At 37.7% G+C, this 230,952-nt stretch overlaps 26 protein-coding genes and 2 long non-coding RNA genes across 37 annotated transcripts; 11 read left to right on the top strand and 17 right to left on the bottom strand.

Moving 5' to 3' along the window:
* Nucleotides 1-229: 229 nt before the first annotated feature.
* LOC124638985 (uncharacterized transporter slc-17.2-like) lies at nucleotides 230-26,589 on the bottom strand. Its single transcript, XM_047176167.1, has 9 exons — nucleotides 26,435-26,589; nucleotides 19,289-19,415; nucleotides 11,448-11,532; nucleotides 9,733-9,975; nucleotides 6,321-6,492; nucleotides 4,630-4,775; nucleotides 3,554-3,774; nucleotides 3,009-3,309; nucleotides 230-2,572 (listed from the first exon to the last, which is right to left on the bottom strand). The coding sequence occupies exons 1-9, from the start codon at nucleotides 26,457-26,459 to the stop codon at nucleotides 2,378-2,380; spliced, it is 1,515 nt and encodes a 504-aa protein (XP_047032123.1). The 5' UTR covers nucleotides 26,460-26,589; the 3' UTR covers nucleotides 230-2,377.
* A 4,454-nt stretch (nucleotides 26,590-31,043) lies between these two features.
* Nucleotides 31,044-31,737, bottom strand: LOC124638913. The gene is made up of 2 exons (XR_006985416.1): nucleotides 31,534-31,737; nucleotides 31,044-31,271 (listed from the first exon to the last, which is right to left on the bottom strand). It is a non-coding gene; the product is annotated as an uncharacterized LOC124638913 (long non-coding RNA).
* Nucleotides 31,738-36,805: 5,068 nt separating this feature from the next.
* On the bottom strand, nucleotides 36,806-40,860 carry LOC124639161 (arginyl-tRNA--protein transferase 1). The gene is made up of 8 exons (XM_047176397.1): nucleotides 40,632-40,860; nucleotides 40,438-40,564; nucleotides 39,840-40,108; nucleotides 39,397-39,474; nucleotides 38,966-39,150; nucleotides 38,157-38,318; nucleotides 37,722-37,903; nucleotides 36,806-37,555 (listed from the first exon to the last, which is right to left on the bottom strand). Exons 1-8 carry the CDS (start codon nucleotides 40,717-40,719, stop codon nucleotides 37,144-37,146), a joined length of 1,503 nt encoding a protein of 500 aa, XP_047032353.1. The 5' UTR covers nucleotides 40,720-40,860; the 3' UTR covers nucleotides 36,806-37,143.
* A 9,021-nt stretch (nucleotides 40,861-49,881) lies between these two features.
* On the bottom strand, nucleotides 49,882-57,352 carry LOC124639163 (sialin-like). The gene is made up of 12 exons (XM_047176399.1): nucleotides 57,302-57,352; nucleotides 57,043-57,198; nucleotides 56,348-56,454; nucleotides 56,001-56,130; nucleotides 54,904-54,988; nucleotides 54,087-54,304; nucleotides 53,732-53,887; nucleotides 53,362-53,497; nucleotides 52,876-53,003; nucleotides 52,535-52,645; nucleotides 50,123-50,253; nucleotides 49,882-49,990 (listed from the first exon to the last, which is right to left on the bottom strand). The coding sequence occupies exons 1-12, from the start codon at nucleotides 57,350-57,352 to the stop codon at nucleotides 49,882-49,884; spliced, it is 1,518 nt and encodes a 505-aa protein (XP_047032355.1).
* Nucleotides 57,353-59,553: 2,201 nt separating this feature from the next.
* LOC124639124 (sialin-like) lies at nucleotides 59,554-64,806 on the bottom strand. Its single transcript, XM_047176355.1, has 7 exons — nucleotides 64,803-64,806; nucleotides 64,378-64,504; nucleotides 62,111-62,207; nucleotides 61,772-62,023; nucleotides 61,149-61,457; nucleotides 60,121-60,642; nucleotides 59,554-59,976 (listed from the first exon to the last, which is right to left on the bottom strand). Exons 1-7 carry the CDS (start codon nucleotides 64,804-64,806, stop codon nucleotides 59,770-59,772), a joined length of 1,518 nt encoding a protein of 505 aa, XP_047032311.1. The 3' UTR covers nucleotides 59,554-59,769.
* A 2,472-nt stretch (nucleotides 64,807-67,278) lies between these two features.
* Nucleotides 67,279-87,463, bottom strand: LOC124638987 (sialin-like). 2 transcript variants are annotated; one of them, XM_047176169.1, is made up of 7 exons: nucleotides 87,283-87,463; nucleotides 73,807-73,933; nucleotides 73,409-73,502; nucleotides 72,574-72,819; nucleotides 72,041-72,346; nucleotides 71,158-71,679; nucleotides 67,279-70,979 (listed from the first exon to the last, which is right to left on the bottom strand). In XM_047176169.1, the coding sequence occupies exons 1-7, from the start codon at nucleotides 87,308-87,310 to the stop codon at nucleotides 70,743-70,745; spliced, it is 1,560 nt and encodes a 519-aa protein (XP_047032125.1). In that variant the 5' UTR covers nucleotides 87,311-87,463; the 3' UTR covers nucleotides 67,279-70,742. The 2 variants fall into 2 exon arrangements, with proteins under 2 accessions (XP_047032125.1, XP_047032126.1); XM_047176170.1 differs by having other exon boundaries at nucleotides 72,574-72,816.
* Nucleotides 87,464-91,801: 4,338 nt separating this feature from the next.
* Nucleotides 91,802-92,979, top strand: LOC124638917. The gene has a single exon (XM_047176071.1). The coding sequence runs from the start codon at nucleotides 92,146-92,148 to the stop codon at nucleotides 92,971-92,973; it is 828 nt and encodes a 275-aa protein (XP_047032027.1). The 5' UTR covers nucleotides 91,802-92,145; the 3' UTR covers nucleotides 92,974-92,979.
* Nucleotides 92,980-105,046: 12,067 nt separating this feature from the next.
* LOC124638887 (2-hydroxyacyl-CoA lyase 1) lies at nucleotides 105,047-114,625 on the top strand. Of its 2 annotated transcripts, XM_047176025.1 has the most exons (12): nucleotides 105,047-105,222; nucleotides 105,433-105,542; nucleotides 105,774-105,915; nucleotides 107,149-107,306; nucleotides 109,665-109,811; nucleotides 110,192-110,414; nucleotides 110,734-110,894; nucleotides 111,247-111,435; nucleotides 113,127-113,312; nucleotides 113,602-113,704; nucleotides 113,897-114,029; nucleotides 114,106-114,625. In XM_047176025.1, exons 2-12 carry the CDS (start codon nucleotides 105,495-105,497, stop codon nucleotides 114,323-114,325), a joined length of 1,710 nt encoding a protein of 569 aa, XP_047031981.1. In that variant the 5' UTR covers nucleotides 105,047-105,222; nucleotides 105,433-105,494; the 3' UTR covers nucleotides 114,326-114,625. The 2 variants fall into 2 exon arrangements, with proteins under 2 accessions (XP_047031981.1, XP_047031980.1); XM_047176024.1 differs by lacking the exon at nucleotides 105,047-105,222 and having other exon boundaries at nucleotides 105,305-105,542.
* Nucleotides 114,520-115,977, bottom strand: LOC124638888 (DNA-binding protein RFXANK-like). Its single transcript, XM_047176026.1, has 5 exons — nucleotides 115,707-115,977; nucleotides 115,399-115,591; nucleotides 115,082-115,211; nucleotides 114,851-114,998; nucleotides 114,520-114,772 (listed from the first exon to the last, which is right to left on the bottom strand). The coding sequence occupies exons 1-5, from the start codon at nucleotides 115,936-115,938 to the stop codon at nucleotides 114,723-114,725; spliced, it is 753 nt and encodes a 250-aa protein (XP_047031982.1). The 5' UTR covers nucleotides 115,939-115,977; the 3' UTR covers nucleotides 114,520-114,722.
* A 1,763-nt stretch (nucleotides 115,978-117,740) lies between these two features.
* Nucleotides 117,741-136,319, bottom strand: LOC124638909 (EF-hand domain-containing protein D2 homolog). The gene is made up of 3 exons (XM_047176058.1): nucleotides 135,985-136,319; nucleotides 119,692-119,856; nucleotides 117,741-118,543 (listed from the first exon to the last, which is right to left on the bottom strand). Exons 1-3 carry the CDS (start codon nucleotides 136,152-136,154, stop codon nucleotides 118,294-118,296), a joined length of 585 nt encoding a protein of 194 aa, XP_047032014.1. The 5' UTR covers nucleotides 136,155-136,319; the 3' UTR covers nucleotides 117,741-118,293.
* Nucleotides 136,320-136,670: 351 nt separating this feature from the next.
* Nucleotides 136,671-146,274, top strand: LOC124638904 (pickpocket protein 28-like). 5 transcript variants are annotated; one of them, XM_047176053.1, is made up of 14 exons: nucleotides 136,671-136,793; nucleotides 140,036-140,206; nucleotides 140,283-140,412; nucleotides 140,689-140,804; nucleotides 140,993-141,098; nucleotides 141,164-141,318; nucleotides 141,386-141,497; nucleotides 141,700-141,792; nucleotides 141,884-142,023; nucleotides 142,461-142,591; nucleotides 142,835-142,894; nucleotides 143,120-143,336; nucleotides 144,762-144,935; nucleotides 145,911-146,274. In XM_047176053.1, exons 3-14 carry the CDS (start codon nucleotides 140,299-140,301, stop codon nucleotides 146,023-146,025), a joined length of 1,533 nt encoding a protein of 510 aa, XP_047032009.1. In that variant the 5' UTR covers nucleotides 136,671-136,793; nucleotides 140,036-140,206; nucleotides 140,283-140,298; the 3' UTR covers nucleotides 146,026-146,274. The 5 variants fall into 5 exon arrangements, with proteins under 5 accessions (XP_047032009.1, XP_047032007.1, XP_047032005.1 ...); XM_047176049.1 differs by lacking the exon at nucleotides 136,671-136,793 and adding an exon at nucleotides 138,267-138,594; XM_047176052.1 differs by lacking the exon at nucleotides 136,671-136,793 and adding an exon at nucleotides 139,562-139,632.
* A 916-nt stretch (nucleotides 146,275-147,190) lies between these two features.
* Nucleotides 147,191-151,825, top strand: LOC124638906 (inhibitor of growth protein 3). Its single transcript, XM_047176055.1, has 11 exons — nucleotides 147,191-147,377; nucleotides 147,707-147,778; nucleotides 147,866-148,063; nucleotides 148,657-148,798; nucleotides 149,127-149,226; nucleotides 149,350-149,439; nucleotides 149,765-149,873; nucleotides 150,019-150,130; nucleotides 150,466-150,558; nucleotides 150,947-151,085; nucleotides 151,609-151,825. The coding sequence occupies exons 1-11, from the start codon at nucleotides 147,350-147,352 to the stop codon at nucleotides 151,726-151,728; spliced, it is 1,203 nt and encodes a 400-aa protein (XP_047032011.1). The 5' UTR covers nucleotides 147,191-147,349; the 3' UTR covers nucleotides 151,729-151,825.
* Nucleotides 151,826-153,360: 1,535 nt separating this feature from the next.
* On the top strand, nucleotides 153,361-155,025 carry LOC124638771 (calcyclin-binding protein). The gene is made up of 5 exons (XM_047175866.1): nucleotides 153,361-153,532; nucleotides 153,621-153,834; nucleotides 154,006-154,212; nucleotides 154,376-154,544; nucleotides 154,873-155,025. The coding sequence occupies exons 1-5, from the start codon at nucleotides 153,509-153,511 to the stop codon at nucleotides 154,964-154,966; spliced, it is 708 nt and encodes a 235-aa protein (XP_047031822.1). The 5' UTR covers nucleotides 153,361-153,508; the 3' UTR covers nucleotides 154,967-155,025.
* A 179-nt stretch (nucleotides 155,026-155,204) lies between these two features.
* On the bottom strand, nucleotides 155,205-157,372 carry LOC124638770 (trichohyalin-like). The gene is made up of 2 exons (XM_047175865.1): nucleotides 155,460-157,372; nucleotides 155,205-155,377 (listed from the first exon to the last, which is right to left on the bottom strand). Exons 1-2 carry the CDS (start codon nucleotides 157,349-157,351, stop codon nucleotides 155,323-155,325), a joined length of 1,947 nt encoding a protein of 648 aa, XP_047031821.1. The 5' UTR covers nucleotides 157,352-157,372; the 3' UTR covers nucleotides 155,205-155,322.
* Nucleotides 157,373-157,581: 209 nt separating this feature from the next.
* LOC124639123 lies at nucleotides 157,582-158,906 on the bottom strand. Its single transcript, XM_047176353.1, has 2 exons — nucleotides 157,703-158,906; nucleotides 157,582-157,623 (listed from the first exon to the last, which is right to left on the bottom strand). Exons 1-2 carry the CDS (start codon nucleotides 158,780-158,782, stop codon nucleotides 157,582-157,584), a joined length of 1,122 nt encoding a protein of 373 aa, XP_047032309.1. The 5' UTR covers nucleotides 158,783-158,906.
* Nucleotides 158,907-159,121: 215 nt separating this feature from the next.
* LOC124638773 lies at nucleotides 159,122-162,399 on the top strand. The gene is made up of 3 exons (XR_006985404.1): nucleotides 159,122-159,217; nucleotides 161,957-161,978; nucleotides 162,326-162,399. It is a non-coding gene; the product is annotated as an uncharacterized LOC124638773 (long non-coding RNA).
* Nucleotides 162,400-169,500: 7,101 nt separating this feature from the next.
* On the bottom strand, nucleotides 169,501-171,904 carry LOC124638772 (60S ribosomal protein L13a). Its single transcript, XM_047175867.1, has 6 exons — nucleotides 171,764-171,904; nucleotides 171,275-171,405; nucleotides 170,803-170,912; nucleotides 170,370-170,515; nucleotides 169,845-169,967; nucleotides 169,501-169,627 (listed from the first exon to the last, which is right to left on the bottom strand). The coding sequence occupies exons 1-6, from the start codon at nucleotides 171,782-171,784 to the stop codon at nucleotides 169,544-169,546; spliced, it is 615 nt and encodes a 204-aa protein (XP_047031823.1). The 5' UTR covers nucleotides 171,785-171,904; the 3' UTR covers nucleotides 169,501-169,543.
* A 2,825-nt stretch (nucleotides 171,905-174,729) lies between these two features.
* On the top strand, nucleotides 174,730-176,270 carry LOC124638852 (group XIIA secretory phospholipase A2). Its single transcript, XM_047175974.1, has 3 exons — nucleotides 174,730-175,122; nucleotides 175,193-175,438; nucleotides 175,666-176,270. The coding sequence occupies exons 1-3, from the start codon at nucleotides 174,891-174,893 to the stop codon at nucleotides 175,809-175,811; spliced, it is 624 nt and encodes a 207-aa protein (XP_047031930.1). The 5' UTR covers nucleotides 174,730-174,890; the 3' UTR covers nucleotides 175,812-176,270.
* LOC124638853 (myotrophin-like) lies at nucleotides 176,263-177,887 on the bottom strand. Its single transcript, XM_047175975.1, has 4 exons — nucleotides 177,713-177,887; nucleotides 177,224-177,334; nucleotides 177,061-177,144; nucleotides 176,263-176,770 (listed from the first exon to the last, which is right to left on the bottom strand). Exons 1-4 carry the CDS (start codon nucleotides 177,779-177,781, stop codon nucleotides 176,684-176,686), a joined length of 351 nt encoding a protein of 116 aa, XP_047031931.1. The 5' UTR covers nucleotides 177,782-177,887; the 3' UTR covers nucleotides 176,263-176,683.
* Nucleotides 177,888-178,096: 209 nt separating this feature from the next.
* On the top strand, nucleotides 178,097-182,178 carry LOC124638850 (serendipity locus protein alpha-like). The gene is made up of 9 exons (XM_047175973.1): nucleotides 178,097-178,275; nucleotides 178,351-178,542; nucleotides 178,988-179,239; nucleotides 179,417-179,536; nucleotides 179,731-180,124; nucleotides 180,291-180,472; nucleotides 180,628-180,820; nucleotides 180,914-181,603; nucleotides 181,685-182,178. The coding sequence occupies exons 1-9, from the start codon at nucleotides 178,207-178,209 to the stop codon at nucleotides 182,023-182,025; spliced, it is 2,433 nt and encodes an 810-aa protein (XP_047031929.1). The 5' UTR covers nucleotides 178,097-178,206; the 3' UTR covers nucleotides 182,026-182,178.
* A 794-nt stretch (nucleotides 182,179-182,972) lies between these two features.
* Nucleotides 182,973-184,305, top strand: LOC124639122. The gene is made up of 4 exons (XM_047176352.1): nucleotides 182,973-183,002; nucleotides 183,076-183,127; nucleotides 183,308-183,414; nucleotides 183,792-184,305. Exons 1-4 carry the CDS (start codon nucleotides 182,973-182,975, stop codon nucleotides 184,230-184,232), a joined length of 630 nt encoding a protein of 209 aa, XP_047032308.1. The 3' UTR covers nucleotides 184,233-184,305.
* A 1,801-nt stretch (nucleotides 184,306-186,106) lies between these two features.
* Nucleotides 186,107-193,382, top strand: LOC124639081 (neuropeptide-like precursor 1). Of its 2 annotated transcripts, none has more exons than XM_047176306.1 (5): nucleotides 186,107-186,432; nucleotides 189,728-189,820; nucleotides 189,945-190,710; nucleotides 191,453-191,485; nucleotides 191,728-193,382. In XM_047176306.1, exons 2-5 carry the CDS (start codon nucleotides 189,728-189,730, stop codon nucleotides 191,844-191,846), a joined length of 1,011 nt encoding a protein of 336 aa, XP_047032262.1. In that variant the 5' UTR covers nucleotides 186,107-186,432; the 3' UTR covers nucleotides 191,847-193,382. The 2 variants fall into 2 exon arrangements, with proteins under 2 accessions (XP_047032262.1, XP_047032263.1); XM_047176307.1 differs by lacking the exon at nucleotides 186,107-186,432 and adding an exon at nucleotides 190,859-191,012 and having other exon boundaries at nucleotides 189,031-189,820.
* Nucleotides 193,278-194,544, bottom strand: LOC124639082 (uncharacterized protein DDB_G0271670-like). The gene is made up of 4 exons (XM_047176308.1): nucleotides 194,433-194,544; nucleotides 194,062-194,355; nucleotides 193,587-193,914; nucleotides 193,278-193,381 (listed from the first exon to the last, which is right to left on the bottom strand). Exons 1-3 carry the CDS (start codon nucleotides 194,469-194,471, stop codon nucleotides 193,603-193,605), a joined length of 645 nt encoding a protein of 214 aa, XP_047032264.1. The 5' UTR covers nucleotides 194,472-194,544; the 3' UTR covers nucleotides 193,278-193,381; nucleotides 193,587-193,602.
* A 2,345-nt stretch (nucleotides 194,545-196,889) lies between these two features.
* LOC124638955 lies at nucleotides 196,890-197,688 on the bottom strand. The gene is made up of 2 exons (XM_047176134.1): nucleotides 197,579-197,688; nucleotides 196,890-197,337 (listed from the first exon to the last, which is right to left on the bottom strand). The coding sequence occupies exons 1-2, from the start codon at nucleotides 197,615-197,617 to the stop codon at nucleotides 196,996-196,998; spliced, it is 381 nt and encodes a 126-aa protein (XP_047032090.1). The 5' UTR covers nucleotides 197,618-197,688; the 3' UTR covers nucleotides 196,890-196,995.
* Nucleotides 197,689-200,034: 2,346 nt separating this feature from the next.
* Nucleotides 200,035-200,826, bottom strand: LOC124638914. Its single transcript, XM_047176066.1, has 2 exons — nucleotides 200,688-200,826; nucleotides 200,035-200,405 (listed from the first exon to the last, which is right to left on the bottom strand). The coding sequence occupies exons 1-2, from the start codon at nucleotides 200,724-200,726 to the stop codon at nucleotides 200,100-200,102; spliced, it is 345 nt and encodes a 114-aa protein (XP_047032022.1). The 5' UTR covers nucleotides 200,727-200,826; the 3' UTR covers nucleotides 200,035-200,099.
* A 401-nt stretch (nucleotides 200,827-201,227) lies between these two features.
* On the bottom strand, nucleotides 201,228-202,136 carry LOC124638872. Its single transcript, XM_047176002.1, has 2 exons — nucleotides 202,006-202,136; nucleotides 201,228-201,795 (listed from the first exon to the last, which is right to left on the bottom strand). The coding sequence occupies exons 1-2, from the start codon at nucleotides 202,039-202,041 to the stop codon at nucleotides 201,442-201,444; spliced, it is 390 nt and encodes a 129-aa protein (XP_047031958.1). The 5' UTR covers nucleotides 202,042-202,136; the 3' UTR covers nucleotides 201,228-201,441.
* A 6,995-nt stretch (nucleotides 202,137-209,131) lies between these two features.
* LOC124638856 (mucin-19-like) lies at nucleotides 209,132-215,738 on the top strand. Of its 3 annotated transcripts, none has more exons than XM_047175980.1 (3): nucleotides 209,132-209,300; nucleotides 209,616-212,790; nucleotides 212,836-215,738. In XM_047175980.1, exons 1-3 carry the CDS (start codon nucleotides 209,274-209,276, stop codon nucleotides 215,652-215,654), a joined length of 6,021 nt encoding a protein of 2,006 aa, XP_047031936.1. In that variant the 5' UTR covers nucleotides 209,132-209,273; the 3' UTR covers nucleotides 215,655-215,738. The 3 variants fall into 3 exon arrangements, with proteins under 3 accessions (XP_047031936.1, XP_047031937.1, XP_047031935.1); XM_047175981.1 differs by having other exon boundaries at nucleotides 209,616-213,015; nucleotides 213,061-215,738; XM_047175979.1 differs by having other exon boundaries at nucleotides 209,616-215,738.
* A 510-nt stretch (nucleotides 215,739-216,248) lies between these two features.
* LOC124639120 (protein gooseberry-neuro-like) lies at nucleotides 216,249-228,886 on the bottom strand. Its single transcript, XM_047176351.1, has 6 exons — nucleotides 228,854-228,886; nucleotides 228,056-228,280; nucleotides 226,683-226,823; nucleotides 225,303-225,411; nucleotides 218,648-218,844; nucleotides 216,249-217,167 (listed from the first exon to the last, which is right to left on the bottom strand). The coding sequence occupies exons 1-6, from the start codon at nucleotides 228,884-228,886 to the stop codon at nucleotides 216,433-216,435; spliced, it is 1,440 nt and encodes a 479-aa protein (XP_047032307.1). The 3' UTR covers nucleotides 216,249-216,432.
* Nucleotides 228,887-230,952: the final 2,066 nt, after the last annotated feature.

Here is a 230,952-nt window from a genome sequence, read left to right as displayed (position 1 = left end):
TGAAGTCTTGTATAACAAATAAGTATTAAATCATTATTAGAGCTGGAGCACGAGGTCTTACGAGACTTTCGATTGAAAGTAAAAGTAGAATGACAAAATAAAGGTGTGTACTTTCCGATCATTTCGATGTTCTTGCTTCTGGTAATTTTACTGGACTATACAAAATAGTTAATTTCAAGATAAGAGGTCAGGTACAGGATGTGATCAATGTAGATTAAATAAAATATTATTTTATGATAGAGGAATAATTTAATTTATTTTACGCAATTCTCATAAATCATTCTTATTATCATCATCACAGTCACGAATAAAACAAAACCTAAATAATGCAAGTAAACTAAAAACGTATACACGTATTAATAAAAATTACATTAATTCATTATTTAATATTTATAATTTGGCTATTTACAAATTATATTAATAATACGAGAAAGCATTCTGTGAAGAGGTGATGCGGATAAAGTAATAAGTTATTTTCTTCCTATACCTACATATTTCATCTTGTTATGGTCATTATCATGTAGTACATTTTACAGACTTTTTGCCAGTTCAAACCGTGGTCTTTTTACTCCAAGAAAAATTCCGCTTTTAAATATGAAACGTCCTTATTTTATCTTGAGGTACCTAATAAAGAGGACGAGGCGCTATGTCGTCTTATATTCATCGAGTGACTTCAGGCCTACAACACACAACGCTATAAAAATCTTAAATACCTTACTATTTTGATCTACAAGCGACAACGATCATTGGCAGATGTTAAAGATTTGCGTTGCTTGTGGACGAAAGGATTCAAGCACATATTTCGTAAAAAGGTGCTAATCTGTAAGCGATTAGTTTGAGACAAACTTCTACTGTATTGCGAATTTTAATTCAATGCTCTCCCTACAGAGATAAATGCGAGATCTTTACGGGAATTCTTATATTTTAGAATATACAGTTTTCAAGAAAAAGGTTATCCGAGAAACACTTGATCTGGCCTAAATTGATCTTACAAGAAGAAGTATAAAAAACTGCTAACTTCGTTTATGTTTTAGTCCGGGTCTAGCAATAGTACAATATCAACAGTTAAGAACATATCATATAAATATCATATCATACAGAGGATGACATATTGCGCCGATTCCAAATAAAATTGGGTACATGGCAGGAGGAAGAAGTACATATCATATTGCAGGTTGCAAACTATCTATACTAATATGATAAAGAAGCATTTTTTTGTTTGTACCCTAAGAGCCCTGCCTCATTAGGACGCCAATGGCGACGTCGCCGGCTACGTATCCAAGCAGTTAGTATTGAAATGTATGGAACCTAACTCACTTGGCAACGTCGCCAAATTGGAGGCGTGGCCACGAGCTACAGATCCCTACGTGGCTTCTGGCTACTCTGGCAGCTTGGCGACGATGCCACGGTTGCCACTATATTGTACCCGGTAAAGTGCACCTCCCTCACTCAGTCGCCAGTGTGGTCGCCAGACAGCGTGCAATTTCTTCAGCGACGATGTAAACAATTGACTGTCGAGACGCCATGGCCACTCGACTTGGCGACATTTGGATGCCAGAAGTAGCCAGACCTGTGCCGCTGGCGACGTCGCCATGGCGTCCTAGTGAGGCAGAGCTCCGAAAGTACTGAAACGATTTGAAAAATTCTTTCACTCTTGGGGAGCTGCACTATCCGCAAGTAACCGGACTATACTTTATCCAGGTACCTACGGGAAGAAGTTTATTTATATTTGTACTGGTCTAAATGACTATCACATAAAATTGAGACACGGTTAAATAGAATGATCCAATTTTGAAACTGCTACAAAAATCCAGCTTAGGAACTATTTTTGAACTTGCTCACGTACAAAAAACTATAGGTATTTTATCTTATGTATCTGGTCATTTACCTATCACTTTGAGTATCTCCACACTACACACTTTTTAGTCGGCCGATAGTTTGATCGGCTCATAAATCAGTATGCAAATGAATGTTAATACGCACGCAACAACGATCAGATATTCGACCGATATCAGATTAAAATCTTTTATTAAATTCATATATTTTTTTCCAACCGTCGAGCCCATTGTCGGCCGACTGTTTCGTTTGCACTGTGAGCGTACTCTAATACTTAAATAACTTAAACCACAAGTTTAAGTTAGATATCATACACCAAAGACAAACAAAACGTATAAGAAGTCACGTATAAAAAGTAGCAGAACTTATGTACTAATACTATACTATACTATACTATAACTAATATCTTTTAAACCCAGACATTAAAAATATGGCGAAACCTAATCTTAAAACTACTTATTAATTAAAAATACCTATTCAGCAGACTCATTTACGCATCGCTGTTGCAATATTGTACCAAATTGTGTAGGTACTTGATTATTTATGTTTTGGGCGCGATCGTGACGGTGGTATCCGTGGAGTTGGTTTCTCTATCGTTTTTCTCTTCTTCCTCGACTGGGACCACGTAGTTCCATTCCTGCGTGTCTCCCGTCCCGAAGAGTATGAAGTACCCGGCAGACGCAATGTATAAAGAAGCACCCGTTATGAACACCGGCCGCCATTCAGCGAATCCGTTCTGAAATTGGGAAAATAAAATTAGAGTCAATCAAAAAGTTTTTGACGTAAGTGCTTATATGTGTACAGTTTTACACAACTAACGTGATGACCATGAAATTGAGATTAACTATTTCCTTTTCACGTCAATATATTTGTAAGCACGTTGGTGTCGACATTTCCTCAGTGATACCTGCGTCTGAGAAGAAATTACGAAATAAACTCACGGTCGTATCATCTTTCAAAGTCCAAAGATTAACCACGAATTCTTTTACATGACACAAATTACAATGTTTATTCCATACAGCGCTTTCATGAATAGTCAACACCCGCTTGTGTTCCAAAACGACAGAACCATGATGTTTTAAAAAGATAGGTAAGTGCATCAGTCATAACATGATTTTAATTAGGTTGTTTGTATTTTTTAAACTTAGACTAAGTTTACATAAGCTACTTACTCCATTCTTAGTGAAGTGCGCAGTCACCAAAGGAGTGACAAAGCCTGCAGTATTGCCGATTCCATTGGCAATACCATACAACGTGCCCGCGAAATTTGGCGCCAGATCCTGATGGTTCACCAAGTTCGTCAGTGTAGCCGCGCCATTAGACCCCATGGAGAACGTTATCAAGGCCACTGAGAGGATGGGTGCGCAGCCAGTGTAGCCTAGAGCTATGAGGAGCAGCCCTGGTACCACGTGAGAGAATAGGCAGAAGAATTTCCTCATAAATGTTGTCGATACTATGTTCTGTTTCACGATTCTGTAATAGAATAGGATTAGTTAGTTACACATCGGTTTCAATAAAAATGCTATTCAAGTTCAGACTCATTGTGAAAAACAAGCTTCTCTGGAAAACAAATCAATCATGGCTTTCAATCCTTGTGTTATGTTGACCTATACAACACCGGCAAAAAGCCACAACATTAACTTTTTAAAAGTATTATCACCGAAAGTTCAACGAAGACCCGTTCGTCTATTAATTTAAATAAAATCCGGTTCCGTACCTGTCACCGATGGCTCCAAATATGAGTGAGAATATCATTCTAGCGAGGTATGGCAGCGAGGAGAGGGTGCCGGTAGACGTCAGGTTAAACCCGAGAGCGCTCGACACGAACTTAGGAGCCGCCGTCATCACGAAGTACAAGCCCCAATTGCTACCGTAGTGGAGTATCACCATAGCCAAGAATGGGAATGATGTCAAAATCTTCTTGAAAGGAGGCACGATCTGAAATAAAAAGAAATCCTTTTTTGTATTGTATTCAAACCTCTTTTGATGATGCTGTTTTGTTTGGTAAAAAAGCTTTTGACAAATCGACATTGGATCATCGTTTCCTTTAAAATAATAAGCAGAAACGGGCAACATCAAAACATTTAATTAATCATCTAGTAAAAAAAGCATAAAGAAGTACCTACTTCAAACATATAAATAAATATAAGGTTAAGTTAGGCTCTTCTTTTACTGTCAGTGATTTATACAAAACTTGACACTTTGGCAGAAACAACGTACGATTATATAGGTACCTGCAAGACTAATTGCTCAAGCCCCATTTGTAGGTCAGTACTAAGAATAATGATATGAACAACTTTAGGTATTATTATGATTTAAGATCTTAAAGACCTCGTAATAAAACGTGACGGTCCTTTGCCAAAATATAAAAAAAAAACATCACGATTTCAGAAACAGGCCATTACAAAATAACACGAATTTTAAGTTGAGGTCGATCCTTAACATAAGTCATAAACTGTGTGCCATAAATAAGTATTAGTAATAATCAAAACGAGTATTGATATAATTTCTGGCTGTCGTCTTGCATTATATTTTGTTTTTATTATCCCTCAAACTTCCATTTGGGATATAAGGGATTAACACAATATGTATCTTATGAAACCTATTTTACTTATTTAGAGCGTGCATTATAAACTTCTCGTTTGTCAACATAAAGGTCAGAATAACCAGGTAGCTGTTCAGGTCTCTTCGACAGAACACTCGAGCTAATGTTAACTTAGCCTTGACGACTTACGTAAACAACAATTACTTTTTCTTTGCTAAACATTAATTTTCTACATAAACGTTACGTACCTTGGATTCTTTAGTGCTCTGATGAACTTTGTCGCCAATGGCCTCGAGGATATATTTCTTCTCGTTATCTGAAATGCGTGGATGCTGGACCGGAGAATCGTACACCAGGAACCACCATAGCATACACCATGCTAACGCAATCGCCCCTGGAATAATAATATATTTAAAATATAAGGTTGAATGCACTCACTGCGTCAATTTTACAATATGTCTAGCGTACTTTCTGGGTTTATGTATGAGAAAGGGCCACTAAGGAATAATAAGAAAACTAAAAAGGTAAGATCATGCATAAACAGTTATGTTCTTAATTCATTCAGAATGACTTCTATTCCATGTATTTATTGGCGCTGCAGGAGAAGAAGTAAACTGTGATTTCAGTCACTTTTCTCCATTGCCAAATAAATCAAGTTTTTATTATAATTTTCTTAAGTAATAAACACTTACTTAAACTAATTCTGAGAGCAATAACTATTTGAAAGACATCTACAGGCCCGTCACGGCTCAATTAACTATGTAGAAATCAGCACCCACCGCCGCGGAATTTAAATAGAGCCAGCTAACAAGAAAGCCAATTTTGTAACACTGACATTATCTGAACTAACTCTATACCAGAGTTCTAGAAGTTTTCAGGTAATTTCAGTTAAATATTTGATAGTTCATGACTATAACAAGAAAATGACGATTACTAGACAACGGAGGTGGAGTATACAACTGTTAACTTTTTTGTTCTTTATACAATGAACTGGGACCCGATTCTCCTAATTTTACTTAAGCGACGATTGGTCTTATATTAGTAGCAGAATGCCCGATATGGTTAAAACTCTCTTTCTTGCGATCATATTGCGATTCAATGTCTATTCAATTTTGACATTATTAACTTAGGAGAATCGGGCGCCTGTAATCTCATCAAGTTACAGAAACCCAATTTTGGTTAATAAGAATTGTATGTTTATATCGTTTTAAATAATTAAGGGACCACGATTTTGTACAGGTTCTTAAATCCAACAAAAAAAAAATGATGAAAACTGCTATTGAAATTACGTATTTCGAATTGGGAAATCCCGAAGTGAATCGATGTACTTATATCGATATCCTCGATCAGGTAAAAGAGGATACACCAATATATCTTGATATTGACGCACTCCTTATACCTACGGTTACTCAGAGTTCGCTCACCCCACGAAAGAAATGAGTGTGATTATACACACATACACAAGTCCCTACATGCATGCTTTTTAACCCACGCGCCAGGCATTGCTAATTCTTTATTATAAACCTGCTTACTAAGCAATGTACCGGTTTAAGACCACATACATATATTAAATGTCATTGTGGTCTTGCTGTTAAGAAAATGTGGGCGTTATAGGATGTGATTAATCTATTCAAGGCCAAGACAGCTTTTCAATTAGGTACTAAGGGCTAATATTACTAGAAAAAATTAAGTTTGAGTAAATTAAGAAAGAATTACTATTGAACCAAATTGCCACTCAAATAATGATTAACCTTTAGAGACGCTGTAGTTGAGGATATGAATAATTAAATGATGTGGCGTAACAGTTGAAATCAAATTGTTTAAGATAAAAGATCACATTAAAGAAAGGCAAATTGCGGATTTGTCTGCATTAAATTTTATCTCTCAACTTAATTGGAAATTTTAAAGAACTGTGCTTGGAGATCGTAAAACCGCTTACCAGGTACATAAAATGCGTAATCCCATCCGAAGTTTTCAATTAAGGGTCCAGTTAGGGACCAAGTGACCACTGTGCCGATAGCTCCGCCTAACAGCGCGCTCACGAATTTGCCCTTCTCCGCGGGGGGAGCCCAGTGGGCAACTAACGCGTGCAGCGCTGGAAACAGGAATCCCTGAAACAAATTATATTTTTAATCAGGATTTTTTATAGTGTACAATTTTTGTGTTTTAAATCTTAATCGCTTATCTAGTCCTCATCTTATATGTTAGTATTTTTGTACATTCGGTGGTCCATGTATAGGTATGATCTTGACAGCAAGAATTTATTAAGATAAAGACCAACTACTACCTATATGAATTGGGTTTTTTTTATCATTTGTTCTGAATGAACATCCAATTCTTTGAATTATCTTACCATTTTATCTCAGGTCTTTATCATTCATAATACATGCCACGTGTATGTAAACTATACATATGAGAATTTTAGATTCCCATTTTTGATAGCAAACAATTGTTTTTATCATTTATCATCAAAGGCCTTAACGGATATATTTGTTTTGCCTACACTTCACGTGAATAAAACACCTTATTTATACAGTCAACGTTATTAATTAATTATTGTATACTATGTATGGCCAACTTAAGATACGTTGCGAAATTAACATACCAACGTGCAAGAAAGTGATGGTATTGATTTACACAAGGCCGTTATGAGGGCCACTTGTATCAGTTTACTATGTCTGTATACGTATCAAATATGATCACCAATACACATGGATTTATTTATTAAGATTGCCAACAGGAGTCAACACAATTAGGTAGGTACATAAGTTATGTCATTATATAGTTTAGGTCAAGTGTGCGTTCCCAATTATAGGATAAAGAAATCACAGTGAATGGTACACCCACACTTGCAAATATACTTAAAAATAAGTAATCCGTATTTGGCCAAAAAACATACACAGTCGGATTGAGAACCTCCTCTATTTTTGGAAGATCTTTGTTGAAGCAAACGAGAGATAATTAAATGCAATAGGTGTTGTACAGGTGTTGTATAAGTTACTCTGCAGTACCTACGCGAGGGGTGAACTGCAATATATAAAACTTCTGAGAAAACAGCAAAAGCACAGAGTAAATGTCATTGATGATAATTGTGACGCAGGAATAGTTCATAACTTCATCGTTATAATTTAATAACTGTTACATATTCACGAGTCTTCGCTCAGCCTATCCTATGCGTTGGAAATAAGGATCACAATTGTACAACAGTCAATTCTATTATTTCCATAAACGGCAAGAAAACATTCCGCAAAGTTCTAAGTACACGGTACATACATAAATACGGTATCTATTATTTATTGCTTAACAGACATTATCGCAAAAAAATGTTCTTGTCTCGTCATAAACGATTCAACACCAGCAAGAACATAAAATATGCGAAAATCCTCCGTCACTTAAAATAACTGAATAATGTTTTTCTAGAAGTATTCTGTTGGAGCTGGTGGTTTGTTATTCACGAACAGGTTCACTAACATTGGTTTATATAAATAGCATTGACACCTCCATAATAAAATAATGGCCGTGGGAAATCTGGAGTCATCTTTATTAGCGTGTCTCTACAACATTGAATAATCACAATATTATGTGGCCATTGTTGTTCAAAATTGTTTTTGGCACAAAAAATACGACAATCCATTGATCGTTCGTCATTTGGACTGGACAAGAATTTTATAAAGCACAGGTATTCTGTCAAATTCACAAGCATTTCGATTAATTTTCATCACCTACTGCAGGGCACAGGCCTATTTTCATACAGAGAAGGAATGAGCGTTAAACACCACGCTTGCTCAAGGTGGATTTAGGGCCGACCGGCTCGGAGACGGTTCATCACACAGACAGCAAACAGACCGGAATCGACTCCGAACGGCTCTCCGAGCCGGTCTGTCTGAACGGACCCTTACGATTTCAAATCCAGACTTTTGGTTAAAAAAATCAGTACATGGGTAGGTAATTAAAACCAACATGTTCATTGCTTTACTATGAATAGATAAATATGGAATTAGTGATTTAATTCATGGAATTCGTAATATTTTCTAGCAAAACATGTTGACTAACACAGTTATGTGCTCTATCTATTCTAGCAAATTGAAAAAAAATACATTGTGTGTCGCACTGATAAAGGAAAATAACCCCCATAGGTACGTGTCAAAGTTTGAAGACTTGACATATTTCAAGTAATAGAGTGTCTTTAAATATATGCTCGTGTAGAAGAGTATTGATTCTGAGAATATATAAGCGAATAAAAACATGTAGACTAATATACACAGCATATCATAAGCACCAATGGGATATGATACTAAACCACAGTATATACTTAATCAAGTCTTTTTTTACGAATACATAAACGATAGGAAATGCACAATTATTTATAATATCTAAGGAAGTTTATAAATAGACGTAAAAACTAAAATATCCGAGTTACATCTAAACCTTTTAAAACTGTAAAAATAACTTATAATTAATTACTCATTGCAAATGCTATTATGATAATTAATACCAGAATTATCTGCAATTAAGGTTAAACAGTGTCTTACAAAATCGCGTACAATCCGAGATAAATTGTAGGTATACTCGAATATGTAGGTATATTATTTGTAATTGTGTAATCAGACATTATCAAAAATTACTAGAAGGTAATTATTACGTTCGGTAAAAACGGCGGATAGGTAATTTTTATTTTAGAACTGAAATTACTTAGGACTCCTTGATTAAATATTTTAATTATATGTTTATAAAGGTCATGTGTAAATATTTAGGTCCTTAATGTAAGTCAATTTTAAGAGAAATTAATTTACAATGTATTTCAGGTTCATTGAACTTTCTATATCAGCACTAAAGCAGCAAAAAGTAAGAAAACTTAGAGAACAGATATTGGAGAAAGTATATAAATACTTAGAATAAACAGAAGTTGTCTGCTGAATCATAACGCAAACAGGGAAAAGTTTATTGTTGTTTTTCCTGCTCCATCAATGATGATGGTTATTATAATTACCTACCTGAGTTTTCATTGAATACCCTATAAACTATAGCTTTCATAATATTGATTACTTTGAAAATAGCGAAAACTTCTAAACTCTTCTAGGTATCCTATTTTCTATTAAAATTACTAAAAGCGCATTAAAACCCACACTCTGCGCGAAGACTGCGTGTTTACCGTAAATTAAAAAGTCATCTATAGACGTTTATTAAAATATTTACATTAATTTTAAAAAGTTAAAATTTTAACTTAATAATTTTACGAAATTATTATTTGTATTATAAAACGGTTTCTCACTAACAGACAGATCAATTCGGAAGAAAAGTTTCGGCGTATAATTTACACTATTATTAAATAAATAAATAAGAAATCTTACCGCTGCAAGTCCACTAACAAATCGTACGGCGACGAGTACCATATAATGCAACCTTGCTGCCTGAGGACTTAATATCGTCAGGATGGCACTCAGCAGCATCGTCACGAACACCAACTTCCTCGGGCCCCAGAACTCGGCTGCGGTTCCTCCGACCAGGCACGAGATGGAGTACCCCCAGAAATATCCTGAGAGCACGTAGGCTTGTTGTTGTGCTGTCCATGAGAAGGTGACTATGCCATCTGGCTGTTGGAAAGGAAATTATAGTTAGCGTTATTGAAAAATTATGAGACCTAATTTAAAATAAATAATCTATAAAAAATACAATGTATTAACTTAAAATGATATACAACTTAAATAAAAATTGGGAAAGGAACTATATGTCTTTACCGATTGAATATTTGGTAGGTACATAGGTAGGTCCAGAGCCCCAGAAAGGACATAGACTACGTTTTATCCTGATGCGGTAAGTATAATTTCCTCCGCGCAGAACAGTATCTACTTAGGTATAAATAATAACGTGAATATAAATTTATCCATGGCTCATGAGAATAGAGCACACATCAATTGATATTTTTTTCTTGAAATTTAATTTACAAGCACTACAGCCTCTAAAATCAAGCAGATTTCTTGTGTACATAAATTCGGATTAGAATACTTCAATATAACTTAATGTACCTACTTGAGTCAGCGTGCCTAATACGTAGGTAACTAAAAGTCCTTCAATCGATATTAAAGGTTCGAGAATTTGTTAGGTATTTCGAGAGTAAATGAATTAAGTTGGCAGTGGCTGGTACTAAGATCGGTGTTCTGGAAACTACCATGTCAAAACTGCCATTGTGTAGGTCAGTTCAAATAGTAGGTACTGAATGTAACGTTTCCGTTCACGCAATGTTATTATTTAACAAATCGCCGTTCAGCATAACGTGGTATTTATTTTTGTCGTGAAAAGTTTGCGAGTGCGAAATTATTTTACTTATCGCACAGTTAAGCCTTTTATTATTGTTTGCCTTGCTGCTGTCTTATTTAAAGTGCTTATGAGCGGCAATAAAAACTCATATCATTGTGTTTAAACAGTAAATAAAATGCGTTTGAGTAACAATAGGGAAATAGCGTTTCAGTTTTATAACCTTAAAGAAAGTAATAATTACATCACCCAATTATTAATATTTATACTGTACTCTAATACGAAGAAATTGACGAACAATAATCAAACAATACTTAACGAGTAACGAAAGTTTTCAGAACACAGCTGCGCAATTAGCTACGGCCCGGAAAATTGCAAAGTATTACAAAGATAAAAATGTATACAAAGTAGCTATAGGTACCTACCTGTAACTGAATATAAAATGAATAATACGTTACATGTTCTCAATAGTTGGATGAAAAGGCTTGAAACATTACCAAAATAAGTTACCTATTGAAACTAGTTTTTTTTCATGTATTATTCGTTACTACATTTATTCTTAGAAATAGTTTTGTTAGTATTGATTCTGGTTAGCCCAAAAACTAATAAATTCATAAATCATTATAAACAAGTAATTCCTGAATGCCAATGATCTCTGAAATATTTATCAGGGTAAACAAAAATCAACCCTGTTCATATAATTGTTGCGTTCAAAATGCAATACGCTGTTCACTCGTAGGCATATGGAGGGTATTGACTCGTAGGCTATTGGATCGGAATAGCTAATATTAGGAACAGTTAAAAGTATTACCTGTCGCAGTTCTTTCTTCATGACCACGGTACTATTGTATAAGGATGTATCGTTTGTCACTATGGCCTCGCACTCGCTTTTCACCCTGTGAATTATAATGAAATCACTGTTGAGTTGGTGCCTACATAAATCAGTCTTACTAAACGATGTACCTATCTGATTATAAGAACGTGTTCCGAGTACTAATATTTAGCTGGTATGTGCAATTCTAGTTGATAGATGGAACTTGGTGGCACAAATTACTTCACCCTCTAGGTTTTCCGAGTAAATCGTGTATGCTCAAAATGTACTGCGCTTTGCCTTCTAGGCGAGTTTAGGAAGGTTTTCAAAGTTAGATTTATTGACTGGAAAATAATCATAATTATGTTTCTTTTCAAAATTGTTTACTCGACATTTTCAATGGAAAGGCAAATCATCAATTTATTCAATTTACATACAATTAAAGACCTACTTAATAATTTGTGGGGAGAATGATAAGAATCGCTTATGTTATTTTGCAGGCTTCATAAAAAGTCATTTGTAGACAGAAAAACCGCCGCATGATGCAAATATAAATATGCAAAATATTGGAATAAGACACTGAAGATAATGTCTCCCAAATACAAAATATCGATTAAAACAAACATTATATGTAGGCCACTTTTAACACTCAATGTTTGCACACATTTTTTCTTCTTGTCTGTATCCATTTCGCGATTAATTGTTATTTCACACGAACATCTTTGTGACGTCGTTAAGGCTACGTCTTTTTGCAGACAGACAATGTAAATACCACGAATACACATTAACAAAGTATATATCAATGATGCATAGTTCCTAAGACTTACTCTAAAACCAAATATTATCTAAAAAGAACCCGCCTGCATGAAAAATCTCAGCTAAGTTACTGAAAAGGTAGAAACAAAGTGAAAAATTGACGAGGTACTGAGCAGGTATAACACCAACTGAAAACTTTGAATCAAGATTTTCTTTCCAGAATATTTTTTTTCAATCATCATCGGGCCGACCGTTTAGTCTGCAGTGTCGTCTTAATTATTCCACGAATTTCACCTGTTAATAAATATGAAAACAGCAGCATTATAAACACTTGCATAATTTACGTAAACAAGCATTATCGCATAAGTAATTGCACGTGCACTTGGCAATGTGTAAATGAAAGGAGAATTACTGAAATGTACCGTGAACTGTATCAATTTGTTTCACGTCGACCTGTAAACATATTAACGGAACCTTTTATGAAATGTTTTACATTGAAACTATATTTTGATATTAAGTTATAGTCTAATTTATAAAATAAATATTGCTCTCTCCCCACAGAATTGAGGCAAGCTTTAAACTTCATCATGATCATCATATATTTGGAGAAGAAACCAAACTTATCCAAGAAGCCTACAGAACTCAACCGCTAAATACACTTTAGTAAAGATTAATTATACTTAGGTACCTATCTACTACTTCCAAGTCAAATTAATTCCTAACACAATTATTACAAGTTAACAAGACTCACGTGATTACGTCGATAGAAAACTTAACGCTGACTTGTTTACATGTCATAAAGGTTATAAACATCGTCAATTCTTTCGAAATGAAAGTATCACTGAGTTAAGACGACTAACGGCCGTTTTCAATATTCAATCTGTTTTGGTTACAAGAGATAGACTTTTGACAGTAGCCCCATACAAGTAACGTGAAATTCCTATCTCTAGTAATCAAAACAGCGGATAGATTTAATATGGGGAGTGGCTGTAAGAGTGCCGTGAGAATGAAAAGCACGTGTTCGTGCACGCGTATCTAACCGATGCGATTTGAAGCGTTGGATACCAAACATTCAACCTCACGTGTTTGACGCACATTTTTATATGCACATTTAATTTTTTATCAAGGTCTAACAGCTATGAGTCATACGTTAGAGGAGGTTTTAAAAAATAGTCTGGTTATTTCGTATTTTTTTTAACCGTCAAATCCGTAGCGGACCCCAATCGGGGTCTGAACATCAATGTCACCGTAAGCTCGGTTTAGACCCCAATCGGGGTCTGCGAATCAGTCATACATTTTCCTAATTGTTTACGCTCATATTTATTTTCTTTCCAATCAAACCGCATTTGTGAGTACTAAATAAAATAATTAAATAAATTTAAATTATTTTTACGCATTCAAACCTTTCATATTTAGCATCCCGTTAGAAATATACCTTTTTAAAATCCAATCGTAATTACCGCGAATTCTGATCGAACTCGCCATGTTTGTTTACATTAGTTGTTTTTTTAAATTTGAAGACGCATAGACAAGATGGCGACGGTGATAGAAGTTTTGCATCGAATGATCCGATTCGTTAAAATAAAGAATCGATTTAATAATTTTATATTATTTGATATTATAATATTACTAAATTGCACTTTTGTATACTTATCATAATCTGAAAATAAATTAGGAAAAGTAAAATGACTTAATTTATTTTGAAAAAAAAAAGCTAGAAAATCAGTGGTAGAAAATACGTTGTAGCCGGAATAAAAAAAATCTTCGGTTTTTAGGGTTTCTGAAGACGGCAAATGAAGACTTATTTATTTCTTCGGGTGTTTTATGTGCAGAATTCCTGTAGACCTGCCAAACTTAATGGCGATTCGTTACTTCCAACTTTTTAACTGAGCGGCAAACCTATTTGACGAGAGCTGTAGTTAGGTGTAGTTATCGCAAAATTTTATGACGATTTTATTGTTTGAAAGGGAAAATAGGTAGTCGGAAGTGCTACTCGCTGTTCATCGAAAGTTGGTCCAAGATGGAAAGATGGCCGCCGCCGACTTATTTTTAACCGACTTCCCAAAAAGCGGAGGTTCTCAATTCGACCGTTTTTTTTTTGTATGTTTGTTACGCGATTACTCAGCCATTTATTTATCGATTTTGATGATTCTTTTTTTGTTTGATAGCGTATACTTCCGAGGTGGTCCCATTATCATCAGGTCAGGATCTGACGATGGAAACCTTGAGAAATTGAGGGCGACTTTCGAAAGTTGCAGAAATACATAGGGTGAAATCTTATCACTCAGGTGTTTGCCTGGTAGCACTATTCAACAGTGAAGGTTTTGAGCTGACCCGATGATGGAGACCAGTGAAGGTCGAGGGAACTCGACAACTGAATATAAACTTTCTCGTGTTTGGGCTTATATTATTCGTATTTACGAGGCCTCTGCAACAGTGAAGGTTTGGAGCTGACCTGATGATGGAGACCAGAGAAGGTCGAGGGAACTCGACAACCGAACTTCTCTCGTCTCCATCATCAGGTCAGCTCTAAACCTTTACTGTTTCATAGTGTTATCAGACATACATCTGAGTGTCAAGTTATAACCTTATCTATGCTTACAATTTTCGAGAGTTGCCCTCGATTTCTCAAGGTTTCCATCATCAGATCCTGGACCTAATAACAAATATGGGGACCCCTTTCGACCAAAAACAAGCATCCAAATTGAGAACCACCTCCTTTTTTGGGATTCGGTTAAAAATATTTGGTGACTTTAAAATCAATCAATTATTATTATTGTTTCTCATCATCAAATAAGTACATGACTTTGGTAGGTACAAATTGCATTATATTTCAGAACGCCAGGCTTACCCTCCGCCGAAACAAAAATCTTAGAATTGTTGAGAAATAATATAAGAATAAATTAAAATTCCGTAATAGGTAATAAAAATTCAATTAAAGTTAAAAATTATTACGAATGACGCAACACCAAAATAAATAATACATATAAAAATTTAATGCTAAAAACTTTCATAACACTTAAATATCATTTTTCTTAACAACAAAAACAAATTGAACCTATAATTTAAAATTAATTAATAAAATTGAAATAAGTTGCTATTAAAAATATATATATAAAATTGGTATTCGATTATTTATAATAAATATCCGATTTAGGTATCGAATGCACACCGCTGATTGAAAAAAAAAAAATACTCTATTCCAAATCTACTTCTTGTCTGTGACTTTGATCTTGTAAATTGTTCATTTTTATTGTATATTTTATGTGCTGATTTTTTAGTTATTGAACATAAATAAGTGCACGAAATGTGTTGCAATGGATTGAAAATGTTATAAATATGACGTTTTTGTTGTGTTTGAGAAAGTGATGCGATTATTTATTGGTAAGTTTTCACCAAATTTGAAAGGCCTAACTTTTCGATAGACTTAAAAACACCGTAATTTTTATCTTTTTCTGAATTAACTGACCCCATTTGACCTTCGCACGTTGTTGTCAAATAAGTGAGCTCTAAAGTTATAGTTAAAATACTTCTGATCAGGCATTACGGACTTAGAATTCATGTGTTGAAAGTTAGTACAAATTTTTGACTTCCATGTCGCGATTCAAAATATCCCGCCGAATCAACGGTAAAGTCATATGTCAAAACCTTGTCGAGCAGAGGGGTTAAGTAAGGCAATAAAATACTATTCGAAGCAATAGAGAACTAAACTCCTCTTTGGATTTGTAATTAAGGATGATTGCAGTCATATTTTTTTCTGACGATAAACGCTCAACTAATATTTTAACGAATTTGAATCATTTTTCTTAGTTTACACCTTTAGACACAGATCATAATTAACCTTCATAATAACATCCAAACTTTTTACCATATTGTAGGCTTCTTTAACACTCGGTTGCAATAATTTAGACTCTGTTTTTATAATCCTCATCCCTGCCCAACGGATGTAGTTAAAAGCAGCATTAACCATTTACAATATAATTGGCAAATGATCATTATTCGTAATTGTACGTAGTACATTGAAAATTGACTTTTTATGCGAAACTACTTCGATATAACAAATAAAGTGGCCAGTAATAAACAAAGATGTTATTATGAGCAAAGTGTCCTTAAGAATGTGAACGTGGGTGCCTGGTAGCTGACAATTGATATTACGCTAACATAAGTACGTAGTGTTACAGTACGTAGAGTCGTGGTGGCCTAGTGGGTAAAGAACCAACCTTTCGAGTATGAGGGTGTGGGTTCGATTCCAGGGTCAGGCAAGTACCAATGCAACTTTTCTAAGTTTGTATGTACTTTCTAAGTATACTTAGACACCAATGGCTGATAAAAAGGTGAAGGAAAACATCTTGAGGAAACCTGGACTATAAAAAGTCTGAAATCACCAACCCGCATTGAGCAAGCGTGGTGATTAATGCTCAATCCTTCTCCATGTGAGAGGAGGCCTGTGCCCAGCAGTGGGACGATAAAAAGGCTGTAACAGTAACATAAGTACCTACATATAGAGAACATGTTGGTTTTTTAAATAGTATATAAATAAAGTTATGATCGATTCAGTTTTCTCATATTGGTTTTTATTTTTTATTGAGAGTTTCGGAAATCAATAACTTTAGCTTATGCTTGGATACCGGAAAAATGTTTTACATTACGAAAGCTTTTCCCGTGTCTACAAACTTATTATTTCTGGTTAAGATTTTCACAGTAAAATTCACATGTTAGAACCTATTTTTCAAAATTACTTGTAACCTATTTTATTATTATTTGTTCACATGGAGACAGCCACAAATAAGTTGTGTAGTTTATTCCTTTTAACTGATTTAAGTACATGTCTAACGATGCAGTCTGATGCACTTGATATAGTTTGCACGACAATGCGGTCATTTAAATCAGAATTTACGCATCGCTAGGTTCAGCCATGGTTTTACTATCTATAAATAAATATACAACGCATAACGTGTTATGCGCAAAACCTGAAAATAGTTTGATCATAACAGAAATCAAATAAAGCATTTTCACTTCAAGTCTTTATTGAATATGTTGCGCATTCTACGTTACGCGTATTGTTTGATAAACAACGACGCTTCGATAAATATGTTTACCTATCATTAGATAGGACTAGATTATTATTTGCATTCTCGGAAAAATCTCTTCTTTCTTCTAATATCTTTGGTTATCTCTTTTCATCTTTTAGATATATCCTAATCTCTTCGCCTTTTATGATACAAGCTTAGATCTTAGTATCCATACTTTATTTTCATTTTCATCAACTATTAAAATATACTTAAATTATAAATGCTACTAGTAGTCTAGTACGTCATAGTAACTGTTTCATCATCATCATCATCATCAGCCTATCGCAGTCCACTGCTGGACATAGGCCTCTCCAAGTGCACGCCAAACCAGACCCGATTTATAGTTTGGTAGGCATATATACAGTATGAATGTAGATGGATGGAGAGGAAGAGGAAGACCTAAGAAAAGATGGATGGATTGCTTGAAAGATGATATGAATAGGAAGGGAGTGAGTGTCACTATGACGAGTGACAGGGGAAAATGGAAGAAAATGACATATTGCGCCGACCCCAAGTAAAATTTGGGAACAGGGCAGGAGAAAGAGAGGCATATACACAGCCTGAAAAAGGACATAGGTTACTTAATTTTTACCTAGTAACGGAAAGTGATTCTGCCACGGAGTTTTAACATAATTTAAATGTACATAATTTAAATTTACATAATTTAAATGAACATCAAATGACAAATTCTCCTATCCATTCGCAATAATTTTGAGTCGAGGGAATGTGTTTAGCATTTAATAAAGGATTTAATGTACAATTTATTGATAAAGTAAACATTTATGATAACTTGGAGCACGACGCAACTAACTATAATCACGTATATTTGCATAAAATTATTTCCCACATCCACGATGTTTTTCCCCGTTTCATACTCAAATTATTTGCCAAAAAAACTGGTCGAATTAATTGCTTGAAACTAATCGGCTCTTATCTGCGTTGTTTAAATTACGTAATAAGTTTGCTAAAAACCAAAACTTCAAATTTAAATCTACCTTTTTACCGTGTTACACAAATTGATTCATCCATCTAGGTAATTTTTTATTAATGGTATTAATCAATATCCAGTTTAAGTGACATACATTGTCGAAGTATTCAACAGAGTGCGATAAGTAATTTCAATTTAGCAAATTAAGGACTTTGTAAACTTGCAGGTATTGCGTACATAATATACGAAATAAAACGAACGATACAGTTTGATTAATAGGTACCTGGGTATTTGGTAATTTTCATCGAATATTATGTGTAATTAAATTCTCTCGTCTTTTTTATATTTTGAAAGACTAGAAATTTTATTTATTTGCTTTTATTAGGTAAAGCGATGATAAAAAAATGACGATATCGGATGATTTTGGGGCTGCATTTAATTTCAGTGACATTTGCTAGAAAATTCTTCTGAAATTGGTCTCAAAATATTTCATAGAAAAAATAACCATACATGGATATTTGCAATGACATGCACGAGTATATTTTCCAAGCCGGTACAATCAGAGCTCACGATACTAGCGCGTTAATACGACGGGAAGTCACGTAGTAGATAACGTATTGGGTTTAAGGCCTGCAGTAATGTTAAACTAATTACCTATGTTCCAAACTCATTGTCTACACGCCAGCATTCATGTTTACTATCGACTTATTCGTTAAAAGAAATATATGAAAACAGATTAACCTCCCCACTCAGAGTCATTTAATGGTTACTTAAGCCATTCCTTAGTGAAGGATTTGTATGACATTCCGTCACTAAGGAGTGACTTAAGTAATCATTAAATGTCTCTGAGTGGGGAGGTTAGAGCCATTTTCACCGACTATATAAAAATTGTACGTTAAAATTACATAGTGAAAAGTTGTTACATTTTAAGAAAGCTGACGTTTATGTTATCGGTGAACTTGGGACTTAACATCTAAAATAACATGCACGTCGTTAAAATAGTCAAATGTAACTATGTGTTCTCTTCTAACTAGCTTTATTGATTTGAATATAGAACAAAAAAGCATCTGCTGAATCATACTTACGATGTGGTCGCGGTGTCATCAGGTACCATCGCAATAATGTTTACACTCATGTTAACCCGCATCATGTAGTTGACCCAACACGCGAAGAACATCATGATCGCCACGTTGAACCGCGCCGGGACCAAATCTGCAAAGAAAAACCCATTTTTGATTAGCATACCCAATCAATACGAACGATAAACAAGCATTTCGAAATTATTCGCCGAACCGTGTTTACAAACAAAACTAAAGGCATTTTCCTCATCCTCTCCCCTTATTTATCGATTCTCAAAACTTCATATAAATTATGATGTAATAAGGTCGAACGTTAAACTCTCACAACGGCCTCGCATAATTGATAAGTACAACTTAGTTATTCTCTAAGCTACGTTCAATCTAATTCGAGATGAGATCATTTCGTCATCGACCTTAGACGAATGCGGAAATAGACACGAGTTTTTGACTTTGGCAAATAGTTGTCGACAAGAACGAACGACCTCGCAGAACCCGTAAGTGTGCGGAACATAAACTTTCCAATACATTGTCAATATCGGACAGACGCGCGTTGACGAACGTGCGGTTCATTGCACCGCGCATAATGAGATACCCGCTTATTAGAATACTGTGATTGTAAACAAAAAACAAGTCGAGGCGAAAGTTAAATATTTCTGACACATTGAGCGCTTGAACTAGTTTCTTGTGCCGAAATTATTGACATGATGCAAGTGAAATTATTCCATCTACATGGGCAAATACCAAGTGGCGAATTAATTTCTGATTACAAATAAAAAATAACAAAATCCAAGACCCGAAACGAATATTGGCTATCACGTTTGTCTGAGCATGTTCTCTTGTCCATGAGAACTAAAACGTGTAACCTCTAATTTATTAACGTCTTATTTTTTTGTGGTCATAAAATCATTAAGGCAAGCATGGATCTGCAAAACCTGTAGTTTTTACACGAATTAGATTTGCAGAATTAGAAATTCATGTAGAAAAAAAAAACGAAAATGATAATAACTACATTGTTTATAATTCCAAACAACTTCGTATTAGATCTCAGCAAATAACAGGTAGAATTAATCAGTATCTCTTGCAAAAGATCGTGTTTTTCTATGGCCGTGGCCTCGTTGAAGCCGCGTGATGACAACAAAACAACCTCACGTACACTACAGGCCATCGATTTGTTTTTTTCGGAGACGATCCTCTATGACCTCAGATCTTGGAACTTGGGACACGCCTACTTCACCTATCAGAATAAATTACAATGATGTAACTATGTGTCTATGTAATTTAAATCAAGTTTCAATGCAGAATAGAATCCTTGATCAAAGAGTTTCCGCCTCTATTTTTCCGAATTTTCTATCGCCGACCAAAACTTGCACTTCATTGGGAAGCAGAAACGAACACGCTTTTTATATATCCAATCAATACCTCTTCCTTCATCGGAAGTAATTGTGCCATTTACGATTACATTACCTATTAATAGTTCTATGGTGACTCAAATTCCAGGACATGATGTGACATGATTGAGTAGATAATGAAACCATCTTCGGCTTTACGATTAGTGTTATGGAGAACATTGAATGTTAAATAAGTGCTTACGAGCTCTTAAATAACAGGAGGTTCGTAGAAATGTATGAGTGAGGGCGGGGTGACTCTGAATACATTGTGATGACAAACCTATTGTTATTTGGTGGTGCTATTGTATTGCCATGAATAGGCCGTCGTTTACCTAATTGTTGTGCTTGCAACGTAGTCATTACACTCTGTGCCTCAGTCCGTACCAGGCGCGGTGGTGACATCCTAGGTATATAACGTGTACTTATATATTGTATGTATGTTGTGAATATTTGTTGTTTTTTTGTTAATGAGTGTATAAAAATATACATCCTCATAAATTATGACCGAGGCAGCCGATAAATACACAGATACCTGTCTTCGACTGAGCGTACGAAATTGTCCACGTACGGCCATGCATTTGCAATGGTGCGTTTACCGCCGAGACACCAATAAATGAGCTTTTGAATTTAACAGTAATGCAATTTGTGATTGAATGAGCTACTTAACCTCGCAAATAAATGCTTATTTTAATGAGTTGGTAGACGGCGTCAATCATTTGCGTAACGGTGTGCTTGTGCTAGGCTTGCATTCTGGAAGAATCCGAATGTCTGCGTAGCGGTGAAAGTGCAAGAATGCAGGCCCTGGCTAGCTGGCGCCGCGCTCGCCGCAGCCGCCGGCGCCAGCCGCGCTAATGACTGACCATCCCGTTCCTGCCCCATAACACTTTATTAGGCTCACACGGAATACTTTTATTACGTCCACATTAAATTACTTAAGTGGAAGGCCTAGTGCGAATTCTTTTGCGACAGTTTTCTTGCAGAATATAATATTCTAGCTTTCTGGGATAAGTGGAATCCTTCCAATTTTTGAACCCTTATAGATGCTAGAGCCATGGTCACATTTCTTGTGAGTACAATTTCTAAACCTACTTACACTGTTTTAAACCCAATCGAATAAACATACCCTTACTTTCACCTATCGCTACACATAAGCTAGAAGCGGTCAAGGTCTTGTAAGTAAGTCAGGGGCTTATCGGCTACCAGGAACCCATCATCGATAGCGATCTCGTCATCAAAACCTAACGGGAGGCGGAACAAACACTACTCCGAATAACAAAACTGACAGATTTCGAACACTGAACTTTCAAATTGATTAAACAGTCGCTGTGACTTGTTACAGGCTTACTGTAACGGTACAGCCTACTTAAATTCAAAAGGTTTATGATTCATTTCGCACGTCGCCGCGGGGCGACATCGAGATGCAAAAATTTCGTCTTCCGAGAACCGGTCATATATCCTCATCTCTTACGTCACGGAGAACGCGGAGCCGCGATTTGAAATATGCATTCGATTATTTTTTAGTATTGTCATTTGTTATGTTTATTGAAAGCGTAATTTAAAATAATTTATTGGCTATACGCGTACATTCGACATTAATGCTCAAAGGCATAGGACAATTTATGAAGTAGGGAAAACTAAATCATTAAAACCATAACTGACTGAAACTGACTGAAAGAACCACTCAAGCATGTGAAACTTGCGGAAGCAGTATTAATCTATTTCCTACTTATTCTGATAACCTCCATTAAAGGCCTTTACTCCATTATATACTGTCACTGTCGCCTTCATAAACATACCACTTAATGTATTTTATAAGAGCGGTATTAGGTACTCATTCGATAAAAAATATCGCTCACCAACGAATGTCAATGACACCAAGCCCAGTGGGGGCAAATCGCCCCTACTTGGTGGAAGCCTTTTTAGATTGTGCCAATGGCAAAAAAAAAATTGAAACAGAACTATTTAGCTACAGATAAGTAGGTAAAGCAGGAAATTAAAAATTCATGAATGTTCAGGCTCCAACACCTTCCATGAGGAAAATACGAATGGAAACTTCTATTTCCTAATAAGCATTGTCAACACATTCAGTAAGTGCTTATTGTTGATTAGTTTCTTGTGGTTTATGGCCTACATAAATACCTATAAGATATTTATGCAGTGTGTGTAGTGAGCGTAGTGTATCTACTACTTCATCATCATCAGCCTTTTTACTGTCCCACTGCAGGACACAGGCCTCTTCAAAACTCGAGGTCTTTATTTGCTTGTTTATTTGTAAGAGGTCTTATAATAAACAATATTAATTACAGGTAATATGAACAATTCCTAAAAAAGTCGTGGTGGCCTAGTGGGTAAAAGACCAACCTCTCAAGTATGAGGGCGCGGGTTCGATCCCAGGTCAGGCAAGTACCAATGCAACTTTTCTAAGTTTGTATGTACTTTCTAAGTATATCTTAGACACCATTGACTGTGTTTCGGATGGCACGTTAAACTTTAGGTCCCGGCTGTCATTAAACATCCTTGGCAGTCGTTACGGGTAGTCAGAAGCCAGTAAGTCCGACACCAGTCTAACCAAGGGGTATCGGGTTGCCCGGAATGCCGAAAATTTTTGCCGGAACTAGGAATCGTAACTCGCCTAGGAAGATTCGCGCCTGCTAGACCAACAAGACATTTCAAGTTATTTCATTTCTAAATCATCAAAACTAAAGTTTACATAGGTAGTTTATGAATAATTAATGCAAATTATTGATTTTGATATTTAAATGTGTTTGTATTTACAATGTTTGTACATAATTAATTATTGAATAACTTTCCTCTTAAATAACATTTACATAGACAAACTTCTTATTAACATAAATATTTATAAGATCAGTCATAGATATTCTGTTTGATTTAACCATATTAGGTACCTACTGTCGTACCTATCTCTTTTCTGTAGCACATATCTTTTAGAGATAAACTAGGAATTTGTCAATCAAAACCTGTTGAATAACAATGATGTTACCTACCAACTCCTATAGGTACATAACAATTTAGCGATCGTCCGGAACTAGGGAAAAATCACTGAACCGTGGAGTGACGGAACCACGCATATTATCGCCCCTGCCAAGGGCATCAGCATCAGTGAGCAACCCGTGCATAATGCTGTGTTTAGCAAAAAACACAAGTTTTCTGCGAACTAAGCTATTATAATCTTATGAAGACTCGCAAAACATTTATCATTTATTAATTCCATTCGCTCTTGAGCCTTATTTTTTGTTTCATTAAAAAAAACTTGTAAACTCGTTTTGATTTGGATTTAGCTCTCTCTTTCCGACTAGTGGTATGTTGAATTTGATTTCGCATAGCATCCGCAAATAAGTGAGCATGTTTTTTTTTCTAACATGAATGACTTTTACAAATTCTACCTATAGGTTGGTACCACCGTCAGCCTCATGCTCCTTCAGATATTTTTCGTAAGTGGGAGATCCTTGGCACAAGTAAAAGAAACCCTGGTGTTACAAAAATATATCATATGGCCACCTCGGCATTCCAATTGAGAACCTACTCATTTTCATTACGTTTTCAGTTGTGTCAGTACCCATACCTAACACAAGCTAATACCTAACATAAGCTTACCATGGGGCTAACCGACCGTATGTAAAGGTGTCGTAATATTTATTATACCTATCACATTTTTCGGAAGTCAGTGAAAATTGTTTGAATTCGCGAGTTTTCGTGGAAACTTAGTAAAAAGAAACAAAATGAAATAAATAAACAATCAAAGCACGATTTTCTGTCGTCACTTTGCTTATTTAGTGTGGTGACTATAAACTATGTATGTACTCAGTGATAAATACAATGTAGGTAATTGTCCATAAAATTAATATCTACTGATTGTCCATAAAGTTGGTGCCTGACCGGTTGGTTGTTATGGCCGTTAAGGAGGTTATAATAAGAAGACAAACACTGCTGAGTTTGCTTGTTTACCTGTCTCTAATTAATCATGAATGCAAACCTACGTACAATACGATACGACATTATTTTGAAAATGGAAGTGGAAATAAGAACCTTTTTCATAAGGCGTTTCTCACATGAAATTCAGGATTTTGTAGCATTTCCATCGAAATATCTAATTAGTCAATAACTTTTATTAGGTTTTGTTATTATTTCTTTAAATTAGTTATTAGTACCTGTAAGTACTTAATAAATATGTATACAGTGATAAAATAAATATTTTTTTTTTGTTCTTTATTTAGTTGAATGTCCATCCTAACATTTCTGAGCAAAAAGAAGTCAATTCCATTATGTCATTATTCATCGAAAACCACAAAGTTTGTTTCGTTATGCGGTTGCCACTCATATGTGACCGTCACAATAACTACGCTATTATACAAATTATCCACGCTACATTTTCTGTTTCAATAAATACATGGAGAAAAACAACGAGTTTTCACACAAAACTGTATACAACTGAAAATATTGAGTTATAAATTATTAAAGCTATTTTCCGCCAGCGGTTTCACTGACGCCCCATGGGATCTTTAACTAACCTTCCATGATAAATGGGCTAAAATATCTTAGTTGACGTATTTTAGTAACGCATCCAAGAAAACAAACAAACAAACTGTTCAAGTTTATAATACTTATTAGTATAGATTTACAATAATAGAAAATGTGTTTACAAGAAAGTATTGGAAAGGTAGGTACCTCACGTCTTGAACAGCTACTAGAACAAAGAATTATCCTTTGTTATAATTATGAGCTAGGATTCAAACAATCGCATGCAGATGTTGCTGAAATCTTTTAAGCCATGTTAGCTAGTTCCCAAAATGTAAAACTGAAATAGGCACCTAATTGTGTTAATAGATTGTCCTTTTGACATCACAGAGAAAATAGATTAACAACATACGTACGTAGGCATGTAGGTGTGTATTGAATTAATATGTACTTAGAAGTAAACGCTTATATTCGGCATGTTTTCTCAGCTGTTAACGACGTCGCGACGAAGGTAGATATGTATAAAGGTGTTTATTTATAGGAATAGACTTAAATAAAGACCTCTTATCTATTAAGGCTTTATGACGAACCATCTGTTGAATTCAAATAAACAATAGACTTGGGTGCTTATGGCAATATTTGTTTATTTCGGATTCCCTGATAAAAACATATCGGTATAAACAAAAATATAATATTCAAAATATGAATAACAAACAAGAGGAGGACTAGTACTGATCTTATCGAGGATTTGTGGAACGACATGAAATTATAAAGCTGAAGAACCAGGGGAATATAAAAGAAACCAGAAAAGGTAAATATCAGGTCAAAAGAAGCATCAGGTTCTCCTGGTGTGCCAGAACCAAGTACCTAACAGCTCATGTACCAGGATGCACACAAGACACTTAGCACAACCTACATTCAGTTCTTCGAAAATAACGTGGACCTCATAGAACTATCTAAAGGAAACAAGCAAAAAGTTTATAAGTCTCTGACAGTCACTCACTAACACAAGCAAGACTTTAAGAACTCTCGCTTGCGTTTATTTCATGGTAAAAACTTCAATTTTATGTAATTACAATGCTCTGTACTCTAAAAACTAAAAACTGCATTATGGGAATTACCAACCAAATCCTGATGTCATGAATTATCTTTTCATTTGTAGTACAAATGATGGTTTGATAGCAATTATTCCTTCATAATTACACTTATTGTTTCACAACTACCTTCGCTAGAGCCAATCAATTTTCGATTAATAAGCCATGATTTTGTGCACTACAAAGTAACTTACCGAATATTTTGACATTTAACTTCATTTTGTTGTATTATGCACGTAACATCTAGTGAACACAAAACAGCCGCACTAATAGTAAGCACGCACGCGCGCCGCGGACGTTGCGAATTGTACTAGCGAGGTGCGCGCACGCTTGTCTTTCTGCGACTGCCTTCCTTCGAGCGATGGTTGATCGTCGCCTGCTTTTAGATCCGCACACTGCATTCAACGAAGGCCTCACCTCGCGTGCCACTTCTAAACATCGATCGTCAATGGGCATTAGCATCAACGTCGTAACTTTAAACCGCTGGCGCATACTTCACTGCTAATGCATACGTATCTAGATAGATAGTAGGACTTCCTATCTCCTTTTGGAAGCGTGTCATGGAATTAAAACAAACTACATTGAAGTGCTTCATGCTTATCGATGCGGATTAATGAGAGATGCATCAAGCGGTGATGATGACGTCGTGTACAAATCCTTGACATTTGACTTAACCAACCTTAGATTCGTCTTGCAAATAAATATTACCTAAAAGATAAATATTATCACCTCCCTGCCTCGGTTGAAGGTTACTAGTATAAATTAGAGATCTCTGAACCATAGTAGGATCTCTAATTTATCATTAATTTTACATCAAAGTATGGTTTCTATAATTCTGGTCGACCTTAGCCAGACCAGTTACAAGTACATACTTAAACAATAGAAAATCACAAGGGACAAGACAAATTAATTATTATAATTACGATTTGCAAATGAAATCGATCATTGTTAGCGATTATCGTGACTACAGGAAAATAAAAAATACTGATAGATGAGTCTGAGGAGTGAAGCAATTTACAATCTAGGAGAACCTTGCATATTTTCCAAAACTAAAATTGGTTTCAGAAAATCAGTTCCATTATCATTACGAGGCAGGTAGCTGCTGCATACTTATCACTCACCCATCAAGTTTAAAGTTCTCGTCCAAACGAATAAAACATGCCAAAACACGAGGAATTGCTAAATACCATTGACTAGTTCCCTCGAGCCTGGTTGTCTCCATCTTCAGATCATCTACAATTTTCTTGACAAATTAGGATTTATAGCTGATTTGAAGATCAAAATAGTGTCATCAAGTCTACTCTCAATCTTTAGATGTTCCCATTATCAGATCCTGAATAAGAGGCATGGCACCACCGCAAAAGTACCTAAGTATGCTCTTTTATATGAAAAAAATATAAATTTTAAAACCGGTAGATGGATTTTCTAAATTGTGAATAAAAACATTTTGAATATCCTTTCAATCCGGTAAGACTAGTTACTTTATCCTTGGCCTTCGTGTTATTGTACGGAATTCAGACCATAGAATTCCAGTCTAACAGCTTCTAAATCGCTCATATTAGGCCGTGTTGTCTAGACAGGTGGACGTCATACATTTCTTGTTAACTTAGCCTGGGCAAAGGATCAACTTTCATCTTTCTTATCGGTTTCCGTGCTGATGACGTGGTCGCAAATTCACTTCCTGCAGAGCAGGCAATACTGGCATTGTCCAGGTAGACTACTTACTTAGGATATTGTTCGTTCGCGTTCCCATTCCTACCTATCATTTAATTAACCTTTTGTGTATTACATAATACCTAGTCTAGTGATCTGTATCTGGGATTTCTGTCACTCTTGGTAAATTATCAATGCACGGTTGTTGAGTTTGACGTCACAATTTAATCTCCATTGTGTTTTATGAACGTTGGGGGAGCAGTGACGTAGATCCATTTTGGTGCACCCTGTAAAATGGTATCTTTATGGGCAGGTAAAATTTGGTGACTTTATTTACACCTGATTAAGGTAAAAAGGTAAGTATCAACTCACATTAAGTCCAGACCCTACAAAGTAGTTACAAAGAAACCTCAAAAGGAAAAACAAACCGAACCATAATTAATTAGAGAGTATACGATGTGCAAACCTGTTTGCAACTTAACACAGTAGCTAACTTGCCCGTAAAATAAGAACTAGATGCTTTGTGTAGTTGGTCACCATCCTGGCTTTTTATAGCTAAGAAATACAAAAGATAAGTAGCTGCAGGACGTACGCTTACGTACTAGTAATAAACCGAATGAAGAAATAATGTAAGGAAAGAACTAAGATCGATATTGACACACACATCACATTGCAATGAAATCTTATGCAGTGTTATGATTAATACGCTATAGTTTTCTAATTCATGAAAAATAATCTTAAAGATAAGCTGTTACCTATATTGCGTAAATTATTCATAAAGGCAAATAAATGGCATGGAAGTCGCTGATCAACCAAAAAAATTAAGATAAAATTATTACGGGATAAGAGGCAAGATCTAAATAAAAAGCCATTGCTCTCAAGTGGTTCGCAATGTTGTACACTTTTGTTCGTTTTTCTCATGAACGGTGAGGAATCGCAAGACCTGTTCTGGATGCGGGATAAGATCCCGGTATAGATTTATTCCTTGTCATGATGATAATAAAAACGACAACCTACAGAAATATTGCACCAGTAGGTACTCGTAATTTTTTATATCACTCAGCAATTTTAAGTACATAAATTCAATCCAACTTAAAATAATGAATGTGATTGCAATGGGTTGATCTTTTGATTCTGGTCTATCATGCGCGTCAGAAATTCAGAGATATTAGGTTTGAAGCTTTTCAGTTTTTGCAACTTATCTACCGGGCTACATCCTGGGGCCACCCTAAGCTCGCGGACTTTTATAAAAAGGTGTTATTTTGGTGGAGGCACCCAGCAGGATGCAACCGTTCTCCCAATGTCAGTGCCATTAGTAATCACTAGATCGTCGAGCCAATGAGTGGAAACATTTTTAAATGTTTAGTTGACTAAACAATTTTTCTAGATCGTCAGAAAGTGAAAGTAAAAATAGAAGGCACTTAGGTGATAGGTAAATACTTATCTAGAAAAATGATATGTGCTGTTTTGAACAAGATCATCGTAACTTCAGATAAGTATCTACTGATCTTGTTCAAAACTGCACATATCATTTTTGGTTTGTTTGTTCATCATCATCATCATCATCTCAGCCATAGGACGTCCACTGCTGAACATAGGCCTCCCCCTTTGATCTCCACAGATACCTGTTGGAAGCGACCTGCATCCAGCGTCTTCCGGCGACCTTTATAAGGTCGTCTGTCCACCTCGTTGGTGGACGTCCTACGCTGCGTTTGTTTGTTACCTACCTGTAAATCCAGATTATGTAGGTAGGTACTTGCCCATTTATCTAAAAGAATACAGATAGGTAAACGATCTTTGAGGACCTGATGATAACTTCATGCACAGCTGGGGGTGACTAATCATTGTTTATTATCAGTAGGCAACACTATCAGTCAGATCGATTCTGGAATTTTTTGGTTAGCTAGTGAAAATTTAAGAGAGATAGATTTCACATGTCAATAGATTGGTGATGCAAAAGAAAAAACTATGATGTTGGAAACCATGAGAGAGTAGGTTCATATTATAATTTTCACGAACCTCTATTGTGGCCTTATAAAGCTACTTTTGATTTGATCTAAGTACCTACATCAGCAAGTAACTGTCTGTTGTTTGGTAGCTGTTAAGCATTTTACGCGCTCTTCAACAATTGAATAGCAATTCCATAGCTATGCAATAGGCATGATGACAGTAATCAAAAATCATTAAAATAATATATTTATTAAATTAAACTTGAAGCTTGGAATATAAAACGCGCATTGTTTTCTTTATTAATAATGTGATTAATATGTATTTTTATAAAATAAAATTACGAAATAAGGCAATCCGCCATGATATCTTGAACACCAATCAGAGCTCGTGACGTCATTTCTCAAAACAACTCGCGCGAACGTCACATTTCGTTATTGTGAACTTCCACTGCGATCTTTGTTTTTAATTAATTAATTGTTTATAACACGAGTTATGGAGCCCGGATTTATCAAGGCAAACAGCGCTAATTTGCCTTGAATTGATATCATAATGCTGGGAGAGTTTTTGGCATCAAATAAAGATTTTTGTTCAGCTGAATTTAGAAATGTTAAAACTTCCATGTAAGTATACAAGTTTAATTAAAAAAACTTCCATGTAAGTGTATTAGTTTAATTTAAAAAACTTCTACGTTAGAATCCAGAGAACTATGTAATAACTTACATCAAAGTGATCTTCACAAAAATAAAGTTGTATTGCCCAGGGCAATATTGCTTTTGAATCTCGCCTTGCAAGTTTAAGCCACTTGTTTCGTTTTTTTTTTTTTGTGAGGAACGTACACAAATAACTTATCAGGAGTTGTTTTGGATGTGTTCTTACACTGGGGGACCCCACAACACCTATGCACTTTCGAATTCATATTTAATAACACAAAAAACTTAATTATTGCACGAGCGTTGTTTAGTAGACTGGGTACAGTTGTGCCAATTTTCGTTTGATCACCAATAATTTTGATATTTGACTAATTAGCTCGCAGAAAAGGAACTTGTATCGCAATTTGTACATTTGTGTACGTAAAAACACTCATATATTGTTCCTTAATACAATGTATTACTCATAAGATCAATTTAAAAAAAAATGGGAAAGTGTCACAACCGGCCACATACCAAGGGCGGTTGTGACATGCATAAACATATATCAAAATGGTCTATAATATCTTTTATTGTAGAAATGTTTAACATAATAAGCTTACAAACATAGTTTTAACAATCAACAAAACAACATTTGCTCTGTTCAAACTTGTAGCTGTAGAAAGGCTTGTAGCTTGAGCTACACGTACGAAATCCCTTGTTTCACTTCTTCATCGGCATCTTTTTATTTTTTGATATCACACTGCGCTCTTTCGGTCTTCCGCAAACGTATCCTGGACATCTAAAAGCAAAAAACAATAATATGAGATTTATTATATGTAAAGATATTCGTCACAACCGTACCCAAAAAAATTGACACAACCGTACCCAACGCATCATTTTGAAAACAAAAAATCGCCATGATTTTGCCAAATACTTTACGTAAAAAGAAATCACTTGTAATTAAATATTAATATTCAACTTTTAAAGAAAAAAATAACAAGATAATCTATCTGTATAAAAATAACAGTAATTAGGAAACGAAATCGAACAAAAATACTTACTTTTGATTGTTGAAAAGCAATGTGGGCTCCTGCTTACGTCAACGTCGTGCGCCGGCTAACGCAATACTGGGGAACGTGTTTAGGCTTGTGAGCCACGTCTTTCTCCCTCACAACCTCCCCCGTTTTACGTATAGTTTCGTTACAACTGCGACTGTCACTACCGTACCCTGGCACAACCGTACCCAGTTTACCTACTTGCGTCTTGTAATTTCAGTCGTGACGTCACAAGTGACGACATGACACTGACAAGCGTTTTCGCGCCGGATTCAAAGTGGACAGAGAAAAATGCAATTATTTGATAAAAAAACTTCGCATTTTCTTAAAATTAACAATTTTTCATATAAAATAGACGTATACCTACATCATACAAAGGAATTTAAAAATTTGTCATCATGCCTATTCTTGATAATTTTTTACTTAGGTACTCATCTATGGGTTATCGATATTTTTTCTGTAATAACGAATTATAAAGATTAATCGTGTATCTGTGTGTTGCCTAACTTAATATAATAATATTGTACTAAATATGGTACGATGCAACCTACGAATTTTCCCACGAATGCATTTTTTTATCAACATCACGAGTTATGCTGATATTATCAGATTATCGGATATTGATATATCTATTATTATGTACGTAAACATGAAAGATATCTATCATCTATTTTAGGAAATCAAACAATTTGAAGTGGAAACACCTGGATGTAAATAGTTAGGTAGAACATTTTTATCAACACTCAAACGTAAGGATTATATAATAAAAATAAATGATGATGATCATGATGAGATGTTAACATGAAAGATATCTCTCATCTCTTTTAGGAAATAAAACTTTTTGAAGTGGAAACACCTGGGTGTAAATAGGTAGAACATTTTTATCAACACTCAAACGAAAGGATTATATAAAGAAAAATAAAACGAAATTATCATTAAAATATATGTAATTCATTGCAAGTAACCTCATCTAGAAACGTAGGTAATCTAAAGGATGTTAACATGACTAGTAAATTATTTAATTAAACATAAAGCCATTAAGTACAATGTAGTATAAGATAGTTCCTGTTATTAGGTGGGTTATTAAAAATAACAATATTCCTTATTGTTTACAACAATAAAATACACATTAAATTAATTAAAAAGATATCCGGATTTACTAGTTAAAACTGTTGCTTTATATAATTATTTTTACTGGCAAGTTTATGTGCACAATGTTGCCATGCGTAAAAAGGACTTGTAGGCCAAAAAGCTATTCAGAGCAATACTAAAAATATTCTTCTTTCTATTTATTTGTTAACGCTGTGATGCGATACTACATATAAAAATAATATTTATATATTTTTGTAACAACTTTTCTATATTTACCTAAATATATTTTCTATAAGGGCCACTGTGTCACTTCCTTGTAGCTACGAAGCTTTGCGTCTACCGTTTAGGGAAAATGTCACTGGCAACATAAACGTCCCTGTTTCTTAAAACAACCGTTTACTTTGAAAATCAATTGTTTTAAGAAGGCTGGGCCTTAATGTATTAATAACAATATCACAAATGTAATGTATTATTTATTGAGGCTCAAGTAATATAGCATAACATTTACTTGACAGGACGTTTGAGCAAGCTTATAGTGTGACAGCCATTCCCTTTTCAAGGTCTTAAGCTGGGTACTCACTTAGAAGTGTAGCACGTAACGTATCAGATACGGTATCAACCTGCAAGTGGGTACGGCTCGTCCACGGTCACACTGCGAGCCGCCTTTGTGTTCGCAGTGAAACCGCCACTCGGCGGGTCACTGCGAGCTTACAGCACTCCACGCGCGAGCGGCTCGCAGCGGGCTCGTGCCTACGTACTCACTTGATACCGTATCTGATACGCTACGTGCTACACTGCTAAGTGAGTACCCAGCTTTATTCAACTATTCGCCGTATAAATAATAAAAGCGTCGTATATTTACAACTTACTGCGGATCACAATACCGTTTCATCCGTTGTTTTCGATTAGAGTTTTTATATGAAGTTAATGTCAAATTCAATCTCCAGTTCGCAAAAAAAATAAAACCGGCCAAGTGCGAGTCGAACTCGCGCACCGAGGGTTCCGTACAAATCCTGTATAGATAAAAAGTGAGTCTCGCGCCAACCGTTCAGTTTAGAATAATCATAGTTATGGTAATTTCGTGAGAGTCAAAATAGTTAATATTTTTTATTTTATAATGTAACTAAAATAGTAGGCTTGTAAAAGTTATTTTATTAAAGTTATTTATATACAACATTTTATAGTCATCATTCAGAAATCTGATTGAAAATAACTAATTATGTCTTACGGCCAGTTTCTTCATCAAAAGTTAAAGTTAAAGTAATGTCTAAAGTAAAAGTAACGGTCAAATTCGTTTTTTCAAGGCTAAAGTGAAACTAATAGAAAAATTGAATTTGACCGTTACTTTTACTTTAGACATTACTTTGACTTTTACTTTGGCTTTAACTTTTGATAAAGAAACTGGCTGTTAAAGGTCATTGGGCATATCTGACCCGCTTTGTAAAAAGTGGCGGACATGAATCAAAGTAGTTTTAAATCGTGGAGAATGGTATGACGTTTCTTTGAATATAAATATTTTATTAAAATTCCATGGAGACGAATGTCCAGGATCGTTTGAAAAATATAAAAGACAAGCAGTTTCAGAGGATTGTACAGGTTGCAATGCTAGTTTTTATTGTTAAAGACTTATCATAAAGAAGGAAGATGCCAATTCGGATGACCAGGATCTGATGAGGATCTGGAAACCCTGAGAAATCGAGGGCAACTCTTGAATATTGTAGGCACGCGTCGAGTCATAACCAGACATGTGAGTGTATTTTTGAGGGTACTGGTAAACAGTGAAGGTTTGGAGCTGATTTGATTATGGAGACTACAGAGAGTCGAGGGAACTCCTGAACGGTATGTTGCAACTACCACGTGTTTGGGCTTATTTTATTCGTATTGGCGAAGACTTTCCACATAGATCGATAGCAAAGATCAGATGGGAACTCCTTTACAATTTATAACGTAACCTTGTGTTGGAGCTTATTTTATTTTAGGTGATGAGAATTCACTACTAACTTGGGTTAAAGCAGCCATTGCAGGAATGGGATCTTTTATTTTTGAGGGATTAATCACCTAACGAGCCCCAGTTTCAGGTTTTTTTCGAAACCGCCTGACGACTTGTAGCTGTCGAATCGTAACAACGACTTCTAGAGTAGGATTCGGGGCTGCTGGCTTTACGTCTCTAGAGCCTTGACAAAAGTGTAATTCTGTCCCTTTCTTTGTTTTATAAAGTCGGCTTTATTTTATTTTGTAGCATTTTACAAACAAATCCAACTTCAAACATATAAAAAAGCAACAAGAAAACAAAAGCAAGAAAGAAATGAAAAAGATGTTAGGTGCATCGGTCTAGAAGTCGGTGTCTAGAGGATGCACCTATATTTATTTAACCACCGAGATCTAGACCGATGCATCTATATTTATTTAACCACCGAGATCTAGACCGATGCATATAAACAGTTTTCTTGTTGTTTTTAGAAGTTGTTTTTTTTTTTTTTTTTGTAAAATGTTTTTATTTTTAACTTTTGTGAAAAGTTCTCGTCAATACGAATAATATAAGCCCAAACACGACGTAACTAAAACATACCGTTAAGGAGTTCTTTCTCACGTCTCCATCATCAGGTAAGCTCTAAACCTTCACTGTTTGTTAGCATCACCAGACATACATCTGAGAATCAAGTTTTAATCCTATGCATGCCTACAATTTCTGATAGTTGCCCTCGATTTCTCAGGATTTCCATCATCAGATCCTGACCTGATGACAATGGAAATAAACGGCGAGTATACTCTTTCACTACAAAGAAATGATTTCTCAAATCCGTCAAACTTGGTCGTTTAAATTCCCCATTGAAATGAGGAAAATATTTGATGTTTACACCTGATTTTCTCTAGATTCCCATGGTTCACATTGATGCGACTAATGCCATAGTAAATCAGAGCCTTTATCATTATACTGTGCTATATTTCGTTCGTATCCGCCGTGGGTATGGTTTCCATACTAAGGTGCCCAATGACCTTTGAATGATTTAATATTTTTCACAGTTTAGAGGCAATTATATTTAAGAAGTGTTTGATATGAATTTAACTATTTATTCAAAACTTTAATATCTCTACGCGTTCATGTGAAAAAGGGTAGGTAGTAGTTTATAATTATTAAAAAAATATTTTATTTCATGTAAGCAAAAATAATATTTTAATATTTTATGTAACTTCAAATTTATCATTTTCGCAATTTTTCCTTTATCTGTACTATACAAGGTGTTGATTTGCATTTGTGCCATAGTTCAGGAGGAGGACATACAATACGTAAATAATCGATTGGAATTACAGTAGATGGGAAATAACTAATATGCACTGCTTTTTTTGTCATTGAAATGTCGTAGTATTTCAGAAGTCATCCAATTTTATGAATTAAATTTATGATTAATCGTTGCGTATGCTTTGTGTTTGCGTTTGTGTGAGGGCGCAGCACGGTTTTAAGGCCAGTAACATACGCGCCAAGTTTAAATAAGGCTAGATGACATTTACGGAATTCCGAAAAAAAATTAAAGAAAAAAAATGACGTACCAATTTTTTTATTGATTTGGGTCGAGAATCATTAGCATAATTACCTCCTTGAATATGGCACAGATGCAAATCAACAGCTTGTATAACGTTGCTTCGTGCCGAATTTCAAGATTCTGAGTTCACGGGAAGTACCTTGTAGGTTTTGATTCCCTAGCGTGTGACGGAAATTCGTCTAAGGTGTCGGTATAACTGCTATATCTTTTGATCGCGTTAACTTAGAAGTTTTTCATTGCTTAAAGGGACAATAGACCTAGGTATTTGGTATAAATTTCAATTTGGTACCTTTATTCGTTCGTGAGAAATAAGGTAGTAAGTTTCATTTTATTAAAATATATTTATTATATTATATAACGAAAAAAATGTGATTTTCGCAATTTTTCCTATATTTGCATTATATGGCAATGCTTCATGCCAAATTTCAAGATTCTGAGTTTACGGGAAGTACCCTGTAGGTTTTGATTCCTTTGCGAGTGTCGAAAATTTGTTGAAAATATCGACATAATCGGTTGTATCTTTTGATTGGCTTGGCTTAGAAGTTTGATATTTTCACAGCTTAAAGGGACAATAGACCCGAGTATTTCATGTGAATTTCAGCTTGATACGTCCACGCGTTCTTAAGATAAAGGGTCTTGACAGACAGACAGACAGACAGACAGACAGACGGACAACAAAGTGATCCTATAAGGGTTCCGTTTTTTCCTTTCGAGGTACGGAACCCTAAAAATGGATAGGTTATTACAATCTGCAGGAAGACGGCAAAATCTATAATATTTTCTTTGATAATCTATAAAATTTTAATTATGTAACTGCCTAAATAGGTGTTCAAAACTTTAACAGGTTGTATTATTGCAAAAGGGAGGTATTTTACTAGAATAGTTGTATAGTGTTAACAATTGGTGTCGATTAGATCACTTTTAAGTTTACACTCTTCATAAGGGCTTTTTAACACAGGAGAAAATTGGCTTTTGTGTACATCTACCGAACTAATATTAGACTTTTAGCTGATTTAGCGCCGACTAGACGCGAATACTCAATGAGTTCGTTCACTTTGTTTGCATTCTTCTTACCAGCTGCATGTCTCTTATAAGCTTTATACAACATCACAGCACCATTCACCCACATCGGTATATAGTTCAAATCACTTTCTTTAGGGAAATTTTCATCTACACTATCTATATCGGGGTCCAACCTTGAGTACGGCGAAGCCTCTAGCTTAGGAATACATTCTAATAGTGGAAGCCATTTGTAAGTCTCTGGACAAGCTAGATCGGAAGGATAAAAGTTTCCCTTATACCTCATTTTGCAGCAAGAGTGAATGTAGTATCCCATGTAATAATACTCTATTTGCGGGCATTGGGAATGCATGCTTCTTGTGAATTCAATCTCCCTAAAATAAAAAGTTTCATTTACATCAAAATCTTCATTATTCTCTTAGCTTAAGTGTAAGCAAAATAGCCTGAAAAATATCAATTAAGACTTGAAAGGACGAAAAACCACTTTCTAGCACTTTTATACAAAATTATGGCTAAGTACAGAACAAAAATGTTTCTCACCTCAAAGCTCCATAGGTTCCTAGCGTAAGGTGCATATACTGTGGGTCATAGAAGAAGTAAACAGAAGACACGCACTTAGGCAGAATGTCTATGACACCCACGGCTATCAACTTGCCGTCCAGCCAGTACTGCTGGTGGAACGACCCATAGCCGCACCGAGGTCCATTCTCTCTATGCTCTTCCTAAAATTATGTTTTATACGTCAATAAATACAGTACTTCTTGTAGCAGATAATATGGGTACCCGTTGCGGTAATAATTGGCAAAAAGCTTAGGGAGATGAAGTATCCATAGACGAAACATAATAGAATAGAGGTGGTGTGATTTGAATAAATGGACGATATTTTAAGATGGTGTTAAGGTGGTGGGTTATCTCCCCGCTCGTCCCCGAGATCAGAAGTTACAACAGCATTACAAGCAACATCTGATGTCTTACCAATAACGGACTTTGGACCAAAAAGTCTTTGAACTTTGGTTCTGTACATTTATCTGGCTTATCATTATGAATTGTCATTTGATATTTGACGTACACTTCATGTGTCTCCTTAGCCGTTGCTAACCATTCGGGACTCGGCGGTGAAGTTCTAACTAATTTTATCTGAAAAATAACACGTGCCGTTTATTTGAAGATACATCATGATAAACATATTTGAAGATATGTATTTATATCATGACAAACATATTTGATGCTGTCGATTGTTTGTAGATATTTACAATCTCTGATACCATTAGATGTTTATGACAGAAAAAAGAGCGCAAATGTCACACGGCTTTGTGCTATCAACAACATCATGACATGACGGAGGACGTGAGAGAACAGCATCTCAGAACGATTTGTATTCGACAACGGTACAGAAGCCATCTACTTTTGTACACTCCTGGTAATATTTGGCTTTGATAATGTATCCAGCTGTGTCCTGATTAAATGTTTTGGAACTTTTCGGATATGTGATGCCATAGTGGCTAGAAGACGAATTACGATGGCAAATATCCCGTTAATTTCCTCTGCAATAGTTCCTTCCACTGTTTGATGGAGTAACAACAAAAAAGCGAGCTTTCCAAAGTGGGCGTATCAACGTACCTCGACCCCTAACTCACGAATAAGAAAAATCACATTGCCATCTTCGCTCACCTTTCCGGCGACCGATACCACCTATAGTTCACCTATAGAGTACTCTGCTATTTTGATACTACAAAAAAACATACAATGGCAAACAAAAAACGAATGTAAGATTTGTTGAGTACCTCTAGTTTATGCTTGACATCATCAGGCAACTCGTTTATAAAATCTTCAATTTGTTTTTCTTTGTTTTTGCGGGTGTTTACAGGTAATACTTCAATACCCTTCTCTTTGAGTTTTTCCAACTTTCGCTCTCTCCTCAACTGTTTGGCTTTTTTACAGGGTGCTTTATTGGGATCAGGGCCTGTATCTGTAAGTTTTTGTTTAAGTAATTATTAGAACTGTTCATAACATGAACAGATCAGTATCAAATAGCATGCTCTTAAAGCCATCTTTTTATAGTATAGTAAAACTGTGTCCTACGTGGGTGAATGAACACAACCTGTGAAAAGGTTTATATTTGGTGTGATTATATATTTTTTATTGTTATAACGTTAAATTATTTCATTTATAACGTATAACTATCTACGGGTAACCTAAAAATTATGAAACCAACCTTTTTTAACTATTTTCTCCTGAGGTGGAGCAGAATCAAGCTGAACATTTTTCATTACATCCTTATGAACCATGCTATCTGAAAAGAAACAGTCATACATATCAGAATTCCAATACAATTCAATAACATGTAATGTGTGACAGTATTTATATTTAATTTGTCATACTTCACTGACATTCATTATGCATAGCGTACCTAAGTACTTCTTTCTGTTATTTTCATTTAAGAAATAGCAATTATTACTTTTCACCTTCACAAAAGTTATTCTCTTACGATTATAATGGCTAACTAAAGTCAAAGATCAAATCTTTGATTCTGGTATTAAAGCGCAAATGCAATAAAAATCTTACTCGAACTACAAGATTGATGTCTACAAGTATCCATAAGAATATTATGTCACACCAATAATACTGTTTAGTTGTTAAAAAGAGCAAAAATTATACCTCCAACTTCATCTCCCGAGCAATCTAAAGCTTCACTATTTTTAACCATATCCAAGTTAATATCTTGATGTTCCCTCATGGTCTCAATGAACTGCTCTCCGCCTTCCTCAAACCCTTCAGCTAAAACTTCACTGCCACTGCTGCCAGTTGACATCTTGCGACCACTCTCGGGACATGGCTCGGGTCCATCTTGACCAACTAACAACTTGTTGACACGCTTCAAAACCTTCTTTTGCGACTTTGAAGGTTTGAATTCCAAGGCCCTGCATCTAGATATAAAAATAAATAGGAAGTTATTAAACGTGATCAAAAATGTAAGAATAAATGCAGGTTAAATCAGATTGCTATTTGAAATATTGATACTTGTGTCTGATTATATAAATGTATACTGTGCAACAGAATACTCTTCTTGAATCTGGAAATTGTACATGCTTATGAATGAGTAGGATAGATTAAGGACTGTGTGCAAACAATAATAGGTATACAAGGTAAGCATGCAGCTCCACTTAGGCGATTTATATTAATGTTAGCCTACACAAGCATTATTACTTTATTAAAGGAAAGCTTTTCGTCATAATTGTACAAAGAATATACAAACCGTATAGTGTACATAGGGCAACAAGTTACGTCCATGGTTGGCTTATAACAATATTTTCCTGAACGCCTCCATCCTCTATCAATTAAATCCTGATAATCACTCACGGTCATAGCATGAGCCCACATACCTGAATCAATACAATTACTTAATATTATGGTTTAGATTTTTGTTCACAAAAATGTTTTAAAACTTACCATGGCTATAATTAGTATCAGGGCGCTTACAATAGCCACATCTATAATGCTCATGTTCAGCATAATACTCAACAAGACTTCGTAACATCGTACCAAAGTCAGTGACGTCCACTGACGATTTATCAAATTTGCAGATAAAACGTGGATAAAATCTTATTAATTGAAATTCTGACCCAAACAAAATCCAAGTGGAAAAGAAAATAACAGAATAGTCAAACGAACGTGTGTGACACTGACAGACTGATTGACATAATGATTTTGATTGAAAGATTTACGTCTAACAATCATTATTTTTTTAATACTGAAACCTAGTCTTTATGCACTATTATTGAATAGTAAATTAAGCATGATGTAGCACTTTATACCCTTTTTGGTTTTCTAAAAACAACACTCACTGGCAAGGAAAGTGAGGTGGAATGTGAAGATGTCATAATTACATGTTTTTTATTCAATCAGACAATACCGTGACACGAGTCTATGACTTGGTCCTTCTGAAGTCCTTGGATGGGAGGCCATCTAATACTCAACGAGGTCCTCTGTGTTTGGGACGGCCTTTAACCGTCAAATCCGTAGCGGACCCCAATCGGGGTCTGAACATCAATGTCACCGTAAGCTCGGTTTAGACCCCAATTGGGGTCTGCGAATCAGTCATACACTTTCCTAATTATTTACGCTCATATTTATTTTCTTTCCAATCAAACCACATTTGTGAGCACTAAATAAAATAACTAAATAAATTTAAATTATTTTTACGCATTCAAACCTTTCATATTTAGCATCCCGTTAGAAATATACCTTTTTAAAATCCAATCGTAATTACCGGGAATTCTGATCGAACTCGCCATGTTTGTTTTTTAAATTTGAAGACGCATAGACAAGATGGCGACGGTGATAGAAGTTTTGCATCGAATGATTCGATTCGTTAAAATAAAGAATCGATTTAATAATTTTATATTATTTGATATTATAATATTACTAAATTGCACTTTTGTATACTTACCATAATCTGAAAATAAATTAGGAAAAGTAAAATGACTTAATTTATTTTGAAAAAAAATGCTAGAAAATCAGTGGTAGAAAATACGTTGTAGCCGGAATAAAAAAAATCTTCGGTTTTTAGGGTTTCTGAAGACGGCAAATGAAGACTTATTCTTCGGGTGTTTTATGTGCAGGATTCCTGTAGATCTGCCAAACTTAATGGCGATTCGTTACTTCCAACTTTTTAACTGAGCGGCAAAGCTATTTGACAAGAGCCGTAGGGTGTAGTTATCGCAAAATTTTATGACGATTTTATTGTTTGAAAGGGCAAATAGTTCGCTGTTCATCGAAAGCTGGTCCAAGATGGAAAGATGGCCGCCGCCGTCTTATTTTTAACCGACTTCCCAAAAAGCGGAGGTTCTCAATTCGACCGTTTTTTTTTGTATGTTTGTTACGCGATTACTCAGCCATTTATTTATCGATTTTGATGATTCTTTTTTTGTTTGATAGCGTATACTTCCGAGGTGGTCCCATTATCATCAGGTCAGGATCTGATAATGGAACCTTGAGAAATCGAGGGCGACTTTCGAAAGTTGCAGAAATACATAGGTTGAAATCTTATCACTCAGGTGTTTGCCTGGTAGCACTATTCAACAGTGAAGGCTTTGAGCTGACCTGATGATGGAGACCAGTGAAGGTCGAGGGAACTCGACAACTGAATATTTAAACTATCTCGTGTTTGTGCTTATATTATTCGTATTTACGAGGCCTCTGCAACAGTGAAGGAGATGGAGACGAGAGAAGTTCGGTTGTCGAGTTCCCTCGACCTTCTCTGGTCTCCATCATCAGGTCAGCTCCAAACCTTTACTGTCTCATTATGAGACAGTAAAGGTTTGGAGCTGATAACACTATGAGACTCTCATAGTGTTATCAGATATACATCTGAGGTTCAAGTTATAACCTTATCTATGCTTACAATTTTCGAGAGTTGCCCTCGATTTCTCAAGGTTTCCATCATCAGATCCTGAACCTAATAACAAATATGGGGAATATACCCTTTCGACCAAAAACAAACATCCAAATTGAGAACCACCACTTTTTTGGGATTCGGTTAAAAACATTTGGTGACTTTAAAATCAATCAATTATTATTATTGTTTCTCATCATCAAATAAGTACATACCTTTGGTAGTTACAAATTGCATTATATTTCAGAACACCAGGCTTACCCTCCGCCGAAACAAAAATCTTAAAATTGTTGAGAAATAATATAAGAATAAATTAAAATTCCGTAATAGGTAATAAAAATTCAATTTAAGTTAAAAATTATAACGAATGACGCAACACCAAAATAAATAATACATATAAAAATTTAATGCTAAAAACTTAAATATCTTTTTTCTTAACAACAAAAACAAATTGAACCTATAATATAATTTAAAATTAATAAATAAAATTGAAATAAGTTGCTATTAAAAAATAGGTATATATAAAATTGGTATTCGATTATTTATAATAAATTTCCGATTTAGGTATCGAATGCACACCGCTGATTGAAAAAAAAAAATACTCCATTCCAAACTCTACTTCTTGTCTGTGACTTGACTGATCTTGTAAATTGTTCATTTTTATTAAATTCTTGACCGTTATTTGAAGCTTACTAGTTTGAGATAGGCACCTACGTGTTTTCCGCTTTTATCTCCGTCCTTTTCTACCCCATATCTTGCATCTCTCTCGCACACCGACCAGTTTCACTCCCCACCAGGCAGGAGGCGACGAGTGTTCTCGGCGGCCACAGTTCGTCATTGGCGTCTTGTTTTCCGCCCGAGAAGGTTGGTCTAACCAACCGCTGTAGTATTTCGTTGAAAAATAAACTCAGTGCTCTCGCAGAACACAGGTGAGTTTATAATATTTTATACAATTTGTTAACGGTTTTACCGTTCGATATTCGATTTTGCGAAATCAAGTGTTAATATTTTGTACATCTACCCCTTTTTTGTCACGAGTTTCTTCCGTGTACTTTTTTTTTCAGTAATTTGTTTTCAGAATGAGTGACTTATAAAGCAAATACGGATGCGGTAAATAATAAAGCTACCACAGCCCGTGCACGTGACTATGGAAAAGAAAGCAAGCCCGAAGTTCCTAAGGCACCTGTGGCCCTAGTTCAATCCTGCAAGGCGTTCAACTTTTTGACAAAAAAGAATGGTGTGAGGTGCGGTCCAACCAGCATCTCCTTAGTTCGGACTGGTCACTACCGCACTTGAAGAGGGCTGGTGGTGTCAAGAAAGCTTTTCGGCCTTGAAAGACTTGGTACGCTCCCCTCGGACTGCCAGTAAGTCTGTTAGCCACCCCCATGGGGGTCGGCTCATTATCACGGCGTGTGATGGTTTTCGGCCTTGAAAGACTTGGTACGCTCCCCTCGGACTGCCAGTAAGTCTGTTAGCCACCCCCCATAGGGGTCGGCTCATTATCTCGGCGTGTGATGGTTTTCGGCCTTGAAAGACTTGGTACGCTCCCCTCGGACTGCCAGTAAGTCTGTTAGCCACCCCCCGTAGGGGTCGGCTCATTATCTCGGCGTGTGATGGTTTTCGGCCTTGAAAGACTTGGTACGCTCCGCCTAGGACTGCCAGTAAGTATACTAGCCACCCCCCGCAGGGGTTGGCTCATTATCACGGACCCGCGCAGGGTACCAATCTTGCATTTTGCGAGACGCAGCATCATTACAAAGCAGGGACCAGTAAGTATACTAGCCACCCCCCACAGGGGTCGTTCATTATCACGGACCCGCGCAGGGTACCAATCTTGCATGTTGCGAGTAGCAGCATCATTACAAAGCAGGGACCAGTAAGTATACTAGCCACCCCCGCAGGGGTCGGCTCATTATCACGGACCCTCGCAGGGTACCAATCATGCATGTTGCGGGTCGTACCATCATTGCAATCTACCCTCGCAGGGTGGCTTTTTGGATCGACTTTCGAAGAGTCGCCATTATAACCTTCCCTCGAAGGGAAATGGTAATCACACTCACGCTGAATGGCGTGTGACGCAAAACTCTAAAAGCTCCCTTGGGATATCACGAGTAAATTACAATAGGAACCATGTCCAACAGAGGAAACAGAAAGCGTCCAGGACCGCAGGCGGACTTTGATGCGTCCAACAAGGCACGTAAGTTATGACTTTCCAGGCGGGTTGCCTAACATTATATCAAGACCAATGGAAAGAAATGGGAGCTCCGCCTTTCTTGTTAAAAATAATAACTGGGTATCGCATACCATTGGCCAAAAGCCACCTTTGATAGATAATGCCAGATTTGACCAGAGAGTCCAAAGAGATGGATGTCGTCATATCCCAAATGATAAAACAAAAAGTTCTATTGATAGCTGCAAATTCTGCCAGCTTTCTTTCCAATATGTTTCTTGTGCCCAAAAGGCGACGGAAAGAACCGTCCAATACTCAATCTCAAGGTTCTCAACAAGTTCATAATTACGGAACCCTTCAGTTTAATAAATGTTTTTCGGGTGCTAGAGTTTCTTCAGAAAGACGAATGGCTGTGCAAGTGGATCTCGCCCAGGCTTACTTCTACCTTCCGGTAGCCGAAGGTCACAGACATGTTCTTCGACTAGTATACAGAAGAAGACTGCTTCAGATTACGTGCCTACCATTTGGCTTAAGCACGGCACCCAAGACCTTCGCCACAGTGACCAATTTGGGTGGCTCAAACTTTGAAAACTCAAGGGTTACTTATAATTGTGTATCTCGATTTTCTGGTGGCTCACCAAGATATATTTGCCTACTTTGGGATCATTTGCACCACGTTTTGGATGGCAAGTGAATAAATCGCAAGCATTATCAACAAGATAATGACAAAACGCACTACGTGACAAACAGCACGACAAACTTAGAAGACCTGCATAGCTTGATAGGACTTTTAAACTTCGCAAGTTTTCGTTGTTCCATACGGCAGACTGCATTACCGGGCTCTCCTCACTTTCCTCAATGCAGTGTTGAACAGCAATCTATACCTACCCTATTCATGGAACCGTGAGCCAAACGGTGAACAAACCATAAAAAGGGTTCTTATAAGTCACGATTGAAGTAATGATCATATTTTATAAAAATAACTACGAAAGTAATATACTGACAACATTAGAAATGATATTTTAGAACGATGTCTGTGGAACTTATGCAATCTTTTCAAACTTAATTGAAATCAAATATGTATAATAAATGCCGTAAATTATTTTCTTAATTTTAATGAAATATGTAGTAAATCGTTTACATGTAAAATGAACCTAGAAGTCTTGACTGTCATACATAGAACCCTACTTAATTGAAGACCACGATACTAAGAACATTTTACATAAAAATGTGACGTTTTTGTCATCGGTCGGGTTATACCCACCATTTTGAAAAAGTGTCATTCTTTGGTTACATTGTGGGCTCACGGCTCGGTGAATGGAGTATAGCAATGTTGAACCTACCAGCAGATACCTTAGCAGATCTAAAGTGGTGGCTGGTCAGCTGCCACCAAACCTTGGATATTCATTCGCCACTTCCCTGTCACCTTATAACCACGGACGCCTCCGATGTAGGATGGGGGCACAACTGAACGGAACTCCCGTAATGGGTTCATGGAACGAGAGAGAAAAAGGCTTTCACTGCGATCTGAAAGAGATGCTTGCAGTATTAACTGGAAAATCACGGCAAGTTGCTAAAGAGATCAACAGCCATTTTTCAATGCAGAAATGGGACTGTGGTGTCATATCTAAGAAATCAAGGTGGCACCCGATCAAGGAGCCTACCGAACTTGACGTACAGAGTATTCAGTTATCTTGAGCTGTATCAAATCTATCACGTCGTGAATCATATACCAGCCCTATTCAACAGTCAGGCAGACCATCTCTCCCGACACAAACCTCCACCGGAGTGGCATCTTGTATCAGCAGTGGACCTATTTGCCTCGAAGCGAGCCCAGGGACACATAGTTGTGTACTACGTGCCCCTAGATCTGAAGGACCCGAAAGCGGGGTTCCACGATGCATTTTTCTCAAGTTTTGACTTACCCGCTAGCATGGGTATTACCGCCACCTTACCTTATACCGTAGGTCCTCAGTCATCTCAATTCAGGAACGGGAGTTAATCTCATAGTAGTTCCTTCGGTGGCACCAGGTATTTTGGCGAGCAGATTTGAAGTCCCGATCATTAGCAGTACCCTACACACTGATGAACCTCGAGCAGAAACCGATAGACACAGCAACGGGGATACCCCCTGCCAAGGTCAAGGAAATGGGGGGGGGGAGGGACAAGGAGTCTCTCCGACTGAAGTCTTCTTCAATCCACACGCAACACTTATCAATCAGCTTGGAGTCGATGGTTAAATTGGGGCGAAAAGTATGAAATTGGATCCTATGAATCCTTGAATCCCTATTTGGACCTATACTTACCCAATTTTTAGCGGACTTACACATAGTAAATAAACTAGCATACAATACTATTTTATTACACAAGTCAGTTATAGCTACACTATGCAATGCAGAAACCACTCTAGAGCTAGGTTCACACGTTCTAGTCGGACACATTTTAAAATCAATAGCGCTGAGCAAACCTGTTCCCCGGGAAGCCGTCCATCTGGAATATTGACCAATTGGTAACCTACTTAAGTGCAGTAAACGTAGACGAGAATAATCCATTTGCAACTTCCAGGCACACTGCTGCTCTTTCTTTTGCTAGCTTGTTTCGGAAAGGCGAGTCCATGATCTTTCCTTGCTTGCAATAGACCCAGAACATTTCAAAAACAACAAAGATAATTTAATCTTATGGCCAGTCTTTGGCTCTAAGACCGACAGTTCTAGTCATAGGCAGTCGGGTTGTTGTTTGATGGATAATCAGGAAAATATAAATCTAAGTCCAGTGTATTGGGTCAGAAAGACTAAAGCCTTGTTAGAAGATAGACGGACATCGGCTAATTCCTTAAATTTATTTATATCCGTTAGAGGCCAACCAAAGGCAGGCACCCGAACGATGATGCGGGTGGATTAAGACATTGTTAAAAGAGGCAGGAATAACTACAACCCCAGGAAGCTTCCACTCGGCGGTAGCGTCAAAATCTGTGTTGACAATATACCTTTGGACGATATATTAGCAAAGGGTAATTGGCGATCAGGCAATACATTTGCCCATTTTTACAGAAGGGAAAGATACCCACTAAATAGAAGTAGCAAGTTATCTCGATTATTTAATTAATCCAGCTGATTAATGTCTATATTTTTGTTACTATTGTTATTAAGAAGTATCGCAATGTTTTTGTTAATTACTATTAGAAAATGAAATCAATTTTGCTTTTGTTCTTGCATCTCTCTTTTAATTTTTATTACTCATCCTTCGAGCCCCTTTCCCAACTATGTTGGGGTCGGCTTCCAGTCTAACAGGATGTAGCTGAGTACCAGTACCAGTTAACTTTGATTACATTAGTATTCCAGGACGCAATACACATACTTACATGTGATTACTCGTGTACCTAAGTACCTATTTACATACACAATTTCATTGTGCTTTTGCTCACATTGGCGTCCACTTCCACCAGGCGATAACAAACACGTCTCAAACTAGTAAGCTTCAAATAACGGTCAAGAATTTAATAGCAGCGTTTTACCTGAAATAAAACGCATATTAAATACTTACCTTATTTGAAGCTTACATTTTAATTTCTGCCTGGTGTTTTCGACTCAATGACGAACTGTGGCCGCCGAGAACACTCGTCGCCTCCTGCCTGGTGGGGAGTGAAACTGGTCGGTGTGCGAGAGAGATGCAAGATATGGGGTAGAAAAGGACGGAGATAAAAGCGGAAAACACGTAGGTGCCTATCTCAAACTAGTAAGCTTCAAATAAGGTAAGTATTTAATATGCGTTTTATTTCAGGTAAAACGCTGCTATTGTGTATTTTATGTGCTGATTTTTTAGTTATTGATCATAAATAAGTGCACGAAATGTATTGCAACGGATTGAAAATGTTATAAATATGACGTTTGTGTTGTGTTTGAGAAAGTGATGCGATTACTTATTGGTAAGTTTTCACCAAATTTGAAATGCCTAACTTTTCGATAGACTTAAAAACACCGTAATTATTATCTTTTTCTGAATTAACTGACCCCATTTGACCTTTGCACGTTGTTGTCAAATAAGTGAGCTCTAAAGTTATAGTTAAAATACTTCTGATCAGGCATTACGGACTTAGAATTCATGTGTTGAAAGTTAATACAAATTTTTGACTTCCATGTCGCGATTCAAAATATCCCGCCGAATCAACGGTAAAGTCATATGTCAAAATCTTGTCGAGCAGAGGGGTTAAATTGATAGACTTCACGACGACGATTTTTAGACTTTACGGTTAATCAGAAACCAAAGAGTCTGATAACCAGTCTTAATAAATCGGGTTGCCCGGGTTTACTGAGTTGAAAAAGTCAAATAGATTCCTCGAAGTAGGTAAATTAAAAGATCTGGTACTTAGTCATCTGGTGAGACTGGAAGCCTACCACAACCTCAACATAGTTTTGGGAAAAAGCTAGGCACATGATAATGACTATGACAATATGGAGTGTAAAATTCAAAAAGAATTTAAATTATAATTGACATAAATATTAATGTGCGAATAGAGGAGAATAGATATCTACAAAAATCTATAATAATACAAATTGCGCTATTATAATCCAAATTAACATCAAAAGAACTTTATTTACAAACATGTTTATTTATGTTTCGGACACTCAACAGACAACAATAGCTAGATAAAAGGCAACAATGTATTTTGCTTCTCGCATTACAAATAGGTCTTTGGTAAAGGTTACAATATTGGAACATGATTATAAGGAATTAAAAAAATCTTTAAAGCCAAGATAGATTCTGGCAGAGAGTCTACCTTTAACTATTCACTATGGGACTCCCACAGTCCCAAAAAAGGAACTAAAGTTGGTCCATATTTAGGTGTCAATTTAGTCATAGATTAGTATAGTTCTCGTTTACGATAAACTTTTGCAGTCACGGACCGTTCCGCGACTTTAAAGTAAATTCCGAACTCCGAAAAGGTAGGTAGGTACTTAAACGCGCATTTGGCTCACACACCGTATCTAAATCACCCTGTCCGCATCGCTATTCGATTTAATGCTTATCAAGGGCACCCTGTATAAAACAGCTGAGTGCTGGTGGACAATTCAAGGAGACTATATACTTTTGGCAGTAAATTAATTCTAATTGAGATACGGCAGTGTTCCGCTGAATTAAATTTGAGAAACTCTCGCTAATGATGACCTCACACTGGTTTCTTCTACTTCAGTAATATTTGACATTACAGATGGCAAAGGAATTATAATCTTGCGCGCGCGTTGCCTGAAAATGTCAAATATTTTTACGAATTAACTACTGAAGACGAGGTGAAGTTAGGAAGGTAAGACATCATTGGACGTAGGTAATTTAAAAAGAAGCATTGGCACTAATCACATATACGTATACTTATCTTACCGGCTTCTATCTTTATTTGTCTGGTTCCATGGCTGTATTTCAGTCTCACCCCAAATCAAAAATATGATTCCGCTCATAAATAATACAGATGCATGAAAGCACCAGATATGCTTCCACACCATTGGCAAATTCTGAAACGATATTCATAATAGCAATATGTCTTTTAAATAATGACTGTCATAATTATGTAGAGCTCAATTCATTATGGTAACTAACCGTGTGATTACATAAAGTTACAACAAATTTTATTATGTACTAGCAAACCCGGCGAACTCCGTTCCGCCACCAGATGGCTTCGTTTTACGTAACATATTGTTTGGTGATATTTTTTTTTGTTTTTCCTGAATTTTCTTTACTATAAACCTCACGGAGCCCGAGACCTTTCCAACGAATGCAAAACCGTGGAAATCGGTTCGTGCGTTCTGGAGTTATAGCGTCAGGGAGGAAAACCGGACTTATTTTTATATAGTAGATATATTGATTCCTAAGGTCGGGCCCTTTGATATATATCGTGCTCTATAGTGCAGATGTTGTTAAATCCTTTATGAACTGCAGATATCACATGTACGCGGATGATATCCAGCGGTACACATCTTTCAAGGGAGATGATGTGGTATCTACAGTTCCGAGGATAAATGTGGATCTATAATGGATACTGACTAGGTCTGAAGATCTAGACACACGGCAGTGTGTCCGCCAAGTTCGAGCAAAAAAAGCAACACACCGGCCGTGGGTTATATTACACGAACCATTTCGGGCCAAATTCGACCCCCCTATAACTCAAAATCTATTTTATTTACGCATATCAAATTTCTAGTATCTGTTGAGACCCCCTCACTTATCTAAAATACAAAATTTCATTAATATACCTATTGTAGGTCTTGAGATATTGACGTCAGAAAATCGCTATTTTTACTATACACTCACTGTTTGACTGACTGACTCACTCATCAAAAACCTAGACCACTTCCAATGGTCGTATTAACTTGAAATTTGGCATGGAGGTAGGCCTTTATGTCAAGGTAAAGGGAAAAATCTGAAAATGGCCAAGTGTGAGTCGGTTTCAAAATAATGAAGGTGTAAATTTATACCCGGTGTAAATTTATACCCCTAAGGAACTAAAACGAACTAAATTTATCTATATTTATATAATATATCTTCGAATGGTCATACCGATCTAAAATTCGTTACAAAGGTTTGTATTTAGTCAAAGTAAAGTAAAAATCGGAAAACGGCCAAGTGTGAGTCACTTTCAAAATAACGAATGTGTAACTTTGATCCACGAACATATGATAACATGTCGTGTCAGTCAGTTGGTAAATCTAGTCCATTTAGTTAATCTAGTTCATTTCTTTGTAAGAAGCATAGTGCATATTCAAAAATCTGAAAGATACTATAAATGAGACATTTCCTTAACTAACTTAATAATAAGAAAAAAATAAAATAAACAACCTTACAAAAATAAATGAAATCCCACCTAAAACAAAAATGTGAAAGACTGCCAAGTTCGATAATATGGGAATGCTTCGCCTATAAAAGAAGTGGGATCTGAATAAGTACCAAGTTCCATACACATACCTCAGTTAAAAATAGTTACTTTTTAATGATGTTACTTGGCAAGTTTTAATATAAAATTAAATACTTGATTCATTGCGTTTAGTAGGTTTATAACAAGGTGTGTGAAAACTTGCCAAGTAACATCATTAAAAAGTAACAATTTTTAACTGAGGTATGTGTATGGAACTTGGTACTTATTCAGATCCCACTTCTTTTATAGGCGAAGCATTCCCATATTATCGAACTTGGCAGTCTTTCACATTTTTGTTTTAGGTGGGATAAATGTTTACTTCTTAATCCTAACAGTTTAGCTGTTAAAATGGTACCATTTATTAAATATTCATGATCGAGCATAATCATAATCGATGTAGATGAATCCATACTTTCGCTCGCGAGTGTAAATTCCCTATCACGGACTAGGACTAGTTCACGTCCTCACGTACCTATCGTAGGTCACGTAATAAATCGTCGTTGTAAATACACATTATTATATAACAATTGCACAAACAGAGTATTGTATTTAAATGAATGATGGTAATTTTATGTCTATAGCTTGAGACACATATTGAGTAGATTGGTAGCAAAGTAGTAGCACGTAGGACAGTAAGTGGGGTAAGTGAAAACTACCTATTTTATGCGACTAGGTAAAGGGCCCTAGCAGGTCAACCTACCCGAATCTGCCAAATTTTACCCATCGAACATCAACCTTCCACGATTGTGATAAGGTTGAAAATCTATTGAAGAAATTTGACAGATTCAGGTAGATTGGTGTGCACTTCTGAAGCCCTTTGAGTTTGACGCCCCACTCTATTAGACTAGGTATGTAGCTTTTGTATGAACGAAAATAGGTAGTACCTTATACTTGTATGTTACTTGTCCAACACAAAGAGATATTATTATGCCTGACGTATTCCCAATTATTTTAATGATGGTATTGATAGAATTCACGTATGTAGGCGTCAGCTCCTGAAAAATAAATCTTACGACACCTACTACTACTACCACACGTAACACCTATCGTACAGTTATTCTCTTAAATTGGTTGGCTTGTATATACGTTTATGGAAGGTTAAAAATCACCAATAACCACGAGTTGAATACTATATACGCTAAATACGCGAATCGTAAATTCTACCAGTCCAGAGGAATATTTTCCCATTTTCCAATATTTCATCAAATGCGTCTGAACAACTTACATAACACAGGTCCAACGTAAGATCCATTCCAGCAGCGGTTAACGCAACTGCTAAAGTTAGCAGAAAGGGACCAGGAATGATCGGCAGCAACCATGAAACACAAACCAACATTCCAGGGATGACGTGAGCTAGAGCAAAAAAACCTGTCAGTTCAGTCAACTTTCAGCATAATGTAGCCGCCGTCTGAAGGAACTATATATTTCCCGCACCTAGATAAAAAGTGTCATGTCTTTTCACACGTTCTAGTCTACCTGTATTCCTATCTACCAAACAAATCAGCCACTAGGCTTGACGTGAAATCCTGTCGGGCAGATTGGCAAATACTAAGGCTTCTTTTATCCGGGTGCAGGATTCGTTTATCTTAGGACGGGTTGAAACCGCGGGGCACTGGTAGTCATTTCATATAATTGAGTTATTTCTTAGTTTTTACTATGTTTGGATTGTAAGGAAATACATATATGTGTAAATGATAATTCCCATACTTACACACTATGATGAAATATTTCCTGAGATGTTTTATCCGACATACTTGCGGCTTATATTTGTAATTGTGAACAGTTTGTATAAGGATTGTTCCCAGCACTAAACGTAAGAAAAATGGTAATGCTGTAAGCGCCGATGCCTGAAAAGTTGTAAACTTTTTATCCATCCATCTGGGAAGTTAATGAATATGTGTGAGAGCTTAGTATTGTGTTCGAATTGTATGTAGGTACATGTAAACTTAACTTCTTAATATAAATATTAGTTTCTAGGAAATGTCTCTAAAATAATTTCTGAAGTGTATATCTACTAGGTTCGAAAGTTCTCAGAATCTGAAAAATAATATCGACACTAAGTAAGAACTGGTTTTGCTAACCGTATAAATGGAGTATTTGATGACTCTAGAATAGAAAAGTGGACCGTAGAGACAAAGGGAAATAATCATCCAAGAGTATCCAAAGTTGAGGATGCAGAGTGCCCAAAACGGCACAGACCTTAGTATTAGCCGCCATGGAGCCTGAGCATTTGTCGACTGAAATGAAACCATGTCATCATCATACGAAAAATTCTAAAATTGATAAATTCATCACCTCCCGAGCCTATTTCCCAACTATGTTGGGGTCGGCTTCCAGTCTAACCGGATGCAGCTGAACAGGGAGCGACTGCCCTCAGATCAGACATCCTGAACCCATAAAAAATTATAAATTCTAAAATTAAAATTAAGTACTTACTTTTATTGCAAAAATGTTCCCAATTGTATTAATTAAATATGTCTGTTCCTCGTCAGATATATAGGGGTGTTTCCTTGGGCTATCGGTGACAATGAAGACCCAAATAATAGCCCATATCATTTGTGTGCTTCCAGATATGTAAAAGCCTACGCGCCAATGCGAGTAGTAATGTACTGCCGCACACATGAGAAATGTGCAGAAACTCCCCGTGGTTATACCTGATGATAAATGTAGATAAGTCCGTGTACATCGTGATGACTAGAAAATCGTTTTACTAAAAAAACTAAAATGCAACGAAAAATACTGTACGGTGCATCGGTCGAGAAGTCGGTGTCTAGTAGTTACGCTTATTTCGCCACCGACTTCTAGACTGATTTTGGGCCACCTTGGGATTGTTGGTCTCCCTCTCGGAAGTACATTAGGTGACCTGATTCGAGGGTTATGGTGTCCTCCCCCTCTCTTCGAACTTCACATAACCCTAATATGTGCCACCTAATCTTCCCAAGTTCCACCTCGAGTTGCGCCAGATGCGAGTCAAGCCGTAGCGTGCGGCCGTTGTACGTCGCAAGAGTCAGTTGTGTTTGGTGGCCTCCCGTAACCCGGAGATTCTTCGCACCCCCTGTCCCGCCGTAACCACGATCGCCACCGTGACCGGGAATAGCGGGACTGCCGGGAACTAGGGGCCGTGGCTTTTTTGTGCTGCTCATAGAGGTATTTAGCCTACTGCTATCACGCTGGCCAGACGGGTTGATAGATACCTATTACATGCCTTAATCACTGCACACGATAGGAGAATTTTACTGTATAAAGTACTTGCCACAATACGCCCACATAAAGTGGTTTCTCTCTGTAGGAGGTACCCAGTACCTTAACACCTGAACCATGCTCGGCTGCATTGCTCCCTGTTTCGAAATTAAATTTTCTTAAAAGTTTTTCTAAGAAGTATAATAACTATAAACCTTGGTCTAACTTTGGTCGTAACATAAACGCATATCTAACGGATAGAACGCTCCGAACAAATCGAGTCCCAATTTATCCCAGGAATTACAGATAAAGGACCATGGGCAAAAATGTATGAAGCCTGGGCTCACCCACCAACAGAGATGAGACCACTTTGAATATACTTGTAAAGCACTAAATATAAAGATTTAAACTCATTTTTGCGAAGAATCCATGGGGTTATTTTGCTAGAAATATTTTTCTCCGACCATAAATAAACTAATATTCTGCAAAAAGTAGTGCTGTTATGACAGTGTAGGTTTTGTTATTGAACACCTTTAACTAGTTTTAATTCCAGGTTTAATGTATACATAAAAATAAAACAGCTGCTAACAGTTACAATTATTTTTGTTAACATTTCAATCAATATCAATAATAATGTCGTCTAAATATCCTGCCGGTGGATTAAATTGTGAGTGCCTGCCTAACCCTAGACACCATATTATTGAAATGATATGAGCACAACTTCCTACTGAGCGTCTACCTGTTAGACACGAGCAGTAATACTGAGCGATGGCATCTCGACCCATTTCGTTTCTGTTTACCAGAATGTATACCTACGTAATATGTAATCCTATTTAGGTTCATATCTTTTTTTGCCATGGAATTGAAGGTGCCCAAAGAAACAATTTTAGTACAAACAAAAACCTTCACAACGGCATATGCTATATAACTCTGTTGGACAATGAGCCCAATTTGACTCATGGTCCTTTTAAAAAAGTTACGTGACAGCTGTGTACGACAGTTGAAATTGAAACAATATCGTCGATATCTACGTGTTCGGCTTGGGTAGATGTCCGTTCCCCATAAGTCAGATATACCAGAATATATTATTTATTTTATTATTTATCGTCGTTATAAGCTCGCTGTTTGTATTCCGGTTGTACCTACCTAATTGGTAAAGACAATACTAACAGCACAAAATCCTTTTATAATCCGTGCTGAAAACAGCGCCCAATAGTGATAATTAGTGCAAGCGGGTGTAAGGCAGCTAAGCACCCCTGATATCATTCCAGCGATGCCTGCTACCCACGTTGGACCTAGCCTGGAACAGTTGTGTCTGATTATATCTATACTATATAATCTATATCAACATATTATATATTTTAGCAGTGGTACCTAAAAGCTAAAACCATTTGAACGAGTCGGTCCTTAAGTTATTGGACAAATAACACTTTCACCTTGTGGGGTAGTGTATGATTCTACCGGCGAAACCGTACGATAGTGTATGATTCTACCGTATCAATACAATGCAACCTCACCTATCTCCAATGCTGTGGAATATTGGAAAGCAAACACAGTATCCTATATGATAGGCTGAGAATAATCTCCCGACTCTAATATCATCCCAGTTTATTCTGTCCAACATCTGAAAAGCCATATAAAAAGAAAATGATTTGGTAATCCTAGGAGAGCAATCTTGCCTTTGTTGAAACATTGCTTGTCACAATTGTTTGCTGTGGGCTTAACATACTGATTCACATATTATGAACGATAGGTACCTACTAATGCTAAATTGACAATACAATGCATCTCCTATCTATGTATTTGTAAATAAAACGGTGCCAGTGCCAGTTACATTTGTTTAAGATTTAATAGAAAAGATGCAATTACACGCTCATCTCACAGTACTCCAGACATACCGACAGTCATCCAATCGTCCGCAAACAAATCGCAGTCAGGCTTGGCGTCCAAGAGTGCCTTGAGGGCGGATAGAGTGCGTGTAATCTATGGGATATTGTGAACTACCGACCGTGTGGCTCGTGGCAGCAAACAGCTTATGCCTGCTACAACGTTTATGATTTTATGGAGCATAAATCTGTAATAGTCCTACATGTAGTTCCCGTTAACCACACCCGCACCGACAGTGCATTTTTTATATTTTTTACTCACTTCTATAGATCCTAAGGTAAAAAGATAATACAAAAGACATTAAACTTATAACAAAATGTAATACCCCTGCTCTCTTAGAACTACGCTGAAGAGTTCCATTTTCGTTTTCAATTATGTTGTCATCTCTCGTCATTACTTGTGCCATTACAACTATATGAACGCTCAGGTTGTTACGGACAACGTAAATTAAAAAATATCCAAGAAATATCATCAATCCAACCTAAAAGATAAAAGAATAAGACAGCAGTTATGCATCACTTTTTAGGTTGTTCAGTACTCATCAACTAATAAACTATATGTACAATTACATATTTAACACTTACTATTGCACGTATCCTAATTTTAAACATTGCTATTTTCCAAAATATGTACATAATGTCAGTAGCTAAATCATGACCATGTAGAAGTAGATTTAGGGGCTACGCACATTCAGCTCCATTCGCCTTTTGCTGAACGAATTTAACTTTTGTTGTTTTTACAGTTCATACCTATGTGTTTCCATATAAAATCGCCTGCTAAAGGGATAGAATACAGAGCTGGACAGGAAGGTGGTAGGTACCGTTGAGTTCTCTCGTCTCCATCATCAGTTCAGCTTATCTTAAACATAACCATTTTTAGCTGAGGCGTGCCTAAAATTTTTAGAAGTTACCGTCGATTTATTAAGGTTGCCATCATCAGAACCGTACAGTGATGAAGCGCATGATTGAAAGTAATAATACCTTTATGTAAATTGAGTCTTTAAGGTTTTGAACCTATGTAACCTGAAAACAAAGTTAGGTATTTTAATTTTGATCAATTTCTGAACCTAATGGCACTGAAACCTTTTGGGAAGACACCCTTTCAAGCAACAAAGAATTGTTCTAATCTTTTAAGAAATTATCTGTAATTTATTTATTTATATTAATGCGTGAACTTTGTGCGTGAGCAAACATCGCAATTGAAAAATCCTCCTCCTTTTTGGAAAGTCGGTGCAAAATAAAACAAACATATCTACTCTAGGAACGTTTTATTATATTCACGTTAAAACAGAACAAATCATAATTTTACCAAGTTACTAGACAAGCTCACTATTACACAATTTATAAACAAACACTAGTTTATAAGTTCACGTGGACTACATGTACTAAAGAAAATACAAAGGCACTAAAAAAATACGGGGTTTAAAGCATTCGGCTTTTAACTACAAATCCGATTTGAGTGCAGTTAAAATAGGAAAAAATTAAACCTGAATGAATTCATCAAAATTACTTATTACCAATTTTAATAGCAACAATAAATATATTAATTTTTGCAGGTTTTTATAGCATTTTGCAACATGAAGAGATCGACTTAAGCGGTGTAGGCAATTGGAGAGGTTCAGCAAGAGTCGTCTCCGTAGCAGACGCAGGTTTCACGGTTATTTCGCGAAATACCTTCATCAGGTTCTGCGGCTTTGCGCGAAAAGATCATAGTAATAAGAAAGCAGCAGCTAGTTCGTATATCGGCCTGCGAGCTGCACCTTGAACCTCAACTGGTCCAAATATAGACTTATCGCCTTACAATTTTACGAGCCATTTCAACTTTAACTCCTATGGAGAGTAGATAGAGGCTCCATTTTTTTAAAGGCACGCAATAATGTATAAATAAAAATTATATTATATTAACTGTCCATGTTTTCGATTAGCAACCTTTATACTAAGATAACGCATTCAAGTTTAGGAAGAACGTTTCGGCCTTATACACTACTTACTCACAAATTAAAATTTAAGGATATTTTTTCACAGCTTTTTTGGTGATTCTCAACAAACGGCATCCAAAAGAAAAACAGCAAATGAAATATCAGCAAATTTTTCTTCGAGTGTCTAGTTCTCAGATCTCTCGATGAATATCTTAAAGGTAATAGTAACTAAAAAAAACTAACGAAATAAAAAAAAACAGAATTATGCCCGTTTAAAAAGGTAGGTGCATCCAAAAAAAAAGTTTTATTATTTAGCTAGACAGCTTTTCTTTCCTTTTACTCGAAGGCCCATGCACCTTTCTTTAGATGAGCAAAACAGTTTTTTTATTTGGTAGGAGAGAGAAAGAGCGAAAGAAATGCATTAAATAAATCATGGCCAGCTCTGAAAACTACAGGACACTTAAAGCATAATACATATTTTTCTGTAAGATAATTTTCCTTAGATATCCTGCCTGTTGATAATCACTGAAGGAAATAAAAGCCATGAAAACACATCCTTAATTTTTTGTGAGTAGTATTTGTACTTACCTAGAAGCGATGCAACTCTAAATTAAAGTGCGTTGTATCTTCGATGTAATTATTACTTTTGTAGTGGGAATTGTAATAGTTAATCTAAACAACAGACGAAAACCTTTTTTTTTAACGATGAACCCTGAGCTACGGTAGGGTATACCAGAGTGTAACGTACTGACTGCTTCATCTAACCGTGAAATGATTCCATTTTGCGATCTCACGATAAGAAGAGCTCCCTAAATGCTTCTTATGCTCCCAGTTATCGCCGATAAAAACAGAAAAAAAATTATATAGCACTAATAAAATCTCTCCGTGCAGGGATAGAATAGGATTTAGGAGATAATACTTGATTATATTAAACATTAGACACATTTACAAGAGGTTATTTTTCAAATGTTATTATAAGTACGCTCTGCCTTTCTAAAATTTAAAGCACTGACATTAATACGTTATGCAGTTTTTCGATTTTTAAAATTAATTATTATCTTTATTTTATTGTAAAAAAAAGTAAAAACAAATCCAGAACCTTGTTTATCACCTATGTTAATTGTAATAAAATAATTACTTTTTCCCACTTTTTCCACTAGCAGGTGGTGTTTCTGCTTTGCCCCAGGGCCTCCAAGAGAGTACACCAGCCGCGGGTTCGTCCTCTTGGCGATAATTCCACTTTTGAATGTTGCCAGTTCCGAAAATAATGAAAAACAATGCTGCACCGATGTAAGCTGCTGCACCCACGTAGAAAACTGGACCCCAATTATCAAAAGTGTTCTGTAATTAGATAGATAATTTACCGATACTTTCTTTCATTAAGAATTTAGATTTTTGTTTCTAGTAAAGATAAGTTCTTAAAGAGTTATAGACTGTGAAGGGGATACCTACTAAACGAAATCAAACATGCGTTCAAACTCTTACCCCAGTCTTTGTAAAGTATGCCGTAATCATAGGTGTGAAAAAGCCAGCCGTACTACCGATAGCATTAGCAATTCCATATAAAGTGCCTGCATAGTTCGGTGCCAGATCTTGATGATTCTGTAGGTTGGTCAACGTTGCTGCTCCGTTCATGCCCATGGAAAATGTAATCAGGCTTATAGATACAGGCCAATTGCATCCAGCAGAAACCAGGCACCCTAACAATAGTCCAGGGATTATGTGTGAGAAGATGCAGAAGAACTTTCTTATCCGGGTCGTAGGCCATATTTGTCTCCCCAGTAAGTAGTCTCCGATCGATCCAAATATCGGTGCAAAGAACAACCTTGCCAAGTATGGAAGAGCAGAAAGCGCTCCAGCAGCTGATAATTGAAATCCCAATACGTTTTTAACGAACATAGGTCCGGCTGTCAGTATGAAGTACAAGCCCCAAAGATTTCCATAGTGAAGAACAGTCATAGCTAAGAACGGCAGTGATGTAGCAATTTTCTTAAAAGGTGGCATTGACTGAAAAGGAAAATAATAATAGTTATGGTTTTATTGATCAATATTATCTGAGCATACCTACTCATACAAAGACAATGCGTTTATAGTATGGTCAGTGGCGAAATGAAAATGTTCGTCCCCTTAAAGTCGATTTTCGCTTGCAGTATATAGAAATAGGTACAATAAACAACTAAGTCAACATACCAACCAGAGCAAGAAACAGTTCTGCTAACATCTAAGTCTATTTTTATACTCAAATTGAGAAGTATTATACGTCTTGACAGCCATATATGTAGTTAGTACTGCCAAAAATATTAAATTAAAGCACCCCTTATTAATAAAACGGACTTACAAAAAATTTAAGATATCGTGTACGACCTTTAAAGCTGTTATCAAACGATTTACTCGGGTGAATGATCCACTCACTATTAGGGTTAAGTAGTCAACTAGGAACCCTTTTAGTTTGCCATGCCTGTCCGTCCGTCCGTCCCCTGTAATTATTAGTGTCACAGTAAATATTAGCTCACCTTGGATTTGGTCTGGACCCTGTCTCCTAAAGCTGTTAATATATAAGTCTTTTCCTTTTCGGATATCATTTTATGTTCATGAGGAGAATCGGCTACGAGATACCACCAGATGAAACACCACGCAGCTGCTATGGCAGCAGGTACGTAGAAAGCTGCCGACCACCCATGATGTTCCATTATGAGACCCGTCAGGCTCCAAGTAACGACTGTACCAAGAGTACCTCCCATCAAAGCAGCAATAAATTTCCCTTTTTCTGCTTGTGGTACCCATCGAGCGACCAGACAGTGTAGGCACGGATATATGAAACCCTGGAAAGTGGAATTTGCATAAGTTGTCTTTTACAAACAAGTTTAATAGGTATCTTAAACTTAGTTCAAAGCATATAGTTTTGACAGATCGGGTTCCTCCGGTACTAACCTGGACATTCGAGGGTTGCTCGGTTAATGAAGGCTTTGAATTGCTTGAGCGCCTTGTCTCTACCATTTCTGAAGAGGCTTACAATGTAAGAATTTAAGTGGAGTTTCAATATTCGGGATATAATCTGCCGCGATTGGGTAACTACTAGCATAAATCCTGTCTAGCCTCCCCTATTGCTTCAAATGACATATTGACTTTTACTTACCGCAGCCAATCCTAAGATGAGTCTAATAATAACTAATGTGTAGTAGCCTAGGTCGGCAGCCATTGGAGACAATGCCGTCACGAAGGCACTGATCAACGTGACAACGAAGACCAGAAGACGCGGCCCATAACGCTCGGCGGCCATTCCACCAATCAGTGAGGATATTGGGTAAGTCCAGAAATATGTCCCTAAGATTAGCCCCTGTTCAGCCACAGACCAGTCGTACACTTTTCCATACCTTTTTTCTTCTTCCTGCAATCAGGCCAAAACAAATTTAATTCAAGGATAACTTAGAACGACTGAGCGACTTTTTAAAAGTGTTTTCAAAACTATAGTTACTTCCAATGGGTAACCGTCAGCCTCGCCAGGGTAGTGAACTACATCGCCGCTCACATGCTTCATGGAGCTTTGACTTCCACATGGAGACCCTCCTGCACTGTAAAAATTAAACAAACATTGATGACATTGTGACACCACTCAATCATTACTAATACAGTAGGCAATCTGTTAGCAGCCGACTAAGTTTGCGGCGTATCGGTTTAGTGTACTAGTTTTGTACTGTGGGCAGTTTAACAAATACCTACTGATAAATCAGCGTCGCTTAATGATCTACAACAGCCGCGTACGACGCACATAAATTCATGGGCGTAGCCACACTGGGGCAAGCTGGGGCACTTGCCCCACCCTGGGCCCTAGCTCTGACCTATAAGGTGTCTGATTAAACAATGTTTTTTTTACTAACTCTAACTAACACATCAACAATCATACTATTCGTAAGATATTGCACAAAAATTGTCGACTTTGAAAAGAGCGCGATATAAACAAAATGCACGCTCGAGTTCCCGAACGTGCGCGGTGCGCGCGTCATTTGAAAGCGAGCCGTATTCCCTAAAAGAATAGATGGTATGTGGCGTAGCGAGCCGAGCCGTCCATCCAATCCAAAAAATAATGCATTGAAAGAGATGGAACTGGTATATGTGATCAAAATTTCGGAAATACAATTTTATCCTAGTGTAAAAACCGCGCTCGCTATTTTGCTTGCCCAGCCATGTACAATACAACGATCGTTTAGCACAATGGTTCTTAACCGGTGGTGCGCGGACCACTGGTGGTCCCTGGAAGCATTCCAAGTGGTCCGTGACGCTTAGCTGCGCGACGTTGCTATACGTTATCTAACTTTATTTTTATCGACCTACCTATGCGAGATTACCTATGCGAGCGAGGGGGTTTTCGTATGGACGTATATCCCCCATTCATGAAAATGTATATTTGGGCGACATTCAGAAACTATATGCCCTTATTTTTGCATTTGTCAACAAACACGTATTTTACGTAATATTTGGTTTAAGTCCGATAAAAATTTCGCGCTCGCTTCGCTCGCGTATTCAGAAACTATATGCCCTTTTTTGTCAACAAACAAAGAGTTAACTTCGTTTGGGCTAAATTTTACGTAATATTAGGTTTAAGTCGGTTAAAAATTTCGCGCTCGCTTCGCTCGCGTATTCAGAAACTATATGCCCTTATTTTTGCATTTGTCAACAAACAAAAAGTTAAGTACGTTTGGGCCTTGGGCTAAATTTTACGTAATATTTGGTTTAAGTCCGATAAAAATTTCGCGCTCGCTTCGCTCGCGTATTCAGAAACTATATGCCCTTTTTTGTCAACAAACAAAGAGTTAACTTCGTTTGGGCTAAATTTTACGTAATATTAGGTTTAAGTCCGATAAAAATTTCGCGCTCGCTTCGCTCGCGCATTTGGAAACTACATAGGCAAGTTTTTCATTCTTTGCATTTGCTTATCTAAACAACTGCTGACATGCGTTTAGGTTTGAGTAGTAGTACTGTACCAAAAATTCAGAAATTAGTAAAGAGAATGCAGTCACAAAAATCTCATTAAATTAAAATCTCTAACTTTTAATTTTTGCTAAATAATAAAGAAATGAGTACTAATTATAAAGTATGCTTGTATTCTTTATCAAAGTACTCTCAATTTAGGTAAATCGATGAGGTGGTCTCCGGCAAGACAGACTTTTGGTAAAATGGACCCTCATGACTAAAAGGTTAAGAGCCACTGGTTTAGCACATTACGGAAGGTCAAAAAATGGTCGTGGCTTCGCTCAACCATGAGCGAAAATCATTTAAGCGGCCTGTGTATGCTAAGTGTGCACAGAACAAGGGTCTCACAATCGAAAAATATTTTTTTTGAAGAAGTGTTTAACAGGTTCTGCCAGAACCCACGCCGTCGTCTTTTGAAGTAATATTACTCATACATATACTTAGTTAAAACTTTAATTAATAAAAACTGAGCATTCATAAATAAAACTATAAAATCTGTCTTGCGTGTGATTGTTTATTTTCTGTACCTGAAAATATAAACCTCTCAAATTAAGAGATTAACAAGTTTGAGATTAACGGCTCAAGATACAAAAAATCGGAGGGCTGCCCCACCCTGAACCCAAAGCTGGCTACGCCCATGCATAAATTCAATCTATTTATAACTAAATATTTTTCCTAACATTTAATGTCATGGATTTCCGCAAAGAAACCCTTTCTTCCATAATTTAAGTAAGTGTGCATTGTAACTATGTATAAATAATGTATACTTACGAAGCGTTACGGCTCACTGGCGGGACCATGCCAATTATAGTGATACTCATGCCTACTCGAAGCATGTACGTCACCCAACAACATGTGAACAGCATGATCCATAAGGTGACACGGACGGGAATAACAGCTGTGGAATTATAATTTGTACACAACTTTTAGGCAATTAAAACAGACAAACACAATTGGCTGGATTTTTCTACCTACCCCTTCCAACACAGTCATCAGACAATTTGGAGTTGGGATCCAGAACCCCCGAGGCCAAATGATTGTCGACTTTTTTTAACACAACTAATATAAGCTACTTATATATTGTCCTCGTCCCTCATTGCGGACATATGGCGCTAATAGCCTCCACCGAAAATGTCGTTATAAGCTACTTGCAGAATGCATGATGCATGCAATAGAAAACAATGAAGCTCACTTACCCATGTTGTATTTTGTTGTGTTTAGATATAATATATAATAAACATCTACAAAAAAAATATTTATATCTCCAAAAAATAATTTTTCAATAAATTTGTCATAAATCAAAATTTTTTGAATTGTCAATGTCGAACGAATAGATTAAAGAGAATCAGTCAACAAAGGATAAAGTTATATAACGAGGCGATGGTACCTATTCCTGTAGATACCTACAGGGTGACTATTAATTCGACGAATATCCGTAAAAAGCTGATAGAAGTGCTCAAGAACTCAAATTAAACAGCCCTCTTGGGCGAAGTTCTATAGTTTCAGATTTATTTGAAATTTTTGAACTTACAGATTTCTCGAAAAGTGCTTTTTAACATGATCCATTCGGACAAATTCGAACCTAATACATTTAGGGCCGGCGCCCACTGACGGCGTGACACGGCATGGCACGGCAGGTCGTACAGTGGCATTCCGCGGTATGCAGTGGTATCCCGCGGCGTGCAGTGGCATGCCGTGGCATCCAGCTGAAAGCCCAGCCACTCTGGCATTCATCAATTTTGCGCCCTGCGCCGCACCGAAATGCTGTACATGTTTCAACCTTATTTCAACTAGCTAGCAATCATAATTCCTCGACCCCTAAGTGTCCCATACGTCTCGCGGGATGCAGGCCACCGCATCCTGCGGCACGTCGCGTCATGCCGCGGCATCCTGCGGCACGTCGCGGCATGCCGTGGCATCCCGCGGCACGTCGCAGCATCGTGGTATACAAATAAAGTAACATAGATTCTAAAGTCATTGAAATAAGATTCAAAATAACTTTATTAGCATTAAAATCCTTTGCCGTGCCACGGCAGCAGTGGGCGCCGGCCCTTACGCACCTTGGTCTCCTGGTTTGATTTACACTCTCCTGGTACCTACTTTACTTTTTTGGTTCGGTCGCACACTATAATTTAGGCTTTTCACTAATAATCTCCATCCTTTTTTCAGGAGGTACCTGCATCGAATCGGTCGTGAGGAGGCGCCCGGGTGTCACCATTGTGCGGACAGCCCCGAGGACACGGTGGACCACACAGTCCAGGTGTGCCTCGCATGGGAAGGGCACCGCCCCGGGTACTCGTCGAGGCTTTAGGCGGCGGCAACCTCTCGCGTCCGGCCCTGGTTCAGGCCATGGTCCGGGGCGAGAGGGAATGGCATGCCGTCGCCTCCTTCTGCGAAGCAGTCATGCTCGAGAAGGAGGCGGCGGAACGTCAAAGAGTTCGCACCTCTCATCCCGGCCGCCGCGCTAGATCAGGTAGACACCACGGGCGCCGGGTGTCGCGAGACGACTCCTGCCCACCGTAGGCGTGGGCCTGTGAGCAGTGAGTTCGGGTGGCTCATCGCTCATGTCTATTTTTAGACAACAGACCCGTGTCGACGGGGCGCATTGTTCCACGCGCTCCTCAAAGAGAAGTCAACAACCCCAGCGGGGCCCAACAGGGCCAAGGTCTGCCGGGGCTGCGGGATTGTTCGAAAGAGTTACCGCGGCCCATGTACCAGGGGCCCGATTCTCTTAAGTTAATAATGTCTAAATCGAGTAGAAATCGAATCGCAATAGCAGTTTTAACCATATCGGGCATTCTGCTACTAATAAAAGACCAATCGCATTCGATTGACATTTGATTGGTGTGCGATTGGTCTGCTATTTTGGTGATTTTGGTCCATACGGTAGTTTGCTGTACAATCATTTTGCAATCGTAAATCATTTGCAGACAAAATGATTCATTATTGAATGACAGAAAAGGATAAAAACGTTTATTTCAAAGAAAAAATAGCGGAATGCCACATACCCTTCAATCGTAATCGAGTCGGGATCGGATCTCAGTCGAATCGAGTCGAACGTGAATCGTATGACGCTTAAGTAAAATTAGGAGAATCGCGGCCCAGTACATTAAAGGCCTACGACGGAACACGACGGTTTTTAGTCAGTAAGAGTCTGACACTCCCTCACCGCTGCTAACCCACAGCGGGAGGGGATCATTTGATGATTTTTGAAGTCGTTAAAAGAAAAAAGAAAAAAAAAGCTCAGACAGTGTAGCTTCCTATTGTGAAGGAATCATTCAAATCGATTCAGTAGTTCCGAAGCCTATTCGCGTCAAACAAACAATCAAATCTGTCCTGTTTATATCTATTTATACTACCCACGGTTTCACCCGCGACCGGTGGAGACAACTGCCCATACCGGGATAAAATATAGCCTGTCTATATTATAACTCGGGAAGAGTATACCTATGTAGCTAGCTGTTCCACGTAGTTTTACCCGCATCCCGAGGGATGTACGTAGTTCCGTCTTTCAAGGTAGCAATCTAGTTCTTTCTGTATCGCATTGTCCTTTCTGTATCGGTTGCTGCTAGCTCGGAGCATACTATTTCTGTACCCCTTAAGCCACCTCAGTCGAGCGATCGAGTCTGATAGGTGCAAAGGTGTGAAACATGAATCTAAATGAAACAATCATAACACAATCTAAGTTTATTTTATGATTCATGGTGTTTCTAAATAAAAATAATTAAACATTTCATGTCAATAGCAGTAAAAGTTATCAAATGTCAAATAACTAGATAAAGTCACTGAATGGAATTATTTATTAACCAGATTGATAGCAAATAATTTCCACCCATCTGTGTATTTTCGAATGTACAGTTGTCATGTCATGTTACTCCGTAAAGATTCCCTTATGCCCCTTCACTGCTTTAAGCGAGCGTCCGCTACGAGCTTAACGTAGCGCGTTCAATACTTTTGTAGGTATAGAATAGAATAGAAAGATATTTACTTCCCTAGTTCATATGTTACATTATGTCCACAGACCGATGGTGTTTTCGGCCTGTGGGTGTGTCAGCTACTTTTGTAGGTCGAGTGCCCGGTCACCCACGAGCGTACCCATCTCCCAAGCGTGAGACGGCTGACCCATCTCTCGAAGTGCTGCTCTATGAGATGACAAACAGCAAGCGCGCGGAGACGTAGGTATACAGGCGACAGCGAATGCGTCATTAAGGTAAGCACGGATTGGACGTTCCAACAATGTAAGCATAGTTGGTTACGCTTTGACAAATTTTGAATGGGGCTCGCGGGTGTCAATACGCGTGCTCAAATTTTATACTCGGATTTTTAGGCTGCGTTCAGACATGCGGGAATCGTGCGTTTACGAATCGCGCGGTTTGAAACCGTAAAATTGTGATGCTATTCAGACACGCGCGGTTAGTATGCGATTTCGTGCGTGTTAGCGTCAGTTTCAAAACGGAGGTCGACGAAGAAGTGTGTTTACTGTGGTTGCTCCTTAAAAAAAAGAAAAGAAAAAGGCGGTATTGGGTGCATCCAATATTACGTGACCGACTAGTACATGTCTGAACTAGCGCTTACCCAACTATTGCACTTAGCGGGATCGCCTAATCTGTACGTAGCTTTAGTCACAGTGTGGAAATGTATGGACTAACGTCGCCTTGTCGCGTCTGTTACTTCGGAAACAGTCTTAGCGCTAGTTCAGACACGGCGGGAACAGCGCGATTATAGAATCGCATGGAAATCGCGCGGGTCTTATTTATATGAGTTAGTTAATAATCGTTCAGACATAACCGCGCGGTTAATCAAGCCGCGCGGTTACCGCAACCCAACCGCCAGAAAATAGAATCGCGCTGCTCCCGCGCGTTTCTATTACTATGGAGTCTTTACTTCGCGTTCAGTTGCGTTGCGGATACCGCGCGGTGAGCACGTCACTGCTCGTGAGTTCGCCATGGATCGTTTCGACATTGAACTATTTATTGATGAAGTGGAGAAGAGACCTGCAATATGGGACATTCAGTGTGTACGAGTCATCGTACATTCTTTACGAAATATTTTATTATTGTAACTAATTGTGCAACGCCTTAAGTAGGTATTGCTGACATTGTGACACACTTTTCGTTACTATGAAGACTTTTGTACATAACATGATTTTATATAATTTAGTGTAAATAAATCGCTCATCTGTGTCGGTAGTGTTTATGTCGCAGGGATATGATAAAAACGGGGATTTGATCAATTCTCTAAGGGATTTGATCAAATCACGGAGGATGTTAAAATAACAACACGATTTTATCTTTTCCCTAAACAAATCTAGTGAATAGAACAAATCCCTAAATTGGTTTAGTGAAATGACAAAAAACATGTCAGTTCTTGTCTTGCTTGTCTTGTGATGCCACAAATCAGCTACATGTTTTAATAAGTGATTATTATAAATAGGCATATCATACGCAACTTAAATATTTTTAATTTTTTAAAGAAATTTTTGTTCATTCTTTAAAAAAAAAATATTGTTCTGAGTAATGGTGATTTTTTATATCAATATTTCCTTGTATTACACACACCTGATTATTATAATTATGTCTATCTTACCAAATAAACCTTTAAAATATCAAAGCAAAATTATTTTTGTCATTTCACTAAACCAATTTAGGGATTTGTTCTATTCACTAGATTTGTTTAGGGAAAAGATAAAATCGTGTTGTTATTTTAACATCCTCCGTGATTTGATCAAATCCCTTAGAGAATTGATCAAATCCCCGTTTTTATCATATCCCTGCGACATTTACATTTTCACCGTTCCCTGAAACACATCGGGATCACACCGATACCACTCACCAACTACACATAGCATCATAGGTACGAGAGCCTACAGCCCGTACACAGTGTGATGATTACTCAAATAAAATTATCAAGAACCGAGCTTGGCAAGAGTTTGTGGAGATATTTGGAAATTGTGAAGACACGGTGGAAAAAAAGAATACTGACCATGACCTAGACTGAACTGAACTGACCATGTACTAGTCGGTCACGTAATATTGGATGCACCCAATACCGCCTTTTTCTTTTCTTTTTTTAAGGAGCAACCACATTAAACACCCTTCTTCGTCGACCTCCATTTTGAAACTGACGCTAACACGCACGAAATCGCATACTAACCGCGCGTGTCTGAATAGCATCACAATTTTGCGGTTTCAAACCGCGCGATTCGTAAACGCACGATTTCCGCATGTCTGAACGCAGCTTTATACATTTCTATCCTGTTACTATAGAAGAAGAGACGCTCGCCGTCGGAAAGGAAACTTAAGTTAACATTAAGATTTACAAAATTCCCCGGAACAGAACGAACCATATCAATCTCAACATCTTTTGGCTTATGAATATTACACGTAAGACATGCAATGTCTTACGTCTACGTGTCTATTAGATAGTCATCGTTTTACAAAAGGCAAGATTAAAAAGTTGTCAGTTGCCACGCAGCAGAAAGTACTACTAAGTATACAATTCCATGACCTAAAAGGCGAAACTACTGCGAGGATTCTTTAGATGAATAATTTAATATTACCACTGGGCTTGACCCTATCTGTCATACGAATAATAAGTATTATCATTACATTTTCAATAAAGATCACAGCAATTACATTGCATTTACATTATTTAAGATTTACGTCATTGTAATTTTAACATTAATAACTATATAAGTACACAAATGAAGGTAAGTACAGAAAATAAATAAGTCAATGATAAAATTGCTTACAATGGAATAGTATTAATATTGCCATTAACATTGGCAGCATTTTTTCACAGTTCAGTTACAGTTGTGTCTACATAAGAGCTTATCTATCAGAAGCGGTCCCCAAGTTGCCATTGTATGCCCAACATTCGTTAATTTTACTTAATTAAAGGCACATGATAGGTACTTCGACATACTCCTTTATCATCAGTCTGTATACCTAAGTAGTTCGGATTATACATATAATGAGAAAAATATATTAATTTCAATTCCGTCAATACAGTTAGTACCTATCTAATTATTTATAACATATTTGCGGTACATGTTACAACTTCTGCATTGTCATGTCTGTGTTCGGAACTGATACATGTCATAATGCTAGTCTCACTCGCTAACGTAATAATCTCATTTACTTGGCAACGTTTAGAGAAGTTTCTTTTATTTCTTTGGAATCACCGTTTTTGATTGGCGCACTGTTCATTTCCTTGAGATCGCCATTAATTTTATCTTCCTTCACATCTTTATCCTCGGGGGCAAAGTTCCAGGATTGAATGTTTCCTGTTCCGAAGAATATGAAGAATAATGCTGAAATGATATAAACTGATGCTCCTACGAAGAAAACTGGACGCCAACTCTCGAAACTGTTCTGTAATTAGAAAGTTTTACATTAATGGCTGGATAGGTGGCTATATGTAAATCAGAGGGATTTTTGCGTCTTAAAAAGAGTGAATAGGTATCTAAAGGATCTTTCCTTTTGAATGGGATTATTTAAAAAATATAATGCCTAACCAGATAAGTTCAGTAAAATAGGGTTCAACACTCACTCCAGTCTTTGTAAAGTATGCCGTTATCATGGGCGTGAAGAAACCAGCGGTACTGCCAACACAATTAGCAATTCCATACAAAGTGCCTGCATAGTTCGGCGCCAGATCTTGATGATTCTGCAGGTTGGTCAACGTTGCCGCTCCATTGAATCCCATCGACATCGTAATTAGGGTTACTGATAAAGCCGTAGAGCATCCAGCATACACCAATAATACTAGCAAGACTCCAGGTAGGATATGAGAGAAGAGGCAGAAGAACTTTCTTATAATGGTCGTAGACATTAATTTTCTCGCTAATATGAAATCTCCAACCACACCAAATATCGTTGCAAACATCAGTCTTGCTAAGTATGGAAGAGCAGATATCACTCCAGCAGCTGATAATTCAAATCCCAGTACACTAGAAACGAACTTAGGTCCGACTGTCATTATAAAGTACAAGCCCCAAAGATTGCCGTAGTGTAGAATAACCATAGCCAAGAACGGGAATGATGTAGCAATACTTTTGAACGGCGGCAATCCCTGAAAAGCAAAAATATATAGACTTTAGATAAATATAGTTGACTTGTAACAGAATGTTTCAGTTTCAATTAGCATATCCAGGGTAAACCTGCTTTACAAACATGTAACTTAACACAATACCATAAATATTAATATGAATGATGTAATGGGGTTTTCGTTATATGTTTCAATACCTACAAAACCTACATTATTTAACTACATACGACAAAGCAATGATATTGGCAAATAGTTTACTCGACCGAACATACATACTTAACAATTAGCATCATTGTGAGCCAGTCGATTCACTATAATTCTTAATTTTTCACTTTATCGCGAAACTAACCTTAGCACATAACCGTCAGTGTAAATATTAGCTCACCTTTGATTTCTTGACCTTGTCTCCTAATGCGTCTAATATATAATTTTTTTCTGCTTCTGTAATCCTAGGATGTTCCGCTGGAGTATCAGCTACGAGGTACCACCAGAAAAAGCACCAAACTAGTGTGAGGGCAGCTGGTACGTAGAATGCTGATGCCCATCCAAATTTTTCCATAAGCGGTCCAGTAAGAGACCAAGTGATAACTGTGCCCAGGGTGCCGCCCATCATAGCACTAACAAATTTTCCTTTTTCTGCTGGTGGGGCCCATCGCGCCACAAGCACGTGGAGCGCCGGATAAATAAATCCCTGGAAAGTGGAATCTTAATCAGTCATTATCATCAGTACGTAGTACGTAGTATGACCCTATAAAAGCTTAGAACAGCTGTTGATGCGGGTTTTAAGATAGATAGAAACATTAGAGAGGAAAATATATGTAAATTATAAATCGTTTCGATTAAAAGACATTCTGTTCATAGATAAAAAATCAGGATTCAGCATCGTCTTTTACAATTAATGCTTTGAGTTCAACTTACCCCAGCACAGCCTAAGAAAAATCTTATAACAACCAGAGCTATGTAGTCTAGGTTGGCAGCCACTGGACTCAATGCTGTCAATATGGCACTGGCGAAGGACGTGACGAGGACCACGTAGCGCGGGCCCCAACGTTCGGCAGCCATGCCGCCGACCAGTGACGTCACTGGGTAGCACCAGAAGTACGAGCCCAAGATCAGCGCCTGTTGCTCCCCAGACCAGTTGAACGATGCTCCACCAGGAACCTGCTACCAAACCAAAATGCAACTATTAACTCTTGAAAGAAGTTATAACGTTAGCGAAATTAGCAGTTTTCCCAAAGTAACATTTAAAACTTCTCGAAATGCCTAAACATTTTTCAGGAACTAAATAGATACGTGAGCCATTTTGTAAGTATTTCTTCAAAATTCGGATTTATATTGATGCCTGGCTGACCTATTCATTATATACAGGGCCTTATACTAGCGGATTGCGAGTGTCTTCAGTGTCTTGAAATCATAAAGGGCGTGCAACGGAGACACTACGAGTTCGCAGCAAACACCTCGCGTATAGGCAGCGAATTCTTTGTGCACAGATGTTTTGCTTTGCTGAAAATACGCGACGAAAACGTTGCGAATTCGTCACGCGTCCGCAACGTCCTCGCTGTGCAGCCGCGGCGGGCAAACCTCGGGTAACTTGCAAAACCTCTAGTATGACTAGGCCCTTGGATGTTTATGACAAATTCCAATCAATGAAAGCGCTTAAAAACATACATGAAATTTGATGAAAAACCTTAAAACCAAGATTCTCATAAAAGTGCTTGTTTTTTTCAAAAGCTCCCTAAGTATATGTATTTACCTTCACAGGAGAAGCGTGGACATTGATTCCGTCTACATGACGAAGAGTTTCATTTGTCAACACGTCATTCTTTGGTTCACATTGAGACCGTGATCTGTGAAAATAAAACACCTTCATTAGGCCACTATTTAAGTAACGAAATAATAAACCGACATCAAAAAATTTGTTACAAAAAGACTTTTAAGTTAACCTTTTTTTCTTTTGTGCCCCAAAATGAAAAATTTAAACCCTTATCAAGATTCCGGAACTATTCCGGAACTCGTCTATGGAAACATAAACTAGCAAAGGAGTCAAATCTAAAAGAAGAAGATATTGCTCTAGCTTAGACTTGTAAGAGTGTCATTAAAAAATTTAAGGCTTACAATTTTTTTGATATAATTATTAGTTTAAATACATACGTAGAATTATGTGACGCCTGCGGGACCATTGCAATGAGGTTGAGACTCATATTGACTCGAAGCATATACACCACCCAGCAACTTGTAAACAGCATCACCCACAAGTTGAAGCGCACCGGAATCACATCTGTGGAATAAAACAAAGTCTAGTTATCAGCCAATAGCGACTCACTTCACTACATATTATAAAACAAAGTGGCTTTTTCTGTCCCTATAAGCCTATATCCCTATGTCCCTTTGTACGCTTAAATCTTCAAAACCACGCAACCGATATTCATGACGCGACGGTCGCACGCGACGCTCGCGAGTCGCGACAACAGACAACGTATGAAAATGTATAAGATTGATTCCGGCTCGTGAGAGCCGCTCGTGGCTCGTCAATATAAGCATTATAAGCAGCTGTATGTGTCAATACGTACAATATTGTTAAGCAAACTCGTAGAGCTCGTGGTCGCAACTGTTTTAATATGATTGTAATCTAAAGTTTGTTGTAATTACTATAAACATTTTTGGTAACTTATATCTTCTATGAGCTGGCCATATAACGTGAAGTAAGGCCTATGTAATATGAACTTTAGCAGGACGTTTTTAATTAACAGCAATAATAATATCGTTCATTGAAAATCAATATGCACACAGGGTGGTTCATTTAAACTTATAAGCTGAGCCGACAAGCAAATTTCACTTCAGAAGTCAACCTACTTCATCTGCAATGAACTTTTCAGGTTTAATAATATAACGTCCGCGGCTCGTACTGTGGAGGAAGACAAAAAAATATTAACGGTCACGGGCTCTCCGTCTGAGCTGTCGACGCGAGCCACACGGGGCTGTCGCGTTCCTCAAGATCAATCTCAACATTCTCATACTGAAGGCTGGCTTTAGGCTGCCCGCCAGAGTCCGATAGTCGGGAACCGATTTTTTTGCCGGAGAAAAACAGAACACACTGATAGCAGTAGTTCTACGCACACGTTCTACATAAAGATACAGATACAGATTTTATATATAACATAGGTATGTATATATGCTAGTTTTTAAGGTATTTATCTATGGGCCAATGATGCCTGAATGTAAAGTCTATATATATAAAAGAAAGTCGTGTTAGTTACTCCACTTATAACTCAAGAACGGCTGAACCGATTTAGCTGAAAATTGGCAGGGAAGCAGGACGCGGGTGAAACCGCGGGCGGAAAGCTAGCTTTAAATAAATTTAAAAAAAAATCGGTCGGAAAATCCTGTATGAACGTCCTACAAAAAATCTGCCCGATTATCTGTCCTACAAAAAGTCTGCCGGGGGTTGGCAGCCTCAGGTTCATGATTTGTACAAACTGCTCTGTGCAATACTAATGGAACATAAAGACTGAAAAACTTACATAATGTTATTGTTGGTTTATATATTACTTTAATATATTTTTTCTGAATTTCTGGAATCATGGCAATGAAATTAACGAATGAAAATTAAAAAAAACTAATATCCACAAAACGTAAATAAAATAAAACGTCTGTAAAGTAAATTGTCAAAATGATAGACTTGACTGATTAGCCTTGATTGGCCGTGATTGGTACCTACAGTTGACACTGTTGACAGTTGTCAATGCTACCAAACGTGGAAAATTCAATCATCCATTACAAAAAAGAGTTTTTATTTCAATTCAAATAAATATTGTCCTCTCTATCAAAACAAATATTGAATCCACCAAAAATACTTATTTTAGCTCTGTTTTATTCGAAATTCTGAAAGTTGCCAGCTAATTTTGTATGAAAATTTGTAAATTATATTATGTTCTGAGCGCTATCAGGCTAAAGTTTTATTATGAATACCGAGACAAGCTAAAACCAGGAAATAAAATTGACAGTATAATTATAACGGACAGAACGTGTGTAGTTCAGTGTCCCATGAAACATAAGATAGGACACTCATTATGTAGTTCATCCAACCATGCGTCAGTTAATAGGTGACTGGCTACTTAACGCCTAGCACCTAATGACAGATAAATTGTTCCTTCTAGAGATGACCAACAATTCTATTCATCACGTTTAAGGCTCGAGCAGACCGGATGCGTATGCGTAACCACGCGCGTAGTCACGCGCGTAGTTACGGCGTAACCATGAGTTGTAATGTATGGAAATGTATGAGACAGGCCACACCGCTTGCGTAACGTAGACACGCGCGTCGTTACGCAAGCGGTGTGGCCTGTCTCATACATTTCCATACATTACAACTCATGGTTACGCCGTAAGGGATTGTTCACACCAAACGTATAGTCCGCCGCTGACTGTGAGTATACTCACTGTCTGCCCCAGTGTGAACGTCGACTCAATCTGCAGTACGCGTGCTCACCAAGCCGACAATAGGCAATAGCGTACGATGCGCTACATGTGTGAACAAAAGAATAGGCTCTTGTAGGTTCACACTAGATGCGTACGCTGAGCGGCTGACTATTCTACACATAAAAGGGCTCAGTATTTGAAGTTGCTCGTAGTATTTTATAAACGATAAAACTAGCGTAATTTATTTTTTTCAAATCAGACGTTTTACTGATATTTCTATTAAAATGATGCGCATTCAGATAGTTGCCATTTGCGAAGCTCTAGAGGAAGACGAAAATAATAAAAAGAAGAGATTGTGGGTAGGTACATCCCTTAAATTTGAAGAGATGTTTTCTTGGTCAATTTCATACTTTATATGTCGAATATACACTTTATCCAAATAAGTTCAAGAAATATTTTCGTATGACAGTAAAACATTCGATGAGTTACTATCTTTAATACGTTTAAGTTTATATAAAAGGGAACACTAATTTTATTATCGACGTGCTGTACCGAGGCGCGGCGGTGCGTACGCGGCGGAGCGGCGCTATTCGGCAACTGCGTCCGCGTAGCCAATCCGCGTCCGCCGTGCATAGTCGCGTAGTAAAATAATCGGCCACTGAGAGTCAGCTACAACAGACGACGTAACAGCGTATAGTCGGTTCGGTGTGAACGACAATTTCAATATATATGGAAAAGCAATAAACTGCGTAACGCGCGCTCACAGTCAGCGGCCGACAATACGTTTGGTCTGAACGATGCCTAACTACGCGCGTGACTACGCGCGTGGTTACGCATACGCATCCGGTCTGCTCGAGCCTTTATGTTATTGTCATTGTTGGAACATGCAATATGAATTTTCATTGTTTTTCAGAACAAAAGATTTACCAAAGTACCAACCATCAATGTTTAATTCAATTTCAGACCCTTTATTGTGTAGTAAAAACATTAGACTATATCAGTACCTAGCACCTACTTCAAAGATTTAACCTCAACAATAGATAATTGAACTTGGATGAAACAATGTCTGCGGTTTGTTTACTTTAATTTAAAGGTGCCATTGTCGCAATGTAATGCAAAATTAAGGACTTTATGCTTTCATAACTCACGAATAAATATTTGTACAAAGAATTGAAAAATCAAGAAGTTTTATCATCATCAAAGAAGTCAAATCTATTAATTCGATTTAGTTACATAATATTTGGGATCTTAATCATACGTGCTATGTAGATCCCATTGCTATGCTACTTTGTCTAGGTGCGTCATATAAAATTGAAAATTCTTACATCTGTGGGGTGCGAAAAGAATTTCTATCAGGACTCAAGTTATAGCTAGTTACAGCGGCGAATAGCTATAGCTACTATTCCAAAATTCACGGTGGGTCGAATCTTTAGGGATGATTTATATTAGGCCGGGCCGTGTCCGGGCTTTTACGAAATTCTAAAGACAAGCGTCGTTTGCTGCCCGGACGGGCCACGGATCATGCACTGTGTAATATAAACTGCTTCATATAAAATGTATGTAACGTTTCACATCCGTGTCCCATACGAGCCACGTACACGGCACGCCTAATATAAATCATCCCTTAATGTTGTCATAATTTTCAAAAAATCTAAATCAATTGCAATCCTCAGCCACCTTATTATAAAACGTGGTTTAAAAAAATACCAGCTTCGAAAAGTACGAGAAGAAGGTTCTGGGTGTATGAAATCCCTAGAAAAAGTTCAAAGTAATGAATGCTTACATGATAAAGTATGATAAAGTAATACGTTCAAAATCAGGAAAAACTGAGAAAAACTTCAAAAGCGCTTTTCGCACACTTATCTCTGTCTCATTTGTGAATCCATCCCTTTTATTTCTTTGACGTCTTTTTCGTTCTTTGTTTCATGAAACATTTGTTTACTCTTTCTTACATATCAGTTTATCCCTTTCATTTCGTGCATGACGTCACTGGCGTGTGTTTTGTTTCATAAAACATTTGTTTACTCTTTCTTACATTTCAATCTATCCCTTTCATTTCGTACGTGACGTCATTGGCGTGTGTTTTGTTTGTTTCATGAAACATTTGTTTACTCTTTCTTACATTGCAGTCTATCCCTTTCATTTCGTGCGTGACGTCATTGGCATGTGTTTTGTTTCATGAAACATTTGTTTACTCTTTCTTACATTACAATCTATCCCTTTCATTTCGTACGTGACGTCATTGGCGTGTGTTTTGTTTTCATTTAAACATTTATGTTTACTCTTTCTTTTCAATCAATCCTACTTATATCCTACTTCCTACTTATATTATAAATGTGAAAGTTTGTGAGAATGTATGGATGTATGTTTGTTATTCAATCACGCAAAAACCGCTGGACCGATTTGATTGAAATTTGGTATATAGATAGGTGATACCCTGGATTAACACATAGGCTACTTTTTATCAACACACCAAGCGGGCGAAGCCGCTGGCGGAAGCTAGTATATTTTAAATGTGAAAGTTTGTGAGAATGTATGGATGTATGTTTGTTATTCAATCACGCAAAAACGGCTGGACCGATTTTATTGGAATTTGGTATGTAGATAGGTGATACCCTGGATTAACATATAGGCTACTTTTTATGAACATACTACGCGGGCGAAGCCGCTGGCGGAAGCTAGTATGTATATATGTATGTATCTTTCATATCGTTTCATAAAAAGTATTTGGAAAATAGCGGCATTATATTTCTTATATTTTGGTTTTAAATGCTAAATATAGCGTCAAATCAGTAGAAAGTCTTTTATAGAATTCTTTTGCCTGCTCGAATATTCTAATATTATAAATGTTCAGCATGGCATGTGTTGTGTTCGAATAGTTGCATTTTTTTGTGTTTTAGCTTTTCAATTACTAAATACTGAAATAAGAGGAAAATTCTCATCATCAATACGAATATAATAACCCCAATCTCTGCCTCAACTCTGTATGGTCTCTATCAGTTCAGCTATACTTACTGTTTTATAACGTTTTCAGACCTGATAGTTTAGTTTTTACCCTACAACTTTCCAAAGCCTTCCAAACTTTCCTTCATCAAATCCTGACCTGTCTGTTGGATTACTTGGTAAGTATACCCCATCAAGCAAAAAAATAATTATACAAATCGGGAGAATCGTTGAGTAAAAAAACTAAAGACTCCGACGTATTGAGAGCCTAATCCTTTTTGGGAAGTCGGTTCAAAAGTACCCAATCGACAATGCAAATAACTATGTGCAATTATTCTCAAATTATGATACAAAAGCAGAGTCATTATAAACAAATTAATATTGTCAAAATATTTGACAAGAACAAACGTCTTCATTTAAAACTACTAAAGTTCGGCCATTCAGAGAATGCGTTCCTGACACGTCGCGATTGAACTGACTGAATTATAACATTCATTGATTATTGATATAATAATGTTGTTTTAATGCTCCTCAATTGTTAAAACGGTAAACAACCAGCAAAAATATTTTTATCGTAACTGCAACGCCATTGCAAAGTTACGTCGTCAGTTCAATCGCGACGTGTCAGGAACGCATTCTCTGAATGGCCGAACTATAGGAGAAAATAACTGAAATATTTTCCAAAAATATTTCCGGAAATCGCGCCAAGGATTTTTATGTGAAAATGTAAACAGTACCGTGGTACACGTAATTCAATGTCAATGGCGTTTTATATTACGACCTCGATTACATATGGTTGTTATATATTTCATTCAATTGACTTCTATGTATGTACATACAAAGTATTGTTAGTCGCTTGTAAACCGTCATGGAATCAATCAGGATCTTTTTACATTGAATAAGTACCTACACATGAATGTTGAATTCTCATTCTTCCAAACCTATTTTTAATCACAATTTTTTTTTAATATTTCGTATCTAAATATTATATAATTTTATAAAAGAAAAAAGACTAGGGTTAAAAACAAAATTTAATGAAGTCCTTTTATTTATTTAATAACAAGACGCCTAATCAATGTTCTGTTTTGCTTTTGATAACAATTTTTTTTTTAATTTTTAAACATTCATTATAAAAAAAATATACCAATAATCTATTTATTTATTTAACAAAATATTCTTTAAATCTTATAATATTAATAAAAACGACATTAAAAAAATACTCAATCTAATTATTATCATCGAACATTAACGAGATATATCGGTTGATTACGAATTTGATACATATAACTGTTCTTAGGAATGTTTTAGTGGGGTCATTGGTCATTCATAAGTCTGGCGCAAATATCGCATCTACGCATACAAATGTTCTTCTAGGAACTCTTCTACGATATTGTCACAAATTTATAGTGGATTATTATTATCTGTGTAGTTCCTATGAACTTGATTGTTTCTTGTCTCGTCGATTCTGTATATAAACCATTAAATAAATAAATAACACTTAACACAATATTATTATTAGTTAGTTCTTACAATATTATTATACATAGTTAGTTAGCACTTAGTTCTCTTTCAAACATATAACACAAATGGAACCTAGAGAATAAGAGACAATAATAAAAGGCTAGTCATAACAAATTTATTTATTTTTATTAATTAGATTAGCCTCAATCCATTGCCAAGTTCGTCTTTCTATAAAAATAAACAGCTTTCTATTTAATAATTAATTGATACCCAGATCAAAATCTATCGGATTTACTGTTAATAAACATATTATGTACTTGCAATGAATCGTCGCAAAATTTTCTGCACTTTAAGTTTACAAACCAGATCCTATAAAGAATCGTAGGTAGATTAGATTACCTATTGTTATAATCATTAATTAACTAAATTCATATAATAATTTAGATTTCAAACTTACAAACAAGTTTGTAAGTTTTATCAATTCCATGGCATAAAATGGTCGTGAAAGTATGTGCATTGGTATGCAAAATAATAATTGTTTTAGGAACAATAAAATAACAACAAATCAATCGGTTTTAAGCGCGGCGAGATAAAAATCCTATAAAATCACGTTCAAGCGGCTTTGCTGAGCGGCGCGTACGCTTGCTCTTAGCGAAAATTCTTTATCGTCAGCGGCCTTTCAATATAGTCAACATTGGCGAGTATTTGATAACACAGGGGCGACTGCCCGTCCAACCAATCTGACTGTTGACATAACTATAGCATGTCGCTCGACACGAATGAATCGCTCCGATTTCACAAACACCATTCTTATATATGTCTTTCGAATTTCCACAATTTTATCATAAATGCACATTGTCATGTAACAGCTCTTCCTGTGTGCAGCCTACGTGTAGCATGACGTGCGCCTTAATGACATGATGAGACCTACAAGTCAGCAAATTAATGGCATACTTACAAACCTTGTAGCTACACGGAATAAACCCTGAAGATGTAGTCAAATCAAAATATATGACTCGAGATAATATCATAAAAAGTTACATAGTATGATGATGACTAAGGAATATGTAAGTGATCATATCGGGTTTGTCAAACCTGATCAAATAAAATCCTATTATGTGGTAGGATTTAATGTATGTAAAATCCTGCGTCAGGATTTTATTTATTTACACTTTGGGGTATTCTAACGAATTCCAAAATGTTTAACGTAATCTATTCATCAGGTTTAGCCACAGGAATCATTTTTCGTTTTCATAATTTACAACATCATGTATAAAAAAAAGGATAAAGTATTAGGGTCCTACCGAATATTTTGTACAGTTGACAGGAAATCACTTTTCAAGGGAAAATTTCGACTTATGTACTGACTGACTCATTAATGGTGTAGTTCTAGTTCGTGCACGTTTTTCTTCTGTTTACTCTGTTCGAAAAAAGCATTTTTTTTTGGTACGACGCACCTACGTCAGTATACCCTACTATAATACAGTATTCTTTTTTAGTAGGATTAGGTTTGACACGCTCTGTTTAACTAGGTGTTGAATCTTAAAATTGTAATCGTTACTTTAATTCCAGTATTCTAGAATAACACTATTTATCAACAATTGAGTGAAAGCCGTCTCACTGCGTTGCTCAGTTTGTTCCAGAATAAGTTGTTACTACTTACGATAGTTATTGCACTGCAATGTCAATGAATGTTGTCAGTAGTAGTTTCACTAGCATTTCCACTTGCAGAATTTGACCAGAATTGAAAAATAATTGCCGAAAACAAAGCATTTTGTGTGCATGAGCAAATTGAAAAGGAAATTACGTTTCGCGATAGGTATTTCAAATTGGGAATAAAATCTCTATTATGATAATTTCTAGAGATTCAGATCATTCGAGATTCATCACCTGCCGAGCCTTTTCCCAACTATATTGGGATCGGTTTCCAGTTAAGCCAGTGGTGCAGCTGAGTACCAGTGTTTTACAAGAAGCGACTGCTGTCTGACCTCTTCAACCCAGCAACCCAATAATTTTGGTAAGACTTGTTGTCGGACTTTCTGGCTTTTGACTACCCGTAATGACTGCCAAAGATGTTCAAATGAAACATGTTTGGATACACAAAATGACATTCCTAATTAATTATTAGTCTCTAAAAAGCGATAAAAAATCATACTTTATAAGCGATAAAAACACGCGTATGGTGGTGGATTGTTATTGTACCGCATACTTAAACACCTACGCGTGCCTTCTTGAGAACGAAAGCAATACTATTACTACTACAATTGCCTTGTTATTGATAGGTTTGTTTCATATTTCTTTCTACCTACAACAATGAGTCAGGCCGTCTGTCCATCTTTCCACAGCAATTTGATATTCTTTAATTCTTCTTCCTATCGAGTCGATGGCCTAGGACTTTAAATTTTGGATGCACAGTGTTTCGCCTTGTCAGTGGCGTTATATCAATCTTGGATAGTGCAGGTGATTGGGCACATTGGATAGCACAGGTGCTGGGAATAAGTCCCATCCAGCACTTTTGCTACCGTGAACATTTTGATCCATTATCAGTTCGCGAGGGGAACTATCATTATTATGACGTAGCGAGTCTTTACGAGGCCTGAAAGTCTGAGTCATCAATAAGGGAAATCTCGTAAGTCCACTAATTTGCATTCGAACAATCCTAACAAAAGCAGGCTTATTTGTTTTTTATGTTTACCCACACGGTTAGGTACCTAATCTAAATATTAGTTGCAGAGATGATAATGAAAATTGAGGAAATGTCCTTGATTTGATTCTAAAGGCCATTTATTTTGCTATTTCACCATATTCATGGGGGCTTGCGGAAACAAAATATAGAATAATGATACGGTAATGAAGTTAATAATCGATTCATCATAGTTTTTCTCTTCCACATGACAACGGCACGTGAGATGACTAGATAGTACTGCCTAATTAGCTGCTAAATATACATCGCAGTAGGTATCTGCATATTTAACGTTAAATCTGTTTGACCTCCAATTTAAATCAGGGTTTCAAGTCTGCTCAATACTAATGAGCTTTTTGGTGAACGAGTTGAAGGAAGTTTCCATTGCAACGGATGAGGATTAATCATAGACGCTTTTTTCTGTGGTTTTGTCTGTGTCACTGAGGAATAACTTGGTGCACTAGAACGGAAAAAGACTATACCCGCCTCCAGGCTCCGTCTTTTATCACACTTTACTAACAAGGATCACTAAAGAATTTGTATAACTTGTAGCAAATGAGAAAGAAACATTGCCAAGGCAGCTTAGAAAAATATTTTCGTATTTTATATGCCGTTTAAAAAGTGCAAACTAGAATGCTACACCCAAAAGCCAATGACCGACCATTTGTGACAATATTTTATCCTAATCAATACCGCAAGCCAACTACCTATGCTCCGTTATACTAATTATACTTTTGTGTCCCGCATTCATTGCCACAGATAAAAGAGAAACATACGAATATGCTAGGAGAGATTTTATTCTTAAAAATTGTATACTTAAAATTAAATATACATAGTACTATATAATTATATAGGCCACATACACAATCGAATCTTTTGGTCTACTTTATTACAATATTTAATAAGCGTTTTAAAAATAAAACCAATTTAAATAAAAAAGGTTCATCATTAATTGTCTTTGGGCCTCCAGCGAAGGTGACGCCTAGACTGAATAAACAGCCAGCTCACGCTAAAAACGTGCATTAGCGACACGTGACGAGCTTTTTATCACTCAATAGTGAGTAGCCTGTGATAAGCATTAAAATCCTTATTTTTTCTAAAGCTTCAAACCCACTGGACAAGGTGAACAAATGCTTTTTTTTTAACAAGTTTTGGCAATTTTATAGATGATCAAATAAAACCTTAATATCTATACCTGTTCCATTTAATAATGCGTATTTTCTTATTCAAACAGCACATCCACTTATTTATCACTTTTTATAATCATTATTTTTTTTAATTCTTTTTTGTTCTTGTTATTTAAATTAAGGCAAACCTGACTAGGAGTAATTTATTTAAGGTGTTCTGCCATTTAAGGCGACATTGTTATTATTAGAATCGATACGACGATGTAAAGCTGCATGATCTATAAACATGGGTTACAACTTACATAGCTGTAAGTGAAGCTACGTACTCTAAAGTACGTGCGATAAAAATAGGTTTTTATTCGCGTCATTACTTGAGAATAGAAAACAAGCCTAAGGAAACAGGATCGACATATTTCTGATGGCGCCCCCACGAGACTAGTTATAGTATAAACAACATGTGCAAAGCTATGTTTGTACCATAATACTGTTGCTGTGAGATATAAATAGAAGATAGTTCTCACGTTATTACCATGCAGGTACCTTATTAGACAGACTGCCTTCGTGGGCCTACTTATAAAAACTTAATAAAATGTCCACAAAAAAGTCGCGTATTGCGAAATTTAACTGGGTTTACCTAAATACTTTTACTTATATTTTTATTATTTAATGTAAATCGACACGGTAACTGTTATTTTTACAACGGTACTTGAGGTATCTTGATTAACGTGACTGCAAACATAGCTGTGACTTAGATTACGTAGAACACACAATACATATTTATTTATGCTGGCATCTTAACAAATTAACGGCTGTTAACGGCGACAACAGTATTTTTCCTATATATTTTTTAATTCTAATGACATTCCATTAATAATACAAAATTGCTAAACAATCAATTATATCGACATAAAGGATTCGCTACTCATATGTTTTTGCTCCGACTATATTTTTTTCAAAAGCTTCTTATGTTAGTTTCTTGCTTCTCTTACGAATTTCGAAGCTATCGAAATCAATTGAAGCATCTATGTAAAGAACATATCATTAATGTTTTTCTCCGGAAATTCCCACTTGAAGTTTCTTGTTGGCATTATCCTACGCCGATAAAAACGTGACCATCCGCATCACAACCAATGAAGCAAAGCCTAAAGCCATAAACACTATTAAAATGTAAATATCAATGTCTACAAGATCATCTTATTTATACGTCATTAATTAAGCAATTACACTTCATTTATCACTAAAATAATCATTAGTATTTCCCATATGTCATACGAGATTATCGTCATTGTGGTTTAAGCAATTAGCTTCCCCATGGTGTACTTGTTGACGCCAAAACAATTTGTAAGAAGCGTACCCAAGCGTACTTTTATGTAGGTACATAGGTACATGTCTTTTGTAACGACCGTCAAGTAAAAATGTTTTAATACACTACACCTGGTAAGACAATAGTGTGGTATGTTCAAATTTTAATAACAAAGCTATTTTACGTCAGTGCATGCAAGACCACTAACATAGGTATATTTTTACGTCAGTGCATGCAAGACCACTAACATAGGTATATTTTTAAAAGCGCATGGGCTATTATCATAATGTTTTACTACACCCCTTTTCACACTTTTCAAGTAGAAAGAAATAAACTACGTGAATCGTAGAATCAGAGTAATTACTGTGACAACATGGGCCATTGTCTATGATAAGGCGATTAACCTGTCGCTTAAAGAAGTTAGCAACACCAATATTTCATAGTCATTATAATGTAATTTAACCCGTTAAGTACTGCATTAGTTAAGATAAATAAGCAGGGCAAACACATTTCTTTCCTTAGATCATAATTAAGTTTTGTGACAAGTAACAGACAAGGCGTTTCGTAGCTAACTTTGACCTCATAATCAGAATAGTTTCCGCCAGCAATTTTACCAGCCTCCTATGGAAATTACTTACTTCCCGCATCAGATAAAAAAAATACTTAGATGTTATTCTGATGTATAAACTGGCAAATTTCATCAAAATCCATTCAGTAGATAGATAGGTTTTGAATGAAAAAATAACAAACATCCATACATTCTTACAAACTTTCGTGTTTATAATAATTAGTAGCATTGTTACAATTACATAACACCTATTTCTTGAGCCTCGTCTTTGCATCAAAATAATCTTCTTCTTCGAAATGAATTAAGGAAGAAGACTAACTTTCGTGGGTACCACTAAGTCGCTATGCAAAACATTGAGGAAACTGTCTCGAACATTATGTGACTATCATTAGTATATAGAAAATACCTAGTTGTTGGGTTTAATCATTAGCTCTAACTTACGAGTTAAGATCACAGAACACCATTAAATAAATTATTTCTGAGTCGTGTCAACATTTCGGCGAAATGATTAAGTGGAAAACTTAGTAATTTTCTTTCAGGATGTTTCAAATTACGACGCAAAAGATTGACTTATTGGTTACTTCAAAAAAGTCTTTATAGGTATTATAAAAGTCATTTGTCTTTGAATCCATACAAAACCTAGTGGTATCTATTGTGAGGCCCCTTTACAGGACATGCTATAACTTTACACCATTAAATGGCATCAGATCCCACGATCATAAAATCCTCTCGACACCTTCAGACATAAGTCTGGACTTTATGTGAAAGGGAAACCCGTTAAATAAATATTTTCACCAAGGAAAACTATCCCTTAAATTGTTTAAGCACTTAACAATTAAAAAAAACTGTCTGCTATATTTTTCGACCTGCTATATCAATTAAAGCCATTGATAAATTTTAGAATTTCACTTTTCATACTACCTGCCCATAAAAATAATAATTGAAAGTGCTTAAACTCGGAATGTAATGTACGTACTTAATAGTGTTTACATAACTTTGAATTAAACTATGCCTATTTCCAAAAATAAATAAAAGAGATGTTTCTTCTATTTCTCAAAAAAAAAACTTTCTTCTTCTATTCTTAAGTTTGATTAAAAAAAGATATAATGTAAAGTAAACTTACCAAAAAACTTAATAAATATCACTGCCATTTTGCTTAAATATTTAGTAGGTACGTCAAAAAGTTAAATAATCTAAAAACTACGACACAAAATAACCGTCACTCTAAAATACGACCATGTTGTCTATCGAAAGGCACTTGACGGGCGGGTAGCGGACAGATCGCGGCGACAGCGGGCGGCGGAATAACTGGCCAAGTGTAAGCCGGTACTGCGAGCCACCACGGAGGCACGGACGTTGTTTCATCAACAACCAAAGAGGCTTCAAGTCATACTGTAGCAACACTTCCGCTGACATGTCATCCAAATACATGATGATGTTTTCGGAGGAAATTGGAGGCTGATTATAAACTCGCGACTGTTTTTATTTTCATGCCGCCGGTTTGGCTTATAACAGTCGCTAACGCTGCGATACTCAAGTCGGACAATGTTTACGAAGCTTTTCAATTAGGTACTGATATATTGACCTATCATGCTTCTCAAAATGTTACCAAATGAAAAGTGATGAAGCAACTCTTTGTAAAGTGTACAAAGAGTAAACTCCAGAAATTAAAATGGTGTTTGTTGAAATGTGCTTTGCTAATTTTCTGACGAGTTAAAAACCTTTTTCGTTCCGTTTCGTTTTTACTCAAAGCACACATTTAAAAACTACATTTCTGATACCCACTTACTATATAGCCTTTTCCCTGGAGATATTTTATGCAAGAACTACCTACTTCAAAGAATTGTTAGGAAAATATTCATTATCCTTCTTCATTCGGTTGAGTACCTAGATGATTAGATTCGTAGGTAAACTAGACAGATTTACATGTAGGTACATATCTATCATTTAACTTACAAATAAAACAGCACCTCTTTTTACCAATTTACATTCCATTATATATGGCATACAATCAAAACCGTGAATATTGTTTGAGATTGACTCTTTCCTTATCGCAATTCATATATTTACTATTTTACAACCCACGACCAATGTTTATTCTGCCGCTCATGTTTGAAGAAACAATTCATTATTCCGTGTCTGTATTCGCTACAATTTTCATTTTTTTTTAATAATCGGCTTCCAAGAAAGGAGGAGGTTTTCAATTCGTATTTTTTTAATTTAAATATGTTCAGCGATTATCTACTCTGTTGTTTGTTTTGTGTTTTAAAAAGAAAACTGTTTCATCATCTCCCGAGCCGGGGTCGGCTTCCTGTCTAACCGAATGCAGTTGCGTACCAGTACCTTACAAGGAGCAACTACGTATCAGACCTCAACCCCGTTACCTTGGTAATTTTGTTAGTGGTTATCAGGCTTTCTGGCTTTCTGGTTTCTGCCCGTAACAACCGCAAGAAATGTTCAATGTCAGCCGGGACCTTCAGTTTATCGTGTCATCCGAAACACGGAAGAACTCTTTATGACAAGATGGTTTTACCCATCCCCGGACCGATCGAGCCAAGCGTTCCTTAACCTTACGATATAATTTGAGCTCTTTGAACGAAAAAATAACGACTGCTTCAAAAAAATAAAAAACAAGTAAAAAAATCGTAGTTTGCGGAGCTTTTGTTTGTTTTGATGTTTTAAACCGAGTTCCCAAAAAGTTCTCAATTCGGATGTTTGTATTTTTTTAATGTTTGGTAACTAAGCGAGGGCGAGTCACTCATATCTCGGTCGTTTAATTAAATAAAATATAATTGTTGAACTTTGTTTGTTTGGTTGTAATGGATAAACTCAAAAACTACTGGACCGATTTTAAATATTCTTTCACCATTAGAAAGCTATATTATCTGTAAGTAACATAGGCTATATTTTATTCCGGTGCGGGCAGTAGCTCCCACGGGACGCAGGTGAAACCGCGGGAAAACGGCTATTATTAAATATACTAGGTACTCCCCAAATGGTTCGATTGTCACCGGTCTAGGATCTGATGATACTTTCGGATGTATGACTGATAATATTATAAACCAGTAAGTGAAGAAGAAATACCTACTGAAAAGCTAAAAATAAAAAAATATAACAAAAAATAAGACTTCTAAAAACACTAAAAAGCAAAAAATATATGTAGTTTTAGGTGTTTGTGGCCGTAATTTTTGGTCCGGTAGTTGTCAATTTGATGCCGCCAACCGTACGAATCGGGCGATGACGCTCGGAAAATCCGGCAATGTGAAAAGGCTGTGACATTGGTTGGTAAATAAGCTAAGTATGTAGTTTGTGGTCCTAGCTTAGGTATGATATGAGCGTCAGAATAAGAATCTGATGAAATAATTCTATAGAAAATGAGTGTAATTCTGGAAATTGCTAGCTGTTACAGCCTTTTTATCGTCCCACTGCTGGGCACAGGCCTCCTCTCACATGGAGAAGGATGCCTGGAATTGCTAGCATGACTGGTAAAATACTAGCTGCCAGCAAACGACTATGTCGCGTATTTGGATTCGTGTTTGACTAGGAGCATAGACACAAACTTGAAGACATGCCCAAAAATTAGAACTAAAGATAGGTGTCTCAAATTTTGCTGTGTTTAATTTGCCACCCATCGGTTTTCATTTATTGTAAAAAGTATTTCATGCTCTTCATTTAACTTCAGGGTCCGAGACCTGAAAATCTTTATCGATTATGTAGGCACATACATCGCATAGATTTATATAATTCAGAGATTCGAAGTGGTGATAGGCAGCGTCTAGCGCAGTGGTTCTTAACCGGTGGTCCGCGGATCACTGGTGGTCCCTGGAGGCATTCCAAGTGGTCCGCGAAGCTTTGCTTCGCGACGTTGCTATCCATCTCACTTGACCAACAGAAAAAAAATTAAGGTTTGAAATGTAGCCCTTTTACGTAATTTTGGTTCTGAGTCTTAAAAAATTATCAAAATTTCCCGCTCGCTTCGCTCGCGTATTCAGAAACTATGTGCCCTCGTTTTTACATTTGTCAAAAAATTTCGCGCTCGCTTCGCTCGCGCATTTGTAAGTTACTGTTCCGAGAATTCAGAAGTTAGTAAAGAGAATGCAGTCACAAATATCTCATTACATTAAAAACTGTAGCTTTTAGTTTTTTTGATAAACAATAAAGAAATGAGTGCTAATTATAAAGTGTGCTTGTATTCTTTATCAAAGAACCCTCAATTTAGGCAAACCAATGGGGTGGTCCCCGGCAAGCCAAACTTTTGGTAAAGTGGTCCCTCATGACAAAAAGGTTAAGAACCACTGGTCTAGCGCAACAAATGCTTAACTGTAGTAGTACAACCTAAGCAGGTATGGCTCGACCTTATACTCTCAAATATCAAAAGAATCATTAGTATCATCATTATCATTAAACACATAGAAAAACCTGATAACATACAAACAGAGGTCACGTTGTCAACAACACCTAAATAGTTCCTAATTTAAATAAAAACCTGAAAAATTGTCCCCAAACGAGTTGACAACCTCCTCCGTTTTTAGTTAGTTTTGTATAGGCAAGCTCGAAGCATCTGTATTATTGTAGTCACAGACGACTAATTATACTGGTCCGTGATTATATAGCAGGTAACACTTCTTGTAACATCGCCCAAAGACAGACTTGAAACACAGAAAGAAGACATTAAAGACATGAAGATATGAAAGACATGACAGACAGACAAAAATGGGTTACGGAAAATTCAAAACAAGTCGTTATGATAGGATTATACGTACCTAGAACTTACTAGGTAGTTAGGTACTTATATTTACTGCAGCAGCAAAAAAATGGATACCTACTTAGGTACTTTATCTTCTTAATTCTATAACAAAGAACTTGTTTACTTGTTATTGACCAAAGTACGCATCGTTAGTTTTCTATATTTGTTCAAAAAGTATAACAAATTGTAAGTAAATCAATTCAAACCCGTGACACTATGTTCTAGTAGGCCATGGCAAACAAGGTCACAGGCATGTTCCAGGCTGTGATCTTCAAAACAGAGAGAGAGACAATTTTTGACGTCAATAGGACTAGTGCCGGAGCTGATTCATCTCTAAACTCATGAGTATGCAACACCATGCAACTTAGGTACCTAATTTACATCCCAACGATACAAGGAGGTAAGTTTTATAGGTACTTAGGTACTAGCTGATAAATAATACCTATTCTAAATCATCAACATTAAAGGATATTTTTCGTGGTCGATTTTCTTAATAAATTTTCAAGAAGCACTATCTTATAGGAAAATTATCGTACCTACAGCAAAAAGAAAACCAGATAATTATTATGCTAAACTGTCTACTCTTTTATGTACCTAAGTACTTATATTTTATTAAATCTTTAGTTTTTGGAATAAATGTAAAGAAACCAACGAAATAAAAGCAATTATTGTTCATCTTTAGGAACTTTCAAGGGCACAAGTTTTTCCAAAATGATCTTCATCTCACTAAAAAGATTTTTTGGTTTTGTGCGCTTTCATTAGAGTTAATCAAAAATCATTCATTCCTCCCAGGATTTTGTGGAGTTTTCAAATCTTTGCTTAGATTTTCTATCCGACTATCAATGAGATCATTTTTGCTTTGATTCCTTGTAAAATAATCGTAGGGACTAACTAACGTCGTGTGAGGTACGCTTCGCTACACCACCCACAACATGGGATTGAAGACCGCTCGCGCCGAACGCGTTATATTTACGTTCGTGCTATCTCGCTCGCGCGCGCATCTGTCTCGTTTCTTTTAGGTACCCACAGAGTCTTATCAGAGCGTTCTTATTGGACAATCGCGCGACGCTCTCGCTTGAGCGTTAACACTACTTCGGCCCCTGTTATTTTAGACTTAAGCTCGTTCTGTATTTACAAAATATACGATATACTATACTCTTCTACTTTACACCATCATTGCTGTTTTATTTATCAACTTTACCTGCATTGCTGCTACATTTTGGTGACCCCGAGAGAAAAATGATGGAACACAAGCAAGAAGTTAGCGAGCCTACAGAACTCGCTGTCGTCTCCGTGCAGTCGCGTCTCCTTCCCTTCTGGCGTGAATATCCTCGCATGTGGTTCATTCAATTCGAAGCCGTCGTCGAGCCGCAGAAGACCAGTGACGAAAACAAATATCGTTACGTCCTGGGCCAACTACAACCGACCGACCTTCAACATGTCACAGACATCGTGATCAAGCCGCCAGAAACTAAGAAGTACGAGGCCATCAAACAACGCCTTCTCTCCGTGTACGAGCAGTCCGAGGTGAAAAACTTTAAGAACCTCATCAGCGGATTGGAACTTGGCAACCAAAAACCGTCTCAGTTGCTACGACGTATGCGCGAACTCGGCGGCAACATGATCACCGAAGATGGCATCAAGATTGAGTGGATGAACCACCTTCCGCCGCAAATGCGAGTTGTGCTGTCTGTGAACACAGATTCATCACTCGATATGCTCGCGGCAATGGCAGACAAGATGATGGAATATTCCGAGTCGGCAAATATCGCAGCTGTCTCTTCATCTCAACCAGATTCTGCGGCAGTAAACCAGAAAATCATGTCCGCGCAGATACAAGTTCTCTCAAAACAACTCGAGAATCTGACACTCGAGATCTCCGAACTTCGTAGCCGTGGAAGACCAAACCATCGCCGTTATCAGCGTTCCCGCTCAAGATCAAAGTCCACTGCAAGGCATCAACACGATCCCAATCGAGTATGTTACTACCACTACCGATTTGGAGATCAGGCAAGACGCTGCGTGTCACCGTGCGCTAGGCGAAATCAAAAGAAGTCGGAAAACTAGAAGAGGCACCGACCGTGGCGGACGTCGGTGTAACTACGACAAGTAACCGCCTATGTGTCTTCGATCGCAACACGAATCACCGTTTCCTCGTTGACACCGGTGCGGATATCTCCGTCCTAGCCGCCACCCCAATACATAAGAAGAAATGTTCGCCAACATCATACAAACTATACGCCGCGAACAGTTCACCAATCAATACCTACGGCGAGAAAGATCTACAAATCGACCTAGGCCTCAGAAGACGATTTCGCTGGTCATTTGTAGTCGCAGATGTCAAAACATCGATACTCGGAGCTGACTTCCTTCGCCACTTCAAACTCCTCGTCGACTTGCATCAAAAGAAGCTAATCGACAAGGTGACACAACTATCGATAAACGCCGTAGAAATCTCGTCGATGCAACAAGCCGTTTACGTACTTAGCAACAAGCAGACATATCAAGACATACTCAAGCAATATCCAGATCTACTGCGACCTATGTCCTTGAAAACGCCCGCTAAACACAACGTCGTGCATCACATCGAGACTACGGGACAACCTGTCTTCGCCCGTGCTCGCCCCCTGCCGCCCGACAAATACAAAGCGGCTAAGGACGAATTCGAACGCATGATGGAAATGGGCATATGTCAACCTTCCAAGAGCCCGTGGGCCAGCCCACTCCATGTGGTAAAGAAGAAAGATGGCAGTCTACGAGTGTGCGGCGACTACAGACGTCTAAATTCTTTTTTTTTTTTTTTTTTTGGTATGGCATCTCGCAGTTCAGCCTAGGAGGCCGTGTACTGCTTAACCGGACTTTTCCCTGTGGATGCCTAGATTTTAAGGCCTCCAGCCAGGGGCGTAAAACAACTTATAAACTAAGCGACTGCGCTAAGGGTACCCCCTGTGGGGTCGGACCTCGGCTTAGGGCGTCGCTGGGGAGGCAGCAAAGGGACAGGCTGGATCATATGATCATTATTATTAAATGGGGAATTTAAAGCTACTGGCTCAGCTCGCGGGCTGGCTCGATGAGCAAGGGTCGGGAGGACAGAGATCGGGACGTCGCGGCGGACCTCGGCGGCGAGGTTTGTACGAACGCGGTTTGTATTTGTGTAGGGTGCTAGTGAGTTTACTACTCTCTTGGAGGACAGTTATCTCATCGTCAGGTTCTAGAAGGGCATGCCTAGGGCGGCGAATCCTACTGATGCGGGAGGGAGTGTAATTACTGGCTGACACGATAAGTGAGTTATCGTGTTTCTCAGCGCGTTCGAAGTACCGTATGGCGGCACGCTTCATATACTGGCGGATGGTGGGGATTTTTAAGTCGAGATGAAGAATCTCATTTCGAACATAATAGGGAGCTCCTGTGATTTTCCGTAAAGCACGGTTTTGAAGGGCCTGCATTCTGTGAAGGCGGCGATGGCTTGCCTGTGCGAACACAGGGCAAGCATACGTCATGACGGGGCGTATGCACGATACGTAGAGGCGTAACTTGCATTTAAGAGATAATTTGCTCTTTGAATTGAGCAAGAAGTGCAATCTGCCGTACACAAAGGCTGCTCTAGAGCGCACCTTACGTATGTGCTCGGCGAATGAGAGGCGCTGGTCTAAGATTACACCTAGATATTTGGCATGCTCCTTCCAAGGAATCGGCCTACCAAACATGGTGACTGACGGGGGCGCGGGAGGGAGCCTACGGCGAGGGCTCGAAAAGAGTATGGCCTGGCTTTTGTCGGGGTGGAGTTCGATTCTCCATAGCCTAGTCCAGACACCTAGGGTGTTGCAATAGGCTTGGAGATGTCTCACTATGGCGGCTGGGCTGCGGCCTGAGCAGTAGATTGCCGTGTCGTCGGCGAATAGGGCTAATTGAACATGCTTGTTCTTAGGAATATCGCTAGTGTATAGCGTGAAGAGGATGGGGGAGAGTACCGAGCCTTGTGGGACGCCAGCTTTTATAGGGTGGGCCGAAGAAAGAGTGCCGTCAATGCGATAGCGAAAGGTGCGATTCGACAAAAAGTCTCGTAAGATGACGACGAGACGGTCTGGGACACCGAGTTGGTAAAGCTTGTAAATCAAGCCTTTGTGCCAGACTTTGTCGAATGCCTTTGCTATATCGAAGAGAATCGTACCGGTGAGTTGGCCACGTTGGAATCCGTGGCTCACACCTTCCACGATGCGGTGGACTTGTTGGACACAAGAGTGATGGGTTCGAAAACCAAACTGTTCTAATGGAATAAGACTCTTTGCTTCGACGTAATCTTTGAGACGCTTATAGATAAGTATCTCGTAGATCTTGCCGAACACATTGAGTAAACTGATAGGGCGATAGCTGGACGGGTCTGATTTTGGTTTACCGGGTTTGGGAATACCGATTACGGTTGCCTCTTTCCATGCCTGTGGGAACAGGTTATGGGTCATGGCGCAATTGAAGATCGCGGTCATGAGCATTACGAGGGAAGCGGGTAGGATTTTGAAAACTTTATTGGTTATTCTATCTGGGCCCGGAGCTTTACGGGGTTTGAGACGTTTGATGATCTCTGCCACTTCGTCTGGAGTGACGGGAGGCAAGGGATCGTCGGGGTCTTCTTGCGGTGGTAGGGAGGATCTGCGCTCGACCTCGGCTTCGACCTTTAGTAGGTGAGCCGGGTCGACCGGTTGGGTACTAGGCGAGCATTGAGCCTCGAGGCTGTCGGCCAGACATTCCGCTTTTTCATCGTCCTCGAAGGCGAGGGAATTGTCGGGGCGTTTGATCGGCGGGGTGGAAGCTACTTCATCGGATTTGAGTTTCCTTTGAAGCTGCCAGAAGGCTTGATGAGTCGGCTCGAGTTCGCTCAGCGTCTTGTCCCAGCGCGTTTGACGCATCTCAGCAAGGCGTTCCTTTACAGCACGCTGTAAGTTACGCATGTGAGACTTGTTAGCGTCGCAGGGAAAAGTACTGTAGGCACGGACAGCCGCGTTCTTCTCGGTCACCATAGCACGCACGTCATCCGGGAGCTTGAAGCGATGAAAGCTCGTCGCTTCAACTCTACGTGAACACTTGTCCACGGTGGATTGTACGTGCTCGGTGAACGAGCCGATCGCGCCCGTCATGTCAGCGACTGAGTTGATTTCATCGGGAATTGATTCTAACTGGGCGGAGGAGGATTTTAAGCTTTCGCTTAGCATTCTCCAGTCCGTGACAATCTGGGTGGGAGGAGGGCGATCCGGGTCGAGTGGGCCTGAGCGCGAGGCTAGTTCCACAAGAACCGGTCTGTGGTCGGAGGTGAGCTCGTGTAGTACCTCGATCGAATGTAAACGTAAGTTTACGTTCTTGAGGAGCGCAACATCGAGAACGTCGGGAAGGTGGTCGACTATATTAGGAAAGTGAGTGGGATGCATCGGAGCGATGACATCGAAGTTGAGGGATTCACACTGATTGAATAGCAACCTGCCTCTTGGAGAAGTAGTGTTGCTATTCCAGGCGGGATGTTTGGCGTTTAGATCGCCTGCTATTATTACAGAGTCGCTCAGGCCTAGTAAGGCTCTGAGATCGTTCGTGAAAAGGATCGGGTCGTAGGACTGAAAGGATGAGGACGTGGGAGGGCAGTAGGCCGATACGAGAGTGATCGACTGGTGCTGGGACATGGCTAGTCGACAGATTGAGGCTTCAATGCAGCTTAAGTCGGGGGGAGTGATCTCTACACAATGTAGCGATCTTTTATAATAGATAAGCGTGCCGCCTTTGTGGCGTGTGATCCTGTCATTTCTAATTAACTTATAGTTAGCTATATTAGGGCCGCGTACACGCGGCTTTAGGAAGGTCTCTTGTACGAGAAGAATGTCTATCTTATGGGATTGTAGGAAGGCGGAAATCTCGTCGCGTTGGCCGAGAATACCGTTGGCATTATAATAGCCAAGCCTAAGGGAATGGGGTTTAATTTTGGATGTATTATCCATTTCTATTTCCTAAAGTGAGGCAGGTTTTGAACTGCCTGGGCGACGTCTGAATACTCCTGCATAACGGAGTAGAGTTTGATAAGGTCGCCATTGCTGGCGACTATCTCCCTCGAAAGTTGTTGAGCTCTGTCGCTCGTGAATACACTGAACGTGCTCAGTATAACGTTCATAGAACTGAGCGCTGATACTGGGCTAGAAGAGGGCGCGATCGCTTGCGCTTGCGCGGGCTTGGCGGCTATAGGAGCCGCGGAGGGCGCGGAGGGCGCGGAGGGAAGGACGGGAGGGACGCGAGGTAAGCTCGCGGGCGCCGCGGTTTGATTATTCACCGGGGCGGGAGTTGGCTGGTGCTGAGTTGGCCTCGGGGTTGGAAAGGCTCTCTGATGGTTGAGAGGGTTCCATGGGGAGGGCCGTTGTGGGCTGAGACGCTCGGGAAGTTGAGCGGTAGGTAGCCTCGCTGATGGGCTTTCCCTTAGCTGGCGGGCGTTTGCACGCTTGGCCAGCTTGGGAGACGTTTTTGGGGCCTTTGGGCAGCCGCGGTAGTTGGCGGGATGACCTGAGGCGCCGCAGAGTACACAGCTCGGAGGCTCGGTGCACAGAGTGCGGTCCTTGGGTCGCGGGCAGTCGGAGGTGCCGTGTTGGCCTAGGCATTTCACGCACCTAGGCTGGGCGAAACAGTTGCGCTGTGAGTGACCCCACAGTTGGCAACGGTGGCATTGGGATACAATGCCAGATCTATTTGGCTTCTCGATTGAGATGCCGGTTAGATTACATACCGATTTGATGTTAAAAATCGGGTGGATTTTAGAAGGACACGGCTCGCATACTACGAGCACCATGTCGAAGGCGTGGCCGCTGCGGGCGCGGTGCATCCTATGGACTTGCGTCGCAGGGATGTTTTGTGACTTAAGGTCACTTAAAATGTCATCCGAAGGGATTTCCTTCGGAATACGGGTAATGACGACCCGGAGAGGTTTTTCCTCGGGGAGGGAGTATGTGTGGAACGAAATGTTCCTCGCTCTTAGCGCTTTAGTTATCTCCCTATAGTCGTCTGACGTAGGGAGGACGATTTTTATACCGTTGCCGGTATTGGAGGCCGATCTGTAGTTGATCTTACGATCAACACACAGCTTGGACACTTCGGTCCATTTTGCCTTGTCCTGTAAGTATACAGGCGGCGGAGGTTTGTTTTTTGGTGCGCTTTTGGGCTTAGCGGCACCTTGGGAGGAAGCGACCTGCGAGGTCGAGGGTGACGGGGCGGGGGATGCTGTAGACACAGCGGGCGGGCTAGGGAGAGGAGATGCGACAAGGGCGATGGTCTTGCGCGCCTTGTCGTTGTTTTTGTTCTTTTTCCTCTTACCTCCCTGAACGACGGTGAAGTCGTCGTCGGAGGAAGAGGAGTCAGAGGGCTCGGAGGGTTGAGCATCCTCTGGGACGGGTGAGGCAGAGCGGGAGGACGAGGTGTCCATGCATTCGGCGTCGACGTTTGACGCAGGTGCACTCGCCTGAGTTATTTCCATTGTCTGTGAGACAATGGGATTAGGAACAATGGTCGAGTGCAGCTGGGCATCGACCATTGTATTGGGGATTACCGTTTCCGCTAATGCGGTGGTTTTCCCCGAAGAGACGATTATAGGCTCAACAATGGGGCGCGACACAGCTGCGCCGGCCTCCTTTGTTGAGCCGTTATCGGTGATAATACAATAGCGCGCTAGGCGCGGGTCCTTGATATCAAGGTTGTTGATCATGTCGCCATATTTGGCGACAATGTCTTGGTCCTTGAGGAGGACCTCGAAGAAGAATTTATAGACTTCGGTAGTCATTTTCCCGTGAGGGAAGAGGGCTACCGAGCTAAAAGAGATGGGGGCCTAATTATAAAAACCTAAGACCTATTTCCTATCTCCCCGGGTGGATGGGCCCGGGGATGTGTAACCCTCCCTGCCGGGTATAGGCAGGGAGGTGAGTACCTATTGGTGAGCCCTAAGCTTGTAAACCGTTCGCCAGTCTTATTGTGCGAACGGGCCCTAGCCAGTCTAGTGCGAAGGGTATAGAGATACCCAACCGACACCAGGTGTGTAGCTGTGAAAGCAAACCAGATGCAAGGCACGACTAGGAGATCCCCCAAGGCCGAAATCCGAGCTCCCGTCCAATTGACTGCCTTGCCCTGAAGGGGTTCGGCGGGTGTGATTGGGTCAACACCCTCTCGGCTTCGTTGGCACCGTATGGTTTCAACCGAGAACCACGAAACTGTGGCTTTTACCCAGAAGGGGTCAACTGAATTTACTTGACACAAACGTTTTAGAAACAGGATAATCGTCCGCCGCTTTGAAAAAAGCAGCTTTAGATTGATATATTTGTAGTCGGCAGAGCGACTACGGTGAGCGTTACGTCGGGCGTAACAAAGACAAAAGTCGTAAACGGGCGAGCGCAGAGCGACACGTCCGTACACGACGAGAGTCAGAAGTGGAAACGTCTAAATTCAGTCACGCTACCAGATAAATACCCGATTCCGCGCATACAAGACTTCACCTATCAACTACACAATAAGAAGATCTTTTCAAAACTCGACATGAAAATGGCCTACTACAAAATACCAATAAACAAAGAAGACGCTCAGAAAACGGCAATCATCACACCCTTCGGGTTGTTTGAATTCACCTGCATGCCGTTTGGCCTACGTAACGCTAGTCAAACTTTCCAACGATTCATGCACGAGGTTCTGCGCGGCATCGAGGGATGTTTTTCATACATCGACGATATCTTGTTGTACTCAGATAACGAACAAGAACACAAGGAATTACTGCATCGAGTTCTTGACCGCTTGAACAAATACGGCGTATCACTCAACGTAAACAAATGTGAATTTGCACAGGCGAAAATCAATTTTCTCGGCTATGAAGTAACAGCGGACGGCATAAAACCAACCGAAGAACGGATAAAAGTCATATCCAGTTATCCTCAACCGAAAACTATCATCGAGCTTCGTCGTTTCCTGGGCATGCTGAACTTCTACAGAGATTGTTTACCAAATCAAGCCGACATGCAAAGTGAACTCAACAAATATCTGCACAATGGGAAAAAGAATGACAAAACGCCTATCACGTGGACGCCGGCCGCCGAACAAGCATTTCAAAAATGCCGCCAAAGCATACTGGAATGTGCAACACTATCGCACCCTATCGCCGGCACCCCACTTTGCATCATGACGGACGCTTCTGACCACGGCATTGGAGCGGTGCTACAACAACGTGACAACGCAGCCTGGAAACCGCTAGCATTCTTTTCCAAAACATTGAGTGCTACGCAATCACGATACAGCACGTATGATCGCGAACTACTAGCGATCTACGCGGCTGTGAAACATTTTCGAAGACTCATCGAAGGCTGTGACGTCACCGTCTACACTGATCACAAACCGCTGTCCTATGCGCTCTCAAGGCCGCAAAGTAGCAGCGACACTCAGCGACGTGAGCGACAACTCCACTTTATCAGTCAATTCGTCAAGAACATCGTGTACGTAAAGGGAGAAGAAAACTCAGTCGCTGACGCCTTATCTCGTATTGACGAAATACAATGCCCGTCAAACATCGACTACGACAAGTTATCACGTGATCAAGATCAAGACGATGAGCTGAAACAATTGAAGCTGCAGCCGAATTTAAAATTCATCTCAGTTACTTTGCCTGGCACGCAACGACCAATCACGTGCGAGATGTCAACGTCCACGCTTCGCCCATACTTACCACCGGCACATCGTTTTGCTGCATTCAAAGCGCAACATGATCTCTGCCACTCTGGTATCAAGGCGACTAGGAAGCAAGTGACATCGAAGTTCTTCTGGTCATCCATGAACAAAGACGTAACAACGTGGACAAGAAACTGCGTCGGCTGTCAGCGAGCAAAAGTACATCGTCACGTCGTCACGCCGCTAGGAAGTTTCCCGCCATCTCAACGCTTCGAACACATACATATCGATATAGTCGGCCCACTTCGACTATCTTACGATTATCGATATTGTGTTACGATCATGGACAGATTTACAAAGTGGCCAGAAGCTGTACCAGTGCGCGAAATAACAGCTGAGATCGTCGCAAAAGCGCTGTATGAAAACTGGATTGCGAGATTCGGCTGCCCACTACGTATATCAACCGATCAAGGCAGGCAGTTTGAATCGTCGTTGTTCAGCGCGCTAATGAAGAAACTCGGCATTACACGCATACGTACAACTGCATACCATCCGCAGTCAAACGGTCAAATAGAGCGCTGGCATCGTACGCTAAAAGCTGCGTTAATGGCTAGAGGCGCAACTACCAACTGGAGTGACGAACTTCCCACCGTACTACTTGGCCTCCGAACAGCGCTGCGTGAAGACAACAACCTAAGTCCCGCGCTAATGACCTACGGTTCTACGCTACGTGTGCCATCGGATTTCTTCGCGCCGACTACTACAATTAACATGTCGGACGAAGATTACGTACGCTGCCTCACACAAACGATGACGTCACTCTCACCTTCGTGCACTACCGCGAGAACATCAGCCAGTCCCTTCAAACATAAGGACCTCGGTACGTGCACACACGTCTTTGTGAGGAACGATACCGTTCGAGCGCCGCTGACACCACCCTACGATGGACCGTATCCTGTGCTACAGAGACACGAAAAATTCTTCAAGATACAGCTACCGAATCGAGAGACAGTTGTATCGCTGGATAGACTGAAACCGGCATACATCTGCAACGAAAATGATTCGCCAAACACTACGTGTCCTACGAGTACACCGAGCATCGTGGATCCTGTACCTTCACAGCAACCCTACGTCACCAGGACCGGCAGAGTATGCAAGCCAAACGTACGCTTCGCTAAGGGGGGGGTACTGTGAGGTACGCTTCGCTACACCACCCACAACATGGGATTGAAGACCGCTCGCGCCGAACGCGTTATATTTACGTTCGTGCTATCTCGCTCGCGCGCGCATCTGTCTCGTTTCTTTTAGGTACTCACAGAGTCTTATCAGAGCGTTCTTATTGGACAATCGCGCGACGCTCTCGCTTGAGCGTTAACACTACTTCGGCCCCTGTTATTTTAGACTTAAGCTCGTTCTGTATTTACAAAATATACGATATACTATACTCTTCTACTTTACACCATCATTGCTGTTTTATTTATCAACTTTACCTGCATTGCTGCTACAGTCGTATTATGTCTATTAAATGCGCATAAAAGTCGAAAAATAGTGAGATGAAGAAATAGTTATTTGTTATACAAGAGTGCAAAGTTGCTTTTTAACCGCGGGCTCAATTTTGATGACTAAAATTGAAACACGAGCGTAGCGAGTGTTTCAATAATTAGAATCCTGAGCGATAGCGAGGGAATCAAAAGAGCACAAGGTGAAAAATCTTTGCACTCGAGTGCAACACGTAACTTTTCATCCCACCTCATCGAGGAAATTACTAAATGCAAAAAAACAAAATGGCGCGCACATATGAGTATCAAATTAAAAAGAAGTGCCTATTAAAGTTCATTTATTTGAAAACTCAGTTTAAAAATGAAACGAGGTTAAAAATCTATGTAAAAACAGTAATAAAAATTACTTAATTAATTGAATAATTATAGTAAGCAGTATTTTATTTGTTTAATATGTATTTGTTTGAAAAGTCTTATCAAGATTGTCACAAATGGAGTAGGTATTGCACGCGATGTTCTAAATTCAAATCACTTTGCCGCTCTAGAGGATAAAAACGGCTTTTGCGCTCAGATATCAAAGGGTAAAACTACTCTTTCCGAGATGGTGGGATGAAAAAACAATTTTCCATATAAAGAAGAGCAAAACTGGTCAGTATGTCGTCTTAGGAAACTCAGCAATTTTTTTTCACTTTGGTTTCTTTACATTACAGTTATTTCAAAAAAATCTGTCAGGCAGATCTAAATACCAAACATCTGAGCATAGAGTTTGCCGGTTTTCTTTTTGCTGTACAAAAATTCTCCTCGGAGAACTTGAAGATCACTTAAGAAAATGTTTTATGTTTATATATATATCATGAAAAGCTTTTTCTTTTATCGCGCTTATATAGGTATTTAACTATTTATATTATTTAATCCCGACATTTCAGATCCTTTAAAGCATATATGGTCAGACAAGGTTACAAGTTTTATTTCAAGGTTAGACCTTTCGCGTAAGTGTCAGAAATCAACAGTGTTTTCCAACTTTCCCAATCGCATTATCGTAGAGTGGAAAACTATATTATTTGCTCTTACTTATTAAACAGCGCCCGCGTCAGAAAATTGAACTAAAAAGCAAATGACAATCTTAATGATAAGAGCTCCCTAGACGATCAATTAAATTCAGTAAAACAAATTGTTAATCAATAAAACAAACTGACCGTGTAAGGTTATCTAATATCGAAGATGCAATGCGTAATGATATTTAGCGACAACAACAATTGCACAACATTAATATTACACAATGGTATTGTAGGCCTTATTATTGTTCTGTCTGAGGATCCATTACAATTATTGTTGCCATCTTCATAAAATATAAATTTTATGGTAGTTCAAAACATGTAATAAATTGTCTCCGAAATTGCCTGTGTTCGCTAACATATTATTATTTGTTTGTGAACAGTTTTGTATCCTAAATAGTATCTTATCTACATAAGATTATAGTTTAGTTTGTTTTTTACCCAGAGTAACTATAACTGTTTCTTTCTAACACAACTTTTGTGGTTCTGAAATAAGATTGAGTAAGGGCGCGAAACATTAGACACCTAATTTGGTAGAAAATCGTTCAACACTCTGTACACACTCAGCTACCGGCTGTCATCACTGTCAGCAAAGACACATAGATATAATATTACTAAACAAGATTGCGCACGCTCAAAATATATATTTACGAAAATGAACTCTATTCTAACGCAATAAGGTACTAAATTGGTTGCATAATACACAGAGGCAAATCCGAGCCGAGAGGGATAGTTCGAACGGAGGCTATTTGTCTCTTTCTAACACCTTGCCAGCATAAAAAAATGTTGTGATCAAAAGTTTTGTCTTCCCAAAAACAATTGAATCACTTATATTTTTATCTTATTTTAACAATTGTAAGTCAACAAATTAATAACAATCGCATTAATTTATTCGTATTTATTATTAAAACATAAACAACATAAATTTTTATTTTGCTTTTTTTTATTTTATAGCGGTAACCCTGAACATTCTTGGCGCGTAATCAGCATTTAAAATTTTGTTTATTTTTTTTTTGTATTAAATCAATTTAAACTATTAAAATGGTGAAAAAGTGTTGCGTTTCTACTTGCAAAAGTGAATCCTATGGTGGTTGCAATATATCGTTCCACAGGTTAGCTAATAATAACATTTTCGTAAACCAAACAACTAGGGTGCCCATGAATTCTTGTAACGAGTCAAAATATGGGTGATGGATTTTAAAACTGTTGTACTATTGTTATAGCTTCCCAAAAAATGAAGAAAGGCGACATAAATGGCTCAGCAGTCTATATATGAAGTAGAAATACAAAAAAAACAGTCTTCACTTCGAATCTTCCTGCTTTTATACTGCTAATTTCCGCTAATTATTAAAAGCCTTTATTAGTATCTTAAGGTCACAAACTGCGTAAGTTAAAACTTCAATACTAATCTGTGTTTAATAATCTTAGCAAATTCGGATTTGTCTCACATAGCTTAATCTCATAGTCACCCTATTAGAAAGGGACAGACAGCCTCCGTACTAACTGTTTCACTCGGCTCGTTTTTTGGGTTTATATGCGCAGTCCTGTTTAATAATATTATGTCTATGGCAAAGACATGGCAAAGACCATCACATCAAAGACTACAATACATCATTGACAATACATGGACGTAGTTATGCAGAAACGTTTCAACCCACAAGTCACCCGAAATCGAGTTATTGTGATTGAACAGCCTAAAATTTAGCATATGGTTATCTAAACTCAATATAATTCAACAATAAAACCTCTAGTACCTTTACTTGTTAGAATAAAAAAGAATACAACTGAAACGCGTAAATGCTTATATCTCAAATTCAAGTTTAATTTGAGATACAAGCATTTACGCTACAGTGGGTTGGAACGTTTCTGCATAACTATACGTCCCATTGACATATAACTATAATAGACTGTCAGTTTGACTTTGACGAGCTCCGCGCGCAAAATCGCAACGATTCAAAGTCCAAAGTCTTATTTGTTTCTGTTTATCATATCTTAATTTTAGGTCAAACTACAATGTGTTCAGATATCTGATTATTTTAGTGCGCTGCCGACAAGTAATCTTTTAGAGTTGTAAATTTAGTGATGAGTTTTCTTATTGGGTGGTAAGTTAAGTCTAGATATATTTATTGATAAACTGCAAGTTATTTTTATTCAATTTGGATTGTGTTTTTGTTAAACTATGTACTGAGATAAGTTTTGCACTCAACTCTTCAAGTATCTGTCGAGTATTTTGACTCTGGTTTCTGATCGAAACTCAGAAGGCTGCTTGTTGTTAAGATAATAATTAATTTAATTGTATAAAATGTTATTAGGTAGAGTTAGCCAGCTGCTAATAAGACGTTCCATTCATATATCGCCGAAATTAACTCAAGCAATGGGTGTCGACGGGAATACCATTTTAGCTGAGAGTTTGAAGAAGCAGGTTTGTTATTGTTTTAAAGTTTGAAATCTGAACCTGTTTAAAATCAATTAGTCATTTTATAAAATAAATTAAACATGTCAATATTTTTATTACATACAATACATAGTAATTCTTCCCTCTAACTAACTGATAACTGACAAAACCAAGTGAATATGTTAATTCCATAAAAGGCAATGACCTGTTTTGATCATGTTAATGACGTTTATGTAACTAAAGTATTTTTTTTTCTAGGGTGTCGAGTATGTGTTCGGCATTGTGGGTATCCCTGTGATTGAGACTGCTCTGGCCTTCCAAATGGCTGGCCTGAAGTATGTAGGCATGCGCAATGAACAAGCTGCTTGCTATGCCGCTCAAGCTGTTGGCTACCTTACAGGTAAATATACCATCTGTATATCTGCAAACAAAGAAGCCTTTGATTCAATAGTAATTTTTATCCATACAAGTATTGTCTAATTTTTTCTGAGACCCTTCAAAGGATTAACTGAAATAAAAACTATTAATTTGATAACTTCTCTATACTGTATAAGTTTAGGGTATCCTAAAAACTTCCCTGTCTCATGTGTCATACGTGAGACACACAGTTTTTTTTTACTATTGTGTCTGCTTTGTTGTATAAACTAGTTGAATCTTTTCACGGAACAAAATGCATTTCGAATTTAGCATACAAGTATCTCAAGAGACAGAAATAAATTATTTCTTTTGATAACACAATCTGACTCTTGTTACTATATACTTGTTATTTTGTTGTACATTTAGCCACATTTTGAAGAGGTATTTTTAACAACTTTGTTTTTTTCTGATCGAGAAGCATTTAAGTCATGTTGACTAAACTGGACTGACAGGTTAAAGTACAACATGAGGTACTTAAAATCTATATATAATGCTACAACTTCTAGACTTGTGAACTTTGTACCACCAACTGATTTGCAAAAAAGTAAAGGTCATAAAGTCATAAGTAACTAACTAACACTATCAACCAGACTATGCTATGATTATAAGATTTGACTTGTTCAAAGTCAACATTTCAAATTACTGATTTTCATTCAATTATTTCATGACTGTAATACTTTCTGCTTAATTATAAAACGTATTCATGTATTTTAAATGCTAAAACGTGTGTAGGTAATCTTAATCTGGAAATAATAGGATAATCACATTTTTACTGATATGAGGTAACAACTGAGCATGCTTTACTTGATAACTGAGATAAATGAATGTGCGATTGCTAACAAATTTTGGAATGTAATCAAGTATAAAATCTGTTATTCCAGCCTACCAGGGAGGCCCCCTTCAGCCTTACTATAGACCATCCTGACCATCATCATCTGCCTTACCTTTTCCCATCTAACTAGATGCAAATGAGTGTTTTGCATGGACCAACTTCCTTTCTGACCTCCTCAACCCAGTTACCCAGACAACTTGTCTTGTCCCATCGGGCTATGACAGTGAAGGAATAGTGAGCGCACTTGTGCACTATAATATGTCCTGTGCAGCTGGCTGATCTCCTTACATGAGACCAGCTGCCGTGGCCGAAATCGGCCTTATTACCCAGGCAACTGGAGCAAATTTATAGATATCTGAACAAATTTATTATTTCCAATTACAGGTAAGCCTGGAGTATGCCTTGCTGTATCAGGCCCTGGTCTGCTGCACTGCATTGGAGGCATGGCCAATGCTCAAGTGAACTGCTGGCCCCTTATAGTGATCGCTGGCTCTTGCCCACAAGACCATGAAGGTATCGGAGGCTTCCAGGAATGGCCTCAGGTATAATATCTTAATTAACTGTTGTCATAATCGTTACATAGAAAATAATGAGCAAAACAGTGTCTTATACACATGTACTCGTACATATTAAAGTACAGCCAAACATTGTAACCAAGCAAACTAAAAGATTAGATTAGATAGACCACGTATTTATTGATCAGAAGAATTATTATGCCTAGAAAAATATAGCTAGATGAGAGATGTAATGAGTTTTGATAGAAGATACACTTTAAAATAGATATAAGCTCTGAATAAGAAATAAGTACTCCTTATGTAGACAGTCGTAAGTATTTAAATTACGCTATTCAATAAAGGAATACTTACACATATTCATTAATCATTATTATTGATAATTGAATTCTTACAGAATATTAATTTAACCTTTATTACAAAAGCAGGTTACAGGTCCGTCAATACACACTTACCTAAGTATTATTAATTACCAACGTAGGTATAATTATCTAGACACACGGCAGTGTGTCCGCCAAGTTCGAGCAAAAAAAGCGACACACCGGCCGTGGGTTATATTACACGAACCATTTCGGGCCAAATTCGACCCCCCTATAACTCAAAATCTATTTTATTTCATTTCAAATTTCTAGTATCTGTTGAGACCCCCTCACTTATCTAAAATACAAAATTTCATTAATATACCTATTGTAGGTCTTGAGATATTGACGTCAGAAAATCGCTATTTTTACTATACACTCACTGACTGACTCACTGATTCACTGACTCACTCATCAAAAACCTAGACCACTTCCAATGGTCGTATTGACTTGAAATTTGGCATGGAGGTAGGTCTTTATGTCAAGGTAAAGGGAAAAATCTGAAAATGGCCAAGTGTGAGTCGGTTTCAAAATAATGAAGGTGTAAAATACCCAGTGTAAATTTATACCCCTAAGGAACTAAAACGAACTAAATTTATCTATATTTATATAATATATCTTCGAATGGTCGTACCGATCTGAAATTCGTTACAAAGGTTTGTATTTAGTCAAAGTAAAAATCTGAAAACGGCCAAGTGTGAGTCACTTTCGAAAATAACGAATGTGTAAGTTTGATCCACGAACATAATATATGATAACATGTCATGTCAGTCAGTTGGTAAATCTAGTCCATTTAGTTAATCTAGTTCATTTCTTTGTAAGAAGCATAGTGCATATTAAAAAATCTGAAAGATAGTATAAATGAGACATTTCCTTAACTAACTTAATCATAAGAAAAAAATAAAATAAACAACCTTACAAAAATAAATGAAATCTCACCCAAAACAAAAATGTGAAAGGCTGCCAAGTTCGATAATATGGAAATCCTTCGCCTATAAAAGAAGTGAGATCTGAATAAGTACCAAGTTCCATACACATACCTCAGTTAAAAATAGTTACTTTTTAATAATGTTACTTGGCAAGTTTTAATAGAAAATTAAATACTTGATTCATTGCGTTTAGTAGGTTTATAAGGTGTGTGAAAACTTGCCAAGTAACATCATTAAAAAGTAACTATTTTTAACTGAGGTATGTGTATGGAACTTGGTACTTATTCAGATCTCACTTCTTTTATAGGCGAAGGATTTCCATATTATCGAACTTGGCAGCCTTTCACATTTTTGTTTTGGGTGGGATTTGCATTAACGCTCGTTTGTTTTCGAGTTTTCACAAAAAACTCTAGAACTTCTAGTTGCGACCTTGAATAAAGATTATTGTATGTAAATGTAATATCACGTAAATATAAGATAAGCTCAAATATAAGATCTGTATCTTATTTATAAAAACGTGATTATTGCGACTAGCTTTAGATACATGTACCTACCTGCTAACTAAAAGTTTCCTAGGATTCTAGGATAATGTTTGTTGAATATAGGTATGTAGCTACATATTCGGCAGTCTAGGATTTTTACCAAATCATGAATGTACCAAAATGGATTGTAGCTTTTTCCAGCGATTCACCAACATCTTGAGAGAACTAAGTATCGACTTTATACAGCTGGATAAAATAGCTCATTTAAGCATCTTTAAGGAATTCCATCTCAAATCGGTTTTCTTTTACTAGAACCGAACAAAATCACATTTGGAGCATAATATAACCCAGGGGAATATTTTTTTTGTTTATTTGTAAAAAGTTCCAAAACTACCGAACCGTTTAAACAAATCTTTCTCTCTTGAGAAGCTTCACTATCTTCAGGCAACAAACTTAAACAGGATGTAGGTTTTATCCGGACACGGGAAGAAGTTTCCACGGCACATGAGTGAAACGCCAAGTATACAGCTGCTGCTGGCAGCAAAAATTCTCTAACACTTACACATTTACCGATCTTTACTTACACTACTTACATAAACAAATATTGTTTGTCTCCAGGTGGAATCCAGTCGCCTGTACTGTAAATACGCCGCGCGGCCGCCGTCCCCGCGCCTCATTCCGCTGCACGTGGAGAAGGCGGTGCGACTCGCCGCGGCGGGACGACCTGGAGTCTCCTATCTCGATATGCCGGGAACACTTCTTATGGTATGTAGTCTTATGAGTTATAAAACGGGGGATATAGGGAGGGGAACTTGAAAATCTCTTAGATACTCTTGATCAGATGTATTTACAGGTTGTCAGTCGTAACAGGTACCTGTTCGGAAGGGAGTCTTAAACCTTGTGCAATTTCCTTTTAAGATGTCACCTTAGTGGAGTTGGGGGTATTCGAGTGTGTATTCATTTGGGGGTCTTATTATTTCCTCACTGCTAGATAAACTCAAAACTAGAGCCAATTTTTTAATACTCTTATGCAATATAATAAACCTTAGTTTACCGGTAAGATCCTTGCCGGTAAGAACCTCCAACCAACCTCCTCCTTATTATGAGTTCGATTAAAAACTTTCCTATTTTAATTTCTTCCCCAGGCCGAGGCTGACGAAGATAAAGTACCAATGGACTTCTACAACGCAGAGCCCGTATCGCTAGCTCATCCGAACCCAGCTTTAGTGGCTCAAGCTGCGGAACTATTGTCGAAGGCCGAGCGACCCCTCGTTATAGTGGGCAAAGGCGCCGCCCACGCGAGGGCTGAGGAAGCTATTACTAAACTCGTAGAAAACACTAAACTGCCCTTTCTGCCGACGCCTATGGGTATGTGTGGAGATTTTTTTTTAAATATTATAAGAGATTCCGACGAATTGAGAACCTTCTCCTTTTTTGAAGTTGATTAATAATGCCTACAACCCAAATTTTCTTGTGACACATTCTCTCTTTGTACCTACTCATAAAGTCCGTTATGTAGGTACACACCTTATGAACTGCCTTATGTACTGCATCACAAAGGTACTTGAATCGGTGTTTTCAACTACATATATCGAAATCCGTAGCAAAACTCCCGCTCTCAAAATGTACCTCCAGAAAATGAAAATTTTCAGCCTACATATTTTATCAATTTTTATTTTTCACATAGGCAAAGGCGTGGTACCCGATGAGTCGGAATACTGCGTGTCGACAGCGCGAACACAAGCGTTACTCAAGGCCGATGTCATCCTACTATTAGGCGCTAGGCTCAACTGGATGCTGCACTTCGGACAACAGCCCCGGTTCGCACCTGATGTTAAAGTTATACAGGTAAGGAATGCTATGTGGATACAAGTATGATCTGAAAATAATCATGCTTGAAAATAGTTGCCCACTCTGAGGTATTTTAGAGATCGGTACAAAAGTAAAGCGCAATTGAAATGAAAATGTGGATAATAAGAGTCTGATAGTTAGATAATCCCAGGGGGTCAATTGATTATGTCCTGCTTTTTTTAAATGGGTCATAGTAAATGATTTTCAAAAAAAATATCACCAATTCATGACTCCATTATAGAAAAAGAAATCTTAGCTGCCCTTAACTCGTGGATACAGATACATATCTTTGCAAAGCTCTGTATAAGTTCTGCAGAAATGGCATCTAAATTATTGTTTTTACTTCCAGGTGGACATTACTCCCGAGGAGTTCCACAACAGCATCAAGTCTGAAGTGGCCGTCCACTCGGACATCAAGCCGTTCACCGAGGCACTCGTTCAGAAGCTCGGAGAGAAGAAATTCAACCTGCAACCCAGCAGCAACAGCTGGTGGCAAGCGTTGAAGCAAAAACAGAAGACTAATACTGAATTTGTAAAGGTATCTAAATTAAACATTTTATTGATATGGCCTATAACCATCAACTGTTGTACAAAAATCAACCTACAAAGAACACATTCAAGCTATACAGCCAGACCTATCTCAATATTTGCAGCCAAACTTCTCAAATCAACGGGGAAACGACTTAAAAAAAAAACTCAACCCACTACCTTTAGAAAGTTCAAAAAACAATCTAGCAAGTCCTGTATACGAGAGATTCAAATGAGCAAAAACATCTGTTAAATAAAGAAGATGGATCAAAATTGCCCCACGTCCTATAACAATGTGACGTATCTCAAAAAAAAGATAAAAATGTTTTAAAAAATATGGCATACTCTCTAATTCATTTTTTTTACACCTTCACACGAAAAAAATGCTTTAAAAATTGTTCAGGCGCTGTTATGAAAACGTCGTTCATAGAACTATTAATGGACTATTTTATTAAATTGTTTTTTTGTTTGATAGAGTATACCTCACAGGTGGTCCCATAATCATCAGGTCAGGATCTGATGATGGAAACCCTGAGAAATTCAGGGCAACTTTTGAAAGTTGTAGGCATGCGCAGGATAAAAACTTGACTATAAGATGTATGTCTCATAACACTATGCAACAGTGAAGATTCGGAGCTAACCTGATGATGGAGACGAAAGAAGGTCGAGGGAACTCGACAACTGAATATGTAAACTACCTCGTATTTGGGCTTGTATTATTTGTATTGAATAGACCTTTGCAACAGTGAAGGTTTGGAGCTGATCTGATGATGGAGACCAGAGAAGGGCGAGGGAACTCGACAACTGAATATGTGAACTACCTCGTGTTTGGGCTTAAATTATTCGTATTGATGAGAACTTTCCACTTATGCGGATAGTGACAACTGTGCTTGTCACTGAAAAGCCAAAAATAAAAAAAAAAACTTTTTACAATAAAATAAAACAGACTCCCAAAAAAAACTATTCTTAGGAGCATCGGCCTAGAAGTCGGTGGGGATATAAACTTAGGCACGTCCATTAGACACCGACTTCTGAGGTAGTTTACATATTTTGTTGTCGAGTCCCCCCGACCTTCTCTGGTCTTCATCATCGGATCAGCTCCAAACCTTCACTGTTGCAAAGGTCTATTCAATACAAATAATACAAGCCCAAACACGAGGTAGTTTACATATTCAGTTGTCGAGTTCCCTCGACCTTCTTTCGTCTCCATCATCAGGTTAGCTCCGAATCTTCACTGTTGCATAGTGTTATGAGACATACATCTTATAGTCAAGTTTTTATCCTGCGCATGCCTACAACTTTCAAAAGTTGCCCTGAATTTCTCAGGGTTTCCATCATCAGATCCTGACCTGATGACTATGGGACCACCTGTGAGGTATACCCTATCAAACAAAAAAATAATTTAATAAAATAGTCCATTAATAGTTCTATGAACGATGTTTTCATAACAGCGCCTGAACAATTTTTAAAGCATTTTTTTCGTATGAAGGTGTAAAAAAAATGAATTAGAGAGTATGCCATATTTTTTTAAACATTTTTATCTTTTTTTTGAGATACGTCACATTGTTATAGGACGTGGGGCAATTTTGTATGGATTGTGATCCGTCTTCTTTCTGTAGTAATGCCAAGTAGGCCCATAAACCAGTCATAATTTACCAATTACAATTGTTATTTCCTAAAACTATTATTTCCATAATCCAGGCTCAAGCCAGCAACACAACACAGCCACTAAACTACTTCGCAGTCTTCAAGACGGTTCAAGACAACATTCCCAAGGACTCAATCATAGTGAGCGAAGGCGCCAACACTATGGACATCGGCCGCGGTCTCCTACTCAACAATAAGCCACGACACAGGCTCGATGCTGGCACTTTCGGCACTATGGGTGTAAGTTTTTACTTTATTCTTTATTTAAATCTTCAAAAAGGTTAAAATTGCCAATAAAAATGTTTGTTACTCCATGAGTATACTAGCCCATTATAGTGATTTACATTTTGAGTAGTACACATATGCAGTTAATCAGAAAATAATTTATGAATTTGATCCTTTAGTTTATGAATCAATAACAGTCATACAAAATATCTTTCTTCTCTTCTGGATATGAGTGTAGATAAAAACTGGTATGTCAATATTATTTTACAAGATCTATGCTCATATTAGAACATTTAATTCAAAGGTGGGTCCCGGCTTCGCGATCGCAGCCGCAATGTGGTGCCGCGACTACGCACCCGGCAAGCGAGTAATTTGCGTCGAAGGAGACTCAGCCTTCGGTTTCTCCGGTATGTTATCATTACAAGCCGCACATACAATACAATGATTAAAAACTTGTTCCATATCTTAACACTAACAATTGTCCAAGAATGTCAATAATTACACATTACAATATAAATTATTATGATTCCCCGAGTAGTTATTGAATCATCCAACACAAATATGCTTGTATGTTGTATTCATATTCTTATACATTGTAGGTATGGAGATTGAGACGATGTTCCGTTACAAACTGCCGGTGATTATCGTCATCGTAAACAACAACGGTATCTACAGTGGCTTCCCTAAGGATGTTATGGCAGATATTCAGTCTGGTGGCGATATCACTCAGTGGTAAGTTTCATACAACACCTTACTATCAGATTCCCCCAAATAAGGTCGCAATTACATGAAGTATTCATATTTTCAGCACTCCACCCACTGCTCTCAGCTGCGAAGTAAGATACGAGAAGATGATGGAAATCTTTGGCGAGACTGGACACCTCTGCCGCACTGTTGAAGAGATTGAGGCTGCCATCAAGAAAGCAGTTGCGGTCACAGACAAACCCAGTATCATCAATATTCTTATTGACCCACAATCCAACAGGAAGCCACAGACATTCAACTGGCTAACTGAATCTAAACTGTGATATGGTTGTTTTATATTTTTATAACTTTTGTACTGAAAGTAACAGGGTGGTGGGGCCAAAGAACTTAAACTGGTTTTGAAGAAGCACATTCTTATTGCATTTCTTGTCACATTAATTTAAGCCTAAAAGGCATATAAATGTTATGTAAGATTATTTTTTCTGTATGCATAGGTATTTGAAATAATACAAACATGGACTTTGATATTGTCTGTAATTGAGTCATACTTATTTATGGTCACATTGTTGTAATTTGTATATAATGAACTTAAAAATATATATAAATTTACATTATAAACTAAATCCCTGTATTTTCATTTAACTCCTGGAGGCAAATGAATCTGCTGTCTTGGTTGTCCAGAGCAACATAAGATGAGCAGTAGTTGTATAAGTAAATACTTCACATTTTGCTGAGGCAACCAATCAAAAAGTTCTCTATCACAGTTTGTGCTGAAACAAACAAACATTATTAGAATAAAACATTTTATGAATAAGTTATTGGGAAAACTCATCAACAAAAATAATTACCCAGTTTGCAATTATTGGTAGTGGTCAGAGTGTAAGCATCTTGGTCATAATCATTGGTTAGAGTGAGATCAGCTCCTCGAACGAGAAGCTCATTACAAGTGTACGGGAAGTCTGCTGCTGCTGCATACATCAACGCTGTGCTACCAGACTGCAACATATCAGGAAAAAAAGGAAATCAGTATCTTTTATTACAAAGTTGATTAAAATAGAAGCTGGAATATTAACACTCACATCATCTTGTATGTCAGCATCAGCTCCTTCATTGAGAAGAAACTTCACAACCTCATGGTGTCCACCCGCAGCTGCCAAGTGTAGTGCCGTCTCACCTTCCGGACCCCGCATGTTAACATTGGCACCACACCTACAATAACAAAGGATATGAATCAAATTACTGTTTTAATACATCTAAATCCTTTTGGGTGGTTTCACAGTGTATTAGAAGTAGTTAGAACCATACATCTTATATCATAATCTTTAACTTTATAGTTTGAAACTAAAAATCAATCTAGCTACAGACAAAGAACAAAGGATCCCTGCCCAGTACTCACCATACTAAGTCTTGGCAGCTGTTTAACTGCCCGTAGCTGGCTGCCCAGTGCAGGGCAGTAAGTCCGTGCTCATCCGCGATGTCAACATACTGCTCCAGTTTCACGTCGTCACGGGTTATTTCGCCGCGGCCAGCCTTAGCGTGTAAGCTACAATCTGGCTGGGGTAACTCCGGGACTCGCGCCTGCGTATTGCCTGCAAAAGCGACCTTGAACGTCTTACTTACCTACTTCAAACCACAAAGAAATTCCTAGAAATCGATAGATCTAGTACATGTGCCCCAAATATAGAACATATTCGAAGGACTTACCTCTTTGTAAATTAGTTAGCGCAGTGCACTGGACAGATTTGTACGGCGTAAATGCACTTTTCCTTACACCGTTTAAATTGGGCGCCCATCGTTGATATCCTCCGCTGCCACTTTTACTACTGTCTTGACTTCCTGAATCATATTCCAGCTTATAGCTCTCTAAATTATCTTGTTTTTCTTGCTTAATATCAATATTCTTGCCTTCGTGCTTGACAGACACAGCCTCTTCCATTTTTCAGATTGTTGTTTTGTTGAAATTTGTTGATTTCCTTTCTTTCAATCAAAAACACAAAGACAGATAAAATAATTGACAAGGAAAATGAACGGCTCTAGAATTGAATGATTGACTGAACTGAACAAGAAAAATATACCATAGATTTATAGACTTTTATCGTAGACCTCGGAATATCTTTTTAAAGTTGGTGTTATTATGTTGCCATCCTGCCATCACTGATATTCTAGCCGCCTAAACGGACATGATAATTTGCTATTTTCTGGAAATCATTAATTATTATGAAAATGTAACTTTAGAATAATTGCACAATAATTTGTTATAATAATGACTAGTCCACAAATCAGTTATCCATCATCATCAATAAAGCGATAATGATGGCCCTTGATATATTTAATTTAAAATTATAGTTGGTGTTTCCTGCTGTCATTCATTATTGACATGACAATTGACAAAGTTTGAAAGAAAACAATTTGCAACGACTTTTTCGGTTGTAATATTTTTCTAAATAAAAATAATAAATAAATGTTCTTCTGAGTGAGATTCGAAGTTGTAAATCAAAAATGTCAGCATTAGGAAATATGGTTCCGTCAACCCAACAGTTGCAACAAGATTTACAAAATGAATTAACCACTTCTAATGAGCTCCTGAGACTAATGTGAGTAAAGTTTTTATCTATTTGTATTTAACAGATATAAAGCCGACATTTGCCATATCTAACATAACTTAATATACTTGCAGTGAAGTTATCATGACGAAATGCCCAATAAGCCCTTATTTCAAAGAGATTGATAACGTGTGAGATAGCCATAATCAATGAGTATTATACATACATAATTACTTTGGAACTTCCTGTTTTATTCTATTATTATTTTCTGATAACTGTGTTGATTTGCAGATCGATAGAACTACAACAAATTAAACATTTAACTAGCCCAGGTGGAGAATTTGAATCCAATCTTAGTAAGGTAACTAGCACATTTTAATATGTTTATTAAATCAACAACTAAGCATTTTTTTTTTTTAAACTTTTGTACACTATTTTACAGAACTCATCACTAGTCAAGACGTTAGCTAATATGCAACAGGTTGATATTGAAAACTTGCCTCCTTTGTCAAGACAAAACATACAAATGAGCTAGCTTTTGAAGCCAGGATAACACTGAGAGGTGAATCTGAGGTGGAGCGGAGTTCGGTATATAAATGTAAGACTGCATTTCTGTAGATCCTACTAATATAAAAAATACGAAAGTTTATAAAGATGTATGTTTATAGTATTAGTTACACTGTCATGCTAATACAACTGAATGGATTTTGATGAGACTTGGCAGTAAGTCAGAATAACATATAGGTCCATGTGCAGTCATTCAGAATTCACAAGTGCCTGAAACTGCTTTCAGAAGGTTGTATATAACTTTTAAAGTGTGATGAATGTTATATATTCTGGTACTCAGCTAAATCCGGTTAGACTGGAAGCCGACCCCAACATAGTTGGGAAAAGGCTCAGAGGATGATGATGAATGTTATAAATATATTCTAGAATTTGGTCATGAGATTGTCATGGTAAGCACTTAGCCCATTGTATTATAATTTTAGAAACAAATGTTTCATACAATTTTTTCTCTTTGAGGAAGATTAATAATATAAATTATACAAATATGGGAAAGTGTATTATCCTGTTAAGCTGTCCTACAAGCTTGAAATATTTTTTTTGTATTTCATTTGGTTACATACATTAAATAGCAATACAGCTGAAGTTATTTAATATTTGTAGTAATTTAAGAATAAAATAAAAATACTTATAATATAATAATTCTTTATTTCTTTTGTGACTTATTTAATGGTTCATCACGTTTAACTAAGTATAAAATATTAACAGAATAACATAGACAAGGCAACATGCAGTTTACATTTGAGCTTCATTATCTTTAGGCCACTGTAAATAAATGTAATTTTGATATATTTTCCTTACTAACCAGAAAAATCAGTTGAAATAGAAACAAACTTTCAGCCTTAACAGTACATGATTTTGTATTTATATAAAACAAGTTGATTGATTAACTAGTAACATTAGTTATAGATCTGGGCTAAGTATAATTAGTACCTAATAGAAAACAAGTAGTAACTCCCATAATTTCAAACATTCTTCAGACTCCTCATTCATTTCAATTCCATTCTCAAATGTGTAATATACTTTTTTATTTACATGATTTAGCACCCCCAATGAGGTCAACTAACATGAATCCTGTGAGAGAGGAAAATATAATCGCAATTTATAAAATCCATAATATTCCCTCCTCAGTAAAGCCATGGTAACAGCTTAAGACTAGATAAACTATAAAGTATCATATTGCATTATTGAAATAAAGCTGCTTTTTCTTTAAACCTTTGCCTCCTCATGGCCTTTTCTTCAGCTTCTCTCCGTTTTTCTTCCTGTTCTTGTATAATTTCGTTGTGGAATTTGTTGCTCTTCGCAAGCTCCTCAATCTTGGCTTCAAAGAAAGTTTTGGCTCCGTTTACGCCGACTTGGTCCACGTTGATTTCTGTGAGGCGCGCGAACGCCTCGAGGCCGGAATCTGTCTCCAGTTCACCTGCACGGGCTTTCCTGCAAAACAAAAAGTGCGGAATTAGCGTGAGAATGAGAAAAAACGAAACATCAACTCAATAGTTTCGCACGAAATAGTCACCTAAGTGTCAACAAAGTTGGTAAACATTTTAGGGTTCTCAAGCAGAATTACACAACGTCTTATCGTAACGTCGTCGTCGCCTTAAGCTATTTCGAGGCATGTCTCGAAGGTTTAAAGAAACATTTGGGGTGATAGAATCTCCAAGACAAACGAAAAACAAATTCCTTGCGGGAGTCGAACACGTGCTTGCGACTTATTGATCGGTAATTGCACAGAACAGAAAATATGTTTTTATATAGGTACATATAGGTAGCTTGTAGGTACGCGCCTTTACATAAGTATGTAATTTTAATTTAAGATACTTATGCCCATTTTCACCAACAATCTCTTAATCTAAGTGCCACTTAGAATAAGGGCTCTCCCAATTTTGACATAAATAACTATGGATAAGGGATACCTAAACTTTGGTGAAAACGAAATTCTTATAAATGCTCTTAGGGGATCCCTTAATTTTGGTATTTGTTGGTGAAAATGGGCATGACTCAACCAGCTGCCCTAATTGCTATATGAGTCAATTTGAATCCCAATGAAAATAATGTAAGTAATGTTACAACGTATTTAATATTATTGTTCCAATGAGGCCCGAATGGTTCTTTCCCGATTGGCACGCATTGACATAATACAAACAGGATGGCTAGCCCCAATTAAAATGAGTACAAAACAATAACTTTAAATAATCACGCGCTAATGTGTTTTCCCACAATTTTTCCCAGTTGTGTGTCAGTCAACCTAAATGACCTAAAGCCATTGTTATTGATATTGCTAAATAACAGTTCTTGCTTCAAACGTATTATGCGGGAAGTGTCAATTCGGTGCCTAGCAACCTCCTAACAATTAGGTTTTAAACTAAACAACGATTTAAATGCATAACCGCCTTAACGCTACAATGAAGACCATAGCTATATGCAAGGCGGTTGTACCCACTCGTGCCAAACGAATATCCATTTTAACTAAATGGTGGGACTACCAACATAACACATAGAGGAGGAATTTCTAATACTGCACTGTTTGTTTAGTAAACAGGTTTGTGGCGAAAATATGACTAAAGGCAATTAATCAAGCTTACCTGTAAATGAGTAAGAATTCTCGGAAGCTTATTTTGTTGTCTCCATCTTCATCAACTTCTGATATCATAGCTTTGAGTCCAAGATGAGTCTGTGGTGCCCCCAGCCGCTCCATCATTCGTTTCACCTCAGTCAAGTCTAGGTAGCCATCGCGACCTTCATCGAATCTGAAACAAAGAAATTATCGATCAGTAGGCGTTACTACGAACTTTAGCATAGTTAGAAGAAAACATTTATTTATATTGTTTTTTGAACCTATCGCATTTTGAGCTTACCCTCTAATATGATTCTAGCGAGTACAGCATTAAAATGCATTGTAAATATACCTATTTACGAGTATGTAAAGCAACCATTATCGTAGAACTCGATATCGAAAACTTATTTTCTAGACTGCTGAAGCGGAATCATAGGTTTGTTCAAACTACACACATTTTATAGTTTACGATAGAAGGCGTCAAAACAACATAATAAGAAAAGTTCTTCGTAACATATGTATGTACCTACCTACCCAGGCCCGCCGCTAGCTGTTTGTTCGCCCGCGTGCAAAACTGATTATGCCGCCCTACGACTACATACGTTTTGACAAAAAATATATAAGGGGGGGGGGGGGACCGGATCCAGGGGGTCCGGACCGCGAGAAGGAAGCGCGAGCGGAGCGAGCGCGAAAATTTTTTAGTCTAAGGACACAAAACAAATAAAAACCACTGTAAATTAACAAAGCAAAGTCAAAAAGTAAGATATGCACAGAAGTGAAGTGCAAAAGCCGCGAGCGAAGCGAGCGCGATTTTCCTTAGAGTTTTCATGAAGTAAACATATTATCATAAAAAGCCATAACGGACGTGCGCGAAAAATGTTTTTTTCGGAATTGAATGCCTCAACAATTAAACAAAGACAAAATGCGACATCTGACATGGAGCCGCGAGCGCAGCGAGCGCGAATTTTTTTGGGGATGCAAAAGGTGAAACAGTCAAAATTGATAGGAGACGACCAAAGCTAGGGCGGCTTTTTCTGAAATTTTATTGGTTTAATTTTGCCGCCCCCTAAATAGCATTTGCCCCACGCTACGCCACTGGTTGATCTTAAATCGTTTTTAAGAATCTTTAATTTTGAAAATGTCCTTTCAACAGATGTACCTAACTGAAACCGGCAGTGTAAGTAATATTCTTAGCGCTATTGCTGTGTTCGGAAATATTGAAATCAAATCATTAGAAAAAAGATATTGTATTTTTTAAATATTACGTGATAACTCGCTAGATTTGCCGCCCCCTAGGACGTGCCGCCCGCGTGCTGTGCACGCGCTGCACGCCCGCTTACGGCGGGCCTGTACCTACCTATTAGAAAGAAGACATACATTCTATGTCACATAATGGTACGAATGACCGTTACGTTATTCAGTGTCATGTACGGGGAATGCTAATTTATATACGTTTAAATATGCCACTTTCGCTCAGCACTACTTGTATGAAGAATTGAAGAAAGAAATGATGATACTAGTAGACGTTAACATAAAGACCGAAAATGCAGTATAATAAAATAAACAGTTATCAATAGCAGTAGTTCATCTGCATACGAATGAAAGTAACAATATGAATTGTAAATGGTCAAGAAATGCATATACCTTCCTACTTTACCTACACAGTTATGTCGAAGAGTTATGTCACTGATATAAAATTTCTACTTAACATTAATTTGAATTTGTATTCATTATGATTATGATATAAGGTGACATAATGGCCACTGCTGGCAGCGATCAGGCACCATCAGGTAAATAATTAATTAATTTAATTATCTGTCATGTCGGGTAGTAGCTTCATATTAGGTTCTAGTATCTACGTGAGTAGTGACTGGCGTAGTTTTGTCATGCAATCATGACTAAGGACTTGTTGATATGGGGCTCACGTACACCTGTTTCACGTATTTCACCTAGTTACATTCATTGAGCGAAATATTGTTGTTGAAAGTATGGAACAAAGTACTATGCAGTTAATGCTAGTAACGTCCAAGATTACTAACTGCATGTTCACGGGTTCACTTAACGTACTGAGACATCTTGATTAAAAATAAGATGAGAATATGATCAGAAGAAAATAAGTTATAGGCTAAATTAGGGCTAACTTTATGTACGGTCAGCGTACTCAAATTCAAAAATCTGTCAATTGTGTAAAAGGCCCTTTCTTGCTAACCGTACGCAGTTACGATGTCTTCACAACTTATGACCATGGTTACATTTAACATTATTAAATTCTAAAGTAAATAATTTAACAGACCGATGGCACAGTTTCCTCTTCCCACGTGGTAGATATTATCAATCAACCTACATCTAAGGTAAACCTTGCCTGTTATGGTAATGTTGTCTTACCTCATCCTCCTCCGAGCCTTTTTCCCAAACTATGTTGGGGTCGGCTTCCAGTCTAACCGGATGTAGCTGAGTACTAGTGCTTTACAAGGAGCGACTGCCCTGCCTGACCTCCTCAACCCAGTTACCCGGGCAACCCAATACCCCTTGGTTAGACTGGTGTCAGACTTACTGGCTTCTGACTACCCGTAACGACTGCCAAGGATGTTCTATGACAGCCGGGACCTACAGTTTAACGTGCCATCCGAAACACAGTCATTGGTGTCTAAGATATACTTAGAAAGTACATACAAACTTAGAAAAGTTGCATTGGTACTTGCCTGACCTGGAATCGAACCCGCGCCCTCATACTCGAGAGGTTGGTTCTTTGCCCACTAGGCCACCACGACGTTGTCTTACCTACCTTCATCATTTTATAATACTAAGTATAATATGGTTATCTATAAATCCACCTTTTGGGTGTGGTTGTGATTACATAAGGGACATTTCATATTTACAATTGACGGTTCATTGCGCTTCTGGTATCAGATAAAGACCAATTTACTACCAAGAAACTTGTAATAAATAGATAAATATAACAATGTCCATTAAATTGATTTATCATTAAATATTATAAGCTACAAATAAAAAGGCGGTCTCTGCCTTTTTTACATACAGCTATGTATTTCTTTGTTTTTTGGTGTCTATGACGTGGATAACACAAAGCATGTTTAATGAGCTAAGTACGCCTTGACCTGTCCGCATGTGTAAAGCGTAAAATAATGCTAATTTCCTACCTATAGGTATCAGTCGTGTATAATACGTGTGTACGCTGAACAACTACTGTGCAATAGAGTGGCACAAGCAAGGCCATGTATCCCCTTATTTCATTAGCAAACAACTGATATAGATACAGATACTAGTTGGAGTCACGGGAAGCGTAAAACTATGATTTATTGTATCCTTCCAAGATATCTACGAGATTGTACCATGTACTTATAAGAATAGGAAGGTATCTACACATGTCATTTGTACTAACGTTCACGTCGTAATTTTGACGCTAATTTCCGATACTCGTATCTTCGTATTTCTAAGATTAAGGTGTTACTTTTAATGGTGTTTGGACCTACTTATAGGTACGTAATGTAGCTCTGTTTCATTGCCATTGTACTATTCTACTTAAAATATTTTTACTATTTGTCATTGAACGCAGTTAATAATGTCAAAATTGAATCGCAATAGCAGTTTTAACCGAATCGGGCATTCTGCTACTAATATAAGAACAATCGTATTCCAACGACATTCGATGTGTTTGCGATTGGTCTGTCATTTTGGTGATTTCGGTCCTATTTTGAGACCCTGCATCGGCAGTCAGACCTACCAAAAAACTTTGATATGAGAGTTCCTAAACCGACCGCCTTTCGCATCTCCCAATGTTTTTGCAGGGAAGCGAGCGACATAAACACAACAAACTCCCCAGAGCGACAGTAACACTATTTATACCAACCATAAATAAGTCTTTATAATGGTTTGTGGACAAATTACTACATACTTATCTGCATAAGTAGTTACAAAATATTTAAGGTGTGTACCGGTGCCGGGGCTGCGGGTTGTTCGAAAGAGATACCGCGGCCCGGGTACATAAAAGGTCTATGACGGAACACGACGATTTTAGTCAGTAGGAGTCTGACACTCCCTCACCGCTGCTAACCCACAGCGGAAAAAAAAAAAAAAAAGGTGTGTACCGGTAAGTCGCGGTTATGAATATGGCATGGCAACGGTAGACGATTCTCATTGTCTTGGATGTCGTTTCAGAAGGCCGTTCTAAAAGTCTAGACTCATAAATCGCATATTTTATTTATAATCTCGTCATTTTGTTCTCCATGTTTAGAATATTTCATCATAAAATATGCGGTGGGTGAATTTGAAGACAGCTGACGGTACTACGTAACGTGCACAAATGCACAGTGTATAGATGTCAGGCGGTGCAGGGTTCGATTCTCGAGTTATAAAATACGAAATAAAGTAATCAATTATTGATATAGAAGAAAGATATTATTTCCCAAACAAGATGGCAACAATCCTTATTTATCTACTTAAAAAATAGGACCTAACATTATGAAAGAACTGAATATTTTTTTCATATATCAGTTTTTTTCGCGAAATTACCTAGGGCTTGCCATCTAAGTACTTAAGTACTGTAGTGTTTCACATAGACTTACACATCTGTTGAAAGCCGATGCCTGCATTCATGATCTTGTTAAACTAGTTTGCCATGTCACCAGTAATACACGCATTTAGATGCATGTCCACAACACTACTTTTATATTGTTGATAGACGTCTAGATTTTACCTAGCTACGGCAGAAATTGCGACACAAATGACAGACATTTCTGTAAGTACTTTTTTTTTACAAATTCTACAGACTTTTAGAAAGGCCCCTGCTGCGGCAGTATTTAACAACTACGCTACTCGTTTTGATCGTGTAATTTTATATTAGATATCTCACAAAATTAGATACAATAGACACTACACATAGTATCTACCGTAGAAGTGTCTCTGAAAATTATCTCGAACATTCCACTTTATAAGTCCAGCCTCATAGCGTTCCACAGACATTCTCTCTGCGGGGGACAATTTGACTCATGTGTTTTTACGACGTTGAAGCTCAAACAATCAATATTGTATCTAATATTATTCGTACAATAACATAAGTGGTGGCTTAGTCATATTTAAAATAAAAGCAAATAGAAGTTGACAATGAAATAAGTACGTATTTATAAGAAGTTCAATGACAATGAACTACTTAAATAGCTCGTTTGCTATCTGAAACAATGTCCAATGACCAAAACACAGATGATTGACGATATTCAGGGTTGCCAAATTACCTAGGCCTGCCAAATTAACTGTAGGGTCAAATAAATATGTATAAACTGAAAATGCAAATAAGTAAAGGTTTCTTATTACAGGGAATAAAAACCAAGATGATAAGATCCAGACCAGAACATAGACAGAAGAGGTTTCGGTGTTTCTTTATCCAGTCATATATTTTAGTAAAGATTGACGTAGAAATAAAAATACGGGGCAAGTATTTCAAGTTGCTCAAATACGTTGACGGTAGGTTTAAGACAACCCTAAATACGACATGATGACATTTCAAGGCAACAATTTTGTTGTATCGCTCCTATGTAAATATTTAAAATCATAGTAGCACATTGTTTCTAGTAGCACACGTCGCGATAAAATAAACACAGCACCAAGCATGACACCTATCTGCGTATTTATTTGTTCGCTTGAAATCTACCTATCTACCTATATTATATTATCTTTACCTACTTAAGACACGTTTATCGTCTTATCGTTCATGTCACGACCCAATAAAACATCATGTCTTGGAACTATCCTATAAACACCCACGGAAATGAGGCCAGTCATAATAAAATGCCATTACAGTGGCCCACTAAAAGCCAGACGCTTTTAATGAATTCTATAACCTCTGCGCCACAATCTATCCATCAAATTTATTAGCCATGCTAGTATTCAAATGAATTGTGTAGGACCTAATTAATCCGAGACTTGTATGGCTCGGTTTCATTATAGAATGAACTACCTAAATTGTATGGCGTACATAGTACACCATAATACGTAGTAATCAATATCAATGACTCTTTTCATTGTATGAGATGGAATACATAGAAGTTTCGTAAGCAGATTTTATAGTTGGATAAAAGGTAGCTACGCATTGTTGCTATCATACTTTTCTACCCATCTTTTAGTCTCACCCTCCGCCCCAATTTTTCTAGAGCACTTTGTTTTTTCTCCAGATCCCTACTTCAGGTTCGGAATGAGGTCATTTTTATTTAGAAATTAAATCGGCGACGGCACCATGGTATCTTTTGATAAACAATATTATTAAAGCGAACTGTTAAGAGTTCTCTAATTCTTTCATTAATGTCATGTGACATAGTTTTTCATGTGGACTGTTAAGAAATTGTAGTTCGCAGACAATTTTTTGCTATTTACTGTCGTCATTCATCACAATTATTACCTACAGCTAGAGGCAATTGGAACTGATAATTTCTTAGAAATACTACGCAGCTACTTGTTCAGGCTTTATTTTCTGTGTCAGGTCAGAACTGCATACGAGATGAATGATTGCAGTTGTTACATGACCATAGCGTCAATTAAGCCTCGATTACGTAAACTCATTTCAATGTTGGCGAACTTCCAGCAAACAGTTCCGTACACCAATGTTTGGTATACTTTAGGTGTCTGCTCCTGTTAGTTATTTGGGTCGTAGGTATTTGTGTCGATTTAAGGGAATCGTGTCGATCGAATTTGCATATGATGCTTACAATTATGTTACAAGATCTCTTATTATTTATCAAATAAAGTGCAATAGTTTAGTAGATAATGGTTGGCCGAATGAATATGATAACCTTCTCAAATTTTATCACAGGCTATAAAGTTATAGCACCTTGATACTAACTCATTGTGTCCACTGTCCACGAGACGTCTATGTTAACCAGTGTCTGTTAAAAGCATTATAATTTTGGACACGTCATTAATTTGAATGGAATTTTATTTTTCTAAGTTCAAATTTGTTCTGGCAGTAAGCACAATGTCTGGTGCAGTTCTCAGTTGCAATACAACCGCAAAATGTAGCGTTGTTGCAACACGAATAGAATGTAAATTGTCTGTAAAACGAAACTCTGTCTCAATCTGAACCATGTGGTCGTGTGATTGTTATTGTTTCTTAGCAGTTTTTAGGAAGAATACGTGTAAGTAGTTGGCAATAGCTCGGCATGGCGCGAGCGCAAGTGTTTATACTGCGAAACGTACCTAAACATAAGCGTTTGACTCATGGAAGGAACTAAATATTAGAACTTACCTACGTGTAAGTACTTAGGAGATTTTTTTAGATCGTTACTGTTTCAACGAAAACATCAAGTCAAGTAAGAACAAATAAAATGAATACACTGTTTGTATCAAGTGGTATAAATACATACTAATTTAATTAAAAGACTTAAAGAAAGTGGAATTGAGTCGTCTACATGCACTGTGCACCAAAATAGTATTTAATGATACCTACTTTTAAAATTCAAATTCCAAACTACCTTGTGTGTTTAATTTGCCTTTTGTGACTCGTGTATTGTAAAAGTGATATTTATTGCCATATCGTGTTACTATTTCAATATATCCTGTAACAAAAGCGTTATTGTTCGTTGTCTAAATATTGAAATGTTCAAATATCGACACCAAACATTCTACTGTTTGTTAGATCAACTTTTTTTGTATCGTGTGTCGTATTAATGCTATCATAACATATTATAATTATAAAATATATAACTGATTATAAAACGAAAGTTTGCATTTTTAAAGCTTCTTGAATTAATTTAATCACCTGATTATAAACTATTTATTCTTTTCAAGGTAGTCAAGATTATGTTCCGATCAAGAAGGTGCGTCACGGCGATTAACACTCACAATTATTTAAATCAACACCCACTGCTGACGAAATGTTATTAATGGATGTAAAACACGAATGGTTTCCATTTGTCAATAGAGTTAGGAAACGGACACGTGCTTTTACAAAAGAACCACAAGCTTTGCATGTTCTTTCTCCATTTAAATTATACTACAAAGTGTATAAACGTAGGTAGGTACCTGGATTTATCCGTAAGCAAACCTATCACAATACTAAGTGGTTTCTTGCACGCTTGGCTGTTTACAAACATTTTGAAATCCGTATCTTTTCTGTCAATTGTCATTTTATACAACTAAATCTTTTGTAGTTGATATCAAATCGATATTGGCAGTAAATTACACACATTTCTTAGTACGACAGGTGCAGTTCGGTATAACTGACCGCGTCATCATCAAAGGAAACTAAGCATTCAATACAAGTGCAGTTAAGTCATCGGACATGTCCATTATGTGGCGTGATTGTGCTATATGTCAGTACAGCTGTTTACTCGCTACAGTGATTCATTGCGGTAATGACCTATTACGCTTTGTTGATTAACATGCTTACGGAAACAGAGGGTAAGGTTAAAACAACTTCATAAAACAAAAGTCGCAGTGACTCATACGAGTTTGAGTTGATTTTGTCGCGTCGCACTTTATCAACTCGTTTCCCGTCTCATTTCCTCCCGAATGCATATTGATCAACTTTAATGATGTTGCCAGCAATCTTGCGTCTCTAACAAAAATGACGTGCACAGTGGAGTATAATTTATGGAATTTATGGTTCTGCTAAAATTGGGACCCCTTCGTGGAGACCAACTTTAAAATCATTAATTCTCTAAATAGATCTAGTACCACACACACACACACACAGTAACACATTAAAACGATATTCAGCAGTTTCTACACGTGGTCAATGTGAGTTAATCAATCAATGAATCATTGGTGTCGCATACTTTAACACCTTCGATTTTTCTAAAAACATGAGTAATAATTATTATTATGTGTATTTCTTGACTAAGCCGCTTCCGCTGTTATTCATCTTCCGATTTCCGAAACGTCATATGTGTAGAACTTGTTTCCTTGCCTAAACACCTTCCTAATAGTGTTAAGAATAGCATTATAGATTCTGTGGTAGAAATCGAGATAAAACAGCAATCAAGACTATCGCAATTGTCCGGTATTGTTGTTATTTGTTTAAAAAATAACGATGAGGAATAGTTATTGTTTTAGTAACAAACAGAGTAGTCATAGCAAGGAGTTTGTTTGCATTATTGACAATGTTTGTTTAGCGATAGTAAGTGAGGCATAGATAAGTGGACAATGCGGGTTGTTCCTCTGTGGCCCGCTTTGAACCTCACTGATTGTTTGCCTTTTATTGACTTCCGTCCTGTCCCCTTTTGTAGTAAAATACAAAAAAGTATGATGCTGGTTTCCTTCCTATCCGTGATTCGTTTGAAGATGGCGCGTTTGTAATATGAACTTAAATCATTTTTAACAAATCTAATATCCCTTCGTTATAGAGAGATTAAGAAATGTTGATGAAAACTGTAGATAAAAAAAAATAAGGAAATCAATAATTTAGCAATTACACAAACATATTTAACTATTAAGGATGTCTTCTAAGAAGAAGAGAATGGATTAGACAGCTTAATGTTTCATACGGTTTGCATTCCTTCAAATTCTAAATCAAATAGTACCATGCCAACCTAAAAGTTAATAATTTTGAAATATCCTTCAACTCTTGCTATGTTTACGAATAGGTACTGAATTTGTACTCAAATTAACCAAGGTACAATAGCAGCGTTTTACCTGAAATAAAACGCATATTAAATACTTACCTTATTTGAAGCTTACTAGTTTGAGATAGGCACCTACGTGTTTTCCGCTTTTATCTCCGTCCTTTTCTACCCCATATCTTGCATCTCTCTCGCACACCGACCAGTTTCACTCCCCACCAGGCAGGAGGCGACGAGTGTTCTCGGCGGCCACAGTTCGTCATTGAGTCGAAAACACCAGGCAGAAATTAAAATGTAAGCTTCAAATAAGGTAAGTATTTAATATGCGTTTTATTTCAGGTAAAACGCTGCTATTAAATTCTTGACCGTTATTTGAAGCTTACTAGTTTGAGACGTGTTTGTTATCGCCTGGTGGAAGTGGACGCCAATGTGAGCAAAAGCACAATGAAATTGTGTATGTAGATAGGTACTTAGGTACACGAGTAATCACATGTAAGTATGTGTATTGCGTCCTGGAATATAGGTACATTAGTAATAAAAGTTAACTGGTACTGGTACTCAGCTACATCCTGTTAGACTGGAAGCCGACCCCAACATAGTTGGGAAAGGGGCTCGGAGGATGAGTAATAAAAATTAAAAGAGAGATACAAGAACAAAAGCAAAAATTGATTTCATTTTCTAATAGTAATTAACAAAAACAATATGCGATACTTCTTAATAACAATAGTAACAAAAATATAGACATTAATCAGGTGGATTAATTAAATAATCGAGATAATAAATTGCTACTTCTATTAGTGGGTATCATTTCCCTTCTGTAAAAACGGGCAAATGTATTGCCTGATCGCCAATTACCCTTGGCTAATATATCGTCTAAAGGTAGATTGTCAACCCAGATTTTGACGCTTCCGCCGAGCGGAAGCTTCCTGAGGTTGTAGTTATTCCTGCCTCTTTTAACAATGTCTTAATCCACCCGCAATCATCGTTCGGGTGGCTGCCTTTGGTTGGCCTCTAACGGATATAAATAAATTTGAGGAATTAGCCAATGTCCGTCTATCTTCTAACAAGGCTTTGGTCTTTCTGACCCAATACTCTGGACTTAGATTTATACTTTCCCGATTATCCATCAAACTACAACCCGACTGCCTATGACTAGAACTGTCGATCTTAGAGCCAAAAACTGGCCATAAGATTAAATTATCTTTGTTGTCTTTGAAATGTTCTGGGTCTATTGCAAGCAAGGAAAGGTCATGAACTCGCCTTCCCGAAACAAGCTAGCAAAAGAAAGAGCAGCAGTGTGCCTGATGGAAGTTGCAAATGGATTATTCTCGTCTACGTTTACTGCACTTAAGTAGGTCAATATTCCAGATGGACGGCTTCCCGGGGAACAGGTTTGCTCAGCGCTATTGATTTTAAAATGTGTCCGACTAGAACGTGTGAACTTAGCTCTCCAACGGTTTCTGCATTGCATAGTGTAGCTATAACTGACTTGTGTAATAAAATAGTATTGTATGCTAGTTTATTTACTATGTGTAAGTCCGCTAAAAATTGTGTAAGTATAGGTCCAAATAGGGATTCAAGGATTCAAGGGATCCAATTTCATACTTTTCGCCCCAATTTAACCATCGACTCCAAGCTGATTGATAAGTGTTGCGTGTGGATTGAAGAAGACTTAAGTCGGAGAGACTCCTTGTCTCCCCCCCCCCCACACTTCTATATTTCCAGTGTCATTTGTTGCAGGGGGTATCCCTGTTGCTGTGTCTATCGGTTTCTGCTCGAGGTTCATCAGTGTGTAGGGTACTGCTAATGATCGGGACTCCAAATCTGCTCGCCAAAATACCTGGTGCCACCGAGGAACTACTATGAGATAAACTCCCGTTCCTGAATTGAGATGACTGAGGACCTTCGGTATAAGGTAAGGTGGCGGGAATACCCATGCTAGCGGGTAAAAAGGCATCGTGGAACCCCGCTTTCGGATCCTTCAGATCTAGGGGCACGTAGTTCACAACTATGTGTCCCTGGGCTCGCCTCGAGGCAAATAGGTCCACTGCCGATACATGATGCCACTCCGGTGGAGCTTTGTGTCGGGAAAGATGGTCTGTATGACTGTTCTATAGGGATTCACGACGTGATAGATTTGATACAGCTCGAGATAACTGAATACTTTGTATGTCAGGTTCGGTAGGCTCATTGATCGGGTGCCACCTTGATTTCTTAGATATGACACCACAGTCCAATTTTTGCATTGAAAAATGGCTGTTGATCTCCTTAGCAACTCGCCGTGATTTTCCAGATTTTTTAATACTGCAAGCATCTCTTTCAGGTCGCAGTGAAAGCCTTTTTTTTTTTTTTTTTTTTTCTCGTTCCATGAACCCATTACGGGAGTTCCATTCAGTTGTGCCCCCATCCTACATCGGAGGCGTCCGTGGTTATAAGGTGACAGGGAAGTGGAGTATGAGTATCCAAGGTTTGGTGGCAGCTGACCAGTCACCACTTTAGATCTGCTAAGGCATCTGCTGGTAGGTTCAACATTGCTATACTCCATTCACCGAGCCGTGAGCCCAAAATGTAACCAAAGAATGACACTTTTTCAAAATGGTGGGTATAACCCGACCAATGACAAAAACGTCACATTTTTACGTAAAATGTTCTAAGTATCTGTGGTCTTCAATTAAGTAGGGTTCTATATATGACAGTCAAATCTTCTAGGTTCCTTTTACATGTAAACGATTTACTACATATTTCATTAAAATTAAGAAAATAATTTACGGTATTTATTATATTTGATTTCAAATAAGTTTGAAAAGATTGCATAAGTTCCACAGACATCGTTCTAAAATATCGTTTCTAATGTTGTCAGTGTATTTTTCTTAGTTATTTTTCATAAAATATGATCATTACTTCAATCGTGACTTATAATAAAGAACCCTTTTTATGGTTTGTTCACCATTTGGCTCACGGTTCCATGAATAGGGTAGGTATACATTGCTGTTCAACACTGCATTGAGGAAGGTGAGGAGAGCCCGGTAATGCAGTCTGCCGTATGGGACAACGAAAACTTGCGAAGTTTAAAAGTCCTATCAAGCCATGCAGGTCTTCTAAGTTTGTCGTGCCGTTTGTCACGTAGTGCGTTTTGTCATTATCTTGTTGATAATGCTTGCGATTTATTCACTTGCCATCCCAAACGTGATGCAAATGATCCAAAAGTAGGCGAATATATCTTGGTGAGCCACCAGAAAATCGAGATACACAATTATTCGTAACCCTTGAGTTTTCAAGGCTTGAGCCACCCAATTGGTCACTGTGGCGAAGGTCTTTGGTGCCGTGCTTAAGCCAAATGGTAGGCACGTCATCTGAAGCAGTCTTCTTCTGTATAGGTACTAGTCGAAGAACATGTCTGTGACCTTCGGCTACCGGAAGGTAGAAGTAAGCCTGGGTGAGATCCACTTGCACAGCCAGTCGTCTTTCTGAAGAAACTCTAGCACCCTAAAAACATTTATTAAACTGAAGGGTTCCGTAATTATGAACTTGTTGAGAACCTTAAGATTGAGTATTGGACGGTTCTTTCCGTCGCCTTTTGGGCACAAGAAACATATTGGAAAGAAAGCTGGGAGAATTTGCAGCTATCTATAGAACTTATTGTTTTATCATTTGGGATATGACGACATCCATCTCTTTGGACTCTCTGATCAAATCTGGCATTATCTATCAAAGGTGGCTTTTGGCCAATGGTATGCGATACCCAGTTATTATTTTTGATAAGAAAGGCGGAGCTCTCATTTCTTTCCATTGGTCTTGATATAATGTTAGGCAACCCGCCTCGTAAGTCAAAACTTACGTACCTTGTTGTCAAAGTCCGCCTGCGGTCCTGGACGCTTTCTGTTTCCTCTGTTGGACATGGTTCCTATTGTAATTTGCTCGTGATGTCCCAAGGGAGCCTTTAGAGTTTTGCGTCACACGCCATTCAGCGTGAGTGTGATTACCATTTCCCTTCGAGGGACGGTTATAATAGTGACTCTTCGAGAGTCAATCCAAATAGCCACCCTGCGAGTGTAGATTGCAATGATGGTACGACCCGCAACATGCATGATTGGTATCCTGCGAGGGTCCGTGATAATGAGCCGACCTCTGCGGAGGGTGGCTAGTATACCTACTGGTCCCTGCTTTGTAATGATGCTGCGACTCGCAACATGCGAGATTGGTACCCTGCGCGGGTCCGTGATAATGAACCGACCCTTGCCGGGGGTGGCTAGTATACTTACTGGACCCTGCTTTGTAATAATGCTGCAACTCGCAACATGCAAGATTGGTACCCTGCGCGGGTCCGTAATAATGAACCGACCCCTGTGGGGGGTGGCTAGTATACTTACTGGTCCCCACTTTGTAATGATGCTGCGTCTCACAACATGCAAGATTGGTACCCTGCGCGGGTCCGTGATAATGAGCCGACCCCTGCGGGGGGTGGCTAACAGACTTACTGGCAGTCCTAGGCGGAGCGTACCAAGTCTTTCAAGGCCGAAAAGCATCACACGCCGTGATAATGAGCCGACCCCTACGGGAGGTGGCTAACAGACTTACTGGCAGTCCTAGGTGGAACGTACCAAATCTTTCAAGGCCAAAAAGCTTTCTTGACACCATCAGCCCTCTTCAAGTGCGGTAGTGACCAGTCCGAACTAAGGAGATGCTGGTTGGACCGCACCTCACACCATTCTTTTTTGTCAAAAAGTTGAATGCCTTGCAGGATTGAACTAGGGCCACAGGTGCCTTAGGAACTTCGGGTTTGCTTTCTTTTCCATAGTCACGTGCACGGGCTGTGGTAGCTTTATTATTTACCGCATCTGTATTTGCTTTATTAGTCACTCATTCTAAAAACAAATTACTGAAAAAAAAGTACACGGAAAAAAATCGTGACAAAAAAGGGGTAGATGTACAAAATATTAACACTTGATTTTCGCAAAATCGAATATCGAACGGTAGAACCGTTAACAAATTGTATAAAATATTATAAACTCACCTGTGTTCTGCGAGAGCACCGAGTTTATTTTTCAACGAAATACTACAGCGGTTGGTTAGACCAACCTTCTCGGGCGGAAAACAAGACGCCAATGACGAACTGTGGCCGCCGAGAACACTCGTCGCCTCCTGCCTGGTGGGGAGTGAAACTGGTCGGTGTGCGAGAGAGATGCAAGATATGGGGTAGAAAAGGACGGAGATAAAAGCGGAAAACACGTAGGTGCCTATCTCAAACTAGTAAGCTTCAAATAACGGTCAAGAATTTAATAGCATTATTTGTTTACAGGGAAATAGGTTACGAAAATTATATTTTCCTGTAATAAAACCCAAACTTAAGTTACATTCAGCATTCAATTAATTAACTTAGTTGCCACAATGTTTTTGTCTTTTATTTTAGAAGAAGATTTTATGCGAAACGTGTGAACTGACTGCTATGTAACCTCATTAGTTCATTACCTAGTTGAATGAAAGTCGCGTTATGATGTAAATTATAAATTCTCGTAAACATGGCGTGACTCTATTCATTTTTGTCTCCCACGACGATGCTGCGTCATTTCACCTAATAAATTAGTCTTTTGACTTACGTTTTAATATGAACTCCATTTATGTAATAATCTGTTAGTGTTACTTTCGCTTCGGCTTCTTATTGTTATAGTAATGTGGTGATTGTATTTGTGTCAATTATGTTAACGACTCAATTAATCTTTTGATAGGGTTTTTGTTAAGAACGTGTATTCAAGTAGGTACTAATTACACTTAAAGAGTTTTTAAAATAATGATTTATAAGAATTCGAAGTGCTGTTAATTGTTATAGAAACTGTGTATATAAATGAAACGTTAATGGAAGAACATGAAATAGAAAGCAAGATGATCATGTACATCTAGCTGATGGGTTTTTCTAATCATATGACAGTATAACATCTATCTAGTTTTTAATGCTAATGACAATAAAGCTAGCGTTCATAAGCCTTATTGTAATCTAAAATATAAAACAAAGAAAATTTTAGCTTTAGAATTCTTAGGCTGGATAGACTATACCTAAAGTGATTTACATATTATTGTAGTTAGGTATTATTAAAGTTCACGAAATGTTTTGAAACACGATAAATAATTTGTAATATGAAGCGCTTGTATGCAAAGGTCAAAGGAGATAGCACAGAATCAGTTCGCCATTTATAAGGTTAATACTCTATTGGTCTTTCTTCAATTTGTTATTTCATTTTTGCCTTTGTTTCATCGATTTTCGATGCTGTCTAGACACGGTCTCAGTTATGTTAAGATCTGATTTATAAGACTCAAAAACATTATCGAGTTAACCGCTTATACCCTACATAGATCGTTAAATAAAATATACCGACAAACAAAGATTTAACAATTTTGCAAAACTCGACGTGCCGACCTACCCCATGTTTAATCAAGACGGTTATCATCTACGACTTTATCTTAACAACATCAAAGGTAAAAGTCCAAGAATTCAGGCTTTAGTGGGCAATGATTTTTTTCTTAAGTTTCATCAGTTTCTAATATACACCGCCCATATCATAAAATGATCACATAAACACTATATTTATATACATCAAAGTATTGTTTTCCATTTCCACAATATTATAGCGATGTTATTTACACATAATTATAGCAATAAAGGTCAGGTGATGCCGGTGTAACACGGCTTTCTGCGAAGATGCGGCTTTGCCGTCCCGATCTCCCAGAATCGAGTTTGATAAAATAAAAAGCCCACTTACTTGTTGAAGGTCTGTTCGTATTGTTTTATTTCCTTCCTGGAGAACTCATGAAATTCCGTATAAACGTTTACGAATTTATATTTCGGCTTAACCTCCAAACCCTCTTCGAGTTTATCATTGATCTCCTGCCTCCTCGAGAGAATGCCACTGAGCTCTTCGGTAGCCGACATCGTAATTTTTCGCGCCAAAGAAAAGATTGAAAAATGTTGTTTTTTAGACAGGTAAACGAGCGTCAGGCCGCGAGAGGCTGCCTGCGGCTACGACCTTACAAACACTAGTGGCTGGGGCCGGCGCGCCGCCACTCAGTGCCTCGCACTCGCTCCCTCGTACTGTAATCAAGTTGCGGGGGACGGACGAATCGACGCACGTATGTGCCGCGCACCGCTCCATGATCTGCCTAATCTTGCTGCAATCGTTCTAACCCCGCCAACGAGATACTATGCTAATTTGCACTTACGGCCTTATTTACGACTATCAATGTCAGCTAGCTAGTTCAATCTTAGGACCTAAATAAATCCTTTGCCTTACCTATAACTTAGCTAGAATGCAAAGACTTTTACTATTTGCCAGAAGGTCCTTTAGTAGACTAACGCCATAGGTATCATAATTACCCAATTTACAGGTTTCTTATTTCACTGAATTCAATTTGAACTAAGTTTTAAGGCAGATGTAATGTGCGTGACTCATGTGGTTCAGAAATTATTATAACACTAGGTTCAATACTTATTATATTTTGTGAGCGACTGCAACTTTATTGCAACCCACGATTTGACATTTGAAATATTTTTAAGTACTTCCTTATCTGCGAGGTAAGTCACCTATCTGTATGTCCCATTAACATATCAGCATTTTGATGAAACACGTTCTTGGCCTAGGTAAATTCAGAGATTAGATATTTGAGCCCTTTCTTGATAACTGCGCTGAGACATACGCACAGCGCATCTATCTTTTGATCCAAAGCGAAAATTTGCCTTACCTTTTTCCCTTATAAATCCGGGATCATAGAACTGCAGAGGTAAATTGCCTCTGATAGTATTGTAAGTGTGTAGTACCTACTACCACTACTACCTACAGCTGAGTGTATAAATTGTCCGTTCCTTCAATATAACGTTAACATGTTTTTCATGTAGGCTCATCGAGATTGTGTGATTGTGATGTTAGATACGGTTATGTCTGGTTCTTTAGTCGCCGTGACGTCGCACTAGTCTTCACCTCTAAAATTTTCCCATCGATATAAAAAACAATTTATTTGATCGATATCTTTTTACGTTGAAGTTGTAACATTGAAAGACAGATTGACGTCGCTAATGTTGATATCTGTATGATGCTCGTTGATTGTGTTTTGTTTCGATCTAACCTCTATCTATCCCAAAGCATTGTTATTTGTTGCCTCAACTATCAAAACAATTGATGTTAACAAAATTCCTACTACTTTACCGCATTGTTGATAGGTACTTACATGACGAATTTCGTCGAAACTGCTGCAAGCTGTGGGATCCTTAATGGTACTAACGGGCACCATGAACCGGTTATTTCATAGGTCATCTTCTACTGATTTGGTCCATTTGCTGGTCTTCTACTATTATACATGTTTTTTCTACTAGGTGGTAGTTACTATAATAACTATAGTAGTAATAGCACTTATTGTACTAACATAATCAATAATTTCGTCACAGTGTAATAACGATAGCATCAGCTCCGTAAATATTATTGATCCTGCACACTTTTTGAATATAGTATATCAAACATCAATATCACTAGGTTGCATTAAATCATAACACAACGCATGTGTGGAAGTTGAAAGATTTGTGTAACACCTAAAATGGATATTGCCATCAGAAGTAAAGAAATAACACCCTCACACTCGTATAGGTTTCCCAGACTGTTCTCACTAATAGGTACCTTTATAATAGGTACTGTTCAACATAACAGTTTTGTGGTTTAGTGCGTAAGGGGGTAAACCCGGAAAATGGATTCGTCACCATCGAAGGACTGCTTCGTAGAGTACACGACAACAAGAGCATTAAATTCATTAATCCGGCGTCACAGGTTTGGTGTTTCTTAATGTTCTTAACTTCTAATAGGTGCTGGTGAATCCAAAGAGTGGTTTTCAAAACAAGAAAAGAATTGAGGATCCTTTAGCCGGTCAATAATATTTGGCCGATAAAATAAATGTACCTATAGAGACTTATATGTATTATAGATACTTGACAGATAAGAGATTTTTATCTAAGGATCGACCTATAGGTACTTGACGGCTTGAACTACGTTTGCGTATTGCAGACAATGCTGAACTTCAGTTATGAAATAAAGGATTCCAGTGTCAAATATTTCAGTTCCTATTTATAGAAATCAGACACAAACACGCTATCTGCATCCTGCACTCCGAATTACTCCGATATTATGATATTATGTCACACGTTCCGAGGGTACCAGTTAATTCGGTCTGCTTTTAGAAAAACAACATATTTTTTAATGGATAAGTGAGAATTAGTACTTAACTAAAATGCCCGCATTAAGATTAAACAGAGAGTTATGGAAACTCGAAAATAGTGACCATGATTATGAAACGAAGATCAACGCATCGCGGTCGCAAGCTAATTTTAGCAGGTTTGAAAATACCATTAGTGGGAGCTATCATTATTGTGTTATTTTACCACTTTTCCTTACCCTAAAAATAAGAACTGTAACCACGCGGCAACGCACAATATTAAATTGGTATTTTCCTAATTTGTGATTACGAGTTTTCGTCGTAATTTTAAATGTTAAACCTACATAGCATAGAAAGTTAATGTACATTTTTGTTTCGGGAATTAAATCTATACTATATAATATTATAAAGCTGAAGAGTTTGTTTGTTTGTTTGTTTGAACGCGCTAATCTCAGGAACTACTGGTCCGATTTGAAAATTTCTTTCAGTGTTAGATAGCCCATTTAACGAGGAAGGCTATAGGCTACTTTTTATCCCGGTATGGGAAGTAGTTCTCACGGGATGCGGGTGAAACCGCTGGCAGAAGCTAGTGTGTCATAACTGCGCCTAAAACAATTTAAAAGTACTTAGATAAAGGAATACCTGTGGGGTATTGCATGATTAGGTAACTCAAAATACTCAAATGAAATTAAAATTCACAATTTTGTTAATTCATGTTTACCTAACATTAGTTGGAATAGTCCCATGTTAAGACCTCTCATGGGAAATGAATACTAATTCATTTTGTTGTGACATTGGCACAAAGACCCACTTATATTAAGTACTTAGTTTGAATCCTAAAATCTAGGATTTAATTTAATCTCCGAATCGGTATACTTAGGTAATTTGTAGTTTCATGGAAGCGCCGGTAGTGATCTACCTCTTACTTTGTCTCTCCATATTCCTATTAGTCTATACTAATACTCATACACTATTATAATATCATAAAGGGGAAAACTTTGTTTGTTTGGTTGTAATGGATAAACTCAAAAACTACTGAACCGATTTTAAATAACTAATATTAAAGAACGCGAGTAACATAGGCTATATTTTATCCCAGTGCGGGCAGTAGCTCCCACGGGACGCGGGTGAAACCACGGGAAAACGGCTAGTGATATATAATGTACAAACGAACCACAAATTAATTTGTCATTTCATAAAATCCCCAGTGGCTTAAGGTAGGGCCAGTTCGCAAAATGTTAACTTTAATATTTACTTATGTAGGTAATTGCAGTTGTCATTACAAAGGCACATACTATATGGACTAAGGTCGTGCTTAACCAGCTTGTTTGTACCTCGTTACGATTTGAATATTCATAAACAAATAATGTAACAAATGTAACGTAGGTATTAGTCAGCATTCTACAAATTTTAATTTAGTAATTGGCTCACCTGTATCCCTTGGGTTAACATTAACGGCTATGACGACTCTCCTACCAAGCCCAAATTAATAGCATGTTTTGTTTTGAGCCCATTCGGTAGTCTTTGCCTAGCACCATGAGGAGACACTCGAGGTACACAATAACAACACTTGAATAACTAAAATCTAATACGACGTGACTAATGTTCATGTTGTTCTAGGTCGGAAAGTTTCGGGAAGACCCCCGATGTGGTCGAAAAGGAAACGCCACCAGAAAAACCCAAGAGATGCAGGCGCAGCATAATCAAAGATTACTTGGTTGATTACACGGCTAACTCCAATCTTCATGGACTGAAATACATCGGAGAGAAAGAAAGAACCTTTGTGGAAAAGTAAGTTTCATCAAACTTCCTTTACTTACTTTATCTAATAGTATCACCGGTTTATTTTGCTCTAATTTTATTCCAGAATATTCTGGCTCTTCATGTTTACTTGTTGTGTGATACTTTGTGCTGGTTTGATTAGAAAAGTCTACATAAAGTGGAATGAAAGTCCAGTGATCGTAAGCTTTGCTGAAAACCCGACTCCCGTTTGGCAGGTACCTAATTTCAAGCATGTATTTCCTCGTAGTTGTTATTGTTGTAATTCAATGCAGGTACGTATCCTTAAAGTTTGACGTTACACCGATTTACACATGTTGAACTTTACCATGATTCCATTATCTATGAAATCACAAATCTTTACATAGAATTTCCACGTATCGAGTTCATGGCTCGAGTATTTCTCACCTATGTAACCCGTTCCTTAATATCCTATGTTGTCTCACTTAGGTATTTCGTACACTATATGTACTCTTTCATCATTATTGTTTTAGATTCCCTATCCAGCAGTGACAGTTTGTTTCGAAACTAAAGCAATGCAGAGGAAATTTAATTTTACAGATTACTACCATTTATATTTGTCTGACAAGGATAATCTGACATTAGAGGAGTAAGTAAAATTTAATAGGTAACTAAGTAAATGTGTGTAAACCGATGTGCAAAATGACCGACCTAATTTCTCAAAATAGAAGCGCCAAGTAAAATTGTAAAAAGCACTGTTGGTTACGCGAATAAATATATTTTCTTTATTTTATATATTAAAAATTGCAGTTAAAGTTTGACTGAATTTACTTTCAGACAGCATTTGTTTGAAGATATTTCGATGGTCTGCGATGATCATCTTGCTCCCACGAATGGCCGAAAATTTTCCGATGGAGCAGAAACAGTGGACAATATAAGAGAGGTTCGTAGTCTTGGATAACTTTTTTTTTAGGTAGATACTCCATTTATTTTATTTATACATTTCAGGTATCGCCAAATCTGACAGAAGTTTTCTTTGGCTGTAAATGGAAAGATATACCAAGTGTGAATTGTTCTGACTTATTCTCACCCATATTAACTGAAGAAGGGCTTTGTTACACTTTCAATACTTTGGGTGCTGAAGAAATGTTTAGAGTTGAGAAGTGAGTGTAACATTTGTTTTTGTCTTTTTAGAAGTGTTATTATTTTAACACGCGTATGTTTTTTTAGCTTGCATCAAAATTATCCGTATCTGGAACATGATAAGGTAGCAGAGTCATGGAGTCTGGAAGAAGGATACTCGGCTGACACACCAATAGAAACCTATCCCCATAGAGGCGCTGTAAGTTTAAACTTACTTAGTAGTAGAATACATAATTTCCATCTAGATACGTATAGTTTAACATCAAATGACTATCCGAAGAAGTTCCAATATGGATTTTAAACGCAGAAGTTAACCAGGCAATTGCAATGTCAGGAGATGCCCCGTTAACTTTTGCATAATAATCAGTCTTTGTCATTTACATTAAGATATATTTTCACAGGGATATGGAGTTAAATCCGGTCTAACCTTCTTATTGAAGGCGAATAAAATCGACTTGGATTACCTCTGCAGAGGTCCAGTACAAGGCTTCAAGGTAAACAAAGTTACATCTAAAGCGAACCATTGTAAGTTTCCACAATACATAATCGTATGATAAATAAACTGCATTTCCTCTATGTCCGTAGATACTGTTGCACAATCCGGCAGAGTTGCCGAGGCTTTCACAACAGTATTTCCGATCGCCTCTATCGCAAGAGGTAGTCGTTGCGGTGAAACCTAAAATGATGACCACTTCCTCAGGCCTTAAACCTTACGAGCCTACCAGGTGAGTTCGACGAGTATTATATGTTTTATTTGAAATGTCCATCAATGCCAATTTAGTTGGGAGAGTCATTCATTGATAATTTTATTAGTTATATACGACATAGCTACGTTTTATATCGATGGTATACTTTATTGCCAACTCTTGAAACAAAAAGTCCTCGTCAATACGAAAAAGCTACCAAAACGCTCTATAGGTATCACATCCTGTGGTATTTTGTTAGAAATTATCGCGACACATAACAATTTACAAACCACAATTTACTTACCTAGGTACTACTAACTTAACTATAGGCAGTAGAGTAGGTGTAACGAACCAATCGATGTTAATTAAAAATATTAGGTAATTAATTAACTATGTATTTGCGTGTAAATAAATACCCAATTAGGAGCTTCCATTTATTATCAGTACAACAATGGACTTCTTTTATCGGTTCACAGGCGACAATGCTATTTTCCAACGGAGCGCTATCTTCAATACTTCAAGGTGTACACTCAGTCAAACTGTGAGATGGAGTGTCTATCCAACTTCACTTACACTCGATGTGGATGCGTGCACTTTGGGATGCCCTGTGAGTGCCCATTTGACTTTTATTTAGCTCAATTTTGCAGAATCTTGACTACATAATCCTCGCTTTCAGACGGAAAATCCTGTACCAAAGACTGTTATAGCTAAAAAACCCAATTTTGGATATATTTAGTTGACCTACATCTTTATATTAACTTTTAAACTAAACGTATCGTGCTTAGTAGTTTATAGAACGGAGCTGCGTAATGTTTTGTAACACTGCATAAAAATGCACTTTGCGTTCCAGATGGACCAAACATGGAAGTCTGCAATGCAGCCAGCCGAGAATGTATAAAAGAAGCTCAGAGTAAGTCGGTCATCGAACATACCAATACTCCTAAGTTGTGCAGACTCATATGCAATAAAAACTATTCAATAAAACATTAGAACGTATAAGTTGCATAAGATATTTTTACAAAATGGCTTTCATTTACCTTATTAGCAGTTTTATTGACTTTCACAAGATTTAAATTTAAAATACTCCTATTTAAGTATGTCAAATTAAAGGAAGCTACTTTTAAACTTTTTTCAGTGGAGTTGGTGACTATAGAAATCCAGTCTGGACTCGATAGTCGAAAACAAAATGAAACTGATACACTCGGCCAGGCCCGAGCGGTGTCTTCTAGGTGTCGATGTCTACCAGCGTGCACATCCATAGAGTACGAGGCAGAGACGTCGCAGGCCGATTATGACTGGGCAGCCCTATTTCGAGCATTCAGATATTACAACGTATCTGAGGAATTGGTGAAGTGAGTAACACAGGTTTTTATTTAGGTAATATATGGAACCAGGTAAAGGTAAGTACGTTTGGCAAAGGAAACATCCTTTTTGGCACGTAAGTAGGCACTCAGCACAATGTCTTTAAGAATTTAGCCATCGACCACCTGAAGGACCATTTTCTCTCGCTATCTGCAGTCGCAGGAAAAATCTAGTTTGAACTTTCATACTTTCATTAGATAATAGTTATGATCCGGAGGTCAAATGACATAATCTTTCTAAAATAAATATCCATTATGCATTTTCTCTCACCTCAGTAAAACGTAAATATTTTTTATTAATTTAATCACTTACGTTATAATTTTATATAAATGAGTGTTTATGTAGGTATATATGTAAATAAATATTACTTAATCGCTAAATATTTATGATTGGCAAAAGTCGAAAACGGTATTACCGATTTGGTCATAGGGAGTTAGAAATTGCCGCGAAACCGCGGGAAATAGGTAGGTAGTTCAAAATACAAAATATATTAAGTAATGTAAGTAAGGATTATTTACTTCAAAATAAGTAAGTATACAAAGGCATAGGTATAATAGGTATGTGTAAGTTCGTAATTTCATAGCTAATCTAATCCCTAGTAGGTAGCGTTCGCGGATGACGAGCAGAGGATGTTTTGCAATATTCGACCTATCTGTACCAACCGCCAGACATTATCCTGCTCGTATCGCGAAAGGAAATAAGCTATTTGTTAGAAAATCTAATCCATAAAACGACCTTCGTTTTTACCATTTTTTTTTTGTTAGCCGCCTAATATTTTTTCGCATTATAATTTATTCGATTATTGCTGAAAGTTTCAGTGTTACTGGCCGCTCGCAAAAAAAACTAAAATGCTCCTCCCCTCGCGATCATCTTTTTTTTAATGGTCCCGTTCCAACTACCTAATTCATATTTCAAATTATAATTTGGCGTTCCACACACGACTGATTCGAAGTTAAACGACCTCTCCAAAATAAACCTCTCGGTCAATACCTTCAGAGTATATTTTACAAATCCAACGGTAGGTAATGACCAATGTATGTATTTATGGTAAATCCAGTAAAATAAAATTGAGAGGACATCGACATTCATTCATTTATTTAATCAACATCAATACGATGCTCATTAATCATTCGAAAAGGGTATGTAATCGTTACCTACCTACCTACATTTTACATTAGGTACAGGCTCTTGCCTAGAATTGCTATTTTTACATAAATTTTAAACAAAGGCAAGATAAGTGATTGGGAATAAATAAATTAATCCTATGTAGGTGAGAACTACAGTCTATGAGAAGATGCGTAATCCCGCATAGTTTACGTTTTTGAGTCTATCTTCCTTCTTTGAATGTTAATATAACACAACTGATATAAAATAAAAAATAATAAAGGTAAGGGATACATAATTTATGATTTCAGTGTAACCTACTCCCGCGTCATGGTGTTCTTTAAGGAAGCGCAGTTCATCACGTCTCGTCGTTCAGAACTGTACGGACAAACTGACTTCCTCGCCAACTGCGGCGGTCTACTTGGACTGTTCATGGGCTTCTCTATCCTCAGTGTCGCGGAAATTATTTATTTCTTAACGTTAAGGTAATTTACGAAAATCATCATCATCTAATTTTCCGAATTATGTTGAGAATGGCTTCCCGTCTAAACGGATGCAGCTGAGCACCAGCGTTTTACAAGGAGCGACCGCCTATCTGACCTCCTCAACCCAGTACCTAATTGGGCACCCAATAGATAAGACCGGAAAATCACCAACATTTTTTTTTCTGATCGTACGTAACTTGAAATACAGGGCCCCGATTCTCCTAAGTTAATAATGTCAAAATCGAATAGAAATCGAATCGCAATATGATCGTAATAGCAGTTTTAACCATATCGGGCATTCTGCTACTAATAAAAGACCAATCGTATTCGATTGACATTTGATTGGTGTGCGATTGGTCTGCTATTTTGATGATTTTGGTCTATACGGTAGTTTGCTGTACAATCATTTTGCAATCGTAAATCATTTGCAGACAAAATGATTCATTATTGAATGACAGAAAAGGATAAAAAGGCTTATTTCAAAGAAAAAATAGCGGAATGCCACATACGCTTCAATCGTAATCGAGTCGGGATTGGATCTCAGTCGAATCGAGTCGAACGTCAATCGAAGGTCGCTTAAGTAAAATTAGGAGAATCGGGCCCCAGATCTCTGTGGTGTCTAGTACAATACTTTGGTTCTCATGGTACCAAGATAAACGAAGACTGACATGCCATTCCATGATCATGACATTCCAACTGATGCGCGCTAGTTCCGTTTGCCAAGGCCGATCCACTTACTTACCTACTACTGTGGATATAATAGGTTTAAAAGGGCATAAACTAGACGAATCATAAGTCCTAGCAAAGAGGTTCCTATTCACAGTAGCATAATACATGCATGGAGAGACCAATGTAAGGCCCAATTTTTTTAATTCCTTCCATTATATTCCATAATATTTTGGTAATTCCGAAGTGAAACCTTCTTCAGTCTTTTTAACCTAGTCCATAAATACTTATTCCGACTTCGGTTTACAGATTATGCTGTGTCCTTTGGCGTCGGCGTAACAAGAAGCGACGTATTGATTTCACGAAAAACGACACAGTTCCCGGCCCGAGCCCCAATAAAGTGATGCATCCGTACAGCGAATAATGGCAAAAAAGAAAACTACGAAAAGCTGTTCATCGATTCTTATAATTAAAAGCTTTATAACTTAAACATTTACTTACAAAAAGTGCAATTATTATTGTAATTCACGCACATAAGTACATTTTTGCTCTCTAACTCACAGAATTTTTCATATTAACTGATGCGTAGTTGCTAAGGTCATGATGTCGTCGTAGCAAAATTTGAGAATCTTATTTTTAAATATCATGTGCAAATAAAAAATGAATTTACCAATAGTCGTTTTAATGTTTCTAAATACATATCAATCAAACGGTGCTTGGGCCGCTGAGTTTTTTCTTTGGAGCATATCCAATTCTTTTGTGTATTTCTTCGATCGTCTTAAGAGTGTCTAAGGGTTTTGGGGTATCTTCCTGCATTTCGGAAGCTGTAGAGGAATTGTTTCCTTGTTCTCTTCGAAAAGCTTCGTATTCTTGCAAATCATCCAATTTTAAAGTTATTTCTGTCAAAGGTCTTCGGATCATTTTTGTAACTGTAAAAATAACGTTCTAACTGTTAAGAAATGGCTTGATAATAATTCATTCAGATAAAACCTAATAAAACATTCCATAATGAAAATATTCATTTTGAACGCTTCTTTATCAAATACGTTTGTTAAAGTTCGAACGCATCCAATACATTTTTTTTGGGAAGTTGGCAGAACTGTATCGGTAATAGTGATGCGTATTCTCGTAAGAAAAATAAATATCATGATACCAGTTCAAAATATCGTACACGTTTTCTAGAAGAAATCGAAATATTCGTAAGAATCTGAGTTCAAATACTCTAGAACTATGTGAAATGCTACAATATGATAAATGAAAGTATTAAAATGTATAGATACTCGACATAAAACATCGTGTTAACTTCGTTAATAATTTTAAAAACGTATTTGTAATGTCGTAGTGATTTGTGATTAGTTAAATGACAAAATATTACACTATTATGTAAAAATAACATCTTCATATATTTTTATTAGGCGTCGAGTAGAATAAAGATAGACATATTGCTTGATAGTAAAGTGCATTTGTTTTAAAAATACATACACAAATACAACGTTCTTTATCAAGCACTTAATTTTCGACACGAGTTGGATGTTAAAATATCGATATTAGATGTTCCAACAGTCAGGACTCGCCATGTGGACATCACTAGTTTTAACAATTTTATTTGTTTGACGTGACGTTGTTAAACGAACACGTCAATATCGCATAGCTTTAATCGCGAATCCTTCGTGTTGTGGTTTAATTTCTTGAAGAACTAATTGCTTTTACGTTCCAATATATAATTAAAGTTATTAAAACTCACCAAAATGCTGTATCTTGAGGATTATTTAGAAAGTAAGACGTTCTTTGTTCTTCCACGATGACGCAATTCCGTGCCTAATGTTGGCAAAATTGGGGCGTGCCCTGCTACTAAAAGTTGCGCGAAAATTCAAAAATAAAGTGTTCTTGTTTGCCAAGTGCAACTAGCTGACCAGTCGAACTTTTTAAAGTTTTTATTTTAATAATATAATTATATCGTTGTTGTGTAAGTTGTACTCGGAGATGTGACAAAGCAAAAATATAATATTCCGTTCTTGAGTAATCCACAGCATTACTAAACATTATAAAAAATATATATTTTTGCAGTGCCTTAGTTATTAATTCCAGCCCTTTTTTCATTGCAGTGATTGAGCATCTCCCTCAAGAGCTTAGGGACAGATTTACTGAAATGCGAGAAATGGATTTATCGGTTCAAAGTAACTATAATCTCAAATATCTATTCTATCAATTTAATTTCAAATTCTTAGTTTTTTTTTTTTCTAATCATTGTAATTTCGCCACAGATAATATGGATACTTTAGAGAAAAGAGTACGCACTCTCTTTGGTGGATGTAGACGAGGGGAAATGAATACTGATCAGGCTAATACGGAATTTTCTGACATCAAGAGAGGATACAATAAGACTCTTGAAGAAGCTGATGAAAAAATGGCTCTAGCTAATCAGATGTATGATTTGGTTGATAGATACTTGCGTAGACTTGGTAAGTTCATAGAATAATGATTTCATATAATTCATAACTGAGAATCTCCACATTTTGTGAAAGTATAATGTCAAACACATTAAAACAGTGTTTTCCGTCATCCTCTGAGCCTTTTTTCCCAACTATGTTGGGGTCGGGTTCCAGTCTAACCGGATTCAGCTGAGTACCAGTGCGTTACAAGAAGCGACTGCCTATCTGACCTCAACCCAGTTACCCGGACAACCCGATACCACATGGTTAGACTGGTGTCAGACTTACTGGCTTCTGACTACCCCTAACGACTGCAAAGGATGTTCAATGACAGTTGGGACCTACAGTTTAACGTGCCATCCGAAACACAGTCATTGGTGTCCAAGATATACTTAGAAAGTACATACAAACTTAGAAAAGTTGCATTGGTACTTGCCTGACCTGTATTCGAACCCACACCCTCATACTCGAGAAGTTGGCTTTTTACCCCCTAGGCCACCATGACTTCACACAAACAAACAGTGTTTTATATTTTCAAAATAAATTATTATGTTTATTTATGTAATTTTTTTCTAACAAAGAACTTCTAGGTGGGTTTTTATATTATTTTATAATATTCTCAGATACGGAGCTTCATAAGTTTAAATGTGAACTGGAGGCAGATAACAAGGGAATCACAGAATTGTTGGAGAAGAGATCTCTTGAACTTGATGTGAACACCAATCACGCTAGCACACCTAACAATAATCACTATAAGGAAAACAGGTATGTTCAATATACCTGCTGTTGGAGCTTTTTTCCATTCATGTTGGGGTTGGCTTCCAGTCTAACTGATAAAATTGAGTACCAGTGTTATTCATGGAGAGACTGCCTCTTGGACCTCTACCCAGTTACCCTAGAAAATCAAAATCCCTTATTACTACTTATCTACTTCTTATAAAGTACTTGTAGTTGTATCTGCTCAAACTCGATTCTGACTACAATTGACACAAAGGGGTCAAAAATATTTTGAGCACTCCTCCATTTCACACTCCTTTGAGCCCAAATTAAATATCGGTTAACTATATTTTGTTAACAATATTTTATCTTGCAGGTACCGCATCCGGGCTGAAAAGCGTCGCGACAGCTGGGGTAACCGCGAATCTCGGGGCCACGCCTCTGGGAATCTTTCCAGAACTGATTCTGCTATACAAGTAAATTCCAATTTTTTTTTTTTTGGATGGAGGGAATATTACCTTGTAAAATGATATCAGACAGGTTGAAAGATAAAGATATGTAGTGACGACCCCAAACAATGATTGGCATTTTATTCTCAGGCAGCATTGGGACGAGACTCTTACTCGCTGGGTCATGCTGGCAGTGCTATTGCTGCTGCTGCCAGTCAGGCTATTGCAGCAACACAGCAGGTACGTAAACACTTTAAAAGCTTTATCATAAAGTTTGTCATTTTGTACAGGATAGTATTATTAATTAATGTAACAGTGCCAAACTGATTAGCTAGCATTAACTGGACTGTTCGATGATAATTTACAACATAGCAAATGGGACATGTTTATTGAATAATGCTTTCCCGCGATTTCATCCGCATCCTTGGGTAACTTTTTCCTGAAGCTGGACAAATTATAGCCTGTGTTACTTGGGAATAGTACCTTCCAAATAGTAAAAGAAAATTTTCAGATTTTTTTTTGTATGTATTAAAAAAAAATGATTATTTATTTATTTAATGTATAGATGCAGCATGGTCGTCGCACGGCCTCGCTGAAGGCTTCCTACGAAGCTGTGGCTGGTGGTGAACTCGCTCACCATGCCCTGCAAACACATCACACACATCATGATCATGGTAATACATACCTATTAATATTAGTTTGTTTGTATTTAAGGATAGTCTCAGAACCTAATTACTGAATTACATTACACATTACAGTATATCATGATCAAAAGTTTGTTTTTTCCTTTTATACAATCGTTGTTTTTTTTATTAACAGGACATGGAGGAATGTCAACCAGCCATGGTCAGAGCACAACTGTTCACGGCCATCATACTACTTCTCATGGACACAATAATTCTTCTTCTTCTACTAAGAGGACCAAACAGAAGTAAGTAATATTAACGTACATCTAAAAGCAGTCTAAAAGTTATTGTTCCAAGCAGGAAGATGATAGAATTCAGTCTCGAAGTAATGTCGGACGGATCCACTGCATTCCCATTTCCCTAACTTTTGACATCACAATTCTTTACCTTACTCTTGTATACTCTTTTAAATACTACTCCTATGTACTTCTATACGTACATCCCCTATATACTGCGTTATTATGTAAACTTCCTTGTACATATAGGGATATACATACTTCATGTTATTGTATGTGAATGCCCATACCTTTTTTGAAGGTAAGCCGCCCAAAATGATTTCACTGTCGTTATTTTGTCACAGGAAAAGCAACAGCTACAGTTCAACTGGGGTATCTGCTCATACTCAGCAGGCTGTGGCGTCAGCAGCCAGCCGATCATCTTCACCCACTGTGGTGTAAGTTTCTTGTGCCATTACTATTTCCATCAACATTACCAGAAATTGTACTTTATGATTAGTCGGTAGTTTAAAGATTTTATGGAGACCATACTTTTTACTGGATTTCTGATATTAATGTAATGAAAAATTAATAGTTTAAACATGCTTTTATAATTATTTTTTATTTAATCGTGGTCTAACATCTTTTAGATTCTACAACATAGATAGTTAGTTACCTACATATATTCATACATAAACATGACGCCTCAGAAAAAGACACAACGGAAGTGCTCTACATAAACAAAAGAAAAATGAAACTAACAACACAGAAATAAGCCCAATAATTATATAAGCTAAATGTAAAAATAAGGTCAAAACATATCAATAAAATCTCTTATGATTTCAGAGCCATGAACAACGTCGTGAACAATGTTGCTATCGAGGAGCCCATGGAGGAGGAATGGACATACGATCCCAACGAGCCTCGTTACTGCATCTGCAACCAGGTCTCTTACGGAGACATGGTTGCCTGTGACAACCAGGATGTAAGTCAAATGCTCATATTTATTTTTAATTAATACAATATTTTATCATCTGCCTTTTCCCAACTATTTTTGGGTTGTCTTCCAGTCTACCTGGGTGCAGCTGAGAACTAGTGTTTTACATCAAACAACTGTCCATCTGACCCAGTTATCCGGGCAATACGATAGCCCTTGGTAAAACTGGTTGTCAGGCTTTCTAGCTTCTGACTGCCCGTAACAACTGCTGATTTTGCCAAATGACAGCCGAGACCCACCAGTCTATCGTGCTTTCCGAAACACGGAAGAAGTCCTTATTCCATGACTAATAATAAATTAATAAATTTTCTGGGGAGTTTGTTGCGCCACTTCTTCTTCCCAGCAAAAACACATAGGAAGTGGTGAAGGGTGGGCGTTTTGGGGGCTGTCTTTTGTAAATTTATTTTTTTTGACGTTCGAAAAGTGCTGTTTTGCAGCCAAGTTTGAATAAATGACTTTTGTTTTTTTTTTTTTTTTTAATAAATTGATAAAATGTTTGTGTTAATTTCAGTGCCCTTACGAGTGGTTCCACTACCCATGCGTTGGCATCTCTGCACCACCGAAAGGCAAGTGGTACTGCCCGCAGTGCCAGAGCAACATGCGTCGCAACCGCGCCCACCGAAAGAACTGAATTATTACGACGATGTTTCTGCTTTACGCTTAATCTCATACCGTCATTATGCCATTAATCTACCTGTATACCTTATTAAATAAATAATTCCATGCAATTCAGTATTTTTTTCTTTCTATGTTAGATACCCATCTATTGGCATAAACTTTATTTCAACATGGTTTTACCAGAACCTTTCTATAATTACCATTCTTTTATTTTAAAGTCGGTAAAAAATAATGCATATCGTGCAGAAAGTTATTCTTGAACAGAAACTATATTGTTCGCATAAAATATCAAGAAACAGGCTGTCTTAGACTGAGATATTTCTTGATATACTAAAGACAAAAATATAAGAAATCTGGAAATGTGTGGTAGATTTTCGCCCGTTTGATAGAATTTCTGAGCACAGCTGCACGGGCACCATGTTCATTGTGCTCGAATTGGGGAACAGTCTGTTTAATTTTATGGACAGATGATTTAATTACAACGCATAACTGCTTAAAATATTTACCGAATCATAAGCCAAAAATCATCAACATTCTGAAATCTGAAAAAATATTTTGCATCTTTAGTGTTGCAACCATAGATATAATATTACTAAACAAGATTGCGCACGCTCAAAATATATATTTACGAAAATGAACTCTATTCTAACGCAATAAGGTACTAAATTGGTTGCATAATACACAGAGGCAAATCCGAGCCGAGAGGGATAGTTCGAACGGAGGCTGTTTGTCTCTTTCTAACACCTTGCCAGCATAAAAAAATGTTGTGATCAAAAGTTTTGTCTTCCCAAAAACAATTGAATCACTTATATTTTTATCTTATTTTAACAATTGTAATTCAACAAATTAATAACAATCGCACTAATTTATTCGTATTTATTATTAAAACATAAACAACATAAATTTTTATTTTGCTTTTTTTTATTTTCTAGCGGTAACCCTGAACATTCTTGGCGCGTAATCAGCATTTAAAATTTTGTTTATATTTTTTTGTATTAAATCAATTTAAACAATTAAAATGGTGAAAAAGTGTTGCGTTTCTACTTGCAAAAGTGAATCCTATGGTGGTTGCAATATATCGTTCCACAGGTTAGCTAATAATAACATTTTCGTAAACCAAACAACTAGGGTGCCCATGAATTCTTGTAACGAGTCAAAATATGGGTGATGGATTTTAAAACTGTTGTACTATTGTTATAGCTTCCCAAAAAATGAAGAAAGGCGACATAAATGGCTCAGCAGTCTATATATGAAGTAGAAATACAAAAAAAACAGTCTTCACTTCGAATCTTCCTGCTTTTATACTGCTAATTTCCGCTAATTATTAAAAGCCTTTATTAGTATCTTAAGGTCACAAACTGCGTAAGTTAAAACTTCAATACTAATCTGTGTTTAATAATCTTAGCAAATTCGGATTTGTCTCACGTAGCTTAATCTCATAGTCACCCTATTAGAAAGGGACAGACAGCCTCCGTACTAACTGTTTCACTCGGCTCGTTTTTTTGGGTTTATATGCGCAGTCCTGTTTACTAATATTATGTCTATGGTTGCAACACCGAGAAAATCAATGGAAATTCTAGAAAAGTGCGTAACTAAACGCAATACCTTCATTCAGGTTCTAGAATGAACTCATTTCAACTCATACATAAATATCATTCGTTCATTTTCAATTCGTTGTCTTGTCTGTGTGTGTTGGATTCCCTCAAAAATTCCGAATTAAACATCTTTTTGTGCAATATTTGTTTAAAAACTACAAATTTGGATACTAACTCACTGCCAGTAAACAAGCAATAATGTCTGAAGCCAAAATTAAGGATGTGTGTACTTTTTTATTTATGTATTAATTGACCTCAGATTATATTTTGTGTTATAACCTGAATCACTGTATTATTTATTTATTTGTAGCTACGCAGCGACATCGATGAGCTTAATGAGTTACTAAAGCAGGCAAAAAGGAAGAGGGCTCAGGATTTATTGTCGTTGGAAATCAGGAAATTGGAAACGGAATGGATAAACTTGAAGGAAGCGAGCGCTCAGTCTTCGCAAGCAGGAGCCTCGCCGGCGCCGTCCACCGCAGCCGCTCAGAGCAAGAGATACCAAATAAAATTGAACGGATATGGTAAGTATATTTTTTAGTTCTCTCAGGGTTTCAGAATAACGCAAGTCATGCTTCAATTCTGTCCCCAAAAAATGCAATGTTTTATATAGGCAGATGCGAATCCTTTTGTCCAAGTAATTTCCACATTATCTAATTCCATCAAGTCTTATTCATGCTCAAAAACATTTTCAGGTTGGGATCAGTCCGATAAGTACATCAAAGTTTTTGTAACACTGAAGAATGTCCAAACTGTGCCTAAGGAACAAGTGTACTGTAAGCTTACCGACAAGTCTATGGAGTTACATGTCGAAAATCTGGAGAATAAGGATTACCTTCTTGTAATCAACAAGCTGTTGGAACCTATCAATGTTGAAGAGAGCCATTGGAAGCAGAAAACAGGTAATTTTAATCATGTCCTTAATGAAATTCTTATTTCATCATCCTCGAAAGAGGTTTGCCAAAGTTTACATGAAACTCTCAAAACAGTTACGCATTAACATGTCATAAATATTTTATAATGCTGTTGATACTGGCCAGATGTAAATGTTCACTTTATTTTCAGATATGGTAGTGATATTCTTGGCGAAGTCTCGTCCTAACATCAAATGGTCTCACATGACTGAACTTGAGAAGAAGTTTGAGGACCAGCGCAATAGCAAGCTCAAACCAGCAGCTCCTGAGATGGATAAATCTGACCCACAGGAGTCTATTATGAGCCTTATGAAGAATATGTAAGTACTTTATAACATTTTACTTATTTTGTTTTAGGATTTTGATTACTTCTGGGTGTTTGTCACGATTTTGTACTTTGTTGAAAGCAGTATATACAATACCAGAAAACTGAGCCAGCTCATGCATATATTTGTGTGATTCAATGTGCATGTCTGGGCATAATTTGACACTGTTTTCATGATTAACATCATTATGACTTGCTATTTATAATTGAAAAAAGTAATGATATTCTATGTTCATTTGTCACAAGTAGCATGATAATGCTGATAAGAATTCAATGACTTTTCTGTCAATTTTGTTGATTAACCTCAATATTGTTATTTCCAGGTATGAAACTGGGGACGATGACATGAAGAGAATGATTTCAAAAGCCTGGTACGAAGGACAACATAAGAAGAAATCCGATACCCTAGATCTGTAGACAGTAGATTATATGTATGTGATGTATTATTAAGGATAATAAATCTGATTTTTCATCAACTCGGGTTCTTTTTAGAACAACCTTGACTTATGAGTGTAAATTACTTCATTCATACAGATAGTAATTACATCGGCAATTTATAATTATTTAGATTTTAGTATGTAATAATAATTAAATGTAAACAAAACTAGAATTAACCTTCTGGTTATCTGAGGGGTGATAAATAAGTACACACAAGTCTATAACACACAATAATTATTTATTTTCTAAGAGTACATTAGAATAGACATCTTTAATAACATGAGATTTTTCTACAAGTAATATTAAATAGCTGGGAAGTCCATAGGGTTTGTCGTTTAGTCCACCTTGATGGGGTTGTAATGAGAATACATTGGCAACCAGTGAAGTTTCCTGAAACAAGAAAATAAGCAGGTAAATATAATTTTTTTAACATCATCGACGACGGAAGACGTGATAAATGGTAAATACTTACATTTTTCGTGGTTTTTCAGTGTGATTCGGTTTCAGCATTTGTACAAAGAGAGCGCATAGGTAAGCGGCCTGCAATGTGTACAGAACGTACTGCCAGTTAGCTATACCGAAATTGTTCTCAGTGTCCATCTTTTCAACCACCACGGAATTTGTCCTCTCAGAAGCCAAAGCTATCTTAAGATTTCGGGACCGTGAGTCAATTGATTCGCGTTCCCTATTTTCAATGCTGTTTGCACGTTCTGTTCGGCTATGGAATACTTCGTTTCGGCGTTCAGCATCGACGGATAGGCTCTGTCTAGTTTCGTCCCTAACATCTCGGAAGTGCCGGCGGTCCACTGAACGAGTTCTTCGGTCCAACATAGCATTGTCTCTATCTTCAGCAGTAACTCTGTCAGTTGATCTTGATTCCAATCGGCTCATCCTACTTAGAAGATTTCCACGAACCTGGTCAGATAGCCTTCGATTCTCAGTGTCCCTCTCAATGCGTCTCTCACTGCGAGAAGTGACTCGATACTTTCCCGATTCGCGAACATTTCGTTGGTCTAATTCCCTACCTTCTCCAGTCATACTGTAGCGGTCGGAACTTTCCCTCATTTCTTCGCGGGATGCTCTTGAAACCCTTTCGTTGTTCCTTATTTCCCGTCGACTGCCAGAATTTACTCTGTCATGTGGAGTGTTAACATTTCGAGATTCGCGGGTATTTCGCCGTTCGATTTGCGATCGCTCACGAGATAACCTGTAGTCGGGACTTACCCTATTCTCAGAATTCAACCTAGCTTCGTTCCGGATTTCCTGTCGACTACCAGTATCTCGTTCATGTGGGGTGATAACGATTCTAGATTCGCGGATATCTCGCCGTTCCATTTGGGATCGCTCACGAGATAACCTGTAGTCGGGACTTGCCCTATTCTCCCTTTGCAACCTAGCTTCGTTTCGGATTTCCTGTCGACTGCCAGTGTCTCGTTCAGGTTGGGTGATAACATTTCTGGATTCGCGGACATCTCGCCGTTCCATTTGCGTTCGCTCACGGGATAACCTGTAGTCGGGACTTGCCCTATTCTCCCTTTGCAACCTAGCTTCGTTTCGGATTTCCTTTCGACTGCCAGTGTCTCGTTCAGGTTGGGTTATAACATTTCTGGATTCGCGGACATCTCGCCGTTCCATTTGTATTCGCTCACGGGATAACCTGTAGTCGGGATTAACCCTGGCCTCCGATTGCAATCTAGCTTCATTTCGGATTTCTTGTCGACTGCCAATGTCTCGTTCATGTTGGGTATTAACATTTCTAGATTCGCGGATATCCCGCCGTTCGATTTGCGTTCGCTCACGAGATAACCTGTAGTCGGGACTTGCTCTATTCTCCCTTTGCAACCTAGCTTCGTTTCGGATTTCTTGTCGACTGTCAGTATCTCGTTCATGTGGCTTGATAACGATTCTAGATTCGCGGGTATCTCGCCGTTCTATTTGGGATTGCTCACGAGATAACCTGTAGTCGAGACTTGCCCTATTCTCCCTTTGCAACCTAGCTTCGTTTCGGATTTCCTGTCGACTGCCAGTGTCTCGTGCATGTGGGGTGATAACAATTCTAGATTCGCGGATATCTCGCCGTTCCATTTGCGATCGCTCACGAGATAATCTGTAGTCAGGACTTACCCTAGCTTCATTTCGGATTTCCCGTTGACTTTCAGTGTCTCTCTCTCGTCGGTTTACATTAATATTCATGTTTCTATATTCTTGGGTCCTTCGGTCCATCGGAGACCTCACCCGAGAGTTTGTTTGTTCGCGGTCACGTCTAATCTCACCCCTTCTATCGGTGAACCTACTCTCGTCGTACCTTATTTCTCGTCGGCTGTCAACGTTTCCTCGAATGTTTCTCATCTCCATTTGAATCATTTCCCTGGAAAGTCTTAACTCGGCATTTAGATTATTGCCCTCGCGAGTGTCCCTCATTTCTCTTCTGCTATCAACACGACGGGCATTTCGGATTTCAAAATTGCTCAATGACCTGAATTCTCGGATATCTCTTCGATGTGTCTGTACTCGATTATTCCTTTCATCTTGAGTGCTGTGGGAGTCCCTTTCGTTAAACCGGATGTCTTGTCGATTATCTACTTGTCTGTCTCTTAGGGTATTCGTGTTCCTGGTTTCGCGTACATTTCTTCGATCTGTAAGGATTCTCTCGCGAGACTGTCTTTGTTCACGGTTTTCCCTGATTTCATCCCGAACATTTATTTCCCGACGTACATCAACTTTCTTCCTGTTCAGGGTATTGATAATTCGGGATTCACGAACATTTTTTCGATCATTCGTGTTCCTCTCATTTTCAATGTTCAGAATTCGAGATTCACGCGTATAGCGTCGGGCTACCTGAGTTCGCTCAGATTCTCGCCTTTCAGAATTTTCTTTATTTTGTCCTCGATGTTCGCCAAATTTCTCGTTTGACCGCAGATAGCTAATGCGTCGTATTTCTCTGTTTACCTCACGAGTATTAAGACCGACGCGCATGTCACGAATTCGATCTAATCGAGTATTCTGGTCGGTGCTCCGCTGCTCGCGTTGATATGAATCCATATCTAGATTATATCGCTCTGTGCCCGATCGAGTTGTAGATTCGCGCCGTACTGCACTTCTTTCCCTTGTAAAACGCTGTCGAGTGTCCATGTTGTCAGGTACTTCCAAAACTGTTTCGTCTACTTTTGTTCGGACGATATGCCGTGCATCTCGATTCAGAGAAATCCTATGATCTTCAGATCTGAATTGCATTTCACGTCGAGTTCCGAGTAAGTTTTCGGGCAAACGTTCATTAGCAAATCGCTCTGTTCTGTAGTCATTTCTAAGGGAGCCGTCGCGAGATGTTTCAGTGGCATCACGACGATCTACAGAATTCCTGGAGGAACGATCGACAACCCTGCGGGTGAATTCTTGAGGTTTCAGGTCTCGACTATAACGAGCAGAGTATTCCCTTTGTCGTACATTCAGCAAACGGTCCCGACTCAGGGAGTTCTCAGATCGTTCAACTCGTGTAGATCTGGCTGTTGGAGAGGGATCTTGTCTTGCAGCCCTTTCCCGATCTTCTATCAGCCTTTTCTCTGTAGAACGACGGTATTGGCGAATTTCATCCCGATCGCTTAATCCTCGTAGAGCAGATGTGGTTTCGCTGAGCCGGTATGTTCCACGAAGCGAGGACCTCGTATCTCGAAGCGGAGTAGAAGACGGATGATCGCAACACTGCTGCCTGCCATCAATGAGATTGCGATCGGTGAAAGATGCAATAGGTTGAACTACAGCGACTACCGCAAGTAGTAGTAAACGCCAGTTATTCATAGTAACTGTGTGCTGTTTGGAGTGGTTTTCTTCCCTTCGCGATGAATGTGTTGGAAGTGTACCGATGGCGGTCGCTTCCGAACTGAATTTTGAAGCGCTTGTCCCGGCTTTTATACAGCTTTCGAGACAGTGTCGATTCAATGCTTATTAGGCGCTAGAACGCATTCAATTTTCAGCTTCCCACACGCCACACGATACTGGGTGGATCAAATAATCTAGATCCTTTGGTATACGACAAGTATCAACTAGCCACAATGACGGAAAAAAGTGTGCTCAAGTGCTTATTCTGTAGTCTACCAAATTAGACTTAGACTGTAATTTATGTTGCGAGCAAAGAACGGACGAGCTGTGTTCTGAGACAGCAAGCACCTTCGCGAGACTTGGCGAGCTTCAGCATGGCTTACCCTGGCTTAGGGCTCAAGTCGAACAAAACAGGTAAATCAACAGTCTTAATTGAACTAACACCCCTAGAATGATCTATAATTGACCATATTTTACAAGCTTTTATTTAGTTTCACCTGTCCCGTTGTCTGTAATCAAATCTTGCAACTTAAATTTGATCCACTTCCCGGTTTCCGATTGAGCTGAAATTTAGACTGCATGTATAAATCGGATGACAATGCAATGTTATTGTGACATAGAGCTGATCTGATGATGGAGCTGGAAGGTGGCCATAGGAACTCCGTAATTAAATGATGCAACCCTATCGAGTTTGAGCTCATTAGATTCGTCTTGACAAGTACTTTGATACTATATGGTAACCAGGGTCTGATGATGGAGCCGGAAGGTGGCCATAGGAACTCCGTAATTAAACGACGCAACCCCATCGAGTTTGGGCTCATTGGATTAGTCTTGACGAGTACTTTGATACTATCTGGTAACCAGGGTCTGATGATGGAGCCGGAAAGTGGCCATAGGAACTTCGTAATTAAACGACGCAACCCCATCGAGTTTGGGCTCATTGGATTAGTCTTGACGAGTACTTTGATACTATATGGTAACCAGGGTCTGATGTTGGAGCCGGAAGGTGGCCTTAGGAACTCCGTAATTAAATGATGCAACCCCATCGAGTTTGGGCTCATTGGATTAGTCTTGACGAGTACTTTGATACTATATGTTAACCAGGGTCTGATGATGGAGCCGGAAGGTGGCCATAGGAACTCCGTAATTCAATGATGCAGATGCAACCCCATCGAGTATGGGCTCATTGGATTAGTCTTGACGAGTACTTAGATACTATATGGTAACCAGGGTCTGATGTTGGAGCCGGAAGGTGGCCATAGGAACTCCGTAATTAAACGACGAAACCCCATCGAGTTTGGGCTCATTGGATTAGTCTTGAAGAGTAATTTGATACTATATGGTAACCAGGGTCTGATGTTGGAGCCGGAAGGTGGTCATAGGAACTCCGTAATTGAACGACGCAACCCCATCGAGTTTGGGCTCATTGGATTAGTCTTGAAGAGTAATTTGATACTATATGGTAACCAGGGTCTGATGTTGGAGACGGAAGGTGGCCATAGGAACTCCGTAATTGAACGACGCAACCCCATCGAGTTTGGGCTCATTGGATTAGTCTTGACGAGTACATTGATACTATATGGTAACCAGGGTCTGATGATGGAGCCGGAAGGTGGCCATAGGAACTCCGTAATTCAATGATGCAGCCCCATCGAGTTTGGGCTCATTGGATTAGTCTTGACGAGTACATTGATACTATATGGTAACCAGGGTCTGATGTTGGAGCCGGAAGGTGGCCATAGGAACTCCGTAATTAAACAACGCAACCCCTTCGAGTTTGGTCTCGTTTGATTCGTCTTGACGAGTCTCTTGCTTTCGTCCCATATTAATTATACTATATGATTGATTGGATGGATGACCCAATGCCAAGGTGAGCACGTGCCGAGGGCTGAATGGTATGAGGGTGTATAAACATGTCTTGCCGCTAACGTTGCGCCTCAGGGTATATTTAAATTCTCTAGATGCTCTGTAACAATCACAATTCCACAGTTATCTACAGATCTAGGCAACATATGTGGCAGTTTTTCGGTAACCTCGAAAAGATCCTGAATTCACATAATACACCAAATCAGTTCAATTTCCTGCTAAATTTAATCACGGCACAGCTGAAAGAAGAATCCCGATTGTCTTGTCTTGGGCTTCAACTGTGCATAAAATGCAGGGAACTACTGTAGATCATGCTGTTATTTATCTAGGCTCCAAATTGTTCGCTGCTGGTCAAGCTTATGTAGCTCTAAGCCGAGTTAGGTCTTTAGCAGGTCTCCAAATCGAAGAACTTGACTGCTCCAAGTTGACGTCGAAGAAACCTTGTAATGTTGATGCATTAAAAGAAATGGATAGAATGAGAAACGTTACAAATAATTAACAAGTGATTACATAATTTCAACATTATTGATATTTAAATCAGTACATATTACATATCATGTGAACGAACTACGGACTTCATAAAGGAATAACGCTGCTACGCGCTGCGAACTATGTACGTCGTAGTAAATCTCGAATTAAAAATAGAGGTACTAAAAAGTTATAAATAAAATTACAGAAAAAAAAACCTTTTTAAAAACAAGCTTTTATTTAAATGCCCTAAAAAGAAAAAAATAAACATTTTACACTAAAACTTTTACTGTTAACCTATAACGTCATTTCAAATTTAACACATTTGACACAATTTATATATTATAAAAGCTTGTCGCGAGATCTAGGTATTCGTACCTGCTGCCTATTAAAATTATAAAACGAAGAAAATACGAATACTTAGTAATACGAATACTTAAGATCGAAGTAGGCGTGAGTAATACGAATACTTAAGATCTCGCGACAAGCTTTTATAATATATAAATTGTGTCAAATGTGTTAAATTTGAAATGACGTTATAGGTTAACAGTAAAAGTTTTAGTGTAAAATGTTTATTTTTTTCTTTTTAGGGCATTTAAATAAAGGCTTGTTTTTAAAAAGGTTTTTTTTTCTGTATTTTTATTTTTTATTTAGATTGGGTCGAATATACCAGCCTAACTTAGGGTTATAAGTTTTATCATATACCTACTGACCTAGATCTACTAGGTAGCTGAGCACTATATTTTAATTATTTAAGCTATTGTTAGGCCGTTCGTTGGTAGGCACTTACTAATTACTAAACTATTTAACGATTGGCAGGTGCACTTCACACGATGGACAGGTAAGAATTAATATAAACCCTATACCTAAGTAAAGTATGTAACGCAAGCATAGTAGAATAAAAAAATACGTTTAATACCCAAAAGGATCAAGTGGATTCAAGTGTTCTATAGAGCTAGTATTATCGCAGGACACAGCTGCACAAGAAAATTTGTCCCCGCACGTTAAATAATTATCTGATTGAACCCGTTGGAGCAATAAATGGAATCCATAAATTGATTTCCTATGACGTCAATACCGAAGTACGACATATTTTAAAGTTCTTATAAGTCTTAGATTCACTTATTAATTATTGCATGAAAAAAAATTGAGCTTTGCTTTAAGACCATGACATCTTTATGCTCACAGAAATTACGAGTTTCTGCATGCCCGAGCCGGGCCTGTGTGCGGCGCACACAATAGCAGTATACCTAATTGGCAAAACGTCACCTATAGTCTGTTTTTTAATCTCGTAGACTAAATTGACACTTGCAAAATGTCAAACTTCCAAATAATTTTGCTAGCTCTGTGGTGCAGTGTTGTACTTACGATACCGGTACGTTGAATCGTAACTTTTTACAATAAGTCATCCTGAAATATTGGGCTTATCCTTGATGATTACGCTTGGCTTTGCGTGGTCAGATATCCCTGGCAGTTTGTAGCACGTCGTACAGCCTTGTGTACGTACGTGAATTTTAAATATAAAACTTTGAATGAATATTAAATTCGTCTATTATAGATAAAAAGTTACTATTCAACGAACCGGTATCGTATGTACAACACTGCACCACAGAGCTAGCAAAATTATTAGAAAGCTTGACATTTTGCAAGTGTCAATTTAGTCTACGAGATTAAAAAACAGACTATAGGTAATTTTATAAAATTATTTATTCCGGTCCAAATTCACGTGAAGATTTGATAATTTTTCTTTAAAGAATAAAAATACCGATAGCGTTAAAAATATTTGAAATTGGCTAGATAAGTAATTAAAAATATTGTTCAATCTTTATGTTATTATTTTTGTAATGGTGTTATAGGTAGCTTAACCGCTATCGTTAAGGAGTTCCCTCGAGTCTCTATCGTCTTCGTCGCTATCATCTGATGATCTGATTCAGCTCTATACCTACTAATTCTAATTTGGCATTTGCGATTGCGTTGCTTTTGATTTTCAGGGTTCCTATTATCACACAATAACTTAGTGGATATGGGATACCTCGAATCACACCTTTTCAATAATATACCTAGCAAGGTTCTCAAATGACGCAGAAATCGGTGGACATACTACTTACATGCATAAAATAAAACATACAAAAATATAGAAGAATAGGCTACTTGATGACATCAGCGGCGGCCCTAGCCATTGCGAGGCTACGTGCGGCAGGTCTATGCGAGGCCCTTTGTCTTACGTGAAAAGTATGTGTTGCGAGAGTAAGCTGGTGTTTTGATTTAGCTAAACGTCATGTTTGAGGAGAAATGGTCAAGTTAAACAAATTAATAAAATTTTATTTTTACTACAGTTTATATTTAAAGAATCGCAAAATTAACAAATATTAAAAAACTTTTTTACAAAAAAATTAAATCGACTTACAAAAACACTACAAAGCAAAAAAAAACTAATTTTAGGTGCATCGGCCTAGAAGTCGGTGTCTAATGGATGTTACTAAGTTAATTCTGCCACCGACTTCTAGGCCGATGCACCTAAAATTAGTTTTTTTTTTTTTTGCTTTGTAGTGTTTTTGGAAGTCGGTTTAATTTTTTTGTAAAAAAGTTTTTTATTTACAGCTTTTCAGTGATACGAATAGTTGTCACTATCCATAAGTCGAAAGTTCTCATCAATACAAAGAATATAAGCCCAAATACGAGGTGTTTTACATATTTAGTTGTCGAGTTCCTTCGACCTTCTTTGGTCTCCATCATCAGGTCAGCTCAAAACCTTCACTGTTGCAAAGGTCACGTCAATACAAATAATATAAGCCCAAACACGAGGTAGTTTACATATTCAGTTGTCGAGTTCCCTCGACCCTCTCTGGTCTCCATCATCAGGTCAGCTCCAAACCTTCACTGTTGAATAGTGCTTTCAGGCATACACCTGAGTGTAAAGTTTTTACCCCATGTTTGCCTACAACTTTAGAAGGTTGCCCTCGATTTCTCAGGGTTTCCATCATCAGATCCTTGACCTGATGACTATGGGACCAACTTGCAGTTATTCCGCGTCGAACAAAAAAAGAATCCCGTAAATCGGTCTATAAACCTCGGAGTAATCGATGTACATACATAGGAAAAAAATAAAACATACCGACCGAATCGAGAACCTCCTCCTTTTTGGGAAGTCGGTTAAAAATGATCTGATGCTTGCGACTTTTCTTAAGACTAAAATCTTTGATTAAAGCAGAATAATCGAATGAATGAGCAACGTCATTTTCGATCGAAAGAATAGCAAGGGCTGAAAGTCGATCTTGTGTCATCGAATTCCAACATGTTTTAATAATTTTAAGCCTCGAAAAACTGCTTTTTCGATATTATTATTTTATTATTCGAATTCTCAAGACTATTTCGGTAGTGGGATAAATTTCAGTTAAATTCTTTTCTAATATATATTTCAGCACCGAGATAATATTTAGCTCTTCGTATAACTGATTCAGGGCCGTCTCTAGCTCATGTAGCGCCCGGGTGCAATCATGACCGTGCAATCACTTTCATATGAAAACTATGAGTTATTTTCTTGTAAATAAAAGGACTTAAAGCGGCGCTACCTTCTAGGTTCGGCTAAAAAAGGATGAAAAAAAGAAATCAAGTGGAAAGTAAAGCACCCGCGAGCGTAGCGAGCGCAAAAATATTTAAGGTTTGGGTCACCAAAGCACCTAGCGAAAATTTTTGAGTTTTGGGACATAAAAGTACTCTAATCAATTTAGAAGGAAAGGTACTGTCAAGTGAACAGCCGCGAGCGTAGCGAGCGCGAATTTTTTTAAATTGTTTATTTAAGGACTCTCAAATTAAACTCGGAATTAAGCAAAAATAAAAAAAATCCGTGACTGGATCGAGAGCCAGTTGTGGGTTGTAGCGCGAGGCCCCCCCAAGCGCGAGGCCCAGGGGCCCGATTCTCCTAAGTTAATAATGTCAAAATCGAATAGAAATCGAATCGCAATAGCAGTTTTAACCATAACGGCATTCTGCTACTAATAAAAGACCAATCGTATTCGATTGACATTTGATTGGTGTGCGATTGGTCTGCTATTTTGGTAATTTTGGTCTATACGATAGTTTGCTGTACAATCATTTTGCAATCGTAAATCATTTGCAGACAAAATGATTCATTATTGAATGACAGAAAAAGATAAAAACGTTTATTTCAAAGAAAAAATAGCGGAATGCCACATACGCTTCAATCGTAATCGAGTCGGGATCGGATATCAGTCGAATCGAGTCGAACGTGAATCGTATGTCGCTTAAGTAAAATTAGGAGAATCGGGCCCCTGTGCGAGGGCACAGTTCGCACACCCCTAGGGCCGCCACTGGATGACATCCTCCTTTTTTTGAAGTTGGCTAAAAAATACGGCCAACGTAGATATCCTTTTTTGGGAGATGTTTAAAAGGTAGTTTTCTTTTGCTTTTAGTTTATCTCGTAGTAAAATCGCTGAACCGACTTTGATGACGCTTATTAGTGTTACATCCCAAACGGTGCTAAATCTGTCGTTCGTATCTATATCTCCGATCAATCAATTTTCTATTCCGTGGAATATTATACCTACAGAATAGGGCTAGCTAGGGTATGTACCTACTTCACACCGGTTGATGAAGAAAGTTCGTTTAATATGTTTGTAAAGTAGGTTTTTTTTTTACCTGACCATCTTATGTTTAGATAATGACTATCTAATAGGCGAATACGGGCACTTTCAAGTAGCCTCATGTAGATAGAGAGGCGCCTAGACGAAGGACATATCGGACACGGTGAAGCATAAAATATGGAAACGGTTTGGTCGTGTTCTCACATTCTAGTGGTTTCGTAATTCGTTCTTCAACCAAACGTACAAAAGACATGGCCAGCTGTGAAAATGTGTATGTTGATGATCACAACTCAAGTCAGATTTGCGGCTTGAGCTAGCACGTGAGAATTCAGCCTTAGCTCCATGCCTTTGAGTTACGATACTTTACCTTACTCTACCCTGTCTACCACAAAGTTGTTTAGAGCTTATGTGTACCTACATACCTATCTAGGCTTTGCAACCGATTTCAGGAGGTTTGACCTGTGTTTGTATACGCGATTATCTGAACCGATTTTGATGCTTTTTTCAGCACAGAATTAGTAAACTGAAGGTTTTGAGTACCTACACAGCGGCGCACAGTGTGAGAATCTCGCAATCTAGGGGGATTTAATTCCAAATTGAATTAATTAAAATATACAAGTTAAAAAATAATATTTCTTGGTTTACAAATAAATAAAAATACTTAAATAGTGAGAGAAAATAAAGTTTTATTTGAAAAAATGCGATATGAATAAATTTTGATATTTTATTCACTATTTCCACTTTCGGCCTCATTTACGGTGGGTACAGAAAGCAATTTTAGGACATCCGGATCTAAAGGACTCCGTTTTCTCTTCATTATAAGTCCCAAGCTATGAATATATATGAATCTGATGATATGAGAAGTCTGTTAAGTAGGTCGGTATTGGTGTCTATTCGTGTCGTGTTTCTAGTGAAGAATTCCCTGTATCTTCGGGTTTGTGCCTCCTCTGATAACTGGCCAATCGGCAAAATACACGAAGCTATGACATCCCGGACATTAAATAAGACTTTGTGCACACTAACTGGCATGTTATACCATGAGTGTTCCCTAAGATACAAGTTTCTGGTTTCTTCTGTGTAACTATTGAAGGAATCCAAATCGACTGTAAAACCCGACCCGAGAGTATGATATGAAACCTAAAATGATATGAAACCTCGTTATTAATTCTAAATTTACCCCAGTAATATCAGCACTACCATCATGCTTAATGCTTCATCGGCCGACACAGTTACTTGAACGCTATCGCTAAGAATTTTTTTCGTACGCTTTTCATGATAGAACCTCTCTTAGGTGAACTCATAGAAAGTTCTTTTACGATAGCTGCAGAGTCCCTTTTACCAGCTTTTCGAAGGTTACATTCATGTGCAATCGCTATTTCTTCAGGGCTAGTAGACGATATTAGATTCTGAACTTTGCGTTTTTTTGGTTTTATCGCAACATTCTACAAAAAAATTATGTGGTCTTCCTTGTGAGTGGCCAGATGTAGATGGTATTTCATTTAAAACATTATCTGGTAATTTAATGCATTCATTCAACCAAGTAACATTCTTGTTTAAAAAGCGTTCGCGATATCTAACGCTTGCTGTCCATTTTTCGTTAAGTTTGTTACAGCACTTTCTTTAAAAAAACTCAATTTCATTAACAGCACCTTCCGAAAACTGTACTTGAGGGTAATTACCTATTATAAATGCAAAAATAGCATTAATTCGCTCCTCTTTCGCATTTGAGGTCCAAATATCAAAAATTTGTTTTTTTGTAATTTCGGCGGTCATTCTGGAAACCGAAAAAAAATGTTTGACGGTCGCACAAAATCGCAAGTTTTGTAAATTGTTCTCAAAAGTTAAGATTCTAAGCTATAAACTGAAACAATAGAAACACCGGGATATTGAGAGCATTTTTTTCTACACGCCTTTTATTTTGCATCTCATCTCTAAAAAATGCTTAATTTAACTGTGCTTTTAAATTATGTCATTAGATCAATGTTTAACTATTACTTACATAAAATACACAATAACTTACCTTGAAAGATGTACAGAATGCAATAATAAACAAATAAATAAGACTATACATTAATTTGATCAGTAATCTCAAGTGAAGATGACACCTTAATTTTGTTGTTCGTGTTGTAAAGTTGCAACGATTATTGTCTTACCACTTTAACATTTTTTTATAATTTTTTTAAAGTACCTACAAGAATTTCTAATATGTAGCTATGACAAATGGGGTCTTAGGTATAAATAGGATATAACTATATTATATATTATTAGAATTTATATTTTGATTTAAATCCCCCTAGATTGCGAGATTCCTTCACTGTGTGGCGGCCCTAGCCATTGCGAGGCTACGTGCGGCAGGTCTATGCGAGGCCCTTTGTCCTACGTGAAAAGTATGTGTTGGGAGAGTGGGCTGGTGTTTAGATTTAGCTAAACGTCATGTTTGAGGAGAAATGGACAAGTTAAACAAATTAATAAAATTTTATTTTTACTACATTCAAAGAATCACAAAATTCACAAATATTAAAATGATCTGATGCTTGCGACTTTTCTTAAGACTAAAATCTTTAATTAAAGCAGAATAATCGAATGAATGAGCAACGTCATTTTCGATCGAAAGAATAGCAAGGGCTGAAAGTCGATCTTGTGTCATCGAATTCCTTAAACATGTTTCAATAAATTTAAACCTCGAAAAACTGCTTTTTCGGTATTATTGTTTTATTATTCGAATTCTCAAGACTATTTCGGTAGTGGGATAAATTTCAGTAAAATTATTTTCTAATATATATTTCAGCACCGAGATAATATTCAGCTCTTCGTATAACTGATTCAGGGCCGTCTCTAGCTCATGTAGCGCCCGGGTGCAATCATTACCGTGCAATCACATTCATACGTTGTACTATGAGTTATTTTCTTGTAAATAAAAGGACTTAAAGCGGCGCTACCTTCTAGGTTTGGCTAAAAAAGGGTGAAAAAAATAAAACAAGTGAAAGGTAAAGCACCCGCGAGCGTAGCGAGCGCACAAATTTTTGAGGTTTGGGTCACCCAAGCACCTAAAGTTGTATAATAAACAACAGTGCAAGGGGAAGTCGCGAGCGTAGCGAGCGCGAAAATTTTTGAGTTTTGGGACATAAAAGTACTTTAATCAATTTAGAAGGAAAGGTACTGTCAAGGGAACAGCCGCGAGCGTAGCGAGCGCGATTTTTGTTAAATTGTTTGTTTAAGGACTCTCAAATTAAACTCGGAACTAAGCAAAAATAAAAAAAGCTAAAAAGTTGTGGGTTGTAGCGCGAGGTCCCCCCAAGCGCGAGGCCCTGTGCGACGGCACAGTTCGCACACCCCTAGGGCCGCCACTGTACCTACATATTTATTTTATTAATTTATTAAACCATTTATGTACACAGTGAGAATATAAAAGTAGAGATAGCATAAAATAGTACAAAGGTACTGCTTATTTCTGAGGAAATCTCTTCCAGCAGATCCATAGTAGAATTATATGATTGTAATCAGTTTTTTTATATTTTTAGCACAAAAGATTTTCCATAAAGAATGCAGGCACTGGTAGGTGCACTACAAGGCGCAGGCCGGCCTCTTGTGTGGGTGCGCTACTACCGCTGGATGGATTTTGAAGAAATTTTGCAGTAATAAGTTTTTGGTTAACGAAACCTAAATTACAAATATGTATTTACTCTGTGGACGACTGCAGTATTTTCCTAGGGCCAAATGCGAAACCACGGGAAATATCTAGCTTAAAATAAAATACAGTTTTGGGCAACCAAAGGTTTATTATATTTAGATTTTCTTAATCCTAATTGTATCCATAGGATTGGATGACTGCGGTGAACGGCGCTGTCGTCTTCGCAACCTTCTCGCCGGATTCCTTCGTGATCCTCTGTAAAAACATTAGTGGTTACAAATCTGACTGAAGAAATACTTTTGAATAAGAATTATTAAAATTTTGACTCAGTTAAGTGGGCTTTTCATTTGTTATCAAATAATGTAGGTAAGAATGTAATCATCATAAAAAATATGTCTACAATATCAAATAGTTGGATATGAATGTCTAGATAGGGCAAGATGGTATGTAGTCAGGTTATTGTGGTACCAACCTTCAGCTTCTTCTCATAGGCCATCAATTTGACAGACTTAACCTTCCTCTTGTTCTCAAGCTTGCGGACAACGTCACGGTATTTCCAGCCGACTTCGTGGGACAAGCGGCCAACGTGACAGTACTAGAAATAACATTCAAAAAATTTATCCTAAATCTGTACATTTTTGGAGATTTTGAGTGGGGAAAGCAGTAAATCTCAGATAAAAATAAAGTTGCAACATGGTTATTCAGTCGCAAATTACCCAAATGAAACATCATAGTAAAAGTAACTTAGAACAATTTGACAGACTATATTTATTATAAGTAGTGTTGTTTAGTTTTGTTCAAAATACTCAAAAAGTTTTAAACCAAAACTTTATCAAAACTCCACAAGTTCTTTGTTTCAAATTATCTACCAATTTTGTCCACAGTCCAATATTAATGGTTTAGATATTTTCTGTCATTAGTTCAGAAGACCTAATCAATGTTTTGGAAGATGTTATATTTATGTTTTAATGAAGTAAAGTTGACAAAGGCGACATACCTTGCGGCCAGGCTTCAAGCAGAAGACTCTGAGAGCGGCAGGCACAACCACGCGACGGCGGTTGTCGTATGGCGGTGGGCAACCGTCGTACGCACGGAGCCTTCTCAGCGCGCTTTTTCCACGCTCAGTCTTGTGTGGAATCATGCCTGAAAGACAAACCTGCTTTGTAAACATTGCAAATGTGTGTAAATGTAACAAAATTTGTGATAGAATGCTTCATACATGATATTCTTATCATAAACATCAAATAATGTAGGTAAAATTAGTAATAATCATTTAGCAGGGTCATTGCTCATACAAATGGAAGAAAAAGTTACTGGTTATACAGTTTTGTCCACTATGTTTAACTTACTTATTTTGAAACTGCAATACATCGCAGAAATTGAATATTTACCAGATAATTTTATGGTTAAAGATAAGATAAATAGCTTACCTCTGACAGTCTTCCACAGGATCTTGGAGGGTGCTCTGAAGTGGAAAGGTCCACGAGCGGGGTTCACATTGCACCTCTTACGAAGGAATGACATGAACTTCAATTTGTTCCTGCAATTAATACACATTGTTGAAAGTCATTCACTTTCAAACTTATATTTTGCTGTCAGGGTAGTAGTATCAGAAAACTTTAGAGTAACAACATCTATTTCTCAATATTCAGTCGCAAATTACCCAAGTAAGACATCATTTAAGATCTCATGTCTGCAAAACACTTAATTTTTTTGTATAAACGTGGTATTTTAAAAAAAATATGAAAAAGTAACAACTACCAGAGTGTTGTTCCTAAACACATTTACGGTATTAATATCACCACAATTTAATAGCGAGGAAAATAGGGGTTAGAATTTCTAGATTTACTTGACAACAAGTTAAACAAAGAGATTATAGAGCAGATAAAAAATACTTCTTACCTGAAGAAGTTACCAGAGATGTTGATCTGCTCACATCGCACGACCACGACTTTGTTACCTTCCAACAGGACCTTAGCAATGACTGCGGCCAGGCGGCCGAGCAGATGGCCACGGCCATCGATCACTATGGCCTGGAACACAAGTATCCACACTGGTTACAAACTGCCGCTGACGTACCGTATAACCTCAAAATGAAGTACATTATTTGCAATCCAGACGGCTTTGGAACATGATTTTAGCAGGTTTGAACTCAGATTTTTTAGCAAAAGAATAAATACGAACAGTTCCAGGTAATGTTATCCAGCAACAAATGCTAAACACGAGAAAGCACGTGTGAATCGTGTGATGCATGGGCAGTGCATGTTGTTAATTTTTGTAACACAGTTGAAACTGATAAAATTAAAGAATAAAGTGCACATTGCATCTTGAAATTAGTTATTTGGTTCACTTGAATGTATTTAAGTTGATTTTCATATTTTTTCTTCTCACCTTATTGCTAAAGCCCGTCATTTTCACGACAACAAAACGGAAAAGGATAACTTTTTAAAACAATATGGCTACCGGATATTCACCAAAGACAATTGTGATGCAACAGTAAAAATTAGATTGGCACATTTAGTCGATTAACTAAATGCAATAAATCTTTATTTTTTATCACGAAATAAAAAGTATTGTTAGAAAAGGCTTCTTGAGTTAAGAGCAAAAAAGGTATAAGATTCCTGCAATATCTTATCAACAAAAATATGTGCAGAGGTATAATGTTATTATAAAACTTTGCAATGGCGTTGCAGTTACGATAAAATATTTTTGCTGGTTGTTTACCGTTTTAAACAATGAGGAGCATTAAAACAACATTATTATATCAATAATCAATGAATGTTATTATGTTATTATACGTCGTCAGTTCAATCGCGACGTGTCAGGAACGCATTCTCTGAATGGCCGAACTATATAAGTTAGGAGCGCACTTGACGGAACTGCACCGCAGCGGAATAAGTATACACGGAATATAAGCCCGGCCGCAGACATCCGGTTTCCGGATACGGTTTCCTGATCAGGAATTCGGATTCGGAAACCGAAATGCTCTTTTTCATACAAAATGTTCACAACAGCGCGCACGTTCTTACTTTTTCCGGACGGAAAAAAACCTGACATTCGGTTTAAAATTTTCTCCGTGCGTTTGGGTACTCAGAACGGAATAAAACCTAATGACGTAATTCCGAACGCAGCGCTCGCGAACAATTTGGTTCGACCGCCGCACACATACGGAAATTTTTCATTCTGAATCAAGGTAGCCCTGTTCCGAATGGACGTGTATCAGAGCATCCAGAGCCCGCCTGTGAATTGCATTTTATATATGTTTTATTTTTGTATTAAATATTATTGAAAAAAAATCCTGTTTATTTAACAATTAACAAACGTACACATAATTTACATAAATAAACACCTAAAATAATGTGATTTTTTTATTTATCTTGTACTTGTCTTCTATGCCTTTATGAAGTTCATCAAAGGATTTCATGGACTTTCTATAATACTTAAATAATTCCTCTGGGTACAGTTTGGCAAAAAAGAGTCTGACGCGGTGACAGTTGGAACTAAAAATCAAATCAAATAAAAATTGTTAACATCGTTAATACTGGACATTGAAGTGTCCAAGGGACATCGCCTACTTAGGATTGAATATCTCCAAAAATAACAAATATCAAAATCTGTGAGTCGTAGTATTCCGGGTTGCCACAGGTGCGATAGTGCTGACCTCATTTACTCCACACTCTTTTTTGCCAAGCTGTATGCTGGTAATTTAGTTCTTTTAACATAGAATTGGCTTTCGGATAATCTTTGAGCATTCGACGGGTGTACAGCTTGGCAAAAAAGAGTCTGACGCGGTGACAGTTGGAACTAAAAATCAAAATCAAATAAAAATTGTTAACATCGTTAATACTGGACATTGAAGTGTCCAAGGGACATCGCCTACTTAGGATTGAATATCTCTAAAAATAACAAATATCAAAATCTGTGAGTCGTAGTATTCCGGGTTGCCACAGGTGCGATACTGCTGATCTCATTTATTCCACACTCTTTTTTGCCAAGCTGTACTCAGTAACATCGTTTCCTCTTTTTCTTGTTTAGCGCCAGTAAAAGTGCAACAGCAATCAATTCGTCATAGTCTATGATGTCGTGCCTTCAATATGGTTCCTCTTTACGTACTGGCCATGTAAATTCCGAATGAAAAAAACCGAATGTGTGCACTAGTGACACGGAATCCCGAATCCGAATTCCGGATCAGGAAACCCTTATCCGGCAACCGGATGTCTGCGGCCGGGCTAGGGACACGGTATCGAAGCAAAAGTATCGATACCGTACTCATGAGTAGAATCGATAACAAAGTATCGTACTCATTAAAGTATCGAAACAAAAGTATCGATACTTCAAGGTATCGAGTACTTTTTTAGATCATTTGCTAGGTCAATATCAGTCAGTAAATAATGTCAGTTTTAGTTCAGTTCAGCAGGACATAAAAAACAAATGCTATTGGTACACTTTAATAGAAAAATATAAAATGGAATGAATGAAACAAATCGAAAATGTAGCAAAAGGAAACAATATTAAGTTATTTGAGGTATACTAAAAACTAGCAGTGTCCCACTGTTTCACCCGCGTAGTAGATTAAAGATCCCATTCCTCCTCCGTAGTCACTTAAAAATAGAAGTTTGTTGAGCCTTTTTGGAGATAAGCGGTTTCGATTTTTTGTGATGGTACTTGCTGCTTTAGAAAATAATCGTTCTGAAGGTACTGACGTCGCAGGGATTGATATTATATTCATTCTCGTGCCAATTATATAATTTTGGGAATACTACTTTCATATCTTCCCATTGTTTTAAGGGATCTACTGAAAGTGGCGAAACCTGTGCCGATAAGTAGTAGCTTAATTCATCCTTCATTTCAGGCTGTGATGAAGATGAAGAACTTGCTTTATTATTTTGTTTTTTAGTGTCTGCCAACTTCTTATGGTGGCTCCAGAAATCAAACGTCAAATTTTCAACGAGTGAGCTAGAAGGCGCTTTAAATATAAATATATATAATAAATTCTTCATTCGATACGATACCTGGGAAAAAGTACTTATTGAGTAAAAGTATCGAATGTAAAGTATCGAGTACAAAAGTATCGGTATCGAACTGGAATGTACTCGATACCACAAAGCATCGATACTTTTTTCGTGTCCCTAGGCCGGGCTAATAAGTATATAAATACGATACCTACATTATGTTAAAGGATATTCAACATAGTTATATTCACATCGCATTATTTATTGAATGCAGATCGGAATATCGGATACTTCGGGTTGGTGGAAAAACGCATGAAAAAGTAATCGAAGACTCAGGAATCAGAAGAAAAACTACATTATAGGACATCATGTTTTTGTTAATTTATTATTTTATCTATGATTTGAGATTTCAAACAATGACGTTTTTGACATTGTTTTGATCGTAATCCAAGAATATCCCATGATATAAATATTACGTGTACTCTAAGCACTGGGTAAAAAAGATACTGAATGCTCTAACTGAAAATGTTTATATTTCTTAAAAGCTCGTCAATAATTTGTTAAACATGGAGATTCCATATAGAAAGATTGCGATTTACGTATTGACATTCGTAGCCTATGCTTACACTGGCATGGGCTCGAGTATGTTACGAAACTTAAAAGATGCAGTTTTATCGGCTGAGTCTGTGTTTGGAGACATGTTTAAGAATGCTATTACTGTAGCCGAGAAGTTCAGATCTCTTCATGAAGTCTTCGACGCAGCTGTGGAAGAGAACTGCATATTTAGTTGCCCTGAAGGTATAACACCGCCATTCAATAAACCATTGCACATCATTGCGACATATTCTTTATTTAAATTATATTTCAGGATCGAAACCAGTTCGCAACAGAAACCACATTCCTTCTTCTGATGGCTGTGGTTCCCTTGGCTTTGAAATTGCATCAGAATACTTGCCGCTTGAAGAAATGACGAAATGTTGTGATTCACATGATATCTGCTACGATACTTGTAACAGTGGGAAAGAGGCTTGTGATCTTGAGTTCAAAAGGTGCCTCTACAACTACTGTGATAGTTACAAGTCGGTAAATGTAGCTGGAGATACAATTACAAAAGGTATGAACAAAAATTGTACAATTATTTTAATTTATTTATTGCAGAGCCTTTACCTAGCCTTTTCCCAACCTTATTGCAAAGCGTTACACACTAAACACCATCATGATAATGAAAATATAAAATAGATAATCTTTTGATATCTTTTCCTTGCATCATATTGAGTAATTTTTCAGTATCATCATCATATCAGTTGAAACATTATGTACAACTGTATTGTTTCATTACAGGTTGCAAAGGAGCAGCAAAATTACTATTCACTGGCACTCTAACACTTGGTTGTAAGTCCTATTTGGATGCACAGAAAAACGCATGCTATTGTCCACCAGTAAAAAATAATAAATATAAGAAATACCCAGGAAATGGAGACTTATAATCAGGCTTCTTTTTTGCTGTTTGATTGTCCTTAGTTTACCAAAGAATGTGGCTAAAAGCTTTTGTGATATATATTTATTCAAATTTTATTTAAAAGTCTTTGAATAGGACTCCAACTAGAATATGTAGTTCTCACCAAATTCAATGGGTCTGAAACTAAATGTATTGCACATGTATGCAATATGGACAGCATCTCCTCCACCCACAGATATCAAAATATTCCACACAACTTGTGCAATGTTCCATGACAGAAAAAAGTTTGGTGAGAACTGTATTAAGAATAATGTTGAATTGGATTAATTTTAATAAATTTCAAAAGATGGTTGGCAACATGTGTCATAAGTCAGGTCCTTATTATGAAGTAGGTATTAAAATTAGTATTAAGTGTAATATCAAAGTGATTTAACATGTACTTTGTTTATACCTTTTTTATATGAAAAAATAAAAGTTGGTTTGTTTATATCAGTTTATTATTTTAGCGATAAAAATTACATCTTATTTGTTGGAATTATACCTTAATATTAAATAATTTATTCACTAAATTTAGATTATGGGGCTTCTTACAAATCTCATGCAAGCACTGGAAGGATGAGCTAGCCATCACATATCAGGTGATTGCTACTTACCTCCTTAAGGGAGGTTCAGGCCTTCATAGATACACACACTACTAAATGGACGCATAATCAAATACATATTTTATAATTCAATATGTTGAGCGTATAAAAATAATTCATTACAATGTAAATAAATGCTTGTAAAAATATTTTATAGTGGATTAATAATTTTATTGTTTGATCTTAGTGATTTTACCTTAGCATCAAAACATAAATCTGAGCGATTGCTTGTTGCACTTCTGACGTGACAGATTTAATTCTATGTTAGGAGTTCTTTGATTTCATCTTTTTCTGCAGCATCGATGTATGGTGTTCCATCTGGGGTTTTTCCATTTTTAGATGCACCCTGAAAAGTTACAAACACGTTTTATTGGTGAGACTTGCTATATTCAAGGACAATCTGATTAAAAAGAATACAGCATTGTTCATGAGTCATAAGTCACATTGTTATCTGTCTTTATTGCTAGAACAATTTCAGGTGAACATTACAATGATATTCAAATAAAAACTCTAGTTACTGTTATTTGATTTCAAGTGTTTAATGCATGAAATTATGTTTTTGCCTCAGCTGTGAAATTGCAAGTCATGCATATTCATGATGCATGTGAAAAAGCACCATTCACTGTTCTTACTTACATTTTTGAGTAATGTCTTGACACAGTCTGTATGACCTTCCCAAATAGCTGCTAACAGTACAGAGATGCCATGTTTGTCCAACATCTGGAATTCAAAGATGACAATCAGAACAAATTTTCTAGAACAGTTGTATGTATTCTTAAATAAATGAATTCCTACTTACATTAGGGTCTGCTCCCTTGTCCAGCAGGTAGTTGAGAACAGCTGTTTGACCATAATCTGCAGCATAGTGAAGAGGTACTCTCCCATCAATTAATGCATTGACATCAATTTTCTGAAATGATAATTTTATACATTTAAATTGTGCAGGTAAGTTTCTTTGAAGGGGACAAGGGTTGTGAATGTTTATTTATATGATAATAGTAGCTTTGTATGAGTTTGTGCCCGCATTGACGTAAACCTGAATCTATTACATATAATTATTAAAAGGAATAGCTAAATATTTAATTGAAGTTCTAATTCACATTCACAGTAAACGACAAGTATTTGAGAAAGGAAATTGTATGGTTTTTTGATTACGTGAAACGCTTTTCTTTAATATTGACGAAATTAAACTTGAATTTAATGAGAAACATTGCTTTCTCTTGCCAACAACTGACTCTTCACGTCGAAAAGAACTGGCCTTTGTATACTAGTGTAGCGCAACACTTACCTTGTTTTCTACTATGTCTTTTACTTGGTCAATATCGCCATTCTTAATTCCCCAAACTAATTCACTCATTGTTGCGTACTTTCTAAATCCTTGTTTAAGCAAAATTGTCTGGATTTATTCCGGAATCGAAACAACAATGGATGGCGTTCTTTGACATGCATGACATGTGTCAAAGTTGAATAAGGATGCACCAAAATTAACTGTGGCAAAGTAATGAAACTTGTAGAAAGAAAGTAAAATGTTTATATAGCAAGAATAAATTCTCACTATGAATTCTAAACCTATAATAATATAGTGTAATAAAAACAAATTATTTTGTCCGAGAATTATCTTAACACCAGCTCTGCAATGGCAACTTGACATGAGTCAATGTCAAAGCTGTCAATATAAAGTTCAATGAACTGCGAATCGTTGCTCTTGAAATCTTGAAATACTGGGATAATAACGTATAATGCTATTTGAATTTCTTAAATATTGTTGATAACACGTAAATTATGGAGGAAAGTTTTGGTGATTTAGCTTTAGTACCCGAAGACGCTCGTGCTGCTACGAAACATATATTGGTGAATATCGACTTTTGTGACATAATTTGAATAATCATGTTTTGTGAATTATTTAAACCTTAAAACCACTTTCAGACCTTGATACTCGACAAAATTCATCCTCTAACACTGCGTTTACGTCATAAACTATCGTTATTTGAGGATAATGAGGAGGATATAGCTAAAGTTCGTGAAGTCTACACATTATGCTCAAGTCAAATAAATAAATGTTTGATCAGTTTATTTGACGTCTTCAAAGTGGAATTTCGCCATCAAACGCTGTTGCAGGTATTGCTTTTTACCTTTAAACATTTAATTAACTCAGATTTTGAGGATTTTTAATAATAAGTACATGACATATTCACCACATATAGGGCTGCCATCCGTCCGGGTTTCCCCAGATTTGTCCTCGTTTGGAGGCCGTCCGGGGGCCGTCCGGGCGGGGTTTCAAGAAGTGTCCGGGGAAAACCCGGACACTTTTCATGTAAGGAAGCACCTCATTGAATTTAAGTATATGTTAATAGTAAATGGATTACAAATTAGGTATTATTTTGTTTAAAAAAATGGTATTCGTTCGGGGAAAAATGCGATTTACGCCAAATGTCCGGGTTTTTTTAGTGTTTGTCCGGGTTTGGTGAAATTCGAGATGGCAGCCCTAACCACATAGCTATTTCTCTATAAAATTCTTGTCTTAATCACAAAAAAATCTATAATATTCTTGTTTGAATTTCAGGAAAGCCGTCAGTATGCTGTTGAAAGATTATCATGGTGCATCAACAAGTTAACGTCCATAGAGAATTACCTAGAGAAGTCATCATTCTCTTCTCAGACCAGTGACAGCACAAATGACTCCTTCAACATTACTACTATGTATTTTGTCAACTGGATTGACCATACATTTGAGGTTCTTGGCAAACTTGGCAATGCTATCTATAAGACTGATTATAAAGAGTCAGAAGAACTTTATGATCAGTGGAAGGACCAGGTAAGTGAAATGGATGAATTTTCACACAGCTGAGATAGGGGTGGATCCAGCTCCAAAAAAAGGTTGTTTGCACATCCGTCCGATGTGGCTTATAATTACTTCACTTTTAGAAAATTTAGTTAGGTGAGGGACTACATAGTAGTACATAAATTGAATCAAGTATTATTATATTTGCAGATGGTTGAATGTGTGAGTGAGTTGCATGTGTCAATTGATGAACTCCTATTGTCAGCAATGACACTGTGTCGGTACTGCCTAGCTGATGATCAACATATTGTGAGGGCACGCTGCCAAGTGGTATGTTTTCTTATAGTGCTTAATTTTTGGTGATTTCTCAATAAATGTGTAGATCATGTGTCATACAAGGAATACTGGCTTCAATGCAATTCAATATGTCTTTTTCTTACTGTTGGGGTCTGCTACTATTTTAATTGAATGCAGCTGAGTATCATAATCTACTAAACAACTAAGTTGATATCATCTTTTTTCAGGTCCTCAGAGAAACAAAAGCATTGCTCAGTGAATTAATAGAGGGAGACCTCAGCTCAGCCGTAAAGGCAGCTCCAGAAACTCTAAAACTGCCAATAATGCCATCAAATGTCAATGTCCTAATTGATGTGCTGAAAGATGTTCTATATGCTCTAGAGACAAATACAAATACAGCCTTGTTAGCCTTGGTTGCACACTGTTTTACATACAACAAGTCCCCAGTTGATATACTTAAAGATCATTTCTACAATGATGCTAAAGGAACTTGCACATGCTTGGTCAAGAGTGAGAGTGAAGTAACAGAAAATTGTGCCTTCGTAAAGGATTTTGATATGTACAATGAGAGGTTGCTGCAAATTGGAAACTTTGCAGTTTCTTGCTCTTCTGATCAAAATAGTAAGTACCATTCCCAAAAGTTTTGATTCCAATTTGCTCTACTATAGAAGTTATAAAACCTCCATTAGTCATCCCTTTGTAATGCTTATAATTGCTGGAACATTTTAGCCACAACTTTTTTAAATATTACAGGATTATACATAACTTCTTTAACTATAATTTCCAGGGATCTTGTCACTACGCAGTGGCTTGGCCAGTTTAGAAGCCCTGGATCCACACTTGGTGCCAGCCTTAATGATGTCGCCCGAGAGCCACCATGCAACACTGCTGATCAACTCCTGGATGCATGAAGTTCAGGAAATTCGAGACAATGTGTTCTTGATTGTTGATCCCAGTGCTTTTGCTGAGGTAAATATTATAACAAAGGATATAGCATCATCATCATCTTCCTGTCTTTATACCAATTGTATTTTGGGTCAGCGCTGCATGTTTTCTTCATCAATTTCCTGTATTTTGCAATACGCATTCAATTATGATCTCATGTTGTTATTGGTTTGTTTCAGAAATCAAAACAAATGATGCATCAGAGATTGTTAGTGATATTGAAAGACAATTCTTACAACAATGGGGATGTGTGTGCAGTTATCAATATGGGATGCATGGTTTATGATTTTTTCCATGTTTATGACAAATGTGAGCCAGACGCTCTTGGACACCATGACAAACTATTGTTATTGTTGGCTGACTTAGATAAAGGTAATACTTAAACTACAAACCCTTAAATGTATCGTGTATTTTTTATCGTGTCTTTTTTTCACCTTATTAATGTTCATACTTGTAATGTTACAGTTCAAAAAGAATGTAAAATTGTAAGCAACTTGCTAAGCTCAGACATCGATTTTGTGTATGATGTAAAAATGCCCTATAAGAACAAGGAAGTATCTTTAGACCAACTTATAAAACGTCTGAAGCTTTTATACACACTGGTGAATAGAATCCATGGCTTGCACCACCCTAAGGATAATGATGACCAGTGGCTGGAGTGTGAAGGTGAAGAGGAACCGCAAATGGTTTACAAGAACGCAACACACACAATTGTAAAGAATTGTGATACGTACGTTCATTCACCTCGGAAGCGGGTCAACAATATGTCTAGAAGCGTATTTGGAAGGACCAATGTACGCTCTTCAACACGGAACTTTCCTTTATCAAAATTGACGAAGCGACTGAGGGGCAAAACAGGCAACGAGCTTAGTTTCTCCGTCCAATTGGACCGATTATTCAGTGCTGATGGTGATGAGAAAGACGTTTATAACGAAAACGCTTTTGTAAATAAGCCACTGGACAAAGCAAGAGACGCATCATTCTCAGTACTTTACAACTTCTCGCCGATAAGAAATCGACCGTCGCTGCGAAAGGCGGTTTTGAATAGACAATATAAGATACCTGTCTATAGAGATATTGAAGTCTATGGCGATAGCAATAAGACTTATGATAAAGAAGACCTTTTCGATGAAACTACAAGTTTACAAATCACAGGTAAAACTTTAATGAACTTGTTAAGGAGTAATGACACTAATTGCAAGAATGTGGCAATGTTAGTAACTTTTTTTGTTGCAGACATTTTGAATCAAATGAACGATATGCTATCTCATTCGATGCCGTATCAACCTGAATCGACGAACAACGTTGTAGCCAGTGGAAATAAAACTATGAACTACTACGAACCAAAAAATGTGTTAAGGATCGACGTAAACAACCAGAACGCTACAATGACTAAGCACGTTTGGAATATTCCCGTGAATTCTAGCATTGTAGACATGCCTTTAGTAGAAAATAGTGCTACAAACATGACTCATCATGAGCCGTCCATTGTAGATACTTTGGAAAGACTCCAGGACCTAAACTATGTAGTAAGCAAACTGAACAATTTGAAGTCACAGTTGGAAACTAGTTTCTAGTTAATGTTCAAATGCTATTTCTAATGACGTCTATTATAAGATTATCCGTCCAATATTATTAAGTTAATTTTTCATAACAATTTTATATTCAGTGTAAGATGTAACGGATTGTATCAAGATTATATAAATAAAGATTTTTATGTTTTTGTAAAATAAACTTGTTTAATTTCCATATCCCTTGTCAAAGATAGATCAAGGTTCCTAATTTTCAACACAAAATATGAATATAGGTACCTACACTAAATCTTGGTTTTCGACTCTGACATTATGAAAGTGTGAAAGTTCGGGAATGAGAAGGGGATAAAACAAACTATACAAAAGTAGCGAAATAAATACATTTTACCCTATTTTACCTCTTAGTTTACGGCATGGCATATAATACGTGGTCTTTTCCCTTACCGTAAAAAGAGCGTGGCTGTTTTGCATACATTCACTTTTTATGGTAATTGTTTTATAATTATTCAGCTTTTTGCCCTGTTATTAGTCGAGTGTAACGGCAGGAAAGTGGTGACTGCACGTGCGTGCGTTTTTTATTTCTTCGCCAATTAGTCGACAGATGTCACCCCTTCTCCTTGTTAGATAATCAGTTAAACTTATAAGTTTATAATTATTCCATTTTTTGTGGACTAAAAGTGTCGTCTAAGTAATCGCTGATGTAGCACTGATAAAACTAACTTCTGCAAGATTTTTCAACAGCTCACTAATTAGATTTAAGAGGGATTTTTTTCGATCGATCTGAATCGATGTTATCTTATATTTTTACATGCACTACCAGTACTTATATAGGTATTGAAAATCACGAATATATCTTCGGCGTGCATATTGGTACATTAACATAATTTATGCCACAGTATATAAGCGCGATCTATTTTACGTGCCTCACAAACTACTTGCTTCGGAGTTCGCGACAAACGTTCTTTTGGGATTTTACTGTTAACAATATAAATATGGGTTTAACTGTTATTTTAGGATTTTTGGTGAGTACCTATCCACTACTTGGTACCTACTACCTACTTATCAATACATCGTCAGCTGTAGTTGTAACTTCAGTTACTTTTATTTCAGGTAAACCTGATTCTTATCCAAGGAAGGCCTGAATTGGGTAAGTAGGTATTTTCAAAATCTAGTGCTTCGCGTTTTCTACTTAGTGCTTTGCGTTATGAAAGTAGGTACCAACTTATGAAAGTATTATTTATTTTATTTACCTATTTATTTTATTTATCATCTTCAGCATTGAAGTTATACCATATATACTTATTTTTATTCTTCCCATATATTTCAGGCCAGGTGCCCATTTTCCGTCCCGACAATTACACCCACTTCGACGTGTATGCCAGTGCACTCAGTAAAGCGCACTACAACCCTTGGGCTTGCGATTACAGGAGCGAGGTAATATAGTAGTGTTTTTGAAGCGTTGTCATGCGTGGGTATCACTCAGAATGTTGTTTGTCTTCTTTGATCAGTTAAAGCCGTTTGATCCCATAATCCTCAAGTAGCTTGTTGAAAAATTCTTTCATGTCTTTTTAAAGAAGCATTTTTCGTATGTGTATTATACTTGGTTACCTATTTAAAACACATATAATGTATAGAATTTAAACTGACACTTAGAGTAGCTCCTTTTAAAATAAAGGTTACTTCAAGGCTTAGTCCTAGGTCCTATTATATTGCATTACATTTAATATTCTCGTTTTATTTGTTTGTGTAAATTCTCTTTCTGAAGTAAGTAGGTATTGTTTACTTTAATTGATTATTATTTTGGTTTACAGCCTGGATATAAATGCCTCAGCTGCAGCAGCGCGCTTCACTGCTATCCCGGTAACTTCGCACTATTAGTTCAGTGCGCTGGGCTTTTCCCATTCTGCCGCAACGGTTATTGCTCGAGGTTCAAAACTGAAGGATGCCTTGAAGAAGCTGATCCTAATACTGCACATAGCCACACCAGTACAATGCCGCCTTACGTCCAAGTGTTTAATAAGGTTAACAAAACCACAGCTGGTCCTGAAAGCCAACAAGTAACGCAAACTGCAGTAGATAACTCTGAACAGCAAGTAGCTACGAATACAGTTGCCACTGAACTGAACAAACCGAACAAAATTAATGCTCCAAGCGTGACGTCAGCACATGCAAGCGAAACAGCGAACTCTTACAAGAAACCTAAGCGATATGTTCCATATTCATCAGATAGCGGCGAAGTGAACTGGTTATGAAGTACTTCGTCTATATCGAATTATGTATTTTAGAGTATTTATTATGTAACTTAATAAAGCATAATTTATTTTACTTAGATTTTATTTCAAGTCAGTTATTTCCTGCCGTTTACCGATTCGAAAGATGCTAGCTTTCCCTATTAGATATAGGTGCGTCTAAGCTTCGCAATTGCTATGTTAATTTATTTATACCTATTACTTTTCACTCGCGATTCCGGAGAACAACTTTCTCTACCCGGATGAAAAATAACTTATGAACGACTCCAGATCTCTTTGCCAAATGTCATTCAAACACTGATTGTGTGGTGTGTGAGGATGTGGCAGATCAAAAAAATTGGAAAGCTGTATAAAAAAACGAGCAACTAAAAATTTTCTGCCATACTATCGTCGAGGGGTTATTTAAATCATATAGCGTCAGTAATAGGATATCGTGGGTCCCTATGCAACCAATCAGTTTTTGATTTGTATCCACTAACGGATCGCTTTGGGAATGCCTCGGATGCTCGGAATACTAAGTACTGAAGCAATAGGTCATGCATGACGTCGACTGCCGTATGAGTCGCCTTGAGTATCTTGTTGCTTGACTTATTGGGTAGTTAGATTTGTTACATTTAGTTTGAAATTAGTAAAAAATCATTATTTTCATAACTCTCTTTTACCTACACTATAGTCGAACAAGATAATCCACTTCCAAACTAAATTCAACCGTAGTTAGATAAAGTGTAAGCTCTTTATTTATGGCTGTGACGTGAATTAACCGAGTACTAATGGCACTTGTATTAAAATGTACTATAATTAAAATGAAAGTTTGATATCCACGTGACTTTCAACGTGCAAAATAAAAAAACAAACGAGACAAGTTTTCCTCACCCTGCAACAGTTAATAAATAGCACTTGCTAGATGAGATTATTCCGACTTCCAAAAAGGAGGAGGTTTGCAATTGTTGTAGGTAGGTATGTTTTTTAACATTTTTAGGTTCAATTTATTAATATCTGTAAGAGAGAAATGTCAGTCAGTGCAGGTAGGTCCCTACTATAGGTAAGTGCCACACTCTCAGGCACTTTGCTACTAAGTGCTCTCGCACTATAATAGGTACCCACGTTCTGAACATAAAGAACTATTAGCGGGAACGACAAACGACCTGAAAACTCAGTTATTAAGTAAGTACTTAGGTATACTATAGTGAAACGCATCTTGCTTATAGTAGCGCCTAATTAGATCTTAGGGTACCTACTAACTACAATTTATTACAAAACAGGTTATCATGTAAACATGTAAAGAAAAGCCCCATTAAGTCCTGAAAAGTAGTAAACTTCATACTAATTTATCATAATTGAATGCAAAATACTGAAAAAATAAGTCAGTTTGGGTACGCAGGGACTAGGTGCGGGACCCTCATAGGCGCAGAGCCTGTAGCAATTGCTGCTCTTGCTACATAGTAAATCCGGAACTGAATATTTTTATGAAATATGCACACTACATAAAAAAATAAGTAGGGATTGTGCGGCATTGTTGGCGGAAACGTGGAAGAAACACCATAGAACTTTATGGCGGAAAGATCATAGGTTCAAACATATTGTAAAGTCATTGTTGCCTCGGTTCCCTATCTAGGCCTTGTAGGCGTAATAGCGAGACCATAGGATAAATGAAAGGTCATGAATTGGACGCCCACACACTACATGTGGTATTTTGTCGAAATGGTATCAACAGTTGCGGTGAACATTGTCATTACATTAAACCCCTATTATCTTTAACGAAAGACAATTTCCTAACAGAAATTCCTTAAATAGAAATGTCTAGGTGTACGTACCTGGTGTATTGATAGCTTTTATAATAGTGTCACGTAATGGGTTCCAAACTCATTATCTCGCCGGTGTGGCAGGACCTGTTATCCATTAGCCTATTGTTCGAGGCTAATACAATTTCCTGTGAATAGACATTTAATTAAAACATAACCCTGTGGCCTTCCAGTTGACTAATTAAAGTGCATAGTACAGTATCGAAGTAAGCTCCTCCTTCTTGTAACGCGCATGCGCGGACCACATGTAGTTTTCTATAAAAGCTCAGTTAAAGCCGACCAACAACCATTCCCGCCAAGAACTCCTTCTGAATTTCTAAAACTAATAGAAAAGTGTTCGGTTTAAAGTTGTCATAAAGTTTGAATGAAGTGAGCTGTTCCTGAAAAGGACGCCACCAAAGGTAAGTCAATTTAAATACATCGTAAAAAAGTTTACAGACAGGTTTCTAATTCGTGATACTTTTTCTAAACTTTTTCGCAAACTTCTGGTACTGATATATTCTAAGTTTTGATAGTAAGAGTATCTACTAAAAGAAAGAAAAGGAGTGGAAATAATAAGTACATAAGAGCAAGATAATATAGAAATACATCAAAGTTTTTATTTCGGATTAAATACTTTGCAGTTTATAAACATGACCAGAAAAAGCTGTGATCTACTAGTCTTTTGAATAGTTAAATTACTGTGGCAGTTATCATTACATACATTATTAGATTTAATTACATCAATAAGTTGGAAAGAAAATCCATACAGAGGTATCATGTGTCCATTTTCAGTACATCATAAATATTTACCGTAACTTTCAACTAAAGTTTACATTAAAATTAGTTTTATAATGTTTTCAACAAAGTAATTTAAAAAGTATATTCGAGTATTAAATATAAACTTTTTTTTGTATAAGCCTTTATTGTGACGAGTTCTGGTCTTAACACGATGTTAACTTATTGCACATTCGTAAGCCAAATTAAAGCCGGTCTCAAGGGCCGTCTCAAACATTGTTGAAAGAGGAAAGGCAAAAGGAAATGAATTAGTAGGTAGCTAAGCTGATTTTTTTTGCCGTGTTTGAAACCTACTGTAGTTGTACCTAACCTATACACATTTACAAAAAAATACAATGAAGATAAATAAATATCCCAATAAAAAAAAATAAAATAAAAAACATAAAAAAATAGAATTTATTTCTAAAAATGATGAAATGGTACTTAAGTTTCATCAACGACCGGTGCCGACTAGATTTGTTCACACAAATTAATGTCAATTAGTTAGGTTCGTATTTTTTCAATCACTGTCAGTAATCGCACAAAACCTTAAAAGGTTTTAAAGTTTCATACCCTTTGGCAACGTGTACACAATTTCTAATCAGAAGTTAATTTTAAAATTAGTAACGAAACCGGAAAATTCGTTTTATTAGCCTTGGGACTTCAATAGAAAATAAAAGGAAACGATATACGCTTCGAAATGATGAGAAAATTATGAAGAGACCTTTTGCTGGCTTAAGCACTGATCCGAGAGCTCTCACAAAGAGTCTCGACGCCTAGGTCGTCACTTTACTTAAAGAGAACTTCTTCCGTTTTTCGGCTCTTTGTTGGCGTTTCTATCATTTCACTCCGAAAATATTGAAAAGGCTTTATTAAAACGGTAAGGGAGAATTTTAATAAGACTCTTTTTAAAAGGTTGACTTTTTGTAATCATCCTCATCTAACCGGATTCAGCTGAGTACCAGTGCTTTACAAGAAGCGACTGCCTATCTGACCTCCTCAACCCAGTAACCCGGGCAATCCGATACCCCTTGGTTAGACTGGTGTGAGACTTTCTGGCTTCTGACTACCTGTAACGACTGCCAAGGATGTTCACTGACAGCCGGGACCTACAGTTTAACCTGCCATCCGAAACACAGTCAATGGTGTCTAAGATATACTTAGAAAGTACATACAAACTTTAAAAAGTTGCATTGGTACTTGCCTGACCTGGGATCGAACCCGTGCCCTCATACTTGAGGTTGGTCCTTTACCCACTAAGCCACCACGATTTCTTGACTTTTTGTAATAATGTTGCCTAATTAGAGGCAAAAAAATGTTGAATTGTAGCTGTAGTCATAATTACGATAAATATGTAGCCTTCATTTATCTCTGAAGCTAAGATCAGATTACTAAGACTATAACGAGGACTCATAATGGCCTGAAATCGGAAACTTCTAAACGATATTTTCTTTCACTGTCAATCAACTTTAGCCATCTTAGATTAACTTAGAAAATAGTTAGACAATATCTTAGAAAACTGACCAACTTTTCTTTGTTCTTGATTGACCTCATCACAAAGTTTATATTTTCCAAATTATTTTGTCTAGCCGCCAATGACTGACTGTCTAACTGAATTCTGTGCTAAATCCAGTAAGCATTTTGAATAGGCGAGTGAGACCTCAGATGTGACGTTATGAATGATATGCATGAGAATTATGCCCTCAACCCTCGATTTCGATCTGCATAGTGAGAACGTTCTTCTGTCTAGATCAAGGCCAATGAGAATCAGAACATACCTACCTACTACTATTACTATTTTACCCGCGTGCCAAAAAGTGTGTCTTGCTTTTTTTTAATATTAAAAAGAAGTTAAATAAATGTTTGCGAATGTTCTCTACAAAGTTACCAAAAAGCAGTTAGTTACAAACATAAAATGAATATTCTGAAAACGTTTTATTAAGGCTCTAATTGTTGACAGTCTCGTCAAAGGGCAAGTCTCGTCAATTTCATAATAATTTTGATCCTTAATCAATTATTGTCTCGATCATTGAACGATTAGCGTCGTCACGAGGGATATTAACAATATCTCTCGGGAGTATTATACGGGATCATAGACGATCCTTGATCCTACTTCATATTCTTGAAATAGAAGAAAATCCCCAAAGATTTACTAAGTACTCTGATATTTTTCTGAAAATTATGTATAGAAATATGTACGAAGAATATAAGCCGTTCCAATCGATTATTGATAGAGGCTTTATCAGATCGTTATTTAGTCGAGGTTGTATGAAACTATCTTGCATACAAGTTTAACCGGTACTAACCGGGTGTGAAACTCGCCTCAAAATACTCGACGTAGCTTGTAATGTAAACGCCAGCCTCGAGTAAATCAAAAATAAAGTTCGCGTAAGTACGTGGACGCATTACTACCGTATGTTACGCTCAGAAGTAACACTGCCATCAATGTTTACGTGCCTAAAATGATAACCGATGGAGTAAGCTTTGTGCATTCAAATACCCTTTTGGAACAAGCTTCGAAGTACAAGCTCAGGTGCTTCATAACAGACTTCCGCGTAATTGAATCCGCCAACTTCATATCCATTCCGGTGGCAGACTATTATCCGAGTTCCCCTCCCTAACGACGTTTTATTCGAGACCTGACACTGTAAAGTGATTTAGCCTCAAGTTGGAACTGGTTCGATTCAGTGACAAGAATCCATTTATAACAGCTTACTCTAATTGAACGGGTGTTTGACAAATCTGTTTCGAAAGTTGAGACTAGTTTTCTGGAATATGATCTTGAAACTATAGCTGCCGTTACTATGAACTGTAGTTAATATGAATGTGTAGAAATCTTTAGTCTTGCCTACCACATTAGAAGTTACATTGAGACATGTTCAATTCTACTATTCTTATATATTTTAATGTTCACTTTGCCCTCTCTGTCATTGTGACTAGATGCACGACCCACGGACGAGCTTCGCAAAGCATCGTGGCTACGTTCTACTGTTTGCTACTTTGGCGGTGGCATTCTCTACTTACATTGAACAGGTAAGTTCTATCACACATATATCACAAATTGTTAAAGAATTGACAATTAAAAAAGCAACACATTTCAAATCTTAAACATTGCGACAATACCTATGCATATGTGTACAATTATTATTATGCTTAGGTGGAGAGTTTGCCAGCGGACACAATAAGTCAATGGCCTACATTTGCAAGACGAAATATTGCGGCGTTAGCTAGAGATGGTTATTTGAGGAATTCTGCTTCCAAACAAGGCTATAAAAGAGGCATATCTACGCTTGCCAAAAACGGCTTACTGCCTACATACAGGTCACCTTACGTCGAAACTGATAAACAGGATCAAAATCAAGATGAATCACAAGAAAAGAGAAATATGGCATCTATAGCAAGGCTTCGTAGCTATGCTGCTATGAAAAGGAATATCCAAGCTCTCGCCAGAGACGGTTATCGTGTCGGCAGAGGACAATACAATCCGTCTAACGACAAACGTAATATTGCTGCTTTGGCGCGTAATGGGCTACTTCACAAGAAAGATGAAGCCAACGAAGAAGAATACTATTTCCCTTTCTATCAAAACCCCATCGCACCACTCACTGAAATTGATCATCCTTTAGATGTCAATGAAATGTATGACTTCCAACAATCAATCAATCCCGATATGTTTCCTTCTATGTCTCAAGTATACAAGCGCAGTCCTTTTGAACCATACTATGACTATTATAACCAAAAGGATAACGACAATTCGTATTTCAAGAGAAGTTTCGCAGGCAGTCCCGTTCATGGACTTTACAGACCCAATTACAATGAGCCAAATCCCAGGACAAAAAGATATGTGCTGCCGTATCCTGATCTCATGGAAGGAGACGAAGCGGTAGAGCAAAATGATATTGAAGGAGAAAAGCGTTCTGTAGGTGAGTAAAATGTGAGGAGAAGAATAAGTATTATTTTGGTTTGTTTACATAATTACTCAAAAACATCTTGTGCAATATTTTTGGAACTCAAACTTGCATCAAGGGTCAAGTTTGGGTTAATAGCCTGGCTTGTTTACTTCTGTTCCAGATGATGATGATGATGACGTCCGTGAAAATTTTGAAAAGCGTCATATCGGCTCTCTAGCTCGATTAGGTTTATTGCCTTCATTTAGGTACTCAGGAGGACGTTACAGTAGATCTGGACGAGCCAGATTGTTGTTACCTAGCCAGGAGTTGTACAGGTCTCGTAATATTCGAATATCTTTGTGTGTAGAATACAAAGATTCGTATTATGCTTTAGTGTATAGGCGATGGCGTAGGCGTAGACAAAAGATCTAGAAGGCATGATTAATTAGGTTTGAATGTTAGAGCTGTTTAATTCATCGATGTTTAGAGCGAGATTCTATTGAATGACCGTGAAGTCCAGAATGTAGTAGAACGCTTCAGATTAGGTTGTGCAGGATCAATGTTAGACATAAAACGATGATATCTTCGTGTCGCATGTCTGTTCAGTGTTTAGTGGTAAGATCTACGTGACAACTCTGTACAAGGTGGCATGGATGTTATAGTCCAATTGGATTAAAAGTACATGTTAGAATAAATGTTTTTTAATGTTCGTAAGAAATTGATGTCGTCAACAATGTAAGAAGCTTTATTTTTGACTCGATGTTTTGTTTTACAGGAAGCATTCCTCTGACGAGAATTTCGGAATTAGGTAGGTACCTTCTTTATATTTATATATATTCTCTATATTTCTTTTTTTTTAAGTCGAATTATTTTCATATCTTTAGAATAGTAATTCTTAGATGTTATTAAAATATTATTGCGTTTTTGAAAAATATGTTGAATTTGTTGTACTTTTCCGTACTTACAGTCTAATTTACATTTTTAGGCAACAAATTCTGAATAACTTAATCTAAGTACTGATTCTAATGCATACGTTGTTATTGTTAACAGGGAATATCTCTCTAGTCCCGAAGCTGACACACCAGTCGATACAGACGACTCCGACGTACCGGCGGCGTCAGTACCTGCTCACTCGCACCCGACCGGTCGGATCCTCCACCGACCGCTAAACAACGACCTCCCACACTCCAGCCCACTGCCGCTTCCACCGATTGCACCAACCAATTACGGAGATCGATTCGCCAAGAACCGCTGGCAATCTTACACCAAAGAAACACCCAAGTTCTACTATTTTAGATCATTAAAAGTTCCATATCACACGTCTGGGAAGCGTTACTTGTTGCTTCCAGCTGTTGACAATATCTTGCTCCGAAAAGGCTACCGCAACAGCAGTCTACCAAGTCGACGTAAGAATCAGTAGCTATGCCAGTGTCCGCTAGGTGGAGCCACGCTATACAGCTCAGGCTACCCTAGCGTATGAACTTTGAGGTGCATCGAATGTGCCGGTTTCCTTCTACATGTTTTCATTCAATTTCAATACTATATTGATGACGTTTTGGAAATAAAAAAAATATTTAATTGTTTGATATGACATTTCTTAACTGTGGGCTCCAATATCAATTGGTTATTGGGATCGGGTGAAACATGAATTTGGTTCATTTTCATGTCAAGACGTAGGGAACTCGGATTTACAATATAAATTAGACAATAATTTTGAACACTATAAAACATTTGTTCGTATCTCGTATATGTTAAATGTTGTGATTATTAGTTTAATGAAATAGGTAATAAGTTATTTTTAAGGGATCTCATTTATACAAAACGACTTTGGCCAGCTTAATACAGAACGTAACTTGATCGTAGATTAATTTAAGATGTCAATCGCAAATATATTAAAGTTGTAGAATAATGAATTGTGTTAACATTTAATATCAATATACTGAAAATAAACATAATCTTGTAAGTAAGAAAAATAAATGTGGAAGAGGAAGTAGGTAAGTATCAAATATATATTTTGGATGATGATGAATAATTATTATGATGGCATACGTCGGGAATAAAATTAAGTGGATTTAAGAAAATATATCACCTTTGGTAATATTTACTTTAAATAATATCAAAGTATCTCTCTATTGATTACAAAATACTAGCTGTGTTTGACAAATAAAATAAAAATATTTTCAAGAATTGTTAGAAAGTTATTTATTATCAAGCTTAAGCTTTAAAACGAAGGATCAATGTTTCGAATATTTAAGTGTAAACTGATAACATATTTACTGAAATATGTCAGAAGTAAAAAAAAAAAATATCGACAATAAACGAATATCGTGCGACCATAATATGATAATAATTTTTAAAATATATCTGTAGCTAGTAGAATTTATTCTTCACTTTTTATGATATATCTGATATCAATCAAAATATTTTTAAAACAAATATTGTAACTGATGATACTCATTGAATTTAGTATTGTGTTACTGTAAATAAACAAAACCGTGCCATATTCTTGTTTTATTTAAACACTTTTAGGCCTAGAACCTTGATTTAGGATTTGATTATGATTTTGGGTCCAATAACGAAGGAAATATAAAACACACACAAATGATTCAAATTCAATGTTTATTGGTTATAAGCACGCAAATAATATCATAGATATATAAAAGGCAATTCCGTTTCCATGTTGGTTCGCATATATTGTGGTTTCCTGAAAGGTAACAAAAAAAATGAAATCAAATATGAACACAACATATTAAAAAAGAGGAAAGAGATATGCAATCCTTTTTCTAAGGTGTGCATGCGTATAATACCAAGGTTTACGAACATTGACCGTTTGAATAGTCATACATAGTAACATATTATTCTAGGAAAGCAAATCAATTTCATTTAAATTTTCACAAATGGGATCTTACCAAGAACTTCTCAAGCTTATTGGCTCTTGGTGGTAGAAGTGCTGGTACTCGAAGATGACGAGCTCGACGAGCTCGATGAGCTGGAAGAGCTTGAAGAGCTGGACGAGGAACTTGAGGAACTCGAGGAACTAGAGTCAGTAGAAGTAGAATCCGTGGTCGACGTTGAGCCGGTAGTCGACGTAGTAGTAGTTGTGCAGAGAGGGCCTTTAGTAGCGGAGCAGAAGCCGTTTCTGCAGTAGGGGAGCATGCCACTGCAGGTTGTGGTAGTGCCGATGTTGAAGGGGTAGCAGCGACGGGCTGTGTGGCAGCCGGTGCATCTGAAGCCACCCTGGAATTAGACATGCAAAGCTGATTAAAACTGAGAAGTAAATGTGGGGGAAATATCAAATGATAATTTGGTAGTAACATGGAGCATATTTTTGATAGGATAGAACATTGCAATAATATTGCTAATGATAAAGAAATGTCATTTTACCTCAGTTGCGTAGTTGCATCTTACGACACGACGGAAGAAAAGTTGGTCCTGGCGAGCGTGTTCTGCATCGGGGGACTCAGCAGACCTCTTGTGACGAGATTCACCTTCGCCGAATCCAGGTATTTGTGGCCAGCCGAATTTAGGGAGTTTGAAGGCGAAGTGGTCGAAGGATCCCGAAGCTGCTGATGCTGGTGGTGGCTCGCTGCTGCCCTGAGAGGGCGCTATGGTCGTTTCACTGGAGCTATCCGATCCATTCGAACTTGGCTCTTGTGCCAAGATTATGGTTGAAGGGACCTGTGATAAAAAGTCAACAAAATTATTATCAATTGGAATACTTAGATACTATGTAATTATTTTTAATAAAATCTTACCAGAAGAGCCAGGAAAAAGATATTTTTGAAAGAAGCCATTTTGGTTCTCTTAGTTCCTCGTGTCCTCCAGTTGATGAAGTTGCTTGATGTGATGGATTACTGGGCTTATATACGATTTACACATAAAGAATATGCTAATCAATACAATGGTTCTGATAGGGTTGTCGAAGATTTGTAGTTCGTTGTTCTTCACGATCATAATTCTTCTTCAATGGTCTTAAAATTCATAAAAGTAGCAAACCAACAGGCATAAACCTTGATAGTTTTACAACTTTTTATATTATTTGAAGAATAAGATGAAAAATGAAACATTTCCTGTACATCAAAGTTATCAAGCATAGTAATGATAGTGCAGCCCTGACGTCCATCTCTTCATAAACCGAAAGCAAACAATGTAACGACGGCTTCCTGAACACAATCAGACCACAACTATAGTCTGAACATGAAAGCCTTTTATTTCTATTACAAATGCCAGCGCCTCGCACCAATACAATGACGTATGTATAATAGAATACGCAGAGAATATACCGCGTCTTTCAAAGAAGTATTATTGTTGGAGTCGTGACATATAATTGATAGAAAACAAGCGTGATGAACGTGAAAGATTTGTACACAAACGATAAGATAGCTGTTGGCATGTTTACGAGATAACACATGTTTTTCAGGTTGCAGATGCGAGTGGAGTAATTTATAGTTGAAGACTTATGAAGATTTGCGTGATCATAATGCAATCATGATTTCAGTTTTTACGGAGTCATTTATTACAGAGTATTTTAATTGTTCCAAACACAAAAAAAAGAAACAAAATGAATTTCACATTTTGGAATGGTATATTAGCATTCCAAAAACAACTACTAAATAATTAAGCAATGTATCTTTCAAACAAGACAAATTGGCTGTATTTCTTCGTACCTCTAAGTTACAGTTTTGCCATTAATTACGTACATAAGTGCAGAATTCAAACCCACGTCCCAGGTTTGCTCAACTACGCAACTACGAGTAGTTCATTGTTTTGTTCTTGTAACTGTATTGAAACTTCTACGTGCCGTCTACGAACTAAGTTTTATCAACTGGAGCTAGTTTTGTGGAATACGTGCTAACTGGTTGAATGTGTTTGAAGAAGTTAAATGGATTAAAGTTACAGCTTCCCCATGAAGCTATTTATTGAAACTTGTTTGGTACATTTGGTGGCATGGAGATGACAACTGTTGCTTGCTTTCTTTACGGGGACAGATTAGAAACGTTGGACTAATTATGACTTAGACAACCATTAAAATCTGTGTGTGTACGTTTAATTTAATTAACCAATGGTTTCTATGATACAAACATGTCTATATCACTATGGTTCTAATTAATACACACACAGAACATAAAACATTTACTTCAAATACACTGAGCACACACTAATCGTCCACTCGACGTCCGTGCGTCATTTTAGGGATCCAGCAGAATACCAGCGTCAGGTATTCTACCTGACACATGCTAAGCTGGACTCCCATTCGGTGCAAACTTAGGACACTGCACCGCGCCGTTAATTTCTGTTTGAATTTTATGTTTCTCTTTTTACTCACTTTTTGTTTTGTTTTATTTCTTATTGTGTACCTTTGTTGTGTCTTTTGTTTGTCCTGAATAAATGTTTTATCTAACTGTCTATCTATGTAGTAGACTTTTCTTTGGTATGTGGATGACCCAGGAATGGCGTTGGTTGGTTTGACCGCGGTAATCTTAGGACTAATGGTTATTTTTTTTTAATATTACGTTATTCATTAAATAGCTTATTTCTAATGATTTTATCCTGGTGCCTATCAGGATGCCAGTGAAGCAATAGTCACGAATAATTACGATAGAGAATATTTTCCTTCTAACTGTATTGTAATTGATATTATTCTAATATTAACAATTTGACACTGATACAGTAACAGTATTTCAATAGTAACTCCAGACAATAAGGGCCATTCATTTGACGTGGGTTGAAACATATTACGAAGCTCTTTACATAGTCCGGAGGAACTTTCATTAAATTCGATGTTTTTTATTGAGCAGACATTCTGAATCTCTCGATGTTAATTCAGTACTTATAATCCTCCAAGGCTAATAATGTTTTTCATTACTTTGGATATAATTTTTAAAGGGCTACTTTAATCTTCAATAATAAACTGGTCGCAACCAACATTTCAATTTTTTTATTACCATAAAATATTTTCTTCTCTTTTGTTAAAGTGTCTTTGGATAAAAATTGTTCAGAAGTTTTAAAATTTTATTTTATTTTTGAAAGTTGTTTATAATATTCTATTGTTCAAGTTTAAAAATTAGGTAATCAGTGATCACGTTACAGACTTTTCCCTAATTCTGTTTAAGTAAAAATATACAAGTAACTACAGCAATTGGGTTGTTTATTTCAGAATCTAGAGAAGCGCAAATTAATATGAGAAGGGCGAAACCACAAATAAAAATATATTTCAATTCAACGAGTATTTATTACCAAAACCATATTCGAAACAAATCCAAATAGCAAATCATATCTCAATGATTATTTCCCAAACTCATTGAAACCAACTTTTGTTTAGGCTGCAGCACATTCAACACTGGGCACATGAGAGCAAATGCCATTATTGCAGTGAGGCTTAAAAGGATTATTGCAAGCCTTCAGCAGTCCTCCAATTTGCTTGCAGATTAACCTCGTATTACAATCGTGGCACGAAATCTTCTTGCCTAATGTGAAGTCGCAGGTTGTCCAGTTAGCGGCCGAAACTTGGGATATGTCAAAAGCTTCGTCATCTTCTTCAACTTGTCTTCGTGAGCGACCCTGGTTTTGGTGGGGTCCACCTTGCTGAGTTGGTGATCCTCCTTGGTTGGTGTGCGGTCCACCTTGAGGAGATTGAGCGAGTGCCACAGCTAGGACGCACTGAAACAAAAGATAGAGCATCTTAGTTCTTAGTATTATGTATTTCAGAATACAAGTAAGGGGTGGTAAAATTCTTGTTTATTATGCAGTTCTCTGCATTAATTATTAAATTACTTGTGTTGTTTTAAGACATGGCTTTATTTAAAGGTTTTCGTGAGAACAGTAAACTTGAGGTACTAAAGCAAATCTGATGTCTTCTAAATAGTAGGTAGGTTATAAAATAAGTAATTTAATTACTTACCAGCGCCGCAAAGATGAGAACGTTTTGGATGTGAGCCATTGTTGTTTCCTTGATTCCTTGCTTCCTACTTGGTTCATCTATTACTTCCAATACCTTTTATATGGTGTACTTATCTAAAGCTTATCACAGGTTCTTTCTTCAAACAAATAGGGAAATCACAATTTCTCTAGTGGGTTTTCCTTTTGTTTGAACTCTATAAACATATTCTGTTGTTGTTTTGAAGCGGGAAATTTCTCCGTAAGCAGGTACTTGTGGAGAACAATGCAAAACTAATAGAGATTTACATACATACGCGTAGTTTATGCTCTATAAATAAATCATATGTTGTGTTGGATTATTGTTGATTCGTAATTAGTGTGTTGTTTTAATGTACTGTTGCTTTTGAAGATCTGATTTGGTTAAGTTCACTGAACCTTACACTGAACTTAAATAACGCTACTGACGCTGAATTGCGACAGCTGACTCAAAAGTCGAATAATATGTTGGTATGGGTTGCGTGTACCGGTAGGCATTCATTCGTGCTGACAAAATCGGGCTGAAAAACTGCGTTAAGGTTCAGTGGTTGAACAAATGGCAGCTATTTACATTTAAAAGGACGTAAAAAATCCTCGCCTGTATTTTTGACGGACTTGTTTACACATCACAGCGCTTCCCAGCAAAAATAAATTCCCAGTATATATTTTTTTCATGGTAGTGGGTCACTGAAAAATCTACAGTAAATACTGCGTGGTTTGTTTTGTAAAGTGCCTGAAAGGATCCATTTCATTACTGGTAAAAAACATCAAAAAAGGTAATGAAGTATAAACCTTAAATCTTATAAAGGTCCTACCAGGATAGCTACATATTTTTTTTTTCACGATTTTAGACCTTGTTAAATAATATAAGTTATCTAAATTGGTGCAGCTTTTTTTGCCATTAAAGCACCTGTTCATTCATAATTGCAGTTAGGTAGTAATGAAATAGATTTAGCGTTAGATTCCATTTGTTTATTAATAATTGCACTGAAATACATTTTATAATATTTTTAAACACGGACCTATATAAACCGCAACGTAATAGGTTTATCTCGAAGATATGATGTCAAAGATATTAGTTCGTCAACATCTGTGGGTTTTCATTGTTGACGGTATGAAAGAAAAATTGAACTGTCACTTTCCAATTTGGGAATTTACGCTTATTCAGAAATAGACTCATGTACCCTTGAAATGTTGTGTTTATCATATCGAAATTTTATCTCAAAATATAAAGAAGACTGTCAATCTTTCATTCAAGACTGACATTGGTGGACCTATTTTCTATTTTTTTGATAGATTCTAGTGATACTGTACATAGTCATTGATGGGAGTCAAATCAGGCCTGAATCATTGAGAATTATCGTACCTAACCTATCACAATAATACTATCTGTGAGTGATGTCTCTATCTAATATAAGTATTAAATATTAATAGGTAGCAGCATATATGTATCATGATTTATTGGCTTTAGTGTCAAAGTTTGTTAAATATCTTGCTAATATTCTTAAAATTTATTGCGAAGAATGTGCGTGAGAAGATAGATAGAGATACTATGCTATGGCCCCTTGAGTACTGATGCTAGAGTTGCGTTTTAACTAATACCTTACTAATATGCTAACACACTTCGTGATGGGTGAGAACTTCTGTTCCCTTGCTTCCATGGACAAGTGCCACTCGACCGCACTGAGACATTGTGAACAGATGTATATTAATATTTTTATGAAGCTGAAAAGTTTATATTATATGTATATACAGGCCATAGGCTACTTAACCGGTTGCGTAAAGTATTTCCCACGTGATGCGGGTGAAACTGCTGGTAGAAATTACATATCTATGGGTCAACGAATTTGACGATTTTATTTACAAACAATTTTTTTTTATCTATAGATGCAACTGCCATCAAACATGTTAGGTATCTCACAAATCCGTGATTTATTCGTAGGAGCTATGTACCTAACCTGTCAGTATCAGTATCAGTATCTGTAGTATAGCTGATCATTTCTTCATGTGGGTTTTCCTACATTTGATAATTTGATCTAATCATTTATATCTTTGTACTTGATCCCGTTTTCCTCTCATTGGTTCTAGTGGTTGCTATGTTCAATGTTTATGCACCTAAGTCAGAATTTAATTTATTGTTAGATATTTTCTAAAAATAGAAATAAAGTCAGATAGAGTTTGTGCATGTTATCATCACATTCCCACCAATGTGCTTTAAAAAAAGTCTTTCTTTTCATTCATTTCATCTATGTATCAGTCTTTAGCAACAAAAACGACTTATGATTTTAGAACTACAGAAAAGTGGACACTATTTGAGGATTGTGACATATTTTGATGTTTGTTAAAATCAATGGGTAATTTTAAATTCTAAATTAACAACTATGGTAACGTTTAAAGGTGATAAATCAGGTAGAGAAGAAACACAAAATAATAGAAAATGAGTATATCAAAATATCAGTCATTTATTCATATCAAAATCATGAACGGTATTTGGTAGAATCCATAACTTAGGCACATTCAGTACTAGGTTCTGGTGAACACAGTCCGTTGTTGCAGTAGGGTGCTCCCACAGCCGGGCAGTGAAGGAGCAGTCCTCCAACCTTCTTGCAGATCAGTCTTGTGTGGCAGTCGTGACAACGCATCCTTGGTCGTAAGCTGTAGTCACAGGCGATCCATTCGACATCAGAATCGTCATTGTCCTTGTGATTATGGTTATGATTATGACGCTTTTGGCGTGGCATCTCCATAGATCCTCCAATGTGTAAGTGTAGCCCTCCTTGGGCTGCTTCCGTGAAGGACACGGCTAGGTAGCACTGTGGAGAAAAAAAATGAGTTAAAATACAGAATGAAATGAAAGTGAATTATGAGAGAGCATTGTAAATAGTTGAGATCCTTATGCTTGTTTTACAGGAAACAAATCAAAACTTCTTCTTTCCATTGAAATTGAATATAGGTACTGATTTGCCAGCCAATATAATTTGTCGTTAAATAATGACTTATTGAATTCACTCTTCGAGCTTTTTCACTACAACTGACGCACTTCTCTAAAATCACCAACGCAACGGTTAAACTGAAGGAAAGTTTCCAATACGTACCAGAGCCACAAAAATTAGGAGGTTCTGGATATGGGCCATGGTTGATACTGTACTAAGTAAATATTTCACTTGCCGGACCCTTATATACCATCCAGCTTATCTTGAGCTTATCATAATCTTTGTTACTCAATCTCTTTTGTTTCTCAATACACTTTGTTTGAAGTGGGGAATACGATAAGCAATTGTTTGGGGAATTTTGTAAGTATTCCTCAAATTATGCATATTGCTACCTGCGCTTTTACTTCGTCCGCGTGGTGTTTAATCATAGTCATAGAAATAATGGATTTCTTTGAAAATATTATGTAGATTATATTTAGGTTGAGTAGTTAATGCTCTGTTACTGAGTGCTAGCAGGTAGAAAGATCTTGTGGTGTTTATAAATACGTAAACTAAGTATGAGCTACGATTTTAACCATACTTGAAATGTGTTATTGGACTTGTTGTTCATTTTAAAAACTTTCAGCAAAATACCATGTGAGTATCTAGGTACAAATATGTGTAGGTAGATAAGGCTCATCACAAAGTTAATGAAAGAATAGATAATTTCAAAATAATTTATTATTCAGATCGGATTTGATAAATAAAAAAAAAGTAAATATAAATAATATATGTGAAAGCTTTTACAAATCAATGACTGGAATTAACGATTTTTATAATAGAATACACAAATTGTTTTAGATTGCAATGCAACAATTTTATTAGAAAAATTCATAGAGATTGTGAGCCGTTAAGGAGTATGAGTATTCAAGAAGGTTTAGACAGCGCCGGCGGCACGGGGAGCGGCAGCGGGCACTCCACAGCCTTCAGCGGGCGTGGCGGAGCACTCTCCCAAGTTGCAGTACGGCAGTGTAGGGTCCGTGCAGGCACGTTGAAGACCACCAATCTTAGTGCACACCAGCCTGGTCGAGCAGTCCACGCAGGAGCTACCAACTGTGGTGCAAGGAGTCCACTGAGGGAACCAGGGGGCGCCTGCTAGCCATGGGGGAATCCAAGGGTTGGCGGCTCCGGCGCCCCAGCCTGCTCCACCACCGGCTCCCCACCCAGCACCACCACCCCAGCCAGCTACTCCTGCACCGGGTTGGGCGGGAACTGCTGATACCATGGCAACCTGGCAAAGTAAAAAAAAAAATTGTTATGTGGATACTGTCAGGCTTTTGTTTTTAGAACATTACACTATCGTTTTGTAATGCATAAACGATCAAGTAGAGTAGTGGATTTATCACCGCTTATCTTGATCCCTAACAAGAGTTATTCCCAAGATAAGACACTTTCTCAAGATGAGTCAATCCGGATACAGATTCGATTTTTCTTTACTTACCAGTGCACAAATAACTAGAACGATTTTCGCAGACATTATTGAAGTATTAATATTCGTTTTATTCGAGTTCGTAATACTGGAAGATTCACTTCGTTTCTATCGTTATTGTGGCGTAGCATCAGCTTTTATACGAGTAGTGTTTGTTCGTAGGATTACATGTTACCACCTGTAGTGTATACTATATACACAAAGGTTTTCCCAAATGGAAAGAGCAGGCAGTCATAAAGGAGATAAGATAGTCAACAACAGCACATGTTTGTCTGAACAGCAGTTGGTGTAATAACATGTAATAATAGTTAATATTTTAAGAAGAAAGTTGTATTTGCTCGCTGATGAATCGGGTTTTTCTATAGCAAACATTGCTAACCTGTTGGATTTTCAGAAAGGTCAAAAAGGAGATGCTTCATCGTAACATACCAGAAACAGAAAAGAGAATCACAATCGAAGTTTTTGAAGTATCAATTATTGTTTTGATTTATTTAAACATAAATTTGAATTCAACAACTGAGCCTACCATGAATTAATGAAATGGCCTGTTGTTAAAGTAGAGTAATGTATTGTGTAGTTAAATAGTAACTGAAATAATATTATGTGTAATAAGCATGATCAAATATTATGCGTACCTATAACCCTACCAAGGAACTCTGGCGACAGATTGTTCAGTTATTTCAATTAACGGCGGTGATTTAAATTATTTCCCCCATTATCGTTTGGTTTACAGCCTTCTTTGGCAGAAGTAATATGGTTTATGTGAATGTCAATAGTGGCAGATCTACCGTGGCGGGCACTGCGGGCTTGCCCACAATCCTAATTTACTTCGTCGCCACAATTATTCTTTTTATTAACACGCTTATATTAGCTTCACTTGTAACTATATATGTAAGAAAATCTTAGAATATTAATTTGACCCACTTCAAGGTCTTCAATTAGAATGAAATTTTGCACACGTTCTGAGTTTTGATGACAATACATAACTAGCGTGTTTTTTTAAGCTCCCCCATATACTATTCCTATGTTTTCCGTGTATAAACCATTATACTCCCTTATGTAATACCCCTATGTACTCCTTCATCTATCTGAATTTAACGAACGTGATTTTGTAACCACATCGAATGAATGTGCCAACAACCTTTATTGCAGGTTGGATTATTGGATAAGATTCTGATCGCCAGAAATCATATTGATTTTCTACTTCTTTCAGATCAATATTTAATTAAATACATGCTACACGTCATATGCATTAATTGAAACAAAACTTCATTTAACAATCTGTAATATTGGTCTGTATGTACATATGTTTACGAAAAAAGGACTATGCAGTTGGGATGAACTGCAGCACTAAACGCTAGACTATAAAAGCGTTAAGTTTTTGCAATAGCCACGCCGTTAAATATGGCTGACATTCTCCGATAATGTAATCAATAAAAAGCTTTTATACTTTATATCAATTAGGGTCTTAAAAGTTTGTGGTTGTAACTCTTTCAAGTTATTAAGTGACACATCAGCATGAACCGAACCGGAGCGAAGTTTAAATCGCACGAGCACATATTGGTCTACTTCAAAATCGATATAGTGACCTAGTGCTTTGTGAAAATGGCTCGTAAATACTTGAGGTTAGGCTGGCCTTTGAGTCCAAGTAATAGGGATCCAAGACACTAACTTTTGCCAAATAATCATGATGACATTCAGAGAAATATCGATTCGGGATAACACATATTTGGTCAAAAAAAGTAAACAGTCGTCTGTCACGTGTTTGAAGAAAATCCATACGTATCCAAAACATGTGAAGTGTTCAATTTAGTTTATTGATCATGCTTCCGAAGAAATTCATAATAACCATGTAGTAACATTCTAATACATAAGTAAACATTGATAGGAGATAAGCACTAAGCATTAGGTAACCGTAAATTCCCAGTGTTGTTTTCAAAAAAATTAACTTTACGCTCTTTCCCAACAATCAATGTGTTCTACAAATATTAGGCGAGATAAGATATTTCCCAGATTAACTGAACAAATACTTAAAATGGACACAATCCACTTGTAATATCAGACTGGGTAGCGACGCCGAAAGTCAAGCAGTTGGTTCATAATGTCAACTGAAATGTTATATATTTGTCAGTGGAAAATAACTAGGATTACATGTAATCACTTCTATGTAGTGGCTGACATGTTTTGTTGAAATTGTCTCTGTCACAACTGCTTCATCAAATAGTTGTATTCACAATATTCACATGATCAACTGGCTGATTCATTTTGCCGTTACTAGGAATTTAGCTAGCTGCGAATTTCTCTAGCTTTCAATTTGGTTGGATTAAAACTGGATGCAACTTGGTTTTGAGTCTAACTAGTTTTACTGCTAATACGTTTGTAGGATTTAAAATAATGGCTGTTTCCTGCGGTTCCTGTCGAATAAGCTATAATAATAAATATAAGTCTTTTAGGTCTTAAAAAAAACTATTCATTCAATGCTGTTAGGAATACCAGGTAGGTGGCAGATTATATCTTTGTTCTACCTACAGGTAGTCTAATATTGAAGAAGATACCTACCTGGTATTGAACGTGATGACCATAAGTGCTTCAGAAACGAGCTATTCAAAAGCCTCTCTGAATATAACTGTTTCTAGGAATGTTAAATGGAGCGTCATTCATAGAGAGACCAAATTCCTGTATCTGTTTTGTATGCTTTGCACGTGTGTACCCAGTATACTGCAGTTACAAACTAAAAAGCAGCTGCAGTTACGAAGTAAAATACAATTTTGATTGCAGTACAGTGGAAATGGAGCGGCTAATTGAATTGCTTCGTTAGGACAGCGTGTGTCGAGGATTTCCAGGACTTTTTCATAGATAATCTAATTTGTAACACTGTTTTTGTTACTTGGGAAATGGATTTTATTAGTCAGATTTTGATCTCATAGTTTTTGCTTACAAGGGGATAAAAGCAAGTTAAGCAACTAGTAATGTGCTATGTTTGTAGAGGAAACAAGTATATAAAAGGTATTTTATAGTGTACTGATTGCATGATGTATCTATTCATCAGTTTTGAAGACAGAACGGTAACTTTTGTGTTTAGATTATAATGTTTTAAATGCTTTTAAAAACACTTCGAGACGATAAATAGTAGACTGTAAGCCGTTTGTACCACATTTAATTCAAATCTGTTAAGTCGTTTAGTCTTAAAAGCGCAAGTAAAAAAATAAACTAACAAATGATTGATACAATAATGTGATCAAAATCTGGAGCGGACAAATCTTATCTGTAGAGAGAAATGTGATAAGAAGCAATTACTTAGTAACAGTGCTGACGCAAAGGGATTTAATAGCAACAGCATATTGCATGCAATAGGAGATCATTCCAAACGAACCTGATAGCACTTTGAAGGATTTGTTTGTGAGGATTGCTAGTGTAGTTTCCCAAAATAGAATTCTGGTGAAAAGCTAATACCAGGTCTCTATGCCTCCTGTGATAAAGTACTTTCCTTTAAGTAGGTTTGCATACATCACATGACATCGACAAACCTCTTTGGAGTTATGAGGCATTTTAGAATTTCGGTTTGAAAAAGGAATGCTTTCGGAATCTGTCTTGAGTCGTAATAAAAACAAATATTCAAAAAACGAACGTCACAAGAGAATGCTGTATTTCATGATAGGCACTTTAAGAACACAATAATTTACATACGCATTATACTCGTGTTTCGTTAAATAAATACGGTGTGATAATAGTGTATATTTAGCCCAAGCATATTCGTGTTGCTTTGTTTGTTGAAGCATAATGAGACTGCATGTACTCGTGGAAAAATGGTGATGGGAAATCAAGTGTGAATGGAAAGCGAGGAAACGAGTTCTGAACATACCATAGGTATACTATTTTAATAAAAGTTATTACCAATATTTGTAAATTCAAATATTCTAATGAATGTTCCGGGAAAAATATGCTACTCACTTTTTTTCTCCTCCAAAAAAATATAGTCTGTGGGCGGGGGTTACAGGTTTGTTTACGAGTTGAGTTACGGTTACCACAGAACTCGAAGGGCTCTAGAGTCAGTAAGAGTCTAACACTCCCTTTTTCTCCACACACACAGCAGAATATAATTTGATCGCCTACCCTATACATCTAACTAGACCTATGAGAAATATTTTTAACTAGGAACATCCAGTTTATGGAGTCTAGCAGTTCCTTACGGTCATTTAGTGAAGTTCCTTACGGTTATTGGACTCAGGTGCCACGAATGTACTCAACTATGAACAGTTCGCTTAAATATCACAAGTGAATTTTGACACAGTGAATTCACCAAAAGGAACTCTAAAATCCGAAGTTATTCACTATCGGCCTAAACACGTGATAAAAACGCATGTTGTTTATACATATATTATGTGCTGAAGATTGCTTACGTAGTACCATTTGAAATGTTTTTGATAGATCCAAAATGACACAGTTTCAGACAAAGCCGCTGCCTACCTGTTAACCTAGCATGATAGACAAACTTCATACTACAGTGAAACTTGCATTAAAACCTATAAGGTTGCAGTTATTAAGCGCCTACTCGGTTTTAAAGAGCACACAAAGTCCGATGCGCATTCCGGCGTCATATTTTTTTGTCGTAGGAATTTCTTCAGATATTAGTGAACATGGAAAGTTAAGTTACTTAGTAATTATTAAATAAGATGCCCGTTTCTCAAAAATAATTACAATGTTTGACCGGAGTGACATAAATGAGTAAATTTAAGATTTATCTATATAGGTAGGTACATAAAAGACCTACGAAGGAACATGATGGGTTGTAGTCAGTAAGAGTCTGACACTCCCTCACGCTACTAGTACTAACCCACAGCGGAAGAAGTCATTTCATGATTTCCTATAAAAAAGATGTGTCTATATATTTACCTACTTAATGCTTATTGTCATTGTATGTTATGATACTACTTCTTGCGTTAATGTTCTCTGTTTGCCCCTTGTTATTATAAAATGCATTTAGTAGATTAAAATTACTAATAATGTAATTATGTATTATATTATATTTTTATTATATTATATTATATTATAATATAATAAATATAATATAATATATATATAATATATATATATAATATATATAATATATAATATAATATAATATAATATAATATAATTATATTATATTATATATTATAAATAATGTAATTAAAATCCGAGAGCGACGTCATGGATAGAGCGAAGTGGAAAAGAAAAATAAGGAAAGCTGACCCCACCACCATGTGGGATACATAGCAGGAAAGAGAGAGAGAGAAAATTACAGCACGGTAACAAGATATGTCATCGTCTGGTTTTTCTAATAACTGTAGACAGAAAAGAGCATTTTATTGTTATCATAAAATGTGCAAGATATCATGCCATCTTTTTATTAGTATTGTACTACTTGTATTTAAACAGTTTTTTTGGAAGCCAACCATGCAAATAATGAATTATAAATTATCTTTCTAAAAACTTGGCCAATATTCAGAAATATTACTGTAACGGGATTCAATTCAGTAATATTGACAAATTCAATAGGGTTTTGCATTTCATATGTCGAATTATTTACATGGATTGAAAAGAAAAGGTTATATACGAATAATAAATATTAAAGATGATTGAAGATACTGTTATTTCGTTACATAACATATCTAGTAATTACAAACAATTGTAAATTCTGATATCATTGTTATTTGAATCTGTTTGAACCTTGGCATCAGAACATTGATACCGATACGAGCGTAGTTTACGAAGAATTCTACGCTAGTTTTTTAGAATTTTAATACCCAATTTCCGAGAGTCATTTGGCATACAATAGGCGAGGCATGCAAACAATGTAATCTCTGAGATAAGTTTGAAGACACTGGCAAATGCACGTGAGCTCGCCTCGTTACGTAATTTTCGTCCTAACTGACCCTGACAATGAGGGATTTAAAATGCTACCGAGATTTAGGACTATTATCCAATATTAAGCTTCAAGTAAATAGTTATTAAGCATTGAAATGCTATCGTTTACTTTAAGGGCCGGAGCACAAGTGGTGCAGCGAAAGTGCCCACTAATAATTATGAAGGTATCAAAAGTGTCTTCCTTGAAATTATATCTAAAATCAATTTGTTGTTAATGCCATAACGAGCATCAAAGCGAATTGCGAAAGTTATGTTAATGGATTTTAGACATTATTTAAAGACAGTCAGTGTCAATAATGGTTTGATAGTAAAAATCTGTCATCATCATCTTAAACACATTATTTTATTTTTTTCTTCCTTTGATTTACTTTCCTAAGTCTTCTGCTAACTTGACGCTGTTTTAGATTATTGCTCTTTCATAGAAATGAATGAGAAGCACCGTATCGTAACCTGGATAGGATATAATACAGACTATTTTTATCCAGGAGCTTTATATCTTTATCAAATAGTTCCTTTGGTAAAACTTTTTTCTAAACGTCTTTAGAAGTAGTGATACCGTATCTATCTAGTGAGCCTTTGTGCTTGGATGTAGGTAGTTCCTAATCACCAAATATAATCTCATCAGGAAGCTAAAGGTCTTTGTTTATTACTTACCTTACCTTAATCTCAGTAAAGAAGGCGGTTTAACATCAGAAGCCTATAGAACGTTTAAGCATTGGGATTTTGTAAGTGGAAAACCCAGTGCGTACCTAGTAATCTGAAGTATAAATAAATTATGCCTCCTTTATTATGAAGATAATATTTTGCTGGAGTATGCTGTGCATCAAAATATTTGTTAGGTATGTGAACGACAATAATACTTCTGTAGAAGTTGAATTCTCTAACTTGAAAACCAAAATCTATCGCAAAGATACTGTAAAGACTGCACCGGATGTGTCATACGTCGTATATTTGACATACCTGATTATTTCTAAGCCTATTTCCGTTCTGATTGTTACGTTTTTATTAACAAACATCCGCTTGTTTGATTACAACATTTAATTAAGACTTTCTTTACAGCATTGGTGAGATTAGACAATTATCTTAAATAATTAAATTATAAGAGATGTTGGTTCTGAGTCAGACTTTGCGAAAACATTGTGTTTGCCCAAGTCTTAGCTACGTATCAGTTATATCAGCAGGAGCCATTATCTTCGTTATCTTCGCTAATTACTCTGCTAAGTATAAAAGGAGAGGACTAAAACATCTAAACAAATTTTAACGAACGAGCTCATACGAAACACAAGTTACACATACATTGAAGTGTGAAACGAACGAATTTCGCGTTAAATGAAAGTTAATAATAACACAAAAATAAACAACACCTGTTCAAAATGAGGATCATTTATTTACTTCTCCTTGTGAGTATTCGATATAGATTTTAGATAAAGCTTTTCATTATATGAGAATTTTTTACTCAAAGCATATTTTTGTAAAGCCAAATTGTTTATATTAAATAAATATAACAATCAATATGCAATTATAGACGAACTTGATCTTTTTTATATAAATTCCTTTTATTATTGTTCTCATGTAGTGACTTGTCTTTTTTGAGAGTAAAACATTTATTTACTTAGTAAGTCGATTATATTTTTTAACTAACGTGCCAATAAGTTCGATGTTGAATTGAATGGTTTTTAGTGGTTATTTACTATTTTTGTATTTAAATTTTTCAGGTGTCCTTGTTTTGTCTGGTGAGCGCGAAATATTTGCCAGATGAAAATGCTTCAAGCATTTTGCTAAGGCAGCGAAGATCTGCATCAGATGAATCAAATACTTCGACAGAAGAAACTGAAGAAGACAACACCAATGAGAACGATGACGATTCATGGGAGCGCAAACAAGTCGAAGAGCAGTTAAAACTTCAAGAGAAAAGAGATAAAGCAGAACGAAAACGATTAGAAAAAGAACGGAAATTGCAAGAAAAACAAGAAGAGCAGCAACGTAAACTTCAGGAAAAATTGGCAAAAGAAGAACTTAAGCGACAGGAAGAAGAAATTAAAAGGCAAGAAAAATTGGCAAAGGAAGAGCTTAAACGCCAAGAACAGGAAATAAAGAGACAAGAAAAATTGGCAAAAGAAGAGCGTAAGCGTCAGGAGCAAGAATTAAAAAGACAAGAAAAACTAGCCAAAGAGGAGCGTAAACGACAGGAACAAGAGCTAAAGTTACAAGAAAAACTTGCAGAAGAAGAACGCAAACGTGAAGAAGAAGTCCAAGAACAGCTAGAAGATATTCAAAAGAAAGCTGAGGAAGACACAAAACCAGTGATTGACAACTCTGTGGAGTCGACAGAAGAAAATGACCAAACGGATTTGGAAGATATTTGGAAAAGTTATGTGTATTCCAAGTACGGTTTATCTGCTAACAGCAGCGAATTGGAAAAAGATGCTGCAATCAACAGATATATCGTAGATGAACTTGGTGTTAATGTTAATAGTACTAAAGCCGAATACCGCCAAGCCGTTTTACAACTGGTACAAAATAGATTATTAAATAACTCGGCTTTACAAGACGGTTTCCATAGCTACCTGGTCAGTCATGTAAATGCTGTATATATCCAGCGGCTAAGTGCAGAATTAGAAACTAAGATAGCTGAATTAGATAATGATACAGCACTCCTGCAAAATATAAGTTTACCTTGGGTAACTCAGGCGAAGCAATCTATAGAACAAAAGAGAACAATTCTCCAAACTGTTGTTCAATTTTTATCTAATGTTTTACCTAGTTGGATAACTGGAGGACAAGCCTCTTCACCTAGTGCTAATGTTCCAAATGCAGGCTCATCTGCTGCTACCGTTTCTGGTTCATCTTCTTCTACCGCTGCTGTTGCCCAAGGATCTACTTCCACTAATGATGTATCCGGGAATGCTTTAGGTACAAGTGCTTCTACAGGTAACAGTGTTTCGGTAAATGATATTTCTGCTCCCTCCGTACCCGCTGCCTCTGACGCTAGCACCTCAGTAGCTGGCTCATCTGCACCCGCTGCCTCTGATGCCAGTGCCTCAGCAGCTGGCTCATCTGCCCCCGCTGCCTCTGACGCTAGCGCCTCAGTAGCTGGCTCATCTGGACCCGCTGCCTCTGACGCTAGCGTCTCAGTAGCTGGCTCATCTGGACCCGCTGCCTCTGACGCTAGCGCCTCAGTAGCTGGCTCATCTGGACCCGCTGCCTCTGACGCTAGCGCCTCAGTAGCTGGCTCATCCGCCCCCGCTGCCTCTGACGCTAGCGCCTCAGTAGCTGGCTCATCTGCCCCCACTGCTTCTGACGCTAGCGCCTCAGTAGCTGGCTCATCTGGACCCGCTGTCTCTGATGCCAGTGCCTCAGTAGCTGGCTCATCTGGACCCGCTGCCTCTGATGCCAGTGCCTCAGTAGCTGGCTCATCTGCCCCCGCTGCTTCTGACGCTAGCGCCTCAGTAGCTGGCTCATCTGGACCCGCTGCCTCTGATGCCAGTGCCTCAGTAGCTGGCTCATCTGCCCCCGCTGCCTCTGACGCTAGCGCCTCAGTAGCTGGCTCATCTGCCCCCGCTGCCTCTGACGCTAGCGCCTCAGTAGCTGGCTCATCTGCCCCCGCTGCCTCTGACGCTAGCGCCTCAGTAGCTGGCTCATCTGGACCTGCTGCCTCTGACGCTAGCGCCTCAGTAGCTGGCTCATCTGCCCCCGCTGCCTCTGACGCTAGCGCCTCAGTAGCTGGCTCATCTGCCCCCGCTGCCTCTGATGCTAGTGCCTCAGTAGCTGGCTCATCTGGCCCCGCTGCCTCTGACGCTAGCGCCTCAGTAGCTGGCTCATCTGCCCTCGCTGCCTCTGATGCTAGTGCCTCAGTAGCTGGCTCATCTGCCCCCACTGCCTCTGATGCTAGTGCCTCAGTAGCTGGCTCATCTGCCCCCGCTGGCGCTGACGCTAGCGTCTCAGTAGCTGGCTCATCTGCCCCCGCTGCCTCTGATGCTAGAGCCTCAGTAGCTGGCTCATCTGCCCCCACTGGCGCTGACGCTAGCGCCTCAGTAGCTGGCTCATCTGCCCCCGCTGCCGCTGACGCTAGCGCCTCAGTAGCTGGCTCATCTGCCCCCGCTGGCGCTGACGCTAGCGCCTCAGTAGCTGGTTCATCTGCCCCCGCTGCCTCTGACGCTAGCGCCTCAGTAGCTGACTCATCTGCACCTGCAGCTGCTGTTGCAAGCAACTCTGTATCTGTTTCATCTGGACCCGCCGCCGCAGATGCTAGCATCTCAGGAGATGCTCAGTCAGCCCAAGCCTCCACTGATGCTGTCAACGCAGTAGTTGTTCCAGCCGCTGCTGACGCATCCAACTCAGTAGTTGTTGCATCTGAACCTGCCGCCGCTGACGCGTCCAACAACGTCCAAGTAGTTGTTGTTTCTGAGCCCGCCGCTGCTGATGCTTCGAGCTCAGTAGTTGTTGTTTCTGAGCCCGCCGCTACTGATGCTTCGAGCTCAGTAGCTGTCGCATCTGAACCCGCCGCTGCTGATGCATCAAGCTCAGTAGTTGTTGCATCTGAACCCGCCGCTGCTGACACATCGAGCTCAGTAGTTGTTGCATCTGAACCCGTTGCCGCAGATGGTTCAAACTCAGTAGTTGTTGCATCTGAACCCGCCGCTGCTGACGCATCGAGCTCAGTAGCTGTCGCTTCTGAACCCGCCGCCGCTGATGGTTCAAACTCAGTAGTTGTTGCATCTGAACCCGCCGCTGCTGACGCATCGAGCTCAGTAGTGGTTGCATCTGAACCCGCCGCTGCTGACGCATCGAGCTCAGTAGATGTTGCATCTGAACCCGCCGCTGCTGACACATCGAGCTCAGTAGTTGTTGCATCTGAACCCTCCGCTGCTGATGCATCTAGCTCAGTAGTTGTCGTTTCTGAACCCGTTGCCACAGATGGTTCAAACTCAGTAGTTGTTGCATCTGAACCCGCAGCTGCTGACGCATCGAGCTCAGTAGCTGTCGCTTCTGAACCCGCCGCTGCTGACGCATCGAGCTCAGTAGCTGTCGCTTCTGAACCCGCCGCCGCTGACGGTTCAAACTCGGTAGTTGTTGCATCTGAACCCGCCCCTGCTGATGCATCTAGCTCAGTAGTTGTCGCATCTGAACCCGCCGCTGCTGATGCATCTAGCTCAGTAGTTGTTGCATCTGAACCCGCCCCTGCTGATGCATCTAGCTCAGTAGTTGTCGCTTCTGAACCCGTTGCGGCAGATGGTTCAAACTCAGTAGTTGTTGCATCTGCACCCGTTGCCGCTGATGCATCAAGCTCAGTAGTTGTTGTATCTGAACCCGCCCCTGCTGATGCATCGAGATCAGTAGCTGTCGCTTCTGAACCCGCCGCCTCTGACGCATCGAGCTCAGTAGTTGTTGCATCTGAACCCGCCCCTGCTGATGCATCGAGCTCAGTTGCTGTCGCTTCTGAACCCGCTGCCGCTGACGGTTCAAACTCAGTAGTTGTTGCATCTGAACCCGCCTCTGCTGATGCATCAAGCTCAGTAGTTGTTGCATCTGAACCCGCCCCTGCTGATGCGTCAAGCTCAGTAGTTGTTGCATCTGAACCTGCCCCTGCTGATGCGTCAAGCTCAGTAGTTGTTGCATCTGAACCCGCCGCTGCTGACGCATCGAGCTCAGTAGCTGTCGCTTCTGAACCCGCCGCTGCTGACGCATCGAGCTCAGTAGCTGTCGCTTCTGAACCCGCCGCTGCTGACGCATCGAGCTCAGTAGCTGTCGCTTCTGAACCCGCCGCCACTGACGGTTCAAACTCAGTAGTTGTTGTATCTGAACCCGCCCCTGCTGATGCATCGAGCTCAGTAGCTGTCGCTTCTGAACCCGCCGCCGCTGACGCATCGAGCTCAGTAGTTGTTGCATCTGAACCCGCCCCTGCTGATGCATCTAGCTCAGTAGTTGTCGCTTCTGAACCCGTTGCCGCAGATGGTTCAAACTCAGTAGTTGTTGCATCTGAACCCGTTGCCGCTGATGTATCAAGCTCAGTAGTTGTTGCATCTGAACCCGCCGCTGCTGACGCATCGAGCTCAGTAGCTGTCGCTTCTGAACCCGCCACTGCTGACGCATCGAGCTCAGTAGCTGTCACTTCTGAACCCGCCGCCACTGACGGTTCAAACTCAGTAGTTGTTGTATCTGAACCCGCCCCTGCTGATGCATCGAGCTCAGTAGCTGTCGCTTCTGAACCCGCCGCCGCTGACGCATCGAGCTCAGTAGTTGTTGCATCTGAACCCGCCCCTGCTGATGCATCTAGCTCAGTAGTTGTCGCTTCTGAACCCGTTGCCGCAGATGGTTCAAACTCAGTAGTTGTTGCATCTGAACCCGTTGCCGCTGATGCATCAAGCTCAGTAGTTGTTGCATCTGAACCCGCCGCTGCTGATGCATCGAGCTCAGTAATTGTTGTATCTGAACCCGCCCCTGCTGATGCATCGAGCTCAGTAGCTGTCGCTTCTGAACCCACCGCCGCTGACGCATCAAACTCGATTGTTGTTGCATCTGAACCCGCCCCTGCTGATGCGTCAAGCTCAGTAGTTGTTGCATCTGAACCCGCCGCTGCTGATGCGTCAAGCTCAGTAGTTGTTGCATCTGAACCCGCCCCTGCTGATGCGTCAAGCTCAGTAGTTGTTGCATCTGAACCCGCCGCTGCTGACGCATCGAGCTCAGTAGCTGTCGCTTCTGAACCCGCCGCTGCTGACGCATCGAGCTCAGTAGCTGTCGCTTCTGAACCCGCCGCTGCTGACGGTTCAAACTCAGTAGTTGTTGCATCTGAACCCGCCCCTGCTGATGCATCTAGCTCAGTAGTTGTCGCTTCTGAACCCGCCGCTGCTGATGCATCTAGCTCAGTAGTTGTTGCATCTGAACCCGCCGCTGCTGATGCATCGAGCTCAGTAGCTGTCGCATCTGAACCCGCCGCCGCCGCTGATGCATCCAGCTCAGTAGTTGTTGCATCTGAGCCCGCCGCTGCTGACGCATCGAGCTCAGTAGCTGTCGCTTCTGAACCCGCCGCTGCTGACACATCGAGCTCAGTAGCTGTCGCTTCTGAACCCGCCGCCGCTGACGGTTCAAACTCAGTAGTTGTTGCATCTGAACCCGCCCCTGCTGATGCATCTAGCTCAGTAGTTGTCGCTTCTGAACCCGTTGCTGCAGATGGTTCAAACTCAGTAGTTGTTGCATCTGAACCCGTTGCCGCTGATGCATCAAGCTCAGTAGTTGTTGCATCTGAACCCGCCGCTGCTGATGCATCGAGCTCAGTAGTTGTCGCTTCTGAGCCCGCCGCTGCTGACGCAGCACCCCTTGATGCAAGCGCTTCCTTAGATGTTCCTCTTGAACCCGTTTCTACTGATGCCGCAGCAACTGACGCCTCGTCCGCTGGTGTATCAGTAGACGCTTCATCTGTCACAGTACCCATTGACGCTAATGCTTCGGTAGCCGCTCCTTCTGATGTCGTTGGCCCAGTTGACGCATCTGCTGTTGTAGTTTCGACTGATGCAGTCCCTGCTGTAGAAACCGTGACTGATGCAGATCCCACTAACGTTGCTGGGGCACCTGTCACTGAGGCAGCAGTAAATGTTAACTCTGAACCAGCTGTTGATGCCGTAAACACAGTAACTCCTCAAGTTGCACAGGAGAATACCAACACGCCTATTGTACCTAAATCATTAAATGGGGAGGAGTTATATCCAGTCCCCTTTGAAGCCGGTGCGTCTTTATTGGAAGTAACAACACAGTAATGAGGAATTGTATTATATTTGTATAATGTTATAATAAGAATCGATGTTTCATGTTTATTTAATTAAATAAGGTCTGGCATTTTACTCTATGGTTTTTATTTATTATTTAACTAGCTTTTGCCCGCGACTTTGTTCGCGTGGAATAGTGACTTCCGGCAGATTTTTGGTTTTACCCACATAGTTCCCGATCTCGCGGGATTTTTGAGAAGTTCCCGCTCCCGCAGGATGAATTAAAACAATAACATGAACCGAACACGTGTAATGACACCATTGCGCGATTAACGCCATCTATCTACGGAGCATAGGAACAGCTCGACATTTGACCAATAGATGGCACTGTATGTCCGTAATAAATTTTATTTTTTATTTTTATTTTTTGTAATAAAAACTATCCTATGTCCTTTCTCAAGTTTCAAACTATGTCTGTACCAAATTTCACACAAATCGGTTCAGTAGTTTAGGCGTGAAGAAAAGACAGACAGACAGACAGAAAGACAGAAAGACAGACAGACAGACAGACAGACAGAGTTACTTTCGCATTTATAATATTAAGTTTGAATTAATAAAACAATTTAATAAAATTTAACCCTTTATTATCTAATGACTCTCTTAGTAACAATTTACAAATGTTTGGTTTTACAATAGGTATCATTAATTGGAATGCAAAATAGAGGTAATTTCTCGCAAACGTTCTTTACTAATTACAACTATACTATAAATTATAATTTAAATAAAGTTAAAATAATATTTACTAAAATAAAATTTTAAAGTAGCTGTGTCAAATCCAGTACTTGTTAGCTGCGTTAGGTGGATTTGGGTAGTTGTGTTGTGACAGAGGATCGGACACATTTGGGAAAGAATATGGATCGTTCATGTACTTATATTCACTAGACAGCCCTGCAAGACTCATGTTCAAAGAATTGTGTGAGGGACTCCAGTTAGAGGGGGCAGAAGGATCCACAGATACTTTGGAGTAATCAGCAGGAACTTTTGGATATTCATTATTTGGTAACGTTTTGCTGTACTCGTCTCCAGGAGGTTTTTCGAAAGCGTCTTCCCTGGGCTCTATCACTTCATCACTGTTCACTTTGTCTTCTACTTCAGCCTCTTTTGGTAAATAGTTTATTGGTTTGTTATAAATGTCGCTGCTAGGGTATCGAGCGTAATCGTTTCTTGGTATACCACTATCCAGTAGTTGGCTGTGGGGTGGAGGGTTGCTTCCAGGTACTAAGTGGCCAAAAGTTGAGCCAGAGGTGCTAGGAAACGCGGCATTTTGGAATGCTTGGTTCAAATGCTGAGACTGCGCCATAAGTTGATTGTAGTTAGCATATTTCTGGTGGTGCCAAGCAGCATCAGGGTGTTGTGGGTGGTGTTGAGATAACGATGGTATTTCCCCGGCAGGATAAGGACATGGTATTTGAGGCATGGGTATCGCTGAATAACCTCCGATTCCTGGACTTGGATTCGATCCAGTATGCTTTCGCAGACGAGCACGCCGGTTGGAGAACCAGACCTGAAAATAAATATAAGATTTTTATATGGATCTAGAATCTCCAAAATAACAAGAACTGTAATAACAATAAGTAAATGTTATCGTGACAGGTTTGTTTCGTGTGAATAATATTTGTGATGATGAAGGAAGGGAAAACAGAAATGTGTAAACACTTTGAAAGTGACAGTGGTTGCGCATATAAATGTTGATGATAGATAAAAACTATGTGTTCTTGGGAGATAACTTATTATAGACGTTTATGTAATTATCTTTACGTATCCTACAATCTTATCATTTAATGCAATAAAACATAAAGACCTTTCAAACTCAATAGTAATGGCGCAGTGACACAAATAGGTACTCTAGAGTCAATTAATCTGGAAACCAGAATCTAAAGCAATTTAAAAAAAGCTTTTGAAGAATCAACACTCAATCCTTCTCTACGTGAGAGGAGGCCCGTGCCAAGCTTTGCTACTACGAAATAGCTGTTGATGATGATAGGTAACCTCATAATTCAAAACGCAATATTCGATAAAACTAATATTCATTTATATCTACATAGACTAACAACTGCCGTATATTTAAACACAACAAACCCCTTTATACCTCTAAACACAAAAATGTAATAAAATTTGTCAATCGCCAAAAATACATTTTATATTTAAATATTTTCTAAATTTTAGGCGATATTGACTGGACTAGCTAGATGTTTCGATACGTATTGGACTATATCAAATAGAATATATATACTCAGCTAACAAGAATTACTCATACTTTTCTAATCAGAAACCTTAAAGCTATAATTTATAACTAATAAGATTTATCAACCTATAAGCACATATTACCTTATATTGGATAATCATTACTTATAAGTTGATACATCTTAAACCAATTGGCATATAACTATCGGAGTGAGTATTGGATTAAGAAGTTTTGGGCTCACGTTTATGTAAAGTATTTGATTCCAATTAGCAATTCGCTCTCCGTCATGTAACATAGCTGACAAAGGTTACCATAATGAGGTAATTTAAAAAAATAAGCGGCATATTCTTGCCAACATATTTTTCTTACAGGACTTCAAAATAATTGGTTCTCTGCCGCGTCCGTCTGTCTAGCAAGATTGACTTACGGCCAACATACATAAATACGATTATCCATCCGTCCACTTACTTACTAGAGACAGGAATAAGATATAAACTGTACGAGGGTAATGTCAATATTCTATTTATATTATGCAAAACAATATATAGACAGGTTATTGAAATCTTCAATCAGAAATCACTGCACTAATTTTCTTGTAGTTTTCACCAATACACAAATAGAGTGAATCGGAAAGGTAAGGAACATAACAATATCCAGGCAAGATAAGATAACAAATTGACTTCTATTTCTCCACCACCCAAAGGCAGACTAACTACTACCTAATAGAGAATGCTTAAGGCATTAAGTACGTCGTTGCATACTATGCGCAAGAAGTATAAAGAAATATATGTATATTTACTTGTATCCTCGCTTCGGTAAGTCCAGTCTGCAGAGCCAGTTCCTCCCTGGTATACACATCAGGGTACTGCGTCCTATGGAAGGCTCTCTCTAAGGCATCCAGTTGTTCTCCAGTGAACGTGGTGCGGGATCGACGCTGCTTCCTCTTCAGCGTCAACCCTGGCTCCGAGTCTATGTCTGATGAGTCGGAACCACGGCCTGGAAAGAATGCATAATGTTAGAAATATATGTAGGTATTTAAAGGAATTATAATATGAATTATATATTGAAAATTTTTGGATAAATCATTTAGTTTACAATAGTAGGTATAAAATAGGGTTAACATGAATATGTTTTTTTTTATTACTAGTTTAGCTGTACATATCAATAAAAATGTTCATATTTATTCAATTCGATTTTTCAAAGAAAAAATAAGAAATGAAATCAAACATGAAACAAATTAGAATCAATATGAAAAGGATTAAAGTATTAATTATCTTAAAAGTGATCTTGATTATGATCAAGATTAACAATGACCGGCTTTTGTCTATAAAGATTCCAGATGTCTCTAATAATTAAATAGAACAAGATAAACTGTCGCCTTCCTGAGGCGATCCTATAATTTATTTGACGCTATATTACAGCAATTTGTCTTCATCTCTTTTTTTGAAACACGCGTTATTTATTAACGGAGTATTTTTTGTGTAAACCCACATCATGTTTTAATTCGCCTAAATCAAGAACGGCGGGGCTTGCGGGTCGATCTCATTTATAAATCGGTAGCGGTATCCTACGGAAACTTATTAAAAAACACCCGCAACAATACACGGCTTTGGCCTTAAAACTGATTTTAAAAAATGCGGCTTATATTAATAGCCTTTTGAAAGAAGTCAAAATTGAATGAGATGAAAAAATAGGGGCTCAGCGTGGCGCGGAATAAGGAACACCCAGCGAGGCGGCTCCTTTGTCGGCCTCTTTGCTGTTCGGGTGACATTTTGGCACCATTCAATATTTTGGTGTCGCGAGCTGGATTTATGACATGTAAGGCGAAAGCACGGGTTTAATACGACACCCACAGAATTAAATTGGTAGGTGCGCAAACATGCAAGCTAACAAGCAATTTGTGTAGGCTGTTTGAAGTACGCAAGTTTACTTAAGTAAAACTTAAGAAGTTACATATTTATTGTTGCCATTGAATCATATTAGATGGCTACTTATTACACCTGCTACCCTAGGCAAAATACAGAAAAATTGCGCATTAATATTTTCTTAGAAAAAACTGTCACAACTCATTTAAAGTTTATAATTTGTGTATGAGCATAAAAACAATATTTTCAGTGCTTTATTCTACCAAAACTGTTTAAGTTTGAAAACAATTCAAGCTTTGAGAAAATTGTTTTATTGCAAATGTTTTATAAGGAACTTTTTGGTTCACATCAATTATTTTATTTTACTAATTTGTTTTCTCATAATGATGCATCGGCATAATTAAACGCACGAGGCAACATATTTAAAGCACAAAGGCTGCGACAAATAAAAAACAACGCATTGTAATAAAATGATTTACATTGCTCAAATTCTCCGGCTGGCCGAGACAGGGACAGATTTATTTAGTCTTTTTTGTTACGTCCTGATCATAACGTATGAGGCTAAATACAAATCAAAAACACGAAAAAATCAAGAGCGATTTAAAACTTTATGTGGAGGTCGTAAAGTCCACTCCAGTTGTTTTCATTGTGGAGAAGCACTAAAGCAAAACTATGAGGGATTTTATGTTCAAAGAAAGGCGAGAGGTTTATGGACGCGTGGTACGTGGGAGAGGGCGAGAGAAACTTTGGCGATTGCCGAAATGTGACCCCGTGAAGAGGCGCGCGCGCGGCTCCGCTCAAAAGTCATAATTTGGGAGTTGAAAGAGCGGCGGCGAGGGTTTAACACCTTCATAATCTGGGTTCATTAAAACGGTCGGGTCGGCCTTTGTTTCAGCGGGTTGTTTCGATGTTAACAGATGGTCGGATTAGCACGTCTGCGTATTGTGGGCGGCGTTGCTTGTTTCTTACTGCACGCTCACCAGCTTCTTGCTTTTTAAATATATTATTGCTAAATCTTTTTTGACTATTAATACCTCTGACAAGTTGTGTGTTTAAATATTCGGGAACCGTTGGAAGTTGCCGTATTGGATATAAGTATTTCACTTTTATATTAGTCCACGATATAATAGGGAATCACTTAGATAATTTAACAAACCCCTTTTGTCTAAAAATTGCAAAAAATCATGATACCTTTCACTATAGATAGATAATTGATTAGCACTAACAATGAGAAATAAACAAATGTAAAACTATCAATAACTAGGATCGTGTTGCTGAAAATACGATGTTCATAATTTAAAATTATTTGATTAGATCTTGTTTAATACTTTTAAGTAAAATTGAATAGAACAAATGGATGAGTAGTTTAATTACGACGCGCACTTTTTAAGACACTATAAATTGTAATGAAGTTAGTACAAAATACGTCTATCACCACTTAGGTAGAAGTACAATAGTTTTATTAAAATAAATTCTGTAAGGTCGTAAAGCGACCCTATAAAGCTATGATGTAAGCTTGTTAATGCTCATTCAAAAGTACTCCGCCTCCTCTTTGTCGGCCGTCTTCGGCCACTTCCGGACAACCTCGTGTCTTTCTGGGAGGGCTCTCATTGAATAATGTGATGAGACAAAATTGTCTTGAATACAACGCGAGGTAATAAATGCCCACTAAATTGTGAGGCCTCGCGTGATAGGCGTCAGGTTTACATGGACATACCCAGTGAAAGTGCATGTCCACTGATCAGAATAAGACTAATTTAATGCTCCGAATTGCCTATAGAAATGGTGAATGTCATCATTTCTCAATGTTGTCGCAAATTGCATTATACTTATGTGACAAGATTGAAAACCGTTGTACTGTTATTTGGCAGGCGTTTGAATGTCAGTCGATGGCAAATCTAGATGTAGGTACAAATCTAAGTACCTAACCAATTATTTTTTAAAGTTGGTAAGTTGTGATTCAATTAGAGATCCATACAGTGATATAAACTCGAAGCGGTTTTCAGGAGCTTTAATAGCGATAAGAAACTCATTTGCCAGTATTAAAATTCTGCTCTTCAAATCGTGAAGTATCATAGTGCTTTGGAACTAAGGATTATTTGCTTCAATTGTGGATTTATAGTCTTTGTTAGTATTGGCATAAAGTCTAAGACGCGTAGAGCCCTGTGATAATCCAACTCAGATATAGAGTGATTGCGTTAGTCTCACTGGTGGTTCGATAATCGCCTCTGCGGCCGCGGCGACATTAGTTGATTCTAACGACCGATGTTATTAAACAAATTCGAGATTTTATCGCCCTCCCGCACTCTTTTGTTTTGCCTTGATGCTTCGGTGCGGCTGTGAAAGCACAGCGAGTCGTTTGCTCATAATGTTGTATATCGAAAGTACTTCAGCAGAAATGTTTCGTGTCTAATCTCTACAGCCTATTATAATAACTTTTTCTCATTTTTTAAATAACCTCCAAAAAGTAAAATTGAACCGACCGGTCCCTTACTACGTGTGAAAGTTTTGAGTTGTAAGTACGTTGATTTGCATTGCTGCAATAAATTATGCGATGATGCAAATTAAGTGAGGCCATCTTTGTGTGATGCCTTATAATAGTGATCATAATGTATCTGCTATTTCGTGGGAAAAGAACAAGTTGATGCTGTTTAATACTAAAACCTTCTGATACTTAACTAATTCACAAGAGCAGTGCTTTTATTTTCATCTAGTTTCGATAAAATGGCTTTGCCTAGTGCGGTTGTCATTGTAAATTATTACTGTAAACTCTGGAATGCCTAAGGGTGCGTCCACATCTGGCGAATGTGCCGCGAATGTGCAGCTCGCGAGCCGTTTGCGACCTGCCCGCGAGCTGCGCGCGTGCATTTTTGTTCGTGCGCCGCTTCTGCGCCGCCCGCGCGCAGCTCGCGCGCGACCTAAGCGCCGCACGCGAGCGGCGCGCAGGCGGCGCGCGACGCGCTCTTTATTAAATAATAAACGGAACTGTAAGGGCGAGAACTGAGTGCGCGCAGATCGCGCGCCGCTCGCGCGCTCTATACGAGCATTGCATGAGTTGCGCTAAAGAGGCGCACCAAGCTATTGCAGTGACTGCACGCGCGCAGCTCGCGGGCAGCGAGCAAACGGCTCGCGAGCTGCGCATTCGCGGCACATTCGCCAGATGTGGACGCACCCTAATAAAGATATATTATTTATTTAAAGAATTAACTTTCATATGAATAAGAAACATCTTTTATTCACTCAAATACCTAAATACACGAAAGAAAAGCTTTAAAACACGAAATTCTGTTAATGTTATAAGTATCTTGGTAAATATTTAGGTTCTTGCGACAAATAGGCTTAAAATACGATCTTAACTGAATTATTAGGAAATGTAATCGTGGCAAATATGTATTATATACGAGTACAAGTAGGTACTGAGCGCAGGCGCAGCCTAGAGTTGTTGATTACATTTCAATGGGTCATAAATTTGTTATGAAGGCGTAATTATTGCTCTGATTGCATACTTCAACCGTTAAAGTTTATCAAATACCTAAACACACAATAATCGAATGGAATCGAATATTTGTATATTTTTAGGTATTAGGGTGAACTGATGAAAGGTGGACTCAAAGGTTAGGCAGATGATGATGTGAACTGAATTATGTACTTTTTCGAAGATAATGAACTGTTGACTACCAAATAATTAAGTAAAGTATAGTTAGTAGTAATATTTGTTTAGTATTTCATATTTGTTGTGCACATTTAATTGACCCTACCTCTATCGAATATCTCTATCGCTTTAAGGTTGGCTGTAAGAGAACCCAATTCTGGGTTAAGCTCGCCGTTGTACATAACTGTCTGTATCCCGTATTTATTTACTGTTTAGTGTGCAATAAAGAATAAGAATAAAGTATTAATATTAACGGATTATAATTTACTTAAGTAAAAACATTAAAAAAAAAACATAAAATAAATATAATACTAACACTACAAATAATGTTTAGAAATGTAAGTCTTGTAAACTGTGTAGGTAAGGAAAATAAAGCTCATTATTATTATTAAGTACCAGTCCTGGTTCTTGTGGAAAGTCGTATTCTTTACAAGATCGAATTCATTGACAAGAAACTCCATTAAAACATTGTACAAAACAACATTTAAAACTGCCCACCGGCAAAACCTTTTTAATATCGGATTACGACTGTGGGATGTATTTAGCTAGATAGAAAGTAATCCTTTAGAGCAGATTTCATTTTTATCCGTGAATTTTATTAATTGGTTTCCAGGTAATTCCTATTGTGAAAATTTTATAGAATTTAATTTTATAGAAATGCGGTACACGTGTCGAATATTTTTTTTTATGTTGTATTTGCTTTGATATTTTCGTCATTCACAGGGAGAGCGTAGCTTTATGAGGTGTGCTTTACAATGGCGGTCAGACCTATTGTCAGCCTAGGAGGTTATTCTCTTTGAGGAAATCAGCTCGCTGCGGAGGACATTAATTCATAGTGTCCAAGTGACACAGACGCACTCTCTATTCCTAGCTCTCATAGATTAGAGAGAGATCAGGAAGAACGACATTTATCTACTCTCTGATGTACGAGTGTATCACAGCTACTCGGGCTGTTTTATGTTTACTTGAAACTCACAAAGCTGATCGGAAACTGAACCCGAGTCTCCGTATACAGTAGCCTAGCCCATCGGTAGTCGGTACTTGTAAATAGCATACAAATAACAGTTTTCATCCAATCAATTTCAAATTGTCAATAAAATGAAGTGATGCAAAACCGTTTAGTTGCTGCAGCTACACAATCGAATCGATTCTTTGACCTAACCAAGCTGATGCACATACAAGTGCTCTAATAGGTAATTTAATAGAACCAGTTAACCGACGTGCACATTATTTACAATGAAAATAAATACGGTTAAGGAAATCGATTTGTTAGAAAAAGTTGCGTAAGATCAAAGAGGCGAGGTGGGCGGCTCTGCTCTGGTCGGGAGCTCCAAAGCGAAGGGAACAGGTACATACGGCACATTCAAAGGACAATTAAACTTGGTGACAAAATAGACCAACAATGACACTACAACCAAAACAAGTTACGTAGATTGTTCGTATTTCAGCACTATCGAGACGCGCGGCAGGCGACCGCGGTACACTTTGTCGGTCACCTTTTCGCCCATTTGCCTTTTTCACTCATTCGCAAACGCCGCCCTTTGAGGCGTCGAGAACAAACTTCAATATTTCAAATGGCAACAATGACGACGTAAGATTTGTGTGCGGAAATTGATTTTTTGAACTCAACCCGTGAGAAAGCTTTGACAGGTTGCGGCATAAAAGTCGCAGAATAACCTTTTGTCGGTGGGAAGTTGTGCAATGTTTGTTGGGCCGACAAAGTTTTATATGATCGGAAGTAAAATTGATTTGCGCTGTGATGAGCGTTACAGAAAAGTTTGCGATTATTGTTAGTTTTTGAGTGGAAAAGGAGTTTATTGCATGAATATTTTTTGCGTTAAAAATGCCATGAAGAATTGGTGTTTTTAGGCACTTCACAGTACGTGTTTTAAGTCACGATTTAGCATAGGTTGGTGTTATTTTTGTTGTGTACTGACCTCCAAGTATTCCGTCGATGCTGTAGTCCTTTTTGCCGTCCGGGTCCCGCGCTCCACCGCGCAGGAGTCGCGATATGGACGAGATGCTGGGTGGGTCCGACACGCCCTCCTGTAACCGAACGCGTTTGTCTCTCACTGCCTTATTATCAATATAACGTATTGCCTTGATGACCATTTTGTGGCGAAATAAGGACACGCTTAAAATAAGGTTGTGTAACATTTCGGACAACGTATTTAAAAGAGGGTTCTTTTTTTGTTAATGCTATTCAGTACATATTCCAAATGTAAATTTTAACTAGAACAATTTTTACCAACTTCCAAAAAGGAGGAAGTTCTCAATTCGGATGTTTGAATTTATTTACAATCTCGAATGACAAATAATCGAATGCCAATTGATCGACCACTATAAATCGAAATTCTAAATACTCGAACATTCCTAATATCGAATGGATATTAAATCGAACTTTCAATACATCGCGCAGTCAATACATCGAGTGTTCAAAATATCGAATGTTCGTTTGATCGAGCGTTAAATGCATCGCATATTCATCCTATCGAAAAATCTATATTTTTTATGAATACAAGAAAAACTCATAATTTATGAATAGTTTATTAATGTAGTTTTTATTATTTAACATTGTTTTGCCTCTTTTTTGTAAAATAGGTCTTCCCATTCCCGCGTTTGCCTTTTCAATTCACACAAAATTTTAAAATGTACCTTTAAAAGAAAAGAATTAAAGATTAAAATGTGATTTATTACTAAATTATGAGTTTTTCTTGTATTCATAAAAAGTATAGATTTTTCGATAGGATGAATATGCGATGCATTTAACGCTCGATCAAACGAACATTCGATATTTTGAACACTCGATGTATTGACTGCACGATGTATTGAATGTTCGATTTAATAACCATTCGATATTATGAATGTTCGAGTATTTAGAATTTCGATTTATAGTGGTCGATCAATTGGCATTCGATTATTTGTCATTCGATTTGGCATAGTACACCCATTAATGAAGTGGGATTACCAAGCAGAATTATAAATAGGTACAATTGTGGTACCTAGTTGAATTTGTTATGAAATGATTCTAAAAAGTTCGTGGTGAAAATATAGATAATCCTTCATGTTGGGACCAAATAATAATTTTCCAATTTTTCCAAACGATACCACCTACATAGGACATTTTTAACAAATCCTCATTAGCGATCGTGTTTTTATTGCAGCTGTATTCGAATGAACTAAAATAGAATGTACAGGAATATTTTTCATTTATATTTTAGTAATAGTTTTTACGTCATAGATAAAATAGACAATAACAACAGAGGAGGATTATTTTTATGCATTCGGATTAAAATGGTTTATAAAATTGCACTCACCTTTATTAATTTCTCCCTTATTTCCCAAGAAAAGATACCAGGGTTCTGTCTCTTGAGCTCTTCGATTCTGGCTTCGACTTCAGGCGTGGCGACTCGCGGCTTTGACCCTCCAATCACCCCTGGTCTTATAGAACCCGTCTCCTAGGCGAGAGTGATCGTTGTTTTATTAAAGGTCTGTATGACTTTATCGAAATACCTTTCGGGTTGATTTAGAAATTCTTTAAATATTCTGAATTTAAGATATTTTTTGTACAAAATCCAATAAATATTGCTTCTATCAATAGAAGCAACGTTCTTTCATATTCAAATAGGGGCTGTTTATTGGAAAGTCTCTCGCGGCTTGGCAACATCGCAAGTGCCTTCGCAACCCAAAAAGACAGATAAAATTCAATTGATTTCTTCGAAGATTCGGTAAGCACATTAAATACAAAATTCATTATAAAGTATAAACAGTATTGCTATCAATAATTTACTCAACGACAACGTCAAAATTGGTTATTTTATTTGACGATGCAAATGGTTTTAGACGTTTATTTGTCTCATCGATTATGGCTCAATCTCGATTGCTATAAAAGCGAAATTATAATAGTTTAAGTAGTAATAAAATTACGTTAACAAACGTTGTACAAGTGGTAGTACTTAGTTTTAGATGTATGTAAGCAGGTAGTAGGTAGCTGAGGTCGTTCCCTATACTCGCGGAGCGTGGCGAAACGCTTCCTGGGCGAAACAATCGCTATTATGATGGTGCTATCGCGCCTATAGGAGCGATGGTGAAAACGAACCTTCAGGCTCGGCTGGCCAGCAGATCAATGGCGATTGTTTGCCGCCTGACCAGCCGATATGCGTAGGCGGCGACCCGGCCACTATTCACATAATACTCTTATGTCTATAAAATCGGGAACGTTGTGTTTCGGACACAATCGTAAGTTATTGTTTTCATGTGTTTTATGTATATTCTTGAGCCGACGTATAGCTCGATTTATTAAATTGCAATAAAAGTATTATAAGAGTATTCGAATGCTACGTACAATTTCTACTTTTAGCTTTTCGGTCTATTCTGTTAACATAAATACGTTTAGGTATGTGGCGGCGTTTACAAATAAAATACTTAGTTTCTTTAACTTAATTTTGTTGAAAACGAGTTTAAGTTATGTTTCAATTCCTAACAAAATTATTCACAGTTTTTACTCCACTGAGCGGCAAACGAAATTTAACATTTCACTTTATTTTCGTACAGTAATTTCAGGCGCCGGTCTAGAACATCATTATTGGTGGTTCTTACACAATTTGTTTTGAAAGCAGGCTTGAATTTTTCAGACTGAAATGTATGAAATGGAGTACAATGGATGTTTTTGTTGTAAGTTGTCACTCACCTGGTATCTGTTGAGTATCTTGGAGACGCAGCCGTGCGAGACGCGCAGCTGGCGCGAGATGACGCAGGGCCGCACTCCTGCCGCCGCCATCTCCACGATCTTCAGTCGGATGTGGTTCGGCAGCGGACGACCGTTGATGAACAAACCTCCCAATTGGTTGACTCGCCCTTGCCCTAGGGAAATAGATCGATTTGGTACAGATATGCTGTTGGGAAAAGTGGTTTGCTACAACTGAGGTTAAAGAGTCATCTTTGTGGGTTATGTGACGGCTTCTTTTGGAGACATTATTCTTTCAAAGGTTCTTCAGTGAGTTTAAAGAACAGTTGTCTAGTTAGAATGTTATGGTTAGAAAAGGGTTGTGGTGGTAGGAATTTCTTATAAGAATTCTACTCTTCTCAGGTCAAACGGACTTAAAAAGTTTGTAAAAAGATTATCTACTTTTTACAAAATTTTTAAGCTTGCAAGTAGCTTTATTTGTTGACAATTTATATTTGTAAGTTGTATTTAATACATAGGTTTTAACCACAGTGTACATTATTTTGAAAATATATCTTTATAATGTGATTTGTACTCACGAACCTAAAGTAAATTCCGCCGCTGACACATTCGGCTCGTCAACTTGATACATGAAATAGTTTTTGAGTTAGAGTTTGATGAAGGTTTAACTTTTTTTACAATTAAAATTTGATTTAGTACTATTATGGAAAAGAGTTTAAGAATTAAAATAAAACAATAGACAAAAGTAAAAGCTAATTTCTGTTAATAAAAAAATGAAAAAACTTATGTACCCTTACCTACCCACACATCCATACCATTTTGGTGTCTTTCCATAATGGTATGAGATTCAGTACGCTTCCATTAACAAACGCGAACACAAGTACTAAATCACTATAGTTTGAGTCCATGCATGTTACCGTCACACTAGTAACAAACAGCTTCAACAAAAAACATCGCACCGAGCTTTATATCATTTAAGCGTTAACACCGTAAAAACGCCACGAATAATGATAAATATCTGTTTACATTAAATTAAGCGGACGAGATCAAAACACATAATTTAAATTGATTATCACCCATTTGTATTTACATAATTAAAACGACATGTTTAATTAATTACGATGTCATAAATATTGTGATCGGAATAAATGTCTCGGGTATAGCGACGCGTTCGGTGTTAGACGTCAGTTGTATCCAACTATATTCATGAAGGCTATCTGGCGACGTCGTTTTTTGGATTTGGAAAAAGATCGATAGATCGCGTTATCTTTTTTTAGTGCGCGTGAGTGCAGTAGAGGAGGTTGTGTAGTGAACTGAGAGTGCCTGTGTTCGTGCGGACACGGCAGGGTGTGGTGGTGTGCGTGATGCTCGGGAGGCTGTGTTGAGGGCCTGCGGTGTCTGTGTGGGTGAGTGCATGGTACACTCCCACTACGCCAGTGTGAGCCTGTAGAGGAGCCATGCAGTGGGGGGCGACGGTTTTCAGAAAAACAACATCTCAAAAATTACACCAGAAAAATGGAAAAAGCACAAAGCACACACAGTTTAGACTTCCACTAGACACACCGCCTAAAAATGAAAAATATATTTCAACGCTTAAAACTGCGATGGTATCGTCCACAACTAGGCACTATACTAATTATTACGACAATGTGTTAACATAATATTTATTCAGTTTTTAAATTCAGTTGAAATGTTTGTCACCCGAGTGCGGTACCAAAACAGGCGCTTGCGCCGTTGGAGGGGCTGAGTTCTGCCCACTCATTCACCGCAGAGCAACAGAAATATACTTGTCCCCTTCTATTGAACTATGCTCGGTATTTGAGAGGTTTTTTATTTCAGTATTGAATATTTAAGCGTTATACTTTCAGATGGATTACCGCTGGACACTGACTTGTCAAATAGAACATACCATAAGACGTTTCATGTGGATTGAATCTTTTTATTAATGTAATTTTAAATAAATTGTCACACACAAAAGAATACTAATGTTTTAGTTGTAATAATCAGTAAGCTTTCGCAAAGTAGGAACAACGTATTATTAATTATATCGGGTGTGTCGTTCATAATCACATTAAATTAAATGCGTTAATATACTGGTTAATATATGTCGATTAAGACAAAGATAAAAGAAAAATACGTAAAAATAAAAAAATGATTTTTTCAAAAAAAGTAAATGGAATAAAAATGTGCAAAAATTAGAACACCATATAAAAGTCAGTCATTACAAACAACTGAAATTCTCCCTTGAAAACTGACAGCTGTCAACTGATCAAAACATACGATACTCCTTAAGCTTTGGTTTCCTAGGAAAGCGGTGCCGTCATATAGCGGCCGTAATACAGCGGTGAATGACGTCACCAGAACGCTGTCTATGTAAAAAAAATTGGGCGGTTTCCTAGAGAGCGGTAACTGACGCCGTAACTTCAGAAAGCGGTGCCGCCATTTGCAAGACGGCCGTCTTGACGGTGTCAGATAGTTTGGTGAACGTTTTATTGAAAGCGGTGAAGCTTTTTTAATACGTATTTGTGTTTTTTTTTCGGAATAACGTCAAAAATTAGTTCCAACTCTTGGAGCAGCGAGGACGACGAAATTTTAATAGATTTCGTTCGTAACCACGAAGCAATATATAATATAAAAAGTAAAGATTATAGAAAAAGTCAACTAAAACAGAATTGGGTGTCGTGAAATTTGAGAAATTTTAAATAAAACAGGTTATTAAATATAATACAACTAACAAAAAGTTTATGACGGTGCGTTAAAACGGCCGTGGAACTTTCCACATGTCATCACCGTAAAGATGACCGTCTATTTGCGTCCGTAATATTACGGCCGCTATATGACGGCACCGCTTTCCTAGGAAACCCAAGCTTAACTTTATCTCTGCTTTACACATGATGTTG

The sequence above is a fragment of the Helicoverpa zea genome, chromosome 18, assembly GCF_022581195.2.
Source record: "Helicoverpa zea isolate HzStark_Cry1AcR chromosome 18, ilHelZeax1.1, whole genome shotgun sequence".
NCBI lineage: Eukaryota > Metazoa > Arthropoda > Insecta > Lepidoptera > Noctuidae > Helicoverpa > Helicoverpa zea.
Note: the sequence above shows the minus strand (reverse complement) of the source record. Positions and strands in the feature narration are given on the sequence as shown.

Bases quoted from the DNA above. Each gene is read 5' to 3' on its own strand.
- LOC124638906 (XM_047176055.1), top strand. From the start codon at position 147,350: ATGCTGTATCTTGAGGATTATTTAGAAA. The intron at 147,378-147,706 runs GTAAGACGTTCT...TTTTCATTGCAG, and splicing joins TCTTGAGGATTATTTAGAAA to TGATTGAGCATCTCCCTCAA. The intron at 149,440-149,764 runs GTACGTAAACAC...TTTAATGTATAG, and splicing joins CTATTGCAGCAACACAGCAG to ATGCAGCATGGTCGTCGCAC.
- LOC124638853 (XM_047175975.1), bottom strand. From the start codon at position 177,781: ATGAGTGAATTAGTTTGGGGAATTAAGAATGGCGATATTGACCAAGTA. The intron at 177,335-177,712 runs GTAAGTGTTGCG...TTATCATTTCAG, and splicing joins AAGACATAGTAGAAAACAAG to AAAATTGATGTCAATGCATT. The intron at 176,771-177,060 runs GTAAGTAAGAAC...GTAACTTTTCAG, and splicing joins TCAAGACATTACTCAAAAAT to GGTGCATCTAAAAATGGAAA.
- LOC124638904 (XM_047176049.1), top strand. From the start codon at position 138,491: ATGCCCGCATTAAGATTAAACAGAGAGTTATGGAAACTCGAAAATAGT. The intron at 138,595-140,035 runs GTTTGAAAATAC...ATGTTGTTCTAG, and splicing joins TCGCAAGCTAATTTTAGCAG to GTCGGAAAGTTTCGGGAAGA. The intron at 141,319-141,385 runs GTGAGTGTAACA...ATGTTTTTTTAG, and splicing joins GAAATGTTTAGAGTTGAGAA to CTTGCATCAAAATTATCCGT.
- LOC124639124 (XM_047176355.1), bottom strand. The intron at 62,024-62,110 runs GTAACTATAGTT...GCCTGATTGCAG, and splicing joins CTGACGGTTACCCATTGGAA to GAAGAAGAAAAAAGGTATGG. The intron at 61,458-61,771 runs GTAAGTAAAAGT...TCCACTTTCCAG, and splicing joins TCATCTTAGGATTGGCTGCG to GGTTTCATATATCCGTGCCT.
- LOC124638872 (XM_047176002.1), bottom strand. From the start codon at position 202,041: ATGTCTGCGAAAATCGTTCTAGTTATTTGTGCACTG. The intron at 201,796-202,005 runs GTAAGTAAAGAA...TTACTTTGCCAG, and splicing joins TTCTAGTTATTTGTGCACTG to GTTGCCATGGTATCAGCAGT.
- LOC124638771 (XM_047175866.1), top strand. From the start codon at position 153,509: ATGTCTGAAGCCAAAATTAAGGAT. The intron at 153,835-154,005 runs GTAAGTATATTT...AAACATTTTCAG, and splicing joins AATAAAATTGAACGGATATG to GTTGGGATCAGTCCGATAAG. The intron at 154,545-154,872 runs GTAAGTACTTTA...TGTTATTTCCAG, and splicing joins ATGAGCCTTATGAAGAATAT to GTATGAAACTGGGGACGATG.
- LOC124639120 (XM_047176351.1), bottom strand. From the start codon at position 228,886: ATGGAAAGACACCAAAATGGTATGGATGTGTGG. The intron at 226,824-228,055 runs GTGAGTGACAAC...ACTCTCGCCTAG, and splicing joins AGATACTCAACAGATACCAG to GAGACGGGTTCTATAAGACC. The intron at 225,412-226,682 runs GTGAGTGCAATT...GTTCGGTTACAG, and splicing joins TAAGGGAGAAATTAATAAAG to GAGGGCGTGTCGGACCCACC.
- LOC124639123 (XM_047176353.1), bottom strand. From the start codon at position 158,782: ATGAATAACTGGCGTTTACTACTACTTGCGGTAGTCGCTGTAGTTCAA. The intron at 157,624-157,702 runs GTACGTCGGGAA...GAATCCTTACAG, and splicing joins TGAACAGGAAGAAAGTTGAT to ATCGAAGAAATGTACGCGAA.
- LOC124638850 (XM_047175973.1), top strand. From the start codon at position 178,207: ATGGAGGAAAGTTTTGGTGATTTAGCTTTAGTACCCGAAGACGCTCGT. The intron at 178,276-178,350 runs GTGAATATCGAC...AACCACTTTCAG, and splicing joins CTGCTACGAAACATATATTG to ACCTTGATACTCGACAAAAT. The intron at 181,604-181,684 runs GTAAAACTTTAA...TTTTTGTTGCAG, and splicing joins TACAAGTTTACAAATCACAG to ACATTTTGAATCAAATGAAC.
- LOC124639122 (XM_047176352.1), top strand. From the start codon at position 182,973: ATGGGTTTAACTGTTATTTTAGGATTTTTG. The intron at 183,003-183,075 runs GTGAGTACCTAT...TTGTAACTTCAG, and splicing joins CTGTTATTTTAGGATTTTTG to TTACTTTTATTTCAGGTAAA. The intron at 183,128-183,307 runs GTAAGTAGGTAT...CATATATTTCAG, and splicing joins CCAAGGAAGGCCTGAATTGG to GCCAGGTGCCCATTTTCCGT.
- LOC124639082 (XM_047176308.1), bottom strand. From the start codon at position 194,471: ATGGCTTCTTTCAAAAATATCTTTTTCCTGGCTCTTCTG. The intron at 194,356-194,432 runs GTAAGATTTTAT...TTTTTATCACAG, and splicing joins TCTTTTTCCTGGCTCTTCTG to GTCCCTTCAACCATAATCTT. The intron at 193,915-194,061 runs GTAAAATGACAT...GTCTAATTCCAG, and splicing joins GATGCAACTACGCAACTGAG to GGTGGCTTCAGATGCACCGG.
- LOC124639163 (XM_047176399.1), bottom strand. From the start codon at position 57,352: ATGTACATATTTTGGAAAATAGCAATGTTTAAAATTAGGATACGTGCA. The intron at 56,131-56,347 runs GTGAGGTTGCAT...CAACTGTTCCAG, and splicing joins TTCCACAGCATTGGAGATAG to GCTAGGTCCAACGTGGGTAG. The intron at 53,888-54,086 runs GTAAGTACTTAA...GTTTCATTTCAG, and splicing joins GGAACATTTTTGCAATAAAA to TCGACAAATGCTCAGGCTCC.
- LOC124638914 (XM_047176066.1), bottom strand. From the start codon at position 200,726: ATGGCCCATATCCAGAACCTCCTAATTTTTGTGGCTCTG. The intron at 200,406-200,687 runs GTACGTATTGGA...TTTTCTCCACAG, and splicing joins TCCTAATTTTTGTGGCTCTG to TGCTACCTAGCCGTGTCCTT.
- LOC124638955 (XM_047176134.1), bottom strand. From the start codon at position 197,617: ATGGCTCACATCCAAAACGTTCTCATCTTTGCGGCGCTG. The intron at 197,338-197,578 runs GTAAGTAATTAA...CTTTTGTTTCAG, and splicing joins TTCTCATCTTTGCGGCGCTG to TGCGTCCTAGCTGTGGCACT.
- LOC124638987 (XM_047176169.1), bottom strand. From the start codon at position 87,310: ATGGCAGTGATATTTATTAAGTTTTTTG. The intron at 73,503-73,806 runs GTATGTATTTAA...TTATTTTCACAG, and splicing joins CAGGCGTCACATAATTCTAC to ATCACGGTCTCAATGTGAAC. The intron at 70,980-71,157 runs GTGAGTGTTGAA...TTCTAATTACAG, and splicing joins CATACTTTACAAAGACTGGA to AACAGTTTCGAGAGTTGGCG.
- LOC124638909 (XM_047176058.1), bottom strand. From the start codon at position 136,154: ATGTCGGCTACCGAAGAGCTCAGTGGCATTCTCTCGAGGAGGCAGGAG. The intron at 119,857-135,984 runs GTAAGTGGGCTT...TCTTTGTTTCAG, and splicing joins TACGAACAGACCTTCAACAA to ATTCGATGAAGGTCGCGATG. The intron at 118,544-119,691 runs GTAAGCTTGATT...TTTGTTTTGCAG, and splicing joins GAATTCTTACTCATTTACAG to GAAAGCCCGTGCAGGTGAAC.
- LOC124639161 (XM_047176397.1), bottom strand. From the start codon at position 40,719: ATGTTACGAAGTCTTGTTGAGTATTATGCTGAACATGAGCATTATAGA. The intron at 39,475-39,839 runs GTATAATTTTTG...GTTTCTTTTCAG, and splicing joins CTCGGGAGATGAAGTTGGAG to ATAGCATGGTTCATAAGGAT. The intron at 39,151-39,396 runs GTTGGTTTCATA...AAAAACTTACAG, and splicing joins GGAGAAAATAGTTAAAAAAG to ATACAGGCCCTGATCCCAAT.
- LOC124639081 (XM_047176307.1), top strand. From the start codon at position 189,728: ATGCACGACCCACGGACGAGCTTCGCAAAGCATCGTGGCTACGTTCTA. The intron at 189,821-189,944 runs GTAAGTTCTATC...TATTATGCTTAG, and splicing joins TCTCTACTTACATTGAACAG to GTGGAGAGTTTGCCAGCGGA. The intron at 190,711-190,858 runs GTGAGTAAAATG...CTTCTGTTCCAG, and splicing joins AGGAGAAAAGCGTTCTGTAG to ATGATGATGATGATGACGTC.
- LOC124638772 (XM_047175867.1), bottom strand. From the start codon at position 171,784: ATGACGGGCTTTAGCAATAAG. The intron at 170,913-171,274 runs GTAAGAAGTATT...TATTAATTGCAG, and splicing joins ATCTCTGGTAACTTCTTCAG to GAACAAATTGAAGTTCATGT. The intron at 170,516-170,802 runs GTAAGCTATTTA...TTTGTCTTTCAG, and splicing joins CCTGTGGAAGACTGTCAGAG to GCATGATTCCACACAAGACT.
- LOC124638888 (XM_047176026.1), bottom strand. From the start codon at position 115,938: ATGGAAGAGGCTGTGTCTGTCAAGCACGAAGGCAAGAATATTGATATT. The intron at 115,592-115,706 runs GTAAGTCCTTCG...TCGCTTTTGCAG, and splicing joins GCTAACTAATTTACAAAGAG to GCAATACGCAGGCGCGAGTC. The intron at 115,212-115,398 runs GTGAGTACTGGG...TTGTTATTGTAG, and splicing joins AGCTGCCAAGACTTAGTATG to GTGTGGTGCCAATGTTAACA.
- LOC124638917 (XM_047176071.1), top strand. From the start codon at position 92,146: ATGATGGAACACAAGCAAGAAGTTAGCGAGCCTACAGAACTCGCTGTC.
- LOC124638985 (XM_047176167.1), bottom strand. From the start codon at position 26,459: ATGAAGTTAAATGTCAAAATATTCG. The intron at 9,976-11,447 runs GTAATACTTTTA...CCTTTCCAACAG, and splicing joins TGAAGAAAGAACTGCGACAG to CCAGATGGCATAGTCACCTT. The intron at 2,573-3,008 runs GTAAGTAGCTTA...TCCCAATTTCAG, and splicing joins CGCACTTCACTAAGAATGGA to AACGGATTCGCTGAATGGCG.
- LOC124638887 (XM_047176024.1), top strand. From the start codon at position 105,423: ATGTTATTAGGTAGAGTTAGCCAGCTGCTAATAAGACGTTCCATTCAT. The intron at 109,812-110,191 runs GTATGTAGTCTT...TTTCTTCCCCAG, and splicing joins TGCCGGGAACACTTCTTATG to GCCGAGGCTGACGAAGATAA. The intron at 110,415-110,733 runs GTATGTGTGGAG...TTTTTCACATAG, and splicing joins CTTTCTGCCGACGCCTATGG to GCAAAGGCGTGGTACCCGAT.
- LOC124638770 (XM_047175865.1), bottom strand. From the start codon at position 157,351: ATGATTCAAATGGAGATGAGAAACATTCGAGGAAACGTTGACAGCCGA. The intron at 155,378-155,459 runs GTAAGTATTTAC...TTCTTGTTTCAG, and splicing joins ACTGAAAAACCACGAAAAAT to GAAACTTCACTGGTTGCCAA.
- LOC124638852 (XM_047175974.1), top strand. From the start codon at position 174,891: ATGGAGATTCCATATAGAAAGATTGCGATTTACGTATTGACATTCGTA. The intron at 175,123-175,192 runs GTATAACACCGC...ATTATATTTCAG, and splicing joins CATATTTAGTTGCCCTGAAG to GATCGAAACCAGTTCGCAAC. The intron at 175,439-175,665 runs GTATGAACAAAA...GTTTCATTACAG, and splicing joins TGGAGATACAATTACAAAAG to GTTGCAAAGGAGCAGCAAAA.
- LOC124638856 (XM_047175979.1), top strand. From the start codon at position 209,274: ATGAGGATCATTTATTTACTTCTCCTT. The intron at 209,301-209,615 runs GTGAGTATTCGA...TAAATTTTTCAG, and splicing joins TCATTTATTTACTTCTCCTT to GTGTCCTTGTTTTGTCTGGT.